Source organism: Triturus cristatus, chromosome 11 (genome assembly GCF_964204655.1).
Source record: "Triturus cristatus chromosome 11, aTriCri1.1, whole genome shotgun sequence".
Classification (NCBI taxonomy): Eukaryota; Metazoa; Chordata; class Amphibia; order Caudata; family Salamandridae; genus Triturus; species Triturus cristatus.
In genome coordinates, this window is record NC_140594.1 from 938081126 (window position 1) to 938306720 (window position 225595).

The 225595-nt window shown below is 37.7% G+C and overlaps 3 long non-coding RNA genes across 3 annotated transcripts; all 3 read left to right on the forward strand.

Annotated features, from left to right (window-relative positions):
* Positions 1 to 15262: 15262 nt before the first annotated feature.
* Positions 15263 to 34514, forward strand: LOC146785712 (uncharacterized). Its single transcript, XR_014970780.1, has 15 exons — positions 15263 to 15414; positions 16627 to 16778; positions 17996 to 18147; positions 19394 to 19514; positions 20764 to 20882; positions 22132 to 22250; positions 23497 to 23617; positions 24867 to 24985; positions 26235 to 26353; positions 27605 to 27723; positions 28973 to 29091; positions 30343 to 30461; positions 31711 to 31829; positions 33081 to 33199; positions 34449 to 34514. It is a non-coding gene; the product is annotated as an uncharacterized LOC146785712 (long non-coding RNA).
* A 5410-nt stretch (positions 34515 to 39924) lies between these two features.
* On the forward strand, positions 39925 to 198509 carry LOC146785713 (uncharacterized). The gene is made up of 285 exons (XR_014970781.1): positions 39925 to 40043; positions 41295 to 41413; positions 42663 to 42781; positions 44033 to 44151; positions 45401 to 45519; positions 46771 to 46889; positions 48139 to 48257; positions 49509 to 49627; positions 50877 to 50995; positions 52247 to 52365; positions 53615 to 53733; positions 54985 to 55103; positions 56353 to 56471; positions 57687 to 57838; positions 59088 to 59206; positions 60422 to 60573; positions 61659 to 61777; positions 62166 to 62288; positions 62677 to 62801; positions 63191 to 63309; positions 63698 to 63818; positions 64206 to 64328; positions 64717 to 64840; positions 65229 to 65352; positions 65741 to 65864; positions 66253 to 66375; positions 66764 to 66887; positions 67277 to 67395; positions 67784 to 67907; positions 68296 to 68419; positions 68808 to 68931; positions 69321 to 69444; positions 69833 to 69955; positions 70344 to 70467; positions 70857 to 70975; positions 71364 to 71482; positions 71871 to 71989; positions 72378 to 72501; positions 72891 to 73009; positions 73398 to 73521; positions 73911 to 74029; positions 74418 to 74540; positions 74929 to 75052; positions 75441 to 75564; positions 75953 to 76071; positions 76460 to 76583; positions 76972 to 77095; positions 77484 to 77608; positions 77998 to 78116; positions 78505 to 78625; positions 79015 to 79133; positions 79522 to 79642; positions 80031 to 80149; positions 80538 to 80661; positions 81051 to 81169; positions 81558 to 81681; positions 82071 to 82189; positions 82578 to 82700; positions 83089 to 83212; positions 83601 to 83724; positions 84113 to 84231; positions 84620 to 84743; positions 85132 to 85255; positions 85644 to 85762; positions 86151 to 86274; positions 86663 to 86786; positions 87176 to 87294; positions 87683 to 87806; positions 88196 to 88314; positions 88703 to 88825; positions 89214 to 89337; positions 89726 to 89849; positions 90237 to 90359; positions 90748 to 90871; positions 91260 to 91383; positions 91772 to 91895; positions 92284 to 92406; positions 92795 to 92918; positions 93308 to 93426; positions 93815 to 93938; positions 94327 to 94450; positions 94839 to 94962; positions 95352 to 95475; positions 95864 to 95986; positions 96375 to 96498; positions 96888 to 97006; positions 97395 to 97513; positions 97902 to 98020; positions 98409 to 98532; positions 98922 to 99040; positions 99429 to 99552; positions 99942 to 100060; positions 100449 to 100571; positions 100960 to 101083; positions 101472 to 101595; positions 101984 to 102102; positions 102491 to 102614; positions 103003 to 103126; positions 103515 to 103639; positions 104029 to 104147; positions 104536 to 104656; positions 105046 to 105164; positions 105553 to 105673; positions 106062 to 106180; positions 106569 to 106692; positions 107082 to 107200; positions 107589 to 107712; positions 108102 to 108220; positions 108609 to 108731; positions 109120 to 109243; positions 109632 to 109755; positions 110144 to 110262; positions 110651 to 110774; positions 111163 to 111286; positions 111675 to 111793; positions 112182 to 112305; positions 112694 to 112817; positions 113207 to 113325; positions 113714 to 113837; positions 114227 to 114345; positions 114734 to 114856; positions 115245 to 115368; positions 115757 to 115880; positions 116269 to 116387; positions 116776 to 116899; positions 117288 to 117411; positions 117800 to 117924; positions 118314 to 118432; positions 118821 to 118941; positions 119331 to 119449; positions 119838 to 119958; positions 120347 to 120465; positions 120854 to 120977; positions 121367 to 121485; positions 121874 to 121997; positions 122387 to 122505; positions 122894 to 123016; positions 123405 to 123528; positions 123917 to 124040; positions 124429 to 124547; positions 124936 to 125059; positions 125448 to 125571; positions 125960 to 126078; positions 126467 to 126590; positions 126979 to 127102; positions 127491 to 127615; positions 128005 to 128123; positions 128512 to 128632; positions 129021 to 129139; positions 129528 to 129651; positions 130041 to 130159; positions 130548 to 130671; positions 131061 to 131179; positions 131568 to 131688; positions 132077 to 132200; positions 132589 to 132712; positions 133101 to 133219; positions 133608 to 133731; positions 134120 to 134243; positions 134632 to 134756; positions 135146 to 135264; positions 135653 to 135773; positions 136162 to 136280; positions 136669 to 136792; positions 137182 to 137300; positions 137689 to 137812; positions 138202 to 138320; positions 138709 to 138829; positions 139218 to 139338; positions 139727 to 139849; positions 140238 to 140361; positions 140750 to 140873; positions 141262 to 141385; positions 141774 to 141892; positions 142281 to 142401; positions 142790 to 142912; positions 143301 to 143424; positions 143813 to 143936; positions 144325 to 144443; positions 144832 to 144955; positions 145344 to 145467; positions 145856 to 145979; positions 146368 to 146486; positions 146875 to 146995; positions 147384 to 147504; positions 147893 to 148015; positions 148404 to 148527; positions 148916 to 149039; positions 149428 to 149551; positions 149940 to 150058; positions 150447 to 150567; positions 150956 to 151078; positions 151467 to 151590; positions 151979 to 152102; positions 152491 to 152609; positions 152998 to 153121; positions 153510 to 153633; positions 154022 to 154146; positions 154535 to 154658; positions 155047 to 155170; positions 155559 to 155682; positions 156071 to 156195; positions 156584 to 156702; positions 157091 to 157214; positions 157603 to 157721; positions 158110 to 158233; positions 158622 to 158746; positions 159136 to 159254; positions 159644 to 159762; positions 160151 to 160274; positions 160663 to 160781; positions 161170 to 161290; positions 161679 to 161798; positions 162188 to 162306; positions 162695 to 162818; positions 163207 to 163325; positions 163714 to 163834; positions 164223 to 164342; positions 164732 to 164850; positions 165239 to 165362; positions 165751 to 165869; positions 166258 to 166378; positions 166767 to 166888; positions 167277 to 167397; positions 167787 to 167907; positions 168296 to 168419; positions 168808 to 168928; positions 169317 to 169440; positions 169829 to 169952; positions 170341 to 170462; positions 170851 to 170971; positions 171361 to 171481; positions 171870 to 171993; positions 172382 to 172500; positions 172889 to 173009; positions 173398 to 173520; positions 173909 to 174032; positions 174421 to 174544; positions 174933 to 175051; positions 175440 to 175563; positions 175952 to 176075; positions 176464 to 176588; positions 176977 to 177100; positions 177489 to 177612; positions 178001 to 178124; positions 178513 to 178637; positions 179026 to 179144; positions 179533 to 179656; positions 180045 to 180168; positions 180557 to 180680; positions 181069 to 181193; positions 181583 to 181701; positions 182091 to 182209; positions 182598 to 182721; positions 183110 to 183234; positions 183624 to 183743; positions 184133 to 184251; positions 184640 to 184763; positions 185152 to 185270; positions 185659 to 185779; positions 186168 to 186289; positions 186678 to 186798; positions 187188 to 187308; positions 187697 to 187820; positions 188209 to 188329; positions 188718 to 188841; positions 189230 to 189353; positions 189742 to 189863; positions 190252 to 190372; positions 190762 to 190882; positions 191271 to 191394; positions 191783 to 191901; positions 192290 to 192410; positions 192799 to 192921; positions 193310 to 193433; positions 193822 to 193945; positions 194334 to 194452; positions 194841 to 194964; positions 195353 to 195476; positions 195865 to 195989; positions 196378 to 196501; positions 196890 to 197013; positions 197402 to 197525; positions 197914 to 198038; positions 198427 to 198509. It is a non-coding gene; the product is annotated as an uncharacterized LOC146785713 (long non-coding RNA).
* Positions 198510 to 205087: 6578 nt separating this feature from the next.
* On the forward strand, positions 205088 to 219510 carry LOC146785714 (uncharacterized). Its single transcript, XR_014970782.1, has 28 exons — positions 205088 to 205211; positions 206113 to 206236; positions 206625 to 206748; positions 207137 to 207261; positions 207650 to 207768; positions 208157 to 208280; positions 208669 to 208792; positions 209181 to 209304; positions 209693 to 209817; positions 210207 to 210325; positions 210715 to 210833; positions 211222 to 211345; positions 211734 to 211858; positions 212248 to 212367; positions 212757 to 212875; positions 213264 to 213387; positions 213776 to 213894; positions 214283 to 214403; positions 214792 to 214913; positions 215302 to 215422; positions 215812 to 215932; positions 216321 to 216444; positions 216833 to 216953; positions 217342 to 217465; positions 217854 to 217977; positions 218366 to 218486; positions 218875 to 218998; positions 219387 to 219510. It is a non-coding gene; the product is annotated as an uncharacterized LOC146785714 (long non-coding RNA).
* Positions 219511 to 225595: the final 6085 nt, after the last annotated feature.

The window sequence follows — 225595 nt, forward strand, 5'->3', positions numbered from 1 at the left end:
CCTAATGTACGCGCTACAGTTGTTTAGAGAGTTTTAGCAAATGAGGCAAGGGATGCAGAGAAGTATGCGAGGATAAAAAGCTAAAATTGAGATTTGATTTTCTAATGAGCTGTTGATTTACACAATAAAAGACTCCATAGTATTGATCTGTTTACCCTTTATAAAAATCAAGATTTTTTTGTATCGCTTATAGAAAATGTGCTAACAGTGGACTTTTCCATCTGCAGATTATACTGAATGACCACCGGTGGCAGTGTTTCACAACAGTTTCTCTGAATTGCCGAGACTGAAGGAAAAAAAAAAAGGAAGTCTTCCGGCATACGGCATCATTTTACCAATTTATATGGTAAGTAAAACTCCCAATCATTCCTTTAGGCATTAAAAAGTTCACAGCATCAGCATGTCCTCACTAGCTTGTAGTGGGAGACTGTGCCTGAATAGAATTTCTGTCAAGCTGAAAGTAATATGGATCACATTGTGTTGGTCATAATAATTCATAAAAGCCCGGCTGTCTCCAACTCCACTAAAGCCTGCTTTAGATCCTGGAACTAGCAATGTTCCATTCGAGCAAATTGCTGCCTTTGAGGCTGAAATGTACTACCTCATTTCAGAACGAGCGTGTTACATTCTCACGGAAGGAAGCTCATTTCACCTCTTCTCCTGCACTCCGTATGTTGGACTCTGATACTCAAGATGGATTGTTAAGGATAATCTGTTTATGTATCTCCATCCGACTTTCAAAAAGGCCCCAGTGCTTTGAGTGGTTCAGAGTCCTTTACCATTCCCCCTCCTACTTGCCTTGTAGTCATGAATACAGATAGTAACCTACTGCATAACTTCTGATCTCCTCCTCCTGTGTGGTCAGCTGCCACAAGGACAATTGGTCCAGTGGTGCGCTGACATCATAAAGCTAATCCGATGTTGTCTGACATGAGGGCCACTCTGTTGCCTAGCAAGCTGACATCATAAAGCTAAAGCAAGATGTTGTCGGACATGAGGGCCACTCTGTTGGCTAACAAGCAGTAGGATACATTGATGTTGGTAACTAAATGAGTAGCAGGGTGGACAGGATGTCCAACTGAAAACTAAGATGAAAGAAATTAGTAAAGTTTTTGAGACTTCTCGTTTTGTATCAACGTACGTTTGAGGATAAGAGTCATCTTCACCATTTCTGAAGTGGTGGGAATTGGCTAAAATGGAGATGGTCATTATGCTATTCATAGTTTTTATTATTCCCATGAACTGTGGCATAACCCTTACTCTCAACTTATCAGCTGGCTTAATTGCTACTGGTGTACCATATCCTAAAACAAAAGAAGTGAGAATGGTTCACTGCCACTTGGCTGGCAAAAACATCTGTTGATCTATGTCCTAATGTACGCGCTACAGTTGTTTAGAGAGTTTTAGCAAATGAGGCAAGGGATGCAGAGAAGTATGCGAGGATAAAAAGCTAAAATTGAGATTTGATTTTCTAATGAGCTGTTGATTTACACAATAAAAGACTCCATAGTATTGATCTGTTTACCCTTTATAAAAATCAAGATTTTTTTGTATCGCTTATAGAAAATGTGCTAACAGTGGACTTTTCCATCTGCAGATTATACTGAATGACCACCGGTGGCAGTGTTTCACAACCGAGTTTATCTGAATTGCCGAGACTGAAGGAAAAAAAAAAAAGGAAGTCTTCCGGCATACGGCATCATTTTACCAATTTATATGGTAAGTAAAACTCCCAATCATTCCTTTAGGCATTAAAAAGTTCACAGCATCAGCATGTCCTCACTAGCTTGTAGTGGGAGACTGTGCCTGAATAGAATTTCTGTCAAGCTGAAAGTAATATGGATCACATTGTGTTGGTCATAATAATTCATAAAAGCCCGGCTGTCTCCAACGTTACTAAAGCCTGCTTTAGATCCTGGAACTAGCAATGTTCCATTCGAGCAAATTGCTGCCTTTGAGGCTGAAATGTACTACCTCATTTCAGAACGAGCGTGTTACATTCTCACGGAAGGAAGCTCATTTCACCTCTTCTCCTGCACTCCGTATGTTGGACTCTGATACTCAAGATGGATTGTTAAGGATAATCTGTTTATGTATCTCCATCCGACTTTCAAAAAGGCCCCAGTGCTTTGAGTGGTTCAGAGTCCTTTACCATTCCCCCTCCTACTTGCCTTGTAGTCATGAATACAGATAGTAACCTACTGCATAACTTCTGATGTCATCCTCCTGTGTGGTCAGCTGCCACAAGGACAATTGGTCCAGTGGTGCGCTGACATCATAAAGCTAATCAGATGTTGTCTGACATGAGGGCCACTCTGTTGCCTAGCAAGCTGACATCATAAAGCTAAAGCAAGATGTTGTCGGACATGAGGGCCACTCTGTTGGCTAACAAGCAGTAGGATACATTGATGTTGGTAACTAAATGAGTAGCAGGGTGGACAGGATGTCCAACTGAAAACTAAGATGAAAGAAATTAGTAAAGTTTTTGAGACTTCTCGTTTTGTATCAACGTACGTTTGAGGATAAGAGTCATCTTCACCATTTCTGAAGTGGTGGGAATTGGCTAAAATGGAGATGGTCATTATGCTATTCATAGTTTTTATTATTCCCATGAACTGTGGCATAACCCTTACTCTCAACTTATCAGCTGGCTTAATTGCTACTGGTGTACCATATCCTAAAACAAAAGAAGTGAGAATGGTTCACTGCCACTTGGCTGGCAAAAACATCTGTTGATCTATGTCCTAATGTACGCGCTACAGTTGTTTAGAGAGTTTTAGCAAATGAGGCAAGGGATGCAGAGAAGTATGCGAGGATAAAAAGCTAAAATTGAGATTTGATTTTCTAATGAGCTGTTGATTTACACAATAAAAGACTCCATAGTATTGATCTGTTTACCCTTTATAAAAATCAAGATTTTTTTGTATCGCTTATAGAAAATGTGCTAACAGTGGACTTTTCCATCTGCAGATTATACTGAATGACCACCGGTGGCAGTGTTTCACAACAGTTTCTCTGAATTACCGAGACTGAAGGAAAAAAAAAAAGGAAGTCTTCCGGCATACGGCATCATTTTACCAATTTATATGGTAAGTAAAACTCCCAATCATTCCTTTAGGCATTAAAAAGTTCACAGCATCAGCATGTCCTCACTAGCTTGTAGTGGGAGACTGTGCCTGAATAGAATTTCTGTCAAGCTGAAAGTAATATGGATCACATTGTGTTGGTCATAATAATTCATAAAAGCCCGGCTGTCTCCAACTCCACTAAAGCCTGCTTTAGATCCTGGAACTAGCAATGTTCCATTCGAGCAAATTGCTGCCTTTGAGGCTGAAATGTACTACCTCATTTCAGAACGAGCGTGTTACATTCTCACGGAAGGAAGCTCATTTCACCTCTTCTCCTGCACTCCCTATGTTGGACTCTGATACTCAAGATGGATTGTTAAGGATAATCTGTTTATGTATCTCCATCCGACTTTCAAAAAGGCCCCAGTGCTTTGAGTGGTTCAGAGTCCTTTACCATTCCCCCTCCTACTTGCCTTGTAGTCATGAATACAGATAGTAACCTACTGCATAACTTCTGATGTCATCCTCCTGTGTGGTCAGCTGCCACAAGGACAATTGGTCCAGTGGTGCGCTGACATCATAAAGCTAATCAGATGTTGTCTGACATGAGGGCCACTCTGTTGCCTAGCAAGCTGACATCATAAAGCTAAAGCAAGATGTTGTCGGACATGAGGGCCACTCTGTTGGCTAACAAGCAGTAGGATACATTGATGTTGGTAACTAAATGAGTAGCAGGGTGGACAGGATGTCCAACTGAAAACTAAGATGAAAGAAATTAGTAAAGTTTTTGAGACTTCTCGTTTTGTATCAACGTACGTTTGAGGATAAGAGTCATCTTCACCATTTCTGAAGTGGTGGGAATTGGCTAAAACGGAGATGGTCATTATGCTATTCTTAGTTATTATTCCCATGAACTGTGGCATAACCCTTACTCTCAACTTATCAGCTGGCTTAATTGCTACTGGTGTACCATATCCTAAAACAAAAGAAGTGAGAATGGTTCACTGCCACTTGGCTGGCAAAAACATCTGTTGATCTATGTCCTAATGTACGCGCTACAGTTGTTTAGAGAGTTTTAGCAAATGAGGCAAGGGATGCAGAGAAGTATGCGAGGATAAAAAGCTAAAATTGAGATTTGATTTTCTAATGAGCTGTTGATTTACACAATAAAAGACTCCATAGTATTGATCTGTTTACCCTTTATAAAAATCAAGATTTTTTTGTATCGCTTATAGAAAATGTGCTAACAGTGGACTTTTCCATCTGCAGATTATACTGAATGACCACCGGTGGCAGTGTTTCACAACAGTTTCTCTGAATTGCCGAGACTGAAGGAAAAAAAAAAAGGAAGTCTTCCGGCATACGGCATCATTTTACCAATTTATATGGTAAGTAAAACTCCCAATCATTCCTTTAGGCATTAAAAAGTTCACAGCATCAGCATGTCCTCACTAGCTTGTAGTGGGAGACTGTGCCTGAATAGAATTTCTGTCAAGCTGAAAGTAATATGGATCACATTGTGTTGGTCATAATAATTCATAAAAGCCCGGCTGTCTCCAACTCCACTAAAGCCTGCTTTAGATCCTGGAACTAGCAATGTTCCATTCGAGCAAATTGCTGCCTTTGAGGCTGAAATGTACTACCTCATTTCAGAACGAGCGTGTTACATTCTCACGGAAGGAAGCTCATTTCACCTCTTCTCCTGCACTCCGTATGTTGGACTCTGATACTCAAGATGGATTGTTAAGGATAATCTGTTTATGTATCTCCATCCGACTTTCAAAAAGGCCCCAGTGCTTTGAGTGGTTCAGAGTCCTTTACCATTCCCCCTCCTACTTGCCTTGTAGTCATGAATACAGATAGTAACCTACTGCATAACTTCTGATCTCCTCCTCCTGTGTGGTCAGCTGCCACAAGGACAATTGGTCCAGTGGTGCGCTGACATCATAAAGCTAATCCGATGTTGTCTGACATGAGGGCCACTCTGTTGCCTAGCAAGCTGACATCATAAAGCTAAAGCAAGATGTTGTCGGACATGAGGGCCACTCTGTTGGCTAACAAGCAGTAGGATACATTGATGTTGGTAACTAAATGAGTAGCAGGGTGGACAGGATGTCCAACTGAAAACTAAGATGAAAGAAATTAGGAAAGTTTTTGAGACTTCTCATTTTGTATCAACGTACGTTTGAGGATAAGAGTCATCTTCACCATTTCTGAAGTGGTGGGAATTGGCTAAAATGGAGATGGTCATTATGCTATTCATAGTTTTTATTATTCACATGAACTGTGGCATAACCCTTACTCTCAACTTATCAGCTGGCTTAATTGCTACTGGTGTACCATATCCTAAAACAAAAGAAGTGAGAATGGTTCACTGCCACTTGGCTGGCAAAAACATCTATTGATCTATGTCCTAATGTACGCGCTACAGTTGTTTAGAGAGTTTTAGCAAATGAGGCAAGTGATGCAGAGAAGTATGCGAGGATAAAAAGCTAAAATTGAGATTTGATTTTCTAATGAGCTGTTGATTTACACAATAAAAGACTCCATAGTATTGATCTGTTTACCCTTTATAAAAATCAAGATTTTTTTGTATTGCTTATAGAAAATGTGCCAACAGTGGACTTTTCCATCTGCTGATTATACTGAATGACCACCGGTGGCAGTGTTTCACAACAGTTTCTCTGAATTGCCGAGACTGAAGAAAAAAAAAAAAATTGAAGTCTTCCGGCATACGGCATCATTTTACCAATTTATATGGTAAGTAAAACTCCCAATCATTCCTTTAGGCATTAAAAAGTTCACAGCATCAGCATGTCCTCACTAGCTTGTAGTGGGAGACTGTGCCTGAATAGAATTTCTGTCAAGCTGAAAGTAATATGGATCACATTGTGTTGGTCATAATAATTCATAAAAGCCCGGCTGTCTCCAACTCCACTAAAGCCTGCTTTAGATTCTGGAACTAGCAATGTTCCATTCGAGCAAATTGCTGCCTTTGAGGCTGAAATGTACTACCTCATTTCAGAACGAGCGTGTTACATTCTCACGGAAGGAAGCTCATTTCACCTCTTCTCCTGCACTCCCTATGTTGGACTCTGATACTCAAGATGGATTGTTAAGGATAATCTGTTTATGTATCTCCATCCGACTTTCAAAAAGGCCCCAGTGCTTTGAGTGGTTCAGAGTCCTTTACCATTCCCCCTCCTACTTGCCTTGTAGTCATGAATACAGATAGTAACCTACTGCATAACTTCTGATGTCATCCTCCTGTGTGGTCAGCTGCCACAAGGACAATTGGTCCAGTGGTGCGCTGACATCATAAAGCTAATCAGATGTTGTCTGACATGAGGGCCACTCTGTTGCCTAGCAAGCTGACATCATAAAGCTAAAGCAAGATGTTGTCGGACATGAGGGCCACTCTGTTGGCTAACAAGCAGTAGGATACATTGATGTTGGTAACTAAATGAGTAGCAGGGTGGACAGGATGTCCAACTGAAAACTAAGATGAAAGAAATTAGGAAAGTTTTTGAGACTTCTCATTTTGTATCAACGTACGTTTGAGGATAAGAGTCATCTTCACCATTTCTGAAGTGGTGGGAATTGGCTAAAATGGAGATGGTCATTATGCTATTCATAGTTTTTATTATTCCCATGAACTGTGGCATAACCCTTACTCAACTTATCAGCTGGCTTAATTGCTACTGGTGTACCATATCCTAAAACAAAAGAAGTGAGAATGGTTCACTGCCACTTGGCTGGCAAAAACATCTATTGATCTATGTCCTAATGTACGCGCTACAGTTGTTTAGAGAGTTTTAGCAAATGAGGCAAGGGATGCAGAGAAGTATGCGAGGATAAAAAGCTAAAATTGAGATTTGATTTTCTAATGAGCTGTTGATTTACACAATAAAAGACTCCATTGTATTGATCTGTTTACCCTTTATAAAAATCAAGATTTTTTTGTATCGCTTATAGAAAATGTGCTAACAGTGGACTTTTCCATCTGCAGATTATACTGAATGACCACCGGTGGCAGTGTTTCACAACCGAGTTTATCTGAATTGCCGAGACTGAAGGAAAAAAAAAAAAGGAAGTCTTCCGGCATACGGCATCATTTTACCAATTTATATGGTAAGTAAAACTCCCAATCATTCCTTTAGGCATTAAAAAGTTCACAGCATCAGCATGTCCTCACTAGCTTGTAGTGGGAGACTGTGCCTGAATAGAATTTCTGTCAAGCTGAAAGTAATATGGATCACATTGTGTTGGTCATAATAATTCATAAAAGCCCGGCTGTCTCCAACGTTACTAAAGCCTGCTTTAGATCCTGGAACTAGCAATGTTCCATTCGAGCAAATTGCTGCCTTTGAGGCTGAAATGTACTACCTCATTTCAGAACGAGCGTGTTACATTCTCACGGAAGGAAGCTCATTTCACCTCTTCTCCTGCACTCCGTATGTTGGACTCTGATACTCAAGATGGATTGTTAAGGATAATCTGTTTATGTATCTCCATCCGACTTTCAAAAAGGCCCCAGTGCTTTGAGTGGTTCAGAGTCCTTTACCATTCCCCCTCCTACTTGCCTTGTAGTCATGAATACAGATAGTAACCTACTGCATAACTTCTGATGTCATCCTCCTGTGTGGTCAGCTGCCACAAGGACAATTGGTCCAGTGGTGCGCTGACATCATAAAGCTAATCAGATGTTGTCTGACATGAGGGCCACTCTGTTGCCTAGCAAGCTGACATCATAAAGCTAAAGCAAGATGTTGTCGGACATGAGGGCCACTCTGTTGGCTAACAAGCAGTAGGATACATTGATGTTGGTAACTAAATGAGTAGCAGGGTGGACAGGATGTCCAACTGAAAACTAAGATGAAAGAAATTAGTAAAGTTTTTGAGACTTCTCGTTTTGTATCAACGTACGTTTGAGGATAAGAGTCATCTTCACCATTTCTGAAGTGGTGGGAATTGGCTAAAATGGAGATGGTCATTATGCTATTCATAGTTTTTATTATTCCCATGAACTGTGGCATAACCCTTACTCTCAACTTATCAGCTGGCTTAATTGCTACTGGTGTACCATATCCTAAAACAAAAGAAGTGAGAATGGTTCACTGCCACTTGGCTGGCAAAAACATCTGTTGATCTATGTCCTAATGTACGCGCTACAGTTGTTTAGAGAGTTTTAGCAAATGAGGCAAGGGATGCAGAGAAGTATGCGAGGATAAAAAGCTAAAATTGAGATTTGATTTTCTAATGAGCTGTTGATTTACACAATAAAAGACTCCATAGTATTGATCTGTTTACCCTTTATAAAAATCAAGATTTTTTTGTATCGCTTATAGAAAATGTGCTAACAGTGGACTTTTCCATCTGCAGATTATACTGAATGACCACCGGTGGCAGTGTTTCACAACAGTTTCTCTGAATTACCGAGACTGAAGGAAAAAAAAAAAGGAAGTCTTCCGGCATACGGCATCATTTTACCAATTTATATGGTAAGTAAAACTCCCAATCATTCCTTTAGGCATTAAAAAGTTCACAGCATCAGCATGTCCTCACTAGCTTGTAGTGGGAGACTGTGCCTGAATAGAATTTCTGTCAAGCTGAAAGTAATATGGATCACATTGTGTTGGTCATAATAATTCATAAAAGCCCGGCTGTCTCCAACTCCACTAAAGCCTGCTTTAGATCCTGGAACTAGCAATGTTCCATTCGAGCAAATTGCTGCCTTTGAGGCTGAAATGTACTACCTCATTTCAGAACGAGCGTGTTACATTCTCACGGAAGGAAGCTCATTTCACCTCTTCTCCTGCACTCCCTATGTTGGACTCTGATACTCAAGATGGATTGTTAAGGATAATCTGTTTATGTATCTCCATCCGACTTTCAAAAAGGCCCCAGTGCTTTGAGTGGTTCAGAGTCCTTTACCATTCCCCCTCCTACTTGCCTTGTAGTCATGAATACAGATAGTAACCTACTGCATAACTTCTGATGTCATCCTCCTGTGTGGTCAGCTGCCACAAGGACAATTGGTCCAGTGGTGCGCTGACATCATAAAGCTAATCAGATGTTGTCTGACATGAGGGCCACTCTGTTGCCTAGCAAGCTGACATCATAAAGCTAAAGCAAGATGTTGTCGGACATGAGGGCCACTCTGTTGGCTAACAAGCAGTAGGATACATTGATGTTGGTAACTAAATGAGTAGCAGGGTGGACAGGATGTCCAACTGAAAACTAAGATGAAAGAAATTAGTAAAGTTTTTGAGACTTCTCGTTTTGTATCAACGTACGTTTGAGGATAAGAGTCATCTTCACCATTTCTGAAGTGGTGGGAATTGGCTAAAACGGAGATGGTCATTATGCTATTCTTAGTTATTATTCCCATGAACTGTGGCATAACCCTTACTCTCAACTTATCAGCTGGCTTAATTGCTACTGGTGTACCATATCCTAAAACAAAAGAAGTGAGAATGGTTCACTGCCACTTGGCTGGCAAAAACATCTGTTGATCTATGTCCTAATGTACGCGCTACAGTTGTTTAGAGAGTTTTAGCAAATGAGGCAAGGGATGCAGAGAAGTATGCGAGGATAAAAAGCTAAAATTGAGATTTGATTTTCTAATGAGCTGTTGATTTACACAATAAAAGACTCCATAGTATTGATCTGTTTACCCTTTATAAAAATCAAGATTTTTTTGTATCGCTTATAGAAAATGTGCTAACAGTGGACTTTTCCATCTGCAGATTATACTGAATGACCACCGGTGGCAGTGTTTCACAACAGTTTCTCTGAATTGCCGAGACTGAAGGAAAAAAAAAAAGGAAGTCTTCCGGCATACGGCATCATTTTACCAATTTATATGGTAAGTAAAACTCCCAATCATTCCTTTAGGCATTAAAAAGTTCACAGCATCAGCATGTCCTCACTAGCTTGTAGTGGGAGACTGTGCCTGAATAGAATTTCTGTCAAGCTGAAAGTAATATGGATCACATTGTGTTGGTCATAATAATTCATAAAAGCCCGGCTGTCTCCAACTCCACTAAAGCCTGCTTTAGATCCTGGAACTAGCAATGTTCCATTCGAGCAAATTGCTGCCTTTGAGGCTGAAATGTACTACCTCATTTCAGAACGAGCGTGTTACATTCTCACGGAAGGAAGCTCATTTCACCTCTTCTCCTGCACTCCGTATGTTGGACTCTGATACTCAAGATGGATTGTTAAGGATAATCTGTTTATGTATCTCCATCCGACTTTCAAAAAGGCCCCAGTGCTTTGAGTGGTTCAGAGTCCTTTACCATTCCCCCTCCTACTTGCCTTGTAGTCATGAATACAGATAGTAACCTACTGCATAACTTCTGATCTCCTCCTCCTGTGTGGTCAGCTGCCACAAGGACAATTGGTCCAGTGGTGCGCTGACATCATAAAGCTAATCCGATGTTGTCTGACATGAGGGCCACTCTGTTGCCTAGCAAGCTGACATCATAAAGCTAAAGCAAGATGTTGTCGGACATGAGGGCCACTCTGTTGGCTAACAAGCAGTAGGATACATTGATGTTGGTAACTAAATGAGTAGCAGGGTGGACAGGATGTCCAACTGAAAACTAAGATGAAAGAAATTAGGAAAGTTTTTGAGACTTCTCATTTTGTATCAACGTACGTTTGAGGATAAGAGTCATCTTCACCATTTCTGAAGTGGTGGGAATTGGCTAAAATGGAGATGGTCATTATGCTATTCATAGTTTTTATTATTCACATGAACTGTGGCATAACCCTTACTCTCAACTTATCAGCTGGCTTAATTGCTACTGGTGTACCATATCCTAAAACAAAAGAAGTGAGAATGGTTCACTGCCACTTGGCTGGCAAAAACATCTATTGATCTATGTCCTAATGTACGCGCTACAGTTGTTTAGAGAGTTTTAGCAAATGAGGCAAGTGATGCAGAGAAGTATGCGAGGATAAAAAGCTAAAATTGAGATTTGATTTTCTAATGAGCTGTTGATTTACACAATAAAAGACTCCATAGTATTGATCTGTTTACCCTTTATAAAAATCAAGATTTTTTTGTATTGCTTATAGAAAATGTGCCAACAGTGGACTTTTCCATCTGCTGATTATACTGAATGACCACCGGTGGCAGTGTTTCACAACAGTTTCTCTGAATTGCCGAGACTGAAGAAAAAAAAAAAAATTGAAGTCTTCCGGCATACGGCATCATTTTACCAATTTATATGGTAAGTAAAACTCCCAATCATTCCTTTAGGCATTAAAAAGTTCACAGCATCAGCATGTCCTCACTAGCTTGTAGTGGGAGACTGTGCCTGAATAGAATTTCTGTCAAGCTGAAAGTAATATGGATCACATTGTGTTGGTCATAATAATTCATAAAAGCCCGGCTGTCTCCAACTCCACTAAAGCCTGCTTTAGATTCTGGAACTAGCAATGTTCCATTCGAGCAAATTGCTGCCTTTGAGGCTGAAATGTACTACCTCATTTCAGAACGAGCGTGTTACATTCTCACGGAAGGAAGCTCATTTCACCTCTTCTCCTGCACTCCCTATGTTGGACTCTGATACTCAAGATGGATTGTTAAGGATAATCTGTTTATGTATCTCCATCCGACTTTCAAAAAGGCCCCAGTGCTTTGAGTGGTTCAGAGTCCTTTACCATTCCCCCTCCTACTTGCCTTGTAGTCATGAATACAGATAGTAACCTACTGCATAACTTCTGATGTCATCCTCCTGTGTGGTCAGCTGCCACAAGGACAATTGGTCCAGTGGTGCGCTGACATCATAAAGCTAATCAGATGTTGTCTGACATGAGGGCCACTCTGTTGCCTAGCAAGCTGACATCATAAAGCTAAAGCAAGATGTTGTCGGACATGAGGGCCACTCTGTTGGCTAACAAGCAGTAGGATACATTGATGTTGGTAACTAAATGAGTAGCAGGGTGGACAGGATGTCCAACTGAAAACTAAGATGAAAGAAATTAGGAAAGTTTTTGAGACTTCTCATTTTGTATCAACGTACGTTTGAGGATAAGAGTCATCTTCACCATTTCTGAAGTGGTGGGAATTGGCTAAAATGGAGATGGTCATTATGCTATTCATAGTTTTTATTATTCCCATGAACTGTGGCATAACCCTTACTCAACTTATCAGCTGGCTTAATTGCTACTGGTGTACCATATCCTAAAACAAAAGAAGTGAGAATGGTTCACTGCCACTTGGCTGGCAAAAACATCTATTGATCTATGTCCTAATGTACGCGCTACAGTTGTTTAGAGAGTTTTAGCAAATGAGGCAAGGGATGCAGAGAAGTATGCGAGGATAAAAAGCTAAAATTGAGATTTGATTTTCTAATGAGCTGTTGATTTACACAATAAAAGACTCCATAGTATTGATCTGTTTACCCTTTATAAAAATCAAGATTTTTTTGTATCGCTTATAGAAAATGTGCTAACAGTAGACTTTTCCATCTGCAGATTATACTGAATGACCACCGGTGGCAGTGTTTCACAACAGTTTCTCTGAATTGCCGAGACTGAAGGAAAAAAAAAAAGGAAGTCTTCCGGCATACGGCATCATTTTACCAATTTATATGGTAAGTAAAACTCCCAATCATTCCTTTAGGCATTAAAAAGTTCACAGCATCAGCATGTCCTCACTAGCTTGTAGTGGGAGACTGTGCCTGAATAGAATTTCTGTCAAGCTGAAAGTAATATGGATCACATTGTGTTGGTCATAATAATTCATAAAAGCCCGGCTGTCTCCAACTCCACTAAAGCCTGCTTTAGATCCTGGAACTAGCAATGTTCCATTCGAGCAAATTGCTGCCTTTGAGGCTGAAATGTACTACCTCATTTCAGAACGAGCGTGTTACATTCTCACGGAAGGAAGCTCATTTCACCTCTTCTCCTGCACTCCGTATGTTGGACTCTGATACTCAAGATGGATTGTTAAGGATAATCTGTTTATGTATCTCCATCCGACTTTCAAAAAGGCCCCAGTGCTTTGAGTGGTTCAGAGTCCTTTACCATTCCCCCTCCTACTTGCCTTGTAGTCATGAATACAGATAGTAACCTACTGCATAACTTCTGATCTCCTCCTCCTGTGTGGTCAGCTGCCACAAGGACAATTGGTCCAGTCGTGCGCTGACATCATAAAGCTAATCCGATGTTGTCTGACATGAGGGCCACTCTGTTGCCTAGCAAGCTGACATCATAAAGCTAAAGCAAGATGTTGTCGGACATGAGGGCCACTCTGTTGGCTAACAAGCAGTAGGATACATTGATGTTGGTAACTAAATGAGTAGCAGGGTGGACAGGATGTCCAACTGAAAACTAAGATGAAAGAAATTAGGAAAGTTTTTGAGACTTCTCATTTTGTATCAACGTACGTTTGAGGATAAGAGTCATCTTCACCATTTCTGAAGTGGTGGGAATTGGCTAAAATGGAGATGGTCATTATGCTATTCATAGTTTTTATTATTCCCATGAACTGTGGCATAACCCTTACTCTCAACTTATCAGCTGGCTTAATTGCTACTGGTGTACCATATCCTAAAACAAAAGAAGTGAGAATGGTTCACTGCCACTTGGCTGGCAAAAACATCTATTGATCTATGTCCTAATGTACGCGCTACAGTTGTTTAGAGAGTTTTAGCAAATGAGGCAAGTGATGCAGAGAAGTATGCGAGGATAAAAAGCTAAAATTGAGATTTGATTTTCTAATGAGCTGTTGATTTACACAATAAAAGACTCCATAGTATTGATCTGTTTACCCTTTATAAAAATCAAGATTTTTTTGTATCGCTTATAGAAAATGTGCCAACAGTGGACTTTTCCATCTGCTGATTATACTGAATGACCACCGGTGGCAGTGTTTCACAACAGTTTCTCTGAATTGCCGAGACTGAAGGAAAAAAAAAAGGAAGTCTTCCGGCATACGGCATCATTTTACCAATTTATATGGTAAGTAAATCTCCCAATCATTCCTTTAGGCATTAAAAAGTTCACAGCATCAGCATGTCCTCACTAGCTTGTAGTGGGAGACTGTGCCTGAATAGAATTTCTGTCAAGCTGAAAGTAATATGGATCACATTGTGTTGGTCATAATAATTCATAAAAGCCCGGCTGTCTCCAACTCCACTAAAGCCTGCTTTAGATCCTGGAACTAGCAATGTTCCATTCGAGCAAATTGCTGCCTTTGAGGCTGAAATGTACTACCTCATTTCAGAACGAGCGTGTTACATTCTCACGGAAGGAAGCTCATTTCACCTCTTCTCCTGCACTCCCTATGTTGGACTCTGATACTCAAGATGGATTGTTAAGGATAATCTGTTTATGTATCTCCATCCGACTTTAAAAGAGGCCCCAGTGCTTTTAGTGGTTCAGAGTCCTTTACCATTCCCCCTCCTACTTGCCTTGTAGTCATGAATACAGATAGTAACCTACTGCATAACTTCTGATGTCATCCTCCTGTGTGGTCAGCTGCCACAAGGACAATTGGTCCAGTGGTGCGCTGACATCATAAAGCTAATCAGATGTTGTCTGACATGAGGGCCACTCTGTTGCCTAGCAAGCTGACATCATAAAGCTAAAGCAAGATGTTGTCGGACATGAGGGCCACTCTGTTGGCTAACAAGCAGTAGGATACATTGATGTTGGTAACTAAATGAGTAGCAGGGTGGACAGGATGTCCAACTGAAAACTAAGATGAAAGAAATTAGGAAAGTTTTTGAGACTTCTCGTTTTGTATCAACGTACGTTTGAGGATAAGAGTCATCTTCACCATTTCTGAAGTGGTGGGAATTGGCTAAAATGGAGATGGTCATTATGCTATTCATAGTTTTTATTATTCCCATGAACTGTGGCATAACCCTTAGTCTCAACTTATCAGCTGGCTTAATTGCTACTGGTGTACCATATCCTAAAACAAAAGAAGTGAGAATGGTTCACTGCCACTTGGCTGGCAAAAACATCTATTGATCTATGTCCTAATGTACGCGCTACAGTTGTTTAGAGAGTTTTAGCAAATGAGGCAAGGGATGCAGAGAAGTATGCGAGGATAAAAAGCTAAAATTGAGATTTGATTTTCTAATGAGCTGTTGATTTACACAATAAAAGACTCCATAGTATTGATCTGTTTACCCTTTATAAAAATCAAGATTTTTTTGTATTGCTTATAGAAAATGTGCCAACAGTGGACTTTTCCATCTGCTGATTATACTGAATGACCACCGGTGGCAGTGTTTCACAACAGTTTCTCTGAATTGCCGAGACTGAAGGAAAAAAAAAAGGAAGTCTTCCGGCATACGGCATCATTTTACCAATTTATATGGTAAGTAAATCTCCCAATCATTCCTTTAGGCATTAAAAAGTTCACAGCATCAGCATGTCCTCACTAGCTTGTAGTGGGAGACTGTGCCTTAATAGAATTTCTGTCAAGCTGAAAGTAATATGGATCACATTGTGTTGGTCATAATAATTCATAAAAGCCCGGCTGTCTCCAACTCCACTAAAGCCTGCTTTAGATCCTGGAACTAGCAATGTTCCATTCGAGCAAATTGCTGCCTTTGAGGCTGAAATGTACTACCTCATTTCAGAAGGAGCGTGTTACATTCTCACGGAAGGAAGCTCATTTCACCTCTTCTCCTGCACTCCCTATGTTGGACTCTGATACTCAAGATGGATTGTTAAGGATAATCCGTTTATGTATCTCCATCCGACTTTCAAAAAGGCCCCAGTGCTTTGAGTGGTTCAGAGTCCTTTACCATTCCCCCTCCTACTTGCCTTGTAGTCATGAATACAGATAGTAACCTACTGCATAACTTCTGATGTCATCCTCCTGTGTGGTCAGCTGCCACAAGGACAATTGGTCCAGTGGTGCGCTGACATCATAAAGCTAATCAGATGTTGTCTGACATGAGGGCCACTCTGTTGCCTAGCAAGCTGACATCATAAAGCTAAAGCAAGATGTTGTCGGACATGAGGGCCACTCTGTTGGCTAACAAGCAGTAGGATACATTGATGTTGGTAACTAAATGAGTAGCAGGGTGGACAGGATGTCCAACTGAAAACTAAGATGAAAGAAATTAGGAAAGTTTTTGAGACTTCTCATTTTGTATCAACGTACGTTTGAGGATAAGAGTCATCTTCACCATTTCTGAAGTGGTGGGAATTGGCTAAAATGGAGATGGTCATTATGCTATTCATAGTTTTTATTATTCCCATGAACTGTGGCATAACCCTTACTCAACTTATCAGCTGGCTTAATTGCTACTGGTGTACCATATCCTAAAACAAAAGTGAGAATGGTTCACTGCCACTTGGCTGGCAAAAACATCTATTGATCTATGTCCTAATGTACGCGCTACAGTTGTTTAGAGAGTTTTAGCAAATGAGGCAAGGGATGCAGAGAAGTATGCGAGGATAAAAAGCTAAAATTGAGATTTGATTTTCTAATGAGCTGTTGATTTACACAATAAAAGACTCCATAGTATTGATCTGTTTACCCTTTATAAAAATCAAGATTTTTTTGTATCGCTTATAGAAAATGTGCCAACAGTGGACTTTTCCATCTGCTGATTATACTGAATGACCACCGGTGGCAGTGTTTCACAACAGTTTCTCTGAATTGCCGAGACTGAAGGAAAAAAAAAAGGAAGTCTTCCGGCATACGGCATCATTTTACCAATTTATATGGTAAGTAAATCTCCCAATCATTCCTTTAGGCATTAAAAAGTTCACAGCATCAGCATGTCCTCACTAGCTTGTAGTGGGAGACTGTGCCTGAATAGAATTTCTGTCAAGCTGAAAGTAATATGGATCACATTGTGTTGGTCATAATAATTCATAAAAGCCCGGCTGTCTCCAACTCCACTAAAGCCTGCTTTAGATCCTGGAACTAGCAATGTTCCATTCGAGCAAATTGCTGCCTTTGAGGCTGAAATGTACTACCTCATTTCAGAACGAGCGTGTTACATTCTCACGGAAGGAAGCTCATTTCACCTCTTCTCCTGCACTCCCTATGTTGGACTCTGATACTCAAGATGGATTGTTAAGGATAATCTGTTTATGTATCTCCATCCGACTTTAAAAGAGGCCCCAGTGCTTTTAGTGGTTCAGAGTCCTTTACCATTCCCCCTCCTACTTGCCTTGTAGTCATGAATACAGATAGTAACCTACTGCATAACTTCTGATGTCATCCTCCTGTGTGGTCAGCTGCCACAAGGACAATTGGTCCAGTGGTGCGCTGACATCATAAAGCTAATCAGATGTTGTCTGACATGAGGGCCACTCTGTTGCCTAGCAAGCTGACATCATAAAGCTAAAGCAAGATGTTGTCGGACATGAGGGCCACTCTGTTGGCTAACAAGCAGTAGGATACATTGATGTTGGTAACTAAATGAGTAGCAGGGTGGACAGGATGTCCAACTGAAAACTAAGATGAAAGAAATTAGGAAAGTTTTTGAGACTTCTCGTTTTGTATCAACGTACGTTTGAGGATAAGAGTCATCTTCACCATTTCTGAAGTGGTGGGAATTGGCTAAAATGGAGATGGTCATTATGCTATTCATAGTTTTTATTATTCCCATGAACTGTGGCATAACCCTTAGTCTCAACTTATCAGCTGGCTTAATTGCTACTGGTGTACCATATCCTAAAACAAAAGAAGTGAGAATGGTTCACTGCCACTTGGCTGGCAAAAACATCTATTGATCTATGTCCTAATGTACGCGCTACAGTTGTTTAGAGAGTTTTAGCAAATGAGGCAAGGGATGCAGAGAAGTATGCGAGGATAAAAAGCTAAAATTGAGATTTGATTTTCTAATGAGCTGTTGATTTACACAATAAAAGACTCCATAGTATTGATCTGTTTACCCTTTATAAAAATCAAGATTTTTTTGTATTGCTTATAGAAAATGTGCCAACAGTGGACTTTTCCATCTGCTGATTATACTGAATGACCACCGGTGGCAGTGTTTCACAACAGTTTCTCTGAATTGCCGAGACTGAAGGAAAAAAAAAAGGAAGTCTTCCGGCATACGGCATCATTTTACCAATTTATATGGTAAGTAAATCTCCCAATCATTCCTTTAGGCATTAAAAAGTTCACAGCATCAGCATGTCCTCACTAGCTTGTAGTGGGAGACTGTGCCTTAATAGAATTTCTGTCAAGCTGAAAGTAATATGGATCACATTGTGTTGGTCATAATAATTCATAAAAGCCCGGCTGTCTCCAACTCCACTAAAGCCTGCTTTAGATCCTGGAACTAGCAATGTTCCATTCGAGCAAATTGCTGCCTTTGAGGCTGAAATGTACTACCTCATTTCAGAAGGAGCGTGTTACATTCTCACGGAAGGAAGCTCATTTCACCTCTTCTCCTGCACTCCCTATGTTGGACTCTGATACTCAAGATGGATTGTTAAGGATAATCCGTTTATGTATCTCCATCCGACTTTCAAAAAGGCCCCAGTGCTTTGAGTGGTTCAGAGTCCTTTACCATTCCCCCTCCTACTTGCCTTGTAGTCATGAATACAGATAGTAACCTACTGCATAACTTCTGATGTCATCCTCCTGTGTGGTCAGCTGCCACAAGGACAATTGGTCCAGTGGTGCGCTGACATCATAAAGCTAATCAGATGTTGTCTGACATGAGGGCCACTCTGTTGCCTAGCAAGCTGACATCATAAAGCTAAAGCAAGATGTTGTCGGACATGAGGGCCACTCTGTTGGCTAACAAGCAGTAGGATACATTGATGTTGGTAACTAAATGAGTAGCAGGGTGGACAGGATGTCCAACTGAAAACTAAGATGAAAGAAATTAGGAAAGTTTTTGAGACTTCTCATTTTGTATCAACGTACGTTTGAGGATAAGAGTCATCTTCACCATTTCTGAAGTGGTGGGAATTGGCTAAAATGGAGATGGTCATTATGCTATTCATAGTTTTTATTATTCCCATGAACTGTGGCATAACCCTTACTCAACTTATCAGCTGGCTTAATTGCTACTGGTGTACCATATCCTAAAACAAAAGTGAGAATGGTTCACTGCCACTTGGCTGGCAAAAACATCTATTGATCTATGTCCTAATGTACGCGCTACAGTTGTTTAGAGAGTTTTAGCAAATGAGGCAAGGGATGCAGAGAAGTATGCGAGGATAAAAAGCTAAAATTGAGATTTGATTTTCTAATGAGCTGTTGATTTACACAATAAAAGACTCCATAGTATTGATCTGTTTACCCTTTATAAAAATCAAGATTTTTTTGTATCGCTTATAGAAAATGTGCTAACAGTGGACTTTTCCATCTGCAGATTATACTGAATGACCACCGGTGGCAGTGTTTCACAACCGAGTTTCTCTGAATTGCCGAGACTGAAGGAAAAAAAAAAAGGAAGTCTTCCGGCATACGGCATCATTTTACCAATTTATATGGTAAGTAAAACTCCCAATCATTCCTTTAGGCATTAAAAAGTTCACAGCATCAGCATGTCCTCACTAGCTTGTAGTGGGAGACTGTGCCTGAATAGAATTTCTGTCAAGCTGAAAGTAATATGGATCACATTGTGTTGGTCATAATAATTCATAAAAGCCCGGCTGTCTCCAACGTTACTAAAGCCTGCTTTAGATCCTGGAACTAGCAATGTTCCATTCGAGCAAATTGCTGCCTTTGAGGCTGAAATGTACTACCTCATTTCAGAACGAGTGTGTTACATTCTCACGGAAGGAAGCTCATTTCACCTCTTCTCCTGCACTCCGTATGTTGGACTCTGATACTCAAGATGGATTGTTAAGGATAATCTGTTTATGTATCTCCATCCGACTTTCAAAAAGGCCCCAGTGCTTTGAGTGGTTCAGAGTCCTTTACCATTCCCCCTCCTACTTGCCTTGTAGTCATGAATACAGATAGTAACCTACTGCATAACTTCTGATGTCATCCTCCTGTGTGGTCAGCTGCCACAAGGACAATTGGTCCAGTGGTGCGCTGACATCATAAAGCTAATCAGATGTTGTCTGACATGAGGGCCACTCTGTTGCCTAGCAAGCTGACATCATAAAGCTAAAGCAAGATGTTGTCGGACATGAGGGCCACTCTGTTGGCTAACAAGCAGTAGGATACATTGATGTTGGTAACTAAATGAGTAGCAGGGTGGACAGGATGTCCAACTGAAAACTAAGATGAAAGAAATTAGGAAAGTTTTTGAGACTTCTCATTTTGTATCAACGTACGTTTGAGGATAAGAGTCATCTTCACCATTTCTGAAGTGGTGGGAATTGGCTAAAATGGAGATGGTCATTATGCTATTCATAGTTTTTATTATTCCCATGAACTGTGGCATAACCCTTACTCAACTTATCAGCTGGCTTAATTGCTACTGGTGTACCATATCCTAAAACAAAAGAAGTGAGAATGGTTCACTGCCACTTGGCTGGCAAAAACATCTATTGATCTATGTCCTAATGTACGCGCTACAGTTGTTTAGAGAGTTTTAGCAAATGAGGCAAGGGATGCAGAGAAGTATGCGAGGATTAAAAGCTAAAATTGAGATTTGATTTTCTAATGAGCTGTTGATTTACACAATAAAAGACTCCATAGTATTGATCTGTTTACCCTTTATAAAAATCAAGATTTTTTTGTATCGCTTATAGAAAATGTGCTAACAGTGGACTTTTCCATCTGCAGATTATACTGAATGACCACCGGTGGCAGTGTTTCACAACAGTTTCTCTGAATTGCCGAGACTGAAGGAAAAAAAAAAAGGAAGTCTTCCGGCATACGGCATCATTTTACCAATTTATATGGTAAGTAAAACTCCCAATCATTCCTTTAGGCATTAAAAAGTTCACAGCATCAGCATGTCCTCACTAGCTTGTAGTGGGAGACTGTGCCTGAATAGAATTTCTGTCAAGCTGAAAGTAATATGGATCACATTGTGTTGGTCATAATAATTCATAAAAGCCCGGCTGTCTCCAACTCCACTAAAGCCTGCTTTAGATCCTGGAACTAGCAATGTTCCATTCGAGCAAATTGCTGCCTTTGAGGCTGAAATGTACTACCTCATTTCAGAACGAGCGTGTTACATTCTCATGGAAGGAAGCTCATTTCACCTCTTCTCCTGCACTCCGTATGTTGGACTCTGATACTCAAGATGGATTGTTAAGGATAATCTGTTTATGTATCTCCATCCGACTTTCAAAAAGGCCCCAGTGCTTTGAGTGGTTCAGAGTCCTTTACCATTCCCCCTCCTACTTGCCTTGTAGTCATGAATACAGATAGTAACCTACTGCATAACTTCTGATCTCCTCCTCCTGTGTGGTCAGCTGCCACAAGGACAATTGGTCCAGTGGTGCGCTGACATCATAAAGCTAATCAGATGTTGTCTGACATGAGGGCCACTCTGTTGCCTAGCAAGCTGACATCATAAAGCTAAAGCAAGATGTTGTCGGACATGAGGGCCACTCTGTTGGCTAACAAGCAGTAGGATACATTGATGTTGGTAACTAAATGAGTAGCAGTGTGGACAGGATGTCCAACTGAAAACTAAGATGAAAGAAATTAGGAAAGTTTTTGAGACTTCTCATTTTGTATCAACGTACGTTTGAGGATAAGAGTCATCTTCACCATTTCTGAAGTGGTGGGAATTGGCTAAAATGGAGATGGTCATTATGCTATTCATAGTTTTTATTATTCCCATGAACTGTGGCATAACCCTTACTCAACTTATCAGCTGGCTTAATTGCTACTGGTGTACCATATCCTAAAACAAAAGAAGTGAGAATGGTTCACTGCCACTTGGCTGGCAAAAACATCTATTGATCTATGTCCTAATGTACGCGCTACAGTTGTTTAGAGAGTTTTAGCAAATGAGGCAAGGGATGCAGAGAAGTATGCGAGGATAAAAAGCTAAAATTGAGATTTGATTTTCTAATGAGCTGTTGATTTACACAATAAAAGACTCCATAGTATTGATCTGTTTACCCTTTATAAAAATCAAGATTTTTTTGTATCGCTTATAGAAAATGTGCTAACAGTGGACTTTTCCATCTGCAGATTATACTGAATGACCACCGGTGGCAGTGTTTCACAACAGTTTCTCTGAATTGCCGAGACTGAAGGAAAAAAAAAAAGGAAGTCTTCCGGCATACGGCATCATTTTACCAATTTATATGGTAAGTAAAACTCCCAATCATTCCTTTAGGCATTAAAAAGTTCACAGCATCAGCATGTCCTCACTAGCTTGTAGTGGGAGACTGTGCCTGAATAGAATTTCTGTCAAGCTGAAAGTAATATGGATCACATTGTGTTGGTCATAATAATTCATAAAAGCCCGGCTGTCTCCAACGTTACTAAAGCCTGCTTTAGATCCTGGAACTAGCAATGTTCCATTCGAGCAAATTGCTGCCTTTGAGGCTGAAATGTACTACCTCATTTCAGAACGAGTGTGTTACATTCTCACGGAAGGAAGCTCATTTCACCTCTTCTCCTGCACTCCGTATGTTGGACTCTGATACTCAAGATGGATTGTTAAGGATAATCTGTTTATGTATCTCCATCCGACTTTCAAAAAGGCCCCAGTGCTTTGAGTGGTTCAGAGTCCTTTACCATTCCCCCTCCTACTTGCCTTGTAGTCATGAATACAGATAGTAACCTACTGCATAACTTCTGATGTCATCCTCCTGTGTGGTCAGCTGCCACAAGGACAATTGGTCCAGTGGTGCGCTGACATCATAAAGCTAATCAGATGTTGTCTGACATGAGGGCCACTCTGTTGCCTAGCAAGCTGACATCATAAAGCTAAAGCAAGATGTTGTCGGACATGAGGGCCACTCTGTTGGCTAACAAGCAGTAGGATACATTGATGTTGGTAACTAAATGAGTAGCAGTGTGGACAGGATGTCCAACTGAAAACTAAGATGAAAGAAATTAGGAAAGTTTTTGAGACTTCTCATTTTGTATCAACGTACGTTTGAGGATAAGAGTCATCTTCACCATTTCTGAAGTGGTGGGAATTGGCTAAAATGGAGATGGTCATTATGCTATTCATAGTTTTTATTATTCCCATGAACTGTGGCATAACCCTTACTCAACTTATCAGCTGGCTTAATTGCTACTGGTGTACCATATCCTAAAACAAAAGTGAGAATGGTTCACTGCCACTTGGCTGGCAAAAACATCTATTGATCTATGTCCTAATGTACGCGCTACAGTTGTTTAGAGAGTTTTAGCAAATGAGGCAAGGGATGCAGAGAAGTATGCGAGGATAAAAAGCTAAAATTGAGATTTGATTTTCTAATGAGCTGTTGATTTACACAATAAAAGACTCCATAGTATTGATCTGTTTACCCTTTATAAAAATCAAGATTTTTTTGTATCGCTTATAGAAAATGTGCTAACAGTGGACTTTTCCATCTGCAGATTATACTGAATGACCACCGGTGGCAGTGTTTCACAACCGAGTTTCTCTGAATTGCCGAGACTGAAGGAAAAAAAAAAAGGAAGTCTTCCGGCATACGGCATCATTTTACCAATTTATATGGTAAGTAAAACTCCCAATCATTCCTTTAGGCATTAAAAAGTTCACAGCATCAGCATGTCCTCACTAGCTTGTAGTGGGAGACTGTGCCTGAATAGAATTTCTGTCAAGCTGAAAGTAATATGGATCACATTGTGTTGGTCATAATAATTCATAAAAGCCCGGCTGTCTCCAACGTTACTAAAGCCTGCTTTAGATCCTGGAACTAGCAATGTTCCATTCGAGCAAATTGCTGCCTTTGAGGCTGAAATGTACTACCTCATTTCAGAACGAGCGTGTTACATTCTCATGGAAGGAAGCTCATTTCACCTCTTCTCCTGCACTCCGTATGTTGGACTCTGATACTCAAGATGGATTGTTAAGGATAATCTGTTTATGTATCTCCATCCGACTTTCAAAAAGGCCCCAGTGCTTTGAGTGGTTCAGAGTCCTTTACCATTCCCCCTCCTACTTGCCTTGTAGTCATGAATACAGATAGTAACCTACTGCATAACTTCTGATCTCCTCCTCCTGTGTGGTCAGCTGCCACAAGGACAATTGGTCCAGTGGTGCGCTGACATCATAAAGCTAATCAGATGTTGTCTGACATGAGGGCCACTCTGTTGCCTAGCAAGCTGACATCATAAAGCTAAAGCAAGATGTTGTCGGACATGAGGGCCACTCTGTTGGCTAACAAGCAGTAGGATACATTGATGTTGGTAACTAAATGAGTAGCAGTGTGGACAGGATGTCCAACTGAAAACTAAGATGAAAGAAATTAGGAAAGTTTTTGAGACTTCTCATTTTGTATCAACGTACGTTTGAGGATAAGAGTCATCTTCACCATTTCTGAAGTGGTGGGAATTGGCTAAAATGGAGATGGTCATTATGCTATTCATAGTTTTTATTATTCCCATGAACTGTGGCATAACCCTTACTCAACTTATCAGCTGGCTTAATTGCTACTGGTGTACCATATCCTAAAACAAAAGAAGTGAGAATGGTTCACTGCCACTTGGCTGGCAAAAACATCTATTGATCTATGTCCTAATGTACGCGCTACAGTTGTTTAGAGAGTTTTAGCAAATGAGGCAAGGGATGCAGAGAAGTATGCGAGGATAAAAAGCTAAAATTGAGATTTGATTTTCTAATGAGCTGTTGATTTACACAATAAAAGACTCCATAGTATTGATCTGTTTACCCTTTATAAAAATCAAGATTTTTTTGTATCGCTTATAGAAAATGTGCTAACAGTGGACTTTTCCATCTGCAGATTATACTGAATGACCACCGGTGGCAGTGTTTCACAACAGTTTCTCTGAATTGCCGAGACTGAAGGAAAAAAAAAAAGGAAGTCTTCCGGCATACGGCATCATTTTACCAATTTATATGGTAAGTAAAACTCCCAATCATTCCTTTAGGCATTAAAAAGTTCACAGCATCAGCATGTCCTCACTAGCTTGTAGTGGGAGACTGTGCCTGAATAGAATTTCTGTCAAGCTGAAAGTAATATGGATCACATTGTGTTGGTCATAATAATTCATAAAAGCCCGGCTGTCTCCAACGTTACTAAAGCCTGCTTTAGATCCTGGAACTAGCAATGTTCCATTCGAGCAAATTGCTGCCTTTGAGGCTGAAATGTACTACCTCATTTCAGAACGAGTGTGTTACATTCTCACGGAAGGAAGCTCATTTCACCTCTTCTCCTGCACTCCGTATGTTGGACTCTGATACTCAAGATGGATTGTTAAGGATAATCTGTTTATGTATCTCCATCCGACTTTCAAAAAGGCCCCAGTGCTTTGAGTGGTTCAGAGTCCTTTACCATTCCCCCTCCTACTTGCCTTGTAGTCATGAATACAGATAGTAACCTACTGCATAACTTCTGATGTCATCCTCCTGTGTGGTCAGCTGCCACAAGGACAATTGGTCCAGTGGTGCGCTGACATCATAAAGCTAATCAGATGTTGTCTGACATGAGGGCCACTCTGTTGCCTAGCAAGCTGACATCATAAAGCTAAAGCAAGATGTTGTTGGACATGAGGGCCACTCTGTTGGCTAACAAGCAGTAGGATACATTGATGTTGGTAACTAAATGAGTAGCAGGGTGGACAGGATGTCCAACTGAAAACTAAGATGAAAGAAATTAGGAAAGTTTTTGAGACTTCTCATTTTGTATCAACGTACGTTTGAGGATAAGAGTCATCTTCACCATTTCTGAAGTGGTGGGAATTGGCTAAAATGGAGATGGTCATTATGCTATTCATAGTTTTTATTATTCCCATGAACTGTGGCATAACCCTTACTCAACTTATCAGCTGGCTTAATTGCTACTGGTGTACCATATCCTAAAACAAAAGAAGTGAGAATGGTTCACTGCCACTTGGCTGGCAAAAACATCTATTGATCTATGTCCTAATGTACGCGCTACAGTTGTTTAGAGAGTTTTAGCAAATGAGGCAAGGGATGCAGAGAAGTATGCGAGGATAAAAAGCTAAAATTGAGATTTGATTTTCTAATGAGCTGTTGATTTACACAATAAAAGACTCCATAGTATTGATCTGTTTACCCTTTATAAAAATCAAGATTTTTTTGTATCGCTTATAGAAAATGTGCTAACAGTGGACTTTTCCATCTGCAGATTATACTGAATGACCACCGGTGGCAGTGTTTCACAACAGTTTCTCTGAATTGCCGAGACTGAAGGAAAAAAAAAAAGGAAGTCTTCCGGCATACGGCATCATTTTACCAATTTATATGGTAAGTAAAACTCCCAATCATTCCTTTAGGCATTAAAAAGTTCACAGCATCAGCATGTCCTCACTAGCTTGTAGTGGGAGACTGTGCCTGAATAGAATTTCTGTCAAGCTGAAAGTAATATGGATCACATTGTGTTGGTCATAATAATTCATAAAAGCCCGGCTGTCTCCAACTCCACTAAAGCCTGCTTTAGATCCTGGAACTAGCAATGTTCCATTCGAGCAAATTGCTGCCTTTGAGGCTGAAATGTACTACCTCATTTCAGAACGAGCGTGTTACATTCTCATGGAAGGAAGCTCATTTCACCTCTTCTCCTGCACTCCGTATGTTGGACTCTGATACTCAAGATGGATTGTTAAGGATAATCTGTTTATGTATCTCCATCCGACTTTCAAAAAGGCCCCAGTGCTTTGAGTGGTTCAGAGTCCTTTACCATTCCCCCTCCTACTTGCCTTGTAGTCATGAATACAGATAGTAACCTACTGCATAACTTCTGATCTCCTCCTCCTGTGTGGTCAGCTGCCACAAGGACAATTGGTCCAGTGGTGCGCTGACATCATAAAGCTAATCAGATGTTGTCTGACATGAGGGCCACTCTGTTGCCTAGCAAGCTGACATCATAAAGCTAAAGCAAGATGTTGTCGGACATGAGGGCCACTCTGTTGGCTAACAAGCAGTAGGATACATTGATGTTGGTAACTAAATGAGTAGCAGTGTGGACAGGATGTCCAACTGAAAACTAAGATAAAAGAAATTAGGAAAGTTTTTGAGACTTCTCGTTTTGTATCAACGTACGTTTGAGGATAAGAGTCATCTTCACCATTTCTGAAGTGGTGGGAATTGGCTAAAATGGAGATGGTCATTATGCTATTCATAGTTTTTATTATTCCCATGAACTGTGGCATAACCCTTACTCTCAACTTATCAGCTGGCTTAATTGCTACTGGTGTACCATATCCTAAAACAAAAGAAGTGAGAATGGTTCACTGCCACTTGGCTGGCAAAAACATCTATTGATCTATGTCCTAATGTACGCGCTACAGTTGTTTAGAGAGTTTTAGCAAATGAGGCAAGGGATGCAGAGAAGTATGCGAGGATAAAAAGCTAAAATTGAGATTTGATTTTCTAATGAGCTGTTGATTTACACAATAAAAGACTCCATAGTATTGATCTGTTTACCCTTTATAAAAATCAAGATTTTTTTGTATCGCTTATAGAAAATGTGCTAACAGTGGACTTTTCCATCTGCAGATTATACTGAATGACCACCGGTGGCAGTGTTTCACAACAGTTTCTCTGAATTGCCGAGACTGAAGGAAAAAAAAAAAGGAAGTCTTCCGGCATACGGCATCATTTTACCAATTTATATGGTAAGTAAAACTCCCAATCATTCCTTTAGGCATTAAAAAGTTCACAGCATCAGCATGTCCTCACTAGCTTGTAGTGGGAGACTGTGCCTGAATAGAATTTCTGTCAAGCTGAAAGTAATATGGATCACATTGTGTTGGTCATAATAATTCATAAAAGCCCGGCTGTCTCCAACGTTACTAAAGCCTGCTTTAGATCCTGGAACTAGCAATGTTCCATTCGAGCAAATTGCTGCCTTTGAGGCTGAAATGTACTACCTCATTTCAGAACGAGTGTGTTACATTCTCACGGAAGGAAGCTCATTTCACCTCTTCTCCTGCACTCCGTATGTTGGACTCTGATACTCAAGATGGATTGTTAAGGATAATCTGTTTATGTATCTCCATCCGACTTTCAAAAAGGCCCCAGTGCTTTGAGTGGTTCAGAGTCCTTTACCATTCCCCCTCCTACTTGCCTTGTAGTCATGAATACAGATAGTAACCTACTGCATAACTTCTGATGTCATCCTCCTGTGTGGTCAGCTGCCACAAGGACAATTGGTCCAGTGGTGCGCTGACATCATAAAGCTAATCAGATGTTGTCTGACATGAGGGCCACTCTGTTGCCTAGCAAGCTGACATCATAAAGCTAAAGCAAGATGTTGTTGGACATGAGGGCCACTCTGTTGGCTAACAAGCAGTAGGATACATTGATGTTGGTAACTAAATGAGTAGCAGGGTGGACAGGATGTCCAACTGAAAACTAAGATGAAAGAAATTAGGAAAGTTTTTGAGACTTCTCATTTTGTATCAACGTACGTTTGAGGATAAGAGTCATCTTCACCATTTCTGAAGTGGTGGGAATTGGCTAAAATGGAGATGGTCATTATGCTATTCATAGTTTTTATTATTCCCATGAACTGTGGCATAACCCTTACTCAACTTATCAGCTGGCTTAATTGCTACTGGTGTACCATATCCTAAAACAAAAGAAGTGAGAATGGTTCACTGCCACTTGGCTGGCAAAAACATCTATTGATCTATGTCCTAATGTACGCGCTACAGTTGTTTAGAGAGTTTTAGCAAATGAGGCAAGGGATGCAGAGAAGTATGCGAGGATAAAAAGCTAAAATTGAGATTTGATTTTCTAATGAGCTGTTGATTTACACAATAAAAGACTCCATAGTATTGATCTGTTTACCCTTTATAAAAATCAAGATTTTTTTGTATCGCTTATAGAAAATGTGCTAACAGTGGACTTTTCCATCTGCAGATTATACTGAATGACCACCGGTGGCAGTGTTTCACAACAGTTTCTCTGAATTGCCGAGACTGAAGGAAAAAAAAAAAGGAAGTCTTCCGGCATACGGCATCATTTTACCAATTTATATGGTAAGTAAAACTCCCAATCATTCCTTTAGGCATTAAAAAGTTCACAGCATCAGCATGTCCTCACTAGCTTGTAGTGGGAGACTGTGCCTGAATAGAATTTCTGTCAAGCTGAAAGTAATATGGATCACATTGTGTTGGTCATAATAATTCATAAAAGCCCGGCTGTCTCCAACTCCACTAAAGCCTGCTTTAGATCCTGGAACTAGCAATGTTCCATTCGAGCAAATTGCTGCCTTTGAGGCTGAAATGTACTACCTCATTTCAGAACGAGCGTGTTACATTCTCATGGAAGGAAGCTCATTTCACCTCTTCTCCTGCACTCCGTATGTTGGACTCTGATACTCAAGATGGATTGTTAAGGATAATCTGTTTATGTATCTCCATCCGACTTTCAAAAAGGCCCCAGTGCTTTGAGTGGTTCAGAGTCCTTTACCATTCCCCCTCCTACTTGCCTTGTAGTCATGAATACAGATAGTAACCTACTGCATAACTTCTGATCTCCTCCTCCTGTGTGGTCAGCTGCCACAAGGACAATTGGTCCAGTGGTGCGCTGACATCATAAAGCTAATCAGATGTTGTCTGACATGAGGGCCACTCTGTTGCCTAGCAAGCTGACATCATAAAGCTAAAGCAAGATGTTGTCGGACATGAGGGCCACTCTGTTGGCTAACAAGCAGTAGGATACATTGATGTTGGTAACTAAATGAGTAGCAGTGTGGACAGGATGTCCAACTGAAAACTAAGATAAAAGAAATTAGGAAAGTTTTTGAGACTTCTCGTTTTGTATCAACGTACGTTTGAGGATAAGAGTCATCTTCACCATTTCTGAAGTGGTGGGAATTGGCTAAAATGGAGATGGTCATTATGCTATTCATAGTTTTTATTATTCCCATGAACTGTGGCATAACCCTTACTCTCAACTTATCAGCTGGCTTAATTGCTACTGGTGTACCATATCCTAAAACAAAAGAAGTGAGAATGGTTCACTGCCACTTGGCTGGCAAAAACATCTATTGATCTATGTCCTAATGTACGCGCTACAGTTGTTTAGAGAGTTTTAGCAAATGAGGCAAGGGATGCAGAGAAGTATGCGAGGATAAAAAGCTAAAATTGAGATTTGATTTTCTAATGAGCTGTTGATTTACACAATAAAAGACTCCATAGTATTGATCTGTTTACCCTTTATAAAAATCAAGATTTTTTTGTATCGCTTATAGAAAATGTGCTAACAGTGGACTTTTCCATCTGCAGATTATACTGAATGACCACCGGTGGCAGTGTTTCACAACAGTTTCTCTGAATTGCCGAGACTGAAGGAAAAAAAAAAAGGAAGTCTTCCGGCATACGGCATCATTTTACCAATTTATATGGTAAGTAAAACTCCCAATCATTCCTTTAGGCATTAAAAAGTTCACAGCATCAGCATGTCCTCACTAGCTTGTAGTGGGAGACTGTGCCTGAATAGAATTTCTGTCAAGCTGAAAGTAATATGGATCACATTGTGTTGGTCATAATAATTCATAAAAGCCCGGCTGTCTCCAACGTTACTAAAGCCTGCTTTAGATCCTGGAACTAGCAATGTTCCATTCGAGCAAATTGCTGCCTTTGAGGCTGAAATGTACTACCTCATTTCAGAACGAGTGTGTTACATTCTCACGGAAGGAAGCTCATTTCACCTCTTCTCCTGCACTCCGTATGTTGGACTCTGATACTCAAGATGGATTGTTAAGGATAATCTGTTTATGTATCTCCATCCGACTTTCAAAAAGGCCCCAGTGCTTTGAGTGGTTCAGAGTCCTTTACCATTCCCCCTCCTACTTGCCTTGTAGTCATGAATACAGATAGTAACCTACTGCATAACTTCTGATGTCATCCTCCTGTGTGGTCAGCTGCCACAAGGACAATTGGTCCAGTGGTGCGCTGACATCATAAAGCTAATCAGATGTTGTCTGACATGAGGGCCACTCTGTTGCCTAGCAAGCTGACATCATAAAGCTAAAGCAAGATGTTGTCGGACATGAGGGCCACTCTGTTGGCTAACAAGCAGTAGGATACATTGATGTTGGTAACTAAATGAGTAGCAGGGTGGACAGGATGTCCAACTGAAAACTAAGATGAAAGAAATTAGGAAAGTTTTTGAGACTTCTCATTTTGTATCAACGTACGTTTGAGGATAAGAGTCATCTTCACCATTTCTGAAGTGGTGGGAATTGGCTAAAATGGAGATGGTCATTATGCTATTCATAGTTTTTATTATTCCCATGAACTGTGGCATAACCCTTACTCAACTTATCAGCTGGCTTAATTGCTACTGGTGTACCATATCCTAAAACAAAAGAAGTGAGAATGGTTCACTGCCACTTGGCTGGCAAAAACATCTATTGATCTATGTCCTAATGTACGCGCTACAGTTGTTTAGAGAGTTTTAGCAAATGAGGCAAGGGATGCAGAGAAGTATGCGAGGATAAAAAGCTAAAATTGAGATTTGATTTTCTAATGAGCTGTTGATTTACACAATAAAAGACTCCATAGTATTGATCTGTTTACCCTTTATAAAAATCAAGATTTTTTTGTATCGCTTATAGAAAATGTGCTAACAGTGGACTTTTCCATCTGCAGATTATACTGAATGACCACCGGTGGCAGTGTTTCACAACAGTTTCTCTGAATTACCGAGACTGAAGGAAAAAAAAAAAGGAAGTCTTCCGGCATACGGCATCATTTTACCAATTTATATGGTAAGTAAAACTCCCAATCATTCCTTTAGGCATTAAAAAGTTCACAGCATCAGCATGTCCTCACTAGCTTGTAGTGGGAGACTGTGCCTGAATAGAATTTCTGTCAAGCTGAAAGTAATATGGATCACATTGTGTTGGTCATAATAATTCATAAAAGCCCGGCTGTCTCCAACTCCACTAAAGCCTGCTTTAGATCCTGGAACTAGCAATGTTCCATTCGAGCAAATTGCTGCCTTTGAGGCTGAAATGTACTACCTCATTTCAGAACGAGCGTGTTACATTCTCATGGAAGGAAGCTCATTTCACCTCTTCTCCTGCACTCCGTATGTTGGACTCTGATACTCAAGATGGATTGTTAAGGATAATCTGTTTATGTATCTCCATCCGACTTTCAAAAAGGCCCCAGTGCTTTGAGTGGTTCAGAGTCCTTTACCATTCCCCCTCCTACTTGCCTTGTAGTCATGAATACAGATAGTAACCTACTGCATAACTTCTGATCTCCTCCTCCTGTGTGGTCAGCTGCCACAAGGACAATTGGTCCAGTGGTGCGCTGACATCATAAAGCTAATCAGATGTTGTCTGACATGAGGGCCACTCTGTTGCCTAGCAAGCTGACATCATAAAGCTAAAGCAAGATGTTGTCGGACATGAGGGCCACTCTGTTGGCTAACAAGCAGTAGGATACATTGATGTTGGTAACTAAATGAGTAGCAGTGTGGACAGGATGTCCAACTGAAAACTAAGATAAAAGAAATTAGGAAAGTTTTTGAGACTTCTCGTTTTGTATCAACGTACGTTTGAGGATAAGAGTCATCTTCACCATTTCTGAAGTGGTGGGAATTGGCTAAAATGGAGATGGTCATTATGCTATTCATAGTTTTTATTATTCCCATGAACTGTGGCATAACCCTTACTCTCAACTTATCAGCTGGCTTAATTGCTACTGGTGTACCATATCCTAAAACAAAAGAAGTGAGAATGGTTCACTGCCACTTGGCTGGCAAAAACATCTATTGATCTATGTCCTAATGTACGCGCTACAGTTGTTTAGAGAGTTTTAGCAAATGAGGCAAGGGATGCAGAGAAGTATGCGAGGATAAAAAGCTAAAATTGAGATTTGATTTTCTAATGAGCTGTTGATTTACACAATAAAAGACTCCATAGTATTGATCTGTTTACCCTTTATAAAAATCAAGATTTTTTTGTATCGCTTATAGAAAATGTGCTAACAGTGGACTTTTCCATCTGCAGATTATACTGAATGACCACCGGTGGCAGTGTTTCACAACAGTTTCTCTGAATTGCCGAGACTGAAGGAAAAAAAAAAAGGAAGTCTTCCGGCATACGGCATCATTTTACCAATTTATATGGTAAGTAAAACTCCCAATCATTCCTTTAGGCATTAAAAAGTTCACAGCATCAGCATGTCCTCACTAGCTTGTAGTGGGAGACTGTGCCTGAATAGAATTTCTGTCAAGCTGAAAGTAATATGGATCACATTGTGTTGGTCATAATAATTCATAAAAGCCCGGCTGTCTCCAACGTTACTAAAGCCTGCTTTAGATCCTGGAACTAGCAATGTTCCATTCGAGCAAATTGCTGCCTTTGAGGCTGAAATGTACTACCTCATTTCAGAACGAGTGTGTTACATTCTCACGGAAGGAAGCTCATTTCACCTCTTCTCCTGCACTCCGTATGTTGGACTCTGATACTCAAGATGGATTGTTAAGGATAATCTGTTTATGTATCTCCATCCGACTTTCAAAAAGGCCCCAGTGCTTTGAGTGGTTCAGAGTCCTTTACCATTCCCCCTCCTACTTGCCTTGTAGTCATGAATACAGATAGTAACCTACTGCATAACTTCTGATGTCATCCTCCTGTGTGGTCAGCTGCCACAAGGACAATTGGTCCAGTGGTGCGCTGACATCATAAAGCTAATCAGATGTTGTCTGACATGAGGGCCACTCTGTTGCCTAGCAAGCTGACATCATAAAGCTAAAGCAAGATGTTGTCGGACATGAGGGCCACTCTGTTGGCTAACAAGCAGTAGGATACATTGATGTTGGTAACTAAATGAGTAGCAGGGTGGACAGGATGTCCAACTGAAAACTAAGATGAAAGAAATTAGGAAAGTTTTTGAGACTTCTCATTTTGTATCAACGTACGTTTGAGGATAAGAGTCATCTTCACCATTTCTGAAGTGGTGGGAATTGGCTAAAATGGAGATGGTCATTATGCTATTCATAGTTTTTATTATTCCCATGAACTGTGGCATAACCCTTACTCAACTTATCAGCTGGCTTAATTGCTACTGGTGTACCATATCCTAAAACAAAAGAAGTGAGAATGGTTCACTGCCACTTGGCTGGCAAAAACATCTATTGATCTATGTCCTAATGTACGCGCTACAGTTGTTTAGAGAGTTTTAGCAAATGAGGCAAGGGATGCAGAGAAGTATGCGAGGATAAAAAGCTAAAATTGAGATTTGATTTTCTAATGAGCTGTTGATTTACACAATAAAAGACTCCATAGTATTGATCTGTTTACCCTTTATAAAAATCAAGATTTTTTTGTATCGCTTATAGAAAATGTGCTAACAGTGGACTTTTCCATCTGCAGATTATACTGAATGACCACCGGTGGCAGTGTTTCACAACAGTTTCTCTGAATTACCGAGACTGAAGGAAAAAAAAAAAGGAAGTCTTCCGGCATACGGCATCATTTTACCAATTTATATGGTAAGTAAAACTCCCAATCATTCCTTTAGGCATTAAAAAGTTCACAGCATCAGCATGTCCTCACTAGCTTGTAGTGGGAGACTGTGCCTGAATAGAATTTCTGTCAAGCTGAAAGTAATATGGATCACATTGTGTTGGTCATAATAATTCATAAAAGCCCGGCTGTCTCCAACTCCACTAAAGCCTGCTTTAGATCCTGGAACTAGCAATGTTCCATTCGAGCAAATTGCTGCCTTTGAGGCTGAAATGTACTACCTCATTTCAGAACGAGCGTGTTACATTCTCATGGAAGGAAGCTCATTTCACCTCTTCTCCTGCACTCCGTATGTTGGACTCTGATACTCAAGATGGATTGTTAAGGATAATCTGTTTATGTATCTCCATCCGACTTTCAAAAAGGCCCCAGTGCTTTGAGTGGTTCAGAGTCCTTTACCATTCCCCCTCCTACTTGCCTTGTAGTCATGAATACAGATAGTAACCTACTGCATAACTTCTGATCTCCTCCTCCTGTGTGGTCAGCTGCCACAAGGACAATTGGTCCAGTGGTGCGCTGACATCATAAAGCTAATCAGATGTTGTCTGACATGAGGGCCACTCTGTTGCCTAGCAAGCTGACATCATAAAGCTAAAGCAAGATGTTGTCGGACATGAGGGCCACTCTGTTGGCTAACAAGCAGTAGGATACATTGATGTTGGTAACTAAATGAGTAGCAGTGTGGACAGGATGTCCAACTGAAAACTAAGATAAAAGAAATTAGGAAAGTTTTTGAGACTTCTCGTTTTGTATCAACGTACGTTTGAGGATAAGAGTCATCTTCACCATTTCTGAAGTGGTGGGAATTGGCTAAAATGGAGATGGTCATTATGCTATTCATAGTTTTTATTATTCCCATGAACTGTGGCATAACCCTTACTCTCAACTTATCAGCTGGCTTAATTGCTACTGGTGTACCATATCCTAAAACAAAAGAAGTGAGAATGGTTCACTGCCACTTGGCTGGCAAAAACATCTATTGATCTATGTCCTAATGTACGCGCTACAGTTGTTTAGAGAGTTTTAGCAAATGAGGCAAGGGATGCAGAGAAGTATGCGAGGATAAAAAGCTAAAATTGAGATTTGATTTTCTAATGAGCTGTTGATTTACACAATAAAAGACTCCATAGTATTGATCTGTTTACCCTTTATAAAAATCAAGATTTTTTTGTATCGCTTATAGAAAATGTGCTAACAGTGGACTTTTCCATCTGCAGATTATACTGAATGACCACCGGTGGCAGTGTTTCACAACAGTTTCTCTGAATTGCCGAGACTGAAGGAAAAAAAAAAAGGAAGTCTTCCGGCATACGGCATCATTTTACCAATTTATATGGTAAGTAAAACTCCCAATCATTCCTTTAGGCATTAAAAAGTTCACAGCATCAGCATGTCCTCACTAGCTTGTAGTGGGAGACTGTGCCTGAATAGAATTTCTGTCAAGCTGAAAGTAATATGGATCACATTGTGTTGGTCATAATAATTCATAAAAGCCCGGCTGTCTCCAACTCCACTAAAGCCTGCTTTAGATCCTGGAACTAGCAATGTTCCATTCGAGCAAATTGCTGCCTTTGAGGCTGAAATGTACTACCTCATTTCAGAACGAGCGTGTTACATTCTCATGGAAGGAAGCTCATTTCACCTCTTCTCCTGCACTCCGTATGTTGGACTCTGATACTCAAGATGGATTGTTAAGGATAATCTGTTTATGTATCTCCATCCGACTTTCAAAAAGGCCCCAGTGCTTTGAGTGGTTCAGAGTCCTTTACCATTCCCCCTCCTACTTGCCTTGTAGTCATGAATACAGATAGTAACCTACTGCATAACTTCTGATCTCCTCCTCCTGTGTGGTCAGCTGCCACAAGGACAATTGGTCCAGTGGTGCGCTGACATCATAAAGCTAATCAGATGTTGTCTGACATGAGGGCCACTCTGTTGCCTAGCAAGCTGACATCATAAAGCTAAAGCAAGATGTTGTTGGACATGAGGGCCACTCTGTTGGCTAACAAGCAGTAGGATACATTGATGTTGGTAACTAAATGAGTAGCAGGGTGGACAGGATGTCCAACTGAAAACTAAGATGAAAGAAATTAGGAAAGTTTTTGAGACTTCTCATTTTGTATCAACGTACGTTTGAGGATAAGAGTCATCTTCACCATTTCTGAAGTGGTGGGAATTGGCTAAAATGGAGATGGTCATTATGCTATTCATAGTTTTTATTATTCCCATGAACTGTGGCATAACCCTTACTCAACTTATCAGCTGGCTTAATTGCTACTGGTGTACCATATCCTAAAACAAAAGAAGTGAGAATGGTTCACTGCCACTTGGCTGGCAAAAACATCTATTGTTCTATGTCCTAATGTACGCGCTACAGTTGTTTAGAGAGTTTTAGCAAATGAGGCAAGGGATGCAGAGAAGTATGCGAGGATAAAAAGCTAAAATTGAGATTTGATTTTCTAATGAGCTGTTGATTTACACAATAAAAGACTCCATAGTATTGATCTGTTTACCCTTTATAAAAATCAAGATTTTTTTGTATCGCTTATAGAAAATGTGCTAACAGTGGACTTTTCCATCTGCAGATTATACTGAATGACCACCGGTGGCAGTGTTTCACAACAGTTTCTCTGAATTGCCGAGACTGAAGGAAAAAAAAAAAGGAAGTCTTCCGGCATACGGCATCATTTTACCAATTTATATGGTAAGTAAAACTCCCAATCATTCCTTTAGGCATTAAAAAGTTCACAGCATCAGCATGTCCTCACTAGCTTGTAGTGGGAGACTGTGCCTGAATAGAATTTCTGTCAAGCTGAAAGTAATATGGATCACATTGTGTTGGTCATAATAATTCATAAAAGCCCGGCTGTCTCCAACTCCACTAAAGCCTGCTTTAGATCCTGGAACTAGCAATGTTCCATTCGAGCAAATTGCTGCCTTTGAGGCTGAAATGTACTACCTCATTTCAGAACGAGCGTGTTACATTCTCATGGAAGGAAGCTCATTTCACCTCTTCTCCTGCACTCCGTATGTTGGACTCTGATACTCAAGATGGATTGTTAAGGATAATCTGTTTATGTATCTCCATCCGACTTTCAAAAAGGCCCCAGTGCTTTGAGTGGTTCAGAGTCCTTTACCATTCCCCCTCCTACTTGCCTTGTAGTCATGAATACAGATAGTAACCTACTGCATAACTTCTGATCTCCTCCTCCTGTGTGGTCAGCTGCCACAAGGACAATTGGTCCAGTGGTGCGCTGACATCATAAAGCTAATCAGATGTTGTCTGACATGAGGGCCACTCTGTTGCCTAGCAAGCTGACATCATAAAGCTAAAGCAAGATGTTGTCGGACATGAGGGCCACTCTGTTGGCTAACAAGCAGTAGGATACATTGATGTTGGTAACTAAATGAGTAGCAGTGTGGACAGGATGTCCAACTGAAAACTAAGATAAAAGAAATTAGGAAAGTTTTTGAGACTTCTCGTTTTGTATCAACGTACGTTTGAGGATAAGAGTCATCTTCACCATTTCTGAAGTGGTGGGAATTGGCTAAAATGGAGATGGTCATTATGCTATTCATAGTTTTTATTATTCCCATGAACTGTGGCATAACCCTTACTCTCAACTTATCAGCTGGCTTAATTGCTACTGGTGTACCATATCCTAAAACAAAAGAAGTGAGAATGGTTCACTGCCACTTGGCTGGCAAAAACATCTATTGATCTATGTCCTAATGTACGCGCTACAGTTGTTTAGAGAGTTTTAGCAAATGAGGCAAGGGATGCAGAGAAGTATGCGAGGATAAAAAGCTAAAATTGAGATTTGATTTTCTAATGAGCTGTTGATTTACACAATAAAAGACTCCATAGTATTGATCTGTTTACCCTTTATAAAAATCAAGATTTTTTTGTATCGCTTATAGAAAATGTGCTAACAGTGGACTTTTCCATCTGCAGATTATACTGAATGACCACCGGTGGCAGTGTTTCACAACAGTTTCTCTGAATTGCCGAGACTGAAGGAAAAAAAAAAAGGAAGTCTTCCGGCATACGGCATCATTTTACCAATTTATATGGTAAGTAAAACTCCCAATCATTCCTTTAGGCATTAAAAAGTTCACAGCATCAGCATGTCCTCACTAGCTTGTAGTGGGAGACTGTGCCTGAATAGAATTTCTGTCAAGCTGAAAGTAATATGGATCACATTGTGTTGGTCATAATAATTCATAAAAGCCCGGCTGTCTCCAACGTTACTAAAGCCTGCTTTAGATCCTGGAACTAGCAATGTTCCATTCGAGCAAATTGCTGCCTTTGAGGCTGAAATGTACTACCTCATTTCAGAACGAGTGTGTTACATTCTCACGGAAGGAAGCTCATTTCACCTCTTCTCCTGCACTCCGTATGTTGGACTCTGATACTCAAGATGGATTGTTAAGGATAATCTGTTTATGTATCTCCATCCGACTTTCAAAAAGGCCCCAGTGCTTTGAGTGGTTCAGAGTCCTTTACCATTCCCCCTCCTACTTGCCTTGTAGTCATGAATACAGATAGTAACCTACTGCATAACTTCTGATGTCATCCTCCTGTGTGGTCAGCTGCCACAAGGACAATTGGTCCAGTGGTGCGCTGACATCATAAAGCTAATCAGATGTTGTCTGACATGAGGGCCACTCTGTTGCCTAGCAAGCTGACATCATAAAGCTAAAGCAAGATGTTGTCGGACATGAGGGCCACTCTGTTGGCTAACAAGCAGTAGGATACATTGATGTTGGTAACTAAATGAGTAGCAGGGTGGACAGGATGTCCAACTGAAAACTAAGATGAAAGAAATTAGGAAAGTTTTTGAGACTTCTCATTTTGTATCAACGTACGTTTGAGGATAAGAGTCATCTTCACCATTTCTGAAGTGGTGGGAATTGGCTAAAATGGAGATGGTCATTATGCTATTCATAGTTTTTATTATTCCCATGAACTGTGGCATAACCCTTACTCAACTTATCAGCTGGCTTAATTGCTACTGGTGTACCATATCCTAAAACAAAAGAAGTGAGAATGGTTCACTGCCACTTGGCTGGCAAAAACATCTATTGATCTATGTCCTAATGTACGCGCTACAGTTGTTTAGAGAGTTTTAGCAAATGAGGCAAGGGATGCAGAGAAGTATGCGAGGATAAAAAGCTAAAATTGAGATTTGATTTTCTAATGAGCTGTTGATTTACACAATAAAAGACTCCATAGTATTGATCTGTTTACCCTTTATAAAAATCAAGATTTTTTTGTATCGCTTATAGAAAATGTGCTAACAGTGGACTTTTCCATCTGCAGATTATACTGAATGACCACCGGTGGCAGTGTTTCACAACAGTTTCTCTGAATTGCCGAGACTGAAGGAAAAAAAAAAAGGAAGTCTTCCGGCATACGGCATCATTTTACCAATTTATATGGTAAGTAAAACTCCCAATCATTCCTTTAGGCATTAAAAAGTTCACAGCATCAGCATGTCCTCACTAGCTTGTAGTGGGAGACTGTGCCTGAATAGAATTTCTGTCAAGCTGAAAGTAATATGGATCACATTGTGTTGGTCATAATAATTCATAAAAGCCCGGCTGTCTCCAACTCCACTAAAGCCTGCTTTAGATCCTGGAACTAGCAATGTTCCATTCGAGCAAATTGCTGCCTTTGAGGCTGAAATGTACTACCTCATTTCAGAACGAGCGTGTTACATTCTCATGGAAGGAAGCTCATTTCACCTCTTCTCCTGCACTCCGTATGTTGGACTCTGATACTCAAGATGGATTGTTAAGGATAATCTGTTTATGTATCTCCATCCGACTTTCAAAAAGGCCCCAGTGCTTTGAGTGGTTCAGAGTCCTTTACCATTCCCCCTCCTACTTGCCTTGTAGTCATGAATACAGATAGTAACCTACTGCATAACTTCTGATCTCCTCCTCCTGTGTGGTCAGCTGCCACAAGGACAATTGGTCCAGTGGTGCGCTGACATCATAAAGCTAATCAGATGTTGTCTGACATGAGGGCCACTCTGTTGCCTAGCAAGCTGACATCATAAAGCTAAAGCAAGATGTTGTCGGACATGAGGGCCACTCTGTTGGCTAACAAGCAGTAGGATACATTGATGTTGGTAACTAAATGAGTAGCAGTGTGGACAGGATGTCCAACTGAAAACTAAGATAAAAGAAATTAGGAAAGTTTTTGAGACTTCTCGTTTTGTATCAACGTACGTTTGAGGATAAGAGTCATCTTCACCATTTCTGAAGTGGTGGGAATTGGCTAAAATGGAGATGGTCATTATGCTATTCATAGTTTTTATTATTCCCATGAACTGTGGCATAACCCTTACTCTCAACTTATCAGCTGGCTTAATTGCTACTGGTGTACCATATCCTAAAACAAAAGAAGTGAGAATGGTTCACTGCCACTTGGCTGGCAAAAACATCTATTGATCTATGTCCTAATGTACGCGCTACAGTTGTTTAGAGAGTTTTAGCAAATGAGGCAAGGGATGCAGAGAAGTATGCGAGGATAAAAAGCTAAAATTGAGATTTGATTTTCTAATGAGCTGTTGATTTACACAATAAAAGACTCCATAGTATTGATCTGTTTACCCTTTATAAAAATCAAGATTTTTTTGTATCGCTTATAGAAAATGTGCTAACAGTGGACTTTTCCATCTGCAGATTATACTGAATGACCACCGGTGGCAGTGTTTCACAACAGTTTCTCTGAATTGCCGAGACTGAAGGAAAAAAAAAAAGGAAGTCTTCCGGCATACGGCATCATTTTACCAATTTATATGGTAAGTAAAACTCCCAATCATTCCTTTAGGCATTAAAAAGTTCACAGCATCAGCATGTCCTCACTAGCTTGTAGTGGGAGACTGTGCCTGAATAGAATTTCTGTCAAGCTGAAAGTAATATGGATCACATTGTGTTGGTCATAATAATTCATAAAAGCCCGGCTGTCTCCAACGTTACTAAAGCCTGCTTTAGATCCTGGAACTAGCAATGTTCCATTCGAGCAAATTGCTGCCTTTGAGGCTGAAATGTACTACCTCATTTCAGAACGAGTGTGTTACATTCTCACGGAAGGAAGCTCATTTCACCTCTTCTCCTGCACTCCGTATGTTGGACTCTGATACTCAAGATGGATTGTTAAGGATAATCTGTTTATGTATCTCCATCCGACTTTCAAAAAGGCCCCAGTGCTTTGAGTGGTTCAGAGTCCTTTACCATTCCCCCTCCTACTTGCCTTGTAGTCATGAATACAGATAGTAACCTACTGCATAACTTCTGATGTCATCCTCCTGTGTGGTCAGCTGCCACAAGGACAATTGGTCCAGTGGTGCGCTGACATCATAAAGCTAATCAGATGTTGTCTGACATGAGGGCCACTCTGTTGCCTAGCAAGCTGACATCATAAAGCTAAAGCAAGATGTTGTCGGACATGAGGGCCACTCTGTTGGCTAACAAGCAGTAGGATACATTGATGTTGGTAACTAAATGAGTAGCAGGGTGGACAGGATGTCCAACTGAAAACTAAGATGAAAGAAATTAGGAAAGTTTTTGAGACTTCTCATTTTGTATCAACGTACGTTTGAGGATAAGAGTCATCTTCACCATTTCTGAAGTGGTGGGAATTGGCTAAAATGGAGATGGTCATTATGCTATTCATAGTTTTTATTATTCCCATGAACTGTGGCATAACCCTTACTCAACTTATCAGCTGGCTTAATTGCTACTGGTGTACCATATCCTAAAACAAAAGAAGTGAGAATGGTTCACTGCCACTTGGCTGGCAAAAACATCTATTGATCTATGTCCTAATGTACGCGCTACAGTTGTTTAGAGAGTTTTAGCAAATGAGGCAAGGGATGCAGAGAAGTATGCGAGGATAAAAAGCTAAAATTGAGATTTGATTTTCTAATGAGCTGTTGATTTACACAATAAAAGACTCCATAGTATTGATCTGTTTACCCTTTATAAAAATCAAGATTTTTTTGTATCGCTTATAGAAAATGTGCTAACAGTGGACTTTTCCATCTGCAGATTATACTGAATGACCACCGGTGGCAGTGTTTCACAACAGTTTCTCTGAATTACCGAGACTGAAGGAAAAAAAAAAAGGAAGTCTTCCGGCATACGGCATCATTTTACCAATTTATATGGTAAGTAAAACTCCCAATCATTCCTTTAGGCATTAAAAAGTTCACAGCATCAGCATGTCCTCACTAGCTTGTAGTGGGAGACTGTGCCTGAATAGAATTTCTGTCAAGCTGAAAGTAATATGGATCACATTGTGTTGGTCATAATAATTCATAAAAGCCCGGCTGTCTCCAACTCCACTAAAGCCTGCTTTAGATCCTGGAACTAGCAATGTTCCATTCGAGCAAATTGCTGCCTTTGAGGCTGAAATGTACTACCTCATTTCAGAACGAGCGTGTTACATTCTCATGGAAGGAAGCTCATTTCACCTCTTCTCCTGCACTCCGTATGTTGGACTCTGATACTCAAGATGGATTGTTAAGGATAATCTGTTTATGTATCTCCATCCGACTTTCAAAAAGGCCCCAGTGCTTTGAGTGGTTCAGAGTCCTTTACCATTCCCCCTCCTACTTGCCTTGTAGTCATGAATACAGATAGTAACCTACTGCATAACTTCTGATCTCCTCCTCCTGTGTGGTCAGCTGCCACAAGGACAATTGGTCCAGTGGTGCGCTGACATCATAAAGCTAATCAGATGTTGTCTGACATGAGGGCCACTCTGTTGCCTAGCAAGCTGACATCATAAAGCTAAAGCAAGATGTTGTCGGACATGAGGGCCACTCTGTTGGCTAACAAGCAGTAGGATACATTGATGTTGGTAACTAAATGAGTAGCAGTGTGGACAGGATGTCCAACTGAAAACTAAGATAAAAGAAATTAGGAAAGTTTTTGAGACTTCTCGTTTTGTATCAACGTACGTTTGAGGATAAGAGTCATCTTCACCATTTCTGAAGTGGTGGGAATTGGCTAAAATGGAGATGGTCATTATGCTATTCATAGTTTTTATTATTCCCATGAACTGTGGCATAACCCTTACTCTCAACTTATCAGCTGGCTTAATTGCTACTGGTGTACCATATCCTAAAACAAAAGAAGTGAGAATGGTTCACTGCCACTTGGCTGGCAAAAACATCTATTGATCTATGTCCTAATGTACGCGCTACAGTTGTTTAGAGAGTTTTAGCAAATGAGGCAAGGGATGCAGAGAAGTATGCGAGGATAAAAAGCTAAAATTGAGATTTGATTTTCTAATGAGCTGTTGATTTACACAATAAAAGACTCCATAGTATTGATCTGTTTACCCTTTATAAAAATCAAGATTTTTTTGTATCGCTTATAGAAAATGTGCTAACAGTGGACTTTTCCATCTGCAGATTATACTGAATGACCACCGGTGGCAGTGTTTCACAACAGTTTCTCTGAATTGCCGAGACTGAAGGAAAAAAAAAAAGGAAGTCTTCCGGCATACGGCATCATTTTACCAATTTATATGGTAAGTAAAACTCCCAATCATTCCTTTAGGCATTAAAAAGTTCACAGCATCAGCATGTCCTCACTAGCTTGTAGTGGGAGACTGTGCCTGAATAGAATTTCTGTCAAGCTGAAAGTAATATGGATCACATTGTGTTGGTCATAATAATTCATAAAAGCCCGGCTGTCTCCAACGTTACTAAAGCCTGCTTTAGATCCTGGAACTAGCAATGTTCCATTCGAGCAAATTGCTGCCTTTGAGGCTGAAATGTACTACCTCATTTCAGAACGAGTGTGTTACATTCTCACGGAAGGAAGCTCATTTCACCTCTTCTCCTGCACTCCGTATGTTGGACTCTGATACTCAAGATGGATTGTTAAGGATAATCTGTTTATGTATCTCCATCCGACTTTCAAAAAGGCCCCAGTGCTTTGAGTGGTTCAGAGTCCTTTACCATTCCCCCTCCTACTTGCCTTGTAGTCATGAATACAGATAGTAACCTACTGCATAACTTCTGATGTCATCCTCCTGTGTGGTCAGCTGCCACAAGGACAATTGGTCCAGTGGTGCGCTGACATCATAAAGCTAATCAGATGTTGTCTGACATGAGGGCCACTCTGTTGCCTAGCAAGCTGACATCATAAAGCTAAAGCAAGATGTTGTCGGACATGAGGGCCACTCTGTTGGCTAACAAGCAGTAGGATACATTGATGTTGGTAACTAAATGAGTAGCAGGGTGGACAGGATGTCCAACTGAAAACTAAGATGAAAGAAATTAGGAAAGTTTTTGAGACTTCTCATTTTGTATCAACGTACGTTTGAGGATAAGAGTCATCTTCACCATTTCTGAAGTGGTGGGAATTGGCTAAAATGGAGATGGTCATTATGCTATTCATAGTTTTTATTATTCCCATGAACTGTGGCATAACCCTTACTCAACTTATCAGCTGGCTTAATTGCTACTGGTGTACCATATCCTAAAACAAAAGAAGTGAGAATGGTTCACTGCCACTTGGCTGGCAAAAACATCTATTGATCTATGTCCTAATGTACGCGCTACAGTTGTTTAGAGAGTTTTAGCAAATGAGGCAAGGGATGCAGAGAAGTATGCGAGGATAAAAAGCTAAAATTGAGATTTGATTTTCTAATGAGCTGTTGATTTACACAATAAAAGACTCCATAGTATTGATCTGTTTACCCTTTATAAAAATCAAGATTTTTTTGTATCGCTTATAGAAAATGTGCTAACAGTGGACTTTTCCATCTGCAGATTATACTGAATGACCACCGGTGGCAGTGTTTCACAACAGTTTCTCTGAATTACCGAGACTGAAGGAAAAAAAAAAAGGAAGTCTTCCGGCATACGGCATCATTTTACCAATTTATATGGTAAGTAAAACTCCCAATCATTCCTTTAGGCATTAAAAAGTTCACAGCATCAGCATGTCCTCACTAGCTTGTAGTGGGAGACTGTGCCTGAATAGAATTTCTGTCAAGCTGAAAGTAATATGGATCACATTGTGTTGGTCATAATAATTCATAAAAGCCCGGCTGTCTCCAACTCCACTAAAGCCTGCTTTAGATCCTGGAACTAGCAATGTTCCATTCGAGCAAATTGCTGCCTTTGAGGCTGAAATGTACTACCTCATTTCAGAACGAGCGTGTTACATTCTCATGGAAGGAAGCTCATTTCACCTCTTCTCCTGCACTCCGTATGTTGGACTCTGATACTCAAGATGGATTGTTAAGGATAATCTGTTTATGTATCTCCATCCGACTTTCAAAAAGGCCCCAGTGCTTTGAGTGGTTCAGAGTCCTTTACCATTCCCCCTCCTACTTGCCTTGTAGTCATGAATACAGATAGTAACCTACTGCATAACTTCTGATCTCCTCCTCCTGTGTGGTCAGCTGCCACAAGGACAATTGGTCCAGTGGTGCGCTGACATCATAAAGCTAATCAGATGTTGTCTGACATGAGGGCCACTCTGTTGCCTAGCAAGCTGACATCATAAAGCTAAAGCAAGATGTTGTCGGACATGAGGGCCACTCTGTTGGCTAACAAGCAGTAGGATACATTGATGTTGGTAACTAAATGAGTAGCAGTGTGGACAGGATGTCCAACTGAAAACTAAGATAAAAGAAATTAGGAAAGTTTTTGAGACTTCTCGTTTTGTATCAACGTACGTTTGAGGATAAGAGTCATCTTCACCATTTCTGAAGTGGTGGGAATTGGCTAAAATGGAGATGGTCATTATGCTATTCATAGTTTTTATTATTCCCATGAACTGTGGCATAACCCTTACTCTCAACTTATCAGCTGGCTTAATTGCTACTGGTGTACCATATCCTAAAACAAAAGAAGTGAGAATGGTTCACTGCCACTTGGCTGGCAAAAACATCTATTGATCTATGTCCTAATGTACGCGCTACAGTTGTTTAGAGAGTTTTAGCAAATGAGGCAAGGGATGCAGAGAAGTATGCGAGGATAAAAAGCTAAAATTGAGATTTGATTTTCTAATGAGCTGTTGATTTACACAATAAAAGACTCCATAGTATTGATCTGTTTACCCTTTATAAAAATCAAGATTTTTTTGTATCGCTTATAGAAAATGTGCTAACAGTGGACTTTTCCATCTGCAGATTATACTGAATGACCACCGGTGGCAGTGTTTCACAACAGTTTCTCTGAATTGCCGAGACTGAAGGAAAAAAAAAAAGGAAGTCTTCCGGCATACGGCATCATTTTACCAATTTATATGGTAAGTAAAACTCCCAATCATTCCTTTAGGCATTAAAAAGTTCACAGCATCAGCATGTCCTCACTAGCTTGTAGTGGGAGACTGTGCCTGAATAGAATTTCTGTCAAGCTGAAAGTAATATGGATCACATTGTGTTGGTCATAATAATTCATAAAAGCCCGGCTGTCTCCAACGTTACTAAAGCCTGCTTTAGATCCTGGAACTAGCAATGTTCCATTCGAGCAAATTGCTGCCTTTGAGGCTGAAATGTACTACCTCATTTCAGAACGAGTGTGTTACATTCTCACGGAAGGAAGCTCATTTCACCTCTTCTCCTGCACTCCGTATGTTGGACTCTGATACTCAAGATGGATTGTTAAGGATAATCTGTTTATGTATCTCCATCCGACTTTCAAAAAGGCCCCAGTGCTTTGAGTGGTTCAGAGTCCTTTACCATTCCCCCTCCTACTTGCCTTGTAGTCATGAATACAGATAGTAACCTACTGCATAACTTCTGATGTCATCCTCCTGTGTGGTCAGCTGCCACAAGGACAATTGGTCCAGTGGTGCGCTGACATCATAAAGCTAATCAGATGTTGTCTGACATGAGGGCCACTCTGTTGCCTAGCAAGCTGACATCATAAAGCTAAAGCAAGATGTTGTCGGACATGAGGGCCACTCTGTTGGCTAACAAGCAGTAGGATACATTGATGTTGGTAACTAAATGAGTAGCAGGGTGGACAGGATGTCCAACTGAAAACTAAGATGAAAGAAATTAGGAAAGTTTTTGAGACTTCTCATTTTGTATCAACGTACGTTTGAGGATAAGAGTCATCTTCACCATTTCTGAAGTGGTGGGAATTGGCTAAAATGGAGATGGTCATTATGCTATTCATAGTTTTTATTATTCCCATGAACTGTGGCATAACCCTTACTCAACTTATCAGCTGGCTTAATTGCTACTGGTGTACCATATCCTAAAACAAAAGAAGTGAGAATGGTTCACTGCCACTTGGCTGGCAAAAACATCTATTGATCTATGTCCTAATGTACGCGCTACAGTTGTTTAGAGAGTTTTAGCAAATGAGGCAAGGGATGCAGAGAAGTATGCGAGGATAAAAAGCTAAAATTGAGATTTGATTTTCTAATGAGCTGTTGATTTACACAATAAAAGACTCCATAGTATTGATCTGTTTACCCTTTATAAAAATCAAGATTTTTTTGTATCGCTTATAGAAAATGTGCTAACAGTGGACTTTTCCATCTGCAGATTATACTGAATGACCACCGGTGGCAGTGTTTCACAACAGTTTCTCTGAATTGCCGAGACTGAAGGAAAAAAAAAAAGGAAGTCTTCCGGCATACGGCATCATTTTACCAATTTATATGGTAAGTAAAACTCCCAATCATTCCTTTAGGCATTAAAAAGTTCACAGCATCAGCATGTCCTCACTAGCTTGTAGTGGGAGACTGTGCCTGAATAGAATTTCTGTCAAGCTGAAAGTAATATGGATCACATTGTGTTGGTCATAATAATTCATAAAAGCCCGGCTGTCTCCAACTCCACTAAAGCCTGCTTTAGATCCTGGAACTAGCAATGTTCCATTCGAGCAAATTGCTGCCTTTGAGGCTGAAATGTACTACCTCATTTCAGAACGAGCGTGTTACATTCTCATGGAAGGAAGCTCATTTCACCTCTTCTCCTGCACTCCGTATGTTGGACTCTGATACTCAAGATGGATTGTTAAGGATAATCTGTTTATGTATCTCCATCCGACTTTCAAAAAGGCCCCAGTGCTTTGAGTGGTTCAGAGTCCTTTACCATTCCCCCTCCTACTTGCCTTGTAGTCATGAATACAGATAGTAACCTACTGCATAACTTCTGATCTCCTCCTCCTGTGTGGTCAGCTGCCACAAGGACAATTGGTCCAGTGGTGCGCTGACATCATAAAGCTAATCAGATGTTGTCTGACATGAGGGCCACTCTGTTGCCTAGCAAGCTGACATCATAAAGCTAAAGCAAGATGTTGTCGGACATGAGGGCCACTCTGTTGGCTAACAAGCAGTAGGATACATTGATGTTGGTAACTAAATGAGTAGCAGTGTGGACAGGATGTCCAACTGAAAACTAAGATAAAAGAAATTAGGAAAGTTTTTGAGACTTCTCGTTTTGTATCAACGTACGTTTGAGGATAAGAGTCATCTTCACCATTTCTGAAGTGGTGGGAATTGGCTAAAATGGAGATGGTCATTATGCTATTCATAGTTTTTATTATTCCCATGAACTGTGGCATAACCCTTACTCTCAACTTATCAGCTGGCTTAATTGCTACTGGTGTACCATATCCTAAAACAAAAGAAGTGAGAATGGTTCACTGCCACTTGGCTGGCAAAAACATCTATTGATCTATGTCCTAATGTACGCGCTACAGTTGTTTAGAGAGTTTTAGCAAATGAGGCAAGGGATGCAGAGAAGTATGCGAGGATAAAAAGCTAAAATTGAGATTTGATTTTCTAATGAGCTGTTGATTTACACAATAAAAGACTCCATAGTATTGATCTGTTTACCCTTTATAAAAATCAAGATTTTTTTGTATCGCTTATAGAAAATGTGCTAACAGTGGACTTTTCCATCTGCAGATTATACTGAATGACCACCGGTGGCAGTGTTTCACAACAGTTTCTCTGAATTGCCGAGACTGAAGGAAAAAAAAAAAGGAAGTCTTCCGGCATACGGCATCATTTTACCAATTTATATGGTAAGTAAAACTCCCAATCATTCCTTTAGGCATTAAAAAGTTCACAGCATCAGCATGTCCTCACTAGCTTGTAGTGGGAGACTGTGCCTGAATAGAATTTCTGTCAAGCTGAAAGTAATATGGATCACATTGTGTTGGTCATAATAATTCATAAAAGCCCGGCTGTCTCCAACGTTACTAAAGCCTGCTTTAGATCCTGGAACTAGCAATGTTCCATTCGAGCAAATTGCTGCCTTTGAGGCTGAAATGTACTACCTCATTTCAGAACGAGTGTGTTACATTCTCACGGAAGGAAGCTCATTTCACCTCTTCTCCTGCACTCCGTATGTTGGACTCTGATACTCAAGATGGATTGTTAAGGATAATCTGTTTATGTATCTCCATCCGACTTTCAAAAAGGCCCCAGTGCTTTGAGTGGTTCAGAGTCCTTTACCATTCCCCCTCCTACTTGCCTTGTAGTCATGAATACAGATAGTAACCTACTGCATAACTTCTGATGTCATCCTCCTGTGTGGTCAGCTGCCACAAGGACAATTGGTCCAGTGGTGCGCTGACATCATAAAGCTAATCAGATGTTGTCTGACATGAGGGCCACTCTGTTGCCTAGCAAGCTGACATCATAAAGCTAAAGCAAGATGTTGTCGGACATGAGGGCCACTCTGTTGGCTAACAAGCAGTAGGATACATTGATGTTGGTAACTAAATGAGTAGCAGGGTGGACAGGATGTCCAACTGAAAACTAAGATGAAAGAAATTAGGAAAGTTTTTGAGACTTCTCATTTTGTATCAACGTACGTTTGAGGATAAGAGTCATCTTCACCATTTCTGAAGTGGTGGGAATTGGCTAAAATGGAGATGGTCATTATGCTATTCATAGTTTTTATTATTCCCATGAACTGTGGCATAACCCTTACTCAACTTATCAGCTGGCTTAATTGCTACTGGTGTACCATATCCTAAAACAAAAGAAGTGAGAATGGTTCACTGCCACTTGGCTGGCAAAAACATCTATTGATCTATGTCCTAATGTACGCGCTACAGTTGTTTAGAGAGTTTTAGCAAATGAGGCAAGGGATGCAGAGAAGTATGCGAGGATAAAAAGCTAAAATTGAGATTTGATTTTCTAATGAGCTGTTGATTTACACAATAAAAGACTCCATAGTATTGATCTGTTTACCCTTTATAAAAATCAAGATTTTTTTGTATCGCTTATAGAAAATGTGCTAACAGTGGACTTTTCCATCTGCAGATTATACTGAATGACCACCGGTGGCAGTGTTTCACAACAGTTTCTCTGAATTACCGAGACTGAAGGAAAAAAAAAAAGGAAGTCTTCCGGCATACGGCATCATTTTACCAATTTATATGGTAAGTAAAACTCCCAATCATTCCTTTAGGCATTAAAAAGTTCACAGCATCAGCATGTCCTCACTAGCTTGTAGTGGGAGACTGTGCCTGAATAGAATTTCTGTCAAGCTGAAAGTAATATGGATCACATTGTGTTGGTCATAATAATTCATAAAAGCCCGGCTGTCTCCAACTCCACTAAAGCCTGCTTTAGATCCTGGAACTAGCAATGTTCCATTCGAGCAAATTGCTGCCTTTGAGGCTGAAATGTACTACCTCATTTCAGAACGAGCGTGTTACATTCTCATGGAAGGAAGCTCATTTCACCTCTTCTCCTGCACTCCGTATGTTGGACTCTGATACTCAAGATGGATTGTTAAGGATAATCTGTTTATGTATCTCCATCCGACTTTCAAAAAGGCCCCAGTGCTTTGAGTGGTTCAGAGTCCTTTACCATTCCCCCTCCTACTTGCCTTGTAGTCATGAATACAGATAGTAACCTACTGCATAACTTCTGATCTCCTCCTCCTGTGTGGTCAGCTGCCACAAGGACAATTGGTCCAGTGGTGCGCTGACATCATAAAGCTAATCAGATGTTGTCTGACATGAGGGCCACTCTGTTGCCTAGCAAGCTGACATCATAAAGCTAAAGCAAGATGTTGTCGGACATGAGGGCCACTCTGTTGGCTAACAAGCAGTAGGATACATTGATGTTGGTAACTAAATGAGTAGCAGTGTGGACAGGATGTCCAACTGAAAACTAAGATAAAAGAAATTAGGAAAGTTTTTGAGACTTCTCGTTTTGTATCAACGTACGTTTGAGGATAAGAGTCATCTTCACCATTTCTGAAGTGGTGGGAATTGGCTAAAATGGAGATGGTCATTATGCTATTCATAGTTTTTATTATTCCCATGAACTGTGGCATAACCCTTACTCTCAACTTATCAGCTGGCTTAATTGCTACTGGTGTACCATATCCTAAAACAAAAGAAGTGAGAATGGTTCACTGCCACTTGGCTGGCAAAAACATCTATTGATCTATGTCCTAATGTACGCGCTACAGTTGTTTAGAGAGTTTTAGCAAATGAGGCAAGGGATGCAGAGAAGTATGCGAGGATAAAAAGCTAAAATTGAGATTTGATTTTCTAATGAGCTGTTGATTTACACAATAAAAGACTCCATAGTATTGATCTGTTTACCCTTTATAAAAATCAAGATTTTTTTGTATCGCTTATAGAAAATGTGCTAACAGTGGACTTTTCCATCTGCAGATTATACTGAATGACCACCGGTGGCAGTGTTTCACAACAGTTTCTCTGAATTGCCGAGACTGAAGGAAAAAAAAAAAGGAAGTCTTCCGGCATACGGCATCATTTTACCAATTTATATGGTAAGTAAAACTCCCAATCATTCCTTTAGGCATTAAAAAGTTCACAGCATCAGCATGTCCTCACTAGCTTGTAGTGGGAGACTGTGCCTGAATAGAATTTCTGTCAAGCTGAAAGTAATATGGATCACATTGTGTTGGTCATAATAATTCATAAAAGCCCGGCTGTCTCCAACGTTACTAAAGCCTGCTTTAGATCCTGGAACTAGCAATGTTCCATTCGAGCAAATTGCTGCCTTTGAGGCTGAAATGTACTACCTCATTTCAGAACGAGTGTGTTACATTCTCACGGAAGGAAGCTCATTTCACCTCTTCTCCTGCACTCCGTATGTTGGACTCTGATACTCAAGATGGATTGTTAAGGATAATCTGTTTATGTATCTCCATCCGACTTTCAAAAAGGCCCCAGTGCTTTGAGTGGTTCAGAGTCCTTTACCATTCCCCCTCCTACTTGCCTTGTAGTCATGAATACAGATAGTAACCTACTGCATAACTTCTGATGTCATCCTCCTGTGTGGTCAGCTGCCACAAGGACAATTGGTCCAGTGGTGCGCTGACATCATAAAGCTAATCAGATGTTGTCTGACATGAGGGCCACTCTGTTGCCTAGCAAGCTGACATCATAAAGCTAAAGCAAGATGTTGTCGGACATGAGGGCCACTCTGTTGGCTAACAAGCAGTAGGATACATTGATGTTGGTAACTAAATGAGTAGCAGGGTGGACAGGATGTCCAACTGAAAACTAAGATGAAAGAAATTAGGAAAGTTTTTGAGACTTCTCATTTTGTATCAACGTACGTTTGAGGATAAGAGTCATCTTCACCATTTCTGAAGTGGTGGGAATTGGCTAAAATGGAGATGGTCATTATGCTATTCATAGTTTTTATTATTCCCATGAACTGTGGCATAACCCTTACTCAACTTATCAGCTGGCTTAATTGCTACTGGTGTACCATATCCTAAAACAAAAGAAGTGAGAATGGTTCACTGCCACTTGGCTGGCAAAAACATCTATTGATCTATGTCCTAATGTACGCGCTACAGTTGTTTAGAGAGTTTTAGCAAATGAGGCAAGGGATGCAGAGAAGTATGCGAGGATAAAAAGCTAAAATTGAGATTTGATTTTCTAATGAGCTGTTGATTTACACAATAAAAGACTCCATAGTATTGATCTGTTTACCCTTTATAAAAATCAAGATTTTTTTGTATCGCTTATAGAAAATGTGCTAACAGTGGACTTTTCCATCTGCAGATTATACTGAATGACCACCGGTGGCAGTGTTTCACAACAGTTTCTCTGAATTACCGAGACTGAAGGGAAAAAAAAAAGGAAGTCTTCCGGCATACGGCATCATTTTACCAATTTATATGGTAAGTAAAACTCCCAATCATTCCTTTAGGCATTAAAAAGTTCACAGCATCAGCATGTCCTCACTAGCTTGTAGTGGGAGACTGTGCCTGAATAGAATTTCTGTCAAGCTGAAAGTAATATGGATCACATTGTGTTGGTCATAATAATTCATAAAAGCCCGGCTGTCTCCAACTCCACTAAAGCCTGCTTTAGATCCTGGAACTAGCAATGTTCCATTCGAGCAAATTGCTGCCTTTGAGGCTGAAATGTACTACCTCATTTCAGAACGAGCGTGTTACATTCTCATGGAAGGAAGCTCATTTCACCTCTTCTCCTGCACTCCGTATGTTGGACTCTGATACTCAAGATGGATTGTTAAGGATAATCTGTTTATGTATCTCCATCCGACTTTCAAAAAGGCCCCAGTGCTTTGAGTGGTTCAGAGTCCTTTACCATTCCCCCTCCTACTTGCCTTGTAGTCATGAATACAGATAGTAACCTACTGCATAACTTCTGATCTCCTCCTCCTGTGTGGTCAGCTGCCACAAGGACAATTGGTCCAGTGGTGCGCTGACATCATAAAGCTAATCAGATGTTGTCTGACATGAGGGCCACTCTGTTGCCTAGCAAGCTGACATCATAAAGCTAAAGCAAGATGTTGTCGGACATGAGGGCCACTCTGTTGGCTAACAAGCAGTAGGATACATTGATGTTGGTAACTAAATGAGTAGCAGTGTGGACAGGATGTCCAACTGAAAACTAAGATAAAAGAAATTAGGAAAGTTTTTGAGACTTCTCGTTTTGTATCAACGTACGTTTGAGGATAAGAGTCATCTTCACCATTTCTGAAGTGGTGGGAATTGGCTAAAATGGAGATGGTCATTATGCTATTCATAGTTTTTATTATTCCCATGAACTGTGGCATAACCCTTACTCTCAACTTATCAGCTGGCTTAATTGCTACTGGTGTACCATATCCTAAAACAAAAGAAGTGAGAATGGTTCACTGCCACTTGGCTGGCAAAAACATCTATTGATCTATGTCCTAATGTACGCGCTACAGTTGTTTAGAGAGTTTTAGCAAATGAGGCAAGGGATGCAGAGAAGTATGCGAGGATAAAAAGCTAAAATTGAGATTTGATTTTCTAATGAGCTGTTGATTTACACAATAAAAGACTCCATAGTATTGATCTGTTTACCCTTTATAAAAATCAAGATTTTTTTGTATCGCTTATAGAAAATGTGCTAACAGTGGACTTTTCCATCTGCAGATTATACTGAATGACCACCGGTGGCAGTGTTTCACAACAGTTTCTCTGAATTGCCGAGACTGAAGGAAAAAAAAAAAGGAAGTCTTCCGGCATACGGCATCATTTTACCAATTTATATGGTAAGTAAAACTCCCAATCATTCCTTTAGGCATTAAAAAGTTCACAGCATCAGCATGTCCTCACTAGCTTGTAGTGGGAGACTGTGCCTGAATAGAATTTCTGTCAAGCTGAAAGTAATATGGATCACATTGTGTTGGTCATAATAATTCATAAAAGCCCGGCTGTCTCCAACGTTACTAAAGCCTGCTTTAGATCCTGGAACTAGCAATGTTCCATTCGAGCAAATTGCTGCCTTTGAGGCTGAAATGTACTACCTCATTTCAGAACGAGTGTGTTACATTCTCACGGAAGGAAGCTCATTTCACCTCTTCTCCTGCACTCCGTATGTTGGACTCTGATACTCAAGATGGATTGTTAAGGATAATCTGTTTATGTATCTCCATCCGACTTTCAAAAAGGCCCCAGTGCTTTGAGTGGTTCAGAGTCCTTTACCATTCCCCCTCCTACTTGCCTTGTAGTCATGAATACAGATAGTAACCTACTGCATAACTTCTGATGTCATCCTCCTGTGTGGTCAGCTGCCACAAGGACAATTGGTCCAGTGGTGCGCTGACATCATAAAGCTAATCAGATGTTGTCTGACATGAGGGCCACTCTGTTGCCTAGCAAGCTGACATCATAAAGCTAAAGCAAGATGTTGTCGGACATGAGGGCCACTCTGTTGGCTAACAAGCAGTAGGATACATTGATGTTGGTAACTAAATGAGTAGCAGGGTGGACAGGATGTCCAACTGAAAACTAAGATGAAAGAAATTAGGAAAGTTTTTGAGACTTCTCATTTTGTATCAACGTACGTTTGAGGATAAGAGTCATCTTCACCATTTCTGAAGTGGTGGGAATTGGCTAAAATGGAGATGGTCATTATGCTATTCATAGTTTTTATTATTCCCATGAACTGTGGCATAACCCTTACTCAACTTATCAGCTGGCTTAATTGCTACTGGTGTACCATATCCTAAAACAAAAGAAGTGAGAATGGTTCACTGCCACTTGGCTGGCAAAAACATCTATTGATCTATGTCCTAATGTACGCGCTACAGTTGTTTAGAGAGTTTTAGCAAATGAGGCAAGGGATGCAGAGAAGTATGCGAGGATAAAAAGCTAAAATTGAGATTTGATTTTCTAATGAGCTGTTGATTTACACAATAAAAGACTCCATAGTATTGATCTGTTTACCCTTTATAAAAATCAAGATTTTTTTGTATCGCTTATAGAAAATGTGCTAACAGTGGACTTTTCCATCTGCAGATTATACTGAATGACCACCGGTGGCAGTGTTTCACAACAGTTTCTCTGAATTGCCGAGACTGAAGGAAAAAAAAAAAGGAAGTCTTCCGGCATACGGCATCATTTTACCAATTTATATGGTAAGTAAAACTCCCAATCATTCCTTTAGGCATTAAAAAGTTCACAGCATCAGCATGTCCTCACTAGCTTGTAGTGGGAGACTGTGCCTGAATAGAATTTCTGTCAAGCTGAAAGTAATATGGATCACATTGTGTTGGTCATAATAATTCATAAAAGCCCGGCTGTCTCCAACTCCACTAAAGCCTGCTTTAGATCCTGGAACTAGCAATGTTCCATTCGAGCAAATTGCTGCCTTTGAGGCTGAAATGTACTACCTCATTTCAGAACGAGCGTGTTACATTCTCATGGAAGGAAGCTCATTTCACCTCTTCTCCTGCACTCCGTATGTTGGACTCTGATACTCAAGATGGATTGTTAAGGATAATCTGTTTATGTATCTCCATCCGACTTTCAAAAAGGCCCCAGTGCTTTGAGTGGTTCAGAGTCCTTTACCATTCCCCCTCCTACTTGCCTTGTAGTCATGAATACAGATAGTAACCTACTGCATAACTTCTGATGTCATCCTCCTGTGTGGTCAGCTGCCACAAGGACAATTGGTCCAGTGGTGCGCTGACATCATAAAGCTAATCAGATGTTGTCTGACATGAGGGCCACTCTGTTGCCTAGCAAGCTGACATCATAAAGCTAAAGCAAGATGTTGTCGGACATGAGGGCCACTCTGTTGGCTAACAAGCAGTAGGATACATTGATGTTGGTAACTAAATGAGTAGCAGGGTGGACAGGATGTCCAACTGAAAACTAAGATGAAAGAAATTAGGAAAGTTTTTGAGACTTCTCATTTTGTATCAACGTACGTTTGAGGATAAGAGTCATCTTCACCATTTCTGAAGTGGTGGGAATTGGCTAAAATGGAGATGGTCATTATGCTATTCATAGTTTTTATTATTCCCATGAACTGTGGCATAACCCTTACTCAACTTATCAGCTGGCTTAATTGCTACTGGTGTACCATATCCTAAAACAAAAGAAGTGAGAATGGTTCACTGCCACTTGGCTGGCAAAAACATCTATTGATCTATGTCCTAATGTACGCGCTACAGTTGTTTAGAGAGTTTTAGCAAATGAGGCAAGGGATGCAGAGAAGTATGCGAGGATAAAAAGCTAAAATTGAGATTTGATTTTCTAATGAGCTGTTGATTTACACAATAAAAGACTCCATAGTATTGATCTGTTTACCCTTTATAAAAATCAAGATTTTTTTGTATCGCTTATAGAAAATGTGCCAACAGTGGACTTTTCCATCTGCTGATTATACTGAATGACCACCGGTGGCAGTGTTTCACAACAGTTTCTCTGAATTGCCGAGACTGAAGGAAAAAAAAAAGGAAGTCTTCCGGCATACAGCATCATTTTACCAATTTATATGGTAAGTAAATCTCCCAATCATTCCTTTAGGCATTAAAAAGTTCACAGCATCAGCATGTCCTCACTAGCTTGTAGTGGGAGACTGTGCCTGAATAGAATTTCTGTCAAGCTGAAAGTAATATGGATCACATTGTGTTGGTCATAATAATTCATAAAAGCCCGGCTGTCTCCAACTCCACTAAAGCCTGCTTTAGATCCTGGAACTAGCAATGTTCCATTCGAGCAAATTGCTGCCTTTGAGGCTGAAATGTACTACCTCATTTCAGAACGAGCGTGTTACATTCTCACGGAAGGAAGCTCATTTCACCTCTTCTCCTGCACTCCGTATGTTGGACTCTGATACTCAAGATGGATTGTTAAGGATAATCTGTTTATGTATCTCCATCCGACTTTCAAAAAGGCCCCAGTGCTTTGAGTGGTTCAGAGTCCTTTACCATTCCCCCTCCTACTTGCCTTGTAGTCATGAATACAGATAGTAACCTACTGCATAACTTCTGATGTCATCCTCCTGTGTGGTCAGCTGCCACAAGGACAATTGGTCCAGTGGTGCGCTGACATCATAAAGCTAATCAGATGTTGTCTGACATGAGGGCCACTCTGTTGCCTAGCAAGCTGACATCATAAAGCTAAAGCAAGATGTTGTCGGACATGAGGGCCACTCTGTTGGCTAACAAGCAGTAGGATACATTGATGTTGGTAACTAAATGAGTAGCAGGGTGGACAGGATGTCCAACTGAAAACTAAGATGAAAGAAATTAGGAAAGTTTTTGAGACTTCTCATTTTGTATCAACGTACGTTTGAGGATAAGAGTCATCTTCACCATTTCTGAAGTGGTGGGAATTGGCTAAAATGGAGATGGTCATTATGCTATTCATAGTTTTTATTATTCCCATGAACTGTGGCATAACCCTTACTCAACTTATCAGCTGGCTTAATTGCTACTGGTGTACCATATCCTAAAACAAAAGAAGTGAGAATGGTTCACTGCCACTTGGCTGGCAAAAACATCTATTGATCTATGTCCTAATGTACGCGCTACAGTTGTTTAGAGAGTTTTAGCAAATGAGGCAAGGGATGCAGAGAAGTATGCGAGGATAAAAAGCTAAAATTGAGATTTGATTTTCTAATGAGCTGTTGATTTACACAATAAAAGACTCCATAGTATTGATCTGTTTACCCTTTATAAAAATCAAGATTTTTTTGTATCGCTTATAGAAAATGTGCTAACAGTGGACTTTTCCATCTGCAGATTATACTGAATGACCACCGGTGGCAGTGTTTCACAACAGTTTCTCTGAATTGCCGAGACTGAAGGAAAAAAAAAAAGGAAGTCTTCCGGCATACGGCATCATTTTACCAATTTATATGGTAAGTAAAACTCCCAATCATTCCTTTAGGCATTAAAAAGTTCACAGCATCAGCATGTCCTCACTAGCTTGTAGTGGGAGACTGTGCCTGAATAGAATTTCTGTCAAGCTGAAAGTAATATGGATCACATTGTGTTGGTCATAATAATTCATAAAAGCCCGGCTGTCTCCAACTCCACTAAAGCCTGCTTTAGATCCTGGAACTAGCAATGTTCCATTCGAGCAAATTGCTGCCTTTGAGGCTGAAATGTACTACCTCATTTCAGAACGAGCGTGTTACATTCTCATGGAAGGAAGCTCATTTCACCTCTTCTCCTGCACTCCGTATGTTGGACTCTGATACTCAAGATGGATTGTTAAGGATAATCTGTTTATGTATCTCCATCCGACTTTCAAAAAGGCCCCAGTGCTTTGAGTGGTTCAGAGTCCTTTACCATTCCCCCTCCTACTTGCCTTGTAGTCATGAATACAGATAGTAACCTACTGCATAACTTCTGATGTCATCCTCCTGTGTGGTCAGCTGCCACAAGGACAATTGGTCCAGTGGTGCGCTGACATCATAAAGCTAATCAGATGTTGTCTGACATGAGGGCCACTCTGTTGCCTAGCAAGCTGACATCATAAAGCTAAAGCAAGATGTTGTCGGACATGAGGGCCACTCTGTTGGCTAACAAGCAGTAGGATACATTGATGTTGGTAACTAAATGAGTAGCAGGGTGGACAGGATGTCCAACTGAAAACTAAGATGAAAGAAATTAGGAAAGTTTTTGAGACTTCTCATTTTGTATCAACGTACGTTTGAGGATAAGAGTCATCTTCACCATTTCTGAAGTGGTGGGAATTGGCTAAAATGGAGATGGTCATTATGCTATTCATAGTTTTTATTATTCCCATGAACTGTGGCATAACCCTTACTCAACTTATCAGCTGGCTTAATTGCTACTGGTGTACCATATCCTAAAACAAAAGAAGTGAGAATGGTTCACTGCCACTTGGCTGGCAAAAACATCTATTGATCTATGTCCTAATGTACGCGCTACAGTTGTTTAGAGAGTTTTAGCAAATGAGGCAAGGGATGCAGAGAAGTATGCGAGGATAAAAAGCTAAAATTGAGATTTGATTTTCTAATGAGCTGTTGATTTACACAATAAAAGACTCCATAGTATTGATCTGTTTACCCTTTATAAAAATCAAGATTTTTTTGTATCGCTTATAGAAAATGTGCCAACAGTGGACTTTTCCATCTGCTGATTATACTGAATGACCACCGGTGGCAGTGTTTCACAACAGTTTCTCTGAATTGCCGAGACTGAAGGAAAAAAAAAAGGAAGTCTTCCGGCATACAGCATCATTTTACCAATTTATATGGTAAGTAAATCTCCCAATCATTCCTTTAGGCATTAAAAAGTTCACAGCATCAGCATGTCCTCACTAGCTTGTAGTGGGAGACTGTGCCTGAATAGAATTTCTGTCAAGCTGAAAGTAATATGGATCACATTGTGTTGGTCATAATAATTCATAAAAGCCCGGCTGTCTCCAACTCCACTAAAGCCTGCTTTAGATCCTGGAACTAGCAATGTTCCATTCGAGCAAATTGCTGCCTTTGAGGCTGAAATGTACTACCTCATTTCAGAACGAGCGTGTTACATTCTCACGGAAGGAAGCTCATTTCACCTCTTCTCCTGCACTCCGTATGTTGGACTCTGATACTCAAGATGGATTGTTAAGGATAATCTGTTTATGTATCTCCATCCGACTTTCAAAAAGGCCCCAGTGCTTTGAGTGGTTCAGAGTCCTTTACCATTCCCCCTCCTACTTGCCTTGTAGTCATGAATACAGATAGTAACCTACTGCATAACTTCTGATGTCATCCTCCTGTGTGGTCAGCTGCCACAAGGACAATTGGTCCAGTGGTGCGCTGACATCATAAAGCTAATCAGATGTTGTCTGACATGAGGGCCACTCTGTTGCCTAGCAAGCTGACATCATAAAGCTAAAGCAAGATGTTGTCGGACATGAGGGCCACTCTGTTGGCTAACAAGCAGTAGGATACATTGATGTTGGTAACTAAATGAGTAGCAGGGTGGACAGGATGTCCAACTGAAAACTAAGATGAAAGAAATTAGGAAAGTTTTTGAGACTTCTCGTTTTGTATCAACGTACGTTTGAGGATAAGAGTCATCTTCACCATTTCTGAAGTGGTGGGAATTGGCTAAAATGGAGATGGTCATTATGCTATTCATAGTTTTTATTATTCCCATGAACTGTGGCATAACCCTTACTCTCAACTTATCAGCTGGCTTAAACTAAAATTGAGATTTGATTTTCTAATGAGCTTTTGATTTTCACAATAAAAGACTCCATAGTATTGATCTGTTTACCCTTTCTAAAAATCAAGATTTTTTTGTATTGCTTATAGAAAATGTGCTAACAGTGGACTTTTCCATCTACAGATTATACTGAATGACCAGAGGTGGCAGTGTTTCACAACCTAGTTTCTCTGAATTGCCGAGACTGAAGAAAAAAAAAAGGAAGTCTTCCGGCATACGGGATCATTTTACCAATTTATAAGGCAAGTAAAACTCACAATAATTCCTTTATGCATTAAAAAGACGCTCACAGCATCAGCATGTCCTCACTACCTTATAGTGGGAGACTGTGCCTGAACATAATTTCTGTCAAGATGAGAGTAATATGGATCACATTGTGTTGGTCATGATAGTTCATAAAAGCCTGGCTGCCTCCAACGCTACCAAACCCTGCTTTATATCCTGGAACTAGCAATGTTGCAGAGAAGTATGTGAGGTTAAAAACTAAAATTGAGATTTGATTTTCTAAAGAGCTTTTGATTTTCACAATAAAAGACTCCATAGTATTGATCTGTTTACCCTTTCTAAAAATCACGATTTTTTTGTATTGCTTATAGAAAATGTGCTAACAGTGGACTTTTCCATCTACAGATTATACTGAATGACCGGAGGTGGCAGTGTTTCACAACCGAGTTTCTCTGAATTGCCGAGACTGAAGACAAAAAAAAAAAAGGAAGTCTTCCGGCATACGGCATCTTTTTACCAATTTATAAGGCAAGTAAAACTCACAATAATTCCTTTATGCATTAAAAAGACGCTCACAGCATCAGCATGTCCTCACTACCTTACAGTGGGAGACTGTGCCTGAACATAATTTCTGTCAAGATGAAAGTAATATGGATCACATTGTGTTGGTCATGATAGTTCATAAAAGCCTGGCTGCCTCCAACGCTACTAAAGCCTGCTTTATATCCTGGAGCTAGCAATGTTGCAGAGAAGTATGTGAGGTTAAAAACTAAAATTGAGATTTGATTTTCTAATGAGCTTTTGATTTTCACAATAAAAGACTCCATAGTATTGATCTGTTTACCCTTTCTAAAAATCAAGATTTTTTTGTATTGCTTATAGAAAATGTGCTAACAGTGGACTTTTCCATCTACAGATTATACTGAATGACCAGAGGTGGCAGTGTTTCACAACCGAGTTTCTCTGAATTGCCGAGACTGAAGAACAAAAAAAAAAAAAGGAAGTCTTCCGGCATACGGCATCATTTTACCAATATACAAGGCAAGTTTAACTCACAATAATTCCTTTATGCATTAAAAAGACGCTCACAGCATCAGCATGTCCTCACTACCTTATAGTGGGAGACTGTGCCTGAACATAATTTCTGTCAAGATGAGAGTAATATGAATCACATTGTGTTGGTCATGATAGTTCATAAAAGCCTGGCTGCCTCCAACGCTACTAAACCCTGCTTTATATCCTGGAACTAGCAATGTTGCAGAGAAGTATGTGAGGTTAAAAACTAAAATTGAGATTTGATTTTCTAAAGAGCTTTCTGATTTTCACAATAAAAGACTCCATAGTATTGATCTGTTTACCCTTTCTAAAAATCAAGATTTTTTTGTATTGCTTATAGAAAATGTGCTAACAGTGGACTTTTCCATCTGCAGATTATACTGAATGACCAGAGGTGGCAGTGTTTCACAACCTAGTTTCTCTGAATTGCCGAGACTGAAGAAAAAAAAAAGGAAGTCTTCCGGCATACGGGATCATTTTACCAATTTATAAGGCAAGTAAAACTCACAATAATTCCTTTATGCATTAAAAAGACGCTCACAGCATCAGCATGTCCTCACTACCTTACAGTGGGAGACTGTGCCTGAACATAATTTCTATCAAGATGAAAGTAATATGGATCACATTGTGTTGGTCATTATAGTTCATAAAAGCCTGGCTGCCTCCAACGCTACTAAAGCCTGCTTTATATCCTGGAGCTAGCAATGTTGCAGAGAAGTATGTGAGGTTTAAAACTAAAATTGACATTTGATTTTCTAATGAGCTGTTGATTTTCACAATAAAAGACTCCATAGTATTGATCTGTTTACCCTTTCTAAAAATCAAGATTTTTTTGTATTGCTTATAGAAAATGTGCTAACAGTGGACTTTTCCATCTGCAGATTATACTGAATGACCAGAGGTGGCAGTGTTTCACAACCGAGTTTCTCTGAATTGCCGAGACTGAAGAAACAAAAAAAAGGAAGTCTTCCGGCATACGGCATCATTTTACCAATATGCAAGGCAAGTAAAACTCACAATAATTCCTTTATGCATTAAAAAGACGCTCACAGCATCAGCATGTCCTCACTACCTTATAGTGGGAGACTGTGCCTGAACATAATTTCTGTTAAGATGAGAGTAATATGGATCACATTGTGTTGGTCATGATAGTTCATAAAAGCCTGGCTGCCTCCAACGCTACTAAACCCTGCTTTATATCCTGGAACTAGCAATGTTGCAGAGAAGTATGTGAGGTTAAAAACTAAAATTGAGATTTGATTTTCTAAAGAGCTTTTGATTTTCACAATAAAAGACTCCATAGTATTGATCTGTTTACCCTTTCTAAAAATCACAATTTTTTGTATTGCTTATAGAAAATGTGCTAACAGTGGACTTTTCCATCTACAGATTATACTGAATGACCGGAGGTGGCAGTGTTTCACAACCGAGTTTCTCTGAATTGCCGAGACTGAAGACAAAAAAAAAAAAGGAAGTCTTCCGGCATACGGCATCTTTTTACCAATTTATAAGGCAAGTAAAACTCACAATAATTCCTTTATGCATTAAAAAGACGCTCACAGCATCAGCATGTCCTCACTACCTTACAGTGGGAGACTGTGCCTGAACATAATTTCTGTCAAGATGAAAGTAATATGGATCACATTGTGTTGGTCATGATAGTTCATAAAAGCCTGGCTGCCTCCAACGCTACTAAAGCCTGCTTTATATCCTGGAGCTAGCAATGTTGCAGAGAAGTATGTGAGGTTAAAAACTAAAATTGAGATTTGATTTTCTAATGAGCTTTTGATTTTCACAATAAAAGACTCCATAGTATTGATCTGTTTACCCTTTCTAAAAATCAAGATTTTTTTGTATTGCTTATAGAAAATGTGCTAACAGTGGACTTTTCCATCTACAGATTATACTGAATGACCAGAGGTGGCAGTGTTTCACAACCGAGTTTCTCTGAATTGCCGAGACTGAAGAACAAAAAAAAAAAAGGAAGTCTTCCGGCATACGGCATCATTTTACCAATATACAAGGCAAGTTTAACTCACAATAATTCCTTTATGCATTAAAAAGACGCTCACAGCATCAGCATGTCCTCACTACCTTACAGTGGGAGACTGTGCCTGAACATAATTTCTGTCAAGATGAAAGTAATATGGATCACATTGTGTTGGTCATGATAGTTCATAAAAGCCTGGCTGCCTCCAACGCTACTAAAGCCTGCTTTATATCCTGGAGCTAGCAATGTTGCAGAGAAGTATGTGAGGTTAAAAACTAAAATTGAGATTTGATTTTCTAATGAGCTTTTGATTTTCACAATAAAAGACTCCATAGTATTGATCTGTTTACCCTTTCTAAAAATCAAGATTTTTTTGTATTGCTTATAGAAAATGTGCTAACAGTGGACTTTTCCATCTACAGATTGTACTGAATGACCAGAGGTGGCAGTGTTTCACAACCGAGTTTCTCTGAATTGCCGAGACTGAAGAACAAAAAAAAAAAAGGAAGTCTTCCGGCATACGGCATCATTTTACCAATATACAAGGCAAGTTTAACTCACAATAATTCCTTTATGCATTAAAAAGACGCTCACAGCATCAGCATGTCCTCACTACCTTATAGTGGGAGACTGTGCCTGAACATAATTTCTGTCAAGATGAGAGTAATATGGATCACATTGTGTTGGTCATGATAGTTCATAAAAGCCTGGCTGCCTCCAACGCTACTAAACCCTGCTTTATATCCTGGAACTAGCAATGTTGCAGAGAAGTATGTGAGGTTAAAAACTAAAATTGAGATTTGATTTTCTAATGAGCTTTTGATTTTCACAATAAAAGACTCCATAGTATTGATCTGTTTACCCTTTCTAAAAATCAAGATTTTTTTGTATTGCTTATAGAAAATGTGCTAACAGTGGACTTTTCCATCTACAGATTATACTGAATGACCAGAGGTGGCAGTGTTTCACAACCGAGTTTCTCTGAATTGCCGAGACTGAAGAACAAAAAAAAAAAAGGAAGTCTTCCGGCATACGGCATCATTTTACCAATATACAAGGCAAGTTTAACTCACAATAATTCCTTTATGCATTAAAAAGACGCTCACAGCATCAGCATGTCCTCACTACCTTATAGTGGGAGACTGTGCCTGAACATAATTTCTGTCAAGATGAAAGTAATATGGATCACATTGTGTTGGTCATGATAGTTCATAAAAGCCTGGCTGCCTCCAACGCTACTAAACCCTGCTTTATATCCTGGAACTAGCAATGTTGCAGAGAAGTATGTGAGGTTAAAAACTAAAATTGAGATTTGATTTTCTAAAGAGCTTTTGATTTTCACAATAAAAGACTCCATAGTATTGATCTGTTTACCCTTTCTAAAAATCACGATTTTTTTGTATTGCTTATAGAAAATGTGCTAACAGTGGACTTTTCCATCTACAGATTATACTGAATGACCGGAGGTGGCAGTGTTTCACAACCGAGTTTCTCTGAATTGCCGAGACTGAAGACAAAAAAAAAAAAGGAAGTCTTCCGGCATACGGCATCTTTTTACCAATTTATAAGGCAAGTAAAACTCACAATAATTCCTTTATGCATTAAAAAGACGCTCACAGCATCAGCATGTCCTCACTACCTTACAGTGGGAGACTGTGCCTGAACATAATTTCTGTCAAGATGAAAGTAATATGGATCACATTGTGTTGGTCATGATAGTTCATAAAAGCCTGGCTGCCTCCAACGCTACTAAAGCCTGCTTTATATCCTGGAGCTAGCAATGTTGCAGAGAAGTATGTGAGGTTAAAAACTAAAATTGAGATTTGATTTTCTAATGAGCTTTTGATTTTCACAATAAAAGACTCCATAGTATTGATCTGTTTACCCTTTCTAAAAATCAAGATTTTTTTGTATTGCTTATAGAAAATGTGCTAACAGTGGACTTTTCCATCTACAGATTATACTGAATGACCAGAGGTGGCAGTGTTTCACAACCGAGTTTCTCTGAATTGCCGAGACTGAAGAACAAAAAAAAAAAAGGAAGTCTTCCGGCATACGGCATCATTTTACCAATATACAAGGCAAGTTTAACTCACAATAATTCCTTTATGCATTAAAAAGACGCTCACAGCATCAGCATGTCCTCACTACCTTATAGTGGGAGACTGTGCCTGAACATATTTTCTGTCAAGATGAGAGTAATATGGATCACATTGTGTTGGTCATGATAGTTCATAAAAGCCTGGCTGCCTCCAACGCTACTAAACCCTGCTTTATATCCTGGAACTAGCAATGTTGCAGAGAAGTATGTGAGGTTAAAAACTAAAATTGAGATTTGATTTTCTAAAGAGCTTTCTGATTTTCACAATAAAAGACTCCATAGTATTGATCTGTTTACCCTTTCTAAAAATCAAGATTTTTTTGTATTGCTTATAGAAAATGTGCTAACAGTGGACTTTTCCATCTGCAGATTATACTGAATGACCAGAGGTGGCAGTGTTTCACAACCTAGTTTCTCTGAATTGCCGAGACTGAAGAAAAAAAAAAGGAAGTCTTCCGGCATACGGGATCATTTTACCAATTTATAAGGCAAGTAAAACTCACAATAATTCCTTTATGCATTAAAAAGACGCTCACAGCATCAGCATGTCCTCACTACCTTACAGTGGGAGACTGTGCCTGAACATAATTTCTGTCAAGATGAAAGTAATATGGATCACATTGTGTTGGTCATGATAGTTCATAAAAGCCTGGCTGCCTCCAACGCTACTAAAGCCTGCTTTATATCCTGGAGCTAGCAATGTTGCAGAGAAGTATGTGAGGTTAAAAACTAAAATTGAGATTTGATTTTCTAATGAGCTTTTGATTTTCACAATAAAAGACTCCATAGTATTGATCTGTTTACCCTTTCTAAAAATCAAGATTTTTTTGTATTGCTTATAGAAAATGTGCTAACAGTGGACTTTTCCATCTACAGATTATACTGAATGACCAGAGGTGGCAGTGTTTCACAACCGAGTTTCTCTGAATTGCCGAGACTGAAGAACAAAAAAAAAAAAGGAAGTCTTCCGGCATACGGCATCATTTTACCAATATACAAGGCAAGTTTAACTCACAATAATTCCTTTATGCATTAAAAAGACGCTCACAGCATCAGCATGTCCTCACTACCTTATAGTGGGAGACTGTGCCTGAACATAATTTCTGTCAAGATGAGAGTAATATGGATCACATTGTGTTGGTCATGATAGTTCATAAAAGCCTGGCTGCCTCCAACGCTACTAAACCCTGCTTTATATCCTGGAACTAGCAATGTTGCAGAGAAGTATGTGAGGTTAAAAACTAAAATTGAGATTTGATTTTCTAATGAGCTTTTGATTTTCACAATAAAAGACTCCATAGTATTGATCTGTTTACCCTTTCTAAAAATCAAGATTTTTTTGTATTGCTTATAGAAAATGTGGTAACAGTGGTCTTTTCCATCTACAGATTATACTGAATGACCAGAGGTGGCAGTGTTTCACAACCGAGTTTCTCTGAATTGCCGAGACTGAAGAACAAAAAAAAAAAAGGAAGTCTTCCGGCATACGGCATCATTTTACCAATATACAAGGCAAGTTTAACTCACAATAATTCCTTTATGCATTAAAAAGACGCTCACAGCATCAGCATGTCCTCACTACCTTATAGTGGGAGACTGTGCCTGAACATAATTTCTGTCAAGATGAAAGTAATATGGATCACATTGTGTTGGTCATGATAGTTCATAAAAGCCTGGCTGCCTCCAACGCTACTAAAGCCTGCTTTATATCCTGGAGCTAGCAATGTTGCAGAGAAGTATGTGAGGTTAAAAACTAAAATTGAGATTTGATTTTCTAATGAGCTTTTGATTTTCACAATAAAAGACTCCATAGTATTGATCTGTTTACCCTTTCTAAAAATCAAGATTTTTTTGTATTGCTTATAGAAAATGTGCTAACAGTGGACTTTTCCATCTACAGATTATACTGAATGACCAGAGGTGGCAGTGTTTCACAACCGAGTTTCTCTGAATTGCCGAGACTGAAGAACAAAAAAAAAAAAGGAAGTCTTCCGGCATACGGCATCATTTTACCAATATACAAGGCAAGTTTAACTCACAATAATTCCTTTATGCATTAAAAAGACGCTCACAGCATCAGCATGTCCTCACTACCTTATAGTGGGAGACTGTGCCTGAACATATTTTCTGTCAAGATGAGAGTAATATGGATCACATTGTGTTGGTCATGATAGTTCATAAAAGCCTGGCTGCCTCCAACGCTACTAAACCCTGCTTTATATCCTGGAACTAGCAATGTTGCAGAGAAGTATGTGAGGTTAAAAACTAAAATTGAGATTTGATTTTCTAAAGAGCTTTCTGATTTTCACAATAAAAGACTCCATAGTATTGATCTGTTTACCCTTTCTAAAAATCAAGATTTTTTTGTATTGCTTATAGAAAATGTGCTAACAGTGGACTTTTCCATCTACAGATTATACTGAATGACCAGAGGTGGCAGTGTTTCACAACCGAGTTTCTCTGAATTGCCGAGACTGAAGAACAAAAAAAAAAAAGGAAGTCTTCCGGCATACGGCATCATTTTACCAATATACAAGGCAAGTTTAACTCACAATAATTCCTTTATGCATTAAAAAGACGCTCACAGCATCAGCATGTCCTCACTACCTTATAGTGGGAGACTGTGCCTGAACATAATTTCTGTCAAGATGAAAGTAATATGGATCACATTGTGTTGGTCATGATAGTTCATAAAAGCCTGGCTGCCTCCAACGCTACTAAAGCCTGCTTTATATCCTGGAACTAGCAATGTTGCAGAGAAGTATGTGAGGTTAAAAACTAAAATTGAGATTTGATTTTCTAAAGAGCTTTTGATTTTCACAATAAAAGACTCCATAGTATTGATCTGTTTACCCTTTCTAAAAATCACGATTTTTTTGTATTGCTTATAGAAAATGTGCTAACAGTGGACTTTTCCATCTACAGATTATACTGAATGACCGGAGGTGGCAGTGTTTCACAACCGAGTTTCTCTGAATTGCCGAGACTGAAGACAAAAAAAAAAAAGGAAGTCTTCCGGCATACGGCATCTTTTTACCAATTTATAAGGCAAGTAAAACTCACAATAATTCCTTTATGCATTAAAAAGACGCTCACAGCATCAGCATGTCCTCACTACCTTACAGTGGGAGACTGTGCCTGAACATAATTTCTGTCAAGATGAAAGTAATATGGATCACATTGTGTTGGTCATGATAGTTCATAAAAGCCTGGCTGCCTCCAACGCTACTAAAGCCTGCTTTATATCCTGGAGCTAGCAATGTTGCAGAGAAGTATGTGAGGTTAAAAACTAAAATTGAGATTTGATTTTCTAATGAGCTTTTGATTTTCACAATAAAAGACTCCATAGTATTGATCTGTTTACCCTTTCTAAAAATCAAGATTTTTTTGTATTGCTTATAGAAAATGTGCTAACAGTGGACTTTTCCATCTACAGATTATACTGAATGACCAGAGGTGGCAGTGTTTCACAACCGAGTTTCTCTGAATTGCCGAGACTGAAGAACAAAAAAAAAAAAGGAAGTCTTCCGGCATACGGCATCATTTTACCAATATACAAGGCAAGTTTAACTCACAATAATTCCTTTATGCATTAAAAAGACGCTCACAGCATCAGCATGTCCTCACTACCTTATAGTGGGAGACTGTGCCTGAACATATTTTCTGTCAAGATGAGAGTAATATGGATCACATTGTGTTGGTCATGATAGTTCATAAAAGCCTGGCTGCCTCCAACGCTACTAAACCCTGCTTTATATCCTGGAACTAGCAATGTTGCAGAGAAGTATGTGAGGTTAAAAACTAAAATTGAGATTTGATTTTCTAAAGAGCTTTCTGATTTTCACAATAAAAGACTCCATAGTATTGATCTGTTTACCCTTTCTAAAAATCAAGATTTTTTTGTATTGCTTATAGAAAATGTGCTAACAGTGGACTTTTCCATCTGCAGATTATACTGAATGACCAGAGGTGGCAGTGTTTCACAACCTAGTTTCTCTGAATTGCCGAGACTGAAGAAAAAAAAAAGGAAGTCTTCCGGCATACGGGATCATTTTACCAATTTATAAGGCAAGTAAAACTCACAATAATTCCTTTATGCATTAAAAAGACGCTCACAGCATCAGCATGTCCTCACTACCTTACAGTGGGAGACTGTGCCTGAACATAATTTCTGTCAAGATGAAAGTAATATGGATCACATTGTGTTGGTCATGATAGTTCATAAAAGCCTGGCTGCCTGCAACGCTACTAAAGCCTGCTTTATATCCTGGAGCTAGCAATGTTGCAGAGAAGTATGTGAGGTTAAAAACTAAAATTGAGATTTGATTTTCTAATGAGCTTTTGATTTTCACAATAAAAGACTCCATAGTATTGATCTGTTTACCCTTTCTAAAAATCAAGATTTTTTTGTATTGCTTATAGAAAATGTGCTAACAGTGGACTTTTCCATCTGCAGATTATACTGAATGACCAGAGGTGGCAGTGTTTCACAACCTAGTTTCTCTGAATTGCCGAGACTGAAGAAAAAAAAAAGGAAGTCTTCCGGCATACGGGATCATTTTACCAATTTATAAGGCAAGTAAAACTCACAATAATTCCTTTATGCATTAAAAAGACGCTCACAGCATCAGCATGTCCTCACTACCTTACAGTGGGAGACTGTGCCTGAACATAATTTCTGTCAAGATGAAAGTAATATGGATCACATTGTGTTGGTCATGATAGTTCATAAAAGCCTGGCTGCCTCCAACGCTACTAAAGCCTGCTTTATATCCTGGAACTAGCAATGTTGCAGAGAAGTATGTGAGGTTAAAAACTAAAATTGAGATTTGATTTTCTAAAGAGCTTTTGATTTTCACAATAAAAGACTCCATAGTATTGATCTGTTTACCCTTTCTAAAAATCACGATTTTTTTGTATTGCTTATAGAAAATGTGCTAACAGTGGACTTTTCCATCTGCAGATTATACTGAATGACCAGAGGTGGCAGTGTTTCACAACCTAGTTTCTCTGAATTGCCGAGACTGAAGAAAAAAAAAAGGAAGTCTTCCGGCATACGGGATCATTTTACCAATTTATAAGGCAAGTAAAACTCACAATAATTCCTTTATGCATTAAAAAGACGCTCACAGCATCAGCATGTCCTCACTACCTTACAGTGGGAGACTGTGCCTGAACATAATTTCTATCAAGATGAAAGTAATATGGATCACATTGTGTTGGTCATTATAGTTCATAAAAGCCTGGCTGCCTCCAACGCTACTAAAGCCTGCTTTATATCCTGGAGCTAGCAATGTTGCAGAGAAGTATGTGAGGTTTAAAACTAAAATTGACATTTGATTTTCTAATGAGCTGTTGATTTTCACAATAAAAGACTCCATAGTATTGATCTGTTTACCCTTTCTAAAAATCAAGATTTTTTTGTATTGCTTATAGAAAATGTGCTAACAGTGGACTTTTCCATCTACAGATTATACTGAATGACCAGAGGTGGCAGTGTTTCACAACCGAGTTTCTCTGAATTGCCGAGACTGAAGAACAAAAAAAAAAAAGGAAGTCTTCCGGCATACGGCATCATTTTACCAATATACAAGGCAAGTTTAACTCACAATAATTCCTTTATGCATTAAAAAGACGCTCACAGCATCAGCATGTCCTCACTACCTTATAGTGGGAGACTGTGCCTGAACATATTTTCTGTCAAGATGAGAGTAATATGGATCACATTGTGTTGGTCATGATAGTTCATAAAAGCCTGGCTGCCTCCAACGCTACTAAACCCTGCTTTATATCCTGGAACTAGCAATGTTGCAGAGAAGTATGTGAGGTTAAAAACTAAAATTGAGATTTGATTTTCTAAAGAGCTTTCTGATTTTCACAATAAAAGACTCCATAGTATTGATCTGTTTACCCTTTCTAAAAATCAAGATTTTTTTGTATTGCTTATAGAAAATGTGCTAACAGTGGACTTTTCCATCTGCAGATTATACTGAATGACCAGAGGTGGCAGTGTTTCACAACCTAGTTTCTCTGAATTGCCGAGACTGAAGAAAAAAAAAAGGAAGTCTTCCGGCATACGGGATCATTTTACCAATTTATAAGGCAAGTAAAACTCACAATAATTCCTTTATGCATTAAAAAGACGCTCACAGCATCAGCATGTCCTCACTACCTTACAGTGGGAGACTGTGCCTGAACATAATTTCTATCAAGATGAAAGTAATATGGATCACATTGTGTTGGTCATTATAGTTCATAAAAGCCTGGCTGCCTCCAACGCTACTAAAGCCTGCTTTATATCCTGGAGCTAGCAATGTTGCAGAGAAGTATGTGAGGTTAAAAACTAAAATTGAGATTTGATTTTCTAATGAGCTTTTGATTTTCACAATAAAAGACTCCATAGTATTGATCTGTTTACCCTTTCTAAAAATCAAGATTTTTTTGTATTGCTTATAGAAAATGTGCTAACAGTGGACTTTTCCATCTACAGATTATACTGAATGACCAGAGGTGGCAGTGTTTCACAACCGAGTTTCTCTGAATTGCCGAGACTGAAGAACAAAAAAAAAAAAGGAAGTCTTCCGGCATACGGCATCATTTTACCAATATACAAGGCAAGTTTAACTCACAATAATTCCTTTATGCATTAAAAAGACGCTCACAGCATCAGCATGTCCTCACTACCTTATAGTGGGAGACTGTGCCTGAACATATTTTCTGTCAAGATGAGAGTAATATGGATCACATTGTGTTGGTCATGATAGTTCATAAAAGCCTGGCTGCCTCCAACGCTACTAAACCCTGCTTTATATCCTGGAACTAGCAATGTTGCAGAGAAGTATGTGAGGTTAAAAACTAAAATTGAGATTTGATTTTCTAAAGAGCTTTCTGATTTTCACAATAAAAGACTCCATAGTATTGATCTGTTTACCCTTTCTAAAAATCAAGATTTTTTTGTATTGCTTATAGAAAATGTGCTAACAGTGGACTTTTCCATCTGCAGATTATACTGAATGACCAGAGGTGGCAGTGTTTCACAACCTAGTTTCTCTGAATTGCCGAGACTGAAGAAAAAAAAAAGGAAGTCTTCCGGCATACGGGATCATTTTACCAATTTATAAGGCAAGTAAAACTCACAATAATTCCTTTATGCATTAAAAAGACGCTCACAGCATCAGCATGTCCTCACTACCTTACAGTGGGAGACTGTGCCTGAACATAATTTCTATCAAGATGAAAGTAATATGGATCACATTGTGTTGGTCATTATAGTTCATAAAAGCCTGGCTGCCTCCAACGCTACTAAAGCCTGCTTTATATCCTGGAACTAGCAATGTTGCAGAGAAGTATGTGAGGTTAAAAACTAAAATTGACATTTGATTTTCTAATGAGCTGTTGATTTTCACAATAAAAGACTCCATAGTATTGATCTGTTTACCCTTTCTAAAAATCAAGATTTTTTTGTATTGCTTATAGAAAATGTGCTAACAGTGGACTTTTCCATCTACAGATTATACTGAATGACCGGAGGTGGCAGTGTTTCACAACCGAGTTTCTCTGAATTGCCGAGACTGAAGACAAAAAAAAAAAAGGAAGTCTTCCGGCATACGGCATCATTTTACCAATTTATAAGGCAAGTAAAACTCACAATAATTCCTTTATGCATTAAAAAGACGCTCACAGCATCAGCATGTCCTCACTACCTTACAGTGGGAGACTGTGCCTGAACATAATTTCTGTCAAGATGAAAGTAATATGGATCACATTGTGTTGGTCATGATAGTTCATAAAAGCCTGGCTGCCTCCAACGCTACTAAAGCCTGCTTTATATCCTGGAGCTAGCAATGTTGCAGAGAAGTATGTGAGGTTAAAAACTAAAATTGAGATTTGATTTTCTAATGAGCTGTTGATTTTCACAATAAAAGACTCCATAGTATTGATCTGTTTACCCTTTCTAAAAATCAAGATTTTTTTGTATTGCTTATAGAAAATGTGCTAACAGTGGACTTTTCCATCTACAGATTATACTGAATGACCAGAGGTGGCAGTGTTTCACAACCGAGTTTCTCTGAATTGCCGAGACTGAAGAACAAAAAAAAAAAAGGAAGTCTTCCGGCATACGGCATCATTTTACCAATATACAAGGCAAGTTTAACTCACAATAATTCCTTTATGCATTAAAAAGACGCTCACAGCATCAGCATGTCCTCACTACCTTATAGTGGGAGACTGTGCCTGAACATAATTTCTGTCAAGATGAGAGTAATATGGATCACATTGTGTTGGTCATGATAGTTCATAAAAGCCTGGCTGCCTCCAACGCTACTAAACCCTGCTTTATATCCTGGAACTAGCAATGTTGCAGAGAAGTATGTGAGGTTAAAAACTAAAATTGAGATTTGATTTTCTAATGAGCTTTTGATTTTCACAATAAAAGACTCCATAGTATTGATCTGTTTACCCTTTCTAAAAATCAAGATTTTTTTGTATTGCTTATAGAAAATGTGCTAACAGTGGACTTTTCCATCTACAGATTATACTGAATGACCAGAGGTGGCAGTGTTTCACAACCGAGTTTCTCTGAATTGCCGAGACTGAAGAACAAAAAAAAAAAAGGAAGTCTTCCGGCATACGGCATCATTTTACCAATATACAAGGCAAGTTTAACTCACAATAATTCCTTTATGCATTAAAAAGACGCTCACAGCATCAGCATGTCCTCACTACCTTATAGTGGGAGACTGTGCCTGAACATAATTTCTGTCAAGATGAAAGTAATATGGATCACATTGTGTTGGTCATGATAGTTCATAAAAGCCTGGCTGCCTCCAACGCTACTAAAGCCTGCTTTATATCCTGGAACTAGCAATGTTCTAGAGAAGTATGTGAGGTTAAAAACTAAAATTGAGATTTGATTTTCTAATGAGCTGTTGATTTTCACAATAAAAGGCTCCATAGTATTGATCTGTTTACGCTTTCTAAAAATCAAGATTTTTTTGTATTGCTTATAGAAAATGTGCTAACAGTGGACTTTTCCATCTGCAGATTATACTGAATGACCAGAGGTGGCAGTGTTTCACAACCTAGTTTCTCTGAATTGCCGAGACTGAAGAAAAAAAAAAGGAAGTCTTCCGGCATACGGCATCATTTTACCAATATGCAAGGCAAGTTTAACTCACAATAATTCCTTTATGCATTAAAAAGACGCTCACAGCATCAGTATGTCCTCACTACCTTATAGTTGGAGACTGTGCCTGAACATAATTTCTGTCAAGATGAGAGTAATATGGATCACATTGTGTTGGTCATGATAGTTCATAAAAGCCTGGCTGCCTCCAACGCTACTAAAGCCTGCTTTATATCCTGGAGCTAGCAATGTTGCAGAGAAGTATGTGAGGTTAAAAACTAAAATTGAGATTTGATTTTCTAATGAGCTGTTGATTTTCACAATAAAAGACTCCATAGTATTGATCTGTTTACCCTTTCTAAAAATCAAGATTTTTTTGTATTGCTTATAGAAAATGTGCTAACAGTGGACTTTTCCATCTACAGATTATACTGAATGACCAGAGGTGGCAGTGTTTCACAACCGAGTTTCTCTGAATTGCCGAGACTGAAGAACAAAAAAAAAAAAGGAAGTCTTCCGGCATACGGCATCATTTTACCAATATACAAGGCAAGTTTAACTCACAATAATTCCTTTATGCATTAAAAAGACGCTCACAGCATCAGCATGTCCTCACTACCTTATAGTGGGAGACTGTGCCTGAACATAATTTCTGTCAAGATGAGAGTAATATGGATCACATTGTGTTGGTCATGATAGTTCATAAAAGCCTGGCTGCCTCCAACGCTACTAAACCCTGCTTTATATCCTGGAACTAGCAATGTTGCAGAGAAGTATGTGAGGTTAAAAACTAAAATTGAGATTTGATTTTCTAAAGAGCTTTTGATTTTCACAATAAAAGACTCCATAGTATTGATCTGTTTACCCTTTCTAAAAATCAAGATTTTTTTGTATTGCTTATAGAAAATGTGCTAACAGTGGACTTTTCCATCTACAGATTATACTGAATGACCAGAGGTGGCAGTGTTTCACAACCGAGTTTCTCTGAATTGCCGAGACTGAAGAACAAAAAAAAAAAAGGAAGTCTTCCGGCATACGGCATCATTTTACCAATATACAAGGCAAGTTTAACTCACAATAATTCCTTTATGCATTAAAAAGACGCTCACAGCATCAGCATGTCCTCACTACCTTACAGTGGGAGACTGTGCCTGAACATAATTTCTGTCAAGATGAAAGTAATATGGATCACATTGTGTTGGTCATGATAGTTCATAAAAGCCTGGCTGCCTCCAACGCTACTAAAGCCTGCTTTATATCCTGGAGCTAGCAATGTTGCAGAGAAGTATGTGAGGTTAAAAACTAAAATTGAGATTTGATTTTCTAATGAGCTGTTGATTTTCACAATAAAAGGCTCCATAGTATTGATCTGTTTACGCTTTCTAAAAATCAAGATTTTTTTGTATTGCTTATAGAAAATGTGCTAACAGTGGACTTTTCCATCTGCAGATTATACTGAATGACCAGAGGTGGCAGTGTTTCACAACCGAGTTTCTCTGAATTGCCGAGATTGAAGAACAAAAAAACAAAAAGGAAGTCTTCCGGCATACGGCATCATTTTACCAATATGCAAGGCAAGTAAAACTCACAATAATTCCTTTATGCATTAAAAAGACGCTCACAGCATCAGCATGTCCTCACTACCTTATAGTGGGAGACTGTGCCTGAACATAATTTCTGTCAAGATGAAAGTAATATGGATCACATTGTGTTGGTCATGATAGTTCATAAAAGCCTGGCTGCCTCCAACGCTACTAAAGCCTGCTTTATATCCTGGAGCTAGCAATGTTGCAGAGAAGTATGTGAGGTTAAAAACTAAAATTGAGATTTGATTTTCTAATGAGCTGTTGATTTTCACAATAAAAGACTCCATAGTATTGATCTGTTTACCCTTTCTAAAAATCAAGATTTTTTTTGTATTGCTTATAGAAAATGTGCTAACAGTGGACTTTTCCATCTACAGATTATACTGAATGACCAGAGGTGGCAGTGTTTCACAACCGAGTTTCTCTGAATTGCCGAGACTGAAGAAAAAAAAAAGGAAGTCTTCCGGCATACGGCATCATTTTACCAATATGCAAGGCAAGTTTAACTCACAATAATTCCTTTATGCATTAAAAAGACGCTCACAGCATCAGCATGTCCTCACTACCTTATAGTGGGAGACTGTGCCTGAACATAATTTCTGTCAAGATGAGAGTAATATGGATCACATTGTGTTGGTCATGATAGTTCATAAAAGCCTGGCTGCCTCCAACGCTACTAAAGCCTGCTTTATATCCTGGAACTAGCAATGTTGCAGAGAAGTATGTGAGGTTAAAAACTAAAATTGAGATTTGATTTTCTAATGAGCTTTTGATTTTCACAATAAAAGACTCCATAGTATTGATCTGTTTACCCTTTCTAAAAATCAAGATTTTTTTGTATTGCTTATAGAAAATGTGCTAACAGTGGACTTTTCCATCTACAGATTATACTGAATGACCAGAGGTGGCAGTGTTTCACAACCGAGTTTCTCTGAATTGCCGAGACTGAAGAAACAAAAAAAAGGAAGTCTTCCGGCATACGGCATCATTTTACCAATATGCAAGGCAAGTAAAACTCACAATAATTCCTTTATGCATTAAAAAGACGCTCACAGCATCAGCATGTCCTCTCTACCTTATAGTGGGAGACTGTGCCTGAACATAATTTCTGTCAAGATGAAAGTAATATGGATCACATTGTGTTGGTCATGATAGTTCATAAAAGTCTGGCTGCCTCCAACGCTACTAAAGCCTGCTTTATATCCTGGAACTAGCAATGTTGCAGAGAAGTATGTGAGGTTAAAAACTAAAATTGAGATTTGATTTTCTAATGAGCTGTTGATTTTCACAATAAAAGACTCCATAGTATTGATCTGTTTACCCTTTCTAAAAATCAAGATTTTTTTTGTATTGCTTATAGAAAATGTGCTAACAGTGGACTTTTCCATCTACAGATTATACTGAATGACCAGAGGTGGCAGTGTTTCACAACCGAGTTTCTCTGAATTGCCGAGACTGAAGAAAAAAAAAAGGAAGTCTTCCGGCATACGGCATCATTTTACCAATATGCAAGGCAAGTTTAACTCACAATAATTCCTTTATGCATTAAAAAGACGCTCACAGCATCAGCATGTCCTCACTACCTTATAGTGGGAGACTGTGCCTGAACATAATTTCTGTCAAGATGAGAGTAATATGGATCACATTGTGTTGGTCATGATAGTTCATAAAAGCCTGGCTGCCTCCAACGCTACTAAAGCCTGCTTTATATCCTGGAACTAGCAATGTTGCAGAGAAGTATGTGAGGTTAAAAACTAAAATTGAGATTTGATTTTCTAATGAGCTTTTGATTTTCACAATAAAAGACTCCATAGTATTGATCTGTTTACCCTTTCTAAAAATCAAGATTTTTTTGTATTGCTTATAGAAAATGTGCTAACAGTGGACTTTTCCATCTACAGATTATACTGAATGACCAGAGGTGGCAGTGTTTCACAACCGAGTTTCTCTGAATTGCCGAGACTGAAGAAACAAAAAAAAGGAAGTCTTCCGGCATACGGCATCATTTTACCAATATGCAAGGCAAGTAAAACTCACAATAATTCCTTTATGCATTAAAAAGACGCTCACAGCATCAGCATGTCCTCTCTACCTTATAGTGGGAGACTGTGCCTGAACATAATTTCTGTCAAGATGAAAGTAATATGGATCACATTGTGTTGGTCATGATAGTTCATAAAAGTCTGGCTGCCTCCAACGCTACTAAAGCCTGCTTTATATCCTGGAACTAGCAATGTTGCAGAGAAGTATGTGAGGTTAAAAACTAAAATTGAGATTTGATTTTCTAAAGAGATTTTGATTTTCACAATAAAAGACTCCATAGTATTGATCTGTTTACCCTTTCTAAAAATCACGATTTTTTTGTATTGCTTATAGAAAATGTGCTAACAGTGGACTTTTCCATCTGCAGATTATACTGAATGACCAGAGGTGGCAGTGTTTCACAACCTAGTTTCTCTGAATTGCCGAGACTGAAGAAAAAAAAAAGGAAGTCTTCCGGCATACGGGATCATTTTACCAATTTATAAGGCAAGTAAAACTCACAATAATTCCTTTATGCATTAAAAAGACGCTCACAGCATCAGCATGTCCTCACTACCTTACAGTGGGAGACTGTGCCTGAACATAATTTCTATCAAGATGAAAGTAATATGGATCACATTGTGTTGGTCATTATAGTTCATAAAAGCCTGGCTGCCTCCAACGCTACTAAAGCCTGCTTTATATCCTGGAGCTAGCAATGTTGCAGAGAAGTATGTGAGGTTTAAAACTAAAATTGACATTTGATTTTCTAATGAGCTGTTGATTTTCACAATAAAAGACTCCATAGTATTGATCTGTTTACCCTTTCTAAAAATCAAGATTTTTTTGTATTGCTTATAGAAAATGTGCTAACAGTGGACTTTTCCATCTACAGATTATACTGAATGACCAGAGGTGGCAGTGTTTCACAACCGAGTTTCTCTGAATTGCCGAGACTGAAGAACAAAAAAAAAAAAGGAAGTCTTCCGGCATACGGCATCATTTTACCAATATACAAGGCAAGTTTAACTCACAATAATTCCTTTATGCATTAAAAAGACGCTCACAGCATCAGCATGTCCTCACTACCTTATAGTGGGAGACTGTGCCTGAACATATTTTCTGTCAAGATGAGAGTAATATGGATCACATTGTGTTGGTCATGATAGTTCATAAAAGCCTGGCTGCCTCCAACGCTACTAAACCCTGCTTTATATCCTGGAACTAGCAATGTTGCAGAGAAGTATGTGAGGTTAAAAACTAAAATTGAGATTTGATTTTCTAAAGAGCTTTCTGATTTTCACAATAAAAGACTCCATAGTATTGATCTGTTTACCCTTTCTAAAAATCAAGATTTTTTTGTATTGCTTATAGAAAATGTGCTAACAGTGGACTTTTCCATCTGCAGATTATACTGAATGACCAGAGGTGGCAGTGTTTCACAACCTAGTTTCTCTGAATTGCCGAGACTGAAGAAAAAAAAAAGGAAGTCTTCCGGCATACGGGATCATTTTACCAATTTATAAGGCAAGTAAAACTCACAATAATTCCTTTATGCATTAAAAAGACGCTCACAGCATCAGCATGTCCTCACTACCTTACAGTGGGAGACTGTGCCTGAACATAATTTCTATCAAGATGAAAGTAATATGGATCACATTGTGTTGGTCATTATAGTTCATAAAAGCCTGGCTGCCTCCAACGCTACTAAAGCCTGCTTTATATCCTGGAGCTAGCAATGTTGCAGAGAAGTATGTGAGGTTAAAAACTAAAATTGAGATTTGATTTTCTAATGAGCTTTTGATTTTCACAATAAAAGACTCCATAGTATTGATCTGTTTACCCTTTCTAAAAATCAAGATTTTTTTGTATTGCTTATAGAAAATGTGCTAACAGTGGACTTTTCCATCTACAGATTATACTGAATGACCAGAGGTGGCAGTGTTTCACAACCGAGTTTCTCTGAATTGCCGAGACTGAAGAACAAAAAAAAAAAAGGAAGTCTTCCGGCATACGGCATCATTTTACCAATATACAAGGCAAGTTTAACTCACAATAATTCCTTTATGCATTAAAAAGACGCTCACAGCATCAGCATGTCCTCACTACCTTATAGTGGGAGACTGTGCCTGAACATATTTTCTGTCAAGATGAGAGTAATATGGATCACATTGTGTTGGTCATGATAGTTCATAAAAGCCTGGCTGCCTCCAACGCTACTAAACCCTGCTTTATATCCTGGAACTAGCAATGTTGCAGAGAAGTATGTGAGGTTAAAAACTAAAATTGAGATTTGATTTTCTAAAGAGCTTTCTGATTTTCACAATAAAAGACTCCATAGTATTGATCTGTTTACCCTTTCTAAAAATCAAGATTTTTTTGTATTGCTTATAGAAAATGTGCTAACAGTGGACTTTTCCATCTGCAGATTATACTGAATGACCAGAGGTGGCAGTGTTTCACAACCTAGTTTCTCTGAATTGCCGAGACTGAAGAAAAAAAAAAGGAAGTCTTCCGGCATACGGGATCATTTTACCAATTTATAAGGCAAGTAAAACTCACAATAATTCCTTTATGCATTAAAAAGACGCTCACAGCATCAGCATGTCCTCACTACCTTACAGTGGGAGACTGTGCCTGAACATAATTTCTATCAAGATGAAAGTAATATGGATCACATTGTGTTGGTCATTATAGTTCATAAAAGCCTGGCTGCCTCCAACGCTACTAAAGCCTGCTTTATATCCTGGAACTAGCAATGTTGCAGAGAAGTATGTGAGGTTAAAAACTAAAATTGACATTTGATTTTCTAATGAGCTGTTGATTTTCACAATAAAAGACTCCATAGTATTGATCTGTTTACCCTTTCTAAAAATCAAGATTTTTTTGTATTGCTTATAGAAAATGTGCTAACAGTGGACTTTTCCATCTACAGATTATACTGAATGACCGGAGGTGGCAGTGTTTCACAACCGAGTTTCTCTGAATTGCCGAGACTGAAGACAAAAAAAAAAAAGGAAGTCTTCCGGCATACGGCATCATTTTACCAATTTATAAGGCAAGTAAAACTCACAATAATTCCTTTATGCATTAAAAAGACGCTCACAGCATCAGCATGTCCTCACTACCTTACAGTGGGAGACTGTGCCTGAACATAATTTCTGTCAAGATGAAAGTAATATGGATCACATTGTGTTGGTCATGATAGTTCATAAAAGCCTGGCTGCCTCCAACGCTACTAAAGCCTGCTTTATATCCTGGAGCTAGCAATGTTGCAGAGAAGTATGTGAGGTTAAAAACTAAAATTGAGATTTGATTTTCTAATGAGCTGTTGATTTTCACAATAAAAGACTCCATAGTATTGATCTGTTTACCCTTTCTAAAAATCAAGATTTTTTTGTATTGCTTATAGAAAATGTGCTAACAGTGGACTTTTCCATCTACAGATTATACTGAATGACCAGAGGTGGCAGTGTTTCACAACCGAGTTTCTCTGAATTGCCGAGACTGAAGAACAAAAAAAAAAAAGGAAGTCTTCCGGCATACGGCATCATTTTACCAATATACAAGGCAAGTTTAACTCACAATAATTCCTTTATGCATTAAAAAGACGCTCACAGCATCAGCATGTCCTCACTACCTTATAGTGGGAGACTGTGCCTGAACATAATTTCTGTCAAGATGAGAGTAATATGGATCACATTGTGTTGGTCATGATAGTTCATAAAAGCCTGGCTGCCTCCAACGCTACTAAACCCTGCTTTATATCCTGGAACTAGCAATGTTGCAGAGAAGTATGTGAGGTTAAAAACTAAAATTGAGATTTGATTTTCTAATGAGCTTTTGATTTTCACAATAAAAGACTCCATAGTATTGATCTGTTTACCCTTTCTAAAAATCAAGATTTTTTTGTATTGCTTATAGAAAATGTGCTAACAGTGGACTTTTCCATCTACAGATTATACTGAATGACCAGAGGTGGCAGTGTTTCACAACCGAGTTTCTCTGAATTGCCGAGACTGAAGAACAAAAAAAAAAAAGGAAGTCTTCCGGCATACGGCATCATTTTACCAATATACAAGGCAAGTTTAACTCACAATAATTCCTTTATGCATTAAAAAGACGCTCACAGCATCAGCATGTCCTCACTACCTTATAGTGGGAGACTGTGCCTGAACATAATTTCTGTCAAGATGAAAGTAATATGGATCACATTGTGTTGGTCATGATAGTTCATAAAAGCCTGGCTGCCTCCAACGCTACTAAAGCCTGCTTTATATCCTGGAACTAGCAATGTTCTAGAGAAGTATGTGAGGTTAAAAACTAAAATTGAGATTTGATTTTCTAATGAGCTGTTGATTTTCACAATAAAAGACTCCATAGTATTGATCTGTTTACCCTTTCTAAAAATCAAGATTTTTTTGTATTGCTTATAGAAAATGTGCTAACAGTGGACTTTTCCATCTACAGATTATACTGAATGACCAGAGGTGGCAGTGTTTCACAACCGAGTTTCTCTGAATTGCCGAGACTGAAGAAAAAAAAAAGGAAGTCTTCCGGCATACGGCATCATTTTACCAATATGCAAGGCAAGTTTAACTCACAATAATTCCTTTATGCATTAAAAAGACGCTCACAGCATCAGTATGTCCTCACTACCTTATAGTTGGAGACTGTGCCTGAACATAATTTCTGTCAAGATGAGAGTAATATGGATCACATTGTGTTGGTCATGATAGTTCATAAAAGCCTGGCTGCCTCCAACGCTACTAAAGCCTGCTTTATATCCTGGAGCTAGCAATGTTGCAGAGAAGTATGTGAGGTTAAAAACTAAAATTGAGATTTGATTTTCTAATGAGCTGTTGATTTTCACAATAAAAGACTCCATAGTATTGATCTGTTTACCCTTTCTAAAAATCAAGATTTTTTTGTATTGCTTATAGAAAATGTGCTAACAGTGGACTTTTCCATCTACAGATTATACTGAATGACCAGAGGTGGCAGTGTTTCACAACCGAGTTTCTCTGAATTGCCGAGACTGAAGAACAAAAAAAAAAAAGGAAGTCTTCCGGCATACGGCATCATTTTACCAATATACAAGGCAAGTTTAACTCACAATAATTCCTTTATGCATTAAAAAGACGCTCACAGCATCAGCATGTCCTCACTACCTTACAGTGGGAGACTGTGCCTGAACATAATTTCTGTCAAGATGAAAGTAATATGGATCACATTGTGTTGGTCATGATAGTTCATAAAAGCCTGGCTGCCTCCAACGCTACTAAAGCCTGCTTTATATCCTGGAGCTAGCAATGTTGCAGAGAAGTATGTGAGGTTAAAAACTAAAATTGAGATTTGATTTTCTAATGAGCTGTTGATTTTCACAATAAAAGACTCCATAGTATTGATCTGTTTACCCTTTCTAAAAATCAAGATTTTTTTGTATTGCTTATAGAAAATGTGCTAACAGTGGACTTTTCCATCTACAGATTATACTGAATGACCAGAGGTGGCAGTGTTTCACAACCGAGTTTCTCTGAATTGCCGAGACTGAAGAACAAAAAAAAAAAAGGAAGTCTTCCGGCATACGGCATCATTTTACCAATATACAAGGCAAGTTTAACTCACAATAATTCCTTTATGCATTAAAAAGACGCTCACAGCATCAGCATGTCCTCACTACCTTATAGTGGGAGACTGTGCCTGAACATAATTTCTGTCAAGATGAAAGTAATATGGATCACATTGTGTTGGTCATGATAGTTCATAAAAGCCTGGCTGCCTCCAACGCTACTAAAGCCTGCTTTATATCCTGGAACTAGCAATGTTCTAGAGAAGTATGTGAGGTTAAAAACTAAAATTGAGATTTGATTTTCTAATGAGCTGTTGATTTTCACAATAAAAGGCTCCATAGTATTGATCTGTTTACGCTTTCTAAAAATCAAGATTTTTTTGTATTGCTTATAGAAAATGTGCTAACAGTGGACTTTTCCATCTGCAGATTATACTGAATGACCAGAGGTGGCAGTGTTTCACAACCTAGTTTCTCTGAATTGCCGAGACTGAAGAAAAAAAAAAGGAAGTCTTCCGGCATACGGCATCATTTTACCAATATGCAAGGCAAGTTTAACTCACAATAATTCCTTTATGCATTAAAAAGACGCTCACAGCATCAGTATGTCCTCACTACCTTATAGTTGGAGACTGTGCCTGAACATAATTTCTGTCAAGATGAGAGTAATATGGATCACATTGTGTTGGTCATGATAGTTCATAAAAGCCTGGCTGCCTCCAACGCTACTAAAGCCTGCTTTATATCCTGGAGCTAGCAATGTTGCAGAGAAGTATGTGAGGTTAAAAACTAAAATTGAGATTTGATTTTCTAATGAGCTGTTGATTTTCACAATAAAAGACTCCATAGTATTGATCTGTTTACCCTTTCTAAAAATCAAGATTTTTTTGTATTGCTTATAGAAAATGTGCTAACAGTGGACTTTTCCATCTACAGATTATACTGAATGACCAGAGGTGGCAGTGTTTCACAACCGAGTTTCTCTGAATTGCCGAGACTGAAGAACAAAAAAAAAAAAGGAAGTCTTCCGGCATACGGCATCATTTTACCAATATACAAGGCAAGTTTAACTCACAATAATTCCTTTATGCATTAAAAAGACGCTCACAGCATCAGCATGTCCTCACTACCTTACAGTGGGAGACTGTGCCTGAACATAATTTCTGTCAAGATGAAAGTAATATGGATCACATTGTGTTGGTCATGATAGTTCATAAAAGCCTGGCTGCCTCCAACGCTACTAAAGCCTGCTTTATATCCTGGAGCTAGCAATGTTGCAGAGAAGTATGTGAGGTTAAAAACTAAAATTGAGATTTGATTTTCTAATGAGCTGTTGATTTTCACAATAAAAGACTCCATAGTATTGATCTGTTTACCCTTTCTAAAAATCAAGATTTTTTTGTATTGCTTATAGAAAATGTGCTAACAGTGGACTTTTCCATCTACAGATTATACTGAATGACCAGAGGTGGCAGTGTTTCACAACCGAGTTTCTCTGAATTGCCGAGACTGAAGAACAAAAAAAAAAAAGGAAGTCTTCCGGCATACGGCATCATTTTACCAATATACAAGGCAAGTTTAACTCACAATAATTCCTTTATGCATTAAAAAGACGCTCACAGCATCAGCATGTCCTCACTACCTTATAGTGGGAGACTGTGCCTGAACATATTTTCTGTCAAGATGAGAGTAATATGGATCACATTGTGTTGGTCATGATAGTTCATAAAAGCCTGGCTGCCTCCAACGCTACTAAACCCTGCTTTATATCCTGGAACTAGCAATGTTGCAGAGAAGTATGTGAGGTTAAAAACTAAAATTGAGATTTGATTTTCTAAAGAGCTTTCTGATTTTCACAATAAAAGACTCCATAGTATTGATCTGTTTACCCTTTCTAAAAATCAAGATTTTTTTGTATTGCTTATAGAAAATGTGCTAACAGTGGACTTTTCCATCTGCAGATTATACTGAATGACCAGAGGTGGCAGTGTTTCACAACCTAGTTTCTCTGAATTGCCGAGACTGAAGAAAAAAAAAAGGAAGTCTTCCGGCATACGGGATCATTTTACCAATTTATAAGGCAAGTAAAACTCACAATAATTCCTTTATGCATTAAAAAGACGCTCACAGCATCAGCATGTCCTCACTACCTTACAGTGGGAGACTGTGCCTGAACATAATTTCTATCAAGATGAAAGTAATATGGATCACATTGTGTTGGTCATTATAGTTCATAAAAGCCTGGCTGCCTCCAACGCTACTAAAGCCTGCTTTATATCCTGGAGCTAGCAATGTTGCAGAGAAGTATGTGAGGTTAAAAACTAAAATTGAGATTTGATTTTCTAATGAGCTTTTGATTTTCACAATAAAAGACTCCATAGTATTGATCTGTTTACCCTTTCTAAAAATCAAGATTTTTTTGTATTGCTTATAGAAAATGTGCTAACAGTGGACTTTTCCATCTACAGATTATACTGAATGACCAGAGGTGGCAGTGTTTCACAACCGAGTTTCTCTGAATTGCCGAGACTGAAGAACAAAAAAAAAAAAGGAAGTCTTCCGGCATACGGCATCATTTTACCAATATACAAGGCAAGTTTAACTCACAATAATTCCTTTATGCATTAAAAAGACGCTCACAGCATCAGCATGTCCTCACTACCTTATAGTGGGAGACTGTGCCTGAACATATTTTCTGTCAAGATGAGAGTAATATGGATCACATTGTGTTGGTCATGATAGTTCATAAAAGCCTGGCTGCCTCCAACGCTACTAAACCCTGCTTTATATCCTGGAACTAGCAATGTTGCAGAGAAGTATGTGAGGTTAAAAACTAAAATTGAGATTTGATTTTCTAAAGAGCTTTCTGATTTTCACAATAAAAGACTCCATAGTATTGATCTGTTTACCCTTTCTAAAAATCAAGATTTTTTTGTATTGCTTATAGAAAATGTGCTAACAGTGGACTTTTCCATCTGCAGATTATACTGAATGACCAGAGGTGGCAGTGTTTCACAACCTAGTTTCTCTGAATTGCCGAGACTGAAGAAAAAAAAAAGGAAGTCTTCCGGCATACGGGATCATTTTACCAATTTATAAGGCAAGTAAAACTCACAATAATTCCTTTATGCATTAAAAAGACGCTCACAGCATCAGCATGTCCTCACTACCTTACAGTGGGAGACTGTGCCTGAACATAATTTCTATCAAGATGAAAGTAATATGGATCACATTGTGTTGGTCATTATAGTTCATAAAAGCCTGGCTGCCTCCAACGCTACTAAAGCCTGCTTTATATCCTGGAACTAGCAATGTTGCAGAGAAGTATGTGAGGTTAAAAACTAAAATTGACATTTGATTTTCTAATGAGCTGTTGATTTTCACAATAAAAGACTCCATAGTATTGATCTGTTTACCCTTTCTAAAAATCAAGATTTTTTTGTATTGCTTATAGAAAATGTGCTAACAGTGGACTTTTCCATCTACAGATTATACTGAATGACCGGAGGTGGCAGTGTTTCACAACCGAGTTTCTCTGAATTGCCGAGACTGAAGACAAAAAAAAAAAAGGAAGTCTTCCGGCATACGGCATCATTTTACCAATTTATAAGGCAAGTAAAACTCACAATAATTCCTTTATGCATTAAAAAGACGCTCACAGCATCAGCATGTCCTCACTACCTTACAGTGGGAGACTGTGCCTGAACATAATTTCTGTCAAGATGAAAGTAATATGGATCACATTGTGTTGGTCATGATAGTTCATAAAAGCCTGGCTGCCTCCAACGCTACTAAAGCCTGCTTTATATCCTGGAGCTAGCAATGTTGCAGAGAAGTATGTGAGGTTAAAAACTAAAATTGAGATTTGATTTTCTAATGAGCTGTTGATTTTCACAATAAAAGACTCCATAGTATTGATCTGTTTACCCTTTCTAAAAATCAAGATTTTTTTGTATTGCTTATAGAAAATGTGCTAACAGTGGACTTTTCCATCTACAGATTATACTGAATGACCAGAGGTGGCAGTGTTTCACAACCGAGTTTCTCTGAATTGCCGAGACTGAAGAACAAAAAAAAAAAAGGAAGTCTTCCGGCATACGGCATCATTTTACCAATATACAAGGCAAGTTTAACTCACAATAATTCCTTTATGCATTAAAAAGACGCTCACAGCATCAGCATGTCCTCACTACCTTATAGTGGGAGACTGTGCCTGAACATAATTTCTGTCAAGATGAGAGTAATATGGATCACATTGTGTTGGTCATGATAGTTCATAAAAGCCTGGCTGCCTCCAACGCTACTAAACCCTGCTTTATATCCTGGAACTAGCAATGTTGCAGAGAAGTATGTGAGGTTAAAAACTAAAATTGAGATTTGATTTTCTAATGAGCTTTTGATTTTCACAATAAAAGACTCCATAGTATTGATCTGTTTACCCTTTCTAAAAATCAAGATTTTTTTGTATTGCTTATAGAAAATGTGCTAACAGTGGACTTTTCCATCTACAGATTATACTGAATGACCAGAGGTGGCAGTGTTTCACAACCGAGTTTCTCTGAATTGCCGAGACTGAAGAACAAAAAAAAAAAAGGAAGTCTTCCGGCATACGGCATCATTTTACCAATATACAAGGCAAGTTTAACTCACAATAATTCCTTTATGCATTAAAAAGACGCTCACAGCATCAGCATGTCCTCACTACCTTATAGTGGGAGACTGTGCCTGAACATAATTTCTGTCAAGATGAAAGTAATATGGATCACATTGTGTTGGTCATGATAGTTCATAAAAGCCTGGCTGCCTCCAACGCTACTAAAGCCTGCTTTATATCCTGGAACTAGCAATGTTCTAGAGAAGTATGTGAGGTTAAAAACTAAAATTGAGATTTGATTTTCTAAAGAGCTTTTGATTTTCACAATAAAAGACTCCATAGTATTGATCTGTTTACCCTTTCTAAAAATCACAATTTTTTGTATTGCTTATAGAAAATGTGCTAACAGTGGACTTTTCCATCTACAGATTATACTGAATGACCGGAGGTGGCAGTGTTTCACAACCGAGTTTCTCTGAATTGCCGAGACTGAAGACAAAAAAAAAAAAGGAAGTCTTCCGGCATACGGCATCTTTTTACCAATTTATAAGGCAAGTAAAACTCACAATAATTCCTTTATGCATTAAAAAGACGCTCACAGCATCAGCATGTCCTCACTACCTTACAGTGGGAGACTGTGCCTGAACATAATTTCTGTCAAGATGAAAGTAATATGGATCACATTGTGTTGGTCATGATAGTTCATAAAAGCCTGGCTGCCTCCAACGCTACTAAAGCCTGCTTTATATCCTGGAGCTAGCAATGTTGCAGAGAAGTATGTGAGGTTAAAAACTAAAATTGAGATTTGATTTTCTAATGAGCTTTTGATTTTCACAATAAAAGACTCCATAGTATTGATCTGTTTACCCTTTCTAAAAATCAAGATTTTTTTGTATTGCTTATAGAAAATGTGCTAACAGTGGACTTTTCCATCTACAGATTATACTGAATGACCAGAGGTGGCAGTGTTTCACAACCGAGTTTCTCTGAATTGCCGAGACTGAAGAACAAAAAAAAAAAAGGAAGTCTTCCGGCATACGGCATCATTTTACCAATATACAAGGCAAGTTTAACTCACAATAATTCCTTTATGCATTAAAAAGACGCTCACAGCATCAGCATGTCCTCACTACCTTACAGTGGGAGACTGTGCCTGAACATAATTTCTGTCAAGATGAAAGTAATATGGATCACATTGTGTTGGTCATGATAGTTCATAAAAGCCTGGCTGCCTCCAACGCTACTAAAGCCTGCTTTATATCCTGGAGCTAGCAATGTTGCAGAGAAGTATGTGAGGTTAAAAACTAAAATTGAGATTTGATTTTCTAATGAGCTTTTGATTTTCACAATAAAAGACTCCATAGTATTGATCTGTTTACCCTTTCTAAAAATCAAGATTTTTTTGTATTGCTTATAGAAAATGTGCTAACAGTGGACTTTTCCATCTACAGATTGTACTGAATGACCAGAGGTGGCAGTGTTTCACAACCGAGTTTCTCTGAATTGCCGAGACTGAAGAACAAAAAAAAAAAAGGAAGTCTTCCGGCATACGGCATCATTTTACCAATATACAAGGCAAGTTTAACTCACAATAATTCCTTTATGCATTAAAAAGACGCTCACAGCATCAGCATGTCCTCACTACCTTATAGTGGGAGACTGTGCCTGAACATAATTTCTGTCAAGATGAGAGTAATATGGATCACATTGTGTTGGTCATGATAGTTCATAAAAGCCTGGCTGCCTCCAACGCTACTAAACCCTGCTTTATATCCTGGAACTAGCAATGTTGCAGAGAAGTATGTGAGGTTAAAAACTAAAATTGAGATTTGATTTTCTAATGAGCTTTTGATTTTCACAATAAAAGACTCCATAGTATTGATCTGTTTACCCTTTCTAAAAATCAAGATTTTTTTGTATTGCTTATAGAAAATGTGCTAACAGTGGACTTTTCCATCTACAGATTATACTGAATGACCAGAGGTGGCAGTGTTTCACAACCGAGTTTCTCTGAATTGCCGAGACTGAAGAACAAAAAAAAAAAAGGAAGTCTTCCGGCATACGGCATCATTTTACCAATATACAAGGCAAGTTTAACTCACAATAATTCCTTTATGCATTAAAAAGACGCTCACAGCATCAGCATGTCCTCACTACCTTATAGTGGGAGACTGTGCCTGAACATAATTTCTGTCAAGATGAAAGTAATATGGATCACATTGTGTTGGTCATGATAGTTCATAAAAGCCTGGCTGCCTCCAACGCTACTAAACCCTGCTTTATATCCTGGAACTAGCAATGTTGCAGAGAAGTATGTGAGGTTAAAAACTAAAATTGAGATTTGATTTTCTAAAGAGCTTTTGATTTTCACAATAAAAGACTCCATAGTATTGATCTGTTTACCCTTTCTAAAAATCACGATTTTTTTGTATTGCTTATAGAAAATGTGCTAACAGTGGACTTTTCCATCTACAGATTATACTGAATGACCGGAGGTGGCAGTGTTTCACAACCGAGTTTCTCTGAATTGCCGAGACTGAAGACAAAAAAAAAAAAGGAAGTCTTCCGGCATACGGCATCTTTTTACCAATTTATAAGGCAAGTAAAACTCACAATAATTCCTTTATGCATTAAAAAGACGCTCACAGCATCAGCATGTCCTCACTACCTTACAGTGGGAGACTGTGCCTGAACATAATTTCTGTCAAGATGAAAGTAATATGGATCACATTGTGTTGGTCATGATAGTTCATAAAAGCCTGGCTGCCTCCAACGCTACTAAAGCCTGCTTTATATCCTGGAGCTAGCAATGTTGCAGAGAAGTATGTGAGGTTAAAAACTAAAATTGAGATTTGATTTTCTAATGAGCTTTTGATTTTCACAATAAAAGACTCCATAGTATTGATCTGTTTACCCTTTCTAAAAATCAAGATTTTTTTGTATTGCTTATAGAAAATGTGCTAACAGTGGACTTTTCCATCTACAGATTATACTGAATGACCAGAGGTGGCAGTGTTTCACAACCGAGTTTCTCTGAATTGCCGAGACTGAAGAACAAAAAAAAAAAAGGAAGTCTTCCGGCATACGGCATCATTTTACCAATATACAAGGCAAGTTTAACTCACAATAATTCCTTTATGCATTAAAAAGACGCTCACAGCATCAGCATGTCCTCACTACCTTATAGTGGGAGACTGTGCCTGAACATATTTTCTGTCAAGATGAGAGTAATATGGATCACATTGTGTTGGTCATGATAGTTCATAAAAGCCTGGCTGCCTCCAACGCTACTAAACCCTGCTTTATATCCTGGAACTAGCAATGTTGCAGAGAAGTATGTGAGGTTAAAAACTAAAATTGAGATTTGATTTTCTAAAGAGCTTTCTGATTTTCACAATAAAAGACTCCATAGTATTGATCTGTTTACCCTTTCTAAAAATCAAGATTTTTTTGTATTGCTTATAGAAAATGTGCTAACAGTGGACTTTTCCATCTGCAGATTATACTGAATGACCAGAGGTGGCAGTGTTTCACAACCTAGTTTCTCTGAATTGCCGAGACTGAAGAAAAAAAAAAGGAAGTCTTCCGGCATACGGGATCATTTTACCAATTTATAAGGCAAGTAAAACTCACAATAATTCCTTTATGCATTAAAAAGACGCTCACAGCATCAGCATGTCCTCACTACCTTACAGTGGGAGACTGTGCCTGAACATAATTTCTGTCAAGATGAAAGTAATATGGATCACATTGTGTTGGTCATGATAGTTCATAAAAGCCTGGCTGCCTCCAACGCTACTAAAGCCTGCTTTATATCCTGGAGCTAGCAATGTTGCAGAGAAGTATGTGAGGTTAAAAACTAAAATTGAGATTTGATTTTCTAATGAGCTTTTGATTTTCACAATAAAAGACTCCATAGTATTGATCTGTTTACCCTTTCTAAAAATCAAGATTTTTTTGTATTGCTTATAGAAAATGTGCTAACAGTGGACTTTTCCATCTACAGATTATACTGAATGACCAGAGGTGGCAGTGTTTCACAACCGAGTTTCTCTGAATTGCCGAGACTGAAGAACAAAAAAAAAAAAGGAAGTCTTCCGGCATACGGCATCATTTTACCAATATACAAGGCAAGTTTAACTCACAATAATTCCTTTATGCATTAAAAAGACGCTCACAGCATCAGCATGTCCTCACTACCTTATAGTGGGAGACTGTGCCTGAACATAATTTCTGTCAAGATGAGAGTAATATGGATCACATTGTGTTGGTCATGATAGTTCATAAAAGCCTGGCTGCCTCCAACGCTACTAAACCCTGCTTTATATCCTGGAACTAGCAATGTTGCAGAGAAGTATGTGAGGTTAAAAACTAAAATTGAGATTTGATTTTCTAATGAGCTTTTGATTTTCACAATAAAAGACTCCATAGTATTGATCTGTTTACCCTTTCTAAAAATCAAGATTTTTTTGTATTGCTTATAGAAAATGTGGTAACAGTGGTCTTTTCCATCTACAGATTATACTGAATGACCAGAGGTGGCAGTGTTTCACAACCGAGTTTCTCTGAATTGCCGAGACTGAAGAACAAAAAAAAAAAAGGAAGTCTTCCGGCATACGGCATCATTTTACCAATATACAAGGCAAGTTTAACTCACAATAATTCCTTTATGCATTAAAAAGACGCTCACAGCATCAGCATGTCCTCACTACCTTATAGTGGGAGACTGTGCCTGAACATAATTTCTGTCAAGATGAAAGTAATATGGATCACATTGTGTTGGTCATGATAGTTCATAAAAGCCTGGCTGCCTCCAACGCTACTAAAGCCTGCTTTATATCCTGGAGCTAGCAATGTTGCAGAGAAGTATGTGAGGTTAAAAACTAAAATTGAGATTTGATTTTCTAATGAGCTTTTGATTTTCACAATAAAAGACTCCATAGTATTGATCTGTTTACCCTTTCTAAAAATCAAGATTTTTTTGTATTGCTTATAGAAAATGTGCTAACAGTGGACTTTTCCATCTACAGATTATACTGAATGACCAGAGGTGGCAGTGTTTCACAACCGAGTTTCTCTGAATTGCCGAGACTGAAGAACAAAAAAAAAAAAGGAAGTCTTCCGGCATACGGCATCATTTTACCAATATACAAGGCAAGTTTAACTCACAATAATTCCTTTATGCATTAAAAAGACGCTCACAGCATCAGCATGTCCTCACTACCTTATAGTGGGAGACTGTGCCTGAACATATTTTCTGTCAAGATGAGAGTAATATGGATCACATTGTGTTGGTCATGATAGTTCATAAAAGCCTGGCTGCCTCCAACGCTACTAAACCCTGCTTTATATCCTGGAACTAGCAATGTTGCAGAGAAGTATGTGAGGTTAAAAACTAAAATTGAGATTTGATTTTCTAAAGAGCTTTCTGATTTTCACAATAAAAGACTCCATAGTATTGATCTGTTTACCCTTTCTAAAAATCAAGATTTTTTTGTATTGCTTATAGAAAATGTGCTAACAGTGGACTTTTCCATCTACAGATTATACTGAATGACCAGAGGTGGCAGTGTTTCACAACCGAGTTTCTCTGAATTGCCGAGACTGAAGAACAAAAAAAAAAAAGGAAGTCTTCCGGCATACGGCATCATTTTACCAATATACAAGGCAAGTTTAACTCACAATAATTCCTTTATGCATTAAAAAGACGCTCACAGCATCAGCATGTCCTCACTACCTTATAGTGGGAGACTGTGCCTGAACATAATTTCTGTCAAGATGAAAGTAATATGGATCACATTGTGTTGGTCATGATAGTTCATAAAAGCCTGGCTGCCTCCAACGCTACTAAAGCCTGCTTTATATCCTGGAACTAGCAATGTTGCAGAGAAGTATGTGAGGTTAAAAACTAAAATTGAGATTTGATTTTCTAAAGAGCTTTTGATTTTCACAATAAAAGACTCCATAGTATTGATCTGTTTACCCTTTCTAAAAATCACGATTTTTTTGTATTGCTTATAGAAAATGTGCTAACAGTGGACTTTTCCATCTACAGATTATACTGAATGACCGGAGGTGGCAGTGTTTCACAACCGAGTTTCTCTGAATTGCCGAGACTGAAGACAAAAAAAAAAAAGGAAGTCTTCCGGCATACGGCATCTTTTTACCAATTTATAAGGCAAGTAAAACTCACAATAATTCCTTTATGCATTAAAAAGACGCTCACAGCATCAGCATGTCCTCACTACCTTACAGTGGGAGACTGTGCCTGAACATAATTTCTGTCAAGATGAAAGTAATATGGATCACATTGTGTTGGTCATGATAGTTCATAAAAGCCTGGCTGCCTCCAACGCTACTAAAGCCTGCTTTATATCCTGGAGCTAGCAATGTTGCAGAGAAGTATGTGAGGTTAAAAACTAAAATTGAGATTTGATTTTCTAATGAGCTTTTGATTTTCACAATAAAAGACTCCATAGTATTGATCTGTTTACCCTTTCTAAAAATCAAGATTTTTTTGTATTGCTTATAGAAAATGTGCTAACAGTGGACTTTTCCATCTACAGATTATACTGAATGACCAGAGGTGGCAGTGTTTCACAACCGAGTTTCTCTGAATTGCCGAGACTGAAGAACAAAAAAAAAAAAGGAAGTCTTCCGGCATACGGCATCATTTTACCAATATACAAGGCAAGTTTAACTCACAATAATTCCTTTATGCATTAAAAAGACGCTCACAGCATCAGCATGTCCTCACTACCTTATAGTGGGAGACTGTGCCTGAACATATTTTCTGTCAAGATGAGAGTAATATGGATCACATTGTGTTGGTCATGATAGTTCATAAAAGCCTGGCTGCCTCCAACGCTACTAAACCCTGCTTTATATCCTGGAACTAGCAATGTTGCAGAGAAGTATGTGAGGTTAAAAACTAAAATTGAGATTTGATTTTCTAAAGAGCTTTCTGATTTTCACAATAAAAGACTCCATAGTATTGATCTGTTTACCCTTTCTAAAAATCAAGATTTTTTTGTATTGCTTATAGAAAATGTGCTAACAGTGGACTTTTCCATCTGCAGATTATACTGAATGACCAGAGGTGGCAGTGTTTCACAACCTAGTTTCTCTGAATTGCCGAGACTGAAGAAAAAAAAAAGGAAGTCTTCCGGCATACGGGATCATTTTACCAATTTATAAGGCAAGTAAAACTCACAATAATTCCTTTATGCATTAAAAAGACGCTCACAGCATCAGCATGTCCTCACTACCTTACAGTGGGAGACTGTGCCTGAACATAATTTCTGTCAAGATGAAAGTAATATGGATCACATTGTGTTGGTCATGATAGTTCATAAAAGCCTGGCTGCCTGCAACGCTACTAAAGCCTGCTTTATATCCTGGAGCTAGCAATGTTGCAGAGAAGTATGTGAGGTTAAAAACTAAAATTGAGATTTGATTTTCTAATGAGCTTTTGATTTTCACAATAAAAGACTCCATAGTATTGATCTGTTTACCCTTTCTAAAAATCAAGATTTTTTTGTATTGCTTATAGAAAATGTGCTAACAGTGGACTTTTCCATCTGCAGATTATACTGAATGACCAGAGGTGGCAGTGTTTCACAACCTAGTTTCTCTGAATTGCCGAGACTGAAGAAAAAAAAAAGGAAGTCTTCCGGCATACGGGATCATTTTACCAATTTATAAGGCAAGTAAAACTCACAATAATTCCTTTATGCATTAAAAAGACGCTCACAGCATCAGCATGTCCTCACTACCTTACAGTGGGAGACTGTGCCTGAACATAATTTCTGTCAAGATGAAAGTAATATGGATCACATTGTGTTGGTCATGATAGTTCATAAAAGCCTGGCTGCCTCCAACGCTACTAAAGCCTGCTTTATATCCTGGAACTAGCAATGTTGCAGAGAAGTATGTGAGGTTAAAAACTAAAATTGAGATTTGATTTTCTAAAGAGCTTTTGATTTTCACAATAAAAGACTCCATAGTATTGATCTGTTTACCCTTTCTAAAAATCACGATTTTTTTGTATTGCTTATAGAAAATGTGCTAACAGTGGACTTTTCCATCTGCAGATTATACTGAATGACCAGAGGTGGCAGTGTTTCACAACCTAGTTTCTCTGAATTGCCGAGACTGAAGAAAAAAAAAAGGAAGTCTTCCGGCATACGGGATCATTTTACCAATTTATAAGGCAAGTAAAACTCACAATAATTCCTTTATGCATTAAAAAGACGCTCACAGCATCAGCATGTCCTCACTACCTTACAGTGGGAGACTGTGCCTGAACATAATTTCTATCAAGATGAAAGTAATATGGATCACATTGTGTTGGTCATTATAGTTCATAAAAGCCTGGCTGCCTCCAACGCTACTAAAGCCTGCTTTATATCCTGGAGCTAGCAATGTTGCAGAGAAGTATGTGAGGTTTAAAACTAAAATTGACATTTGATTTTCTAATGAGCTGTTGATTTTCACAATAAAAGACTCCATAGTATTGATCTGTTTACCCTTTCTAAAAATCAAGATTTTTTTGTATTGCTTATAGAAAATGTGCTAACAGTGGACTTTTCCATCTACAGATTATACTGAATGACCAGAGGTGGCAGTGTTTCACAACCGAGTTTCTCTGAATTGCCGAGACTGAAGAACAAAAAAAAAAAAGGAAGTCTTCCGGCATACGGCATCATTTTACCAATATACAAGGCAAGTTTAACTCACAATAATTCCTTTATGCATTAAAAAGACGCTCACAGCATCAGCATGTCCTCACTACCTTATAGTGGGAGACTGTGCCTGAACATATTTTCTGTCAAGATGAGAGTAATATGGATCACATTGTGTTGGTCATGATAGTTCATAAAAGCCTGGCTGCCTCCAACGCTACTAAACCCTGCTTTATATCCTGGAACTAGCAATGTTGCAGAGAAGTATGTGAGGTTAAAAACTAAAATTGAGATTTGATTTTCTAAAGAGCTTTCTGATTTTCACAATAAAAGACTCCATAGTATTGATCTGTTTACCCTTTCTAAAAATCAAGATTTTTTTGTATTGCTTATAGAAAATGTGCTAACAGTGGACTTTTCCATCTGCAGATTATACTGAATGACCAGAGGTGGCAGTGTTTCACAACCTAGTTTCTCTGAATTGCCGAGACTGAAGAAAAAAAAAAGGAAGTCTTCCGGCATACGGGATCATTTTACCAATTTATAAGGCAAGTAAAACTCACAATAATTCCTTTATGCATTAAAAAGACGCTCACAGCATCAGCATGTCCTCACTACCTTACAGTGGGAGACTGTGCCTGAACATAATTTCTATCAAGATGAAAGTAATATGGATCACATTGTGTTGGTCATTATAGTTCATAAAAGCCTGGCTGCCTCCAACGCTACTAAAGCCTGCTTTATATCCTGGAGCTAGCAATGTTGCAGAGAAGTATGTGAGGTTAAAAACTAAAATTGAGATTTGATTTTCTAATGAGCTTTTGATTTTCACAATAAAAGACTCCATAGTATTGATCTGTTTACCCTTTCTAAAAATCAAGATTTTTTTGTATTGCTTATAGAAAATGTGCTAACAGTGGACTTTTCCATCTACAGATTATACTGAATGACCAGAGGTGGCAGTGTTTCACAACCGAGTTTCTCTGAATTGCCGAGACTGAAGAACAAAAAAAAAAAAGGAAGTCTTCCGGCATACGGCATCATTTTACCAATATACAAGGCAAGTTTAACTCACAATAATTCCTTTATGCATTAAAAAGACGCTCACAGCATCAGCATGTCCTCACTACCTTATAGTGGGAGACTGTGCCTGAACATATTTTCTGTCAAGATGAGAGTAATATGGATCACATTGTGTTGGTCATGATAGTTCATAAAAGCCTGGCTGCCTCCAACGCTACTAAACCCTGCTTTATATCCTGGAACTAGCAATGTTGCAGAGAAGTATGTGAGGTTAAAAACTAAAATTGAGATTTGATTTTCTAAAGAGCTTTCTGATTTTCACAATAAAAGACTCCATAGTATTGATCTGTTTACCCTTTCTAAAAATCAAGATTTTTTTGTATTGCTTATAGAAAATGTGCTAACAGTGGACTTTTCCATCTGCAGATTATACTGAATGACCAGAGGTGGCAGTGTTTCACAACCTAGTTTCTCTGAATTGCCGAGACTGAAGAAAAAAAAAAGGAAGTCTTCCGGCATACGGGATCATTTTACCAATTTATAAGGCAAGTAAAACTCACAATAATTCCTTTATGCATTAAAAAGACGCTCACAGCATCAGCATGTCCTCACTACCTTACAGTGGGAGACTGTGCCTGAACATAATTTCTATCAAGATGAAAGTAATATGGATCACATTGTGTTGGTCATTATAGTTCATAAAAGCCTGGCTGCCTCCAACGCTACTAAAGCCTGCTTTATATCCTGGAACTAGCAATGTTGCAGAGAAGTATGTGAGGTTAAAAACTAAAATTGACATTTGATTTTCTAATGAGCTGTTGATTTTCACAATAAAAGACTCCATAGTATTGATCTGTTTACCCTTTCTAAAAATCAAGATTTTTTTGTATTGCTTATAGAAAATGTGCTAACAGTGGACTTTTCCATCTACAGATTATACTGAATGACCGGAGGTGGCAGTGTTTCACAACCGAGTTTCTCTGAATTGCCGAGACTGAAGACAAAAAAAAAAAAGGAAGTCTTCCGGCATACGGCATCATTTTACCAATTTATAAGGCAAGTAAAACTCACAATAATTCCTTTATGCATTAAAAAGACGCTCACAGCATCAGCATGTCCTCACTACCTTACAGTGGGAGACTGTGCCTGAACATAATTTCTGTCAAGATGAAAGTAATATGGATCACATTGTGTTGGTCATGATAGTTCATAAAAGCCTGGCTGCCTCCAACGCTACTAAAGCCTGCTTTATATCCTGGAGCTAGCAATGTTGCAGAGAAGTATGTGAGGTTAAAAACTAAAATTGAGATTTGATTTTCTAATGAGCTGTTGATTTTCACAATAAAAGACTCCATAGTATTGATCTGTTTACCCTTTCTAAAAATCAAGATTTTTTTGTATTGCTTATAGAAAATGTGCTAACAGTGGACTTTTCCATCTACAGATTATACTGAATGACCAGAGGTGGCAGTGTTTCACAACCGAGTTTCTCTGAATTGCCGAGACTGAAGAACAAAAAAAAAAAAGGAAGTCTTCCGGCATACGGCATCATTTTACCAATATACAAGGCAAGTTTAACTCACAATAATTCCTTTATGCATTAAAAAGACGCTCACAGCATCAGCATGTCCTCACTACCTTATAGTGGGAGACTGTGCCTGAACATAATTTCTGTCAAGATGAGAGTAATATGGATCACATTGTGTTGGTCATGATAGTTCATAAAAGCCTGGCTGCCTCCAACGCTACTAAACCCTGCTTTATATCCTGGAACTAGCAATGTTGCAGAGAAGTATGTGAGGTTAAAAACTAAAATTGAGATTTGATTTTCTAATGAGCTTTTGATTTTCACAATAAAAGACTCCATAGTATTGATCTGTTTACCCTTTCTAAAAATCAAGATTTTTTTGTATTGCTTATAGAAAATGTGCTAACAGTGGACTTTTCCATCTACAGATTATACTGAATGACCAGAGGTGGCAGTGTTTCACAACCGAGTTTCTCTGAATTGCCGAGACTGAAGAACAAAAAAAAAAAAGGAAGTCTTCCGGCATACGGCATCATTTTACCAATATACAAGGCAAGTTTAACTCACAATAATTCCTTTATGCATTAAAAAGACGCTCACAGCATCAGCATGTCCTCACTACCTTATAGTGGGAGACTGTGCCTGAACATAATTTCTGTCAAGATGAAAGTAATATGGATCACATTGTGTTGGTCATGATAGTTCATAAAAGCCTGGCTGCCTCCAACGCTACTAAAGCCTGCTTTATATCCTGGAACTAGCAATGTTCTAGAGAAGTATGTGAGGTTAAAAACTAAAATTGAGATTTGATTTTCTAATGAGCTGTTGATTTTCACAATAAAAGGCTCCATAGTATTGATCTGTTTACGCTTTCTAAAAATCAAGATTTTTTTGTATTGCTTATAGAAAATGTGCTAACAGTGGACTTTTCCATCTGCAGATTATACTGAATGACCAGAGGTGGCAGTGTTTCACAACCTAGTTTCTCTGAATTGCCGAGACTGAAGAAAAAAAAAAGGAAGTCTTCCGGCATACGGCATCATTTTACCAATATGCAAGGCAAGTTTAACTCACAATAATTCCTTTATGCATTAAAAAGACGCTCACAGCATCAGTATGTCCTCACTACCTTATAGTTGGAGACTGTGCCTGAACATAATTTCTGTCAAGATGAGAGTAATATGGATCACATTGTGTTGGTCATGATAGTTCATAAAAGCCTGGCTGCCTCCAACGCTACTAAAGCCTGCTTTATATCCTGGAGCTAGCAATGTTGCAGAGAAGTATGTGAGGTTAAAAACTAAAATTGAGATTTGATTTTCTAATGAGCTGTTGATTTTCACAATAAAAGACTCCATAGTATTGATCTGTTTACCCTTTCTAAAAATCAAGATTTTTTTGTATTGCTTATAGAAAATGTGCTAACAGTGGACTTTTCCATCTACAGATTATACTGAATGACCAGAGGTGGCAGTGTTTCACAACCGAGTTTCTCTGAATTGCCGAGACTGAAGAACAAAAAAAAAAAAGGAAGTCTTCCGGCATACGGCATCATTTTACCAATATACAAGGCAAGTTTAACTCACAATAATTCCTTTATGCATTAAAAAGACGCTCACAGCATCAGCATGTCCTCACTACCTTATAGTGGGAGACTGTGCCTGAACATAATTTCTGTCAAGATGAGAGTAATATGGATCACATTGTGTTGGTCATGATAGTTCATAAAAGCCTGGCTGCCTCCAACGCTACTAAACCCTGCTTTATATCCTGGAACTAGCAATGTTGCAGAGAAGTATGTGAGGTTAAAAACTAAAATTGAGATTTGATTTTCTAAAGAGCTTTTGATTTTCACAATAAAAGACTCCATAGTATTGATCTGTTTACCCTTTCTAAAAATCAAGATTTTTTTGTATTGCTTATAGAAAATGTGCTAACAGTGGACTTTTCCATCTACAGATTATACTGAATGACCAGAGGTGGCAGTGTTTCACAACCGAGTTTCTCTGAATTGCCGAGACTGAAGAACAAAAAAAAAAAAGGAAGTCTTCCGGCATACGGCATCATTTTACCAATATACAAGGCAAGTTTAACTCACAATAATTCCTTTATGCATTAAAAAGACGCTCACAGCATCAGCATGTCCTCACTACCTTACAGTGGGAGACTGTGCCTGAACATAATTTCTGTCAAGATGAAAGTAATATGGATCACATTGTGTTGGTCATGATAGTTCATAAAAGCCTGGCTGCCTCCAACGCTACTAAAGCCTGCTTTATATCCTGGAGCTAGCAATGTTGCAGAGAAGTATGTGAGGTTAAAAACTAAAATTGAGATTTGATTTTCTAATGAGCTGTTGATTTTCACAATAAAAGGCTCCATAGTATTGATCTGTTTACGCTTTCTAAAAATCAAGATTTTTTTGTATTGCTTATAGAAAATGTGCTAACAGTGGACTTTTCCATCTGCAGATTATACTGAATGACCAGAGGTGGCAGTGTTTCACAACCGAGTTTCTCTGAATTGCCGAGATTGAAGAACAAAAAAACAAAAAGGAAGTCTTCCGGCATACGGCATCATTTTACCAATATGCAAGGCAAGTAAAACTCACAATAATTCCTTTATGCATTAAAAAGACGCTCACAGCATCAGCATGTCCTCACTACCTTATAGTGGGAGACTGTGCCTGAACATAATTTCTGTCAAGATGAAAGTAATATGGATCACATTGTGTTGGTCATGATAGTTCATAAAAGCCTGGCTGCCTCCAACGCTACTAAAGCCTGCTTTATATCCTGGAGCTAGCAATGTTGCAGAGAAGTATGTGAGGTTAAAAACTAAAATTGAGATTTGATTTTCTAATGAGCTGTTGATTTTCACAATAAAAGACTCCATAGTATTGATCTGTTTACCCTTTCTAAAAATCAAGATTTTTTTTGTATTGCTTATAGAAAATGTGCTAACAGTGGACTTTTCCATCTACAGATTATACTGAATGACCAGAGGTGGCAGTGTTTCACAACCGAGTTTCTCTGAATTGCCGAGACTGAAGAAAAAAAAAAGGAAGTCTTCCGGCATACGGCATCATTTTACCAATATGCAAGGCAAGTTTAACTCACAATAATTCCTTTATGCATTAAAAAGACGCTCACAGCATCAGCATGTCCTCACTACCTTATAGTGGGAGACTGTGCCTGAACATAATTTCTGTCAAGATGAGAGTAATATGGATCACATTGTGTTGGTCATGATAGTTCATAAAAGCCTGGCTGCCTCCAACGCTACTAAAGCCTGCTTTATATCCTGGAACTAGCAATGTTGCAGAGAAGTATGTGAGGTTAAAAACTAAAATTGAGATTTGATTTTCTAATGAGCTTTTGATTTTCACAATAAAAGACTCCATAGTATTGATCTGTTTACCCTTTCTAAAAATCAAGATTTTTTTGTATTGCTTATAGAAAATGTGCTAACAGTGGACTTTTCCATCTACAGATTATACTGAATGACCAGAGGTGGCAGTGTTTCACAACCGAGTTTCTCTGAATTGCCGAGACTGAAGAAACAAAAAAAAGGAAGTCTTCCGGCATACGGCATCATTTTACCAATATGCAAGGCAAGTAAAACTCACAATAATTCCTTTATGCATTAAAAAGACGCTCACAGCATCAGCATGTCCTCTCTACCTTATAGTGGGAGACTGTGCCTGAACATAATTTCTGTCAAGATGAAAGTAATATGGATCACATTGTGTTGGTCATGATAGTTCATAAAAGTCTGGCTGCCTCCAACGCTACTAAAGCCTGCTTTATATCCTGGAACTAGCAATGTTGCAGAGAAGTATGTGAGGTTAAAAACTAAAATTGAGATTTGATTTTCTAATGAGCTGTTGATTTTCACAATAAAAGACTCCATAGTATTGATCTGTTTACCCTTTCTAAAAATCAAGATTTTTTTTGTATTGCTTATAGAAAATGTGCTAACAGTGGACTTTTCCATCTACAGATTATACTGAATGACCAGAGGTGGCAGTGTTTCACAACCGAGTTTCTCTGAATTGCCGAGACTGAAGAAAAAAAAAAGGAAGTCTTCCGGCATACGGCATCATTTTACCAATATGCAAGGCAAGTTTAACTCACAATAATTCCTTTATGCATTAAAAAGACGCTCACAGCATCAGCATGTCCTCACTACCTTATAGTGGGAGACTGTGCCTGAACATAATTTCTGTCAAGATGAGAGTAATATGGATCACATTGTGTTGGTCATGATAGTTCATAAAAGCCTGGCTGCCTCCAACGCTACTAAAGCCTGCTTTATATCCTGGAACTAGCAATGTTGCAGAGAAGTATGTGAGGTTAAAAACTAAAATTGAGATTTGATTTTCTAATGAGCTTTTGATTTTCACAATAAAAGACTCCATAGTATTGATCTGTTTACCCTTTCTAAAAATCAAGATTTTTTTGTATTGCTTATAGAAAATGTGCTAACAGTGGACTTTTCCATCTACAGATTATACTGAATGACCAGAGGTGGCAGTGTTTCACAACCGAGTTTCTCTGAATTGCCGAGACTGAAGAAACAAAAAAAAGGAAGTCTTCCGGCATACGGCATCATTTTACCAATATGCAAGGCAAGTAAAACTCACAATAATTCCTTTATGCATTAAAAAGACGCTCACAGCATCAGCATGTCCTCTCTACCTTATAGTGGGAGACTGTGCCTGAACATAATTTCTGTCAAGATGAAAGTAATATGGATCACATTGTGTTGGTCATGATAGTTCATAAAAGTCTGGCTGCCTCCAACGCTACTAAAGCCTGCTTTATATCCTGGAACTAGCAATGTTGCAGAGAAGTATGTGAGGTTAAAAACTAAAATTGAGATTTGATTTTCTAAAGAGATTTTGATTTTCACAATAAAAGACTCCATAGTATTGATCTGTTTACCCTTTCTAAAAATCACGATTTTTTTGTATTGCTTATAGAAAATGTGCTAACAGTGGACTTTTCCATCTGCAGATTATACTGAATGACCAGAGGTGGCAGTGTTTCACAACCTAGTTTCTCTGAATTGCCGAGACTGAAGAAAAAAAAAAGGAAGTCTTCCGGCATACGGGATCATTTTACCAATTTATAAGGCAAGTAAAACTCACAATAATTCCTTTATGCATTAAAAAGACGCTCACAGCATCAGCATGTCCTCACTACCTTACAGTGGGAGACTGTGCCTGAACATAATTTCTATCAAGATGAAAGTAATATGGATCACATTGTGTTGGTCATTATAGTTCATAAAAGCCTGGCTGCCTCCAACGCTACTAAAGCCTGCTTTATATCCTGGAGCTAGCAATGTTGCAGAGAAGTATGTGAGGTTTAAAACTAAAATTGACATTTGATTTTCTAATGAGCTGTTGATTTTCACAATAAAAGACTCCATAGTATTGATCTGTTTACCCTTTCTAAAAATCAAGATTTTTTTGTATTGCTTATAGAAAATGTGCTAACAGTGGACTTTTCCATCTACAGATTATACTGAATGACCAGAGGTGGCAGTGTTTCACAACCGAGTTTCTCTGAATTGCCGAGACTGAAGAACAAAAAAAAAAAAGGAAGTCTTCCGGCATACGGCATCATTTTACCAATATACAAGGCAAGTTTAACTCACAATAATTCCTTTATGCATTAAAAAGACGCTCACAGCATCAGCATGTCCTCACTACCTTATAGTGGGAGACTGTGCCTGAACATATTTTCTGTCAAGATGAGAGTAATATGGATCACATTGTGTTGGTCATGATAGTTCATAAAAGCCTGGCTGCCTCCAACGCTACTAAACCCTGCTTTATATCCTGGAACTAGCAATGTTGCAGAGAAGTATGTGAGGTTAAAAACTAAAATTGAGATTTGATTTTCTAAAGAGCTTTCTGATTTTCACAATAAAAGACTCCATAGTATTGATCTGTTTACCCTTTCTAAAAATCAAGATTTTTTTGTATTGCTTATAGAAAATGTGCTAACAGTGGACTTTTCCATCTGCAGATTATACTGAATGACCAGAGGTGGCAGTGTTTCACAACCTAGTTTCTCTGAATTGCCGAGACTGAAGAAAAAAAAAAGGAAGTCTTCCGGCATACGGGATCATTTTACCAATTTATAAGGCAAGTAAAACTCACAATAATTCCTTTATGCATTAAAAAGACGCTCACAGCATCAGCATGTCCTCACTACCTTACAGTGGGAGACTGTGCCTGAACATAATTTCTATCAAGATGAAAGTAATATGGATCACATTGTGTTGGTCATTATAGTTCATAAAAGCCTGGCTGCCTCCAACGCTACTAAAGCCTGCTTTATATCCTGGAGCTAGCAATGTTGCAGAGAAGTATGTGAGGTTAAAAACTAAAATTGAGATTTGATTTTCTAATGAGCTTTTGATTTTCACAATAAAAGACTCCATAGTATTGATCTGTTTACCCTTTCTAAAAATCAAGATTTTTTTGTATTGCTTATAGAAAATGTGCTAACAGTGGACTTTTCCATCTACAGATTATACTGAATGACCAGAGGTGGCAGTGTTTCACAACCGAGTTTCTCTGAATTGCCGAGACTGAAGAACAAAAAAAAAAAAGGAAGTCTTCCGGCATACGGCATCATTTTACCAATATACAAGGCAAGTTTAACTCACAATAATTCCTTTATGCATTAAAAAGACGCTCACAGCATCAGCATGTCCTCACTACCTTATAGTGGGAGACTGTGCCTGAACATATTTTCTGTCAAGATGAGAGTAATATGGATCACATTGTGTTGGTCATGATAGTTCATAAAAGCCTGGCTGCCTCCAACGCTACTAAACCCTGCTTTATATCCTGGAACTAGCAATGTTGCAGAGAAGTATGTGAGGTTAAAAACTAAAATTGAGATTTGATTTTCTAAAGAGCTTTCTGATTTTCACAATAAAAGACTCCATAGTATTGATCTGTTTACCCTTTCTAAAAATCAAGATTTTTTTGTATTGCTTATAGAAAATGTGCTAACAGTGGACTTTTCCATCTGCAGATTATACTGAATGACCAGAGGTGGCAGTGTTTCACAACCTAGTTTCTCTGAATTGCCGAGACTGAAGAAAAAAAAAAGGAAGTCTTCCGGCATACGGGATCATTTTACCAATTTATAAGGCAAGTAAAACTCACAATAATTCCTTTATGCATTAAAAAGACGCTCACAGCATCAGCATGTCCTCACTACCTTACAGTGGGAGACTGTGCCTGAACATAATTTCTATCAAGATGAAAGTAATATGGATCACATTGTGTTGGTCATTATAGTTCATAAAAGCCTGGCTGCCTCCAACGCTACTAAAGCCTGCTTTATATCCTGGAACTAGCAATGTTGCAGAGAAGTATGTGAGGTTAAAAACTAAAATTGACATTTGATTTTCTAATGAGCTGTTGATTTTCACAATAAAAGACTCCATAGTATTGATCTGTTTACCCTTTCTAAAAATCAAGATTTTTTTGTATTGCTTATAGAAAATGTGCTAACAGTGGACTTTTCCATCTACAGATTATACTGAATGACCGGAGGTGGCAGTGTTTCACAACCGAGTTTCTCTGAATTGCCGAGACTGAAGACAAAAAAAAAAAAGGAAGTCTTCCGGCATACGGCATCATTTTACCAATTTATAAGGCAAGTAAAACTCACAATAATTCCTTTATGCATTAAAAAGACGCTCACAGCATCAGCATGTCCTCACTACCTTACAGTGGGAGACTGTGCCTGAACATAATTTCTGTCAAGATGAAAGTAATATGGATCACATTGTGTTGGTCATGATAGTTCATAAAAGCCTGGCTGCCTCCAACGCTACTAAAGCCTGCTTTATATCCTGGAGCTAGCAATGTTGCAGAGAAGTATGTGAGGTTAAAAACTAAAATTGAGATTTGATTTTCTAATGAGCTGTTGATTTTCACAATAAAAGACTCCATAGTATTGATCTGTTTACCCTTTCTAAAAATCAAGATTTTTTTGTATTGCTTATAGAAAATGTGCTAACAGTGGACTTTTCCATCTACAGATTATACTGAATGACCAGAGGTGGCAGTGTTTCACAACCGAGTTTCTCTGAATTGCCGAGACTGAAGAACAAAAAAAAAAAAGGAAGTCTTCCGGCATACGGCATCATTTTACCAATATACAAGGCAAGTTTAACTCACAATAATTCCTTTATGCATTAAAAAGACGCTCACAGCATCAGCATGTCCTCACTACCTTATAGTGGGAGACTGTGCCTGAACATAATTTCTGTCAAGATGAGAGTAATATGGATCACATTGTGTTGGTCATGATAGTTCATAAAAGCCTGGCTGCCTCCAACGCTACTAAACCCTGCTTTATATCCTGGAACTAGCAATGTTGCAGAGAAGTATGTGAGGTTAAAAACTAAAATTGAGATTTGATTTTCTAATGAGCTTTTGATTTTCACAATAAAAGACTCCATAGTATTGATCTGTTTACCCTTTCTAAAAATCAAGATTTTTTTGTATTGCTTATAGAAAATGTGCTAACAGTGGACTTTTCCATCTACAGATTATACTGAATGACCAGAGGTGGCAGTGTTTCACAACCGAGTTTCTCTGAATTGCCGAGACTGAAGAACAAAAAAAAAAAAGGAAGTCTTCCGGCATACGGCATCATTTTACCAATATACAAGGCAAGTTTAACTCACAATAATTCCTTTATGCATTAAAAAGACGCTCACAGCATCAGCATGTCCTCACTACCTTATAGTGGGAGACTGTGCCTGAACATAATTTCTGTCAAGATGAAAGTAATATGGATCACATTGTGTTGGTCATGATAGTTCATAAAAGCCTGGCTGCCTCCAACGCTACTAAAGCCTGCTTTATATCCTGGAACTAGCAATGTTCTAGAGAAGTATGTGAGGTTAAAAACTAAAATTGAGATTTGATTTTCTAATGAGCTGTTGATTTTCACAATAAAAGACTCCATAGTATTGATCTGTTTACCCTTTCTAAAAATCAAGATTTTTTTGTATTGCTTATAGAAAATGTGCTAACAGTGGACTTTTCCATCTACAGATTATACTGAATGACCAGAGGTGGCAGTGTTTCACAACCGAGTTTCTCTGAATTGCCGAGACTGAAGAAAAAAAAAAGGAAGTCTTCCGGCATACGGCATCATTTTACCAATATGCAAGGCAAGTTTAACTCACAATAATTCCTTTATGCATTAAAAAGACGCTCACAGCATCAGTATGTCCTCACTACCTTATAGTTGGAGACTGTGCCTGAACATAATTTCTGTCAAGATGAGAGTAATATGGATCACATTGTGTTGGTCATGATAGTTCATAAAAGCCTGGCTGCCTCCAACGCTACTAAAGCCTGCTTTATATCCTGGAGCTAGCAATGTTGCAGAGAAGTATGTGAGGTTAAAAACTAAAATTGAGATTTGATTTTCTAATGAGCTGTTGATTTTCACAATAAAAGACTCCATAGTATTGATCTGTTTACCCTTTCTAAAAATCAAGATTTTTTTGTATTGCTTATAGAAAATGTGCTAACAGTGGACTTTTCCATCTACAGATTATACTGAATGACCAGAGGTGGCAGTGTTTCACAACCGAGTTTCTCTGAATTGCCGAGACTGAAGAACAAAAAAAAAAAAGGAAGTCTTCCGGCATACGGCATCATTTTACCAATATACAAGGCAAGTTTAACTCACAATAATTCCTTTATGCATTAAAAAGACGCTCACAGCATCAGCATGTCCTCACTACCTTACAGTGGGAGACTGTGCCTGAACATAATTTCTGTCAAGATGAAAGTAATATGGATCACATTGTGTTGGTCATGATAGTTCATAAAAGCCTGGCTGCCTCCAACGCTACTAAAGCCTGCTTTATATCCTGGAGCTAGCAATGTTGCAGAGAAGTATGTGAGGTTAAAAACTAAAATTGAGATTTGATTTTCTAATGAGCTGTTGATTTTCACAATAAAAGACTCCATAGTATTGATCTGTTTACCCTTTCTAAAAATCAAGATTTTTTTGTATTGCTTATAGAAAATGTGCTAACAGTGGACTTTTCCATCTACAGATTATACTGAATGACCAGAGGTGGCAGTGTTTCACAACCGAGTTTCTCTGAATTGCCGAGACTGAAGAACAAAAAAAAAAAAGGAAGTCTTCCGGCATACGGCATCATTTTACCAATATACAAGGCAAGTTTAACTCACAATAATTCCTTTATGCATTAAAAAGACGCTCACAGCATCAGCATGTCCTCACTACCTTATAGTGGGAGACTGTGCCTGAACATAATTTCTGTCAAGATGAAAGTAATATGGATCACATTGTGTTGGTCATGATAGTTCATAAAAGCCTGGCTGCCTCCAACGCTACTAAAGCCTGCTTTATATCCTGGAACTAGCAATGTTCTAGAGAAGTATGTGAGGTTAAAAACTAAAATTGAGATTTGATTTTCTAATGAGCTGTTGATTTTCACAATAAAAGGCTCCATAGTATTGATCTGTTTACGCTTTCTAAAAATCAAGATTTTTTTGTATTGCTTATAGAAAATGTGCTAACAGTGGACTTTTCCATCTGCAGATTATACTGAATGACCAGAGGTGGCAGTGTTTCACAACCTAGTTTCTCTGAATTGCCGAGACTGAAGAAAAAAAAAAGGAAGTCTTCCGGCATACGGCATCATTTTACCAATATGCAAGGCAAGTTTAACTCACAATAATTCCTTTATGCATTAAAAAGACGCTCACAGCATCAGTATGTCCTCACTACCTTATAGTTGGAGACTGTGCCTGAACATAATTTCTGTCAAGATGAGAGTAATATGGATCACATTGTGTTGGTCATGATAGTTCATAAAAGCCTGGCTGCCTCCAACGCTACTAAAGCCTGCTTTATATCCTGGAGCTAGCAATGTTGCAGAGAAGTATGTGAGGTTAAAAACTAAAATTGAGATTTGATTTTCTAATGAGCTGTTGATTTTCACAATAAAAGACTCCATAGTATTGATCTGTTTACCCTTTCTAAAAATCAAGATTTTTTTGTATTGCTTATAGAAAATGTGCTAACAGTGGACTTTTCCATCTACAGATTATACTGAATGACCAGAGGTGGCAGTGTTTCACAACCGAGTTTCTCTGAATTGCCGAGACTGAAGAACAAAAAAAAAAAAGGAAGTCTTCCGGCATACGGCATCATTTTACCAATATACAAGGCAAGTTTAACTCACAATAATTCCTTTATGCATTAAAAAGACGCTCACAGCATCAGCATGTCCTCACTACCTTACAGTGGGAGACTGTGCCTGAACATAATTTCTGTCAAGATGAAAGTAATATGGATCACATTGTGTTGGTCATGATAGTTCATAAAAGCCTGGCTGCCTCCAACGCTACTAAAGCCTGCTTTATATCCTGGAGCTAGCAATGTTGCAGAGAAGTATGTGAGGTTAAAAACTAAAATTGAGATTTGATTTTCTAATGAGCTGTTGATTTTCACAATAAAAGACTCCATAGTATTGATCTGTTTACCCTTTCTAAAAATCAAGATTTTTTTGTATTGCTTATAGAAAATGTGCTAACAGTGGACTTTTCCATCTACAGATTATACTGAATGACCAGAGGTGGCAGTGTTTCACAACCGAGTTTCTCTGAATTGCCGAGACTGAAGAACAAAAAAAAAAAAGGAAGTCTTCCGGCATACGGCATCATTTTACCAATATACAAGGCAAGTTTAACTCACAATAATTCCTTTATGCATTAAAAAGACGCTCACAGCATCAGCATGTCCTCACTACCTTATAGTGGGAGACTGTGCCTGAACATATTTTCTGTCAAGATGAGAGTAATATGGATCACATTGTGTTGGTCATGATAGTTCATAAAAGCCTGGCTGCCTCCAACGCTACTAAACCCTGCTTTATATCCTGGAACTAGCAATGTTGCAGAGAAGTATGTGAGGTTAAAAACTAAAATTGAGATTTGATTTTCTAAAGAGCTTTCTGATTTTCACAATAAAAGACTCCATAGTATTGATCTGTTTACCCTTTCTAAAAATCAAGATTTTTTTGTATTGCTTATAGAAAATGTGCTAACAGTGGACTTTTCCATCTGCAGATTATACTGAATGACCAGAGGTGGCAGTGTTTCACAACCTAGTTTCTCTGAATTGCCGAGACTGAAGAAAAAAAAAAGGAAGTCTTCCGGCATACGGGATCATTTTACCAATTTATAAGGCAAGTAAAACTCACAATAATTCCTTTATGCATTAAAAAGACGCTCACAGCATCAGCATGTCCTCACTACCTTACAGTGGGAGACTGTGCCTGAACATAATTTCTATCAAGATGAAAGTAATATGGATCACATTGTGTTGGTCATTATAGTTCATAAAAGCCTGGCTGCCTCCAACGCTACTAAAGCCTGCTTTATATCCTGGAGCTAGCAATGTTGCAGAGAAGTATGTGAGGTTAAAAACTAAAATTGAGATTTGATTTTCTAATGAGCTTTTGATTTTCACAATAAAAGACTCCATAGTATTGATCTGTTTACCCTTTCTAAAAATCAAGATTTTTTTGTATTGCTTATAGAAAATGTGCTAACAGTGGACTTTTCCATCTACAGATTATACTGAATGACCAGAGGTGGCAGTGTTTCACAACCGAGTTTCTCTGAATTGCCGAGACTGAAGAACAAAAAAAAAAAAGGAAGTCTTCCGGCATACGGCATCATTTTACCAATATACAAGGCAAGTTTAACTCACAATAATTCCTTTATGCATTAAAAAGACGCTCACAGCATCAGCATGTCCTCACTACCTTATAGTGGGAGACTGTGCCTGAACATATTTTCTGTCAAGATGAGAGTAATATGGATCACATTGTGTTGGTCATGATAGTTCATAAAAGCCTGGCTGCCTCCAACGCTACTAAACCCTGCTTTATATCCTGGAACTAGCAATGTTGCAGAGAAGTATGTGAGGTTAAAAACTAAAATTGAGATTTGATTTTCTAAAGAGCTTTCTGATTTTCACAATAAAAGACTCCATAGTATTGATCTGTTTACCCTTTCTAAAAATCAAGATTTTTTTGTATTGCTTATAGAAAATGTGCTAACAGTGGACTTTTCCATCTGCAGATTATACTGAATGACCAGAGGTGGCAGTGTTTCACAACCTAGTTTCTCTGAATTGCCGAGACTGAAGAAAAAAAAAAGGAAGTCTTCCGGCATACGGGATCATTTTACCAATTTATAAGGCAAGTAAAACTCACAATAATTCCTTTATGCATTAAAAAGACGCTCACAGCATCAGCATGTCCTCACTACCTTACAGTGGGAGACTGTGCCTGAACATAATTTCTATCAAGATGAAAGTAATATGGATCACATTGTGTTGGTCATTATAGTTCATAAAAGCCTGGCTGCCTCCAACGCTACTAAAGCCTGCTTTATATCCTGGAACTAGCAATGTTGCAGAGAAGTATGTGAGGTTAAAAACTAAAATTGACATTTGATTTTCTAATGAGCTGTTGATTTTCACAATAAAAGACTCCATAGTATTGATCTGTTTACCCTTTCTAAAAATCAAGATTTTTTTGTATTGCTTATAGAAAATGTGCTAACAGTGGACTTTTCCATCTACAGATTATACTGAATGACCGGAGGTGGCAGTGTTTCACAACCGAGTTTCTCTGAATTGCCGAGACTGAAGACAAAAAAAAAAAAGGAAGTCTTCCGGCATACGGCATCATTTTACCAATTTATAAGGCAAGTAAAACTCACAATAATTCCTTTATGCATTAAAAAGACGCTCACAGCATCAGCATGTCCTCACTACCTTACAGTGGGAGACTGTGCCTGAACATAATTTCTGTCAAGATGAAAGTAATATGGATCACATTGTGTTGGTCATGATAGTTCATAAAAGCCTGGCTGCCTCCAACGCTACTAAAGCCTGCTTTATATCCTGGAGCTAGCAATGTTGCAGAGAAGTATGTGAGGTTAAAAACTAAAATTGAGATTTGATTTTCTAATGAGCTGTTGATTTTCACAATAAAAGACTCCATAGTATTGATCTGTTTACCCTTTCTAAAAATCAAGATTTTTTTGTATTGCTTATAGAAAATGTGCTAACAGTGGACTTTTCCATCTACAGATTATACTGAATGACCAGAGGTGGCAGTGTTTCACAACCGAGTTTCTCTGAATTGCCGAGACTGAAGAACAAAAAAAAAAAAGGAAGTCTTCCGGCATACGGCATCATTTTACCAATATACAAGGCAAGTTTAACTCACAATAATTCCTTTATGCATTAAAAAGACGCTCACAGCATCAGCATGTCCTCACTACCTTATAGTGGGAGACTGTGCCTGAACATAATTTCTGTCAAGATGAGAGTAATATGGATCACATTGTGTTGGTCATGATAGTTCATAAAAGCCTGGCTGCCTCCAACGCTACTAAACCCTGCTTTATATCCTGGAACTAGCAATGTTGCAGAGAAGTATGTGAGGTTAAAAACTAAAATTGAGATTTGATTTTCTAATGAGCTTTTGATTTTCACAATAAAAGACTCCATAGTATTGATCTGTTTACCCTTTCTAAAAATCAAGATTTTTTTGTATTGCTTATAGAAAATGTGCTAACAGTGGACTTTTCCATCTACAGATTATACTGAATGACCAGAGGTGGCAGTGTTTCACAACCGAGTTTCTCTGAATTGCCGAGACTGAAGAACAAAAAAAAAAAAGGAAGTCTTCCGGCATACGGCATCATTTTACCAATATACAAGGCAAGTTTAACTCACAATAATTCCTTTATGCATTAAAAAGACGCTCACAGCATCAGCATGTCCTCACTACCTTATAGTGGGAGACTGTGCCTGAACATAATTTCTGTCAAGATGAAAGTAATATGGATCACATTGTGTTGGTCATGATAGTTCATAAAAGCCTGGCTGCCTCCAACGCTACTAAAGCCTGCTTTATATCCTGGAACTAGCAATGTTCTAGAGAAGTATGTGAGGTTAAAAACTAAAATTGAGATTTGATTTTCTAATGAGCTGTTGATTTTCACAATAAAAGGCTCCATAGTATTGATCTGTTTACGCTTTCTAAAAATCAAGATTTTTTTGTATTGCTTATAGAAAATGTGCTAACAGTGGACTTTTCCATCTGCAGATTATACTGAATGACCAGAGGTGGCAGTGTTTCACAACCTAGTTTCTCTGAATTGCCGAGACTGAAGAAAAAAAAAAGGAAGTCTTCCGGCATACGGCATCATTTTACCAATATGCAAGGCAAGTTTAACTCACAATAATTCCTTTATGCATTAAAAAGACGCTCACAGCATCAGTATGTCCTCACTACCTTATAGTTGGAGACTGTGCCTGAACATAATTTCTGTCAAGATGAGAGTAATATGGATCACATTGTGTTGGTCATGATAGTTCATAAAAGCCTGGCTGCCTCCAACGCTACTAAAGCCTGCTTTATATCCTGGAGCTAGCAATGTTGCAGAGAAGTATGTGAGGTTAAAAACTAAAATTGAGATTTGATTTTCTAATGAGCTGTTGATTTTCACAATAAAAGACTCCATAGTATTGATCTGTTTACCCTTTCTAAAAATCAAGATTTTTTTGTATTGCTTATAGAAAATGTGCTAACAGTGGACTTTTCCATCTACAGATTATACTGAATGACCAGAGGTGGCAGTGTTTCACAACCGAGTTTCTCTGAATTGCCGAGACTGAAGAACAAAAAAAAAAAAGGAAGTCTTCCGGCATACGGCATCATTTTACCAATATACAAGGCAAGTTTAACTCACAATAATTCCTTTATGCATTAAAAAGACGCTCACAGCATCAGCATGTCCTCACTACCTTATAGTGGGAGACTGTGCCTGAACATAATTTCTGTCAAGATGAGAGTAATATGGATCACATTGTGTTGGTCATGATAGTTCATAAAAGCCTGGCTGCCTCCAACGCTACTAAACCCTGCTTTATATCCTGGAACTAGCAATGTTGCAGAGAAGTATGTGAGGTTAAAAACTAAAATTGAGATTTGATTTTCTAAAGAGCTTTTGATTTTCACAATAAAAGACTCCATAGTATTGATCTGTTTACCCTTTCTAAAAATCAAGATTTTTTTGTATTGCTTATAGAAAATGTGCTAACAGTGGACTTTTCCATCTACAGATTATACTGAATGACCAGAGGTGGCAGTGTTTCACAACCGAGTTTCTCTGAATTGCCGAGACTGAAGAACAAAAAAAAAAAAGGAAGTCTTCCGGCATACGGCATCATTTTACCAATATACAAGGCAAGTTTAACTCACAATAATTCCTTTATGCATTAAAAAGACGCTCACAGCATCAGCATGTCCTCACTACCTTACAGTGGGAGACTGTGCCTGAACATAATTTCTGTCAAGATGAAAGTAATATGGATCACATTGTGTTGGTCATGATAGTTCATAAAAGCCTGGCTGCCTCCAACGCTACTAAAGCCTGCTTTATATCCTGGAGCTAGCAATGTTGCAGAGAAGTATGTGAGGTTAAAAACTAAAATTGAGATTTGATTTTCTAATGAGCTGTTGATTTTCACAATAAAAGGCTCCATAGTATTGATCTGTTTACGCTTTCTAAAAATCAAGATTTTTTTGTATTGCTTATAGAAAATGTGCTAACAGTGGACTTTTCCATCTGCAGATTATACTGAATGACCAGAGGTGGCAGTGTTTCACAACCGAGTTTCTCTGAATTGCCGAGATTGAAGAACAAAAAAACAAAAAGGAAGTCTTCCGGCATACGGCATCATTTTACCAATATGCAAGGCAAGTAAAACTCACAATAATTCCTTTATGCATTAAAAAGACGCTCACAGCATCAGCATGTCCTCACTACCTTATAGTGGGAGACTGTGCCTGAACATAATTTCTGTCAAGATGAAAGTAATATGGATCACATTGTGTTGGTCATGATAGTTCATAAAAGCCTGGCTGCCTCCAACGCTACTAAAGCCTGCTTTATATCCTGGAGCTAGCAATGTTGCAGAGAAGTATGTGAGGTTAAAAACTAAAATTGAGATTTGATTTTCTAATGAGCTGTTGATTTTCACAATAAAAGACTCCATAGTATTGATCTGTTTACCCTTTCTAAAAATCAAGATTTTTTTTGTATTGCTTATAGAAAATGTGCTAACAGTGGACTTTTCCATCTACAGATTATACTGAATGACCAGAGGTGGCAGTGTTTCACAACCGAGTTTCTCTGAATTGCCGAGACTGAAGAAAAAAAAAAGGAAGTCTTCCGGCATACGGCATCATTTTACCAATATGCAAGGCAAGTTTAACTCACAATAATTCCTTTATGCATTAAAAAGACGCTCACAGCATCAGCATGTCCTCACTACCTTATAGTGGGAGACTGTGCCTGAACATAATTTCTGTCAAGATGAGAGTAATATGGATCACATTGTGTTGGTCATGATAGTTCATAAAAGCCTGGCTGCCTCCAACGCTACTAAAGCCTGCTTTATATCCTGGAACTAGCAATGTTGCAGAGAAGTATGTGAGGTTAAAAACTAAAATTGAGATTTGATTTTCTAATGAGCTTTTGATTTTCACAATAAAAGACTCCATAGTATTGATCTGTTTACCCTTTCTAAAAATCAAGATTTTTTTGTATTGCTTATAGAAAATGTGCTAACAGTGGACTTTTCCATCTACAGATTATACTGAATGACCAGAGGTGGCAGTGTTTCACAACCGAGTTTCTCTGAATTGCCGAGACTGAAGAAACAAAAAAAAGGAAGTCTTCCGGCATACGGCATCATTTTACCAATATGCAAGGCAAGTAAAACTCACAATAATTCCTTTATGCATTAAAAAGACGCTCACAGCATCAGCATGTCCTCTCTACCTTATAGTGGGAGACTGTGCCTGAACATAATTTCTGTCAAGATGAAAGTAATATGGATCACATTGTGTTGGTCATGATAGTTCATAAAAGTCTGGCTGCCTCCAACGCTACTAAAGCCTGCTTTATATCCTGGAACTAGCAATGTTGCAGAGAAGTATGTGAGGTTAAAAACTAAAATTGAGATTTGATTTTCTAATGAGCTGTTGATTTTCACAATAAAAGACTCCATAGTATTGATCTGTTTACCCTTTCTAAAAATCAAGATTTTTTTTGTATTGCTTATAGAAAATGTGCTAACAGTGGACTTTTCCATCTACAGATTATACTGAATGACCAGAGGTGGCAGTGTTTCACAACCGAGTTTCTCTGAATTGCCGAGACTGAAGAAAAAAAAAAGGAAGTCTTCCGGCATACGGCATCATTTTACCAATATGCAAGGCAAGTTTAACTCACAATAATTCCTTTATGCATTAAAAAGACGCTCACAGCATCAGCATGTCCTCACTACCTTATAGTGGGAGACTGTGCCTGAACATAATTTCTGTCAAGATGAGAGTAATATGGATCACATTGTGTTGGTCATGATAGTTCATAAAAGCCTGGCTGCCTCCAACGCTACTAAAGCCTGCTTTATATCCTGGAACTAGCAATGTTGCAGAGAAGTATGTGAGGTTAAAAACTAAAATTGAGATTTGATTTTCTAATGAGCTTTTGATTTTCACAATAAAAGACTCCATAGTATTGATCTGTTTACCCTTTCTAAAAATCAAGATTTTTTTGTATTGCTTATAGAAAATGTGCTAACAGTGGACTTTTCCATCTACAGATTATACTGAATGACCAGAGGTGGCAGTGTTTCACAACCGAGTTTCTCTGAATTGCCGAGACTGAAGAAACAAAAAAAAGGAAGTCTTCCGGCATACGGCATCATTTTACCAATATGCAAGGCAAGTAAAACTCACAATAATTCCTTTATGCATTAAAAAGACGCTCACAGCATCAGCATGTCCTCTCTACCTTATAGTGGGAGACTGTGCCTGAACATAATTTCTGTCAAGATGAAAGTAATATGGATCACATTGTGTTGGTCATGATAGTTCATAAAAGTCTGGCTGCCTCCAACGCTACTAAAGCCTGCTTTATATCCTGGAACTAGCAATGTTGCAGAGAAGTATGTGAGGTTAAAAACTAAAATTGAGATTTGATTTTCTAAAGAGATTTTGATTTTCACAATAAAAGACTCCATAGTATTGATCTGTTTACCCTTTCTAAAAATCACGATTTTTTTGTATTGCTTATAGAAAATGTGCTAACAGTGGACTTTTCCATCTGCAGATTATACTGAATGACCAGAGGTGGCAGTGTTTCACAACCTAGTTTCTCTGAATTGCCGAGACTGAAGAAAAAAAAAAGGAAGTCTTCCGGCATACGGGATCATTTTACCAATTTATAAGGCAAGTAAAACTCACAATAATTCCTTTATGCATTAAAAAGACGCTCACAGCATCAGCATGTCCTCACTACCTTACAGTGGGAGACTGTGCCTGAACATAATTTCTATCAAGATGAAAGTAATATGGATCACATTGTGTTGGTCATTATAGTTCATAAAAGCCTGGCTGCCTCCAACGCTACTAAAGCCTGCTTTATATCCTGGAGCTAGCAATGTTGCAGAGAAGTATGTGAGGTTTAAAACTAAAATTGACATTTGATTTTCTAATGAGCTGTTGATTTTCACAATAAAAGACTCCATAGTATTGATCTGTTTACCCTTTCTAAAAATCAAGATTTTTTTGTATTGCTTATAGAAAATGTGCTAACAGTGGACTTTTCCATCTACAGATTATACTGAATGACCAGAGGTGGCAGTGTTTCACAACCGAGTTTCTCTGAATTGCCGAGACTGAAGAACAAAAAAAAAAAAGGAAGTCTTCCGGCATACGGCATCATTTTACCAATATACAAGGCAAGTTTAACTCACAATAATTCCTTTATGCATTAAAAAGACGCTCACAGCATCAGCATGTCCTCACTACCTTATAGTGGGAGACTGTGCCTGAACATATTTTCTGTCAAGATGAGAGTAATATGGATCACATTGTGTTGGTCATGATAGTTCATAAAAGCCTGGCTGCCTCCAACGCTACTAAACCCTGCTTTATATCCTGGAACTAGCAATGTTGCAGAGAAGTATGTGAGGTTAAAAACTAAAATTGAGATTTGATTTTCTAAAGAGCTTTCTGATTTTCACAATAAAAGACTCCATAGTATTGATCTGTTTACCCTTTCTAAAAATCAAGATTTTTTTGTATTGCTTATAGAAAATGTGCTAACAGTGGACTTTTCCATCTGCAGATTATACTGAATGACCAGAGGTGGCAGTGTTTCACAACCTAGTTTCTCTGAATTGCCGAGACTGAAGAAAAAAAAAAGGAAGTCTTCCGGCATACGGGATCATTTTACCAATTTATAAGGCAAGTAAAACTCACAATAATTCCTTTATGCATTAAAAAGACGCTCACAGCATCAGCATGTCCTCACTACCTTACAGTGGGAGACTGTGCCTGAACATAATTTCTATCAAGATGAAAGTAATATGGATCACATTGTGTTGGTCATTATAGTTCATAAAAGCCTGGCTGCCTCCAACGCTACTAAAGCCTGCTTTATATCCTGGAGCTAGCAATGTTGCAGAGAAGTATGTGAGGTTAAAAACTAAAATTGAGATTTGATTTTCTAATGAGCTTTTGATTTTCACAATAAAAGACTCCATAGTATTGATCTGTTTACCCTTTCTAAAAATCAAGATTTTTTTGTATTGCTTATAGAAAATGTGCTAACAGTGGACTTTTCCATCTACAGATTATACTGAATGACCAGAGGTGGCAGTGTTTCACAACCGAGTTTCTCTGAATTGCCGAGACTGAAGAACAAAAAAAAAAAAGGAAGTCTTCCGGCATACGGCATCATTTTACCAATATACAAGGCAAGTTTAACTCACAATAATTCCTTTATGCATTAAAAAGACGCTCACAGCATCAGCATGTCCTCACTACCTTATAGTGGGAGACTGTGCCTGAACATATTTTCTGTCAAGATGAGAGTAATATGGATCACATTGTGTTGGTCATGATAGTTCATAAAAGCCTGGCTGCCTCCAACGCTACTAAACCCTGCTTTATATCCTGGAACTAGCAATGTTGCAGAGAAGTATGTGAGGTTAAAAACTAAAATTGAGATTTGATTTTCTAAAGAGCTTTCTGATTTTCACAATAAAAGACTCCATAGTATTGATCTGTTTACCCTTTCTAAAAATCAAGATTTTTTTGTATTGCTTATAGAAAATGTGCTAACAGTGGACTTTTCCATCTGCAGATTATACTGAATGACCAGAGGTGGCAGTGTTTCACAACCTAGTTTCTCTGAATTGCCGAGACTGAAGAAAAAAAAAAGGAAGTCTTCCGGCATACGGGATCATTTTACCAATTTATAAGGCAAGTAAAACTCACAATAATTCCTTTATGCATTAAAAAGACGCTCACAGCATCAGCATGTCCTCACTACCTTACAGTGGGAGACTGTGCCTGAACATAATTTCTATCAAGATGAAAGTAATATGGATCACATTGTGTTGGTCATTATAGTTCATAAAAGCCTGGCTGCCTCCAACGCTACTAAAGCCTGCTTTATATCCTGGAACTAGCAATGTTGCAGAGAAGTATGTGAGGTTAAAAACTAAAATTGACATTTGATTTTCTAATGAGCTGTTGATTTTCACAATAAAAGACTCCATAGTATTGATCTGTTTACCCTTTCTAAAAATCAAGATTTTTTTGTATTGCTTATAGAAAATGTGCTAACAGTGGACTTTTCCATCTACAGATTATACTGAATGACCGGAGGTGGCAGTGTTTCACAACCGAGTTTCTCTGAATTGCCGAGACTGAAGACAAAAAAAAAAAAGGAAGTCTTCCGGCATACGGCATCATTTTACCAATTTATAAGGCAAGTAAAACTCACAATAATTCCTTTATGCATTAAAAAGACGCTCACAGCATCAGCATGTCCTCACTACCTTACAGTGGGAGACTGTGCCTGAACATAATTTCTGTCAAGATGAAAGTAATATGGATCACATTGTGTTGGTCATGATAGTTCATAAAAGCCTGGCTGCCTCCAACGCTACTAAAGCCTGCTTTATATCCTGGAGCTAGCAATGTTGCAGAGAAGTATGTGAGGTTAAAAACTAAAATTGAGATTTGATTTTCTAATGAGCTGTTGATTTTCACAATAAAAGACTCCATAGTATTGATCTGTTTACCCTTTCTAAAAATCAAGATTTTTTTGTATTGCTTATAGAAAATGTGCTAACAGTGGACTTTTCCATCTACAGATTATACTGAATGACCAGAGGTGGCAGTGTTTCACAACCGAGTTTCTCTGAATTGCCGAGACTGAAGAACAAAAAAAAAAAAGGAAGTCTTCCGGCATACGGCATCATTTTACCAATATACAAGGCAAGTTTAACTCACAATAATTCCTTTATGCATTAAAAAGACGCTCACAGCATCAGCATGTCCTCACTACCTTATAGTGGGAGACTGTGCCTGAACATAATTTCTGTCAAGATGAGAGTAATATGGATCACATTGTGTTGGTCATGATAGTTCATAAAAGCCTGGCTGCCTCCAACGCTACTAAACCCTGCTTTATATCCTGGAACTAGCAATGTTGCAGAGAAGTATGTGAGGTTAAAAACTAAAATTGAGATTTGATTTTCTAATGAGCTTTTGATTTTCACAATAAAAGACTCCATAGTATTGATCTGTTTACCCTTTCTAAAAATCAAGATTTTTTTGTATTGCTTATAGAAAATGTGCTAACAGTGGACTTTTCCATCTACAGATTATACTGAATGACCAGAGGTGGCAGTGTTTCACAACCGAGTTTCTCTGAATTGCCGAGACTGAAGAACAAAAAAAAAAAAGGAAGTCTTCCGGCATACGGCATCATTTTACCAATATACAAGGCAAGTTTAACTCACAATAATTCCTTTATGCATTAAAAAGACGCTCACAGCATCAGCATGTCCTCACTACCTTATAGTGGGAGACTGTGCCTGAACATAATTTCTGTCAAGATGAAAGTAATATGGATCACATTGTGTTGGTCATGATAGTTCATAAAAGCCTGGCTGCCTCCAACGCTACTAAAGCCTGCTTTATATCCTGGAACTAGCAATGTTCTAGAGAAGTATGTGAGGTTAAAAACTAAAATTGAGATTTGATTTTCTAATGAGCTGTTGATTTTCACAATAAAAGACTCCATAGTATTGATCTGTTTACCCTTTCTAAAAATCAAGATTTTTTTGTATTGCTTATAGAAAATGTGCTAACAGTGGACTTTTCCATCTACAGATTATACTGAATGACCAGAGGTGGCAGTGTTTCACAACCGAGTTTCTCTGAATTGCCGAGACTGAAGAAAAAAAAAAGGAAGTCTTCCGGCATACGGCATCATTTTACCAATATGCAAGGCAAGTTTAACTCACAATAATTCCTTTATGCATTAAAAAGACGCTCACAGCATCAGTATGTCCTCACTACCTTATAGTTGGAGACTGTGCCTGAACATAATTTCTGTCAAGATGAGAGTAATATGGATCACATTGTGTTGGTCATGATAGTTCATAAAAGCCTGGCTGCCTCCAACGCTACTAAAGCCTGCTTTATATCCTGGAGCTAGCAATGTTGCAGAGAAGTATGTGAGGTTAAAAACTAAAATTGAGATTTGATTTTCTAATGAGCTGTTGATTTTCACAATAAAAGACTCCATAGTATTGATCTGTTTACCCTTTCTAAAAATCAAGATTTTTTTGTATTGCTTATAGAAAATGTGCTAACAGTGGACTTTTCCATCTACAGATTATACTGAATGACCAGAGGTGGCAGTGTTTCACAACCGAGTTTCTCTGAATTGCCGAGACTGAAGAACAAAAAAAAAAAAGGAAGTCTTCCGGCATACGGCATCATTTTACCAATATACAAGGCAAGTTTAACTCACAATAATTCCTTTATGCATTAAAAAGACGCTCACAGCATCAGCATGTCCTCACTACCTTACAGTGGGAGACTGTGCCTGAACATAATTTCTGTCAAGATGAAAGTAATATGGATCACATTGTGTTGGTCATGATAGTTCATAAAAGCCTGGCTGCCTCCAACGCTACTAAAGCCTGCTTTATATCCTGGAGCTAGCAATGTTGCAGAGAAGTATGTGAGGTTAAAAACTAAAATTGAGATTTGATTTTCTAATGAGCTGTTGATTTTCACAATAAAAGACTCCATAGTATTGATCTGTTTACCCTTTCTAAAAATCAAGATTTTTTTGTATTGCTTATAGAAAATGTGCTAACAGTGGACTTTTCCATCTACAGATTATACTGAATGACCAGAGGTGGCAGTGTTTCACAACCGAGTTTCTCTGAATTGCCGAGACTGAAGAACAAAAAAAAAAAAGGAAGTCTTCCGGCATACGGCATCATTTTACCAATATACAAGGCAAGTTTAACTCACAATAATTCCTTTATGCATTAAAAAGACGCTCACAGCATCAGCATGTCCTCACTACCTTATAGTGGGAGACTGTGCCTGAACATAATTTCTGTCAAGATGAAAGTAATATGGATCACATTGTGTTGGTCATGATAGTTCATAAAAGCCTGGCTGCCTCCAACGCTACTAAAGCCTGCTTTATATCCTGGAACTAGCAATGTTCTAGAGAAGTATGTGAGGTTAAAAACTAAAATTGAGATTTGATTTTCTAATGAGCTGTTGATTTTCACAATAAAAGGCTCCATAGTATTGATCTGTTTACGCTTTCTAAAAATCAAGATTTTTTTGTATTGCTTATAGAAAATGTGCTAACAGTGGACTTTTCCATCTGCAGATTATACTGAATGACCAGAGGTGGCAGTGTTTCACAACCTAGTTTCTCTGAATTGCCGAGACTGAAGAAAAAAAAAAGGAAGTCTTCCGGCATACGGCATCATTTTACCAATATGCAAGGCAAGTTTAACTCACAATAATTCCTTTATGCATTAAAAAGACGCTCACAGCATCAGTATGTCCTCACTACCTTATAGTTGGAGACTGTGCCTGAACATAATTTCTGTCAAGATGAGAGTAATATGGATCACATTGTGTTGGTCATGATAGTTCATAAAAGCCTGGCTGCCTCCAACGCTACTAAAGCCTGCTTTATATCCTGGAGCTAGCAATGTTGCAGAGAAGTATGTGAGGTTAAAAACTAAAATTGAGATTTGATTTTCTAATGAGCTGTTGATTTTCACAATAAAAGACTCCATAGTATTGATCTGTTTACCCTTTCTAAAAATCAAGATTTTTTTGTATTGCTTATAGAAAATGTGCTAACAGTGGACTTTTCCATCTACAGATTATACTGAATGACCAGAGGTGGCAGTGTTTCACAACCGAGTTTCTCTGAATTGCCGAGACTGAAGAACAAAAAAAAAAAAGGAAGTCTTCCGGCATACGGCATCATTTTACCAATATACAAGGCAAGTTTAACTCACAATAATTCCTTTATGCATTAAAAAGACGCTCACAGCATCAGCATGTCCTCACTACCTTACAGTGGGAGACTGTGCCTGAACATAATTTCTGTCAAGATGAAAGTAATATGGATCACATTGTGTTGGTCATGATAGTTCATAAAAGCCTGGCTGCCTCCAACGCTACTAAAGCCTGCTTTATATCCTGGAGCTAGCAATGTTGCAGAGAAGTATGTGAGGTTAAAAACTAAAATTGAGATTTGATTTTCTAATGAGCTGTTGATTTTCACAATAAAAGACTCCATAGTATTGATCTGTTTACCCTTTCTAAAAATCAAGATTTTTTTGTATTGCTTATAGAAAATGTGCTAACAGTGGACTTTTCCATCTACAGATTATACTGAATGACCAGAGGTGGCAGTGTTTCACAACCGAGTTTCTCTGAATTGCCGAGACTGAAGAACAAAAAAAAAAAAGGAAGTCTTCCGGCATACGGCATCATTTTACCAATATACAAGGCAAGTTTAACTCACAATAATTCCTTTATGCATTAAAAAGACGCTCACAGCATCAGCATGTCCTCACTACCTTATAGTGGGAGACTGTGCCTGAACATAATTTCTGTCAAGATGAAAGTAATATGGATCACATTGTGTTGGTCATGATAGTTCATAAAAGCCTGGCTGCCTCCAACGCTACTAAAGCCTGCTTTATATCCTGGAACTAGCAATGTTCTAGAGAAGTATGTGAGGTTAAAAACTAAAATTGAGATTTGATTTTCTAATGAGCTGTTGATTTTCACAATAAAAGGCTCCATAGTATTGATCTGTTTACGCTTTCTAAAAATCAAGATTTTTTTGTATTGCTTATAGAAAATGTGCTAACAGTGGACTTTTCCATCTGCAGATTATACTGAATGACCAGAGGTGGCAGTGTTTCACAACCGAGTTTCTCTGAATTGCCGAGATTGAAGAACAAAAAAACAAAAAGGAAGTCTTCCGGCATACGGCATCATTTTACCAATATGCAAGGCAAGTAAAACTCACAATAATTCCTTTATGCATTAAAAAGACGCTCACAGCATCAGCATGTCCTCACTACCTTATAGTGGGAGACTGTGCCTGAACATAATTTCTGTCAAGATGAAAGTAATATGGATCACATTGTGTTGGTCATGATAGTTCATAAAAGCCTGGCTGCCTCCAACGCTACTAAAGCCTGCTTTATATCCTGGAGCTAGCAATGTTGCAGAGAAGTATGTGAGGTTAAAAACTAAAATTGAGATTTGATTTTCTAATGAGCTGTTGATTTTCACAATAAAAGACTCCATAGTATTGATCTGTTTACCCTTTCTAAAAATCAAGATTTTTTTTGTATTGCTTATAGAAAATGTGCTAACAGTGGACTTTTCCATCTACAGATTATACTGAATGACCAGAGGTGGCAGTGTTTCACAACCGAGTTTCTCTGAATTGCCGAGACTGAAGAAAAAAAAAAGGAAGTCTTCCGGCATACGGCATCATTTTACCAATATGCAAGGCAAGTTTAACTCACAATAATTCCTTTATGCATTAAAAAGACGCTCACAGCATCAGCATGTCCTCACTACCTTATAGTGGGAGACTGTGCCTGAACATAATTTCTGTCAAGATGAGAGTAATATGGATCACATTGTGTTGGTCATGATAGTTCATAAAAGCCTGGCTGCCTCCAACGCTACTAAAGCCTGCTTTATATCCTGGAACTAGCAATGTTGCAGAGAAGTATGTGAGGTTAAAAACTAAAATTGAGATTTGATTTTCTAATGAGCTTTTGATTTTCACAATAAAAGACTCCATAGTATTGATCTGTTTACCCTTTCTAAAAATCAAGATTTTTTTGTATTGCTTATAGAAAATGTGCTAACAGTGGACTTTTCCATCTACAGATTATACTGAATGACCAGAGGTGGCAGTGTTTCACAACCGAGTTTCTCTGAATTGCCGAGACTGAAGAAACAAAAAAAAGGAAGTCTTCCGGCATACGGCATCATTTTACCAATATGCAAGGCAAGTAAAACTCACAATAATTCCTTTATGCATTAAAAAGACGCTCACAGCATCAGCATGTCCTCTCTACCTTATAGTGGGAGACTGTGCCTGAACATAATTTCTGTCAAGATGAAAGTAATATGGATCACATTGTGTTGGTCATGATAGTTCATAAAAGTCTGGCTGCCTCCAACGCTACTAAAGCCTGCTTTATATCCTGGAACTAGCAATGTTGCAGAGAAGTATGTGAGGTTAAAAACTAAAATTGAGATTTGATTTTCTAAAGAGATTTTGATTTTCACAATAAAAGACTCCATAGTATTGATCTGTTTACCCTTTCTAAAAATCACGATTTTTTTGTATTGCTTATAGAAAATGTGCTAACAGTGGACTTTTCCATCTGCAGATTATACTGAATGACCAGAGGTGGCAGTGTTTCACAACCTAGTTTCTCTGAATTGCCGAGACTGAAGAAAAAAAAAAGGAAGTCTTCCGGCATACGGGATCATTTTACCAATTTATAAGGCAAGTAAAACTCACAATAATTCCTTTATGCATTAAAAAGACGCTCACAGCATCAGCATGTCCTCACTACCTTACAGTGGGAGACTGTGCCTGAACATAATTTCTATCAAGATGAAAGTAATATGGATCACATTGTGTTGGTCATTATAGTTCATAAAAGCCTGGCTGCCTCCAACGCTACTAAAGCCTGCTTTATATCCTGGAGCTAGCAATGTTGCAGAGAAGTATGTGAGGTTTAAAACTAAAATTGACATTTGATTTTCTAATGAGCTGTTGATTTTCACAATAAAAGACTCCATAGTATTGATCTGTTTACCCTTTCTAAAAATCAAGATTTTTTTGTATTGCTTATAGAAAATGTGCTAACAGTGGACTTTTCCATCTACAGATTATACTGAATGACCAGAGGTGGCAGTGTTTCACAACCGAGTTTCTCTGAATTGCCGAGACTGAAGAACAAAAAAAAAAAAGGAAGTCTTCCGGCATACGGCATCATTTTACCAATATACAAGGCAAGTTTAACTCACAATAATTCCTTTATGCATTAAAAAGACGCTCACAGCATCAGCATGTCCTCACTACCTTATAGTGGGAGACTGTGCCTGAACATATTTTCTGTCAAGATGAGAGTAATATGGATCACATTGTGTTGGTCATGATAGTTCATAAAAGCCTGGCTGCCTCCAACGCTACTAAACCCTGCTTTATATCCTGGAACTAGCAATGTTGCAGAGAAGTATGTGAGGTTAAAAACTAAAATTGAGATTTGATTTTCTAAAGAGCTTTCTGATTTTCACAATAAAAGACTCCATAGTATTGATCTGTTTACCCTTTCTAAAAATCAAGATTTTTTTGTATTGCTTATAGAAAATGTGCTAACAGTGGACTTTTCCATCTGCAGATTATACTGAATGACCAGAGGTGGCAGTGTTTCACAACCTAGTTTCTCTGAATTGCCGAGACTGAAGAAAAAAAAAAGGAAGTCTTCCGGCATACGGGATCATTTTACCAATTTATAAGGCAAGTAAAACTCACAATAATTCCTTTATGCATTAAAAAGACGCTCACAGCATCAGCATGTCCTCACTACCTTACAGTGGGAGACTGTGCCTGAACATAATTTCTATCAAGATGAAAGTAATATGGATCACATTGTGTTGGTCATTATAGTTCATAAAAGCCTGGCTGCCTCCAACGCTACTAAAGCCTGCTTTATATCCTGGAGCTAGCAATGTTGCAGAGAAGTATGTGAGGTTAAAAACTAAAATTGAGATTTGATTTTCTAATGAGCTTTTGATTTTCACAATAAAAGACTCCATAGTATTGATCTGTTTACCCTTTCTAAAAATCAAGATTTTTTTGTATTGCTTATAGAAAATGTGCTAACAGTGGACTTTTCCATCTACAGATTATACTGAATGACCAGAGGTGGCAGTGTTTCACAACCGAGTTTCTCTGAATTGCCGAGACTGAAGAACAAAAAAAAAAAAGGAAGTCTTCCGGCATACGGCATCATTTTACCAATATACAAGGCAAGTTTAACTCACAATAATTCCTTTATGCATTAAAAAGACGCTCACAGCATCAGCATGTCCTCACTACCTTATAGTGGGAGACTGTGCCTGAACATATTTTCTGTCAAGATGAGAGTAATATGGATCACATTGTGTTGGTCATGATAGTTCATAAAAGCCTGGCTGCCTCCAACGCTACTAAACCCTGCTTTATATCCTGGAACTAGCAATGTTGCAGAGAAGTATGTGAGGTTAAAAACTAAAATTGAGATTTGATTTTCTAAAGAGCTTTCTGATTTTCACAATAAAAGACTCCATAGTATTGATCTGTTTACCCTTTCTAAAAATCAAGATTTTTTTGTATTGCTTATAGAAAATGTGCTAACAGTGGACTTTTCCATCTACAGATTATACTGAATGACCAGAGGTGGCAGTGTTTCACAACCTAGTTTCTCTGAATTGCCGAGACTGAAGAAAAAAAAAAGGAAGTCTTCCGGCATACGGGATCATTTTACCAATTTATAAGGCAAGTAAAACTCACAATAATTCCTTTATGCATTAAAAAGACGCTCACAGCATCAGCATGTCCTCACTACCTTACAGTGGGAGACTGTGCCTGAACATAATTTCTATCAAGATGAAAGTAATATGGATCACATTGTGTTGGTCATTATAGTTCATAAAAGCCTGGCTGCCTCCAACGCTACTAAAGCCTGCTTTATATCCTGGAGCTAGCAATGTTGCAGAGAAGTATGTGAGGTTTAAAACTAAAATTGACATTTGATTTTCTAATGAGCTGTTGATTTTCACAATAAAAGACTCCATAGTATTGATCTGTTTACCCTTTCTAAAAATCAAGATTTTTTTGTATTGCTTATAGAAAATGTGCTAACAGTGGACTTTTCCATCTGCAGATTATACTGAATGACCAGAGGTGGCAGTGTTTCACAACCGAGTTTCTCTGAATTGCCGAGACTGAAGAAACAAAAAAAAGGAAGTCTTCCGGCATACGGCATCATTTTACCAATATACAAGGCAAGTTTAACTCACAATAATTCCTTTATGCATTAAAAAGACGCTCACAGCATCAGCATGTCCTCACTACCTTACAGTGGGAGACTGTGCCTGAACATAATTTCTATCAAGATGAAAGTAATATGGATCACATTGTGTTGGTCATTATAGTTCATAAAAGCCTGGCTGCCTCCAACGCTACTAAAGCCTGCTTTATATCCTGGAGCTAGCAATGTTGCAGAGAAGTATGTGAGGTTTAAAACTAAAATTGACATTTGATTTTCTAATGAGCTGTTGATTTTCACAATAAAAGACTCCATAGTATTGATCTGTTTACCCTTTCTAAAAATCAAGATTTTTTTGTATTGCTTATAGAAAATGTGCTAACAGTGGACTTTTCCATCTACAGATTATACTGAATGACCAGAGGTGGCAGTGTTTCACAACCGAGTTTCTCTGAATTGCCGAGACTGAAGAACAAAAAAAAAAAAGGAAGTCTTCCGGCATACGGCATCATTTTACCAATATACAAGGCAAGTTTAACTCACAATAATTCCTTTATGCATTAAAAAGACGCTCACAGCATCAGCATGTCCTCACTACCTTACAGTGGGAGACTGTGCCTGAACATAATTTCTGTCAAGATGAAAGTAATATGGATCACATTGTGTTGGTCATGATAGTTCATAAAAGCCTGGCTGCCTCCAACGCTACTAAAGCCTGCTTTATATCCTGGAGCTAGCAATGTTGCAGAGAAGTATGTGAGGTTAAAAACTAAAATTGAGATTTGATTTTCTAATGAGCTGTTGATTTTCACAATAAAAGACTCCATAGTATTGATCTGTTTACCCTTTCTAAAAATCAAGATTTTTTTGTATTGCTTATAGAAAATGTGCTAACAGTGGACTTTTCCATCTACAGATTATACTGAATGACCAGAGGTGGCAGTGTTTCACAACCGAGTTTCTCTGAATTGCCGAGACTGAAGAACAAAAAAAAAAAAGGAAGTCTTCCGGCATACGGCATCATTTTACCAATATACAAGGCAAGTTTAACTCACAATAATTCCTTTATGCATTAAAAAGACGCTCACAGCATCAGCATGTCCTCACTACCTTATAGTGGGAGACTGTGCCTGAACATAATTTCTGTCAAGATGAAAGTAATATGGATCACATTGTGTTGGTCATGATAGTTCATAAAAGCCTGGCTGCCTCCAACGCTACTAAAGCCTGCTTTATATCCTGGAACTAGCAATGTTCTAGAGAAGTATGTGAGGTTAAAAACTAAAATTGAGATTTGATTTTCTAATGAGCTGTTGATTTTCACAATAAAAGGCTCCATAGTATTGATCTGTTTACGCTTTCTAAAAATCAAGATTTTTTTGTATTGCTTATAGAAAATGTGCTAACAGTGGACTTTTCCATCTGCAGATTATACTGAATGACCAGAGGTGGCAGTGTTTCACAACCTAGTTTCTCTGAATTGCCGAGACTGAAGAAAAAAAAAAGGAAGTCTTCCGGCATACGGCATCATTTTACCAATATGCAAGGCAAGTTTAACTCACAATAATTCCTTTATGCATTAAAAAGACGCTCACAGCATCAGTATGTCCTCACTACCTTATAGTTGGAGACTGTGCCTGAACATAATTTCTGTCAAGATGAGAGTAATATGGATCACATTGTGTTGGTCATGATAGTTCATAAAAGCCTGGCTGCCTCCAACGCTACTAAAGCCTGCTTTATATCCTGGAGCTAGCAATGTTGCAGAGAAGTATGTGAGGTTAAAAACTAAAATTGAGATTTGATTTTCTAATGAGCTGTTGATTTTCACAATAAAAGACTCCATAGTATTGATCTGTTTACCCTTTCTAAAAATCAAGATTTTTTTGTATTGCTTATAGAAAATGTGCTAACAGTGGACTTTTCCATCTACAGATTATACTGAATGACCAGAGGTGGCAGTGTTTCACAACCGAGTTTCTCTGAATTGCCGAGACTGAAGAACAAAAAAAAAAAAGGAAGTCTTCCGGCATACGGCATCATTTTACCAATATACAAGGCAAGTTTAACTCACAATAATTCCTTTATGCATTAAAAAGACGCTCACAGCATCAGCATGTCCTCACTACCTTACAGTGGGAGACTGTGCCTGAACATAATTTCTGTCAAGATGAAAGTAATATGGATCACATTGTGTTGGTCATGATAGTTCATAAAAGCCTGGCTGCCTCCAACGCTACTAAAGCCTGCTTTATATCCTGGAGCTAGCAATGTTGCAGAGAAGTATGTGAGGTTAAAAACTAAAATTGAGATTTGATTTTCTAATGAGCTGTTGATTTTCACAATAAAAGACTCCATAGTATTGATCTGTTTACCCTTTCTAAAAATCAAGATTTTTTTGTATTGCTTATAGAAAATGTGCTAACAGTGGACTTTTCCATCTACAGATTATACTGAATGACCAGAGGTGGCAGTGTTTCACAACCGAGTTTCTCTGAATTGCCGAGACTGAAGAACAAAAAAAAAAAAGGAAGTCTTCCGGCATACGGCATCATTTTACCAATATACAAGGCAAGTTTAACTCACAATAATTCCTTTATGCATTAAAAAGACGCTCACAGCATCAGCATGTCCTCACTACCTTATAGTGGGAGACTGTGCCTGAACATAATTTCTGTCAAGATGAAAGTAATATGGATCACATTGTGTTGGTCATGATAGTTCATAAAAGCCTGGCTGCCTCCAACGCTACTAAAGCCTGCTTTATATCCTGGAACTAGCAATGTTCTAGAGAAGTATGTGAGGTTAAAAACTAAAATTGAGATTTGATTTTCTAATGAGCTGTTGATTTTCACAATAAAAGGCTCCATAGTATTGATCTGTTTACGCTTTCTAAAAATCAAGATTTTTTTGTATTGCTTATAGAAAATGTGCTAACAGTGGACTTTTCCATCTGCAGATTATACTGAATGACCAGAGGTGGCAGTGTTTCACAACCGAGTTTCTCTGAATTGCCGAGATTGAAGAACAAAAAAACAAAAAGGAAGTCTTCCGGCATACGGCATCATTTTACCAATATGCAAGGCAAGTAAAACTCACAATAATTCCTTTATGCATTAAAAAGACGCTCACAGCATCAGCATGTCCTCACTACCTTATAGTGGGAGACTGTGCCTGAACATAATTTCTGTCAAGATGAAAGTAATATGGATCACATTGTGTTGGTCATGATAGTTCATAAAAGCCTGGCTGCCTCCAACGCTACTAAAGCCTGCTTTATATCCTGGAGCTAGCAATGTTGCAGAGAAGTATGTGAGGTTAAAAACTAAAATTGAGATTTGATTTTCTAATGAGCTGTTGATTTTCACAATAAAAGACTCCATAGTATTGATCTGTTTACCCTTTCTAAAAATCAAGATTTTTTTTGTATTGCTTATAGAAAATGTGCTAACAGTGGACTTTTCCATCTACAGATTATACTGAATGACCAGAGGTGGCAGTGTTTCACAACCGAGTTTCTCTGAATTGCCGAGACTGAAGAAAAAAAAAAGGAAGTCTTCCGGCATACGGCATCATTTTACCAATATGCAAGGCAAGTTTAACTCACAATAATTCCTTTATGCATTAAAAAGACGCTCACAGCATCAGCATGTCCTCACTACCTTATAGTGGGAGACTGTGCCTGAACATAATTTCTGTCAAGATGAGAGTAATATGGATCACATTGTGTTGGTCATGATAGTTCATAAAAGCCTGGCTGCCTCCAACGCTACTAAAGCCTGCTTTATATCCTGGAACTAGCAATGTTGCAGAGAAGTATGTGAGGTTAAAAACTAAAATTGAGATTTGATTTTCTAATGAGCTTTTGATTTTCACAATAAAAGACTCCATAGTATTGATCTGTTTACCCTTTCTAAAAATCAAGATTTTTTTGTATTGCTTATAGAAAATGTGCTAACAGTGGACTTTTCCATCTACAGATTATACTGAATGACCAGAGGTGGCAGTGTTTCACAACCGAGTTTCTCTGAATTGCCGAGACTGAAGAAACAAAAAAAAGGAAGTCTTCCGGCATACGGCATCATTTTACCAATATGCAAGGCAAGTAAAACTCACAATAATTCCTTTATGCATTAAAAAGACGCTCACAGCATCAGCATGTCCTCTCTACCTTATAGTGGGAGACTGTGCCTGAACATAATTTCTGTCAAGATGAAAGTAATATGGATCACATTGTGTTGGTCATGATAGTTCATAAAAGTCTGGCTGCCTCCAACGCTACTAAAGCCTGCTTTATATCCTGGAACTAGCAATGTTGCAGAGAAGTATGTGAGGTTAAAAACTAAAATTGAGATTTGATTTTCTAAAGAGATTTTGATTTTCACAATAAAAGACTCCATAGTATTGATCTGTTTACCCTTTCTAAAAATCACGATTTTTTTGTATTGCTTATAGAAAATGTGCTAACAGTGGACTTTTCCATCTGCAGATTATACTGAATGACCAGAGGTGGCAGTGTTTCACAACCTAGTTTCTCTGAATTGCCGAGACTGAAGAAAAAAAAAAGGAAGTCTTCCGGCATACGGGATCATTTTACCAATTTATAAGGCAAGTAAAACTCACAATAATTCCTTTATGCATTAAAAAGACGCTCACAGCATCAGCATGTCCTCACTACCTTACAGTGGGAGACTGTGCCTGAACATAATTTCTATCAAGATGAAAGTAATATGGATCACATTGTGTTGGTCATTATAGTTCATAAAAGCCTGGCTGCCTCCAACGCTACTAAAGCCTGCTTTATATCCTGGAGCTAGCAATGTTGCAGAGAAGTATGTGAGGTTTAAAACTAAAATTGACATTTGATTTTCTAATGAGCTGTTGATTTTCACAATAAAAGACTCCATAGTATTGATCTGTTTACCCTTTCTAAAAATCAAGATTTTTTTGTATTGCTTATAGAAAATGTGCTAACAGTGGACTTTTCCATCTACAGATTATACTGAATGACCAGAGGTGGCAGTGTTTCACAACCGAGTTTCTCTGAATTGCCGAGACTGAAGAACAAAAAAAAAAAAGGAAGTCTTCCGGCATACGGCATCATTTTACCAATATACAAGGCAAGTTTAACTCACAATAATTCCTTTATGCATTAAAAAGACGCTCACAGCATCAGCATGTCCTCACTACCTTATAGTGGGAGACTGTGCCTGAACATATTTTCTGTCAAGATGAGAGTAATATGGATCACATTGTGTTGGTCATGATAGTTCATAAAAGCCTGGCTGCCTCCAACGCTACTAAACCCTGCTTTATATCCTGGAACTAGCAATGTTGCAGAGAAGTATGTGAGGTTAAAAACTAAAATTGAGATTTGATTTTCTAAAGAGCTTTCTGATTTTCACAATAAAAGACTCCATAGTATTGATCTGTTTACCCTTTCTAAAAATCAAGATTTTTTTGTATTGCTTATAGAAAATGTGCTAACAGTGGACTTTTCCATCTGCAGATTATACTGAATGACCAGAGGTGGCAGTGTTTCACAACCTAGTTTCTCTGAATTGCCGAGACTGAAGAAAAAAAAAAGGAAGTCTTCCGGCATACGGGATCATTTTACCAATTTATAAGGCAAGTAAAACTCACAATAATTCCTTTATGCATTAAAAAGACGCTCACAGCATCAGCATGTCCTCACTACCTTACAGTGGGAGACTGTGCCTGAACATAATTTCTATCAAGATGAAAGTAATATGGATCACATTGTGTTGGTCATTATAGTTCATAAAAGCCTGGCTGCCTCCAACGCTACTAAAGCCTGCTTTATATCCTGGAGCTAGCAATGTTGCAGAGAAGTATGTGAGGTTAAAAACTAAAATTGAGATTTGATTTTCTAATGAGCTTTTGATTTTCACAATAAAAGACTCCATAGTATTGATCTGTTTACCCTTTCTAAAAATCAAGATTTTTTTGTATTGCTTATAGAAAATGTGCTAACAGTGGACTTTTCCATCTACAGATTATACTGAATGACCAGAGGTGGCAGTGTTTCACAACCGAGTTTCTCTGAATTGCCGAGACTGAAGAACAAAAAAAAAAAAGGAAGTCTTCCGGCATACGGCATCATTTTACCAATATACAAGGCAAGTTTAACTCACAATAATTCCTTTATGCATTAAAAAGACGCTCACAGCATCAGCATGTCCTCACTACCTTATAGTGGGAGACTGTGCCTGAACATATTTTCTGTCAAGATGAGAGTAATATGGATCACATTGTGTTGGTCATGATAGTTCATAAAAGCCTGGCTGCCTCCAACGCTACTAAACCCTGCTTTATATCCTGGAACTAGCAATGTTGCAGAGAAGTATGTGAGGTTAAAAACTAAAATTGAGATTTGATTTTCTAAAGAGCTTTCTGATTTTCACAATAAAAGACTCCATAGTATTGATCTGTTTACCCTTTCTAAAAATCAAGATTTTTTTGTATTGCTTATAGAAAATGTGCTAACAGTGGACTTTTCCATCTACAGATTATACTGAATGACCAGAGGTGGCAGTGTTTCACAACCTAGTTTCTCTGAATTGCCGAGACTGAAGAAAAAAAAAAGGAAGTCTTCCGGCATACGGGATCATTTTACCAATTTATAAGGCAAGTAAAACTCACAATAATTCCTTTATGCATTAAAAAGACGCTCACAGCATCAGCATGTCCTCACTACCTTACAGTGGGAGACTGTGCCTGAACATAATTTCTATCAAGATGAAAGTAATATGGATCACATTGTGTTGGTCATTATAGTTCATAAAAGCCTGGCTGCCTCCAACGCTACTAAAGCCTGCTTTATATCCTGGAGCTAGCAATGTTGCAGAGAAGTATGTGAGGTTTAAAACTAAAATTGACATTTGATTTTCTAATGAGCTGTTGATTTTCACAATAAAAGACTCCATAGTATTGATCTGTTTACCCTTTCTAAAAATCAAGATTTTTTTGTATTGCTTATAGAAAATGTGCTAACAGTGGACTTTTCCATCTGCAGATTATACTGAATGACCAGAGGTGGCAGTGTTTCACAACCGAGTTTCTCTGAATTGCCGAGACTGAAGAAACAAAAAAAAGGAAGTCTTCCGGCATACGGCATCATTTTACCAATATACAAGGCAAGTTTAACTCACAATAATTCCTTTATGCATTAAAAAGACGCTCACAGCATCAGCATGTCCTCACTACCTTACAGTGGGAGACTGTGCCTGAACATAATTTCTATCAAGATGAAAGTAATATGGATCACATTGTGTTGGTCATTATAGTTCATAAAAGCCTGGCTGCCTCCAACGCTACTAAAGCCTGCTTTATATCCTGGAGCTAGCAATGTTGCAGAGAAGTATGTGAGGTTTAAAACTAAAATTGACATTTGATTTTCTAATGAGCTGTTGATTTTCACAATAAAAGACTCCATAGTATTGATCTGTTTACCCTTTCTAAAAATCAAGATTTTTTTGTATTGCTTATAGAAAATGTGCTAACAGTGGACTTTTCCATCTGCAGATTATACTGAATGACCAGAGGTGGCAGTGTTTCACAACCGAGTTTCTCTGAATTGCCGAGACTGAAGAAACAAAAAAAAGGAAGTCTTCCGGCATACGGCATCATTTTACCAATATGCAAGGCAAGTAAAACTCACAATAATTCCTTTATGCATTAAAAAGACGCTCACAGCATCAGCATGTCCTCACTACCTTATAGTGGGAGACTGTGCCTGAACATATTTTCTGTCAAGATGAGAGTAATATGGATCACATTGTGTTGGTCATGATAGTTCATAAAAGCCTGGCTGCCTCCAACGCTACTAAACCCTGCTTTATATCCTGGAACTAGCAATGTTGCAGAGAAGTATGTGAGGTTAAAAACTAAAATTGACATTTGATTTTCTAATGAGCTGTTGATTTTCACAATAAAAGACTCCATAGTATTGATCTGTTTACCCTTTCTAAAAATCAAGATTTTTTTGTATTGCTTATAGAAAATGTGCTAACAGTGGACTTTTCCATCTACAGATTATACTGAATGACCGGAGGTGGCAGTGTTTCACAACCGAGTTTCTCTGAATTGCCGAGACTGAAGACAAAAAAAAAAAAGGAAGTCTTCCGGCATACGGCATCATTTTACCAATTTATAAGGCAAGTAAAACTCACAATAATTCCTTTATGCATTAAAAAGACGCTCACAGCATCAGCATGTCCTCACTACCTTACAGTGGGAGACTGTGCCTGAACATAATTTCTGTCAAGATGAAAGTAATATGGATCACATTGTGTTGGTCATGATAGTTCATAAAAGCCTGGCTGCCTCCAACGCTACTAAAGCCTGCTTTATATCCTGGAGCTAGCAATGTTGCAGAGAAGTATGTGAGGTTAAAAACTAAAATTGAGATTTGATTTTCTAATGAGCTGTTGATTTTCACAATAAAAGACTCCATAGTATTGATCTGTTTACCCTTTCTAAAAATCAAGATTTTTTTGTATTGCTTATAGAAAATGTGCTAACAGTGGACTTTTCCATCTACAGATTATACTGAATGACCAGAGGTGGCAGTGTTTCACAACCGAGTTTCTCTGAATTGCCGAGACTGAAGAACAAAAAAAAAAAAGGAAGTCTTCCGGCATACGGCATCATTTTACCAATATACAAGGCAAGTTTAACTCACAATAATTCCTTTATGCATTAAAAAGACGCTCACAGCATCAGCATGTCCTCACTACCTTATAGTGGGAGACTGTGCCTGAACATAATTTCTGTCAAGATGAGAGTAATATGGATCACATTGTGTTGGTCATGATAGTTCATAAAAGCCTGGCTGCCTCCAACGCTACTAAACCCTGCTTTATATCCTGGAACTAGCAATGTTGCAGAGAAGTATGTGAGGTTAAAAACTAAAATTGAGATTTGATTTTCTAAAGAGCTTTTGATTTTCACAATAAAAGACTCCATAGTATTGATCTGTTTACCCTTTCTAAAAATCAAGATTTTTTTGTATTGCTTATAGAAAATGTGCTAACAGTGGACTTTTCCATCTACAGATTATACTGAATGACCAGAGGTGGCAGTGTTTCACAACCGAGTTTCTCTGAATTGCCGAGACTGAAGAACAAAAAAAAAAAAGGAAGTCTTCCGGCATACGGCATCATTTTACCAATATACAAGGCAAGTTTAACTCACAATAATTCCTTTATGCATTAAAAAGACGCTCACAGCATCAGCATGTCCTCACTACCTTACAGTGGGAGACTGTGCCTGAACATAATTTCTGTCAAGATGAAAGTAATATGGATCACATTGTGTTGGTCATGATAGTTCATAAAAGCCTGGCTGCCTCCAACGCTACTAAAGCCTGCTTTATATCCTGGAGCTAGCAATGTTGCAGAGAAGTATGTGAGGTTAAAAACTAAAATTGAGATTTGATTTTCTAATGAGCTTTTGATTTTCACAATAAAAGACTCCATAGTATTGATCTGTTTACCCTTTCTAAAAATCAAGATTTTTTTGTATTGCTTATAGAAAATGTGCTAACAGTGGACTTTTCCATCTACAGATTATACTGAATGACCAGAGGTGGCAGTGTTTCACAACCGAGTTTCTCTGAATTGCCGAGACTGAAGAACAAAAAAAAAAAAGGAAGTCTTCCGGCATACGGCATCATTTTACCAATATACAAGGCAAGTTTAACTCACAATAATTCCTTTATGCATTAAAAAGACGCTCACAGCATCAGCATGTCCTCACTACCTTATAGTGGGAGACTGTGCCTGAACATAATTTCTGTCAAGATGAAAGTAATATGGATCACATTGTGTTGGTCATGATAGTTCATAAAAGCCTGGCTGCCTCCAACGCTACTAAAGCCTGCTTTATATCCTGGAACTAGCAATGTTCTAGAGAAGTATGTGAGGTTAAAAACTAAAATTGAGATTTGATTTTCTAATGAGCTGTTGATTTTCACAATAAAAGGCTCCATAGTATTGATCTGTTTACGCTTTCTAAAAATCAAGATTTTTTTGTATTGCTTATAGAAAATGTGCTAACAGTGGACTTTTCCATCTGCAGATTATACTGAATGACCAGAGGTGGCAGTGTTTCACAACCTAGTTTCTCTGAATTGCCGAGACTGAAGAAAAAAAAAAGGAAGTCTTCCGGCATACGGGATCATTTTACCAATTTATAAGGCAAGTAAAACTCACAATAATTCCTTTATGCATTAAAAAGACGCTCACAGCATCAGCATGTCCTCACTACCTTACAGTGGGAGACTGTGCCTGAACATAATTTCTATCAAGATGAAAGTAATATGGATCACATTGTGTTGGTCATTATAGTTCATAAAAGCCTGGCTGCCTCCAACGCTACTAAAGCCTGCTTTATATCCTGGAGCTAGCAATGTTGCAGAGAAGTATGTGAGGTTTAAAACTAAAATTGACATTTGATTTTCTAATGAGCTGTTGATTTTCACAATAAAAGACTCCATAGTATTGATCTGTTTACCCTTTCTAAAAATCAAGATTTTTTTGTATTGCTTATAGAAAATGTGCTAACAGTGGACTTTTCCATCTGCAGATTATACTGAATGACCAGAGGTGGCAGTGTTTCACAACCGAGTTTCTCTGAATTGCCGAGACTGAAGAAACAAAAAAAAGGAAGTCTTCCGGCATACGGCATCATTTTACCAATATGCAAGGCAAGTAAAACTCACAATAATTCCTTTATGCATTAAAAAGACGCTCACAGCATCAGCATGTCCTCACTACCTTATAGTGGGAGACTGTGCCTGAACATATTTTCTGTCAAGATGAGAGTAATATGGATCACATTGTGTTGGTCATGATAGTTCATAAAAGCCTGGCTGCCTCCAACGCTACTAAACCCTGCTTTATATCCTGGAACTAGCAATGTTGCAGAGAAGTATGTGAGGTTAAAAACTAAAATTGACATTTGATTTTCTAATGAGCTGTTGATTTTCACAATAAAAGACTCCATAGTATTGATCTGTTTACCCTTTCTAAAAATCAAGATTTTTTTGTATTGCTTATAGAAAATGTGCTAACAGTGGACTTTTCCATCTACAGATTATACTGAATGACCGGAGGTGGCAGTGTTTCACAACCGAGTTTCTCTGAATTGCCGAGACTGAAGACAAAAAAAAAAAAGGAAGTCTTCCGGCATACGGCATCATTTTACCAATTTATAAGGCAAGTAAAACTCACAATAATTCCTTTATGCATTAAAAAGACGCTCACAGCATCAGCATGTCCTCACTACCTTACAGTGGGAGACTGTGCCTGAACATAATTTCTGTCAAGATGAAAGTAATATGGATCACATTGTGTTGGTCATGATAGTTCATAAAAGCCTGGCTGCCTCCAACGCTACTAAAGCCTGCTTTATATCCTGGAGCTAGCAATGTTGCAGAGAAGTATGTGAGGTTAAAAACTAAAATTGAGATTTGATTTTCTAATGAGCTGTTGATTTTCACAATAAAAGACTCCATAGTATTGATCTGTTTACCCTTTCTAAAAATCAAGATTTTTTTGTATTGCTTATAGAAAATGTGCTAACAGTGGACTTTTCCATCTACAGATTATACTGAATGACCAGAGGTGGCAGTGTTTCACAACCGAGTTTCTCTGAATTGCCGAGACTGAAGAACAAAAAAAAAAAAGGAAGTCTTCCGGCATACGGCATCATTTTACCAATATACAAGGCAAGTTTAACTCACAATAATTCCTTTATGCATTAAAAAGACGCTCACAGCATCAGCATGTCCTCACTACCTTATAGTGGGAGACTGTGCCTGAACATAATTTCTGTCAAGATGAGAGTAATATGGATCACATTGTGTTGGTCATGATAGTTCATAAAAGCCTGGCTGCCTCCAACGCTACTAAACCCTGCTTTATATCCTGGAACTAGCAATGTTGCAGAGAAGTATGTGAGGTTAAAAACTAAAATTGAGATTTGATTTTCTAAAGAGCTTTTGATTTTCACAATAAAAGACTCCATAGTATTGATCTGTTTACCCTTTCTAAAAATCAAGATTTTTTTGTATTGCTTATAGAAAATGTGCTAACAGTGGACTTTTCCATCTACAGATTATACTGAATGACCAGAGGTGGCAGTGTTTCACAACCGAGTTTCTCTGAATTGCCGAGACTGAAGAACAAAAAAAAAAAAGGAAGTCTTCCGGCATACGGCATCATTTTACCAATATACAAGGCAAGTTTAACTCACAATAATTCCTTTATGCATTAAAAAGACGCTCACAGCATCAGCATGTCCTCACTACCTTACAGTGGGAGACTGTGCCTGAACATAATTTCTGTCAAGATGAAAGTAATATGGATCACATTGTGTTGGTCATGATAGTTCATAAAAGCCTGGCTGCCTCCAACGCTACTAAAGCCTGCTTTATATCCTGGAGCTAGCAATGTTGCAGAGAAGTATGTGAGGTTAAAAACTAAAATTGAGATTTGATTTTCTAATGAGCTTTTGATTTTCACAATAAAAGACTCCATAGTATTGATCTGTTTACCCTTTCTAAAAATCAAGATTTTTTTGTATTGCTTATAGAAAATGTGCTAACAGTGGACTTTTCCATCTACAGATTATACTGAATGACCAGAGGTGGCAGTGTTTCACAACCTAGTTTCTCTGAATTGCCGAGACTGAAGAAAAAAAAAAGGAAGTCTTCCGGCATACGGGATCATTTTACCAATTTATAAGGCAAGTAAAACTCACAATAATTCCTTTATGCATTAAAAAGACGCTCACAGCATCAGCATGTCCTCACTACCTTACAGTGGGAGACTGTGCCTGAACATAATTTCTATCAAGATGAAAGTAATATGGATCACATTGTGTTGGTCATTATAGTTCATAAAAGCCTGGCTGCCTCCAACGCTACTAAAGCCTGCTTTATATCCTGGAGCTAGCAATGTTGCAGAGAAGTATGTGAGGTTTAAAACTAAAATTGACATTTGATTTTCTAATGAGCTGTTGATTTTCACAATAAAAGACTCCATAGTATTGATCTGTTTACCCTTTCTAAAAATCAAGATTTTTTTGTATTGCTTATAGAAAATGTGCTAACAGTGGACTTTTCCATCTACAGATTATACTGAATGACCAGAGGTGGCAGTGTTTCACAACCGAGTTTCTCTGAATTGCCGAGACTGAAGAACAAAAAAAAAAAAGGAAGTCTTCCGGCATACGGCATCATTTTACCAATTTATAAGGCAAGTAAAACTCACAATAATTCCTTTATGCATTAAAAAGACGCTCACAGCATCAGCATGTCCTCACTACCTTACAGTGGGAGACTGTGCCTGAACATAATTTCTGTCAAGATGAAAGTAATATGGATCACATTGTGTTGGTCATGATAGTTCATAAAAGCCTGGCTGCCTCCAACGCTACTAAAGCCTGCTTTATATCCTGGAGCTAGCAATGTTGCAGAGAAGTATGTGAGGTTAAAAACTAAAATTGAGATTTGATTTTCTAATGAGCTGTTGATTTTCACAATAAAAGACTCCATAGTATTGATCTGTTTACCCTTTCTAAAAATCAAGATTTTTTTGTATTGCTTATAGAAAATGTGCTAACAGTGGACTTTTCCATCTACAGATTATACTGAATGACCAGAGGTGGCAGTGTTTCACAACCGAGTTTCTCTGAATTGCCGAGACTGAAGAACAAAAAAAAAAAAGGAAGTCTTCCGGCATACGGCATCATTTTACCAATATACAAGGCAAGTTTAACTCACAATAATTCCTTTATGCATTAAAAAGACGCTCACAGCATCAGCATGTCCTCACTACCTTATAGTGGGAGACTGTGCCTGAACATAATTTCTGTCAAGATGAGAGTAATATGGATCACATTGTGTTGGTCATGATAGTTCATAAAAGCCTGGCTGCCTCCAACGCTACTAAACCCTGCTTTATATCCTGGAACTAGCAATGTTGCAGAGAAGTATGTGAGGTTAAAAACTAAAATTGAGATTTGATTTTCTAAAGAGCTTTTGATTTTCACAATAAAAGACTCCATAGTATTGATCTGTTTACCCTTTCTAAAAATCAAGATTTTTTTGTATTGCTTATAGAAAATGTGCTAACAGTGGACTTTTCCATCTACAGATTATACTGAATGACCAGAGGTGGCAGTGTTTCACAACCGAGTTTCTCTGAATTGCCGAGACTGAAGAACAAAAAAAAAAAAGGAAGTCTTCCGGCATACGGCATCATTTTACCAATATACAAGGCAAGTTTAACTCACAATAATTCCTTTATGCATTAAAAAGACGCTCACAGCATCAGCATGTCCTCACTACCTTACAGTGGGAGACTGTGCCTGAACATAATTTCTGTCAAGATGAAAGTAATATGGATCACATTGTGTTGGTCATGATAGTTCATAAAAGCCTGGCTGCCTCCAACGCTACTAAAGCCTGCTTTATATCCTGGAGCTAGCAATGTTGCAGAGAAGTATGTGAGGTTAAAAACTAAAATTGAGATTTGATTTTCTAATGAGCTTTTGATTTTCACAATAAAAGACTCCATAGTATTGATCTGTTTACCCTTTCTAAAAATCAAGATTTTTTTGTATTGCTTATAGAAAATGTGCTAACAGTGGACTTTTCCATCTACAGATTATACTGAATGACCAGAGGTGGCAGTGTTTCACAACCTAGTTTCTCTGAATTGCCGAGACTGAAGAAAAAAAAAAGGAAGTCTTCCGGCATACGGGATCATTTTACCAATTTATAAGGCAAGTAAAACTCACAATAATTCCTTTATGCATTAAAAAGACGCTCACAGCATCAGCATGTCCTCACTACCTTACAGTGGGAGACTGTGCCTGAACATAATTTCTATCAAGATGAAAGTAATATGGATCACATTGTGTTGGTCATTATAGTTCATAAAAGCCTGGCTGCCTCCAACGCTACTAAAGCCTGCTTTATATCCTGGAGCTAGCAATGTTGCAGAGAAGTATGTGAGGTTTAAAACTAAAATTGACATTTGATTTTCTAATGAGCTGTTGATTTTCACAATAAAAGACTCCATAGTATTGATCTGTTTACCCTTTCTAAAAATCAAGATTTTTTTGTATTGCTTATAGAAAATGTGCTAACAGTGGACTTTTCCATCTGCAGATTATACTGAATGACCAGAGGTGGCAGTGTTTCACAACCGAGTTTCTCTGAATTGCCGAGACTGAAGAAACAAAAAAAAGGAAGTCTTCCGGCATACGGCATCATTTTACCAATATACAAGGCAAGTTTAACTCACAATAATTCCTTTATGCATTAAAAAGACGCTCACAGCATCAGCATGTCCTCACTACCTTACAGTGGGAGACTGTGCCTGAACATAATTTCTATCAAGATGAAAGTAATATGGATCACATTGTGTTGGTCATTATAGTTCATAAAAGCCTGGCTGCCTCCAACGCTACTAAAGCCTGCTTTATATCCTGGAGCTAGCAATGTTGCAGAGAAGTATGTGAGGTTTAAAACTAAAATTGACATTTGATTTTCTAATGAGCTGTTGATTTTCACAATAAAAGACTCCATAGTATTGATCTGTTTACCCTTTCTAAAAATCAAGATTTTTTTGTATTGCTTATAGAAAATGTGCTAACAGTGGACTTTTCCATCTGCAGATTATACTGAATGACCAGAGGTGGCAGTGTTTCACAACCGAGTTTCTCTGAATTGCCGAGACTGAAGAAACAAAAAAAAGGAAGTCTTCCGGCATACGGCATCATTTTACCAATATGCAAGGCAAGTAAAACTCACAATAATTCCTTTATGCATTAAAAAGACGCTCACAGCATCAGCATGTCCTCACTACCTTATAGTGGGAGACTGTGCCTGAACATATTTTCTGTCAAGATGAGAGTAATATGGATCACATTGTGTTGGTCATGATAGTTCATAAAAGCCTGGCTGCCTCCAACGCTACTAAACCCTGCTTTATATCCTGGAACTAGCAATGTTGCAGAGAAGTATGTGAGGTTAAAAACTAAAATTGACATTTGATTTTCTAATGAGCTGTTGATTTTCACAATAAAAGACTCCATAGTATTGATCTGTTTACCCTTTCTAAAAATCAAGATTTTTTTGTATTGCTTATAGAAAATGTGCTAACAGTGGACTTTTCCATCTACAGATTATACTGAATGACCGGAGGTGGCAGTGTTTCACAACCGAGTTTCTCTGAATTGCCGAGACTGAAGACAAAAAAAAAAAAGGAAGTCTTCCGGCATACGGCATCATTTTACCAATTTATAAGGCAAGTAAAACTCACAATAATTCCTTTATGCATTAAAAAGACGCTCACAGCATCAGCATGTCCTCACTACCTTACAGTGGGAGACTGTGCCTGAACATAATTTCTGTCAAGATGAAAGTAATATGGATCACATTGTGTTGGTCATGATAGTTCATAAAAGCCTGGCTGCCTCCAACGCTACTAAAGCCTGCTTTATATCCTGGAGCTAGCAATGTTGCAGAGAAGTATGTGAGGTTAAAAACTAAAATTGAGATTTGATTTTCTAATGAGCTGTTGATTTTCACAATAAAAGACTCCATAGTATTGATCTGTTTACCCTTTCTAAAAATCAAGATTTTTTTGTATTGCTTATAGAAAATGTGCTAACAGTGGACTTTTCCATCTACAGATTATACTGAATGACCAGAGGTGGCAGTGTTTCACAACCGAGTTTCTCTGAATTGCCGAGACTGAAGAACAAAAAAAAAAAAGGAAGTCTTCCGGCATACGGCATCATTTTACCAATATACAAGGCAAGTTTAACTCACAATAATTCCTTTATGCATTAAAAAGACGCTCACAGCATCAGCATGTCCTCACTACCTTATAGTGGGAGACTGTGCCTGAACATAATTTCTGTCAAGATGAGAGTAATATGGATCACATTGTGTTGGTCATGATAGTTCATAAAAGCCTGGCTGCCTCCAACGCTACTAAACCCTGCTTTATATCCTGGAACTAGCAATGTTGCAGAGAAGTATGTGAGGTTAAAAACTAAAATTGAGATTTGATTTTCTAAAGAGCTTTTGATTTTCACAATAAAAGACTCCATAGTATTGATCTGTTTACCCTTTCTAAAAATCAAGATTTTTTTGTATTGCTTATAGAAAATGTGCTAACAGTGGACTTTTCCATCTACAGATTATACTGAATGACCAGAGGTGGCAGTGTTTCACAACCGAGTTTCTCTGAATTGCCGAGACTGAAGAACAAAAAAAAAAAAGGAAGTCTTCCGGCATACGGCATCATTTTACCAATATACAAGGCAAGTTTAACTCACAATAATTCCTTTATGCATTAAAAAGACGCTCACAGCATCAGCATGTCCTCACTACCTTACAGTGGGAGACTGTGCCTGAACATAATTTCTGTCAAGATGAAAGTAATATGGATCACATTGTGTTGGTCATGATAGTTCATAAAAGCCTGGCTGCCTCCAACGCTACTAAAGCCTGCTTTATATCCTGGAGCTAGCAATGTTGCAGAGAAGTATGTGAGGTTAAAAACTAAAATTGAGATTTGATTTTCTAATGAGCTTTTGATTTTCACAATAAAAGACTCCATAGTATTGATCTGTTTACCCTTTCTAAAAATCAAGATTTTTTTGTATTGCTTATAGAAAATGTGCTAACAGTGGACTTTTCCATCTACAGATTATACTGAATGACCAGAGGTGGCAGTGTTTCACAACCGAGTTTCTCTGAATTGCCGAGACTGAAGAACAAAAAAAAAAAAGGAAGTCTTCCGGCATACGGCATCATTTTACCAATATACAAGGCAAGTTTAACTCACAATAATTCCTTTATGCATTAAAAAGACGCTCACAGCATCAGCATGTCCTCACTACCTTATAGTGGGAGACTGTGCCTGAACATAATTTCTGTCAAGATGAAAGTAATATGGATCACATTGTGTTGGTCATGATAGTTCATAAAAGCCTGGCTGCCTCCAACGCTACTAAAGCCTGCTTTATATCCTGGAACTAGCAATGTTCTAGAGAAGTATGTGAGGTTAAAAACTAAAATTGAGATTTGATTTTCTAATGAGCTGTTGATTTTCACAATAAAAGGCTCCATAGTATTGATCTGTTTACGCTTTCTAAAAATCAAGATTTTTTTGTATTGCTTATAGAAAATGTGCTAACAGTGGACTTTTCCATCTGCAGATTATACTGAATGACCAGAGGTGGCAGTGTTTCACAACCTAGTTTCTCTGAATTGCCGAGACTGAAGAAAAAAAAAAGGAAGTCTTCCGGCATACGGGATCATTTTACCAATTTATAAGGCAAGTAAAACTCACAATAATTCCTTTATGCATTAAAAAGACGCTCACAGCATCAGCATGTCCTCACTACCTTACAGTGGGAGACTGTGCCTGAACATAATTTCTATCAAGATGAAAGTAATATGGATCACATTGTGTTGGTCATTATAGTTCATAAAAGCCTGGCTGCCTCCAACGCTACTAAAGCCTGCTTTATATCCTGGAGCTAGCAATGTTGCAGAGAAGTATGTGAGGTTTAAAACTAAAATTGACATTTGATTTTCTAATGAGCTGTTGATTTTCACAATAAAAGACTCCATAGTATTGATCTGTTTACCCTTTCTAAAAATCAAGATTTTTTTGTATTGCTTATAGAAAATGTGCTAACAGTGGACTTTTCCATCTGCAGATTATACTGAATGACCAGAGGTGGCAGTGTTTCACAACCGAGTTTCTCTGAATTGCCGAGACTGAAGAAACAAAAAAAAGGAAGTCTTCCGGCATACGGCATCATTTTACCAATATGCAAGGCAAGTAAAACTCACAATAATTCCTTTATGCATTAAAAAGACGCTCACAGCATCAGCATGTCCTCACTACCTTATAGTGGGAGACTGTGCCTGAACATATTTTCTGTCAAGATGAGAGTAATATGGATCACATTGTGTTGGTCATGATAGTTCATAAAAGCCTGGCTGCCTCCAACGCTACTAAACCCTGCTTTATATCCTGGAACTAGCAATGTTGCAGAGAAGTATGTGAGGTTAAAAACTAAAATTGACATTTGATTTTCTAATGAGCTGTTGATTTTCACAATAAAAGACTCCATAGTATTGATCTGTTTACCCTTTCTAAAAATCAAGATTTTTTTGTATTGCTTATAGAAAATGTGCTAACAGTGGACTTTTCCATCTACAGATTATACTGAATGACCGGAGGTGGCAGTGTTTCACAACCGAGTTTCTCTGAATTGCCGAGACTGAAGACAAAAAAAAAAAAGGAAGTCTTCCGGCATACGGCATCATTTTACCAATTTATAAGGCAAGTAAAACTCACAATAATTCCTTTATGCATTAAAAAGACGCTCACAGCATCAGCATGTCCTCACTACCTTACAGTGGGAGACTGTGCCTGAACATAATTTCTGTCAAGATGAAAGTAATATGGATCACATTGTGTTGGTCATGATAGTTCATAAAAGCCTGGCTGCCTCCAACGCTACTAAAGCCTGCTTTATATCCTGGAGCTAGCAATGTTGCAGAGAAGTATGTGAGGTTAAAAACTAAAATTGAGATTTGATTTTCTAATGAGCTGTTGATTTTCACAATAAAAGACTCCATAGTATTGATCTGTTTACCCTTTCTAAAAATCAAGATTTTTTTGTATTGCTTATAGAAAATGTGCTAACAGTGGACTTTTCCATCTACAGATTATACTGAATGACCAGAGGTGGCAGTGTTTCACAACCGAGTTTCTCTGAATTGCCGAGACTGAAGAACAAAAAAAAAAAAGGAAGTCTTCCGGCATACGGCATCATTTTACCAATATACAAGGCAAGTTTAACTCACAATAATTCCTTTATGCATTAAAAAGACGCTCACAGCATCAGCATGTCCTCACTACCTTATAGTGGGAGACTGTGCCTGAACATAATTTCTGTCAAGATGAGAGTAATATGGATCACATTGTGTTGGTCATGATAGTTCATAAAAGCCTGGCTGCCTCCAACGCTACTAAACCCTGCTTTATATCCTGGAACTAGCAATGTTGCAGAGAAGTATGTGAGGTTAAAAACTAAAATTGAGATTTGATTTTCTAAAGAGCTTTTGATTTTCACAATAAAAGACTCCATAGTATTGATCTGTTTACCCTTTCTAAAAATCAAGATTTTTTTGTATTGCTTATAGAAAATGTGCTAACAGTGGACTTTTCCATCTACAGATTATACTGAATGACCAGAGGTGGCAGTGTTTCACAACCGAGTTTCTCTGAATTGCCGAGACTGAAGAACAAAAAAAAAAAAGGAAGTCTTCCGGCATACGGCATCATTTTACCAATATACAAGGCAAGTTTAACTCACAATAATTCCTTTATGCATTAAAAAGACGCTCACAGCATCAGCATGTCCTCACTACCTTACAGTGGGAGACTGTGCCTGAACATAATTTCTGTCAAGATGAAAGTAATATGGATCACATTGTGTTGGTCATGATAGTTCATAAAAGCCTGGCTGCCTCCAACGCTACTAAAGCCTGCTTTATATCCTGGAGCTAGCAATGTTGCAGAGAAGTATGTGAGGTTAAAAACTAAAATTGAGATTTGATTTTCTAATGAGCTTTTGATTTTCACAATAAAAGACTCCATAGTATTGATCTGTTTACCCTTTCTAAAAATCAAGATTTTTTTGTATTGCTTATAGAAAATGTGCTAACAGTGGACTTTTCCATCTACAGATTATACTGAATGACCAGAGGTGGCAGTGTTTCACAACCTAGTTTCTCTGAATTGCCGAGACTGAAGAAAAAAAAAAGGAAGTCTTCCGGCATACGGCATCATTTTACCAATATGCAAGGCAAGTTTAACTCACAATAATTCCTTTATGCATTAAAAAGACGCTCACAGCATCAGCATGTCCTCACTACCTTATAGTGGGAGACTGTGCCTGAACATAATTTCTGTCAAGATGAAAGTAATATGGATCACATTGTGTTGGTCATGATAGTTCATAAAAGCCTGGCTGCCTCCAACGCTACTAAAGCCTGCTTTATATCCTGGAACTAGCAATGTTCTAGAGAAGTATGTGAGGTTAAAAACTAAAATTGAGATTTGATTTTCTAATGAGCTGTTGATTTTCACAATAAAAGGCTCCATAGTATTGATCTGTTTACGCTTTCTAAAAATCAAGATTTTTTTGTATTGCTTATAGAAAATGTGCTAACAGTGGACTTTTCCATCTACAGATTATACTGAATGACCAGAGGTGGCAGTGTTTCACAACCGAGTTTCTCTGAATTGCCGAGACTGAAGAACAAAAAAAAAAAAGGAAGTCTTCCGGCATACGGCATCATTTTACCAATATACAAGGCAAGTTTAACTCACAATAATTCCTTTATGCATTAAAAAGACGCTCACAGCATCAGCATGTCCTCACTACCTTACAGTGGGAGACTGTGCCTGAACATAATTTCTGTCAAGATGAAAGTAATATGGATCACATTGTGTTGGTCATGATAGTTCATAAAAGCCTGGCTGCCTCCAACGCTACTAAAGCCTGCTTTATATCCTGGAGCTAGCAATGTTGCAGAGAAGTATGTGAGGTTAAAAACTAAAATTGAGATTTGATTTTCTAATGAGCTTTTGATTTTCACAATAAAAGACTCCATAGTATTGATCTGTTTACCCTTTCTAAAAATCAAGATTTTTTTGTATTGCTTATAGAAAATGTGCTAACAGTGGACTTTTCCATCTACAGATTATACTGAATGACCAGAGGTGGCAGTGTTTCACAACCGAGTTTCTCTGAATTGCCGAGACTGAAGAACAAAAAAAAAAAAGGAAGTCTTCCGGCATACGGCATCATTTTACCAATATACAAGGCAAGTTTAACTCACAATAATTCCTTTATGCATTAAAAAGACGCTCACAGCATCAGCATGTCCTCACTACCTTATAGTGGGAGACTGTGCCTGAACATAATTTCTGTCAAGATGAAAGTAATATGGATCACATTGTGTTGGTCATGATAGTTCATAAAAGCCTGGCTGCCTCCAACGCTACTAAAGCCTGCTTTATATCCTGGAACTAGCAATGTTCTAGAGAAGTATGTGAGGTTAAAAACTAAAATTGAGATTTGATTTTCTAATGAGCTGTTGATTTTCACAATAAAAGGCTCCATAGTATTGATCTGTTTACGCTTTCTAAAAATCAAGATTTTTTTGTATTGCTTATAGAAAATGTGCTAACAGTGGACTTTTCCATCTGCAGATTATACTGAATGACCAGAGGTGGCAGTGTTTCACAACCGAGTTTCTCTGAATTGCCGAGATTGAAGAACAAAAAAACAAAAAGGAAGTCTTCCGGCATACGGCATCATTTTACCAATATACAAGGCAAGTTTAACTCACAATAATTCCTTTATGCATTAAAAAGACGCTCACAGCATCAGCATGTCCTCACTACCTTATAGTGAGAGACTGTGCCTGAACATAATTTCTGTCAAGATGAGAGTAATATGGATCACATTGTGTTGGTCATGATAGTTCATAAAAGCCTGGCTGCCTCCAACGCTACTAAACCCTGCTTTATATCCTGGAACTAGCAATGTTGCAGAGAAGTATGTGAGGTTAAAAACTAAAATTGAGATTTGATTTTCTAAAGAGCTTTTGATTTTCACAATAAAAGACTCCATAGTATTGATCTGTTTACCCTTTCTAAAAATCAAGATTTTTTTGTATTGCTTATAGAAAATGTGCTAACAGTGGACTTTTCCATCTACAGATTATACTGAATGACCAGAGGTGGCAGTGTTTCACAACCGAGTTTCTCTGAATTGCCGAGACTGAAGAACAAAAAAAAAAAAGGAAGTCTTCCGGCATACGGCATCATTTTACCAATATACAAGGCAAGTTTAACTCACAATAATTCCTTTATGCATTAAAAAGACGCTCACAGCATCAGCATGTCCTCACTACCTTATAGTGGGAGACTGTGCCTGAACATAATTTCTGTCAAGATGAGAGTAATATGGATCACATTGTGTTGGTCATGATAGTTCATAAAAGCCTGGCTGCCTCCAACGCTACTAAACCCTGCTTTATATCCTGGAACTAGCAATGTTGCAGAGAAGTATGTGAGGTTAAAAACTAAAATTGAGATTTGATTTTCTAAAGAGCTTTTGATTTTCACAATAAAAGACTCCATAGTATTGATCTGTTTACCCTTTCTAAAAATCAAGATTTTTTTGTATTGCTTATAGAAAATGTGCTAACAGTGGACTTTTCCATCTACAGATTATACTGAATGACCAGAGGTGGCAGTGTTTCACAACCGAGTTTCTCTGAATTGCCGAGACTGAAGAACAAAAAAAAAAAAGGAAGTCTTCCGGCATACGGCATCATTTTACCAATATACAAGGCAAGTTTAACTCACAATAATTCCTTTATGCATTAAAAAGACGCTCACAGCATCAGCATGTCCTCACTACCTTACAGTGGGAGACTGTGCCTGAACATAATTTCTGTCAAGATGAAAGTAATATGGATCACATTGTGTTGGTCATGATAGTTCATAAAAGCCTGGCTGCCTCCAACGCTATTAAAGCCTGCTTTATATCCTGGAGCTAGCAATGTTGCAGAGAAGTATGTGAGGTTAAAAACTAAAATTGAGATTTGATTTTCTAATGAGCTTTTGATTTTCACAATAAAAGACTCCATAGTATTGATCTGTTTACCCTTTCTAAAAATCAAGATTTTTTTGTATTGCTTATAGAAAATGTGCTAACAGTGGACTTTTCCATCTACAGATTATACTGAATGACCAGAGGTGGCAGTGTTTCACAACCGAGTTTCTCTGAATTGCCGAGACTGAAGAACAAAAAAAAAAAAGGAAGTCTTCCGGCATACGGCATCATTTTACCAATATACAAGGCAAGTTTAACTCACAATAATTCCTTTATGCATTAAAAAGACGCTCACAGCATCAGCATGTCCTCACTACCTTATAGTGGGAGACTGTGCCTGAACATAATTTCTGTCAAGATGAAAGTAATATGGATCACATTGTGTTGGTCATGATAGTTCATAAAAGCCTGGCTGCCTCCAACGCTACTAAAGCCTGCTTTATATCCTGGAACTAGCAATGTTCTAGAGAAGTATGTGAGGTTAAAAACTAAAATTGAGATTTGATTTTCTAATGAGCTGTTGATTTTCACAATAAAAGGCTCCATAGTATTGATCTGTTTACGCTTTCTAAAAATCAAGATTTTTTTGTATTGCTTATAGAAAATGTGCTAACAGTGGACTTTTCCATCTGCAGATTATACTGAATGACCAGAGGTGGCAGTGTTTCACAACCGAGTTTCTCTGAATTGCCGAGATTGAAGAACAAAAAAACAAAAAGGAAGTCTTCCGGCATACGGCATCATTTTACCAATATACAAGGCAAGTTTAACTCACAATAATTCCTTTATGCATTAAAAAGACGCTCACAGCATCAGCATGTCCTCACTACCTTATAGTGAGAGACTGTGCCTGAACATAATTTCTGTCAAGATGAGAGTAATATGGATCACATTGTGTTGGTCATGATAGTTCATAAAAGCCTGGCTGCCTCCAACGCTACTAAACCCTGCTTTATATCCTGGAACTAGCAATGTTGCAGAGAAGTATGTGAGGTTAAAAACTAAAATTGAGATTTGATTTTCTAAAGAGCTTTTGATTTTCACAATAAAAGACTCCATAGTATTGATCTGTTTACCCTTTCTAAAAATCACGATTTTTTTGTATTGCTTATAGAAAATGTGCTAACAGTGGACTTTTCCATCTGCAGATTATACTGAATGACCAGAGGTGGCAGTGTTTCACAACCTAGTTTCTCTGAATTGCCGAGACTGAAGAAAAAAAAAAGGAAGTCTTCCGGCATACGGCATCATTTTACCAATATGCAAGGCAAGTTTAACTCACAATAATTCCTTTATGCATTAAAAAGACGCTCACAGCATCAGTATGTCCTCACTACCTTATAGTTGGAGACTGTGCCTGAACATAATTTCTGTCAAGATGAGAGTAATATGGATCACATTGTGTTGGTCATGATAGTTCATAAAAGCCTGGCTGCCTCCAACGCTACTAAAGCCTGCTTTATATCCTGGAGCTAGCAATGTTGCAGAGAAGTATGTGAGGTTAAAAACTAAAATTGAGATTTGATTTTCTAATGAGCTGTTGATTTTCACAATAAAAGACTCCATAGTATTGATCTGTTTACCCTTTCTAAAAATCAAGATTTTTTTGTATTGCTTATAGAAAATGTGCTAACAGTGGACTTTTCCATCTACAGATTATACTGAATGACCAGAGGTGGCAGTGTTTCACAACCGAGTTTCTCTGAATTGCCGAGACTGAAGAACAAAAAAAAAAAAGGAAGTCTTCCGGCATACGGCATCATTTTACCAATATACAAGGCAAGTTTAACTCACAATAATTCCTTTATGCATTAAAAAGACGCTCACAGCATCAGCATGTCCTCACTACCTTATAGTGGGAGACTGTGCCTGAACATAATTTCTGTCAAGATGAGAGTAATATGGATCACATTGTGTTGGTCATGATAGTTCATAAAAGCCTGGCTGCCTCCAACGCTACTAAACCCTGCTTTATATCCTGGAACTAGCAATGTTGCAGAGAAGTATGTGAGGTTAAAAACTAAAATTGAGATTTGATTTTCTAAAGAGCTTTTGATTTTCACAATAAAAGACTCCATAGTATTGATCTGTTTACCCTTTCTAAAAATCAAGATTTTTTTGTATTGCTTATAGAAAATGTGCTAACAGTGGACTTTTCCATCTACAGATTATACTGAATGACCAGAGGTGGCAGTGTTTCACAACCGAGTTTCTCTGAATTGCCGAGACTGAAGAAAAAAAAAAGGAAGTCTTCCGGCATACGGGATCATTTTACCAATTTATAAGGCAAGTAAAACTCACAATAATCCCTTTATGCATTAAAAAGACGCTCACAGCATCAGCATGTCCTCACTACCTTACAGTGGGAGACTGTGCCTGAACATAATTTCTGTCAAGATGAAAGTAATATGGATCACATTGTGTTGGTCATGATAGTTCATAAAAGCCTGGCTGCCTCCAACGCTACTAAAGCCTGCTTTATATCCTGGAGCTAGCAATGTTGCAGAGAAGTATGTGAGGTTAAAAACTAAAATTGAGATTTGATTTTCTAATGAGCTGTTGATTTTCGCACTAAAAGACCGCATAGTATTGATCTGTTTACCCTTTCTAAAAATCAAGATTTTTTTGTATTGCTTATAGAAAATGTGCTAACAGTGGACTTTTCCATCTACAGATTATACTGAATGACCAGAGGTGGCAGTGTTTCACAACCGAGTTTCTCTGAATTGCCGAGACTGAAGAACAAAAAAAAAAAAGGAAGTCTTCCGGCATACGGCATCATTTTACCAATATACAAGGCAAGTTTAACTCACAATAATTCCTTTATGCATTAAAAAGACGCTCACAGCATCAGCATGTCCTCACTACCTTATAGTGGGAGACTGTGCCTGAACATAATTTCTGTCAAGATGAAAGTAATATGGATCACATTGTGTTGGTCATGATAGTTCATAAAAGCCTGGCTGCCTCCAACGCTACTAAAGCCTGCTTTATATCCTGGAACTAGCAATGTTCTAGAGAAGTATGTGAGGTTAAAAACTAAAATTGAGATTTGATTTTCTAATGAGCTGTTGATTTTCACAATAAAAGGCTCCATAGTATTGATCTGTTTACGCTTTCTAAAAATCAAGATTTTTTTGTATTGCTTATAGAAAATGTGCTAACAGTGGACTTTTCCATCTGCAGATTATACTGAATGACCAGAGGTGGCAGTGTTTCACAACCGAGTTTCTCTGAATTGCCGAGATTGAAGAACAAAAAAACAAAAAGGAAGTCTTCCGGCATACGGCATCATTTTACCAATATGCAAGGCAAGTAAAACTCACAATAATTCCTTTATGCATTAAAAAGACGCTCACAGCATCAGCATGTCCTCACTACCTTATAGTGGGAGACTGTGCCTGAACATAATTTCTGTCAAGATGAAAGTAATATGGATCACATTGTGTTGGTCATGATAGTTCATAAAAGCCTGGCTGCCTCCAACGCTACTAAAGCCTGCTTTATATCCTGGAGCTAGCAATGTTGCAGAGAAGTATGTGAGGTTAAAAACTAAAATTGAGATTTGATTTTCTAATGAGCTGTTGATTTTCACAATAAAAGACTCCATAGTATTGATCTGTTTACCCTTTCTAAAAATCAAGATTTTTTTTGTATTGCTTATAGAAAATGTGCTAACAGTGGACTTTTCCATCTACAGATTATACTGAATGACCAGAGGTGGCAGTGTTTCACAACCGAGTTTCTCTGAATTGCCGAGACTGAAGAAAAAAAAAAGGAAGTCTTCCGGCATACGGGATCATTTTACCAATTTATAAGGCAAGTAAAACTCACAATAATCCCTTTATGCATTAAAAAGACGCTCACAGCATCAGCATGTCCTCACTACCTTACAGTGGGAGACTGTGCCTGAACATAATTTCTATCAAGATGAAAGTAATATGGATCACATTGTGTTGGTCATGATAGTTCATAAAAGCCTGGCTGCCTCCAACGCTACTAAAGCCTGCTTTATATCCTGGAGCTAGCAATGTTGCAGAGAAGTATGTGAGGTTAAAAACTAAAATTGAGATTTGATTTTCTAATGAGCTGTTGATTTTCACAATAAAAGACTCCATAGTATTGATCTGTTTACCCTTTCTAAAAATCAAGATTTTTTTTGTATTGCTTATAGAAAATGTGCTAACAGTGGACTTTTCCATCTACAGATTATACTGAATGACCAGAGGTGGCAGTGTTTCACAACCGAGTTTCTCTGAATTGCCGAGACTGAAGAAAAAAAAAAGCAAGTCTTCCGGCATACGGGATCATTTTACCAATTTATAAGGCAAGTAAAACTCACAATAATTCCTTTATGCATTAAAAAGACGCTCACAGCATCAGCATGTCCTCACTACCTTACAGTGGGAGACTGTGCCTGAACATAATTTCTATCAAGATGAAAGTAATATGGATCACATTGTGTTGGTCATTATAGTTCATAAAAGCCTGGCTGCCTCCAACGCTACTAAAGCCTGCTTTATATCCTGGAGCTAGCAATGTTGCAGAGAAGTATGTGAGGTTTAAAACTAAAATTGACATTTGATTTTCTAATGAGCTGTTGATTTTCACAATAAAAGACTCCATAGTATTGATCTGTTTACCCTTTCTAAAAATCAAGATTTTTTTGTATTGCTTATAGAAAATGTGCTAACAGTGGACTTTTCCATCTACAGATTATACTGAATGACCAGAGGTGGCAGTGTTTCACAACCGAGTTTCTCTGAATTGCCGAGACTGAAGAACAAAAAAAAAAAAGGAAGTCTTCCGGCATACGGCATCATTTTACCAATATACAAGGCAAGTTTAACTCACAATAATTCCTTTATGCATTAAAAAGACGCTCACAGCATCAGCATGTCCTCACTACCTTATAGTGGGAGACTGTGCCTGAACATAATTTTTGTCAAGATGAGAGTAATATGGATCACATTGTGTTGGTCATGATAGTTCATAAAAGCCTGGCTGCCTCCAACGCTACTAAAGCCTGCTTTATATCCTGGAACTAGCAATGTTGCAGAGAAGTATGTGAGGTTAAAAACTAAAATTGAGATTTGATTTTCTAATGAGCTTTTGATTTTCACAATAAAAGACTCCATAGTATTGATCTGTTTACCCTTTCTAAAAATCAAGATTTTTTTGTATTGCTTATAGAAAATGTGCTAACAGTGGACTTTTCCATCTGCAGATTATACTGAATGACCAGAGGTGGCAGTGTTTCACAACCGAGTTTCTCTGAATTGCCGAGACTGAAGAAAAAAAAAAGGAAGTCTTCCGGCATACGGCATCATTTTACCAATATGCAAGGCAAGTTTAACTCACAATAATTCCTTTATGCATTAAAAAGACGCTCACAGCATCAGCATGTCCTCACTACCTTATAGTGGGAGACTGTGCCTGAACATAATTTCTGTCAAGATGAGAGTAATATGGATCACATTGTGTTGGTCATGATAGTTCATAAAAGCCTGGCTGCCTCCAACGCTACTAAAGCCTGCTTTATATCCTGGAACTAGCAATGTTGCAGAGAAGTATGTGAGGTTAAAAACTAAAATTGAGATTTGATTTTCTAATGAGCTTTTGATTTTCACAATAAAAGACTCCATAGTATTGATCTGTTTACCCTTTCTAAAAATCAAGATTTTTTTGTATTGCTTATAGAAAATGTGCTAACAGTGGACTTTTCCATCTACAGATTATACTGAATGACCAGAGGTGGCAGTGTTTCACAACCGAGTTTCTCTGAATTGCCGAGACTGAAGAAACAAAAAAAAGGAAGTCTTCCGGCATACGGCATCATTTTACCAATATGCAAGGCAAGTAAAACTCACAATAATTCCTTTATGCATTAAAAAGACGCTCACAGCATCAGCATGTCCTCACTACCTTATAGTGGGAGACTGTGCCTGAACATAATTTCTGTCAAGATGAAAGTAATATGGATCACATTGTGTTGGTCATGATAGTTCATAAAAGTCTGGCTGCCTCCAACGCTACTAAAGCCTGCTTTATATCCTGGAACTAGCAATGTTGCAGAGAAGTATGTGAGGTTAAAAACTAAAATTGAGATTTGATTTTCTAAAGAGATTTTGATTTTCACAATAAAAGACTCCATAGTATTGATCTGTTTACCCTTTCTAAAAATCACGATTTTTTTGTATTGCTTATAGAAAATGTGCTAACAGTGGACTTTTCCATCTACAGATTATACTGAATGACCAGAGGTGGCAGTGTTTCACAACCGAGTTTCTCTGAATTGCCGAGACTGAAGAAAAAAAAAAAGGAAGTCTTCCGGCATACGGGATCATTTTACCAATTTATAAGGCAAGTAAAACTCACAATAATCCCTTTATGCATTAAAAAGACGCTCACAGCATCAGCATGTCCTCACTACCTTACAGTGGGAGACTGTGCCTGAACATAATTTCTATCAAGATGAAAGTAATATGGATCACATTGTGTTGGTCATGATAGTTCATAAAAGCCTGGCTGCCTCCAACGCTACTAAAGCCTGCTTTATATCCTGGAGCTAGCAATGTTGCAGAGAAGTATGTGAGGTTAAAAACTAAAATTGAGATTTGATTTTCTAATGAGCTGTTGATTTTCACAATAAAAGACTCCATAGTATTGATCTGTTTACCCTTTCTAAAAATCAAGATTTTTTTTGTATTGCTTATAGAAAATGTGCTAACAGTGGACTTTTCCATCTACAGATTATACTGAATGACCAGAGGTGGCAGTGTTTCACAACCGAGTTTCTCTGAATTGCCGAGACTGAAGAAAAAAAAAAGGAAGTCTTCCGGCATACGGGATCATTTTACCAATTTATAAGGCAAGTAAAACTCACAATAATTCCTTTATGCATTAAAAAGACGCTCACAGCATCAGCATGTCCTCACTACCTTACAGTGGGAGACTGTGCCTGAACATAATTTCTATCAAGATGAAAGTAATATGGATCACATTGTGTTGGTCATTATAGTTCATAAAAGCCTGGCTGCCTCCAACGCTACTAAAGCCTGCTTTATATCCTGGAGCTAGCAATGTTGCAGAGAAGTATGTGAGGTTTAAAACTAAAATTGACATTTGATTTTCTAATGAGCTGTTGATTTTCACAATAAAAGACTCCATAGTATTGATCTGTTTACCCTTTCTAAAAATCAAGATTTTTTTGTATTGCTTATAGAAAATGTGCTAACAGTGGACTTTTCCATCTACAGATTATACTGAATGACCAGAGGTGGCAGTGTTTCACAACCGAGTTTCTCTGAATTGCCGAGACTGAAGAACAAAAAAAAAAAAGGAAGTCTTCCGGCATACGGCATCATTTTACCAATATACAAGGCAAGTTTAACTCACAATAATTCCTTTATGCATTAAAAAGACGCTCACAGCATCAGCATGTCCTCACTACCTTATAGTGGGAGACTGTGCCTGAACATAATTTTTGTCAAGATGAGAGTAATATGGATCACATTGTGTTGGTCATGATAGTTCATAAAAGCCTGGCTGCCTCCAACGCTACTAAAGCCTGCTTTATATCCTGGAACTAGCAATGTTGCAGAGAAGTATGTGAGGTTAAAAACTAAAATTGAGATTTGATTTTCTAATGAGCTTTTGATTTTCACAATAAAAGACTCCATAGTATTGATCTGTTTACCCTTTCTAAAAATCAAGATTTTTTTGTATTGCTTATAGAAAATGTGCTAACAGTGGACTTTTCCATCTGCAGATTATACTGAATGACCAGAGGTGGCAGTGTTTCACAACCGAGTTTCTCTGAATTGCCGAGACTGAAGAAAAAAAAAAGGAAGTCTTCCGGCATACGGCATCATTTTACCAATATGCAAGGCAAGTTTAACTCACAATAATTCCTTTATGCATTAAAAAGACGCTCACAGCATCAGCATGTCCTCACTACCTTATAGTGGGAGACTGTGCCTGAACATAATTTCTGTCAAGATGAGAGTAATATGGATCACATTGTGTTGGTCATGATAGTTCATAAAAGCCTGGCTGCCTCCAACGCTACTAAAGCCTGCTTTATATCCTGGAACTAGCAATGTTGCAGAGAAGTATGTGAGGTTAAAAACTAAAATTGAGATTTGATTTTCTAATGAGCTTTTGATTTTCACAATAAAAGACTCCATAGTATTGATCTGTTTACCCTTTCTAAAAATCAAGATTTTTTTGTATTGCTTATAGAAAATGTGCTAACAGTGGACTTTTCCATCTACAGATTATACTGAATGACCAGAGGTGGCAGTGTTTCACAACCGAGTTTCTCTGAATTGCCGAGACTGAAGAAACAAAAAAAAGGAAGTCTTCCGGCATACGGCATCATTTTACCAATATGCAAGGCAAGTAAAACTCACAATAATTCCTTTATGCATTAAAAAGACGCTCACAGCATCAGCATGTCCTCACTACCTTATAGTGGGAGACTGTGCCTGAACATAATTTCTGTCAAGATGAAAGTAATATGGATCACATTGTGTTGGTCATGATAGTTCATAAAAGTCTGGCTGCCTCCAACGCTACTAAAGCCTGCTTTATATCCTGGAACTAGCAATGTTGCAGAGAAGTATGTGAGGTTAAAAACTAAAATTGAGATTTGATTTTCTAAAGAGATTTTGATTTTCACAATAAAAGACTCCATAGTATTGATCTGTTTACCCTTTCTAAAAATCACGATTTTTTTGTATTGCTTATAGAAAATGTGCTAACAGTGGACTTTTCCATCTACAGATTATACTGAATGACCAGAGGTGGCAGTGTTTCACAACCGAGTTTCTCTGAATTGCCGAGACTGAAGAAAAAAAAAAAGGAAGTCTTCCGGCATACGGGATCATTTTACCAATTTATAAGGCAAGTAAAACTCACAATAATCCCTTTATGCATTAAAAAGACGCTCACAGCATCAGCATGTCCTCACTACCTTACAGTGGGAGACTGTGCCTGAACATAATTTCTATCAAGATGAAAGTAATATGGATCACATTGTGTTGGTCATGATAGTTCATAAAAGCCTGGCTGCCTCCAACGCTACTAAAGCCTGCTTTATATCCTGGAGCTAGCAATGTTGCAGAGAAGTATGTGAGGTTAAAAACTAAAATTGAGATTTGATTTTCTAATGAGCTGTTGATTTTCACAATAAAAGACTCCATAGTATTGATCTGTTTACCCTTTCTAAAAATCAAGATTTTTTTTGTATTGCTTATAGAAAATGTGCTAACAGTGGACTTTTCCATCTACAGATTATACTGAATGACCAGAGGTGGCAGTGTTTCACAACCGAGTTTCTCTGAATTGCCGAGACTGAAGAAAAAAAAAAGGAAGTCTTCCGGCATACGGGATCATTTTACCAATTTATAAGGCAAGTAAAACTCACAATAATTCCTTTATGCATTAAAAAGACGCTCACAGCATCAGCATGTCCTCACTACCTTACAGTGGGAGACTGTGCCTGAACATAATTTCTATCAAGATGAAAGTAATATGGATCACATTGTGTTGGTCATTATAGTTCATAAAAGCCTGGCTGCCTCCAACGCTACTAAAGCCTGCTTTATATCCTGGAGCTAGCAATGTTGCAGAGAAGTATGTGAGGTTTAAAACTAAAATTGACATTTGATTTTCTAATGAGCTGTTGATTTTCACAATAAAAGACTCCATAGTATTGATCTGTTTACCCTTTCTAAAAATCAAGATTTTTTTGTATTGCTTATAGAAAATGTGCTAACAGTGGACTTTTCCATCTACAGATTATACTGAATGACCAGAGGTGGCAGTGTTTCACAACCGAGTTTCTCTGAATTGCCGAGACTGAAGAACAAAAAAAAAAAAGGAAGTCTTCCGGCATACGGCATCATTTTACCAATATACAAGGCAAGTTTAACTCACAATAATTCCTTTATGCATTAAAAAGACGCTCACAGCATCAGCATGTCCTCACTACCTTATAGTGGGAGACTGTGCCTGAACATAATTTTTGTCAAGATGAGAGTAATATGGATCACATTGTGTTGGTCATGATAGTTCATAAAAGCCTGGCTGCCTCCAACGCTACTAAAGCCTGCTTTATATCCTGGAACTAGCAATGTTGCAGAGAAGTATGTGAGGTTAAAAACTAAAATTGAGATTTGATTTTCTAATGAGCTTTTGATTTTCACAATAAAAGACTCCATAGTATTGATCTGTTTACCCTTTCTAAAAATCAAGATTTTTTTGTATTGCTTATAGAAAATGTGCTAACAGTGGACTTTTCCATCTGCAGATTATACTGAATGACCAGAGGTGGCAGTGTTTCACAACCGAGTTTCTCTGAATTGCCGAGACTGAAGAAAAAAAAAAGGAAGTCTTCCGGCATACGGCATCATTTTACCAATATGCAAGGCAAGTTTAACTCACAATAATTCCTTTATGCATTAAAAAGACGCTCACAGCATCAGCATGTCCTCACTACCTTATAGTGGGAGACTGTGCCTGAACATAATTTCTGTCAAGATGAGAGTAATATGGATCACATTGTGTTGGTCATGATAGTTCATAAAAGCCTGGCTGCCTCCAACGCTACTAAAGCCTGCTTTATATCCTGGAACTAGCAATGTTGCAGAGAAGTATGTGAGGTTAAAAACTAAAATTGAGATTTGATTTTCTAATGAGCTTTTGATTTTCACAATAAAAGACTCCATAGTATTGATCTGTTTACCCTTTCTAAAAATCAAGATTTTTTTGTATTGCTTATAGAAAATGTGCTAACAGTGGACTTTTCCATCTACAGATTATACTGAATGACCAGAGGTGGCAGTGTTTCACAACCGAGTTTCTCTGAATTGCCGAGACTGAAGAAACAAAAAAAAGGAAGTCTTCCGGCATACGGCATCATTTTACCAATATGCAAGGCAAGTAAAACTCACAATAATTCCTTTATGCATTAAAAAGACGCTCACAGCATCAGCATGTCCTCACTACCTTATAGTGGGAGACTGTGCCTGAACATAATTTCTGTCAAGATGAAAGTAATATGGATCACATTGTGTTGGTCATGATAGTTCATAAAAGTCTGGCTGCCTCCAACGCTACTAAAGCCTGCTTTATATCCTGGAACTAGCAATGTTGCAGAGAAGTATGTGAGGTTAAAAACTAAAATTGAGATTTGATTTTCTAAAGAGATTTTGATTTTCACAATAAAAGACTCCATAGTATTGATCTGTTTACCCTTTCTAAAAATCACGATTTTTTTGTATTGCTTATAGAAAATGTGCTAACAGTGGACTTTTCCATCTGCAGATTATACTGAATGACCAGAGGTGGCAGTGTTTCACAACCGAGTTTCTCTGAATTGCCGAGACTGAAGAAAAAAAAAAAAAGGAAGTCTTCCGGCATACGGCATCATTTTACCAATATGCAAGGCAAGTAAAACTCACAATAATTCCTTTATGCATTAAAAAGACGCTCACAGCATCAGCATGTCCTCACTACCTTATAGTGGGAGACTGTGCCTGAACATAATTTCTGTCAAGATGAGAGTAATATGGATCACATTGTGTTGGTCATGATAGTTCATAAAAGCCTGGCTGCCTCCAACGCTACTAAAGCCTGCTTTATATCCTGGAGCTAGCAATGTTGCAGAGAAGTATGTGAGGTTAAAAACTAAAATTGAGATTTGATTTTCTAATGAGCTGTTGATTTTCACAATAAAAGACTCCATAGTATTGATCTGTTTACCCTTTCTAAAAATCAAGATTTTTTTGTATTGCTTATAGAAAATGTGCTAACAGTGGACTTTTCCATCTACAGATTATACTGAATGACCAGAGGTGGCAGTGTTTCACAACCGAGTTTCTCTGAATTGCCGAGACTGAAGAAACAAAAAAAAGGAAGTCTTCCGGCATACGGCATCATTTTACCAATATGCAAGGCAAGTAAAACTCACAATAATTCCTTTATGCATTAAAAAGACGCTCACAGCATCAGCATGTCCTCACTACCTTATAGTGGGAGACTGTGCCTGAACATAATTTCTGTCAAGATGAGAGTAATATGGATCACATTGTGTTGGTCATGATAGTTCATAAAAGCCTGGCTGCCTCCAACGCTACTAAACCCTGCTTTATATCCTGGAACTAGCAATGTTGCAGAGAAGTATGTGAGGTTAAAAACTAAAATTGAGATTTGATTTTCTAAAGAGCTTTTGATTTTCACAATAAAAGACTCCATAGTATTGATCTGTTTACCCTTTCTAAAAATCAAGATTTTTTTTGTATTGCTTATAGAAAATGTGCTAACAGTGGACTTTTCCATCTACAGATTATACTGAATGACCAGAGGTGGCAGTGTTTCACAACCGAGTTTCTCTGAATTGCCGAGACTAAAGAAACAAAAAAAAGGAAGTCTTCCGGCATACGGCATCATTTTACCAATATACAAGGCAAGTTTAACTCACAATAATTCCTTTATGCATTAAAAAGACGCTCACAGCATCAGCATGTCCTCACTACCTTATAGTGGGAGACTGTGCCTGAACATAATTTCTGTCAAGATGAGAGTAATATGGATCACATTGTGTTGGTCATGATAGTTCATAAAAGCCTGGCTGCCTCCAACGCTACTAAAGCCTGCTTTATATCCTGGAACTAGCAATGTTGCAGAGAAGTATGTGAGGTTAAAAACTAAAATTGAGATTTGATTTTCTAAAGAGCTTTTGATTTTCACAATAAAAGACTCCATAGTATTGATCTGTTTACCCTTTCTAAAAATCACGATTTTTTTGTATTGCTTATAGAAAATGTGCTAACAGTGGACTTTTCCATCTGCAGATTATACTGAATGACCAGAGGTGGCAGTGTTTCACAACCGAGTTTCTCTGAATTGCCGAGACTGAAGAACAAAAAAAAAAAAGGAAGTCTTCCGGCATACGGCATCATTTTACCAATATACAAGGCAAGTTTAACTCGCAATAATTCCTTTATGCATTAAAAAGACGCTCACAGCATCAGCATGTCCTCACTACCTTACAGTGGGAGACTGTGCCTGAACATAATTTCTGTCAAGATGAAAGTAATATGGATCACATTGTGTTGGTCATGATAGTTCATAAAAGCCTGGCTGCCTCCAACGCTACTAAACCCTGCTTTATATCCTGGAACTAGCAATGTTGCAGAGAAGTATGTGAGGTTAAAAACTAAAATTGAGATTTGATTTTCTAAAGAGCTTTTGATTTTCACAATAAAAGACTCCATAGTATTGATCTGTTTACCCTTTCTAAAAATCAAGATTTTTTTGTATTGCTTATAGAAAAGGTGCTAACAGTGGACTTTTCCATCTACAGATTATACTGAATGACCAGAGGTGGCAGTGTTTCACAACCGAGTTTCTCTGAATTGCCGAGACTGAAGAAACAAAAAAAAGGAAGTCTTCCGGCATACGGCATCATTTTACCAATATGCAAGGCAAGTAAAACTCACAATAATTCCTTTATGCATTAAAAAGACGCTCACAGCATCAGTATGTCCTCACTACCTTATAGTTGGAGACTGTGCCTGAACATAATTTCTGTCAAGATGAGAGTAATATGGATCACATTGTGTTGGTCATGATAGTTCATAAAAGCCTGGCTGCCTCCAACGCTACTAAAGCCTGCTTTATATCCTGGAACTAGCAATGTTGCAGAGAAGTATGTGAGGTTAAAAACTAAAATTGAGATTTGATTTTCTAATGAGCTTTTGATTTTCACAATAAAAGACTCCATAGTATTGATCTGTTTACCCTTTCTAAAAATCAAGATTTTTTGGTATTGCTTATAGAAAATGTGCTAACAGTGGACTTTTCCATCTACAGATTATACTGAATGACCAGAGGTGGCAGTGTTTCACAACCGAGTTTCTCTGAATTGCCGAGACTGAAGAACAAAAAAAAAAAAGGAAGTCTTCCGGCATACGGCATCATTTTACCAATATACAAGGCAAGTTTAACTCACAATAATTCCTTTATGCATTAAAAAGACGCTCACAGCATCAGCATGTCCTCACTACCTTACAGTGGGAGACTGTGCCTGAACATAATTTCTGTCAAGATGAAAGTAATATGGATCACATTGTGTTGGTCATGATAGTTCATAAAAGCCTGGCTGCCTCCAACGCTACTAAAGCCTGCTTTATATCCTGGAGCTAGCAATGTTGCAGAGAAGTATGTGAGGTTAAAAACTAAAATTGAGATTTGATTTTCTAATGAGCTTTTGATTTTCACAATAAAAGACTCCATAGTATTGATCTGTTTACCCTTTCTAAAAATCAAGATTTTTTTGTATTGCTTATAGAAAATGTGCTAACAGTGGACTTTTCCATCTACAGATTGTACTGAATGACCAGAGGTGGCAGTGTTTCACAACCGAGTTTCTCTGAATTGCCGAGACTGAAGAACAAAAAAAAAAAAGGAAGTCTTCCGGCATACGGCATCATTTTACCAATATACAAGGCAAGTTTAACTCACAATAATTCCTTTATGCATTAAAAAGACGCTCACAGCATCAGCATGTCCTCACTACCTTATAGTGGGAGACTGTGCCTGAACATAATTTCTGTCAAGATGAAAGTAATATGGATCACATTGTGTTGGTCATGATAGTTCATAAAAGCCTGGCTGCCTCCAACGCTACTAAAGCCTGCTTTATATCCTGGAACTAGCAATGTTGCAGAGAAGTATGTGAGGTTAAAAACTAAAATTGAGATTTGATTTTCTAAAGAGCTTTTCATTTTCACAATAAAAGACTCCATAGTATTGATCTGTTTACCCTTTCTAAAAATCACGATTTTTTTGTATTGCTTATAGAAAATGTGCTAACAGTGGACTTTTCCATCTGCAGATTATACTGAATGACCAGAGGTGGCAGTGTTTCACAACCGAGTTTCTCTGAATTGCCGAGACTGAAGAAAAAAAAAAAAAGGAAGTCTTCCGGCATACGGCATCATTTTACCAATATGCAAGGCAAGTAAAACTCACAATAATTCCTTTATGCATTAAAAAGACGCTCACAGCATCAGCATGTCCTCACTACCTTATAGTGGGAGACTGTGCCTGAACATAATTTCTGTCAAGATGAGAGTAATATGGATCACATTGTGTTGGTCATGATAGTTCATAAAAGCCTGGCTGCCTCCAACGCTACTAAAGCCTGCTTTATATCCTGGAGCTAGCAATGTTGCAGAGAAGTATGTGAGGTTAAAAACTAAAATTGAGATTTGATTTTCTAATGAGCTGTTGATTTTCACAATAAAAGACTCCATAGTATTGATCTGTTTACCCTTTCTAAAAATCAAGATTTTTTTGTATTGCTTATAGAAAATGTGCTAACAGTGGACTTTTCCATCTACAGATTATACTGAATGACCAGAGGTGGCAGTGTTTCACAACCGAGTTTCTCTGAATTGCCGAGACTGAAGAAACAAAAAAAAGGAAGTCTTCCGGCATACGGCATCATTTTACCAATATGCAAGGCAAGTAAAACTCACAATAATTTCTTTATGCATTAAAAAGACGCTCACAGCATCAGCATGTCCTCACTACCTTATAGTGGGAGACTGTGCCTGAACATAATTTCTGTCAAGATGAGAGTAATATGGATCACATTGTGTTGGTCATGATAGTTCATAAAAGCCTGGCTGCCTCCAACGCTACTAAACCCTGCTTTATATCCTGGAACTAGCAATGTTGCAGAGAAGTATGTGAGGTTAAAAACTAAAATTGAGATTTGATTTTCTAAAGAGCTTTTGATTTTCACAATAAAAGACTCCATAGTAATTGATCTGTTTACCCTTTCTAAAAATCAAGATTTTTTTGTATTGCTTATAGAAAATGTGCTAACAGTGGACTTTTCCATCTGCAGATTATACTGAATGACCAGAGGTGGCAGTGTTTCACAACCGAGTTTCTCTGAATTGCCGAGACTGAAGAAACAAAAAAAAGGAAGTCTTCCGGCATACGGCATCATTTTACCAATATGCAAGGCAAGTAAAACTCACAATAATTCCTTTATGCATTAAAAAGACGCTCACAGCATCAGCATGTCCTCACTACCTTATAGTGGGAGACTGTGCCTGAACATAATTTCTGTCAAGATGAGAGTAATATGGATCACATTGTGTTGGTCATGATAGTTCATAAAAGCCTGGCTGCCTCCAACGCTACTAAAGCCTGCTTTATATCCTGGAGCTAGCAATGTTGCAGAGAAGTATGTGAGGTTAAAAACTAAAATTGAGATTTGATTTTCTAATGAGCTTTTGATTTTCACAATAAAAGACTCCATAGTATTGATCTGTTTACCCTTTCTAAAAATCAAGATTTTTTTGTATTGCTTATAGAAAATGTGCTAACAGTGGACTTTTCCATCTACAGATTATACTGAATGACCAGAGGTGGCAGTGTTTCACAACCGAGTTTCTCTGAATTGCCGAGACTGAAGAACAAAAAAAAAAAAGGAAGTCTTCCGGCATACGGCATCATTTTACCAATATACAAGGCAAGTTTAACTCACAATAATTCCTTTATGCATTAAAAAGACGCTCACAGCATCAGCATGTCCTCACTACCTTATAGTGGGAGACTGTGCCTGAACATAATTTCTGTCAAGATGAAAGTAATATGGATCACATTGTGTTGGTCATGATAGTTCATAAAAGCCTGGCTGCCTCCAACGCTACTAAAGCCTGCTTTATATCCTGGAACTAGCAATGTTCTAGAGAAGTATGTGAGGTTAAAAACTAAAATTGAGATTTGATTTTCTAATGAGCTGTTGATTTTCACAATAAAAGGCTCCATAGTATTGATCTGTTTACGCTTTCTAAAAATCAAGATTTTTTTGTATTGCTTATAGAAAATGTGCTAACAGTGGACTTTTCCATCTGCAGATTATACTGAATGACCAGAGGTGGCAGTGTTTCACAACCTAGTTTCTCTGAATTGCCGAGACTGAAGAAAAAAAAAAGGAAGTCTTCCGGCATACGGGATCATTTTACCAATTTATAAGGCAAGTAAAACTCACAATAATTCCTTTATGCATTAAAAAGACGCTCACAGCATCAGCATGTCCTCACTACCTTACAGTGGGAGACTGTGCCTGAACATAATTTCTATCAAGATGAAAGTAATATGGATCACATTGTGTTGGTCATTATAGTTCATAAAAGCCTGGCTGCCTCCAACGCTACTAAAGCCTGCTTTATATCCTGGAGCTAGCAATGTTGCAGAGAAGTATGTGAGGTTTAAAACTAAAATTGACATTTGATTTTCTAATGAGCTGTTGATTTTCACAATAAAAGACTCCATAGTATTGATCTGTTTACCCTTTCTAAAAATCAAGATTTTTTTGTATTGCTTATAGAAAATGTGCTAACAGTGGACTTTTCCATCTGCAGATTATACTGAATGACCAGAGGTGGCAGTGTTTCACAACCGAGTTTCTCTGAATTGCCGAGACTGAAGAAACAAAAAAAAGGAAGTCTTCCGGCATACGGCATCATTTTACCAATATGCAAGGCAAGTAAAACTCACAATAATTCCTTTATGCATTAAAAAGACGCTCACAGCATCAGCATGTCCTCACTACCTTATAGTGGGAGACTGTGCCTGAACATATTTTCTGTCAAGATGAGAGTAATATGGATCACATTGTGTTGGTCATGATAGTTCATAAAAGCCTGGCTGCCTCCAACGCTACTAAACCCTGCTTTATATCCTGGAACTAGCAATGTTGCAGAGAAGTATGTGAGGTTAAAAACTAAAATTGACATTTGATTTTCTAATGAGCTGTTGATTTTCACAATAAAAGACTCCATAGTATTGATCTGTTTACCCTTTCTAAAAATCAAGATTTTTTTGTATTGCTTATAGAAAATGTGCTAACAGTGGACTTTTCCATCTACAGATTATACTGAATGACCGGAGGTGGCAGTGTTTCACAACCGAGTTTCTCTGAATTGCCGAGACTGAAGACAAAAAAAAAAAAGGAAGTCTTCCGGCATACGGCATCATTTTACCAATTTATAAGGCAAGTAAAACTCACAATAATTCCTTTATGCATTAAAAAGACGCTCACAGCATCAGCATGTCCTCACTACCTTACAGTGGGAGACTGTGCCTGAACATAATTTCTGTCAAGATGAAAGTAATATGGATCACATTGTGTTGGTCATGATAGTTCATAAAAGCCTGGCTGCCTCCAACGCTACTAAAGCCTGCTTTATATCCTGGAGCTAGCAATGTTGCAGAGAAGTATGTGAGGTTAAAAACTAAAATTGAGATTTGATTTTCTAATGAGCTGTTGATTTTCACAATAAAAGACTCCATAGTATTGATCTGTTTACCCTTTCTAAAAATCAAGATTTTTTTGTATTGCTTATAGAAAATGTGCTAACAGTGGACTTTTCCATCTACAGATTATACTGAATGACCAGAGGTGGCAGTGTTTCACAACCGAGTTTCTCTGAATTGCCGAGACTGAAGAACAAAAAAAAAAAAGGAAGTCTTCCGGCATACGGCATCATTTTACCAATATACAAGGCAAGTTTAACTCACAATAATTCCTTTATGCATTAAAAAGACGCTCACAGCATCAGCATGTCCTCACTACCTTATAGTGGGAGACTGTGCCTGAACATAATTTCTGTCAAGATGAGAGTAATATGGATCACATTGTGTTGGTCATGATAGTTCATAAAAGCCTGGCTGCCTCCAACGCTACTAAACCCTGCTTTATATCCTGGAACTAGCAATGTTGCAGAGAAGTATGTGAGGTTAAAAACTAAAATTGAGATTTGATTTTCTAAAGAGCTTTTGATTTTCACAATAAAAGACTCCATAGTATTGATCTGTTTACCCTTTCTAAAAATCAAGATTTTTTTGTATTGCTTATAGAAAATGTGCTAACAGTGGACTTTTCCATCTACAGATTATACTGAATGACCAGAGGTGGCAGTGTTTCACAACCGAGTTTCTCTGAATTGCCGAGACTGAAGAACAAAAAAAAAAAAGGAAGTCTTCCGGCATACGGCATCATTTTACCAATATACAAGGCAAGTTTAACTCACAATAATTCCTTTATGCATTAAAAAGACGCTCACAGCATCAGCATGTCCTCACTACCTTACAGTGGGAGACTGTGCCTGAACATAATTTCTGTCAAGATGAAAGTAATATGGATCACATTGTGTTGGTCATGATAGTTCATAAAAGCCTGGCTGCCTCCAACGCTACTAAAGCCTGCTTTATATCCTGGAGCTAGCAATGTTGCAGAGAAGTATGTGAGGTTAAAAACTAAAATTGAGATTTGATTTTCTAATGAGCTTTTGATTTTCACAATAAAAGACTCCATAGTATTGATCTGTTTACCCTTTCTAAAAATCAAGATTTTTTTGTATTGCTTATAGAAAATGTGCTAACAGTGGACTTTTCCATCTACAGATTATACTGAATGACCAGAGGTGGCAGTGTTTCACAACCTAGTTTCTCTGAATTGCCGAGACTGAAGAAAAAAAAAAGGAAGTCTTCCGGCATACGGCATCATTTTACCAATATGCAAGGCAAGTTTAACTCACAATAATTCCTTTATGCATTAAAAAGACGCTCACAGCATCAGCATGTCCTCACTACCTTATAGTGGGAGACTGTGCCTGAACATAATTTCTGTCAAGATGAAAGTAATATGGATCACATTGTGTTGGTCATGATAGTTCATAAAAGCCTGGCTGCCTCCAACGCTACTAAAGCCTGCTTTATATCCTGGAACTAGCAATGTTCTAGAGAAGTATGTGAGGTTAAAAACTAAAATTGAGATTTGATTTTCTAATGAGCTGTTGATTTTCACAATAAAAGGCTCCATAGTATTGATCTGTTTACGCTTTCTAAAAATCAAGATTTTTTTGTATTGCTTATAGAAAATGTGCTAACAGTGGACTTTTCCATCTACAGATTATACTGAATGACCAGAGGTGGCAGTGTTTCACAACCGAGTTTCTCTGAATTGCCGAGACTGAAGAACAAAAAAAAAAAAGGAAGTCTTCCGGCATACGGCATCATTTTACCAATATACAAGGCAAGTTTAACTCACAATAATTCCTTTATGCATTAAAAAGACGCTCACAGCATCAGCATGTCCTCACTACCTTACAGTGGGAGACTGTGCCTGAACATAATTTCTGTCAAGATGAAAGTAATATGGATCACATTGTGTTGGTCATGATAGTTCATAAAAGCCTGGCTGCCTCCAACGCTACTAAAGCCTGCTTTATATCCTGGAGCTAGCAATGTTGCAGAGAAGTATGTGAGGTTAAAAACTAAAATTGAGATTTGATTTTCTAATGAGCTTTTGATTTTCACAATAAAAGACTCCATAGTATTGATCTGTTTACCCTTTCTAAAAATCAAGATTTTTTTGTATTGCTTATAGAAAATGTGCTAACAGTGGACTTTTCCATCTACAGATTATACTGAATGACCAGAGGTGGCAGTGTTTCACAACCGAGTTTCTCTGAATTGCCGAGACTGAAGAACAAAAAAAAAAAAGGAAGTCTTCCGGCATACGGCATCATTTTACCAATATACAAGGCAAGTTTAACTCACAATAATTCCTTTATGCATTAAAAAGACGCTCACAGCATCAGCATGTCCTCACTACCTTATAGTGGGAGACTGTGCCTGAACATAATTTCTGTCAAGATGAAAGTAATATGGATCACATTGTGTTGGTCATGATAGTTCATAAAAGCCTGGCTGCCTCCAACGCTACTAAAGCCTGCTTTATATCCTGGAACTAGCAATGTTCTAGAGAAGTATGTGAGGTTAAAAACTAAAATTGAGATTTGATTTTCTAATGAGCTGTTGATTTTCACAATAAAAGGCTCCATAGTATTGATCTGTTTACGCTTTCTAAAAATCAAGATTTTTTTGTATTGCTTATAGAAAATGTGCTAACAGTGGACTTTTCCATCTGCAGATTATACTGAATGACCAGAGGTGGCAGTGTTTCACAACCGAGTTTCTCTGAATTGCCGAGATTGAAGAACAAAAAAACAAAAAGGAAGTCTTCCGGCATACGGCATCATTTTACCAATATACAAGGCAAGTTTAACTCACAATAATTCCTTTATGCATTAAAAAGACGCTCACAGCATCAGCATGTCCTCACTACCTTATAGTGAGAGACTGTGCCTGAACATAATTTCTGTCAAGATGAGAGTAATATGGATCACATTGTGTTGGTCATGATAGTTCATAAAAGCCTGGCTGCCTCCAACGCTACTAAACCCTGCTTTATATCCTGGAACTAGCAATGTTGCAGAGAAGTATGTGAGGTTAAAAACTAAAATTGAGATTTGATTTTCTAAAGAGCTTTTGATTTTCACAATAAAAGACTCCATAGTATTGATCTGTTTACCCTTTCTAAAAATCAAGATTTTTTTGTATTGCTTATAGAAAATGTGCTAACAGTGGACTTTTCCATCTACAGATTATACTGAATGACCAGAGGTGGCAGTGTTTCACAACCGAGTTTCTCTGAATTGCCGAGACTGAAGAACAAAAAAAAAAAAGGAAGTCTTCCGGCATACGGCATCATTTTACCAATATACAAGGCAAGTTTAACTCACAATAATTCCTTTATGCATTAAAAAGACGCTCACAGCATCAGCATGTCCTCACTACCTTATAGTGGGAGACTGTGCCTGAACATAATTTCTGTCAAGATGAGAGTAATATGGATCACATTGTGTTGGTCATGATAGTTCATAAAAGCCTGGCTGCCTCCAACGCTACTAAACCCTGCTTTATATCCTGGAACTAGCAATGTTGCAGAGAAGTATGTGAGGTTAAAAACTAAAATTGAGATTTGATTTTCTAAAGAGCTTTTGATTTTCACAATAAAAGACTCCATAGTATTGATCTGTTTACCCTTTCTAAAAATCAAGATTTTTTTGTATTGCTTATAGAAAATGTGCTAACAGTGGACTTTTCCATCTACAGATTATACTGAATGACCAGAGGTGGCAGTGTTTCACAACCGAGTTTCTCTGAATTGCCGAGACTGAAGAACAAAAAAAAAAAAGGAAGTCTTCCGGCATACGGCATCATTTTACCAATATACAAGGCAAGTTTAACTCACAATAATTCCTTTATGCATTAAAAAGACGCTCACAGCATCAGCATGTCCTCACTACCTTACAGTGGGAGACTGTGCCTGAACATAATTTCTGTCAAGATGAAAGTAATATGGATCACATTGTGTTGGTCATGATAGTTCATAAAAGCCTGGCTGCCTCCAACGCTATTAAAGCCTGCTTTATATCCTGGAGCTAGCAATGTTGCAGAGAAGTATGTGAGGTTAAAAACTAAAATTGAGATTTGATTTTCTAATGAGCTTTTGATTTTCACAATAAAAGACTCCATAGTATTGATCTGTTTACCCTTTCTAAAAATCAAGATTTTTTTGTATTGCTTATAGAAAATGTGCTAACAGTGGACTTTTCCATCTACAGATTATACTGAATGACCAGAGGTGGCAGTGTTTCACAACCGAGTTTCTCTGAATTGCCGAGACTGAAGAACAAAAAAAAAAAAGGAAGTCTTCCGGCATACGGCATCATTTTACCAATATACAAGGCAAGTTTAACTCACAATAATTCCTTTATGCATTAAAAAGACGCTCACAGCATCAGCATGTCCTCACTACCTTATAGTGGGAGACTGTGCCTGAACATAATTTCTGTCAAGATGAAAGTAATATGGATCACATTGTGTTGGTCATGATAGTTCATAAAAGCCTGGCTGCCTCCAACGCTACTAAAGCCTGCTTTATATCCTGGAACTAGCAATGTTCTAGAGAAGTATGTGAGGTTAAAAACTAAAATTGAGATTTGATTTTCTAATGAGCTGTTGATTTTCACAATAAAAGGCTCCATAGTATTGATCTGTTTACGCTTTCTAAAAATCAAGATTTTTTTGTATTGCTTATAGAAAATGTGCTAACAGTGGACTTTTCCATCTGCAGATTATACTGAATGACCAGAGGTGGCAGTGTTTCACAACCGAGTTTCTCTGAATTGCCGAGATTGAAGAACAAAAAAACAAAAAGGAAGTCTTCCGGCATACGGCATCATTTTACCAATATACAAGGCAAGTTTAACTCACAATAATTCCTTTATGCATTAAAAAGACGCTCACAGCATCAGCATGTCCTCACTACCTTATAGTTAGAGACTGTGCCTGAACATAATTTCTGTCAAGATGAGAGTAATATGGATCACATTGTGTTGGTCATGATAGTTCATAAAAGCCTGGCTGCCTCCAACGCTACTAAACCCTGCTTTATATCCTGGAACTAGCAATGTTGCAGAGAAGTATGTGAGGTTAAAAACTAAAATTGAGATTTGATTTTCTAAAGAGCTTTTGATTTTCACAATAAAAGACTCCATAGTATTGATCTGTTTACCCTTTCTAAAAATCACGATTTTTTTGTATTGCTTATAGAAAATGTGCTAACAGTGGACTTTTCCATCTGCAGATTATACTGAATGACCAGAGGTGGCAGTGTTTCACAACCTAGTTTCTCTGAATTGCCGAGACTGAAGAAAAAAAAAAGGAAGTCTTCCGGCATACGGCATCATTTTACCAATATGCAAGGCAAGTTTAACTCACAATAATTCCTTTATGCATTAAAAAGACGCTCACAGCATCAGTATGTCCTCACTACCTTATAGTTGGAGACTGTGCCTGAACATAATTTCTGTCAAGATGAGAGTAATATGGATCACATTGTGTTGGTCATGATAGTTCATAAAAGCCTGGCTGCCTCCAACGCTACTAAAGCCTGCTTTATATCCTGGAGCTAGCAATGTTGCAGAGAAGTATGTGAGGTTAAAAACTAAAATTGAGATTTGATTTTCTAATGAGCTGTTGATTTTCACAATAAAAGACTCCATAGTATTGATCTGTTTACCCTTTCTAAAAATCAAGATTTTTTTGTATTGCTTATAGAAAATGTGCTAACAGTGGACTTTTCCATCTACAGATTATACTGAATGACCAGAGGTGGCAGTGTTTCACAACCGAGTTTCTCTGAATTGCCGAGACTGAAGAACAAAAAAAAAAAAGGAAGTCTTCCGGCATACGGCATCATTTTACCAATATACAAGGCAAGTTTAACTCACAATAATTCCTTTATGCATTAAAAAGACGCTCACAGCATCAGCATGTCCTCACTACCTTATAGTGGGAGACTGTGCCTGAACATAATTTCTGTCAAGATGAGAGTAATATGGATCACATTGTGTTGGTCATGATAGTTCATAAAAGCCTGGCTGCCTCCAACGCTACTAAACCCTGCTTTATATCCTGGAACTAGCAATGTTGCAGAGAAGTATGTGAGGTTAAAAACTAAAATTGAGATTTGATTTTCTAAAGAGCTTTTGATTTTCACAATAAAAGACTCCATAGTATTGATCTGTTTACCCTTTCTAAAAATCAAGATTTTTTTGTATTGCTTATAGAAAATGTGCTAACAGTGGACTTTTCCATCTACAGATTATACTGAATGACCAGAGGTGGCAGTGTTTCACAACCGAGTTTCTCTGAATTGCCGAGACTGAAGAACAAAAAAAAAAAAGGAAGTCTTCCGGCATACGGCATCATTTTACCAATATACAAGGCAAGTTTAACTCACAATAATTCCTTTATGCATTAAAAAGACGCTCACAGCATCAGCATGTCCTCACTACCTTACAGTGGGAGACTGTGCCTGAACATAATTTCTGTCAAGATGAAAGTAATATGGATCACATTGTGTTGGTCATGATAGTTCATAAAAGCCTGGCTGCCTCCAACGCTACTAAAGCCTGCTTTATATCCTGGAGCTAGCAATGTTGCAGAGAAGTATGTGAGGTTAAAAACTAAAATTGAGATTTGATTTTCTAATGAGCTGTTGATTTTCGCACTAAAAGACCGCATAGTATTGATCTGTTTACCCTTTCTAAAAATCAAGATTTTTTTGTATTGCTTATAGAAAATGTGCTAACAGTGGACTTTTCCATCTACAGATTATACTGAATGACCAGAGGTGGCAGTGTTTCACAACCGAGTTTCTCTGAATTGCCGAGACTGAAGAACAAAAAAAAAAAAGGAAGTCTTCCGGCATACGGCATCATTTTACCAATATACAAGGCAAGTTTAACTCACAATAATTCCTTTATGCATTAAAAAGACGCTCACAGCATCAGCATGTCCTCACTACCTTATAGTGGGAGACTGTGCCTGAACATAATTTCTGTCAAGATGAAAGTAATATGGATCACATTGTGTTGGTCATGATAGTTCATAAAAGCCTGGCTGCCTCCAACGCTACTAAAGCCTGCTTTATATCCTGGAACTAGCAATGTTCTAGAGAAGTATGTGAGGTTAAAAACTAAAATTGAGATTTGATTTTCTAATGAGCTGTTGATTTTCACAATAAAAGGCTCCATAGTATTGATCTGTTTACGCTTTCTAAAAATCAAGATTTTTTTGTATTGCTTATAGAAAATGTGCTAACAGTGGACTTTTCCATCTGCAGATTATACTGAATGACCAGAGGTGGCAGTGTTTCACAACCGAGTTTCTCTGAATTGCCGAGATTGAAGAACAAAAAAACAAAAAGGAAGTCTTCCGGCATACGGCATCATTTTACCAATATGCAAGGCAAGTAAAACTCACAATAATTCCTTTATGCATTAAAAAGACGCTCACAGCATCAGCATGTCCTCACTACCTTATAGTGGGAGACTGTGCCTGAACATAATTTCTGTCAAGATGAAAGTAATATGGATCACATTGTGTTGGTCATGATAGTTCATAAAAGCCTGGCTGCCTCCAACGCTACTAAAGCCTGCTTTATATCCTGGAGCTAGCAATGTTGCAGAGAAGTATGTGAGGTTAAAAACTAAAATTGAGATTTGATTTTCTAATGAGCTGTTGATTTTCACAATAAAAGACTCCATAGTATTGATCTGTTTACCCTTTCTAAAAATCAAGATTTTTTTTGTATTGCTTATAGAAAATGTGCTAACAGTGGACTTTTCCATCTACAGATTATACTGAATGACCAGAGGTGGCAGTGTTTCACAACCGAGTTTCTCTGAATTGCCGAGACTGAAGAAAAAAAAAAGGAAGTCTTCCGGCATACGGGATCATTTTACCAATTTATAAGGCAAGTAAAACTCACAATAATCCCTTTATGCATTAAAAAGACGCTCACAGCATCAGCATGTCCTCACTACCTTACAGTGGGAGACTGTGCCTGAACATAATTTCTATCAAGATGAAAGTAATATGGATCACATTGTGTTGGTCATGATAGTTCATAAAAGCCTGGCTGCCTCCAACGCTACTAAAGCCTGCTTTATATCCTGGAGCTAGCAATGTTGCAGAGAAGTATGTGAGGTTAAAAACTAAAATTGAGATTTGATTTTCTAATGAGCTGTTGATTTTCACAATAAAAGACTCCATAGTATTGATCTGTTTACCCTTTCTAAAAATCAAGATTTTTTTTGTATTGCTTATAGAAAATGTGCTAACAGTGGACTTTTCCATCTACAGATTATACTGAATGACCAGAGGTGGCAGTGTTTCACAACCGAGTTTCTCTGAATTGCCGAGACTGAAGAAAAAAAAAAGCAAGTCTTCCGGCATACGGGATCATTTTACCAATTTATAAGGCAAGTAAAACTCACAATAATTCCTTTATGCATTAAAAAGACGCTCACAGCATCAGCATGTCCTCACTACCTTACAGTGGGAGACTGTGCCTGAACATAATTTCTATCAAGATGAAAGTAATATGGATCACATTGTGTTGGTCATTATAGTTCATAAAAGCCTGGCTGCCTCCAACGCTACTAAAGCCTGCTTTATATCCTGGAGCTAGCAATGTTGCAGAGAAGTATGTGAGGTTTAAAACTAAAATTGACATTTGATTTTCTAATGAGCTGTTGATTTTCACAATAAAAGACTCCATAGTATTGATCTGTTTACCCTTTCTAAAAATCAAGATTTTTTTGTATTGCTTATAGAAAATGTGCTAACAGTGGACTTTTCCATCTACAGATTATACTGAATGACCAGAGGTGGCAGTGTTTCACAACCGAGTTTCTCTGAATTGCCGAGACTGAAGAACAAAAAAAAAAAAGGAAGTCTTCCGGCATACGGCATCATTTTACCAATATACAAGGCAAGTTTAACTCACAATAATTCCTTTATGCATTAAAAAGACGCTCACAGCATCAGCATGTCCTCACTACCTTATAGTGGGAGACTGTGCCTGAACATAATTTTTGTCAAGATGAGAGTAATATGGATCACATTGTGTTGGTCATGATAGTTCATAAAAGCCTGGCTGCCTCCAACGCTACTAAAGCCTGCTTTATATCCTGGAACTAGCAATGTTGCAGAGAAGTATGTGAGGTTAAAAACTAAAATTGAGATTTGATTTTCTAATGAGCTTTTGATTTTCACAATAAAAGACTCCATAGTATTGATCTGTTTACCCTTTCTAAAAATCAAGATTTTTTTGTATTGCTTATAGAAAATGTGCTAACAGTGGACTTTTCCATCTGCAGATTATACTGAATGACCAGAGGTGGCAGTGTTTCACAACCGAGTTTCTCTGAATTGCCGAGATTGAAGAACAAAAAAACAAAAAGGAAGTCTTCCGGCATACGGCATCATTTTACCAATATGCAAGGCAAGTAAAACTCACAATAATTCCTTTATGCATTAAAAAGACGCTCACAGCATCAGCATGTCCTCACTACCTTATAGTGGGAGACTGTGCCTGAACATAATTTCTGTCAAGATGAAAGTAATATGGATCACATTGTGTTGGTCATGATAGTTCATAAAAGCCTGGCTGCCTCCAACGCTACTAAAGCCTGCTTTATATCCTGGAGCTAGCAATGTTGCAGAGAAGTATGTGAGGTTAAAAACTAAAATTGAGATTTGATTTTCTAATGAGCTGTTGATTTTCACAATAAAAGACTCCATAGTATTGATCTGTTTACCCTTTCTAAAAATCAAGATTTTTTTTGTATTGCTTATAGAAAATGTGCTAACAGTGGACTTTTCCATCTACAGATTATACTGAATGACCAGAGGTGGCAGTGTTTCACAACCGAGTTTCTCTGAATTGCCGAGACTGAAGAAAAAAAAAAAGGAAGTCTTCCGGCATACGGGATCATTTTACCAATTTATAAGGCAAGTAAAACTCACAATAATCCCTTTATGCATTAAAAAGACGCTCACAGCATCAGCATGTCCTCACTACCTTACAGTGGGAGACTGTGCCTGAACATAATTTCTATCAAGATGAAAGTAATATGGATCACATTGTGTTGGTCATGATAGTTCATAAAAGCCTGGCTGCCTCCAACGCTACTAAAGCCTGCTTTATATCCTGGAGCTAGCAATGTTGCAGAGAAGTATGTGAGGTTAAAAACTAAAATTGAGATTTGATTTTCTAATGAGCTGTTGATTTTCACAATAAAAGACTCCATAGTATTGATCTGTTTACCCTTTCTAAAAATCAAGATTTTTTTTGTATTGCTTATAGAAAATGTGCTAACAGTGGACTTTTCCATCTACAGATTATACTGAATGACCAGAGGTGGCAGTGTTTCACAACCGAGTTTCTCTGAATTGCCGAGACTGAAGAAAAAAAAAAGGAAGTCTTCCGGCATACGGGATCATTTTACCAATTTATAAGGCAAGTAAAACTCACAATAATTCCTTTATGCATTAAAAAGACGCTCACAGCATCAGCATGTCCTCACTACCTTACAGTGGGAGACTGTGCCTGAACATAATTTCTATCAAGATGAAAGTAATATGGATCACATTGTGTTGGTCATTATAGTTCATAAAAGCCTGGCTGCCTCCAACGCTACTAAAGCCTGCTTTATATCCTGGAGCTAGCAATGTTGCAGAGAAGTATGTGAGGTTTAAAACTAAAATTGACATTTGATTTTCTAATGAGCTGTTGATTTTCACAATAAAAGACTCCATAGTATTGATCTGTTTACCCTTTCTAAAAATCAAGATTTTTTTGTATTGCTTATAGAAAATGTGCTAACAGTGGACTTTTCCATCTACAGATTATACTGAATGACCAGAGGTGGCAGTGTTTCACAACCGAGTTTCTCTGAATTGCCGAGACTGAAGAACAAAAAAAAAAAAGGAAGTCTTCCGGCATACGGCATCATTTTACCAATATACAAGGCAAGTTTAACTCACAATAATTCCTTTATGCATTAAAAAGACGCTCACAGCATCAGCATGTCCTCACTACCTTATAGTGGGAGACTGTGCCTGAACATAATTTTTGTCAAGATGAGAGTAATATGGATCACATTGTGTTGGTCATGATAGTTCATAAAAGCCTGGCTGCCTCCAACGCTACTAAAGCCTGCTTTATATCCTGGAACTAGCAATGTTGCAGAGAAGTATGTGAGGTTAAAAACTAAAATTGAGATTTGATTTTCTAATGAGCTTTTGATTTTCACAATAAAAGACTCCATAGTATTGATCTGTTTACCCTTTCTAAAAATCAAGATTTTTTTGTATTGCTTATAGAAAATGTGCTAACAGTGGACTTTTCCATCTGCAGATTATACTGAATGACCAGAGGTGGCAGTGTTTCACAACCGAGTTTCTCTGAATTGCCGAGACTGAAGAAAAAAAAAAGGAAGTCTTCCGGCATACGGCATCATTTTACCAATATGCAAGGCAAGTTTAACTCACAATAATTCCTTTATGCATTAAAAAGACGCTCACAGCATCAGCATGTCCTCACTACCTTATAGTGGGAGACTGTGCCTGAACATAATTTCTGTCAAGATGAGAGTAATATGGATCACATTGTGTTGGTCATGATAGTTCATAAAAGCCTGGCTGCCTCCAACGCTACTAAAGCCTGCTTTATATCCTGGAACTAGCAATGTTGCAGAGAAGTATGTGAGGTTAAAAACTAAAATTGAGATTTGATTTTCTAATGAGCTTTTGATTTTCACAATAAAAGACTCCATAGTATTGATCTGTTTACCCTTTCTAAAAATCAAGATTTTTTTGTATTGCTTATAGAAAATGTGCTAACAGTGGACTTTTCCATCTACAGATTATACTGAATGACCAGAGGTGGCAGTGTTTCACAACCGAGTTTCTCTGAATTGCCGAGACTGAAGAAACAAAAAAAAGGAAGTCTTCCGGCATACGGCATCATTTTACCAATATGCAAGGCAAGTAAAACTCACAATAATTCCTTTATGCATTAAAAAGACGCTCACAGCATCAGCATGTCCTCACTACCTTATAGTGGGAGACTGTGCCTGAACATAATTTCTGTCAAGATGAAAGTAATATGGATCACATTGTGTTGGTCATGATAGTTCATAAAAGTCTGGCTGCCTCCAACGCTACTAAAGCCTGCTTTATATCCTGGAACTAGCAATGTTGCAGAGAAGTATGTGAGGTTAAAAACTAAAATTGAGATTTGATTTTCTAAAGAGATTTTGATTTTCACAATAAAAGACTCCATAGTATTGATCTGTTTACCCTTTCTAAAAATCACGATTTTTTTGTATTGCTTATAGAAAATGTGCTAACAGTGGACTTTTCCATCTGCAGATTATACTGAATGACCAGAGGTGGCAGTGTTTCACAACCGAGTTTCTCTGAATTGCCGAGACTGAAGAAAAAAAAAAAAAGGAAGTCTTCCGGCATACGGCATCATTTTACCAATATGCAAGGCAAGTAAAACTCACAATAATTCCTTTATGCATTAAAAAGACGCTCACAGCATCAGCATGTCCTCACTACCTTATAGTGGGAGACTGTGCCTGAACATAATTTCTGTCAAGATGAGAGTAATATGGATCACATTGTGTTGGTCATGATAGTTCATAAAAGCCTGGCTGCCTCCAACGCTACTAAAGCCTGCTTTATATCCTGGAGCTAGCAATGTTGCAGAGAAGTATGTGAGGTTAAAAACTAAAATTGAGATTTGATTTTCTAATGAGCTGTTGATTTTCACAATAAAAGACTCCATAGTATTGATCTGTTTACCCTTTCTAAAAATCAAGATTTTTTTGTATTGCTTATAGAAAATGTGCTAACAGTGGACTTTTCCATCTACAGATTATACTGAATGACCAGAGGTGGCAGTGTTTCACAACCGAGTTTCTCTGAATTGCCGAGACTGAAGAAACAAAAAAAAGGAAGTCTTCCGGCATACGGCATCATTTTACCAATATGCAAGGCAAGTAAAACTCACAATAATTCCTTTATGCATTAAAAAGACGCTCACAGCATCAGCATGTCCTCACTACCTTATAGTGGGAGACTGTGCCTGAACATAATTTCTGTCAAGATGAGAGTAATATGGATCACATTGTGTTGGTCATGATAGTTCATAAAAGCCTGGCTGCCTCCAACGCTACTAAACCCTGCTTTATATCCTGGAACTAGCAATGTTGCAGAGAAGTATGTGAGGTTAAAAACTAAAATTGAGATTTGATTTTCTAAAGAGCTTTTGATTTTCACAATAAAAGACTCCATAGTATTGATCTGTTTACCCTTTCTAAAAATCAAGATTTTTTTTGTATTGCTTATAGAAAATGTGCTAACAGTGGACTTTTCCATCTACAGATTATACTGAATGACCAGAGGTGGCAGTGTTTCACAACCGAGTTTCTCTGAATTGCCGAGACTAAAGAAACAAAAAAAAGGAAGTCTTCCGGCATACGGCATCATTTTACCAATATACAAGGCAAGTTTAACTCACAATAATTCCTTTATGCATTAAAAAGACGCTCACAGCATCAGCATGTCCTCACTACCTTATAGTGGGAGACTGTGCCTGAACATAATTTCTGTCAAGATGAGAGTAATATGGATCACATTGTGTTGGTCATGATAGTTCATAAAAGCCTGGCTGCCTCCAACGCTACTAAAGCCTGCTTTATATCCTGGAACTAGCAATGTTGCAGAGAAGTATGTGAGGTTAAAAACTAAAATTGAGATTTGATTTTCTAAAGAGCTTTTGATTTTCACAATAAAAGACTCCATAGTATTGATCTGTTTACCCTTTCTAAAAATCACGATTTTTTTGTATTGCTTATAGAAAATGTGCTAACAGTGGACTTTTCCATCTGCAGATTATACTGAATGACCAGAGGTGGCAGTGTTTCACAACCGAGTTTCTCTGAATTGCCGAGACTGAAGAACAAAAAAAAAAAAGGAAGTCTTCCGGCATACGGCATCATTTTACCAATATACAAGGCAAGTTTAACTCGCAATAATTCCTTTATGCATTAAAAAGACGCTCACAGCATCAGCATGTCCTCACTACCTTACAGTGGGAGACTGTGCCTGAACATAATTTCTGTCAAGATGAAAGTAATATGGATCACATTGTGTTGGTCATGATAGTTCATAAAAGCCTGGCTGCCTCCAACGCTACTAAACCCTGCTTTATATCCTGGAACTAGCAATGTTGCAGAGAAGTATGTGAGGTTAAAAACTAAAATTGAGATTTGATTTTCTAAAGAGCTTTTGATTTTCACAATAAAAGACTCCATAGTATTGATCTGTTTACCCTTTCTAAAAATCAAGATTTTTTTGTATTGCTTATAGAAAAGGTGCTAACAGTGGACTTTTCCATCTACAGATTATACTGAATGACCAGAGGTGGCAGTGTTTCACAACCGAGTTTCTCTGAATTGCCGAGACTGAAGAAACAAAAAAAAGGAAGTCTTCCGGCATACGGCATCATTTTACCAATATGCAAGGCAAGTAAAACTCACAATAATTCCTTTATGCATTAAAAAGACGCTCACAGCATCAGTATGTCCTCACTACCTTATAGTTGGAGACTGTGCCTGAACATAATTTCTGTCAAGATGAGAGTAATATGGATCACATTGTGTTGGTCATGATAGTTCATAAAAGCCTGGCTGCCTCCAACGCTACTAAAGCCTGCTTTATATCCTGGAACTAGCAATGTTGCAGAGAAGTATGTGAGGTTAAAAACTAAAATTGAGATTTGATTTTCTAATGAGCTTTTGATTTTCACAATAAAAGACTCCATAGTATTGATCTGTTTACCCTTTCTAAAAATCAAGATTTTTTGGTATTGCTTATAGAAAATGTGCTAACAGTGGACTTTTCCATCTACAGATTATACTGAATGACCAGAGGTGGCAGTGTTTCACAACCGAGTTTCTCTGAATTGCCGAGACTGAAGAACAAAAAAAAAAAAGGAAGTCTTCCGGCATACGGCATCATTTTACCAATATACAAGGCAAGTTTAACTCACAATAATTCCTTTATGCATTAAAAAGACGCTCACAGCATCAGCATGTCCTCACTACCTTACAGTGGGAGACTGTGCCTGAACATAATTTCTGTCAAGATGAAAGTAATATGGATCACATTGTGTTGGTCATGATAGTTCATAAAAGCCTGGCTGCCTCCAACGCTACTAAAGCCTGCTTTATATCCTGGAGCTAGCAATGTTGCAGAGAAGTATGTGAGGTTAAAAACTAAAATTGAGATTTGATTTTCTAATGAGCTTTTGATTTTCACAATAAAAGACTCCATAGTATTGATCTGTTTACCCTTTCTAAAAATCAAGATTTTTTTGTATTGCTTATAGAAAATGTGCTAACAGTGGACTTTTCCATCTACAGATTGTACTGAATGACCAGAGGTGGCAGTGTTTCACAACCGAGTTTCTCTGAATTGCCGAGACTGAAGAACAAAAAAAAAAAAGGAAGTCTTCCGGCATACGGCATCATTTTACCAATATACAAGGCAAGTTTAACTCACAATAATTCCTTTATGCATTAAAAAGACGCTCACAGCATCAGCATGTCCTCACTACCTTATAGTGGGAGACTGTGCCTGAACATAATTTCTGTCAAGATGAAAGTAATATGGATCACATTGTGTTGGTCATGATAGTTCATAAAAGCCTGGCTGCCTCCAACGCTACTAAAGCCTGCTTTATATCCTGGAACTAGCAATGTTGCAGAGAAGTATGTGAGGTTAAAAACTAAAATTGAGATTTGATTTTCTAAAGAGCTTTTCATTTTCACAATAAAAGACTCCATAGTATTGATCTGTTTACCCTTTCTAAAAATCACGATTTTTTTGTATTGCTTATAGAAAATGTGCTAACAGTGGACTTTTCCATCTGCAGATTATACTGAATGACCAGAGGTGGCAGTGTTTCACAACCGAGTTTCTCTGAATTGCCGAGACTGAAGAAAAAAAAAAAAAGGAAGTCTTCCGGCATACGGCATCATTTTACCAATATGCAAGGCAAGTAAAACTCACAATAATTCCTTTATGCATTAAAAAGACGCTCACAGCATCAGCATGTCCTCACTACCTTATAGTGGGAGACTGTGCCTGAACATAATTTCTGTCAAGATGAGAGTAATATGGATCACATTGTGTTGGTCATGATAGTTCATAAAAGCCTGGCTGCCTCCAACGCTACTAAAGCCTGCTTTATATCCTGGAGCTAGCAATGTTGCAGAGAAGTATGTGAGGTTAAAAACTAAAATTGAGATTTGATTTTCTAATGAGCTGTTGATTTTCACAATAAAAGACTCCATAGTATTGATCTGTTTACCCTTTCTAAAAATCAAGATTTTTTTGTATTGCTTATAGAAAATGTGCTAACAGTGGACTTTTCCATCTACAGATTATACTGAATGACCAGAGGTGGCAGTGTTTCACAACCGAGTTTCTCTGAATTGCCGAGACTGAAGAAACAAAAAAAAGGAAGTCTTCCGGCATACGGCATCATTTTACCAATATGCAAGGCAAGTAAAACTCACAATAATTTCTTTATGCATTAAAAAGACGCTCACAGCATCAGCATGTCCTCACTACCTTATAGTGGGAGACTGTGCCTGAACATAATTTCTGTCAAGATGAGAGTAATATGGATCACATTGTGTTGGTCATGATAGTTCATAAAAGCCTGGCTGCCTCCAACGCTACTAAACCCTGCTTTATATCCTGGAACTAGCAATGTTGCAGAGAAGTATGTGAGGTTAAAAACTAAAATTGAGATTTGATTTTCTAAAGAGCTTTTGATTTTCACAATAAAAGACTCCATAGTAATTGATCTGTTTACCCTTTCTAAAAATCAAGATTTTTTTGTATTGCTTATAGAAAATGTGCTAACAGTGGACTTTTCCATCTGCAGATTATACTGAATGACCAGAGGTGGCAGTGTTTCACAACCGAGTTTCTCTGAATTGCCGAGACTGAAGAAACAAAAAAAAGGAAGTCTTCCGGCATACGGCATCATTTTACCAATATGCAAGGCAAGTAAAACTCACAATAATTCCTTTATGCATTAAAAAGACGCTCACAGCATCAGCATGTCCTCACTACCTTATAGTGGGAGACTGTGCCTGAACATAATTTCTGTCAAGATGAGAGTAATATGGATCACATTGTGTTGGTCATGATAGTTCATAAAAGCCTGGCTGCCTCCAACGCTACTAAAGCCTGCTTTATATCCTGGAGCTAGCAATGTTGCAGAGAAGTATGTGAGGTTAAAAACTAAAATTGAGATTTGATTTTCTAATGAGCTTTTGATTTTCACAATAAAAGACTCCATAGTATTGATCTGTTTACCCTTTCTAAAAATCAAGATTTTTTTGTATTGCTTATAGAAAATGTGCTAACAGTGGACTTTTCCATCTACAGATTATACTGAATGACCAGAGGTGGCAGTGTTTCACAACCGAGTTTCTCTGAATTGCCGAGACTGAAGAACAAAAAAAAAAAAGGAAGTCTTCCGGCATACGGCATCATTTTACCAATATACAAGGCAAGTTTAACTCACAATAATTCCTTTATGCATTAAAAAGACGCTCACAGCATCAGCATGTCCTCACTACCTTATAGTGGGAGACTGTGCCTGAACATAATTTCTGTCAAGATGAAAGTAATATGGATCACATTGTGTTGGTCATGATAGTTCATAAAAGCCTGGCTGCCTCCAACGCTACTAAAGCCTGCTTTATATCCTGGAACTAGCAATGTTCTAGAGAAGTATGTGAGGTTAAAAACTAAAATTGAGATTTGATTTTCTAATGAGCTGTTGATTTTCACAATAAAAGGCTCCATAGTATTGATCTGTTTACGCTTTCTAAAAATCAAGATTTTTTTGTATTGCTTATAGAAAATGTGCTAACAGTGGACTTTTCCATCTGCAGATTATACTGAATGACCAGAGGTGGCAGTGTTTCACAACCTAGTTTCTCTGAATTGCCGAGACTGAAGAAAAAAAAAAGGAAGTCTTCCGGCATACGGGATCATTTTACCAATTTATAAGGCAAGTAAAACTCACAATAATTCCTTTATGCATTAAAAAGACGCTCACAGCATCAGCATGTCCTCACTACCTTACAGTGGGAGACTGTGCCTGAACATAATTTCTATCAAGATGAAAGTAATATGGATCACATTGTGTTGGTCATTATAGTTCATAAAAGCCTGGCTGCCTCCAACGCTACTAAAGCCTGCTTTATATCCTGGAGCTAGCAATGTTGCAGAGAAGTATGTGAGGTTTAAAACTAAAATTGACATTTGATTTTCTAATGAGCTGTTGATTTTCACAATAAAAGACTCCATAGTATTGATCTGTTTACCCTTTCTAAAAATCAAGATTTTTTTGTATTGCTTATAGAAAATGTGCTAACAGTGGACTTTTCCATCTGCAGATTATACTGAATGACCAGAGGTGGCAGTGTTTCACAACCGAGTTTCTCTGAATTGCCGAGACTGAAGAAACAAAAAAAAGGAAGTCTTCCGGCATACGGCATCATTTTACCAATATGCAAGGCAAGTAAAACTCACAATAATTCCTTTATGCATTAAAAAGACGCTCACAGCATCAGCATGTCCTCACTACCTTATAGTGGGAGACTGTGCCTGAACATATTTTCTGTCAAGATGAGAGTAATATGGATCACATTGTGTTGGTCATGATAGTTCATAAAAGCCTGGCTGCCTCCAACGCTACTAAACCCTGCTTTATATCCTGGAACTAGCAATGTTGCAGAGAAGTATGTGAGGTTAAAAACTAAAATTGACATTTGATTTTCTAATGAGCTGTTGATTTTCACAATAAAAGACTCCATAGTATTGATCTGTTTACCCTTTCTAAAAATCAAGATTTTTTTGTATTGCTTATAGAAAATGTGCTAACAGTGGACTTTTCCATCTACAGATTATACTGAATGACCGGAGGTGGCAGTGTTTCACAACCGAGTTTCTCTGAATTGCCGAGACTGAAGACAAAAAAAAAAAAGGAAGTCTTCCGGCATACGGCATCATTTTACCAATTTATAAGGCAAGTAAAACTCACAATAATTCCTTTATGCATTAAAAAGACGCTCACAGCATCAGCATGTCCTCACTACCTTACAGTGGGAGACTGTGCCTGAACATAATTTCTGTCAAGATGAAAGTAATATGGATCACATTGTGTTGGTCATGATAGTTCATAAAAGCCTGGCTGCCTCCAACGCTACTAAAGCCTGCTTTATATCCTGGAGCTAGCAATGTTGCAGAGAAGTATGTGAGGTTAAAAACTAAAATTGAGATTTGATTTTCTAATGAGCTGTTGATTTTCACAATAAAAGACTCCATAGTATTGATCTGTTTACCCTTTCTAAAAATCAAGATTTTTTTGTATTGCTTATAGAAAATGTGCTAACAGTGGACTTTTCCATCTACAGATTATACTGAATGACCAGAGGTGGCAGTGTTTCACAACCGAGTTTCTCTGAATTGCCGAGACTGAAGAACAAAAAAAAAAAAGGAAGTCTTCCGGCATACGGCATCATTTTACCAATATACAAGGCAAGTTTAACTCACAATAATTCCTTTATGCATTAAAAAGACGCTCACAGCATCAGCATGTCCTCACTACCTTATAGTGGGAGACTGTGCCTGAACATAATTTCTGTCAAGATGAGAGTAATATGGATCACATTGTGTTGGTCATGATAGTTCATAAAAGCCTGGCTGCCTCCAACGCTACTAAACCCTGCTTTATATCCTGGAACTAGCAATGTTGCAGAGAAGTATGTGAGGTTAAAAACTAAAATTGAGATTTGATTTTCTAAAGAGCTTTTGATTTTCACAATAAAAGACTCCATAGTATTGATCTGTTTACCCTTTCTAAAAATCAAGATTTTTTTGTATTGCTTATAGAAAATGTGCTAACAGTGGACTTTTCCATCTACAGATTATACTGAATGACCAGAGGTGGCAGTGTTTCACAACCGAGTTTCTCTGAATTGCCGAGACTGAAGAACAAAAAAAAAAAAGGAAGTCTTCCGGCATACGGCATCATTTTACCAATATACAAGGCAAGTTTAACTCACAATAATTCCTTTATGCATTAAAAAGACGCTCACAGCATCAGCATGTCCTCACTACCTTACAGTGGGAGACTGTGCCTGAACATAATTTCTGTCAAGATGAAAGTAATATGGATCACATTGTGTTGGTCATGATAGTTCATAAAAGCCTGGCTGCCTCCAACGCTACTAAAGCCTGCTTTATATCCTGGAGCTAGCAATGTTGCAGAGAAGTATGTGAGGTTAAAAACTAAAATTGAGATTTGATTTTCTAATGAGCTTTTGATTTTCACAATAAAAGACTCCATAGTATTGATCTGTTTACCCTTTCTAAAAATCAAGATTTTTTTGTATTGCTTATAGAAAATGTGCTAACAGTGGACTTTTCCATCTACAGATTATACTGAATGACCAGAGGTGGCAGTGTTTCACAACCTAGTTTCTCTGAATTGCCGAGACTGAAGAAAAAAAAAAGGAAGTCTTCCGGCATACGGCATCATTTTACCAATATGCAAGGCAAGTTTAACTCACAATAATTCCTTTATGCATTAAAAAGACGCTCACAGCATCAGCATGTCCTCACTACCTTATAGTGGGAGACTGTGCCTGAACATAATTTCTGTCAAGATGAAAGTAATATGGATCACATTGTGTTGGTCATGATAGTTCATAAAAGCCTGGCTGCCTCCAACGCTACTAAAGCCTGCTTTATATCCTGGAACTAGCAATGTTCTAGAGAAGTATGTGAGGTTAAAAACTAAAATTGAGATTTGATTTTCTAATGAGCTGTTGATTTTCACAATAAAAGGCTCCATAGTATTGATCTGTTTACGCTTTCTAAAAATCAAGATTTTTTTGTATTGCTTATAGAAAATGTGCTAACAGTGGACTTTTCCATCTACAGATTATACTGAATGACCAGAGGTGGCAGTGTTTCACAACCGAGTTTCTCTGAATTGCCGAGACTGAAGAACAAAAAAAAAAAAGGAAGTCTTCCGGCATACGGCATCATTTTACCAATATACAAGGCAAGTTTAACTCACAATAATTCCTTTATGCATTAAAAAGACGCTCACAGCATCAGCATGTCCTCACTACCTTACAGTGGGAGACTGTGCCTGAACATAATTTCTGTCAAGATGAAAGTAATATGGATCACATTGTGTTGGTCATGATAGTTCATAAAAGCCTGGCTGCCTCCAACGCTACTAAAGCCTGCTTTATATCCTGGAGCTAGCAATGTTGCAGAGAAGTATGTGAGGTTAAAAACTAAAATTGAGATTTGATTTTCTAATGAGCTTTTGATTTTCACAATAAAAGACTCCATAGTATTGATCTGTTTACCCTTTCTAAAAATCAAGATTTTTTTGTATTGCTTATAGAAAATGTGCTAACAGTGGACTTTTCCATCTACAGATTATACTGAATGACCAGAGGTGGCAGTGTTTCACAACCGAGTTTCTCTGAATTGCCGAGACTGAAGAACAAAAAAAAAAAAGGAAGTCTTCCGGCATACGGCATCATTTTACCAATATACAAGGCAAGTTTAACTCACAATAATTCCTTTATGCATTAAAAAGACGCTCACAGCATCAGCATGTCCTCACTACCTTATAGTGGGAGACTGTGCCTGAACATAATTTCTGTCAAGATGAAAGTAATATGGATCACATTGTGTTGGTCATGATAGTTCATAAAAGCCTGGCTGCCTCCAACGCTACTAAAGCCTGCTTTATATCCTGGAACTAGCAATGTTCTAGAGAAGTATGTGAGGTTAAAAACTAAAATTGAGATTTGATTTTCTAATGAGCTGTTGATTTTCACAATAAAAGGCTCCATAGTATTGATCTGTTTACGCTTTCTAAAAATCAAGATTTTTTTGTATTGCTTATAGAAAATGTGCTAACAGTGGACTTTTCCATCTGCAGATTATACTGAATGACCAGAGGTGGCAGTGTTTCACAACCGAGTTTCTCTGAATTGCCGAGATTGAAGAACAAAAAAACAAAAAGGAAGTCTTCCGGCATACGGCATCATTTTACCAATATACAAGGCAAGTTTAACTCACAATAATTCCTTTATGCATTAAAAAGACGCTCACAGCATCAGCATGTCCTCACTACCTTATAGTGAGAGACTGTGCCTGAACATAATTTCTGTCAAGATGAGAGTAATATGGATCACATTGTGTTGGTCATGATAGTTCATAAAAGCCTGGCTGCCTCCAACGCTACTAAACCCTGCTTTATATCCTGGAACTAGCAATGTTGCAGAGAAGTATGTGAGGTTAAAAACTAAAATTGAGATTTGATTTTCTAAAGAGCTTTTGATTTTCACAATAAAAGACTCCATAGTATTGATCTGTTTACCCTTTCTAAAAATCAAGATTTTTTTGTATTGCTTATAGAAAATGTGCTAACAGTGGACTTTTCCATCTACAGATTATACTGAATGACCAGAGGTGGCAGTGTTTCACAACCGAGTTTCTCTGAATTGCCGAGACTGAAGAACAAAAAAAAAAAAGGAAGTCTTCCGGCATACGGCATCATTTTACCAATATACAAGGCAAGTTTAACTCACAATAATTCCTTTATGCATTAAAAAGACGCTCACAGCATCAGCATGTCCTCACTACCTTATAGTGGGAGACTGTGCCTGAACATAATTTCTGTCAAGATGAGAGTAATATGGATCACATTGTGTTGGTCATGATAGTTCATAAAAGCCTGGCTGCCTCCAACGCTACTAAACCCTGCTTTATATCCTGGAACTAGCAATGTTGCAGAGAAGTATGTGAGGTTAAAAACTAAAATTGAGATTTGATTTTCTAAAGAGCTTTTGATTTTCACAATAAAAGACTCCATAGTATTGATCTGTTTACCCTTTCTAAAAATCAAGATTTTTTTGTATTGCTTATAGAAAATGTGCTAACAGTGGACTTTTCCATCTACAGATTATACTGAATGACCAGAGGTGGCAGTGTTTCACAACCGAGTTTCTCTGAATTGCCGAGACTGAAGAACAAAAAAAAAAAAGGAAGTCTTCCGGCATACGGCATCATTTTACCAATATACAAGGCAAGTTTAACTCACAATAATTCCTTTATGCATTAAAAAGACGCTCACAGCATCAGCATGTCCTCACTACCTTACAGTGGGAGACTGTGCCTGAACATAATTTCTGTCAAGATGAAAGTAATATGGATCACATTGTGTTGGTCATGATAGTTCATAAAAGCCTGGCTGCCTCCAACGCTATTAAAGCCTGCTTTATATCCTGGAGCTAGCAATGTTGCAGAGAAGTATGTGAGGTTAAAAACTAAAATTGAGATTTGATTTTCTAATGAGCTTTTGATTTTCACAATAAAAGACTCCATAGTATTGATCTGTTTACCCTTTCTAAAAATCAAGATTTTTTTGTATTGCTTATAGAAAATGTGCTAACAGTGGACTTTTCCATCTACAGATTATACTGAATGACCAGAGGTGGCAGTGTTTCACAACCGAGTTTCTCTGAATTGCCGAGACTGAAGAACAAAAAAAAAAAAGGAAGTCTTCCGGCATACGGCATCATTTTACCAATATACAAGGCAAGTTTAACTCACAATAATTCCTTTATGCATTAAAAAGACGCTCACAGCATCAGCATGTCCTCACTACCTTATAGTGGGAGACTGTGCCTGAACATAATTTCTGTCAAGATGAAAGTAATATGGATCACATTGTGTTGGTCATGATAGTTCATAAAAGCCTGGCTGCCTCCAACGCTACTAAAGCCTGCTTTATATCCTGGAACTAGCAATGTTCTAGAGAAGTATGTGAGGTTAAAAACTAAAATTGAGATTTGATTTTCTAATGAGCTGTTGATTTTCACAATAAAAGGCTCCATAGTATTGATCTGTTTACGCTTTCTAAAAATCAAGATTTTTTTGTATTGCTTATAGAAAATGTGCTAACAGTGGACTTTTCCATCTGCAGATTATACTGAATGACCAGAGGTGGCAGTGTTTCACAACCGAGTTTCTCTGAATTGCCGAGATTGAAGAACAAAAAAACAAAAAGGAAGTCTTCCGGCATACGGCATCATTTTACCAATATACAAGGCAAGTTTAACTCACAATAATTCCTTTATGCATTAAAAAGACGCTCACAGCATCAGCATGTCCTCACTACCTTATAGTGAGAGACTGTGCCTGAACATAATTTCTGTCAAGATGAGAGTAATATGGATCACATTGTGTTGGTCATGATAGTTCATAAAAGCCTGGCTGCCTCCAACGCTACTAAACCCTGCTTTATATCCTGGAACTAGCAATGTTGCAGAGAAGTATGTGAGGTTAAAAACTAAAATTGAGATTTGATTTTCTAAAGAGCTTTTGATTTTCACAATAAAAGACTCCATAGTATTGATCTGTTTACCCTTTCTAAAAATCACGATTTTTTTGTATTGCTTATAGAAAATGTGCTAACAGTGGACTTTTCCATCTGCAGATTATACTGAATGACCAGAGGTGGCAGTGTTTCACAACCGAGTTTCTCTGAATTGCCGAGATTGAAGAACAAAAAAACAAAAAGGAAGTCTTCCGGCATACGGCATCATTTTACCAATATACAAGGCAAGTTTAACTCACAATAATTCCTTTATGCATTAAAAAGACGCTCACAGCATCAGCATGTCCTCACTACCTTATAGTGAGAGACTGTGCCTGAACATAATTTCTGTCAAGATGAGAGTAATATGGATCACATTGTGTTGGTCATGATAGTTCATAAAAGCCTGGCTGCCTCCAACGCTACTAAACCCTGCTTTATATCCTGGAACTAGCAATGTTGCAGAGAAGTATGTGAGGTTAAAAACTAAAATTGAGATTTGATTTTCTAAAGAGCTTTTGATTTTCACAATAAAAGACTCCATAGTATTGATCTGTTTACCCTTTCTAAAAATCAAGATTTTTTTGTATTGCTTATAGAAAATGTGCTAACAGTGGACTTTTCCATCTACAGATTATACTGAATGACCAGAGGTGGCAGTGTTTCACAACCGAGTTTCTCTGAATTGCCGAGACTGAAGAACAAAAAAAAAAAAGGAAGTCTTCCGGCATACGGCATCATTTTACCAATATACAAGGCAAGTTTAACTCACAATAATTCCTTTATGCATTAAAAAGACGCTCACAGCATCAGCATGTCCTCACTACCTTACAGTGGGAGACTGTGCCTGAACATAATTTCTGTCAAGATGAAAGTAATATGGATCACATTGTGTTGGTCATGATAGTTCATAAAAGCCTGGCTGCCTCCAACGCTATTAAAGCCTGCTTTATATCCTGGAGCTAGCAATGTTGCAGAGAAGTATGTGAGGTTAAAAACTAAAATTGAGATTTGATTTTCTAATGAGCTTTTGATTTTCACAATAAAAGACTCCATAGTATTGATCTGTTTACCCTTTCTAAAAATCAAGATTTTTTTGTATTGCTTATAGAAAATGTGCTAACAGTGGACTTTTCCATCTACAGATTATACTGAATGACCAGAGGTGGCAGTGTTTCACAACCGAGTTTCTCTGAATTGCCGAGACTGAAGAACAAAAAAAAAAAAGGAAGTCTTCCGGCATACGGCATCATTTTACCAATATACAAGGCAAGTTTAACTCACAATAATTCCTTTATGCATTAAAAAGACGCTCACAGCATCAGCATGTCCTCACTACCTTATAGTGGGAGACTGTGCCTGAACATAATTTCTGTCAAGATGAAAGTAATATGGATCACATTGTGTTGGTCATGATAGTTCATAAAAGCCTGGCTGCCTCCAACGCTACTAAAGCCTGCTTTATATCCTGGAACTAGCAATGTTCTAGAGAAGTATGTGAGGTTAAAAACTAAAATTGAGATTTGATTTTCTAATGAGCTGTTGATTTTCACAATAAAAGGCTCCATAGTATTGATCTGTTTACGCTTTCTAAAAATCAAGATTTTTTTGTATTGCTTATAGAAAATGTGCTAACAGTGGACTTTTCCATCTGCAGATTATACTGAATGACCAGAGGTGGCAGTGTTTCACAACCGAGTTTCTCTGAATTGCCGAGATTGAAGAACAAAAAAACAAAAAGGAAGTCTTCCGGCATACGGCATCATTTTACCAATATACAAGGCAAGTTTAACTCACAATAATTCCTTTATGCATTAAAAAGACGCTCACAGCATCAGCATGTCCTCACTACCTTATAGTGAGAGACTGTGCCTGAACATAATTTCTGTCAAGATGAGAGTAATATGGATCACATTGTGTTGGTCATGATAGTTCATAAAAGCCTGGCTGCCTCCAACGCTACTAAACCCTGCTTTATATCCTGGAACTAGCAATGTTGCAGAGAAGTATGTGAGGTTAAAAACTAAAATTGAGATTTGATTTTCTAAAGAGCTTTTGATTTTCACAATAAAAGACTCCATAGTATTGATCTGTTTACCCTTTCTAAAAATCAAGATTTTTTTGTATTGCTTATAGAAAATGTGCTAACAGTGGACTTTTCCATCTACAGATTATACTGAATGACCAGAGGTGGCAGTGTTTCACAACCGAGTTTCTCTGAATTGCCGAGACTGAAGAACAAAAAAAAAAAAGGAAGTCTTCCGGCATACGGCATCATTTTACCAATATACAAGGCAAGTTTAACTCACAATAATTCCTTTATGCATTAAAAAGACGCTCACAGCATCAGCATGTCCTCACTACCTTACAGTGGGAGACTGTGCCTGAACATAATTTCTGTCAAGATGAAAGTAATATGGATCACATTGTGTTGGTCATGATAGTTCATAAAAGCCTGGCTGCCTCCAACGCTATTAAAGCCTGCTTTATATCCTGGAGCTAGCAATGTTGCAGAGAAGTATGTGAGGTTAAAAACTAAAATTGAGATTTGATTTTCTAATGAGCTTTTGATTTTCACAATAAAAGACTCCATAGTATTGATCTGTTTACCCTTTCTAAAAATCAAGATTTTTTTGTATTGCTTATAGAAAATGTGCTAACAGTGGACTTTTCCATCTACAGATTATACTGAATGACCAGAGGTGGCAGTGTTTCACAACCGAGTTTCTCTGAATTGCCGAGACTGAAGAACAAAAAAAAAAAAGGAAGTCTTCCGGCATACGGCATCATTTTACCAATATACAAGGCAAGTTTAACTCACAATAATTCCTTTATGCATTAAAAAGACGCTCACAGCATCAGCATGTCCTCACTACCTTATAGTGGGAGACTGTGCCTGAACATAATTTCTGTCAAGATGAAAGTAATATGGATCACATTGTGTTGGTCATGATAGTTCATAAAAGCCTGGCTGCCTCCAACGCTACTAAAGCCTGCTTTATATCCTGGAACTAGCAATGTTCTAGAGAAGTATGTGAGGTTAAAAACTAAAATTGAGATTTGATTTTCTAATGAGCTGTTGATTTTCACAATAAAAGGCTCCATAGTATTGATCTGTTTACGCTTTCTAAAAATCAAGATTTTTTTGTATTGCTTATAGAAAATGTGCTAACAGTGGACTTTTCCATCTGCAGATTATACTGAATGACCAGAGGTGGCAGTGTTTCACAACCGAGTTTCTCTGAATTGCCGAGATTGAAGAACAAAAAAACAAAAAGGAAGTCTTCCGGCATACGGCATCATTTTACCAATATACAAGGCAAGTTTAACTCACAATAATTCCTTTATGCATTAAAAAGACGCTCACAGCATCAGCATGTCCTCACTACCTTATAGTGAGAGACTGTGCCTGAACATAATTTCTGTCAAGATGAGAGTAATATGGATCACATTGTGTTGGTCATGATAGTTCATAAAAGCCTGGCTGCCTCCAACGCTACTAAACCCTGCTTTATATCCTGGAACTAGCAATGTTGCAGAGAAGTATGTGAGGTTAAAAACTAAAATTGAGATTTGATTTTCTAAAGAGCTTTTGATTTTCACAATAAAAGACTCCATAGTATTGATCTGTTTACCCTTTCTAAAAATCACGATTTTTTTGTATTGCTTATAGAAAATGTGCTAACAGTGGACTTTTCCATCTACAGATTATACTGAATGACCAGAGGTGGCAGTGTTTCACAACCGAGTTTCTCTGAATTGCCGAGACTGAAGAACAAAAAAAAAAAAGGAAGTCTTCCGGCATACGGCATCATTTTACCAATATACAAGGCAAGTTTAACTCACAATAATTCCTTTATGCATTAAAAAGACGCTCACAGCATCAGCATGTCCTCACTACCTTATAGTGGGAGACTGTGCCTGAACATAATTTCTGTCAAGATGAGAGTAATATGGATCACATTGTGTTGGTCATGATAGTTCATAAAAGCCTGGCTGCCTCCAACGCTACTAAACCCTGCTTTATATCCTGGAACTAGCAATGTTGCAGAGAAGTATGTGAGGTTAAAAACTAAAATTGAGATTTGATTTTCTAAAGAGCTTTTGATTTTCACAATAAAAGACTCCATAGTATTGATCTGTTTACCCTTTCTAAAAATCAAGATTTTTTTGTATTGCTTATAGAAAATGTGCTAACAGTGGACTTTTCCATCTACAGATTATACTGAATGACCAGAGGTGGCAGTGTTTCACAACCGAGTTTCTCTGAATTGCCGAGACTGAAGAACAAAAAAAAAAAAGGAAGTCTTCCGGCATACGGCATCATTTTACCAATATACAAGGCAAGTTTAACTCACAATAATTCCTTTATGCATTAAAAAGACGCTCACAGCATCAGCATGTCCTCACTACCTTACAGTGGGAGACTGTGCCTGAACATAATTTCTGTCAAGATGAAAGTAATATGGATCACATTGTGTTGGTCATGATAGTTCATAAAAGCCTGGCTGCCTCCAACGCTATTAAAGCCTGCTTTATATCCTGGAGCTAGCAATGTTGCAGAGAAGTATGTGAGGTTAAAAACTAAAATTGAGATTTGATTTTCTAATGAGCTTTTGATTTTCACAATAAAAGACTCCATAGTATTGATCTGTTTACCCTTTCTAAAAATCAAGATTTTTTTGTATTGCTTATAGAAAATGTGCTAACAGTGGACTTTTCCATCTACAGATTATACTGAATGACCAGAGGTGGCAGTGTTTCACAACCGAGTTTCTCTGAATTGCCGAGACTGAAGAACAAAAAAAAAAAAGGAAGTCTTCCGGCATACGGCATCATTTTACCAATATACAAGGCAAGTTTAACTCACAATAATTCCTTTATGCATTAAAAAGACGCTCACAGCATCAGCATGTCCTCACTACCTTATAGTGGGAGACTGTGCCTGAACATAATTTCTGTCAAGATGAAAGTAATATGGATCACATTGTGTTGGTCATGATAGTTCATAAAAGCCTGGCTGCCTCCAACGCTACTAAAGCCTGCTTTATATCCTGGAACTAGCAATGTTCTAGAGAAGTATGTGAGGTTAAAAACTAAAATTGAGATTTGATTTTCTAATGAGCTGTTGATTTTCACAATAAAAGGCTCCATAGTATTGATCTGTTTACGCTTTCTAAAAATCAAGATTTTTTTGTATTGCTTATAGAAAATGTGCTAACAGTGGACTTTTCCATCTGCAGATTATACTGAATGACCAGAGGTGGCAGTGTTTCACAACCGAGTTTCTCTGAATTGCCGAGATTGAAGAACAAAAAAACAAAAAGGAAGTCTTCCGGCATACGGCATCATTTTACCAATATACAAGGCAAGTTTAACTCACAATAATTCCTTTATGCATTAAAAAGACGCTCACAGCATCAGCATGTCCTCACTACCTTATAGTGAGAGACTGTGCCTGAACATAATTTCTGTCAAGATGAGAGTAATATGGATCACATTGTGTTGGTCATGATAGTTCATAAAAGCCTGGCTGCCTCCAACGCTACTAAACCCTGCTTTATATCCTGGAACTAGCAATGTTGCAGAGAAGTATGTGAGGTTAAAAACTAAAATTGAGATTTGATTTTCTAAAGAGCTTTTGATTTTCACAATAAAAGACTCCATAGTATTGATCTGTTTACCCTTTCTAAAAATCACGATTTTTTTGTATTGCTTATAGAAAATGTGCTAACAGTGGACTTTTCCATCTGCAGATTATACTGAATGACCAGAGGTGGCAGTGTTTCACAACCGAGTTTCTCTGAATTGCCGAGATTGAAGAACAAAAAAACAAAAAGGAAGTCTTCCGGCATACGGCATCATTTTACCAATATACAAGGCAAGTTTAACTCACAATAATTCCTTTATGCATTAAAAAGACGCTCACAGCATCAGCATGTCCTCACTACCTTATAGTGAGAGACTGTGCCTGAACATAATTTCTGTCAAGATGAGAGTAATATGGATCACATTGTGTTGGTCATGATAGTTCATAAAAGCCTGGCTGCCTCCAACGCTACTAAACCCTGCTTTATATCCTGGAACTAGCAATGTTGCAGAGAAGTATGTGAGGTTAAAAACTAAAATTGAGATTTGATTTTCTAAAGAGCTTTTGATTTTCACAATAAAAGACTCCATAGTATTGATCTGTTTACCCTTTCTAAAAATCAAGATTTTTTTGTATTGCTTATAGAAAATGTGCTAACAGTGGACTTTTCCATCTACAGATTATACTGAATGACCAGAGGTGGCAGTGTTTCACAACCGAGTTTCTCTGAATTGCCGAGACTGAAGAACAAAAAAAAAAAAGGAAGTCTTCCGGCATACGGCATCATTTTACCAATATACAAGGCAAGTTTAACTCACAATAATTCCTTTATGCATTAAAAAGACGCTCACAGCATCAGCATGTCCTCACTACCTTACAGTGGGAGACTGTGCCTGAACATAATTTCTGTCAAGATGAAAGTAATATGGATCACATTGTGTTGGTCATGATAGTTCATAAAAGCCTGGCTGCCTCCAACGCTATTAAAGCCTGCTTTATATCCTGGAGCTAGCAATGTTGCAGAGAAGTATGTGAGGTTAAAAACTAAAATTGAGATTTGATTTTCTAATGAGCTTTTGATTTTCACAATAAAAGACTCCATAGTATTGATCTGTTTACCCTTTCTAAAAATCAAGATTTTTTTGTATTGCTTATAGAAAATGTGCTAACAGTGGACTTTTCCATCTACAGATTATACTGAATGACCAGAGGTGGCAGTGTTTCACAACCGAGTTTCTCTGAATTGCCGAGACTGAAGAACAAAAAAAAAAAAGGAAGTCTTCCGGCATACGGCATCATTTTACCAATATACAAGGCAAGTTTAACTCACAATAATTCCTTTATGCATTAAAAAGACGCTCACAGCATCAGCATGTCCTCACTACCTTATAGTGGGAGACTGTGCCTGAACATAATTTCTGTCAAGATGAAAGTAATATGGATCACATTGTGTTGGTCATGATAGTTCATAAAAGCCTGGCTGCCTCCAACGCTACTAAAGCCTGCTTTATATCCTGGAACTAGCAATGTTCTAGAGAAGTATGTGAGGTTAAAAACTAAAATTGAGATTTGATTTTCTAATGAGCTGTTGATTTTCACAATAAAAGGCTCCATAGTATTGATCTGTTTACGCTTTCTAAAAATCAAGATTTTTTTGTATTGCTTATAGAAAATGTGCTAACAGTGGACTTTTCCATCTGCAGATTATACTGAATGACCAGAGGTGGCAGTGTTTCACAACCGAGTTTCTCTGAATTGCCGAGATTGAAGAACAAAAAAACAAAAAGGAAGTCTTCCGGCATACGGCATCATTTTACCAATATACAAGGCAAGTTTAACTCACAATAATTCCTTTATGCATTAAAAAGACGCTCACAGCATCAGCATGTCCTCACTACCTTATAGTGAGAGACTGTGCCTGAACATAATTTCTGTCAAGATGAGAGTAATATGGATCACATTGTGTTGGTCATGATAGTTCATAAAAGCCTGGCTGCCTCCAACGCTACTAAACCCTGCTTTATATCCTGGAACTAGCAATGTTGCAGAGAAGTATGTGAGGTTAAAAACTAAAATTGAGATTTGATTTTCTAAAGAGCTTTTGATTTTCACAATAAAAGACTCCATAGTATTGATCTGTTTACCCTTTCTAAAAATCAAGATTTTTTTGTATTGCTTATAGAAAATGTGCTAACAGTGGACTTTTCCATCTACAGATTATACTGAATGACCAGAGGTGGCAGTGTTTCACAACCGAGTTTCTCTGAATTGCCGAGACTGAAGAACAAAAAAAAAAAAGGAAGTCTTCCGGCATACGGCATCATTTTACCAATATACAAGGCAAGTTTAACTCACAATAATTCCTTTATGCATTAAAAAGACGCTCACAGCATCAGCATGTCCTCACTACCTTACAGTGGGAGACTGTGCCTGAACATAATTTCTGTCAAGATGAAAGTAATATGGATCACATTGTGTTGGTCATGATAGTTCATAAAAGCCTGGCTGCCTCCAACGCTATTAAAGCCTGCTTTATATCCTGGAGCTAGCAATGTTGCAGAGAAGTATGTGAGGTTAAAAACTAAAATTGAGATTTGATTTTCTAATGAGCTTTTGATTTTCACAATAAAAGACTCCATAGTATTGATCTGTTTACCCTTTCTAAAAATCAAGATTTTTTTGTATTGCTTATAGAAAATGTGCTAACAGTGGACTTTTCCATCTACAGATTATACTGAATGACCAGAGGTGGCAGTGTTTCACAACCGAGTTTCTCTGAATTGCCGAGACTGAAGAACAAAAAAAAAAAAGGAAGTCTTCCGGCATACGGCATCATTTTACCAATATACAAGGCAAGTTTAACTCACAATAATTCCTTTATGCATTAAAAAGACGCTCACAGCATCAGCATGTCCTCACTACCTTATAGTGGGAGACTGTGCCTGAACATAATTTCTGTCAAGATGAAAGTAATATGGATCACATTGTGTTGGTCATGATAGTTCATAAAAGCCTGGCTGCCTCCAACGCTACTAAAGCCTGCTTTATATCCTGGAACTAGCAATGTTCTAGAGAAGTATGTGAGGTTAAAAACTAAAATTGAGATTTGATTTTCTAATGAGCTGTTGATTTTCACAATAAAAGGCTCCATAGTATTGATCTGTTTACGCTTTCTAAAAATCAAGATTTTTTTGTATTGCTTATAGAAAATGTGCTAACAGTGGACTTTTCCATCTGCAGATTATACTGAATGACCAGAGGTGGCAGTGTTTCACAACCGAGTTTCTCTGAATTGCCGAGATTGAAGAACAAAAAAACAAAAAGGAAGTCTTCCGGCATACGGCATCATTTTACCAATATACAAGGCAAGTTTAACTCACAATAATTCCTTTATGCATTAAAAAGACGCTCACAGCATCAGCATGTCCTCACTACCTTATAGTGAGAGACTGTGCCTGAACATAATTTCTGTCAAGATGAGAGTAATATGGATCACATTGTGTTGGTCATGATAGTTCATAAAAGCCTGGCTGCCTCCAACGCTACTAAACCCTGCTTTATATCCTGGAACTAGCAATGTTGCAGAGAAGTATGTGAGGTTAAAAACTAAAATTGAGATTTGATTTTCTAAAGAGCTTTTGATTTTCACAATAAAAGACTCCATAGTATTGATCTGTTTACCCTTTCTAAAAATCACGATTTTTTTGTATTGCTTATAGAAAATGTGCTAACAGTGGACTTTTCCATCTGCAGATTATACTGAATGACCAGAGGTGGCAGTGTTTCACAACCTAGTTTCTCTGAATTGCCGAGACTGAAGAAAAAAAAAAGGAAGTCTTCCGGCATACGGCATCATTTTACCAATATGCAAGGCAAGTTTAACTCACAATAATTCCTTTATGCATTAAAAAGACGCTCACAGCATCAGTATGTCCTCACTACCTTATAGTTGGAGACTGTGCCTGAACATAATTTCTGTCAAGATGAGAGTAATATGGATCACATTGTGTTGGTCATGATAGTTCATAAAAGCCTGGCTGCCTCCAACGCTACTAAAGCCTGCTTTATATCCTGGAGCTAGCAATGTTGCAGAGAAGTATGTGAGGTTAAAAACTAAAATTGAGATTTGATTTTCTAATGAGCTGTTGATTTTCACAATAAAAGACTCCATAGTATTGATCTGTTTACCCTTTCTAAAAATCAAGATTTTTTTGTATTGCTTATAGAAAATGTGCTAACAGTGGACTTTTCCATCTACAGATTATACTGAATGACCAGAGGTGGCAGTGTTTCACAACCGAGTTTCTCTGAATTGCCGAGACTGAAGAACAAAAAAAAAAAAGGAAGTCTTCCGGCATACGGCATCATTTTACCAATATACAAGGCAAGTTTAACTCACAATAATTCCTTTATGCATTAAAAAGACGCTCACAGCATCAGCATGTCCTCACTACCTTATAGTGGGAGACTGTGCCTGAACATAATTTCTGTCAAGATGAGAGTAATATGGATCACATTGTGTTGGTCATGATAGTTCATAAAAGCCTGGCTGCCTCCAACGCTACTAAACCCTGCTTTATATCCTGGAACTAGCAATGTTGCAGAGAAGTATGTGAGGTTAAAAACTAAAATTGAGATTTGATTTTCTAAAGAGCTTTTGATTTTCACAATAAAAGACTCCATAGTATTGATCTGTTTACCCTTTCTAAAAATCAAGATTTTTTTGTATTGCTTATAGAAAATGTGCTAACAGTGGACTTTTCCATCTACAGATTATACTGAATGACCAGAGGTGGCAGTGTTTCACAACCGAGTTTCTCTGAATTGCCGAGACTGAAGAACAAAAAAAAAAAAGGAAGTCTTCCGGCATACGGCATCATTTTACCAATATACAAGGCAAGTTTAACTCACAATAATTCCTTTATGCATTAAAAAGACGCTCACAGCATCAGCATGTCCTCACTACCTTACAGTGGGAGACTGTGCCTGAACATAATTTCTGTCAAGATGAAAGTAATATGGATCACATTGTGTTGGTCATGATAGTTCATAAAAGCCTGGCTGCCTCCAACGCTACTAAAGCCTGCTTTATATCCTGGAGCTAGCAATGTTGCAGAGAAGTATGTGAGGTTAAAAACTAAAATTGAGATTTGATTTTCTAATGAGCTGTTGATTTTCGCACTAAAAGACCGCATAGTATTGATCTGTTTACCCTTTCTAAAAATCAAGATTTTTTTGTATTGCTTATAGAAAATGTGCTAACAGTGGACTTTTCCATCTACAGATTATACTGAATGACCAGAGGTGGCAGTGTTTCACAACCGAGTTTCTCTGAATTGCCGAGACTGAAGAACAAAAAAAAAAAAGGAAGTCTTCCGGCATACGGCATCATTTTACCAATATACAAGGCAAGTTTAACTCACAATAATTCCTTTATGCATTAAAAAGACGCTCACAGCATCAGCATGTCCTCACTACCTTATAGTGGGAGACTGTGCCTGAACATAATTTCTGTCAAGATGAAAGTAATATGGATCACATTGTGTTGGTCATGATAGTTCATAAAAGCCTGGCTGCCTCCAACGCTACTAAAGCCTGCTTTATATCCTGGAACTAGCAATGTTCTAGAGAAGTATGTGAGGTTAAAAACTAAAATTGAGATTTGATTTTCTAATGAGCTGTTGATTTTCACAATAAAAGGCTCCATAGTATTGATCTGTTTACGCTTTCTAAAAATCAAGATTTTTTTGTATTGCTTATAGAAAATGTGCTAACAGTGGACTTTTCCATCTGCAGATTATACTGAATGACCAGAGGTGGCAGTGTTTCACAACCGAGTTTCTCTGAATTGCCGAGATTGAAGAACAAAAAAACAAAAAGGAAGTCTTCCGGCATACGGCATCATTTTACCAATATGCAAGGCAAGTAAAACTCACAATAATTCCTTTATGCATTAAAAAGACGCTCACAGCATCAGCATGTCCTCACTACCTTATAGTGGGAGACTGTGCCTGAACATAATTTCTGTCAAGATGAAAGTAATATGGATCACATTGTGTTGGTCATGATAGTTCATAAAAGCCTGGCTGCCTCCAACGCTACTAAAGCCTGCTTTATATCCTGGAGCTAGCAATGTTGCAGAGAAGTATGTGAGGTTAAAAACTAAAATTGAGATTTGATTTTCTAATGAGCTGTTGATTTTCACAATAAAAGACTCCATAGTATTGATCTGTTTACCCTTTCTAAAAATCAAGATTTTTTTTGTATTGCTTATAGAAAATGTGCTAACAGTGGACTTTTCCATCTACAGATTATACTGAATGACCAGAGGTGGCAGTGTTTCACAACCGAGTTTCTCTGAATTGCCGAGACTGAAGAAAAAAAAAAGGAAGTCTTCCGGCATACGGGATCATTTTACCAATTTATAAGGCAAGTAAAACTCACAATAATCCCTTTATGCATTAAAAAGACGCTCACAGCATCAGCATGTCCTCACTACCTTACAGTGGGAGACTGTGCCTGAACATAATTTCTATCAAGATGAAAGTAATATGGATCACATTGTGTTGGTCATGATAGTTCATAAAAGCCTGGCTGCCTCCAACGCTACTAAAGCCTGCTTTATATCCTGGAGCTAGCAATGTTGCAGAGAAGTATGTGAGGTTAAAAACTAAAATTGAGATTTGATTTTCTAATGAGCTGTTGATTTTCACAATAAAAGACTCCATAGTATTGATCTGTTTACCCTTTCTAAAAATCAAGATTTTTTTTGTATTGCTTATAGAAAATGTGCTAACAGTGGACTTTTCCATCTACAGATTATACTGAATGACCAGAGGTGGCAGTGTTTCACAACCGAGTTTCTCTGAATTGCCGAGACTGAAGAAAAAAAAAAGCAAGTCTTCCGGCATACGGGATCATTTTACCAATTTATAAGGCAAGTAAAACTCACAATAATTCCTTTATGCATTAAAAAGACGCTCACAGCATCAGCATGTCCTCACTACCTTACAGTGGGAGACTGTGCCTGAACATAATTTCTATCAAGATGAAAGTAATATGGATCACATTGTGTTGGTCATTATAGTTCATAAAAGCCTGGCTGCCTCCAACGCTACTAAAGCCTGCTTTATATCCTGGAGCTAGCAATGTTGCAGAGAAGTATGTGAGGTTTAAAACTAAAATTGACATTTGATTTTCTAATGAGCTGTTGATTTTCACAATAAAAGACTCCATAGTATTGATCTGTTTACCCTTTCTAAAAATCAAGATTTTTTTGTATTGCTTATAGAAAATGTGCTAACAGTGGACTTTTCCATCTACAGATTATACTGAATGACCAGAGGTGGCAGTGTTTCACAACCGAGTTTCTCTGAATTGCCGAGACTGAAGAACAAAAAAAAAAAAGGAAGTCTTCCGGCATACGGCATCATTTTACCAATATACAAGGCAAGTTTAACTCACAATAATTCCTTTATGCATTAAAAAGACGCTCACAGCATCAGCATGTCCTCACTACCTTATAGTGGGAGACTGTGCCTGAACATAATTTTTGTCAAGATGAGAGTAATATGGATCACATTGTGTTGGTCATGATAGTTCATAAAAGCCTGGCTGCCTCCAACGCTACTAAAGCCTGCTTTATATCCTGGAACTAGCAATGTTGCAGAGAAGTATGTGAGGTTAAAAACTAAAATTGAGATTTGATTTTCTAATGAGCTTTTGATTTTCACAATAAAAGACTCCATAGTATTGATCTGTTTACCCTTTCTAAAAATCAAGATTTTTTTGTATTGCTTATAGAAAATGTGCTAACAGTGGACTTTTCCATCTGCAGATTATACTGAATGACCAGAGGTGGCAGTGTTTCACAACCGAGTTTCTCTGAATTGCCGAGATTGAAGAACAAAAAAACAAAAAGGAAGTCTTCCGGCATACGGCATCATTTTACCAATATGCAAGGCAAGTAAAACTCACAATAATTCCTTTATGCATTAAAAAGACGCTCACAGCATCAGCATGTCCTCACTACCTTATAGTGGGAGACTGTGCCTGAACATAATTTCTGTCAAGATGAAAGTAATATGGATCACATTGTGTTGGTCATGATAGTTCATAAAAGCCTGGCTGCCTCCAACGCTACTAAAGCCTGCTTTATATCCTGGAGCTAGCAATGTTGCAGAGAAGTATGTGAGGTTAAAAACTAAAATTGAGATTTGATTTTCTAATGAGCTGTTGATTTTCACAATAAAAGACTCCATAGTATTGATCTGTTTACCCTTTCTAAAAATCAAGATTTTTTTTGTATTGCTTATAGAAAATGTGCTAACAGTGGACTTTTCCATCTACAGATTATACTGAATGACCAGAGGTGGCAGTGTTTCACAACCGAGTTTCTCTGAATTGCCGAGACTGAAGAAAAAAAAAAAGGAAGTCTTCCGGCATACGGGATCATTTTACCAATTTATAAGGCAAGTAAAACTCACAATAATCCCTTTATGCATTAAAAAGACGCTCACAGCATCAGCATGTCCTCACTACCTTACAGTGGGAGACTGTGCCTGAACATAATTTCTATCAAGATGAAAGTAATATGGATCACATTGTGTTGGTCATGATAGTTCATAAAAGCCTGGCTGCCTCCAACGCTACTAAAGCCTGCTTTATATCCTGGAGCTAGCAATGTTGCAGAGAAGTATGTGAGGTTAAAAACTAAAATTGAGATTTGATTTTCTAATGAGCTGTTGATTTTCACAATAAAAGACTCCATAGTATTGATCTGTTTACCCTTTCTAAAAATCAAGATTTTTTTTGTATTGCTTATAGAAAATGTGCTAACAGTGGACTTTTCCATCTACAGATTATACTGAATGACCAGAGGTGGCAGTGTTTCACAACCGAGTTTCTCTGAATTGCCGAGACTGAAGAAAAAAAAAAGGAAGTCTTCCGGCATACGGGATCATTTTACCAATTTATAAGGCAAGTAAAACTCACAATAATTCCTTTATGCATTAAAAAGACGCTCACAGCATCAGCATGTCCTCACTACCTTACAGTGGGAGACTGTGCCTGAACATAATTTCTATCAAGATGAAAGTAATATGGATCACATTGTGTTGGTCATTATAGTTCATAAAAGCCTGGCTGCCTCCAACGCTACTAAAGCCTGCTTTATATCCTGGAGCTAGCAATGTTGCAGAGAAGTATGTGAGGTTTAAAACTAAAATTGACATTTGATTTTCTAATGAGCTGTTGATTTTCACAATAAAAGACTCCATAGTATTGATCTGTTTACCCTTTCTAAAAATCAAGATTTTTTTGTATTGCTTATAGAAAATGTGCTAACAGTGGACTTTTCCATCTACAGATTATACTGAATGACCAGAGGTGGCAGTGTTTCACAACCGAGTTTCTCTGAATTGCCGAGACTGAAGAACAAAAAAAAAAAAGGAAGTCTTCCGGCATACGGCATCATTTTACCAATATACAAGGCAAGTTTAACTCACAATAATTCCTTTATGCATTAAAAAGACGCTCACAGCATCAGCATGTCCTCACTACCTTATAGTGGGAGACTGTGCCTGAACATAATTTTTGTCAAGATGAGAGTAATATGGATCACATTGTGTTGGTCATGATAGTTCATAAAAGCCTGGCTGCCTCCAACGCTACTAAAGCCTGCTTTATATCCTGGAACTAGCAATGTTGCAGAGAAGTATGTGAGGTTAAAAACTAAAATTGAGATTTGATTTTCTAATGAGCTTTTGATTTTCACAATAAAAGACTCCATAGTATTGATCTGTTTACCCTTTCTAAAAATCAAGATTTTTTTGTATTGCTTATAGAAAATGTGCTAACAGTGGACTTTTCCATCTGCAGATTATACTGAATGACCAGAGGTGGCAGTGTTTCACAACCGAGTTTCTCTGAATTGCCGAGACTGAAGAAAAAAAAAAGGAAGTCTTCCGGCATACGGCATCATTTTACCAATATGCAAGGCAAGTTTAACTCACAATAATTCCTTTATGCATTAAAAAGACGCTCACAGCATCAGCATGTCCTCACTACCTTATAGTGGGAGACTGTGCCTGAACATAATTTCTGTCAAGATGAGAGTAATATGGATCACATTGTGTTGGTCATGATAGTTCATAAAAGCCTGGCTGCCTCCAACGCTACTAAAGCCTGCTTTATATCCTGGAACTAGCAATGTTGCAGAGAAGTATGTGAGGTTAAAAACTAAAATTGAGATTTGATTTTCTAATGAGCTTTTGATTTTCACAATAAAAGACTCCATAGTATTGATCTGTTTACCCTTTCTAAAAATCAAGATTTTTTTGTATTGCTTATAGAAAATGTGCTAACAGTGGACTTTTCCATCTACAGATTATACTGAATGACCAGAGGTGGCAGTGTTTCACAACCGAGTTTCTCTGAATTGCCGAGACTGAAGAAACAAAAAAAAGGAAGTCTTCCGGCATACGGCATCATTTTACCAATATGCAAGGCAAGTAAAACTCACAATAATTCCTTTATGCATTAAAAAGACGCTCACAGCATCAGCATGTCCTCACTACCTTATAGTGGGAGACTGTGCCTGAACATAATTTCTGTCAAGATGAAAGTAATATGGATCACATTGTGTTGGTCATGATAGTTCATAAAAGTCTGGCTGCCTCCAACGCTACTAAAGCCTGCTTTATATCCTGGAACTAGCAATGTTGCAGAGAAGTATGTGAGGTTAAAAACTAAAATTGAGATTTGATTTTCTAAAGAGATTTTGATTTTCACAATAAAAGACTCCATAGTATTGATCTGTTTACCCTTTCTAAAAATCACGATTTTTTTGTATTGCTTATAGAAAATGTGCTAACAGTGGACTTTTCCATCTGCAGATTATACTGAATGACCAGAGGTGGCAGTGTTTCACAACCGAGTTTCTCTGAATTGCCGAGACTGAAGAAAAAAAAAAAAAGGAAGTCTTCCGGCATACGGCATCATTTTACCAATATGCAAGGCAAGTAAAACTCACAATAATTCCTTTATGCATTAAAAAGACGCTCACAGCATCAGCATGTCCTCACTACCTTATAGTGGGAGACTGTGCCTGAACATAATTTCTGTCAAGATGAGAGTAATATGGATCACATTGTGTTGGTCATGATAGTTCATAAAAGCCTGGCTGCCTCCAACGCTACTAAAGCCTGCTTTATATCCTGGAGCTAGCAATGTTGCAGAGAAGTATGTGAGGTTAAAAACTAAAATTGAGATTTGATTTTCTAATGAGCTGTTGATTTTCACAATAAAAGACTCCATAGTATTGATCTGTTTACCCTTTCTAAAAATCAAGATTTTTTTGTATTGCTTATAGAAAATGTGCTAACAGTGGACTTTTCCATCTACAGATTATACTGAATGACCAGAGGTGGCAGTGTTTCACAACCGAGTTTCTCTGAATTGCCGAGACTGAAGAAACAAAAAAAAGGAAGTCTTCCGGCATACGGCATCATTTTACCAATATGCAAGGCAAGTAAAACTCACAATAATTCCTTTATGCATTAAAAAGACGCTCACAGCATCAGCATGTCCTCACTACCTTATAGTGGGAGACTGTGCCTGAACATAATTTCTGTCAAGATGAGAGTAATATGGATCACATTGTGTTGGTCATGATAGTTCATAAAAGCCTGGCTGCCTCCAACGCTACTAAACCCTGCTTTATATCCTGGAACTAGCAATGTTGCAGAGAAGTATGTGAGGTTAAAAACTAAAATTGAGATTTGATTTTCTAAAGAGCTTTTGATTTTCACAATAAAAGACTCCATAGTATTGATCTGTTTACCCTTTCTAAAAATCAAGATTTTTTTTGTATTGCTTATAGAAAATGTGCTAACAGTGGACTTTTCCATCTACAGATTATACTGAATGACCAGAGGTGGCAGTGTTTCACAACCGAGTTTCTCTGAATTGCCGAGACTAAAGAAACAAAAAAAAGGAAGTCTTCCGGCATACGGCATCATTTTACCAATATACAAGGCAAGTTTAACTCACAATAATTCCTTTATGCATTAAAAAGACGCTCACAGCATCAGCATGTCCTCACTACCTTATAGTGGGAGACTGTGCCTGAACATAATTTCTGTCAAGATGAGAGTAATATGGATCACATTGTGTTGGTCATGATAGTTCATAAAAGCCTGGCTGCCTCCAACGCTACTAAAGCCTGCTTTATATCCTGGAACTAGCAATGTTGCAGAGAAGTATGTGAGGTTAAAAACTAAAATTGAGATTTGATTTTCTAAAGAGCTTTTGATTTTCACAATAAAAGACTCCATAGTATTGATCTGTTTACCCTTTCTAAAAATCACGATTTTTTTGTATTGCTTATAGAAAATGTGCTAACAGTGGACTTTTCCATCTGCAGATTATACTGAATGACCAGAGGTGGCAGTGTTTCACAACCGAGTTTCTCTGAATTGCCGAGACTGAAGAACAAAAAAAAAAAAGGAAGTCTTCCGGCATACGGCATCATTTTACCAATATACAAGGCAAGTTTAACTCACAATAATTCCTTTATGCATTAAAAAGACGCTCACAGCATCAGCATGTCCTCACTACCTTACAGTGGGAGACTGTGCCTGAACATAATTTCTGTCAAGATGAAAGTAATATGGATCACATTGTGTTGGTCATGATAGTTCATAAAAGCCTGGCTGCCTCCAACGCTACTAAACCCTGCTTTATATCCTGGAACTAGCAATGTTGCAGAGAAGTATGTGAGGTTAAAAACTAAAATTGAGATTTGATTTTCTAAAGAGCTTTTGATTTTCACAATAAAAGACTCCATAGTATTGATCTGTTTACCATTTCTAAAAATCAAGATTTTTTTGTATTGCTTATAGAAAAGGTGCTAACAGTGGACTTTTCCATCTACAGATTATACTGAATGACCAGAGGTGGCAGTGTTTCACAACCGAGTTTCTCTGAATTGCCGAGACTGAAGAAACAAAAAAAAGGAAGTCTTCCGGCATACGGCATCATTTTACCAATATGCAAGGCAAGTAAAACTCACAATAATTCCTTTATGCATTAAAAAGACGCTCACAGCATCAGTATGTCCTCACTACCTTATAGTTGGAGACTGTGCCTGAACATAATTTCTGTCAAGATGAGAGTAATATGGATCACATTGTGTTGGTCATGATAGTTCATAAAAGCCTGGCTGCCTCCAACGCTACTAAAGCCTGCTTTATATCCTGGAACTAGCAATGTTGCAGAGAAGTATGTGAGGTTAAAAACTAAAATTGAGATTTGATTTTCTAATGAGCTTTTGATTTTCACAATAAAAGACTCCATAGTATTGATCTGTTTACCCTTTCTAAAAATCAAGATTTTTTGGTATTGCTTATAGAAAATGTGCTAACAGTGGACTTTTCCATCTACAGATTATACTGAATGACCAGAGGTGGCAGTGTTTCACAACCGAGTTTCTCTGAATTGCCGAGACTGAAGAACAAAAAAAAAAAAGGAAGTCTTCCGGCATACGGCATCATTTTACCAATATACAAGGCAAGTTTAACTCACAATAATTCCTTTATGCATTAAAAAGACGCTCACAGCATCAGCATGTCCTCACTACCTTACAGTGGGAGACTGTGCCTGAACATAATTTCTGTCAAGATGAAAGTAATATGGATCACATTGTGTTGGTCATGATAGTTCATAAAAGCCTGGCTGCCTCCAACGCTACTAAAGCCTGCTTTATATCCTGGAGCTAGCAATGTTGCAGAGAAGTATGTGAGGTTAAAAACTAAAATTGAGATTTGATTTTCTAATGAGCTTTTGATTTTCACAATAAAAGACTCCATAGTATTGATCTGTTTACCCTTTCTAAAAATCAAGATTTTTTTGTATTGCTTATAGAAAATGTGCTAACAGTGGACTTTTCCATCTACAGATTGTACTGAATGACCAGAGGTGGCAGTGTTTCACAACCGAGTTTCTCTGAATTGCCGAGACTGAAGAACAAAAAAAAAAAAGGAAGTCTTCCGGCATACGGCATCATTTTACCAATATACAAGGCAAGTTTAACTCACAATAATTCCTTTATGCATTAAAAAGACGCTCACAGCATCAGCATGTCCTCACTACCTTATAGTGGGAGACTGTGCCTGAACATAATTTCTGTCAAGATGAAAGTAATATGGATCACATTGTGTTGGTCATGATAGTTCATAAAAGCCTGGCTGCCTCCAACGCTACTAAAGCCTGCTTTATATCCTGGAACTAGCAATGTTGCAGAGAAGTATGTGAGGTTAAAAACTAAAATTGAGATTTGATTTTCTAAAGAGCTTTTCATTTTCACAATAAAAGACTCCATAGTATTGATCTGTTTACCCTTTCTAAAAATCAAGATTTTTTTGTATTGCTTATAGAAAATGTGCTAACAGTGGACTTTTCCATCTACAGATTATACTGAATGACCAGAGGTGGCAGTGTTTCACAACCGAGTTTCTCTGAATTGCCGAGACTGAAGAAACAAAAAAAAGGAAGTCTTCCGGCATACGGCATCATTTTACCAATATGCAAGGCAAGTAAAACTCACAATAATTTCTTTATGCATTAAAAAGACGCTCACAGCATCAGCATGTCCTCACTACCTTATAGTGGGAGACTGTGCCTGAACATAATTTCTGTCAAGATGAGAGTAATATGGATCACATTGTGTTGGTCATGATAGTTCATAAAAGCCTGGCTGCCTCCAACGCTACTAAAGCCTGCTTTATATCCTGGAACTAGCAATGTTGCAGAGAAGTATGTGAGGTTAAAAACTAAAATTGAGATTTGATTTTCTAATGAGCTTTTGATTTTCACAATAAAAGACTCCATAGTATTGATCTGTTTACCCTTTCTAAAAATCAAGATTTTTTGGTATTGCTTATAGAAAATGTGCTAACAGTGGACTTTTCCATCTACAGATTATACTGAATGACCAGAGGTGGCAGTGTTTCACAACCGAGTTTCTCTGAATTGCCGAGACTGAAGAACAAAAAAAAAAAAGGAAGTCTTCCGGCATACGGCATCATTTTACCAATATACAAGGCAAGTTTAACTCACAATAATTCCTTTATGCATTAAAAAGACGCTCACAGCATCAGCATGTCCTCACTACCTTACAGTGGGAGACTGTGCCTGAACATAATTTCTGTCAAGATGAAAGTAATATGGATCACATTGTGTTGGTCATGATAGTTCATAAAAGCCTGGCTGCCTCCAACGCTACTAAAGCCTGCTTTATATCCTGGAGCTAGCAATGTTGCAGAGAAGTATGTGAGGTTAAAAACTAAAATTGAGATTTGATTTTCTAATGAGCTTTTGATTTTCACAATAAAAGACTCCATAGTATTGATCTGTTTACCCTTTCTAAAAATCAAGATTTTTTTGTATTGCTTATAGAAAATGTGCTAACAGTGGACTTTTCCATCTACAGATTGTACTGAATGACCAGAGGTGGCAGTGTTTCACAACCGAGTTTCTCTGAATTGCCGAGACTGAAGAACAAAAAAAAAAAAGGAAGTCTTCCGGCATACGGCATCATTTTACCAATATACAAGGCAAGTTTAACTCACAATAATTCCTTTATGCATTAAAAAGACGCTCACAGCATCAGCATGTCCTCACTACCTTATAGTGGGAGACTGTGCCTGAACATAATTTCTGTCAAGATGAAAGTAATATGGATCACATTGTGTTGGTCATGATAGTTCATAAAAGCCTGGCTGCCTCCAACGCTACTAAAGCCTGCTTTATATCCTGGAACTAGCAATGTTGCAGAGAAGTATGTGAGGTTAAAAACTAAAATTGAGATTTGATTTTCTAAAGAGCTTTTCATTTTCACAATAAAAGACTCCATAGTATTGATCTGTTTACCCTTTCTAAAAATCAAGATTTTTTTGTATTGCTTATAGAAAATGTGCTAACAGTGGACTTTTCCATCTACAGATTATACTGAATGACCAGAGGTGGCAGTGTTTCACAACCGAGTTTCTCTGAATTGCCGAGACTGAAGAAACAAAAAAAAGGAAGTCTTCCGGCATACGGCATCATTTTACCAATATGCAAGGCAAGTAAAACTCACAATAATTTCTTTATGCATTAAAAAGACGCTCACAGCATCAGCATGTCCTCACTACCTTATAGTGGGAGACTGTGCCTGAACATAATTTCTGTCAAGATGAGAGTAATATGGATCACATTGTGTTGGTCATGATAGTTCATAAAAGCCTGGCTGCCTCCAACGCTACTAAACCCTGCTTTATATCCTGGAACTAGCAATGTTGCAGAGAAGTATGTGAGGTTAAAAACTAAAATTGAGATTTGATTTTCTAAAGAGCTTTTGATTTTCACAATAAAAGACTCCATAGTAATTGATCTGTTTACCCTTTCTAAAAATCAAGATTTTTTTGTATTGCTTATAGAAAATGTGCTAACAGTGGACTTTTCCATCTGCAGATTATACTGAATGACCAGAGGTGGCAGTGTTTCACAACCGAGTTTCTCTGAATTGCCGAGACTGAAGAAACAAAAAAAAGGAAGTCTTCCGGCATACGGCATCATTTTACCAATATGCAAGGCAAGTAAAACTCACAATAATTCCTTTATGCATTAAAAAGACGCTCACAGCATCAGCATGTCCTCACTACCTTATAGTGGGAGACTGTGCCTGAACATAATTTCTGTCAAGATGAGAGTAATATGGATCACATTGTGTTGGTCATGATAGTTCATAAAAGCCTGGCTGCCTCCAACGCTACTAAAGCCTGCTTTATATCCTGGAACTAGCAATGTTGCAGAGAAGTATGTGAGGTTAAAAACTAAAATTGAGATTTGATTTTCTAATGAGCTTTTGATTTTCACAATAAAAGACTCCATAGTATTGATCTGTTTACCCTTTCTAAAAATCAAGATTTTTTGGTATTGCTTATAGAAAATGTGCTAACAGTGGACTTTTCCATCTACAGATTATACTGAATGACCAGAGGTGGCAGTGTTTCACAACCGAGTTTCTCTGAATTGCCGAGACTGAAGAACAAAAAAAAAAAAGGAAGTCTTCCGGCATACGGCATCATTTTACCAATATACAAGGCAAGTTTAACTCACAATAATTCCTTTATGCATTAAAAAGACGCTCACAGCATCAGCATGTCCTCACTACCTTACAGTGGGAGACTGTGCCTGAACATAATTTCTGTCAAGATGAAAGTAATATGGATCACATTGTGTTGGTCATGATAGTTCATAAAAGCCTGGCTGCCTCCAACGCTACTAAACCCTGCTTTATATCCTGGAACTAGCAATGTTGCAGAGAAGTATGTGAGGTTAAAAACTAAAATTGAGATTTGATTTTCTAAAGAGCTTTTGATTTTCACAATAAAAGACTCCATAGTATTGATCTGTTTACCCTTTCTAAAAATCAAGATTTTTTTGTATTGCTTATAGAAAAGGTGCTAACAGTGGACTTTTCCATCTACAGATTATACTGAATGACCAGAGGTGGCAGTGTTTCACAACCGAGTTTCTCTGAATTGCCGAGACTGAAGAAACAAAAAAAAGGAAGTCTTCCGGCATACGGCATCATTTTACCAATATGCAAGGCAAGTAAAACTCACAATAATTCCTTTATGCATTAAAAAGACGCTCACAGCATCAGTATGTCCTCACTACCTTATAGTTGGAGACTGTGCCTGAACATAATTTCTGTCAAGATGAGAGTAATATGGATCACATTGTGTTGGTCATGATAGTTCATAAAAGCCTGGCTGCCTCCAACGCTACTAAACCCTGCTTTATATCCTGGAACTAGCAATGTTGCAGAGAAGTATGTGAGGTTAAAAACTAAAATTGAGATTTGATTTTCTAAAGAGCTTTTGATTTTCACAATAAAAGACTCCATAGTATTGATCTGTTTACCCTTTCTAAAAATCAAGATTTTTTTGTATTGCTTATAGAAAATGTGCTAACAGTGGACTTTTCCATCTACAGATTATACTGAATGACCAGAGGTGGCAGTGTTTCACAACCGAGTTTCTCTGAATTGCCGAGACTGAAGAACAAAAAAAAAAAAGGAAGTCTTCCGGCATACGGCATCATTTTACCAATATACAAGGCAAGTTTAACTCACAATAATTCCTTTATGCATTAAAAAGACGCTCACAGCATCAGCATGTCCTCACTACCTTACAGTGGGAGACTGTGCCTGAACATAATTTCTGTCAAGATGAAAGTAATATGGATCACATTGTGTTGGTCATGATAGTTCATAAAAGCCTGGCTGCCTCCAACGCTACTAAAGCCTGCTTTATATCCTGGAGCTAGCAATGTTGCAGAGAAGTATGTGAGGTTAAAAACTAAAATTGAGATTTGATTTTCTAATGAGCTGTTGATTTTCACAATAAAAGACTCCATAGTATTGATCTGTTTACCCTTTCTAAAAATCAAGATTTTTTTGTATTGCTTATAGAAAATGTGCTAACAGTGGACTTTTCCATCTACAGATTATACTGAATGACCAGAGGTGGCAGTGTTTCACAACCGAGTTTCTCTGAATTGCCGAGACTGAAGAACAAAAAAAAAAAAGGAAGTCTTCCGGCATACGGCATCATTTTACCAATATACAAGGCAAGTTTAACTCACAATAATTCCTTTATGCATTAAAAAGACGCTCACAGCATCAGCATGTCCTCACTACCTTATAGTGGGAGACTGTGCCTGAACATAATTTCTGTCAAGATGAAAGTAATATGGATCACATTGTGTTGGTCATGATAGTTCATAAAAGCCTGGCTGCCTCCAACGCTACTAAAGCCTGCTTTATATCCTGGAACTAGCAATGTTCTAGAGAAGTATGTGAGGTTAAAAACTAAAATTGAGATTTGATTTTCTAATGAGCTGTTGATTTTCACAATAAAAGGCTCCATAGTATTGATCTGTTTACGCTTTCTAAAAATCAAGATTTTTTTGTATTGCTTATAGAAAATGTGCTAACAGTGGACTTTTCCATCTGCAGATTATACTGAATGACCAGAGGTGGCAGTGTTTCACAACCGAGTTTCTCTGAATTGCCGAGATTGAAGAACAAAAAAACAAAAAGGAAGTCTTCCGGCATACGGCATCATTTTACCAATATGCAAGGCAAGTAAAACTCACAATAATTCCTTTATGCATTAAAAAGACGCTCACAGCATCAGCATGTCCTCACTACCTTATAGTGGGAGACTGTGCCTGAACATAATTTCTGTCAAGATGAAAGTAATATGGATCACATTGTGTTGGTCATGATAGTTCATAAAAGCCTGGCTGCCTCCAACGCTACTAAAGCCTGCTTTATATCCTGGAGCTAGCAATGTTGCAGAGAAGTATGTGAGGTTAAAAACTAAAATTGAGATTTGATTTTCTAATGAGCTGTTGATTTTCACAATAAAAGACTCCATAGTATTGATCTGTTTACCCTTTCTAAAAATCAAGATTTTTTTTGTATTGCTTATAGAAAATGTGCTAACAGTGGACTTTTCCATCTACAGATTATACTGAATGACCAGAGGTGGCAGTGTTTCACAACCGAGTTTCTCTGAATTGCCGAGACTGAAGAAAAAAAAAAGGAAGTCTTCCGGCATACGGGATCATTTTACCAATTTATAAGGCAAGTAAAACTCACAATAATTCCTTTATGCATTAAAAAGACGCTCACAGCATCAGCATGTCCTCACTACCTTACAGTGGGAGACTGTGCCTGAACATAATTTCTATCAAGATGAAAGTAATATGGATCACATTGTGTTGGTCATTATAGTTCATAAAAGCCTGGCTGCCTCCAACGCTACTAAAGCCTGCTTTATATCCTGGAGCTAGCAATGTTGCAGAGAAGTATGTGAGGTTTAAAACTAAAATTGACATTTGATTTTCTAATGAGCTGTTGATTTTCACAATAAAAGACTCCATAGTATTGATCTGTTTACCCTTTCTAAAAATCAAGATTTTTTTGTATTGCTTATAGAAAATGTGCTAACAGTGGACTTTTCCATCTACAGATTATACTGAATGACCAGAGGTGGCAGTGTTTCACAACCGAGTTTCTCTGAATTGCCGAGACTGAAGAACAAAAAAAAAAAAGGAAGTCTTCCGGCATACGGCATCATTTTACCAATATACAAGGCAAGTTTAACTCACAATAATTCCTTTATGCATTAAAAAGACGCTCACAGCATCAGCATGTCCTCACTACCTTATAGTGGGAGACTGTGCCTGAACATAATTTTTGTCAAGATGAGAGTAATATGGATCACATTGTGTTGGTCATGATAGTTCATAAAAGCCTGGCTGCCTCCAACGCTACTAAAGCCTGCTTTATATCCTGGAACTAGCAATGTTGCAGAGAAGTATGTGAGGTTAAAAACTAAAATTGAGATTTGATTTTCTAATGAGCTTTTGATTTTCACAATAAAAGACTCCATAGTATTGATCTGTTTACCCTTTCTAAAAATCAAGATTTTTTTGTATTGCTTATAGAAAATGTGCTAACAGTGGACTTTTCCATCTGCAGATTATACTGAATGACCAGAGGTGGCAGTGTTTCACAACCGAGTTTCTCTGAATTGCCGAGATTGAAGAACAAAAAAACAAAAAGGAAGTCTTCCGGCATACGGCATCATTTTACCAATATGCAAGGCAAGTAAAACTCACAATAATTCCTTTATGCATTAAAAAGACGCTCACAGCATCAGCATGTCCTCACTACCTTATAGTGGGAGACTGTGCCTGAACATAATTTCTGTCAAGATGAAAGTAATATGGATCACATTGTGTTGGTCATGATAGTTCATAAAAGCCTGGCTGCCTCCAACGCTACTAAAGCCTGCTTTATATCCTGGAGCTAGCAATGTTGCAGAGAAGTATGTGAGGTTAAAAACTAAAATTGAGATTTGATTTTCTAATGAGCTGTTGATTTTCACAATAAAAGACTCCATAGTATTGATCTGTTTACCCTTTCTAAAAATCAAGATTTTTTTTGTATTGCTTATAGAAAATGTGCTAACAGTGGACTTTTCCATCTACAGATTATACTGAATGACCAGAGGTGGCAGTGTTTCACAACCGAGTTTCTCTGAATTGCCGAGACTGAAGAAAAAAAAAAGGAAGTCTTCCGGCATACGGGATCATTTTACCAATTTATAAGGCAAGTAAAACTCACAATAATCCCTTTATGCATTAAAAAGACGCTCACAGCATCAGCATGTCCTCACTACCTTACAGTGGGAGACTGTGCCTGAACATAATTTCTATCAAGATGAAAGTAATATGGATCACATTGTGTTGGTCATGATAGTTCATAAAAGCCTGGCTGCCTCCAACGCTACTAAAGCCTGCTTTATATCCTGGAGCTAGCAATGTTGCAGAGAAGTATGTGAGGTTAAAAACTAAAATTGAGATTTGATTTTCTAATGAGCTGTTGATTTTCACAATAAAAGACTCCATAGTATTGATCTGTTTACCCTTTCTAAAAATCAAGATTTTTTTTGTATTGCTTATAGAAAATGTGCTAACAGTGGACTTTTCCATCTACAGATTATACTGAATGACCAGAGGTGGCAGTGTTTCACAACCGAGTTTCTCTGAATTGCCGAGACTGAAGAACAAAAAAAA